Genomic DNA, 261,631 nt, shown 5'->3' with positions numbered 1-261,631 from the left:
TTAGGGCTCTGGACAAAGGTTTGTCTTTTGTTCCGATTAGCCACTATGATTCATTTCAATGTCATACTGATCTGTACAGGTTTTTCAGGACTTTACAAATACGCCTCTTTTTTGACCAGAAGGAAGAAGCATTACCTGACATTTTGGTTTTATGTCCGAAATCCTCCTGGATCTCACCTGGGCCAGTAGACCCTCATATTACGACATATATGCAGCTAATCTTTTTTTTTTTTTTTAATTGATTTTTACAAAAAGAAAATACAGAAATACTCATATAAACATAACACAGTTTGATAATACTTCAAACTAAATAAATTCACCAACATTCACTTAAGTAATCTTACTGCTTATGATATATTCAATAGCAACTATATTCCCTTAAAAACTGAAAAAACAGAGGCGTGCAATCAATAGGGAGATTAATTTTAAGATTATTCAATTCAACGGTAAAGACTTAGCATAGTACAAACTGCACTGTTATAATTCTTTTATTCACTAGAAAGTGGGGAAGAGGTAGCGATTCTTCGTTGCTCAATGAAGTTTTTTAAATGATCAGGCGTAAAGAAAACAAAGGTATCCTGCTGTTTCTTGATTAGGCATTTACAGGGAAAGCGCATGATAAACATATATCCCATAGATAAAGCTTCCTGCTGAAAGGCCAAAAACCCTTTTCTCCTAAACTGCATAGCTAATGATAAATCTGGAAAAATCTTAATAGTGTTATCATGAAAAAAGGGTATTTGGAAAAATATTGTTTCATGATCTTATTCAGGTCTAGAAAACTTACAAAAGAAACCAATAATGTTCCCCGATCTATGATTTGATTATTGGTATTATTGGTATTTTCTAAAAAAATTGGTAAGGTTCCCTTGAAAGGGCAACTCTGATATATTTCAGTTTGGGTTTCTCTTTGGTAAAAAAAAATAGCAGAAACTTATAGTAGGTAATTCATTTTCAAAAAAACACAATACTTCCTTTATAAATTTCTGTAACGTTTCCATCGGAACTTCCCCAAGTACACGAGGTAAGTTGAGGAAGAGAAGATTTAAACGTTTAGAGTTGTTCTCAAAGGTCTCAATTCGTCTAGATAGAGATATACTATCTTTCACTACTGCTGCATGAAATTCTAAATTCTTTTTTTCAATATCCTCTATGGTTTGATTCTTTCTTCGGATTTTTTAACAACATTTTGAATAGCTGTAATAATCTGCTGACTTTTCCCAGCCATAGAGTCCATCTTTTCCTCTAAGCCTTTTATTTTAGTAGCCATAGCCGCCATCAAATCCCACAACAATTCCAGTGTTACCACTGCAGGGCGAATTAAGGTCTCCAAAGACTCACCACCTACAGCCAGATCTCCTCCAGTCGCGGCATCCTGAGGGGTCCAGCTTCTCTGCTCCTCTGCCGGTCCCACATCAGTTATTTCTGCAACTAGATCTCCCGTGCCGGCAAATAAAGTCAGCGTTTTTAACCTGGAGGTACTTGGCTCCACCAATGTGCTTCCCAGGAGTCCCTCAATTGCCCTCTGCAACAGTGGTAGTCCAAGATTTGGACTCAGCGAAGCCTCCTCTATGGATTCAGACCGTCCTCCCAAGTGGTCTGAGTCAGCAGTATCCTTAGTTGCTGGTTTCAGTGCAGGTGTAGTCATATAACGAACAATCTCCTGCTGTATAGGAGATGGAAGGGACACCCTTACTTTTCCCTTACGTTTTGGCGGCATTTCAATAACACAGGAAATTACAGTTCCAGTTCAGCAAGAAACTTCGTTTATGACCTACAGACAATGCCGTCATATCGCCTCTGTGGCAGCTGAATTTCAAACAGAGATTACTCTCCTCTAGTCCACTCTAAGCCGGGCAAAGCCATATTGTATGAGGCGTCGTTATATGGATGATGTTTTCTTTATTTGGACATCTAGTGAGCAACATCTAAAGGCATTTCTAATTTGGCTTAATGGGTTGTATTCTAGTTGCCATCCTAAGGGATTAAAAGACAGTTTGCTGGTCAGTCAATTCCTCTGGTTAAGGAGGATTTGTTCTACTTTGGAAGAGCACAAACTAAAGGCACAACATATACCCTTGCATTTTACACAACGGGGATATCCTAGATCCATTATCATAAAATATTATAAAAGGGCCCTGTTTGCAAACAGGGAGCTGTTACTATCGTAGAGATAAAAAAAAATCTGCCCCTCGGTTGACATGTGTTATTCAATTTAGGGATTGTTCCAGACAGATTTCAAACATCTTGAGAACCCACTGGCATGTCTTATCTCTCCCCAAGACTTTTGTAGAAACTCCTAGATTTTCTTTTTCACGTGGTCCAAATATCAGAAACTTAGTGGTGCATTTGGTTTTCCAGTCAGTGGACAACAATGATGACCTAGTTTACCCTTGGGATATTACCCTTGTGAAGGTTGTGATATGTGACCCTTGGCATTGACTGGTCCAAAGTGGACACACCCCAAGTCTAAGCGTGTTATCACTCGTAGAGCCCTCACCACTTGGGTTTCCCCAAAATTGATTTATGTTATACAATGCCCGTGTATTTTGATCTATATTAGGTGGACCAAAAGATGATTGAACATAAAAGCTGCATTAATACTGTCAAGTTATCAGCGCCTATGGTCTCCCACTGTCAATGTTCTGCCCATATTTTTAGTGATTTAAGATGGTCCGTTATAGAACAATTGAATCCTTCCTGTCGCGGTGGCAACATACAATACGCCTTGAACAAGAGAGAACAATTTTGGATTTTTAGCCTACGATCAGTAGCACCCAACAGCTTGAATTAAATGATTAACTGGATTTCTTTATTTTTGAATTTTTAGATATTGGCATATATTCTCTTTGGGAATGTGTGTTGCATATTTGTATTTTGTTCTTTCTTCAGTATTCCACTGTTCAGAGTTTGCTTTCTTGGGCTTTCCATTTTGGTTTTGTCTGCATGATTCTGTTTCAAATTTATGGCCCCTTATTCTGTTTTAGGTAAGGGTCTGTCTGTGTTCTGCCTGTATAACTGAGGTGCAGCATTTCTGCTGGCATGTAGTTTTTCTGTAGGGCTTAGTAAGAACATAAGAACATAAGAAATTGCCATGCTGGGTCAGACCAAGGGTCCATCAAGCCCAGCATCCTGTTTCCAACAGAGGCCAAACCAGGTCACAAGAACCTGGCAATTACCCAAACACTAAGAAAATCCCATGCTACTGATGCAATTAATAGTTTTAATGCCATGCTACTGATGCAATTAATAGCAGTGGCTATTCCCTAAGTAAACTTGATTAATAGCAGTTAATGGACTTCTCCAAGAACTTATCCAAACCTTTTTTGAACCCAGCTACACTAACTGCACTAACCACATCCTCTGGCAACAAATTCCAGAGCTTTATTGTGCGTTGAGTGAAAAAGAATTTTCTCCGATTAGTCTTAAATGTGCTCCTTGCTAACTTCATGGAATGCCCCCTAGGCCTTCTGTTATTCGAAAGTGTAAATAACCGAGTCACATCTACTCATTCAAGACCTCTCATGATCTTAAAGACCTCTAGCATATCCCCCCTCAGCCATCTTTTCTCCAAGCTGAACAGCCCTAACCTCTTCAGCCTTTCCTCATAGGGGAGCTGTTCAGTCCCCTTTATCATTTTGGTTGCCCTTCTCTGTACCTTCTCCATCGCAACTATATCTTTTTTGAGATGCGGCAACCAGAATTGTACACAGTATTCAAGGTGCGGTCTCACCATGGAGCGATATAGAGGCATTATGACATTTTCCGTTTTATTAACCATTCCCTTCCTAATAATTCCTAACATTCTGTTTGCTTTTTTGACTGCTGCAACACACTGAGCCGTCGATTTTAAAGTATTATCCACTATGATGCCTAGATCTTTTTCCTGGGTGGAAGCTCCTCATATGGAACCTAACATCGTGTAACTACAGCAACACCTTGCACTTGTCCACATTAAATTTCATCTGCCTTTTCTTTTTTTTTTGCTTAAATAAAAGCTTGGAAACCTGTGGCTGGTATCTTGTCTGGCTGTCTGGAGTTGCTCCTAGGTGATGGGGTTGTCAATTTTGCTGAATTGGCAGTAGCTTAGCCACCACTGACCAATGCAAAGTAACTAATCAGTATACAAAGTTTTGCACTGACTTTGATGACTAATTTATGAAAATATGTCTAAACAAATATGTGTCAAAAGCTAAAAGTCTGGTAAGCACAGTAAACTGAGCTGCATTGTAAAATTTCACATCTTTACCTCATCTGCATGTTTCACAGTTGTGCGCCAAAGATGGCTCTTTTTAACATAGAAGCATCACACAGAGAAGAACTATACACCCCACAACCTCACCCTTCATCTCTCCACTCAAGCACAAAACACCACAAACTATCTAGACAATTAGAAACTCTCTCATACATCCCCATCCATTCACCATCTACTGGGGCTTGTTCTGTTAACCCCAGTAAATGGTGCACTAGTGTTTTAGGTCATGATATAATATTTGTATTGCTACCATGTCATAGATAAGGCTGCTGCTGTTTGAGTCCTGAGAGCTAGTACTGTTATGGTAAAGCAGGTTCTAGGTGTCTTTTTTTTTTTTTTTTTTGCAGGGTCCATACAGTGTTTGGCAGTGAAGGGTTTGCAATCACTGAGATGAGTGTGTGTGTGGAAGAGGAGGAGAACTGAGTGAGTGTGCATGTGCATGAGGGTCTGGAGAGAGAATGAGTGTGTGTGTTTGTGAGGATGAATATGTATGCGTGTGAAAGAGTATGAGAGTGAATATGCAAATATGTTTGTATGTGTGTATGTGAGAAAATTTTGTGTACGCTGCTCCAATGTTCCCTCTAAGGACTGGGTTGCTGTTAGCACAAAAGTGATAATGAAACTAAATATTGCATAAAGCAATCCAATTCTTAGAGGGAACATTGCTTCTAGGTCAGAGTTTGAACTGGGTCCCTGGATATTTTACACTGATCAGGCAATATAATGTTCCGACTCGCAGTATCTCTGGCTTTCTTTTCTGGCTCAGCAGCTCTCTCTTCTATTTCTCCAGTCTTGTCGCTGTTTCTCTTTTTTTGTTTTTTCTCCCTCTCTCTGATGTCCTGTCTCTTTCTTCTTTCTTTCCCTGGGTCTCTCTGCATTCGATTGGTCATTCTATCAATACATTTGCGGGATCAGCATAGAGGCCACCATGGCCCCGGATTTAGCGAACCTCTATATGGGTGCTTTTGAGGCTTCGTGAGGGTTCCTCTCATCCTGATAATTATCTCATGCAATTGATAGCAGCATCGTCTGTTATTGGTTGGGTGAGAGGTCTGGGTGAACGGGGTGGGGGTGGGGGGGATTTAGGGTGAAGAACTAGGAGGTTCTCAGTGGAGCTTTTGAGAAACTGGTGATTATGCAATTACATACGTATGTTTTAAAATAAACCAACCTTTGTGTATAAATCATGAGCAAGTTATATTTTTTAAGCTTAAAATATATGTGCGTATGTTTATAAAACAGATAGGAAAAGTCTGTGCTTTCAATGCAGTACAGGTGTTCGCAGATATCCAAACATACACTCATATGTTGGGGGGTAGACTACACATATTTTATACTATGTGTACCTCACAAGTGCAGGTTATAAAATACTGTAGTAGATCTCCGTGTGATCATATACGTGCATAAATGAGGCCGTGTGGAGTTTGTTTTTTAATTACCTTCCCCACTTTTCAGTTATAGCGGTGAAAACCAGGAGTTTATGTGCACAACCACAGAGCCCCCCCAATGAAGGCAAAATGTGGGATCAGAAGGGCTGCAGAGACAGGGTGGTGAACAGATAGGTAAAGCCTCTTGTAAAATGAGAGCAGGCCTAAGGCGGGATTTCAATGCAAAAGGAATCGTCCAGAGAGAAACAAGGCTTAAGGGCCCAAGTTGGTATGATGCCGAGTCTGTTTAAAACCAAGTACTATTTATTGTACTGTATTTATGTTAATCGTTTTTCTGAAGCAGAGCCTGCACCTTAAAATCCTATGAAACCACTTAATTATTAAATCGTATGAAATCTCTGTGGCGCATCTTTTACTTGAAAAAGAAATCCTGTTCGCTGTTGAGTCACTGAGAGAACCACAGATCCTCAACTCCCAGTGTACAGTAGGTCATGTAATTGGGAAGCAGGTCAGAATTTGAAAGGTACATCTAGGGAAATACTTGTACCTTTAACAATACTCCCTTCTTAGGTTTGTGCTAAACACTTGTCGTCCTCCCCCCCCCCCCCCCCCCCCCCCACACACACACACACACATACTTGGGGGGGAGGAGGGAACCCTCAATAGTGTCTGCCAAAATCTTTCCTTTCAGTGACTTCGCAAGGTCCATGAGCTTGGCGCCTCCTCCTTCTAAGCCAGTGTTCCCTGACCGAGAGGCTCAGCTTACCATGACAGAACGTCGTAATGATCCAAAGCTTCTATGAATGATATCGAGAGAACAGGGAATGAAGGCATTAATTGGCACCTAAAAAAGAAGCCCCCTATCTGAATAATAGGAAGGAAGGAAGTGAAAGGAACCGTTGCCATGGCAATCCCATCCCCTGCTGTAGATGACTCACCCTCTCGGTGGATTTGCTGTATTCCTCCCGCATTATTTTGTAAAGCCTTTTTTTTTTTTTAAATAAGTGTATGATGGAAACTAATCTCTGTTCCAAATTCCTATCTAGCCTAGGCAACATCAGAACATTACCTTTAAAATTTAATTTCAAGAACAGGATGGCTGGTTGATTATTTCAGGAGGGGTTAAATAAACTACATTCAATATTTTATCTTCAAAAACTGTAAAACAAATCAATTTCGTGAAGCAACCTTCAACCAGACGAACAGAAAGTGTTTGGGTTTTGCAGTTTTACTTTTATTTTTATTAAGTTGGGGGGGTCTTTTTCATTTCTTGTTCTTCAGGCACCTTCTGCAACTCTTTCTCCAATTCACCATCAGCAAAAGAAATCAGGGAAGCCCCAGAGAGACAGTGACTGCTGATACAGATTTCCTAATCTAGCAGAATCTGTGGCTGTGATGGTGAGAACCGTGTGGTGAGCTGGCTCCCAGATGCTCGGGTTATGGCACGCCCCATCCAGGAAGAACCTGGTGGTCACAGTGAGTGACTTATTTATTTATTTATTTAGCATTTTTATATACCGACTTTCCAATAACAGAATTACTGATCAATTCGGTTTACATTTTAACAGAACAATAACATTGACAAGTAAATGTCTTACAAAGAACAGGTCGATATAACTTGGATAAGTAAATATGGGGTTAACCAGTAAAGATACATTGCCTAATATAGGTATAAGTAAAAGATACAGTGCCTAATGTAGGTTAAATAAACAGTTGCTAATTATAACTTAGGCAGGCAGAGGAGCGAAGTTCCCAGAAGTAATTATGACTTAGGCAGGCAGAGGAGCGAAGTTCCCAGAAGAATTTATAGAAAATGGATGCAAAGTTAAAGATCTCCAAAGTAGTGCATTTGTGTGGGACTTGTAGCATCTGCTGTATCAGCAAGAGATAGCAGCAAAGCCAACACCAGGATCTGTGCAGGAGTTATTTTATCAGTTTAAAGGGTCAGAAAAGATGGAGAAGAGTTGGATTTCGATTTTAGAATATGCTGTCATACAGAGAAGTCTGATTTGGGGCAAAACTGAAGATGACAGATTTGAATTACATTTGGCAGTAAGAGTGGTATAGCATCACCTTTTCATCACTGTTACAAAGCTTTGAAACAGACCCAAAGAAATTGGTGGGGAAGAGTAATGCAAGATAGTGTAAATCTCTATAGGCCTGATTTTAAAAGCCCGGCGCGCACGAATCCTGGGAGATACGCATATGGTTGGGCCGTGCACGAGCCAACCATATTTTCGAAATGGCCCGACCACGCGCATATCTCCCGGTATGCACCATTAGGCGCTCTCCCGGGGAAGGGCGCACCGGCAGCTGGCCAGCACGCAGAACAGGTAAGTTCAGGGACAAAACAATTAGGGTAGATAGGTGGGGTTAAGAGGTCGGGGAGGAGGGGGAAAGAAGGAGGAAGGATAATGGTTAGTGTTAGGGGAGCTCTCTCCCAGTCTGTTCCTTTATTGCAGCTGACTAGGAGGGAACTGGGGTAGGCCTACTCGCGTCACTGTGAAAATCCCCCCCCCCCCCCCGCTCACGTGAATGGGGCACCCGCGGGCACATGCACACGCTAATACAAAATCGAGCCCTCATGTGCACATGGGCATTGGATTTTATAACATGCGCGCGTCACCACACGCATGTTATAAAATTGGCATGTGGGTTTTAAAATGTACCCGTATATGAATTGTAGTTTGAATACTGAAATAAGGTTTTGTATTAATCACATGCTGCATTATAAATTTTGCCTTTATATGATAAAGTTGTCTGGTTGCCATGTTAGTCCACTTTAGTGTGCGGAAATAAAGGTCGAAGGTCAAAAAATCTGTAGGGGTTCTGTTTCTTGACTAGCTTTCGGGAGCCTCCAGATTCCATTTGAATCTGGTGACGTGAGTAGCTCCTGACAAAGCTAGTCAAGAAATGTACTGTTCAATTTTAAAAAAGATATCACCCTATATATTTTATTTCTGTGCCTTTATATAATCTCACGGGAAGCTCGTAAATTAAGCTGTCAACAAAGAAAAATCTCATTGGTATCCAAACTAGAACAGAAACAAGATGGCAGAAAGAGATCATTCGGCCTAACTAGTCTGTCTATCCACACCAACTGCTCAGCTCTTCAATCCCTAGCGCTCCTTCAGAGATCACCTGTGCTTGTCCCATGCTTTCACCAGAACTCAATTCCATCATATGACAAATCTATATTTAGACTGCTTTTTTTTGTGTGGTGGGGAGGCAGATTTGCATTTTCTAAAATGTGAACTTGTCCCCTGTTATTTCAAAAGAAATAAATTAGTGCCTGACAATGAGTCAACATATGCATGTCCTTCAAAGCTATGTGGTCTCAAAAAGCTCAGGTACTAAGTCTTTTTTCTGTTGCTCCATTGAAAAGGAACCATGATTGACAAAGATTCTGGTGTTCTCCAGGACCTACGAGGATACCAACACACTTTGCTTAAGAGTAGGACATGCAAGTCATTTGTAAAAGTACTGCAATGCCCCCAAGTGGATAAAAATGGCAAAAAGAATTTCACAGTACTTTAGACATTCATAATTTAATTACCTTAAAAAAATTATGTATTCACTCATTTCAAGCTTAGAACAGGGGTTTGGCTTTATTATAGAAATTAAAATAATGTCAGTTCTGTGATTTCAAAGACCACAGTAAGGAATATAAATATGAACAGGGGAGTGGAGTTTGCAGGGGAAAGTTATAGTCCATGGCAGGGGCGAAGGAGAAATTTGGAAGTATGGGGAAACCCGTATAGATTTCCAGCAGCTAGAAAGCTGGCCTGGTGAGAGGTGAAAAGGATACACATCAAGAGGGTGAAAAGATGAAAGCAGCATTGTTTTTCTCATGGTACCTTAGTGAAAAAGCTGGCAGCATCCTCACCCTCTCCTCACTTTCCCTTGCCACGTACCATCTAGCAGTTGGACTCCCCAGGTCATGAGGTGTATGCATCCAGCTGCTGGCTCTGCAGCTCCAGATGCCAGAATTCCATCCCCCCTACAGCACCCTCTAGCAATTGGTATCTCTAGGCTACCAGGTGCCTGCATCCATTCCCCAGCTCCACATTCCCAGATGATGGTACTCAAGTCCCCTGCCACAGTGCTCCTGGAGTATTGCAATATAGGGGGGGGGGGGGTTCACAGACAATCAGGCTAAACAAACAGATGGACAGACACGAACAGGACATACGATGTTTTCTTGGAGAAAGAATCATATGTTCATTGCCTCTCATCTTGCCACAGTCTACAGCTGCTTCTTGTGTAAATTTCCAGGCTTGGTCAATTCTGTTTAGGTTTTCAGAATGTCCAAGTTAGATAAAGTACACTTCAGGGGACGTCTCATAGAAAAGTGATGACCTTCATCAAAACCTGGGGGACCCATTTTCTTTGATCTGTAAAGAGAGTAAACCTGTTTGAAATACCTGCTATTGCAATACAATAAATTACTCTTCTCCCCTCCCTGACCACTCAGATTTCTTCGATTAGGTATGGAGATATTTTTACCTCGATTCAGAGCAGAATGAAGCCCACATGGCTATGCAAAGACAAACAGAATGTCATTACTGGTGTACTAAAATGTTGTAATCGGTGGGTACTCTTCAGCAAAGCATTCTCTAAAAGGATACAGTTTTGCAGGAAAGGCATGGAATTACAGGTATATTTTAAGGCTGTGAAGGAAAGATTATGATTTTTTTCAGAATTAAAAAATGTGCCTTGTTATGCATATCAATTAAAGAACTGTTGCAACATGGACAACCAAGCAGAAGTTTTTATACCTGTAATGTTTCATTCTGTAGCATACCAGGATCTCTTCCATATCTCCTTCCCCACTCCCTTTCTGACAGCACTTTGACCCCTGCCAAGTCCATTTTACAATGCCAATACTGAGAGCTGCTTTGTGCTCTGAAGCAGAAGGGGGTCAGAGTTCAGACAATAGCAAACCAGAACTCTGCAGTAGATTATTATTTCTTCGGAAGACGTAAAGCATTATATAATAACACAGTAACATAATAAAATAAAATTGTTTAGAACAGTTCGATTTTGATCAGCCATGTTGAATTGCTACTTCAGTTTTGCAGTGTTCCTCTGTGTTACAACAACATTTGTCAAAAACCCACAGGAGTGACTAATACTACCCAGGACATCAGAGTTTAATCTTGCATACATAATGTATGTGCTACAAAAGTAGGAAAGTTAATACAGAATATTAAATAAGATCTTATAAACCTGGAAAGAAAACAATGTAAACATTTCTACTAGGTCAGAGGAGAAAACTATGTGCATCTTTTTTGGATATCCTTATATTATCCTAGTTTTCATGTCAGAAGAAAGATATAACACTTTTGAAAATCCTCCCTAAATAAAAATGTTATGTTTGAAAAAAACATGGTTGGTGATCATTCCATCACAGGTTCTGCTAAAAAAAAAATTGTTGCTTTTGCTCTGTAGCCAGGATGACGGCATGGTCTGTCATCATGTGCATGTTAAATCTGCAGGGGCCTCAGAACAATGCAGGGTGCACACCAAGATGCTCACTTGGAAGCACAGCCCCTGGTTTCCTATGCTAGACTTTGAGATTCTTCTGCAAGAGTTAGCAAATTCTGTGGCAGATATTTCAACTTTCTGCAGAAATGATGTGTCAAATGTGCATAATTTTGCATAAAGTTTCACATTTCTCACTTTGCAGAAAAGTCACATTTTTTTTAAGGTCTTTCACATTTTTAAAACATTTAAACTATACATAAATGCAATATTTACCATGTACAAAAATCAACTATTTATCAAGTAAAAATTTGTTACAAATTTTAACTTTGAAATGTCCCTTTTATTTTGATTTGAAATAAAGTACAATCATCCTATGTTTTCTTTCTGATTATATGATATGAGTTTATATATCTTGAAGCTGCACTGAGCATCAGCAGAGTATGTTATGCTGGTAATTGAAATGAATGCAGTCTCTATTAGCTGTGGGACAGAAGCAGCTCCAGACTTCTAAAATATGTCCAGGTCCTTGTCAGTTGGTATATGATTGGCCACATATGCAGGTATTAGAACTTTTGATGCAATTCTTCTAAAGGTAAATCATTCCAACCTTTGATTTGACTTGCCTCAGCCTCAAACCTCTCATGTTCCCTGCAAGCTGTCTGGGTGGGGAGTGGCTAGAGCAGGGATGGGCAATTCTGGTTATCAAGGGATGCAAACCAGTCGGTTTTCAGGATACCCTAATGAATATGCATGAGAGATTTGCATACATTCTGCCTCAGTTCTATGCAAATCTATTTCATGCTATGAACAAAGATGACTGGTGTAAAATCTGACGAAATATTCAGTGGGTACCACTCCAGTGCTGAGGTCTTTTCCTCTCTATAGATATACATATACATACATTTTTTAAGATATGTTGCATCAATAATATTCAAATAATAGCAACATCAAATAATAACGCCAGTTAGCTTTGTTTTTTATTTATTTATTTTTAAAAAGTTCTGTGTTGCATTTTCCAAGGTCCTAAGCAGCTCACATCAAACATTCATAAATACAAATCAAATCACATATGTGCTTGAAGATGGAATAAAACCACAAATCCTGGGGCAGAGAATGTCTTACATACAGCATTGGTCATGGAATTGAAATATTTGCTTCTAGCCTCATTATGAATCCAACCTAGCTCAAATTAAAAGCCTCCCTGAATACAAATGTTTTCAAGTTTTTTAAAATAGTTTTTAGAAACATGTGGCCCTCTGAAGAGAGTTGGGCAGCCGATTCTACAGTATTAGGCTTGCAGCTGCAAACAATCTGTCTCATGTCTCTGCTAGCCGAAGTATGCGTGCCGAGGGGACATCAGGCAGGCATTGTCCAGAAGATCTTAAATTCCTTTCAGGCAGATGAAATTTTAATAATGAACTGATGCATTGCAGAGCCTTTTTACTTAACGCCTTGTGGATTGGTGATAAGATTTTATATTTTATTCTCTATTCCACTGGCAACCAGTGGAGTGAATATCAGAGATATATGTTCAAAATGAGTAAATCCAGTAAGTATACCAGCTGCAGAATCCAGCATTGTCTGCAAGGTGAACAAAGGGAGGTCAAAATAGATGGAATTACAGTAATCAGGACTTGACAGTACCAGAGATTGCAATACTGTATGAAAATCACTGAGATCCAAATATGGGGCCTTATTGACTAAGCCACGTTAGGCTATTTACCATGCGAAAAACAGTGTTTTCCACACAGTGAATGAACTAACATGGGGATAACGTGAGGTATTTCATGTTATTGTAGGCCTGGCAGTGTGTATATTTAAACGAGACGCTAATAAGTTCATTACTACCCTAAAATATGTAAATTAAATAACTTGGCTTGCCGACAATTTCACAAGCTGTGATATTTGACTTGAAATTAACAACAAGCTTCAGGGTTGGTGAATCCAGGGAAAAATACCATGGCTTAGTGAATGAGGTCCTTTGTAATGAGAGCTTACAAAGCAACCGAAGTTTGAAAAAGGAGCTTCAAATTACTACTTTCACCTGGGCTGTAAATGATATTCCAGAAATGAAATTTGGCAAGGACTTAACTTGTGGTGGAACGGCCGGGAACATAGTTCTGGCACTTCTTGTCAGGTTTAAGAGGCAGAGCTTCAGCCCTCCTATTCCAGGCAAGTCTTCAGGGAAGGGAAGAGAAGAGGAGGGGTGAGCCTGAAGCACACAGAGAAGAGAACATTCACTCTGCTCCCTTATCCAGTCCCTCCCCTCTTGTTCCCCCTCCCCCCACCTCTCCTCCTGTATTGCAGGGAATAGAAGGGGAAGGGGGATAATGGAACAAATTATACAGAGCTAAGAACAGACACAAAAAGGGTTTCAATTCGCATCAATTTGAAACGTAAGCAGTACTGCCAACTGTCAAGGCTTCAGCCCTGGCCTTGATGAATGGCACTTCTGCTCACAACTTTCAAACTTGTATTAATTCTCTCCCCTTTTGTGTCCATTACCAAGGACTTAATTTCTGACAAAACAACCTAGAATGGTGTTTTTTTTCTGGGACCTGAGAGAGCAGAGCAGAGTTGGCAGTGTATATCAGTTCTGGCTCCCCTGAGGAAACAAAACAGATCCAGTAGTTGCATGGATTATTTATGGCCTGCCCAGCCGTTGGAGAAAGCAGAGAAAAACAGAGTCTTGGAGTTGTTTACCCTGAGTCAAGGGCAGCCACATGGCTTTGATTTTGGGGCAATTTTCCAGCACAATTTAGGAGGCTGTGAAGGACAACAGCCAAGGTAAAAAAAAAAAAAAAAGACACAGGGTGAATACCTGTGAGCCCCACTGCTTCTGCCACTCCTGAGTGTGTTGGTTTCATGTTTAACCTGCCATCATCCCAGACCCTGCAGCCTCTGCTGCTGGTGACCACACTGGTGAGAGTGAAAAGGGCCAAGAGAGAAGATTTGGGGGGGAGGGGGGAACAGATCATAGAGAGGGGAAGGAGAATGAGTATATTCCGGCTCCCGGTTGTGGCAACCCCTGACCGCCCCCCCCCCCCCCTCACCTGCTTTCCTGCTTCTCCTCGCCGCAGCTCGGCGCGGCATGCTCCGCTTCGCGGCCGGCCTTCCACGGCCCGTGACATGGCCGCCAACGCCGTCCTCCTCTCTTCAGTGGGGCTCTCCCTAGTTGCGGGTGCGCGGGAGGTGCTGCCTCTTAAAGAGACAGGAGCGGGAGAATTAGTCTGGCCCCAGAAGATGACATCACCCAGTAGGGGTATTTAAACCCACAGCTCCTTCTGAACCTTGCCTTCACAACAGGTTCTCTTTGTTTGAGTGCTAGTTGCTTTTGTCTTCTTCTGTCCCTACCTTGTTCCAGCTCCAGCTCCGTTCCTGCCTCATCCCTGCTCCTGCCTCTATTCCTCGGCTTGATCTACAGGAATTTGACCTCGGTCCATCTTCTTGTCTCTGCCTGTCTGCTGCCCATCTTGACCCTTGGCCTGTTTCACTGTTTCCACCTCTTCGCTGCCTGCCTCGGATCTTCTGCCTGGACTCTGATTCTGCTCTTCGCTGCCTGCCCCGACCCGGACTGATAAACATTTCTTTGCTTCATTCTTCACTAGCACCACCTCCTGGAGACGAGTTCCATTGGGGCAATCCCTCGGTGGATATCTACCACTCGCTTCGGCTCAAGGGTCCACAACTTAACAGAGTGATGGGATATGGGAGGGTGAGTGAAGGGATTAGAGAGGCTGGATTTGTTGGGGTGGGGGAGAGGAGGAAAGATTGAGTCAGGGGATCAAAGGTGCTGCAGGGCATGAGTGAGCGGATCAGAGGGACAATGAGATGTGAGTAAAATGATCACAGTGGAGGGCAGTCTGTGAGTGAAATGATTGGCAGGAATGGAGAAAGGATTGGGTGTGGTGGGACGAGGGAGAGAGGAATGAATGAGTGAGGATTTGCTCCCTTCCTTCCACCCCCAAGGAGGCAAAGAGCAGGCCATGCTTTTGAATGTCAGGCCCCACACCCCTTTCCAAGGAGACTGAGGACGGCAGACAGTATACACCAGTCTCCTCCTGCCCCCTAAAGCAGTTGATTCTGGCTTGAAGAGGAGGAGTGTGCTTTGCTGTCTGAAGAGGGAGAGCAGAGAATTGCTGGTCATTTTCCAGGGAGAGGAGGGGGCTCAAGGATCACCAGGGGGAGGAGGAGAGTTGGAGCTGGGAATGGAAGATCAGGATCTCACCAGGGCAGAGAAGAGGAGGAGGTTAGAGAAAGCCCCATTCTCTATATCTGCCATTTCTTACTTTTTCCCCCATTCCCCAGCAGTCCTTTGCCTACCAGTGCTCCTCGAGCCTCTGAAGAATGTGTTCTGGCACGTGTGTGAATATGAAAGAGTTACAGCCGGCCCAGGACCTGGACCTGGACAGTGCACAGCTCACAACTGGCACTGGCCCTGCCCATCTCACTGCCCACATTTCCACTCTGTTTACAAATTAAGCCCAGACTATGACTCCCGGATGTCTAAGCTCATTGACAATAGGAATCCTACAATCCTTGAAGTGGAAAGTGCTGGGAAATTTCAATGAAAGTAATCTGTATAATCTGATAATCTCACTTAGGTAAATGTAATGCTAGTTTATTGCCCTCTATAAGGCATAAAGTGCATCTTCAGACAAATGGTGATAAACGAGTTGAGGGAGTGATGTTTGCTGAAATACTCTGTTACTGAGAAGTCCTCTAACCCTAACATGAAGGTCCATTTTTACATACAATATTCTCTCTTAGATGGAAATTATTGTGAATTTATATATAAATACAGGTGGGACTGAGAGTCTCAGAACGTGTTAAGACATTTCTAAATTTCACTTCTGATGTTCAAAAACAAAATACAATTCTGCTTTATGATTTGGTTCATTGAAAAATGAGTTCTCTGCAGCTTAACCCAAAGCAACTGCTTATGTGGCTCTGTCAGCGGCAGGACGCTCTTCAGTGGCTGAAGTCAGTGAAGAGAACAGAAAGCAGCTCCTCCCAAGAGACTGCGCCTCCTGGTGGCAGGAAGCCTCAGCCATCCAGCTGTCTCCTACTTCATCGCAAACCTCTCTCACCGCGTCCCATCAAGCCAAGACCTGCAGATTGCCTGGAGAAGTTTACCCTGTCCAGCTCTGTTTTAGGTTTGAGGAGGCTTCTTTATTGCCAGACTCTAGAACAACAAGCAGTTGTGTTTGATGTTTTTCAAGATGCCGCACATCCACCACCTTAGCAAGCTGAAGACAAGGAAAATGAGGCGGGTATAGCTTAATATTACAGTGAGATCTGCAAAAGGTGGAACCAGAGTTCAAAATCAGCAGAAGCCTTTTTTTTTTCCCCATTATAGTCACGTTTGGCATGACTGCTTCCTGCATCTTTGGATGGAGAATTTTTAATGTCAGCACATTATTTTATGCTGTAGAATTCCTAGCCTCAGCCAAAAAGGATAAAAGTAGAATTATATAGAATTCAATAGATGAAGGTGTTATTTACACAGCCCACAAGGGATAGGCATACCTTTATCCCTGGCTTTTACTTACCATACATAAAACACAAGTAAGCATGCTAAAGCCTTGGAGAATAAGGTGTTATTTGACTGTGGCTTTCTATAATACATAGAAATGTCTCCAACTGAAATCTGATGGTTTATAAGGTTGGTGTTTCAAAATCGCCATAAAATTACATCTTCTGAATGTATAGTTAGCCACATATGATTCAGTATTTAACAACAAAGAGGGATTCTTATGTATTTGAGCATAATTATATGAACTATTTGCATTCCATAATCTAGTGTTATCATCCCAACCCACAACTACACAGTAAATGATAATTATATGTGGACTATTTCACTACAGAGACTCTGCTGATGCAAAATTCATAGAGCAGGAAACATCTAAAGCAGAGGTCCTATATTGTTAGTGAATTTGCTAGAGCAGGAACAAGAGTCCTTGTCTTCATATACAAATCAGGGAACATGCACTGTAGTGCTGTTTCCTTCTCCAGGAGATCAAAAATGCAAAAGTATCTCTTTACTCTGGAGAATTAGATGCACAAGTGATTCATAATCCGTCCCGCTGAATTTCACTTGATGGACTTACCAACAGCAACATTTCTGTGGTCAAGAGAGCCCCAAGAAGGGCAGCTGAAAAGAGATCACTGATGTATGGGCAAAACCAGATCTGAACACATAGCTGCCTCTTTGTTGTGAGGTGTATGTGTGGGTGTGTGGGTGAGTGAGTGGGGAAAGAGGAGGTTACCCAGTATTTCCTTGTTTATAATTCCCCACCACTATCCCAAACAGCAAACCAGATGACACTCACCCCTTGCGGGCTGAAGGAAAGCCTTTAGTGCTGCTGTTTAGCCAACAGAGATTTTAGCATGTTACCTTTACCTGCCCTGTCAAGCAGATTAAAACTTGAGCCTCCAGTGATACAATTTGAACTACAGAGCCAGCCTACAGCAAAAGTTAATTTTAATACAAGGAAAAAAAACCTCTGGAATTTTGATGAGGAAGCACATTTGAATGAGATGGTGGCTCTCAGCATTATTCAGGGAGGGAAGAAGGGAATTGCACAGATCCCTGTATGATACTATTGCTTTAAGTGTGGACAAAACAGTATTCTTTAAATTTTAGCGTAATGACCAGAATCAACACGTACAAAAAAAGAAATTCTCCAGTTAAACAACAAAAAGACACATGAAATAGAAATATCACCCAAAGAAACAAATCTAAACCGATGAATCTAGTTTGAAATCCCATAAAAGGCCAGCAATTTTTTTAGATAATTCACCAGGCAGTTAAAAACTGCCAAAATCAAATGTCTCTTTTTCATTCTGGTTTAATTATATTTCATTCTTATTTATTTATTTAAAAATACTTCTAGACCACCTTCTTGGGGAATATCAGAGTTTAAAGTTTTTAAAAACACTTCCTCCTTGGCCTGCTGCCACCATTATGCAACTGAGACAATCTCAGTACTATTGTGCAAATCCTTAATAAGCATGCAGATTTCGCAATGATTCATGCAGAATACAACTACAGCATTAACAACTGGAGAATAAATTCAGGGAATGCCTTCCCAAAGAGGAGACACGGCATCAAAACAACCTAAACTACAAAAAATAAATCCCAAAATACAGTAGGATAAAAACAAAAGGAGACAGGAATAGGACTAAGTGAGGAAGCAAGGGAGCCAAGAAACTGCTAATTTGACATTTTTGAGAAATTTAGCAATGTTGGTATAATTGCTCAATTTTTTGCAGTGACATTGTAGAATGTACTGTAAATGTGATATTCCAAATCATCAAATCTAGTAATGCCATAGTTTCAAATTATATGTCACTAAATCATATTATCTTTGGTTAATAATAAGAAAAACCCTGGAGGGCAGACATATGCTGGACTGACTTTTCTTGTATAAACTTTATTTACAAAAGTGGCTTACCTTCAGCCATATTCACACTCAGCATTTATCTTCATTCTTTACTTTCAGTAGACAAAGTCCACATTTTAAACCATGTGCATTGTCAGCTGACCCTGTCCTCCCCCATTCATGACCCTGCCCCTTTATGGCTAGGTTAATAGTAGCTGACACAGAGGAGAATTTTAATTTTACCTGGATAACCGCTTAGTTACCTGAGTAAAATCATCCTCTTAATAAATTATAGCATTATCTTTGGAGGGGCAGGTGCAACAGAGACCATTAAAGGCAATCTGGGGGAGAAGAAAGTTCAAACAGCATTTGGAACACAAATATAACGTATGTTTCCCAGACACCAACAAACTTTCAGTATTGCATGGTCTTCTCCAGGTGCTTTGGCTGTAATAAATTTAGCAAAACAATAATTAATGAGAATGAAAAAATTCTCTAAAGGGATCATGACTTTTTAAAGCTGGTTTATTATAAGTGTCAGTACACTTTAATTATAACCCAGAAGGGATATATTCTAATCCAAAGATTAGGTTTGGGTTATGCTGGGAAACAGCAGTGCTAATTAACCAGTTTGCTGCTACTTATGATACAGGAACACAGACATATCTTGCTCATTTTAAAACTGCATAAAATACATTCATTGTGTACCTGTGCAGGTATTTGTAACCCGTACACCAATTATTACAACAAAGATGCTCCATCCATTTTAGATTTTATGTTATAACTCTAAAGGATATGAATCCTGCCCTCTGATTGACTGAAGTAACATTAAATTAAAACAATTCTGTGTTTTCATCTATATGTGTGTCTGACTACTTTAACTTATCCATACATGTGCAATCCTGTTTTAATAATGAAAATATTACAAATAGTACCAAACCTAATAATCTAAAAAAGGAACAAATCTTTGCATAGCTGATACCTTCATTATTGATGTGAATGTAATGACACAGAGACAACTGTGTCATTACAGTTTACCCTATTACAGTTTACCCTATTCCACAGTTGAACCATGATGAATACTTTTACAGTTCCTGCTGGTTAAAGGTGCTTGGACTCATACCAAGTCATCAGCACTCCTGACAGGGAATTAACTGCCAAGAAATTTAGAGGTCAATATTCTGCCTCAGGCAGACTGGGTAAGTTAGCCAGATAAACTTTGCTTCCTAACCTAGGCATAGATTCATCGTTTTCCTATAAATTTCGCAAGAATAGCACCCGAGATAAAAAAGTAGTCCAGATACCACAACATGCCAGTGATATTTTCACATTGCAAGCTGCTGCTCTTTATAAGGCTCTCATATATGTAAACTATTCATACCACTGTAAGAGGGACAACTAGTAACTCGGGGTGAGGTTTTGGTGGTGGGCTAGGTTTCTTTTATTTCAATGTTGTATGTGCAATTTTGTAATCTGTCTTGTACATTATTATTGAAAAATGTGGAATATAAATGTTTAAACAAATAATAATTCACTATTACTAATTTAAATGTTTGCTTATTAATATTTTGTTTCTTTATTTTTCTAAAATATACCAGATTCAGTTTATCTAATTTGTGACTGAAAAAAGGCCCTGAAAAATAGCAGTTTTCCAAAGGACAGAAAATGTAAAAAATCACTATCAAAACTGGGGCAGAGGCTGCACAAGAGGCCAAACAGCAGTAAATTGGGCGATAATGAGCATATAATGAAGTATTGTAGATCCAACCCGATCCAAGCTACAGAATGCGTTAGCCGCCTCATTTCCTGGTATATGATCCCAATTTATTTATTTATTTATGTAATGGTATTTGTATACTGTCCTTTCAATAAGGATCTGGGCGGTTTACAAAGCAACGACATACATAATCAGACTCCCAAAATTACTAAGGGGGGGGGGGGGGGGAGAGAGAGTGGAGATGTTGGTCCTCTGTAGAGAAAGGAAGGGAAAATGCACCAGGCATGCTCAAGACATATTGTCAACACAAATCAAGAGAAAGAAGCCCAAAACGCCTGCCTACATTTCTATCTCCAGACTGCCTGTTATGGTTATTGATGTTTGGGTGGATCCTTGGACACTGTGGCAGCTGACCACGCTCATGGGGGGCAGTCCCGTGAGGGACCACAGTGTCAGGCTAGACTCCGGACACACAAACACAGATTTGAATCTTTTATTAAACAGTTTTTGGATACTATCAGAGGTGGCAGTAGTGAGTAGTGGATGTTGAGCCCGGCTGGGCAGGTCTCCCACAGAACGCTGGAACAGCGAATCCTCTGCTAGGCTGTGCTGTAGTGGAAAGAGACTGAGAGTTATGAGTACACAATGAGAACCATTCAGAGTCCCAGGTAGAATTAGGAGAAGCTCCGAGACAGGGAGAGCAGGCCCTTGAGGAGCGAGTACCTGATCCCTTAGAGCAGAGAGACTCAGTTGTATTGTACTCATGTAGCAGTTACAGAGATTCCACTAGACGAGAGGTCTGGCACCGGAACAGAGGGCAGGCCCTTGAGGAGCGAGTACCTGGTTCCAGTGAAGCAGTACTGTGAATAGATAGTAGTTGTACTCACAGATGGAAACTGTTAGTTTCCATCTGTGAGTACAACTCTACAGATGCTCCATCTCTACAGATGTTCCATCTCTACAGATGCTGCAAAACGCAGCGGCCAGGATTCTTACAAACTCACGTCAAAAGGACCACATCACACCAATCCTAAAAATCCTACACTGGCTACCCATCCACTACCGAATACTCTTCAAGACTCTTACTATCATTCACAAATCCGTCTACCAGCAATCCTCTCTCCAACTCTCCATCCCTCTCCAACTTCATGCTTCCACAAGGCCGATCAGATCCGCATACAAAAGGTTCGCTCCAGGCTCCCCCGAACAAATCCTCGGTCCACAACACCATTCATAAACGAGCACTTTCGACAGCGGGTCTGCTCCATTGGAATTCTCTTCCCCCAGATATACGCCAGGAACAATGCCATCTATCCTTCAGAAAGAAACTTAAAACCTGGCTGTTCGTTCAAGCTTACCGTTGAAGGAGCCTCCTTCAACCAATATTGACTCTCCCACCTTCCTACCCATTCCCTACCTCCGCCCTCCCTCCTCGCTCCGGTCCCTGCCTGGCCACCACCCCTTCCGTTTACATCCCATGTTCCTCCTTCCTCAGGAAATGTTATGCTAATAATTGCCCATGTTAAATTCTCCAGCCGAATTCAGCAACCTTATGTTAATCTTTATATGTCTAGCTACTTAATTGTCTTTCGCTGATTATTTTCAGTACTCTCCAGTTGTATTAGTTTGAAATCTTTCCTTTCTTCCAACGCCCATGTTTATGCCCCCTTGTTTAATGTAACTTTATCTTCTATATAGTTGTTAATTGGTTTCCCCTAGTTCCATTGTAAACCGGTACGATAAGACTTGGTCTTGAGCATCGGTATATTAAAAGAATTTAAATAAATAAATAAAATAAAATAGTGAAGTCTTCCAAGTAGAAAGGTTTGAAGATGCAGGCAGTGACTCAGGGAACATGGGCCCTCGAGGAACGAGTACCGGTTTCCTGATAGTACTTAAAAGAAGCAGAAGAGGCCCCCGAGGAGCGGGTACCCCGTTAGCAACCCCGAAGGGTTAAGAGTTCCGATAGCGCTGGAGTGGCAGAACAGCTTCGGTATGGAGAGCGAATCCCATCCATAGGGTGACCGTTGCTAACTCGATGAGCTAGCAAATACGGGAGGCTTAAATATCCAGGCAGCATGACGTCATATTAGGGGGACGCCCCTGAGGTTCGCGCCAACGTGGAAATAAAGATGAGGGCGGATTGCACGCATGCGCCCTAAGGTACCTTGGAGGAGCATGGCAGGAGGCAGCACCAAAGCCGGTCCGGGGACACCGGAGAGGATGGCAAACAGACGCCATGGCAGCCAGTAGACCGAGGTGAGCGCAAGTAGTGAGAGGTAGGTGGGGCGAAAATGTCAAAGACCAACAGTAGCAACACTGCCTCATTGGCATAATCTCTTAAACATCTATTTGCCCTGGCTCTGTAGGAATCAATGGGGAAAACCCCAGCATTTGCATATCCCCTCCCCCCCATGCACACACACATTTAATACAGGATATACAGCATCAGTGGCTTTGGTATGTAGAAAGCATCATCTTCTGTAGTCTTTATGTTCTGGATTTGCTAGGGAGTTAGCAATCTGTTGTGGTTTTGCTAGGGAGTTAGCAATCTGTTGAGGGTTAGACTGCGGAGTTAGCAATCTGTTGGAAATCTGATGCTTGATGGGAGGAGCAGTCAGATAGGAGGAGCAATCTGTAGAGAAAGCTCTGTATAGCAGGCTCCTGGAGAGGGAGGAGTCAGCAATCTTGTAGTGTCTCAGATATCGTCTTGCTAAGGAGTAGCAATCTGTAATGAATCTGATATAGTTGTGGGTGGATCCCTGGGCCGATGGCAGATGACTATGCCCTCAGGAGGATACCCCGAGAGGGACCACCGGCTAGGCTAGAGTATGGAGACAGACACACATTAGTTCTTTTATTAAACAGGTTATTAGAAACCACCAAAGGTGGCAGTAGTGAGCTGATATGCCCGGCAGGGCTGTAGTCCCTCAGGTACATGAACAACGATCCCAGGATGGCTGAGCTGTTGAGAAACTGTAGAAAGTGAGTAGGCAGAGTTCATGAACAGAACTAGATGACAAAACTCATGTAAGGTCTCAAGTAAGCTCAGGAGCTGGAAAGGATTAGGCTCTTGAGGAGCGAGTACCTGGTTCCAGGGGAAGCTCTGAGAGAGCGATGGTAACTCACAATTGTTTGTAGCAGTGATAGCTTCCAGGCAGTAGAGAATCTTCAGAGTGTCCAGGAACATGGGCCCTCGAGGAACGAGTACCGGTTCCTATCTATAATCTGAAAATAAAGAAAAGAGCGAGGCCACCGAGGAGCGGGTACCTCTGGTAAGTCCGAAGAGGCAGAGTAGGTTGGATGGCCGAAGCGAGTACGAATCCGTACCGAATCCATATCCGTATCCTTGCTAACTCAGTTTGTTAGCGTTTTCAAAGACCTTTAAATATTGGAAGCAGATGACGTCATCTCAGGGGGACACCCCTGAGGTTCGCGCCTTTGCTGGTACAAGAGTCGGGATGCGCGCACGCCCTAAGCATCAGGACAAGATGGCGGAGTTGCAGCGTCGAGCCAGTCCGGGGACGCCGGAGGGAGGCGGCATGGAGATGCCGCAGCAGCCAGTCGTCCATCAGACCCGGAGGGAGTCGCCACAGAGGTAAAGAGGGCAGAGTGAGGACGTCGAGCAGCGACAGTCGAAACACTTTACAAGCAAACATATATAAAAACCCCATCTCTCCCATCACTGAATTTATTGAAAGGCTGTCATGGCATTGTACCTTCTATTCCCTCCCTCCACTATACCAGACTTCCTCCTTTCATGAACCCCCTCCCAGATTAAGAACATAAGAAATTGCCATGCTGGGTCAGACCAAGGGTCCATCAAACCCAGCATCCTGTTTCCAACAGAGGCCAAACCAGGCCACAAGAACCTGGCAATTACCCAAACACTAAGAAGATCCTGTGCTACTGCTGCAATTAATAGCAGTGGCTATTCCCTAAGTAAAATTGATTAATAGCCGTTAATGGACTTCTCCTCCAATAACTTATCCAAACCTTTTTTGAACCCAGCTACACTAACTGCACTAACCACATCCTCTGGCAACAAATTCCAGAGCTTAATTGTGCGTTGAGTGAAAAAGAATTTTCTCCGATTAGTCTTAAATGTGCTACTTGCTAACTTCATGGAATGCCCCCTAGTCCTTCTATTATTGGAAAGTGTAAATAACCGAGTCACATCTACTCTTTCGAGACCTCTCATGATCTTAAAGACCTCTATCATATCTCTTCCTCTTCCCCTGCATCCCTCTCTTTCTCCTCCTTCACTAGAATCTTCAGCTGGGTGTGAGTCTGGAGCTGGAGAAAAGTAAAGTGGTCCAGGACCAGAACAGCTGAGATCTCTGCATAAAGGAAAGGAATTGGAAGATTCTAAGCAGCAATAGTGGTGAAAAGTCATTAAGCCAGATGCCAGCAGCAGTGAACTCAGAGAGAGAGAGCGAGAGAAAGAGATTTTCTGGGCGGAGGCAGAGCGAGGGGTGGAGCTATGGAAGCAGGAAGGAATGGAAGTAAAAGCCACATTCTGTCTCCCATTTAAAACGCTATCAAGGAATTAGAACTGAGAGAGAAAAGTTCCCCTGGTTTTAAAATTTGCTGTACTGCTGTTTCTGCTTGCTAAGGTTCCCTTTTGGGTCTCAAAGGGAAACTCAGTGAGCAGATTAGCAGCCTGGGCTGTTCTCTTTTATTAAGTCAGTTGCCAGGTCCGGCCAGTTTTGTGAAAGGAACGATGCCAAGTACGGCATGACTGAAATAAAATATTTGGTTTAAAGGGGAGACTCTAGACAGGGCGTGCCTGCAAAACGGAGGTTCAACTGGCAGATTGACCGGTGGAGAGAAGAGAGGGCAACCTCAATCTGGAGCCACAAATGTCCCCAAAGTGCCCCATGACCTTCACACTGCTTCAGTGGCTCCTTCTGGCTCAGACAGGATTATGTAATCCTGGAAACAGGAAATATTTTAGTTAACTGACTTATTTGTTCTTTAGAGTTTATTGCTGTTCTGATATTTGTGTATCCTGAAATGTTCTGTAAATAAAATCACTTTGCTGAGTTCAGTCTTCCTATGCCTAATTGTATGTTTTCTTGCTCACTGGCTGGATCCCATAAATACAATAATTATAAGAGATTCTATGTAGCTGATCCTAATTGTTATACAACAATACAAAATAGACCAAGGTTTTTTGTTTTTTTTTTAATTATTAGGAGAATCTGTTTCTTTACCTTTGTGGACAGGCTGACCAACTGCCCTTACCTTAGCACAATCATAAGGGTTCTAATCTTACCCAAACATACTGGCAGAAAACATGAAATCTCAGGAAAAACAAACAAACAAAAATGTAATTCTGGACCGTTATTAAAGCTTTATATTCTGTTTGTGTTTCTTCATGGAAATGCTGACATGCTGGCTATCTGGAATGGAATAAGAAAATGCAAAGAAGGGGGTCAGGCCATGCTTCTGGGTCACAGATTAATTAATGCTGCAGAGCATAGGTAACCTCTGCAAGGAGGACTGAAGCACTGCACTAAGCTGCCGATTGTTTTTTTTAAATCCTTAATGATCCAACACTAACAAAGCCAAAATGTGCAGTTTCCAAAGCATAATAACTTACACAAGAACAAAAGCCAATTAACTTTGCCCAGCTGCTAAAAGTTTGCTGTTTGACAAGGTGCTAATGTCTTTTGAAGTCTTCCTGTAATTTTGGCAGCATTCTGTTTTATTTCCTCCCACTCATTTGCCCTTTGATCCAAAACAAGGTCAAATTAAAGAACAGGCATTCCTTTTCTAGCACCCTGTGGGTAAAAAAAGCAGCATGAAAAAGAAAAGAAGAGAAAAAGAAATAGGCCCAGTCCAGAATTTGTTTCTGTCTTAACAGTGGATTTAATAAATGAAAAGCGAAGTAATCAATGAAAACTTGTTAGGCCATGTATTCTTCTTAAATGAAATGCTTGTGATTTTTCCCATGGTATTTTCTCTGATTTTCATAATTGTAAATGTGAGTCACAAATAAGATGGAGAAAGGACAAAACCTGATGTCAGCATGGACAAAAAACATACAGGTTGGAAAACAAACGAGGAAAATATAGCTCAGAAAGTTATTTCCATCACTGGTGCTAGACAAATGGTGTGGCTGATGGACAGTCAGGAGCTCTAGGAATGCATGAGCTCTCAGTCTCACTGGAAGTGCAGATGACCATGAGATGGCCAGGGGGAAAAATGGGGTGCTCAATGTATAAGGTCATAGCAGAAAAACTGAGTTCTTTATATAAGAACATAAGAAATGTCATGCTGGGTCAGATCAAGGTCCATCAAACCCAGCAACCTGTCTCCAACAGTGGTTGATCCGGGTCACAAGTATCCGGCAGATAATATGAAGTAGACCTATTTCCTGTTACTTGTTCCATGGGATAGAAATAGCTTTCTATAGCCTACCTGGCTGATAGGGGCAGGTTTTAAAAGATTTACGTGCCTAGGGGGGTTACACGTGCCAGGCCTCCGAGGCGGCAACGATTTCGGAGCGGCCTCGGAGGGAACAGGGAAAGCCACTTGGTTACAAAAACCACTTAACCCTAGCAACCCTATAAGAAACCTTCGCTCAACCAACACAGGTTTACTTACAACTCGCTCCATTAAGGAAGTTCATGGAGTCTCCACAAGAGTTTGTGCTGCATCAATAGCAGGTCCCCACATCTGGAACACCCTCCTCAGAACCGACTCCTCTACACCATCCTTCAGAAAGAATCTCAAAACATGGCTCTTTCTGAAAGCATTCCCTGTAGAAAAGTAATCTCAGTTCTCCCTATCCCTCCCCTCCCCTTTCCCCCTTTTCTACTCCCATATAGCCCGAACCAATTCCCCCACTGCCCGGAGCATAGTAAGTTAAGTTCAGTAGATATTCTGCTAAAAAGTTATTATGTGAATCAAGTTTTTTGTTCAAATAGTTTCTTATAGTGACTCTGTTAAACTGTTACAATGTACCATGTCTTCCGACAGTTTTATGTAAACCGGTGTGATATTTTGAATCAAATATCGGTATAGAAAAATAAATAAATAAATAAATAAATAAATAGTGTGCATTCCCTTGCGCACGCTGACCCCTGATTTTATAACATGCACATGGCTGCGTGCGCATGTTATAAAATCGGGCATACATTTGTGCGCACCGGGTTGCGTGCACAAATGTATGCCGCGCGCGTAGGTTTTAAAATCTGCCCCATAATGTTTTATGGAATTTTCCTCCATGAACTTGTCCAAACCTCTTTTAAACCCTGCTATGCTAGTCACCTTGACCACATTCTTTGGCAACAGATTCTACAGTTTGATTGTGTGCTGAGTAAAAAAAAAAAAAGTACTTTCTACAGGTTATTTCAAATCTGCTGGTTATTTCATGGAGTGTCCCCTTGTTTTAGTAATATTTGAAAAGGTAAATAATCATCCTTTATTTACCTGTTCTACCCCAGTTATGATTTTATAATTTTCTATCATGTGCCCTCTCAGCTGTATCTTTTCAAAGTTGAACAGACCTAACTTGCATAGCTTCTCATCATAGCAGAGCCATTCCATTTCCTTTTTGTTATCCTCCTCTGCTCCTTTTCTAGTTCTGCTATATCTTGGCTTGGGTCTTTACTGAGAAGCATGTAGGGGAGATACCCACACTAATAAAGATCTTTGAAAGTGATGATTCAGAGGAACTAAAGCAAGTAAATATGAAACTGAAAGAAGTAACAGAGTAACTTGACAAACTAAAGATTAGTCAAATCACCAGGCCCAGATGGTATTCACCCAAGTTCTAAAATAATTCAAATATGAAATTGCAGACTTGTTATTATGCATTTGTAACCTATCATTAAAATCAGTCATTGTGCCTGAAGAATGAAGGGTGGCCAGTGTAACACCAATTTTTAAAAAGAGCTCCACAGGTGATTTGGGACACTGTAGACTGCTGAGCCTGATATTGGGGCCAGGCAAAACAGTAGATCCTGTTCTTAAGAACAGAATTAATTACTGGTCATATGGATAGATATGACTTAATGGGGAAGAGCCAACACAGATTCAGAATATAAGAAATCTCATACTGGGTCAGATCAAGGTCCAGCAATTCCAGCATCCTGTCTGACACAGCGACCGGCCCAGGTCTCAATTACCCAACAGATCACAGAAAGTAGATCTATTTCTTGTTACTCAGTCCCAGGGATAGTAAGAGCTTTCCCTAATCTATTTGGCTAATAATTGTTTATTGATTTTCCTCAGGAACTTATCCAAACTTTTTAAAACCCTGCTATGCTAGTCGTCTTGACCAGATCCTCTGGCAACAGATTCCTCAGTTTGTGCAGTGAGTGAAAAAGTACTTTCTACAATTTGTTTTAAATCTGCTGTTACTTTCATGGAATGTCCCCTTGTTTTAGTGTTATTTGAAAGGTTAAATAGCCATCCTTCGTGAACCTGTTCCAGCCCACTCATGATTTTATAAACTTCTATCATGTCCCCTCTCAGCTGTCTCTTTTCTAAGCTGAAGAACTCTAACCTTTGTAGCCTCTTATCCTTTAAATAAAGAAGGTGAACTGATTTATGGTGAATCAGCTTTGCTCCTTTATTTATTTATTTATTTATTTATTTAAAAGATTTGTTATCCGCCCTTCCACAGTTCAGGGCAGGGTACAATATGTGCATACATAGAATCAATGTAATAAATAAAACAACAAAATAATTGTTGTTCAGTTGGCATCTCATAACATAAGAACATGCCATACTGGGTCAGACCATGGGTCCATCAAGCCCAGCATCCTGTTTCCAACAGTGGCCAACAGAGCTATTCCATCCCCTTTATCATTTTCAGTGCCCTCCTCTGCACATTTTCTAGTTCAGTTATGTCTTTTTGAGATGGGATCACCAGAACTGCACACGATACAGGCAATATGATATTTTCCAATGTATTCTCTATTCCATTTGCAATCATTCCTAACATTCTATTTGCTTTTTTGACTGACACAGCACACTGTCCTTTTCTTGGGTGGTTACTCCTAATATGGAACCCAACGTTGTGTACATGTAGCTGGGGATTATTTCCTTTGTGCATCACTTTGCAAATTTCCACTTTCAGTTTCAGCTGCCTGGCAAGTCCTTCTGCAGTTCCTCACAATCTGCTGCTGTTTTAACAACTTCGAATAATTTCATTCTATCTGCAAATTTGATCACCTCATCTGTTCCCTTTTACAGATAATTTAGGACAGGTCCAGAACAGATCCTTGTGGTATCACACTAATGACCTTTCTCCATTTGGAAAACTGACCATTTAATCCTACCCGTTTCCTATATTTTAACCAGTTATCAATCCACAATCCATTGCCTCGTATCCCATATCTTTTTAATTTTGTGAGGAGTCTCTCATGGAGGATTTTATCAAATGCCTTCTGAAAATCCAAATGCACTATATTAACTGGCTTACCTTTACCAGCATGTTTATTTACATCTTTAAAAAAAAAATCTAATAGATTGGTAAGCAAGACTTCCTTTTGCTAAAACCATGTTAACTCTTCCCTATTAACCCATTGTGTTTCAATGTCCTGTTTAGAGAAAAATTTCTTACAAATTTTGGGACTTAATGGGTTAAACCATGTTTACCTTTATGGCCAGTAATTTTTTAAGAACCGAACAGGATTCAGGAAAGGGAAGTCTTGGCTTATCAAACTATTATAATTTTTGATAGTATAAATAAACACGTAGATAAGGCTGAGACTTTGGACAAGGACCATGGATTAATGGCAAGAGTACATATGGGAGTGGGGTGGATACACCACAATTTAAGGAAAGTTTCTGCATGTAATTAGTAAAACTGAAAGTGGACAAAGCCATGGGGGTGAAAGGGATTCATCCTTGAATATTAAAGGAACTCAGAGAGGTTCTAGCAGATCCACCAAAAGACCTATTCAATAGACCTTTGGAGACAGGAGTGGTTCCACAGGACTGGAGAAGGGTGGATATAGTCCCTCTGCATAAATATTTATTTATTTATATTCCACTTTTTGGCACTTCAAAGCAGATTTAATTCAGGTATTGAAGGTATTTCCTTATCCCTACAGGGCTTACAATCTAAGGACCAGATTTACTAAGGTGTTTTCCCCATTCTTTATCTGTGGAAAAAAAGCTTAGTAAATAAGGCCTCGAGTTTATACCTAAGGCAACAGATGGTTAAGTAACTTGCCCAAGGTCACAAGAAGCAGCAGTGGGATTTGAACCTTGATGTCCATGGTTCATAGCCCACTGCTTTAAACACTAGGCTACTCCTCCACCCCATGGTGTTCTGTTTTGGTTTTCATAGGCTCAGAATGATGAGATCACTGGTAAGGGACAAATTAACCCCTTTTCGGGCCGATACAGTAAAGTCACGGGAGAGCCAGTGAGCGCCTGCTCAGGCCAGTGTCCTGGGTGCGTGATTCAGTATCGGCCCGTATGCAAATTAGGGCCCACGGTAAAAGGAGGCGCTAGGGACACTAGCGCATCCCTAGCACCTCCTTTTTGACAGAAGTGGTGGCTGTCAGCGGGTTTGACAGCCGATGCTCAATTTACTGGCGTCGGTTCTCGAACCTGCTGACAGCCACGGGTTCGGAAAACAGACGCCGGCAAAATTGAGCATCAGTCTTCCAACTTTCCCAGTGCTAGCCAAAATTAACGCCTGCCTTTGGCAAGCATTAATTTCTGAAAGTAAAATGTGCGGCTTTGCTGTACATTTTACTTTCTGTATCGCACGGGAATGACTAATAGGCCCATCAACATGCATTTGCATGTTGCGGGCGCTATTAGTTTCGGGGGGTTTGGCCGCACGTTTTCCAAACGTTGTGAGAACTGAAAGATGTTTCCCATGGGTGGAATTGTGCAATGCTGCTGTTCTCATGCAGATGTTTTTTTTCTTAAACAGCTATATTCCAAAATGGTAACAGAGAGGAGATTGGAAAATACAGTCTCATTTGTCTTATCTCGGTGGTGGAATATTAATGGAGACGCTCCTGAAGGAAAGGATAGTGAATTATCTACAGTGCAATAGGTTGCAGGATTCAAGGCAGCATAGTTTTATCAGAGGCTAATCATGTCAAATGAACTTGATTTCTTCCTTCAGTTGGGTGGCAAAGGAATGAGATCAAGGACATGTGCTGGATGTGATTTACTTGGATTTTAGCAAAGCTTTTGATATTGTCCTATATTAGAGGCTGTTCTTTTCAACTTATAAAACTAAAATAAAATCAAAAAAGGCAATTATGGGGGAAGGGTTGAAATTAAATACCTAAATCAAACAAAACAGTTGAAATAAAACGTTCCCTTCAGCTCCAATGGAATGCTGAAGGAAAAAGCATTCCAGAATATAAATCTGTAAAGGAAATATGAAAAGAAATGTCCCTCAAAATTAACCCTGCCTAAAACAAAACTCACCCTAAACTAAAGCCCTGAAAAACCATCCCTGCCTAACTACAACTTCACCCTGAAACTAAGAAAAATGTGTATGTGCCTGTGTGTGTAGTGAACGGGGGAAGGGAAAAGAGGTTGCGGTCTGTATACAGGGGAAAGAAGAGGAGCTGCCTTCACTTCAAACAAACAAATCAAATAAAAGTCTAAAAAAAAAGAAAAACTAAAAATAAGTTAACTGAAATGTCAAAATTATAAAGATAAGTAAATGAAAATAAAGATTGTTAATACCTTCTGTCAGAGCAAGATATGCACACAGCCTCTATCTAAGAGTTAAAACCAGGCCTGGATCTACATGTCCTGAACATTTGGAGCCAGTTGGCAACTCTATGTGTGAATGAGGGGATCAGAAGGAAATATAAAGGAGATAACCAGGGAATTGGAAGGCTGTGCAGTGTGAATGAGGGAAACAGAGCAAGGTGAGAAGGAATCAGAGGGAGGGTGTGGAGAGAAGCTGATAAAGGGATCACAGGGATATGGGTGAGTGGATCCACCCGCTAGCTCCTTTTCATGATCCATGATTCCCCTCTGTAATCCCAACTCCTCTCTATTGTCTCCCTCTCCCTGAACTCCTACCTTATTCTCTTTCTGTCTTCTCCCACTGCTCCCTGACTCCCCCATCCTTCCCACCCTTTGCTCCTCCATCACCTATCTCTTTGCCTCTCCTGCCTAAGATTACTTCTCCATTTCCCTTCTCCGAGATCCTTTCTTTCTCCCCAATCCCATTCCCTTTTTCCTATTCTCTTTCCCTGTCTCCCTTCCCAGCACCAATCACTAAGATCCCTTAAAAAAAAAAAAAAAAAAAGGACCAAAATAAATTACTTGGACACAGCATAAATTCAGAAAATGAATTCATTTTTATAAAGATTAAAAAATTGATTAATTATACATTTAATATGCAAATATACCACATAATTGCTGCACAACCATTGTGGTAGAATCTATCATTGAGCTGTCACAAGAAATTGGTGGCTGTGAATATGACTAGCCCTAATGCTAATCTCTACCACCTAAGTAAACTAACTACAATTCCTTCAAATAACAATTTTATCTTTCATCAAAGCTACTCAGTATATATCAGAGTGACACTGTCCAACGACCTCCCAGCAGCAAACATAACAAATCCCAATAGGATTACCAGAGCTTTTCAGCCCTGTTCAAATAGAGGGATCAGCCATTAAAAACACTGAAGTTTGCTAAATGTACACAGTAACATTAGTAAATAATGGCAAAGACCAATTGGATCATCCAGTCTACCTTGACTCTGATTTATCAATTGCTGTTCATTTTATTAAACAAAAACGTGCTACCTACAGGAAATCATTAAAGAGCAAACAAAATTCTAAAAAAATCAAAAGATGCAGTATTAGGACATCTCCATCTTTCCAAAATTAGCTCACAGTGACAAAAGAGAACTAAGAAACAAGATAAATAATTTGAAACATTTTACTCATAAACTTCTCTTTCAGAATATTTTCCATTAAATACATTGGGCTATTTAAATTAAGGGATCCGACCGAAATATGATATAACATTTGTATAGGAAACACTACCAGGATCTAATAAAGGAGCTCAGAATTGATCAGGTTATAATGTGTAATGATATTGTATTCAAAGTTGTAGCTAGTTGTCGCTGCCGCTGGTTTTCTCTGGTGATTGTCCCGGACGTTTCCCTGGGATACAAAGAAAACAAACATGAAAAACTACAACTCCCAGTAGTGCTTTGCGGCCTAATGTCGTCACCCGTTACTTCCCTTACTATGGTGGCCTAGATGGTTCAGAGCCTCACCACTAATAGGTAGGGACGCATCCTGTCTCGGAGTCAGCTACTCGCCCTGCTTGCTAAGGGACGGAGTCTCAGCCTCATCGGACGCTGGAGTGATTCGTGGGAGGTAAGCCCGGCGGAGGTTAAATGTAACAGGAGAGTGAGGGATCCATCGGAAGGAAGCTTTCCCCCCTTCTTTCTGAGCTCAGAGAGTACCCTGCTCAGCGAAGAGCATGTACATTATTTGCTTTCCAGGAAGTAAGCAAGCAATAAGTGCGGGCTTACCCAGGACCTCGCCACCAGCCCCCAGCACTTTATTTATGAGGAAGGGCTCTCCAGCCGCCGCCTTATTCCCTCTTACAAGCTGCATAGCAACGCTGGGAAAGTGGAGTTTGTCAATAAAAGTTTGTGGCATGCACGGCTTGGGCAAAGAGGAGTCAGTCCTAGGGTGGAGCCACTGAAACAAGAGGGGAGGAGTAGCCAGAGCAGTCCTGAGCGCCTGTGGCAGCCCTGGTATACATTTCAAGAAAATTATTTATTTTTTGATATAACGTTAAGAGAAATTAGTTATCAACAAGGTTGACCGTTTTTAATATTTCAATTACGCAGCAAGTTACAAGTTATGTTTTTTTCTTTAGATGTATTTGTTTAAAAAACGTCAGTGGTGTTTATTGGCGGCCAGGTGGTTTAAGTCAGTGCACAAAGACATTTTAAATAAAATACGTAATTTCATTGGTCAAACCAATGGATCTATTGAACTTTCAGGGAACACAATTTTGATCAGCCTTGAAAAAAAAAAGGGTACCTTTTGCCATTCATGTCCTCTCGCCCTCTATCTTGTTGATACTTTCGCTCCAAGTTCCGGCCATATACCCTTCTCTGTATTCCCTGCACCTAGCAATCCAATACTCATTTTTTTATCCATCCTGTGGATTATGCTCCATCCTTTTCTTTTGTCTTCTGATCTCAATTAAAAACCCATTTATTCCAACTTGTCTTTTGCTAATGTTAATTTTCTATTTTTGTTTATGGTGCTAAGGAATTTGTTTTGGCACTGATTGTAAAACACGAAAAGACTGCCTTAGCCTGCAAATCCCCTTTGTGTGTGGTTTTTACTTCTGGCCTAAGGTTTGAAAAGTTTTCTGTGAATAAATTACAATTTAAATGTCTTATGCAGTTATGCTAAGGGCTGAAATTCATATACTGCTGTTTTGAAAGTTATTTAAGATCTTAGAAAATAGTTGGTAGTAATTTAGGCAAGATAAATCTTTTTTTTCTAATACTTTAATATTGCCTCTGCTGCTCAGACTAGATGGACCCTTTAATACACAGCCTGACATCATCATTGATGCTGTAGATTCACTGTTGCAATGTCACTGTTGTGAATTATGAAAGAGGTGATCTGAGATTGGACCTGCAGAGGGTGGCAAATTAAAATGTTAAACATAGGTAGTAACCAATATTTGCATATTCATTGTGGATATCCTGAAAACCAGAATGGCTATTGATTCACCAGGACAGGATTGGGAAGCACTGCCTTAATGGGGTTCAAAATCCAAACCATTTATCTTCTATACTATAAACCATTACTTATGGAATAATGTGTATACATATATCTATATAACTTCTTAAAAGTTGATTGATGACAAATGACTTACACTTTGCTCTTTTGATTACTGGTATCAGCAAAAATCCTACAATAAAATTATTTGTATGATTCTTTACAATTAGAAATGCCATGCGTAAGATATTATATTAACAATTACATAAGCAGAAACTCTCTCAGGTTAAACTATCCTATATTTTCATCTTTGGCACTACAAACTGGAAAAATTTTTATGACTCTCAAAATTTTGTTTTAGCCATGAGTTACTTAGTTCCTGCTAAACAAGATAATCCTACCTGCCAACAGTTTAAGGCATGAGCAATATTGATCCTCAACAGCCACAAAAAAAAGGGTTTGGTTTTCAGAATAGCTACAATGAATATTCATTATACTTATACCAGAATACTAATAATGAAATAAGCAACTTTGTGCATTAGTTGGAAATGAGGGATAAAGAAATCCAAAAAGTAAGAATTAGATTTATTTAGCATATGTAAAGAATTCTAGCAGATAAGCTGGGTTGAAGGCTTTGCTAGTAAATAGGAGAGTACTATGGTCCACTTGCAAAGGACTCCTCACACAGCCCCCATCCATGTGCTAGTTGCTGCAGGTAAATTGACTGTGTGAGATGAGTAGAGAGGGGTTTCTAGTTGGAACATTTAAGAACATAAGAAATTGCCATGCTGGGTCAGACCAAGGGTCCCTCAAGCCCAGCATCCTGTTTCCAACAGAGGCCAAACCAGGCCATAAGAACCTGGCAATTACCCAAACACTAAGAAGATCCCATGCTACTGATGCAATTAATAGCTTTAATCCCATGCCACTGATGCAATTAATAGCATGTGTACTGTGAATCTGACACTTGGCCCATTGCTTGGTGTTCATGACTCGTTCTTTCTCCTGCAGTCTTACAGATGTTTCTGCAGTGATTGTGTTTACTTAAAGTATTGCACAACAACTGTAAAGACTTAGAAAAAGACTTTCACATGGGGATCAAAGAGCGTTTTTAAATGAACTTTTTTCTCTCAAAAGTCTTCTGATGCTGTACTTGTGTTTTAAAGTCATATTTTAATTGAAAACTAAAACTGCAATATAAGACCCCCCCGCCCCCCCCCCAAACAAGATTATATTGTTGACACTGTTGTGTGTTAACCCATCCCGGCGCCATGCTATGGCTTTTATCCCATTATCATGGCATAGTAGTTCAGCTTTCAGGGGATAATTTTTGTAACAACCAGTTTTCAATATAGACTTACACACAAGTTTGCTTTGAACATTATCTCGGTTAAACTCCGCGTGCAGTTTCACCTGCTATTTGCTGAGCGTAGTTTTCCTGAGAGAATTTCCGCACGCATTTTTTTTTAATTTTAAAAACTATGCATGTAAGTCCCGACCCTGCCCGACTCTACCCCCCCCCCCCCAAACACCTTTCATCTGTATGCGTAAAAGATCTCATATATGGTGTTTGCGTATTTAATTTTACGCATGTTATCTGTTGTGCATTTTTTTTTTTTCCAAAAGGCCAGTTTCTGCACTACCCATTTGAAAATGACTCTCCCTATGACAAGTTTTTTAAAGGATAACCTCCCATGGCGTGTACGTATGTAGGAGTTACAATCTGGTTCACGGGCCTTTTCCCACTTGGATGTACTTCCTCTTCTCTCTCCAGCAGCAGATTTCTCTCTTGCTGCTGTACTTCAGCAACTGATGGCTCTGCCTCCCGTTGGCTTTTGCATTCTCCCACCTGATCAATGGGGTCTGCAGCCAATCTTGGAACAGAGGAAATTCAAAGTGGAATAGGAAAGAGCCCACGCAGCCCAAAGAGCGATGCAATACCTCCATGTTATCCACCGACCCAAAGTCACAGAGACAGACAGACGGCCATTGTTTACCCAGTAGGCATTGCTTTTTACTTCGTTGCTTTGTAAGTAACATTTTAGTAGAATTCCTAAAAAGTAGGATTATTATGATACCACCATGCCTTGAGTGTTTTTAATTGGAAAGGTGAGCAATAAATAGATATGGACAAAAGTCCAGGGCAATTACAAAATTTGAACAGAAAAAGAACAGCATGCAAATTGTACCTCATGGATATTCATTGTAGAGATCTTGAAAACCTGACTGGCTGGGAGGTCCCCTAGGACAGGTTTGGGAACCTCTGCGCTAGAACCAAAGGGTCATGGAAAGTAGTAAACTGAGGAGTATTGAAAATAAACTTTTCTTCACAGAAAAGATAGTAACTGTGTGTAACATCTTTCTGTGAAGGTGGTGGAAACAAAAATGGTGCTGGAATTTCAAGGGTTGGAACCCTTAAAAATATGAAAGCATGAGTAAAGCCTGAAGTCAAGTAGAGTCTACGATAGCACAACAGGAAGAGAGAATAAACAGTCTTAATGAGCCTTGGGGGAGGGGGGGCGCGGGGGTTCATTATCTGCTGTCACATTCCACGTTTTTAGAGGACTACTACCCAGACTTCTGAAACATTACATGAAACGGGGAAATGTACAGATTTTATTTAGTATGAAAAGCGAGATCACCTTATATACTCTGAATATCTTATCAGATAAAAGTCTAAACTATATAGTACCTCAAATTAGAGAAGCAGCGTCTTCATTGGTGATGTGGACATATTTATAGTGCAAGAGTTTTGGCAAAAGCCCTTTTTCATAGCATTTGGACAGGTGGATCCAGAACCAGTGGCTTATGCACCTCTTATCAGCAGATGGAGACGGAGCAAAGCTGACATCACAGTATATGCACCCTTGCAGCGTCAGCCCGCCAGTATTCTCCGTCTCCAACAGATGGTGGACATGTATCTCCGTACTGGGGATTGCTTAAAGATTTTAAAGGAGAAGATAAGAAGGAAAATTATTTGCCCTGCTTTCCTGTTGTGATAGCTTTATGGTCCCTTCCTCAGTCGAGAATTCCTGAGGTGATACCCTTGGTTCCCTCCCTCAGATGCGTGTTTTGGGCTGGTAGCTGGTTTCCCACTGGTGTGGACTTGGCTGTTTAAAAAAAAGAAAAGAGAAATGCACATCACCAAGTAGGGCTCTTCCCTGTGGACACCTTGCTTGATGCACCGACGTTCGTTCCCGCCTCTGGGGGAGCTTAGGAGACGTGGGCAGCTTGGCGGGTTGAGCAACCTTTTTGGCTAGGTCCCGCTCTCAGGCTTGAGTTTGCTGCATGGTAGGCTGCCGCAGCGTTTTCACATGGTTTTTGTTTTCTTGAGCATTAGGCTGCCCTCTTCAGTTATGTCGGTTCGTGCCTGTGCACCCAGGCAAGCGCCCCTATGTGCCTAACTAGGCGCTTGCCTGGGTGCTTAGTTATGCGCACAAGCACTTATTTATGCATCCCGGGGGGAGCTCAGTTTTGTGTGCTTATCGGAACACTGTGTTGAGCACCTAATTTTTGGGTGCATACATTTTGAGCATCTATCTTTTTACACTAACACAGCTGGGGGCACTGTTTATCAGATGCCTGTTAGAACGTACTGAAAACCTGATGGTGCCAATAGCAAAGAAGCCTAAGTGTTTTGCCCTTTGTGCTGCTTGCCATATTTGAGCGTCTCAGCCTGGTGTTCTCTCTAACTTTTGTGTCAGCGCTGTTTTGGAGGCTCAGGGAGAATCTCCTCCATCTGATTTTGCTATGCCCGGTTCCTCCCAACTTGATGCGGGAATGGAAAGAGGAGCTGTTGGAGATGTTGCCTGAATTTGAGGCTCCCCTAACTGTTTCCTCAGCGGGGGAAAGGTAGTTCAGTGGGCACAGGACAGATGCCTCTGGTTTTGGTATGGACCTCAGGCCAATCTTAGTGGTTCAGGATCACAGGCTGTGGATTCCCGCCCGCCTGGTGCTTTGGGTAAGCGTCGGAGTATGCCTAGACCTGCTGTGGATCTCCCTGATAGGGATCCAGCTGGCACAGACGATAATGCCGATCCTTACTCCTTGGAGGATGGGAAAATTCCTCCAGGATTGGAGACGTACAAGATTGCGTTTCTTTCATAGGAATGAGTTACCGCCTCTGATTTCCCAGACTTTGAAGATGCTGGGGGACTGAATTTGTCTGAGCCAAAGAAAGATCCCATTTTGATTTTCTTTGCATAAAGCCTCATGTTTCTTCCCTATTATGGAGGCCATTTAAGAATTGATTGATCTTGAATGGAGCGTCCTAGAAGCTAATTTTTAAAGGGGGACGAGCCTTGGAAGGACTGTACCCCCTGTGAAGGATGCACAGGATAGGAGAATTGAGGCTATCCTTAAGCAGGCCTTTGAGGCGATGGCAATGAATTTGGAGATAGCTTCTTGTTGTTCCCTAGTGGCTCACTCTCAGGAATGAATCTGGTATGAATTCCAGGACAGTGATGAAACCAGCAGCTGCCTTTTTGGCAGATGCGATTTAGTTAGCATTTCGGCCTGAGGGCTGGCTTTGGTAATGGTAGCCAGGTATCAGCTATGGCTTAGAAGTTAGTCAGCCAATATAATTTCAAAGTCTAACCTTATGAAATTACCTTTTGAAGGTTCACTCTTGTTTGGGAGTGAATTAAAAAATACATGGCCAATAAGTGGGGTGAGTCCCAACCTCGATTACCAGAAAATAAGAAACAGATGCCGTGCTTCTTCAACATGAGAGGTCGTACTAGGGATTTCAAATGTTTTTAACCCTACAGAGAAGAGTCTTTTCAGAGGGCTCAACCTTTGGGTACGTCTCAGTCCGTTCATCCAGGCAGCCCAGATGGGGTGCAAGTTCGGGTAGTGGAGACTTCCGAGCCTCCTAATGAAGGTGTGTCGACTCACCCCTGGGAGCAGAAGATAGGGTCGCCTCTCTTTCTTTTTATCTGAGGTGGGTCGAGATCATGCCAGACCAGTGGGTTGTAGAAGTGATAAGAGATCACTATGCCCTGGAGCTTCGCAGTGTTTACCAGGACATTTTTCAAGGTATCTACCTGCAACTCTCTGCAGAAGAGACAGGCAGTGGCATGTATATTGTCAAAGCTCCTCAGCCTGTGGGCTGTAGTTCCAGTGCCACATCACATGAAAATACACGCCAATATTCCATTGATTTTGTTGTGCCCAAGAAGGAGGGCTCTTTTTGCCCCATCCTAGATCTCAAGGGGGTCAGACGTCATTTGTGGGTGACTCATTTTTGCATAGAAGCCTTACGCTATGTGATAATGTCAGTTCAGTCGGAAGAATATCTGATGTCTCTGGACTTGTCAGAGGCATACCTTCAGGCTTGAGCCTCGATTTCTGCATTTCACAATTTTTGGAAGACATCAGTTGAGAGCTGCCTTTTGGTTTGGTCACTGTGCCCAGAATCTTTTCCAAAGTTATGATGATGGTGGTGGCAGAGTTGAGAGAGGATGGGATTCTGGTTCACCCGTACTTAGATGATTGGCTGATTCAGGTCAAGAGTCTAGAAGAGAGCCTTCGGGTCTTGTGCAAGATGATTTCCTTGTTGCAGGAGCATAAAGTGATTTCGGATTTTGTCTTGAATCAGTCAATTTCCCTGCTATCATTGAACAGGGAAAGAGATGTGGAGGAATATCGCCTGTTTCGGCCCTTGGATGTCGAGAGGCATATCTTGCGATATTTGGAGGTTTCCCAACTTCTCAGAAAGACAGATTGCTTGTTTTGTTCTCCACGGGGGGAGTAAACAGGGTGAGCTAGCATCCCGGGCTACAGTAGCCCGCTGGATTAAGGAGGTAGTCGCAGCAGCTTGTGTGGATGCTGAGCAGATGTTGCCAGGTAAAGTTAGGGCTTATATCACTAGGTCTCAGGCAGTGTTATGGGTGGAGATTACAGTTTTTGTCTCCCGCTGACATTTTTTTTTTATCTTTATTTCTGAATTTGTACATAACAGATGGAAACATGAACATGATACAGCACAGAAATGGAACCATCTACATAAACCCTGAGAAGGGGGGGGGGGTGCGAAAAAGTTTGAGCAAAACATGTCAAGTATCATACTGATTACAGAGCACAAACCATGAATAAACCATCTTGTCCACATTCTACCTTCCGCCTCCCCTCATCCCCTTGCCCTCCCCCCACCCGCAAAAGCGCTGATTGAAGAAGTTAAAGGAAGTATAGGAGTTATGGGTATTATTCATCTATAGAGGCAAAGGAGCTTCGCGTTCCTGAGGAGTGTGGATACTGAATCCCTGATTGCTGTGAGTCAATGATGGTCGGGGGCCGATAGCAGTAAAGTATGGAATCGTCTGGGCCTTTCAGCGTAGAAGTATACAATCATAAAGTCATAAGTCGCATGGACCACGGACTGCCCGGCCCCAGCTTTTCCATGAAGGATAGTCAGCATGCCTGAGATAAATCAACTACACAGTGACATCCAGAATTTTGCTTCGGGCCTGTGGATTGAGGGAGAGAAGATATGGCTTCCAGATTCCTAAGAAAAGATCATATCTCATGGCCGAAGGCGAATTCTTGGCTGATAATTGCTTGTAGATTGCTAGCTTGTGGAAGCGCAGCCTCCATTGGATCACTATTGGCGGGTCTTTGACAATCCACTGTGATAAGATTGTTTGTTTGGCCAACAAAAAAGCCTTGCTCAATAAACTGTGCTGTGTCTGATGTCGAATCTCCGGTACAGAGTCTCTAATGAGATGCAAAAGACACAGTTTAGGATCCTTAGGCAGGTCTTGGGCAAGCAGATGGCTGAGATATTCGAGAACTTTGTCCCAGAAAACTTGGATTAAAGAGCATTCCCAAAAATTATGGTATAAAGTCGCTACAGCCTCTGTGCATTTCAAACAGGACGCAGAGCTGGTTAATTTCCATTTGTAGGCCACATTTGGAGCAATATAGGTTCTGTGTAATAGTTTGTAATAAGATTCTCGCAATTGTACGTTTTCTGCATGTTTGGAAAGGGCTTTGAAGCACTTTGCCAGTTGGAAGGCCGAGATAGAACTAGATAAGTCTTGGGACCACATAGTCGCCAGTGAGGATATTCTGTTCAAAGTTTCCAGAGGGAGCAGAGCTTTTACCATGGAGGCACTTGTCATCGGTTGCTGCCGGGGCGAAAAGAATTTGTCCAATTCATCCTGATCGAAGACCGTGGTTGAATGACCTTCCCATGTTTGCAAGAAATGTCTTAATTGAAGGTAAGCGAAAAAGCTGCTGTGCTATATTCCAAAAGCAGTTTGTAGATCTGCAAAGGAACATAAATGGCTGCCGGAAGCATCCAGAAGCTGAGAGATGTGAGTGAGCCCTGTTCTCCATTGATGGAACGTTGAATTTTCCCAGCTTGGAGAAAACGTAGGAAGACCCACAATAGTAGCGTACATTAATGTCCTCCATGAGATGCGAAGTTGGGAGCAGGTTCGCTTCCATGCTAACCAGCAGGCCGCAAAGTAGGGAAAAGTACGTACGTGGGCAAGCAGTGCTGAACTCGGGGCCACTAAGATATTCCCCAGTGCAAGTGGTTTGCACCAGGCTTGAAGTAGGCCTCTCAGTATGAGAGCGTCCGTTGGTCCCAGCCAGTCCCGAATATGACACAGCAGAAGGGCCACATCGTAGCGATGGATATTTGGATACAACAGCCCTCCTTCGTGGACAGGGTGCATGAGCACCGTCAGCCCAATCCTAGCTCTTTTATTGAGCCATATGAATCACCGGAGCAGGGTGTGCAGCTCTTTGATATGTGGACCATGAATCCAGACCGGCAGCATATGCATGACATAAAGCCACTTGGGCAACTCAATCATTTTAAAGAGTTGTAGCCTCCCAGATAAGGGTAAGTTCGTCCAATCCTGTAGTTTCTGTCTTGTCTTGGCTAATAGCGGGATACAGTTTGCCATATAAATATTGCTTATGTCTACCGGAATGTGGATGCCCAGGTACTTCGTGGAGGTCATCCACCTGAGCAGAAAAGCGCCTGGCCAGGTCCCTTGTACCTGACCTGTGACATATATCGCCTCCGATTTTGTCTTTATTAATTTTCAAACCAGAGAAGTCGCCAAATTGAGCCTGTAAATTCAATACTCTGAGCAATGAAGTAACTGGGTTTACCACAAAAATGAGAACATCATCAGCAAATGCTGCAATCTTAAAAGTTTCATTGCCCACCTTTAAGCCCTCTATCCCATCGCTTGCATTAATGGCTCTTAATAGAGGGTCCAAAAATAGAATATATAGTAGGGGAGAAAGGGGGGCACCCCTGTCGGACACCTCTATGTATCTCAAACGGGTCAGACAATAGCCCGTTTGCTACTATGATCAAGTAGGGATTCCGATACAACATTTTAATATTTTGTAGAATAGGCCCATGGAATCCAAATCTCTGCAACACTGAGAATAGATTGTCCCAGGCCACCCGATCAAAGGCTTTTTCCACATCAAATCCTACCACCAAGGCCGGTATGTTGTGGGATTTACAATGTGAAATAGCCATCCAAAGACTAAGGAGATGCCTGCTGCCCTTCCTGCCTTGAACAAAACCTACCTGAGGGTCTGATATTAAATGGGGTAAGATCCCACTCATGCGTGTGGCAAATATTCTAGCAAATAATTTAACCTCATAGTTTAGTAAGGATATGGGTCTATAAGAAGCCGGGCTGAGCGGATCTTTACCACCCTTCGGAAAAACAATGATATATGCCGTGGTGGCATCCGCCGTGAACCCCACCTGGGAAACTGCTGAGAAGTAGGATTGTAATGACTCTCCTATCTCAGTCTTTAAAAGTTTGTAATAATCGGCATTTAACCCGCGGGACCGGGTGCCTTGTGAGATTGACTAGAGCTAATGCCATCCCAAATTTCCTGTGTAGTGATTGGGCCATTCAGAAATGTCAGCTGCTCATCGGTGAGTGTAGGCAGGGAAAGCTTACTGAAGAAATGGTGTTCCACTGCCCCGCTTGAGGCTGAGATTCGGCAGCATAGAGAGATTCATAAAATTGCCGAAATAGTTCACAAATGTTTTGGCCTGAAGTGTGCCGCCTTCTGTCTGATGACGTATGCTATAACTTCTCCCCTTAGAGTAGCTTTGCTTGCCTCCCAGAAAAGAGTCTGGTTGTCCTGATGTTGTGAATTGTGTAAGACATAGTCCCTCCATTTATCTTGAAGATAGGCTAGAAAGCCTTTATCTTCAGAGAGACGCGCCGGGAAGTGCCATCTCTTCTGAGATCGCTGGGGACCTCCCAAACCCGCATCCACCCAAAGCATCGCATGGTCTGAGCATTCCTCAGGCCCTATCTCTGCTGCTCCAATTTTGTTGAAACATTGTGGGGAGACTAAAATGTAATCTAGCCTGGACATAGAGACGTGGGATCTGGCAACATGTGTATAATCTCTGGTTTCGGGGTGGAGCACCCTCCAGGGGTCAACCACCTGTAATTGTTGGCAAAGGTACGGCAAGCCCCTGTGTACCGTGGCTTTGGCTTGGGCCCCCGAGTTGGAGCAATCAAGGCTCGGGTCTAGAACTTGATTAAAATCACCAGCCAAAAATAGTAATCCCTTTTTATGTAATAGGATTAGTTGCACCAGCTTGGTAAAAAAAACTGTTGGTACGTATTTGGCGCGTACACACTGCATAAAGTTACCTCCGTGCCAAATAACTTCCCCGTCACTAGGGCATATCTGCCCTTGTGTCAGAGATTACCTGGGCCTCTTCAAAACCAGTATTTTTCCCTATCAGAATAGCTACTCCTGCTTTCCTGTTTAATGCTGGGGAGTAGTAAACCTTATCTACCCAATCTCTGGTTAACTTTTGGCTTTCTGCAGCAGTTAAGTGAGTTTCTTGTAAAAACGCTATCTTTGCATTATGCCTTCTCAATGACTGCAAAACCTTTGCCCTTTTAATCAGGGATCCCAGGCCCGCCACATTCCATGAAATACATCTACGTTTTTCAGCCATGACTGTCAATAAAAAGGATTAGTAACACATCAGCAGTTTCTCCAGAGGTGATCCACAGGGGGCACCCCCCCCCCCCCCAAAGCCTAGGGGTGCTACCCCTGTGTCCCACATAGGAACCGACAGCTGGACTCACCATCCACAAATGTGAGCATTTCCTCATAGAATACCACATAATGCCCCCAATGAATAGACACAGCAGCGCTTCCCTCTTCCCCTTCCCCCCCCCCCCCCTCCCAACCCCAGTATCCCCAACAAACACCTGTATTACCACTAAAGTCCTCCATATAATGGAGGTGCGAGACCACCTGATTGTTCCCCTACCGGCTCCCCCACCAGTCAGTGACATAATCCAGGCCCCTGACCCTAAGGCCAGCAAGAGTTGCAAGATTTCCAGGCCTCATCGCAATGAGACATAGCCCACCTCCTGTATCTTGAAATAACTTTTCACTGAGGCTACTGAGGAATTTCACCTGGATTCTAAAGTGTCAGTGATAAATTGCTTCACCGCCGCCACTGATTCGAAACTGCGCCAGGTCCCTTTATACTCCGGTCTGAGCTTGGCGGGGTACTGGAGGGTGAACTTGATTTTCCTGTTGAAAAGGTCTGCACACACGGGGGAAAATTCCCTGCGCCTAGCAGAGACTGCTGCAGAATAGTCCTGAAAAATCATTACTCTGCTGCCCTCGTAGGTCAGAGTCGAGCAGCGCCGGTATGCTTGCAGAATAGCTGTTTTATGGCAGAAATTTAGGAATCTGATTACCACCCTGGATTTAGCGGCCTCCTGAGTTCAAGTCCCCAGTCTGTGCGCCCTTTCAACAACTACAGTGCCTGCCAGCTCCACTAATCCCAGCTCTTGAACCAGCCACTTTTCTAGTATGTTGGCTAGCTCCCTCTCTGGGACTGCCTCTGGTATCCCCACAAACCTTTATGTTGTTCCTCCGGGATCTATTTTCCAAGTCCTCCACTTTGTTTTCCAAGGCAAGGATCTGTTTAGTTAAGATGTCATGTTTATGAAGGAGGGTCTGAGTCTCTGCTTAAACGTCTGCGATCCTCTGCTGTGTGTCTGTCGCCTGGGTCTTAATTTCCTGTAGCATTTCGTTGCCAGTTGTTGTTTTGTGAGCAAGCTCAGAAAATCGGGGTTCCAGTGCCTGCACTACCGTGTGGGTGACCTCCCTCACCAGATCAGACCTGTCTGCCGACGAGCTGGGGCTTGGTGGGCCGGCGGCCACTTTGACCTTGGGTTGTCGACCCGCGGTTTTTTCCTTTCTTTGCGGCTTAGCTGCCATCCCGGGCTCGGTGCAGGCAAAAAACGCGTCTAAAGTGGTCTGCAGTGTCCCAGAGGCAGTTGGATGCGCCATGTTTCGTGGAGGAGCGTGGAGAGACCTGGATTTTCGGTGGGGGAGCCGGGAGCGCGGTCTGCCTGCAGCCTTCCCGCTCATCAGGTCACGTGGTCTCCTCCCGTTGACATTGCCGAGCTGTGACGTGGTCCTCCTTACGCACTTTTTTTCCAGGCGTTACCACCTGAATGTGCACGCCCAGGAGGACACATTTGTGCATGCGGTGGTGTTCAGACTGTGGGCAGCCTCCAGCCCTGTTCGGGAGTAGCTTTGGTACATCTCACTGTTACTGGATCCACCTGTCCGTATGCTAAGAGAGGAGAAATTACTACTTACTGATAATTTCCATTTTCTTTAATAAGGACAGGTGGATTCACCTTCCTGCCCTTGGCTGCCAGATGGTGCACTATTGTCTTCCTGCGTGGCTGCTGTTCCAGGTACTGTAAGTGTTACTCCAGTTCCTAGACTAGTGTTAGTGCACTCTTTGTCTGAGCTCACTGCTTTCCTAGTGGCTAAGTGTCGGAATGGTTATCTGTTAATAATCAAGTTTTGTTAGTTTGTCCACAGTTGGCTTTTGCAGAGAATACTGGCAGGCGGATGTCCATGCAGGGCTATATATTCCATGACATCAGCTTTGCTCCGTCCCCTGGTAGAAGTGCATAACCCACTGGTTCTGGATCCACCTGTCCTCATTAAAGAAAAGGAAATTATCAGGTAAGTAGTTTCTCCTTTTTGTGTTTTTATTCCTCGAGCCAAGCTTCTGTTTCTCCTGTCTTGCCCATCACACACCTGTAACAGCTAGCAAGCAGACTCAGGGTGCATAATATGTACTGTGTAATGGCGGAAGTTGAGTTCTGTGGGCTCTGGTTCATGACTGGAATGGCTGGGCTAGACAGGAAGGAAGGGTTAAAAATGGGAACAATCTACAGCTAGTTGTGAATAAAAGCTCATGGCACTGTAGCCCAGAGGTATCTGTTTAGCTGGCAGCCCAAAAAAGCAGGAGGAATCTGCCAGAGGAAAATGGGGAAAAAAATAAATTCTATTAGTAGATGAAAAACAAGCAATAAATCAAAACATTTTGCAATAGGAGGTCCAAAACATACTTCTGTGAACACTTATTTGCAAGTGTCAATGGCCTCATACAGTGATATATTACTAGTTCATGCTGTGTATCTCCATTTATGTCAGGCTCCCAAAAAGATAATAGTTTTCTTACAAAGAATGCAGCTGCTAGAATAATTGCTGGTAACTATCCTTGGGAAAGTCATTCCCTTTGAAAGCCTTACAATGGTTTCTGCTATCCTCTCAAGTTCACTTCAAAGTCATAACTTTTGTTTTTTCCTAGCTCTAACTGGGATTGGTCTTTCTTATTTATCTGATAGGTGTTCTAGCTGGGCAGGGCTCTGCACTCCACCCAAGTGGGTAGGCTGGAGATTTTATTGATTGAGACCATTACTAAGCTAGAACCAGGGCGTGTATTATTACCGGATTTATTCCAAGTTTGTAGAATGCTTTCTTGCAAACATTGAGGAACTTGGCAGATTATCTGATATTTTTTAAATCTTTGAAAACTATTTATTTATTTTTAGTCAATTAGTTGGCTAGTAAATATGGCTTAAGAATCCTTGTTGGGCTGGAAGTTGGGAGTGGATGCTGTGGTGGGGTAGATGATAGGTTTTTAACTATTGTTGTGATTGCATTCTTGTGTAGAAGTCATTTTATGTTTTAACGGATGTATTTAATTTATTTTGGGAATTTGTTTGGGTTTTATTGCAGTGGGGGAACAGATTTTTTTATTTGCTTTTTGCTGTCATCTGTTTTTGATGTAGCTCTGTCAGCCATGCAAAGCAGAATATAAATGTTTAAATTTAAAATTCAATTTAGTGTGAGGGGCACTTAACTTTCCATTGAGTTTCTACTGAACCATTGTGTCCCAGGAGATGCCTGCTCAGGTTAGCTATTCCTTGGCCTGTAATAAAATTCATGTTCCAAACAGAACTTATATTGACCACTCACTTTTTTTGTTTTTTTTTTAACATTCTGTTTATTGGAGTCAACATATCCATGTACAAACATTCCAAAAAGAACAAATAAGAAAATTATAAAAGTCTGTACTACTTTTACATGGAAAAATGCTTCAGTAGAACTCACATTTTCTATAACCCCTCCCCAAACATTCCACACACACACTCAGATGACTGTCCATGAGTGCAAATAAATAAAGTATGATAAGCCAGTATGAAATAGTATAAACAGAAAAAATTAAATCAGCCAGTTCTTCTGACAACTGACCAATGATGAAAATAACCTTGTGCAAGCACACTCCGAAAATTGCATAGTTCCCTCCTTCTTTAGTATTTCTAATAATGCAATCTGTTGTGTATTTTCCTTCCAATACCGAAATGTATGCACTTCATTACTTTTCCAATACAGAAGAATAAGCTTTTGTGCCAAGAGGAGAGAAAGAAATACATTTCCTGCCTCCATTCGGCAATGATGATTTTTGGCAAAAAGGTTCAAGCATATTAACTCACCAGACTAGGCCACTGAACAACCCAAAATATTCTCCAAATAAGCAAAACTCTGTCTCCAAAAAGATTGCAATTTATGGTACTCAGTGAATATGTGAGAGAGTCCCATTCTGACTATTGTATTTAAAATATAAGTTGGAGTTCCACAATTTCATCTTGACTCCCATTACTCGAGTAATGTGAATTTTGATGAAGAATTTTAAACTGAGTTGCTCTCATATTGGCAGACAAAAGGAATTTATAAATTTGAAGAAAAAGCATGAGAAATGTCTACATCTACTAAAGTAATCCCAGATCCCCACTCCTGCAAGAAGGCTAACTTAGTTTAAATGGGCAGTGTTCAAATATTTATTTTTTTCAGCATGATGACTGAAGTACTGATCATATTATATTTGGGAATAGTATCTATAAGACTCATCTGTAAATAATATCACCTTGGCACGCTTGCTGACAGTAGTGTTGTGCCTGCAGATAAGCAAAAAAGTGACTAGATGGGACATCCCACAGATCCCTCAACTGTTGAAATGAGCATAAGTAATTGCATTAAATGTCCCACGCAATATATTCTCCTGCTTTTCCTGATCACGAAAAACTTGTTAAAACCAAATGGAAAGTCCATATTACCTATCAAAGATAAAACTGGAGAAACTGTAACTTCTTTTTTTTTTTTTAAGGACCCCCCCCCCCAACACACACACACCCCATTTCCATGTTTTCCTTGCAGCCGCTAACCAAAAAGTGGAACAATGTAATGGAGCCGGTTACCCCAGGATAAGTGTAACAAATTACTGGGCTTATAAGGTTGAGTCCAGATTGCCCTCAAACTCTCCTGCATTGCTGGTTCCCACACCTGTCCTGGAGACCCCCAGTCAATCAAATTTTCAGGATGTCCACAATGAATATGCATGAGAGAGATTTACATAGTAATAGCAAGAGTGGAGAAGCCTCACGTGCCAAAGTGCAAATGTAAACAAAGAAATGTGAGGAAATAATTATAATCCAAAAGTAATATTTTTGATGATCCAGTGCAATCATGAGACTTCTAAATGTCTAAGTTCAAAGTAACATTTTTATTAGTTTATGCTATTATCACTGTATCGGTTATAGAATTCGTAAGCCTTAAAGTCCCCCGATACGCCCATGTTTCGCCAGTCAGCTTCTTCAGGAGGAATTTCACTAGGATTTACACAGCTAGATAATGAAGTACGCAGTCAACGTTATAAAGCCTCAAGTCTGGTAAGGAATAGAAATTAAGTTTTAAAGAGAAATAAGACTAGACCACCCACTTTCTTGTCACCTCTCAAAATGTCAAATCTCAACTGCAATCTTCTGGTATGCCAGACAAAGGCTGAGATCAGTGATTTAAAACTTTCAGCATTTGACCCTTTATTCCACAAGGGCACCATCTGTAAAAAAAACAATAAAATAGCATGGTCAAAATCACCATTTTAATTAACACAAATCTACCCTTCAATGCAAGCAGAAGAGATGCCCAATAATGCTTTTATTTTATCCAAAGTAGAAGCAAAATTCAAAGAATACAAATCTTTCATTGTATGAGCCATTGTATGAGCCATAGCCATAACGCATAGAATCCATGGCCCACGTTAAAGGAAATGGTCTGCTCCATTGATCTTTTAAAGGCTTATCTAAAAGAAGTGGCTAAGATGTATTATAATTAATTTTCAATCCAGAAAAGGACCCATAAAAGGTTAAAAACATTAATAATCTCTGGAAGACTAGTTTTAGGGTTGCCCACAAATAATATGCAATCTGTTTAACTGATTTTCATTCCAATCAAAATCCCTTCAAAAGTAGGCAAATCATGCAACCTAACAGCCAGGCGTTGCAAAGAAAGAACAGACAAAAAGGAGCAGCCTGGCCCAAGTACCTCCACCTCTACCCCTACCCAAAACCAATGTATTAGGCAAGGTTCTGTTAACCAATAATTGAGCCATGGGATTATTATAAAATAACTCCACCCATTGCAAACCACCCAAACATTTAATCGCCCATGAATGTAGGAGTATGGAGTTGGATTTGTAGATAGTGCTAAAACATTTTTAGGGAGAAAATTTGTCGCTATTCAAAAAGAACTCCTATAATACTTAAACATTCATATAAATTTTGAATTTAGTAATGCAAAGCAAAACCCACTGGAAGAGCAGCTGAGTTCCATGACCCATATCACCATTGTGTACATTAGCAGAGACCCTTCCATCAGGTTTCTGCTATTAAATGAACATGTACTTCTGCCTGCTTTTTACTTCTGAACTTGTGATGAGTGTGCTGAAATAGTTAACTTTCAGATCACTATTTTATGCTTGTCCTTTTTATTTAAATGTGAAGAGTACCAATGGAAATGATTATCCTGTGAAATCCAGATTCTCTTATTCCAAAATCTGGATTTCTTTATTCCCTGGTGAGAAAGTTCTGACAGCATTGCTGTGTAGTCGAGGCACAATTAGATTGAGTCACATAATACCAACTTTATCTGCTAATATTGTAGCAAATATCTTTAGATCAAAGTTAAGTAAAGATATGGGTCTGTATGAAGATGATAGAAGTAAATCTTTCCCCGGTTTGGCCAGGATCATGATGTAGGCTCTATTAAAGCTTGCAGGAAATGCTTCCTGCTGGAGAGCATCTAGGAAGAACCTGCTCATTGGCCCCGACTACTTATGATTTCAAAACCTTAATAATCATAAGAAAAGCCAGGGGTCTTACTAGAGTTTATCACACTCAAGATTTCATAAGCTTGATTTAGCCTGTTTAGAAACTCTAGTTGTTGCTCTGTGGCTTGGGGCAAAATCATATCCTTAAACGGATTTTCCTCCTTTAACCCACTTTTTTCTGTCTTTAGCTTATGATTCATAAAACATTTTTCAGAACTATTAAGCCTTGCTTAGTCTTCAGTTGTTCGATACAGGTTTTCCTTCGCCAGACTCTGATTGCATTGGCTAAGAACTTCCCCGCTTTGTTCCCAAATCTAAAGAAGTTGTGTTCTGAGCATTGCAGCATTTTTTGAGTCCTCTATGAAAGTACACATTCAAACTTTCTAGAATTGCAAAATATTCTGCTGTATTTTCTTCAGTCAAAAGATTCACCAATTTTTACTTTCAATCTTTAGTTTCTCCAAGTTTGTTTGTTTGTTTATTTATTTGCAGTTTTTTATATACAGACATTTGTTTAGTAACCTCACATCGGTTTACAGACGACAAAATTGCAGCAGTGCTAAAGCAAAAAGGAGGTTAGCATCAGCGTATTACAAATGAAGAGTTCAACCAAGTAATAATAATGATTCAACCAAGTAAATGGGGGGGAACAACGGTGCAAATAGAAAACATTAAGAGAATAGAGATATAAAGCATAATGCCATATAGAGGAACTTAGTTAAATAAGCTTAGGATACAATAAGTGAAAGGAAATACAAGGCGACTTGTTAACTAGTGGAATTTCGATACTTAAATGTGGGATACAATAAGAGAGTAGGGATGCAGAGAAGAATGTCAAATAGTGTAATTCAGAAAACTAATTGTAAGATAATTTGAAAAGCAATAGAGGGGGGTAGACTGCATGTAAACAACAGTAGAGATCTTAGGAATATTCTATTGAGAAACGTTGCAGGGATGAAGGCAAGGAGAAGGCATGTATATTAAGTATAGGCTTGAGAGAATAGCCATGTTTTGAGTTTTTGCTTAAATTTTATCGGGCATGTTTCTAGACGTAACTCAGGTGTCATGTTGTTCCAACAAAGCAGGCCAGCTATGGTTATTGCATGTTTTCTAGTTGACTCAAGATTTGTCGCTTTGTGAAGGGGAATGTGTAGGGTTGCAGTATGTTGCATTTTGGGAGGTCTGGAATGCTTGTGGAAGCGAAGGTCATTTTTGAGCCATGTCATATTTTCATTGTGTAGGGTTTTGTGTATTAATGATAAGGTTTTGAACATGATTCTTTGTGCAATGGGGAGCCAATGCAGATCCCTAAGTATGGGGGTAATATGCTCGGATCTTTTAGAGTTGGTGAGTATTCGCGCTGCTGCATTTTGCAGCATTTGCAAGGGCAGCATGGTAGTTTTGGGGAGGCCCAGAAGGAGGGCATTACAGTAATCGACTCTTGCAAAAATAAGGGATTGCAGTACCATACGGAAATCCTGTTGATATAGTAATGGTCTTAGTTTTTTTTAGGGTATGTAATTTAAAGTAACCATCTTTAATAGTATTATTGATGTGACTTTTAAAATTAAGATGGTTGTCTAATGTGACTCCAAGGTTTTTAACATTTATATGTGGTGGCAGAAGACGTGAGTGGTGTGTTGGCATCAACCATGTTTTTGCAGTTTTGGGGGGTAATGATCATAAGCTCAGTTTTATCTGGGTTGATGGCCAGATTGATGTTTGGAAGGAAGTTGCTAATAGTTGTGAGGGCGGAGTCCCATGTCTTGAGGGCGTTTATTGAGGGAGTCTGTGATGGGAATAATGATTTGTACATCATCCGCATATATGAAGTACAGTAGGCCAAGTTCAGATAGTAGGTGACAGAGAGGGAGGATGTATATGTTAGAGGGTTGATGAGAGGGCAGATCCTTGTGGTACTCCGTGGTTTATGTTATATGGTTGTGATTCATGGTTTTCAAAATTGACTTTATATTGCCGTCCTTGCAGGTAGGCTTTAAACCATTGTAGAGGGGTATCAGTTATGCCGAGCTCCTTGAGCCGTGTAATGAGAATATTGTGGTTAATGGTGTCAAAGGCTGCGGATATGTTGAGCTGGCTAGTAGGTAGGATTGTCCCTTATCAAACCCACAGGTCGCTACAGTAAAGTGTGCTCCGTCGGAGCGCACTGTCAGCCTGCTCTGGATGCGTGTTTTCCCTTACCCCTTATTCAGTAAGGGGAGGAAAACACGCGGCCCACCCGCGGCACCTAATAGCGCCCTCAACATGCAAATGCATGTTGATGGCCCTATTAGGTATGCGCGCGCGATTCAGTAAGTAAAATGTGCAGCCAAGCCACACATTTTACTCTAAGAAATTAGCGCCGACCCAAAGGTAGGCGCTAATTTCTTCCGGTGCCAGGAAAGTGCACAGAAAAGCAGTAAAAACTGCTTTTCTGTGCACCCTCCGACTTAATATCAAGGCGATATTAAGTCGGAGGTCCCCAAAAGTAAAAAAAAGAAAAAAAAAAATTTGAATTCGGCCCACAGCTGTCGGGCCGAAAACCGGACGCTCAATTTTGCCGGCGTCCGGTTTCCGAGCCCGTGGCTGTCAGCGGGCTCGAGAACCGACGCCGGCAAAATTGAGCGTCGGCTGTCAAACCCGCTGACAGCCGCCGCTCCTGACAAAAAGGAGGTGCTAGGGACGCGCTAGTGTCCCTAGCGCCTCCTTTTCCCCGTTTTTCCCGTGTCACCTCATTTAAATACTGAATCGCCCGCACCGGCGAGGGGCCGGTGCGCGCGCCGGGAGAGCGGGTGTTCGTCCGCTCTCCCGCGGTCTTACAGTATCGACCTGCCAGTGAGTATGGCATTGGAGAGGGAGATGAGTAGAGTTTTGGTGCTCATAAATTTACGAAATCCAAATCTGTGAGCTGCATGTTTACAATTTTTTCGAGAATGTTTGCTAGGAAGGGAAGGTTGGAAATGGGTCGGTAATTCGTAAGGTCGGGGGTATCAGTTTTGGGCTTTTTTAGTATAGGTTTAATGATAGCTTGTTTAAGGGTAGAGGGGATTTCACCGGAAGCTAGTGAACAATTGATTATTTCAGCAATTGGGGGTGCTATAATTTCTGGGATGGAAAGAAGATGTTTGGTGGGTATAGTGTCACTGGGATGTGTGGCGGGTTTCATTTTTTTGATGGTGTTTTGAATCTCTAAAGTGGAGGTGGGTTCGAAGGAGTTGAAGATTGCAAGTGGGAATTGAGGGATGGATTTGATTAGAGGATTATTGTTGGGGATATGTGCCATGATTTTGACTATTTTTTTTGTGAAAAAAATTGGCTAGTTTCTCACTTTTGATGTGGGCATCTTTACTGGAGGAGGGGGTAATGTTGGTTTTAGTCATTTGTGCTACATATGTGAAGAAAGCATTTGCATTAAATTGTAGGTCATCTAGTTTTTTTTGGGTTTTTTTTTTTGCATTTAAGGTTTGCTCACGATAGATACGTAGGGTTGCTCTGTAAGTATTCTGTCTTGTGAGCGAGGGGTTGTTACGCCAATCTTTTTCTGAGGGTGTGCTTCAAAGTTTTTAGTTCGGGCGTGTACCATGGTTTGTGCGATGTTTTGCAGTGGTTGATTCTTTTTGTGCGCATAGGGCAGATGTCGTTGGTGATATTCGCAGTGAGAGAGTACCATGATGTGATTGCTGAGTTGATGTCTGCTAGGTCAAGGTTAGGCATTTCTTTATTGAGTGCATCGGTAAGTTCATCAATGGAACAAGATTTACGTATCTGTATAGTGTTAGGTTCTGGTATCTTGGGTGAGGCAGTTTGCTGTAGTGTGTAGGAGGTGGTGATCTGACCATGGGATAGCTGTACTGGTGGGGTTACTCGCGGTGATGGGGTCGTTGATGAAAATCAAGTCGAGAGTATGACCATTTTGATGTGTAGGGTTGGTTATGATTTGTGTGTAGCCCATAGCTTTGAGGGATGATAGGTTTCACAGGTATTGGGGAGTGGAAAGGTGTCCACATGCATGTTGAAATCTCCCATAATGATAGCAGGTGTGTCGATTTCAATATTTTGTGCTATAAATTCAATGAAGGGAGATGGATTTTTTGCAAGGATTCCAGGGGGTATATATGCTAGACAAATTTGAAGGTGTGGGGATTTAAATAATCTGATTTCGAATTTTGGGGCAATTTGTACAGTGTATGGACTTAACTGCAGTTCTTTTTTGCAGCGAGTAGTAACCCACCTCCTTTTTTTTTTTTTTTTTTTTTTGGTCTTGGAATTGAGTAGATGTCATATCTGTCATTGGGTAATAGGTTAAGTAAGACGGCATCTGTTTCCTTTAGCCAGGTTTCTGTTATGGTGCAGATATCTGGTTTGTCATCAGTGAGTATATCATGTAGTATGTTGGCTTTTTTTGTGATAGATTGCGCATTGAACAGCATGATAGCTAGAGTCGTGAGGCCTAAGAATTGAGTGAGAGGTGCGAGCATGATTGGGATGAGATCTGTTTAGTTGTTGCGGTTTAATATGTGTGTCCGTGTATGGCCTATAGCTGTGTTTCAGTTTGGGAATGGGGTTACTATGCATGTTGCAAGGAGTGCACAGAGAGATAGGGGAACGGTGTATTTAGTAGGACTAAATGGAGGAGGATGGTGGTGGGGGTTAGGATGTAGAGATGATAATTCAGGAGGAGGTAAGGGAGGAACACTTAATTATGTATCTCAAGGTAATTGCAGAGCAAGGCAGTGGAAGACAGTAGCAGAGATTAACAAAAATGTAGTATAGGAATAATTACAGTCGAGTCTGTAGCTGCAGGCAGTGGTGGATGATGTCCGGATGTCCAGAGTGGATCTAGTTAGCAGCTTGTGTGTAATATCCTGGCATGTTAGAATGGGGCACACTAAGGGGCGCACCAAGGGGCAGGCCCCTTAGGTTGCGCTCCTTCGTGTGTGCGGCGCCGTGGAGAGCAGCTCTGCTTTAAAGGGCTTTTTTTCCTTTTTTTTTTTTCTGCCTGCCTCCCTCCTTCCAATTAATACGAAATGATTTCTCCTCTTAAGATAACTTTACTAGTTTCCCAAAAAATTTTAGGGTTATTTCTGTGCTGCTGATTATTCCTTGTGAAATCTTCCCATTTTGTTGAAGGAAAGCTTGAAAATCAGTATCTCTTTCAATTGACTGGGACATTTCCAAACTCTCTCCCCTACCACAGTGACCAATTTAACCGGATATCAATCCAAATGAAAGAATGATCAGATACTCCAGACAAGCATATTTCTATCTTACTAATTTTAGAGAATGCATCTTGTGAAACCAGGATGTAATCTATTCAAATTAGAGGAATGGGCCCTAGAGACATGGGTAAAATCCTTTACTTTGGGATTCAAGACTCTCCATACATCCAAAAGTTGTAATCCTTTACATAAGTATGGTATTCCTTGTTAATGCTTAGCCTGGTATTACAAGGTAATTTATCAAGTATTGGGTCATGAACAAAGTTAAAGTCCCCCATTAAGAATAAAGCATCTTTCATGTGGATTATTAAGTTATTTACCAATTTAAGAAAGAAATTGTGATAGTCTTAGGTTGGACATTTTGCAATATTCCATCCAGCCGCTTCAGATGAACATGAGCACTATTTCTTTTAACAGTCAGATGTGTTTCTACTGGCCACCTCTGATATGGACCAGTGTTTTTGCTTGTAAGAAGCTTGTTGTGCCTCTCTTCCCAATGACACAGTTTTGTTGTTTCCTGTTCAACTTTCTAATTCCGCCCTCTTCTGCCGTCTCTGGTACAACTAGGTCTCCAGCTCTTCATTGATAATATTATATTGACCTTGTGGGGGGTTCTAAACCATCGTAATAGATTCATCATCAGCTGTCTTGCCTACCCTGGGCCTCTGGATAGACTTAGGCCGAACCTGATGTAATATTATGTCTAGCCACTTTAGATGAGCCTGAATGTTGATATGTTTGACAATTAGATGTATTCCTCCACGGTTACCTCCAGTATGAACTGGTATCTTCGCTCTTATGAAGCCTTGCCTTGCCTATCCTCCCGATGATGCAATTTTGTTTCCTGTGCACCTTGTCAATTCTGCTATATTCTGTTATCTCTGATACTACTAGGTCTCCAGCATTCCATTAATACCATAATATTGGCTTTATAGAGGGTCCCCAATAAGCATATTAAACTCCTCATCAGCCATCTTGCACGACCCATAAGGAATCGGAAAAGGAGACCAGCCATTTTCAAATTTAGAGTTTAAAAGTTGATAAAGTATAAACATCTTCGACCCAAAGGCCCAAATGAGATTGTAATTGAGCCCTGCCAAATGGAACAAAACCCAAAAGATCTGTGTTCTTTCCATCTTACATAGTATTAGAAAAAGCGCGGCACTTTGTTAACTCTTCAAAAAGTTGCGCTTTTCCATCATGCCAGAATCTGAATCTCCCCTAATATTGCAGGGCAAATTTTGTTTTTGTGCCAGAATCGAGCACAAGGGATTGAAGGCTCGGCATTTCATGGATACCAACAATGAGTAGTCAAGGAAAAATCTGATAAGTATATGCTTATATTTTACCTCGTTCATTTTCCTGTAAGCCTGCTTAACTTCCCGTTTATGTGAGAAATTCAGAATTTTCACGAGAATTGATTCTCAGTCTGATCTCCCCGTCTTTCTGATTGCCCAGTCTGTGAGCCTGCTCAATTTTTGTTGCTCCTTGTAGATTTGTCATATTTCAAACTTCAGGTAGCCAGTTTTCTAGGAAGCTCGGTAGGTCAAGATCTTCAGTGGTAAGCCAACAAAACGTAGAGTGAGAGTGGTTCTCTAAATCTTCTATCTTCTTCCTGAGGAAACTAACCAAAATCTAATTTTGTTAGTCTGCCTTCTTGTGCAATTGCCTCGTTCTCCATTAGTGATTCTCCCTTCAGCATTATTGATACATGAACTAAACTGAGAGAGCTGATTTGACCTCTCTTTATTCCGAAATGGAGGAAAGTTTCTCAGTTAGGGTGGATATGACTGTTGCTGTTAATTCTTAAATCAGATCATTAGAGATAGTGGGCCCAGCCAAGCTTGATGCTGTAGCAGCCATTTTGTCTTCCCCTGCCCTGACTTTTACTTTCCTTCCCCCCCCCCCCCCCCCCCCCCCCCTTAATGGGCATAATGTTAGGTGATTGTTTTATGAACAAATCTATCGACATAAAGGCGTCTCCCAAAGTATTTTTGCCATGTGTAGCAGCAGAGAAGTCAGATTGCAGATGATTGAGAAACCCGACTTCTTCCCAAGCTCACCATATAACATAACCTCCTCCTTTCGGTTACTTTTTAATTTTTTCATCTCTTGTTTTTGTAGCTAGAGAAAGATGAAGGTTGTTGAAACCAAACTGTTTAAATTGTGCCCTCCAGTCTTAAGTACGATGGCTTGAAGAATTTTCTGACTGGCTCAGACGGTCGTGCTGCCCTGTAGTAGTACTGAGAGCAGGTCTGATTCAGTGCTCTACTTTATTTCTTCTCCATCTGGCCTGATGTGGCTTCTGTGCATCTTTTTTTCTTTGTTACCTTCCAGCAAAGCTATGTAGATTGAGTTGTCTTTATTAAGTAAGAGAACTGGAGAACACTGTACTTGTGGTGTAGGAATACATCAAACAGGATGCTTAGCAATGTCTGGCTCTGAAGCTGACATGCAAGTTCCGGGAGCTTCACCAGCCACAAGTATAACTTGCTTAACCAGGTAAGTAAAAGCACAGACTCTTGACTAGGAATGCTTGACATGGAAACCAGTTTGTTGGGCACTTTTTTCAGAAATTTCCATGATTTTTCTCCTTGAATGTTGAAACGTTTTTTGTTCCTTAGAGGAGTCGGCTATCTATTAAAAATAATAGTTTTGGTTTTGGTTTTTTCAACCTTCATGTGCTGTGAAACTAATGTAATATGGGAGTAGCCTAGAGGTTATAGCAGCAGACTGAGAACCAGGGAAGCCAGGGTTCAGATCCACTGATGCTTTTTGTGACCTTGCCCAAGGTCACTTCAGCCTCCATTACCTCAGGTACAAATTTTTCTCAGACATAGATTGTAAGCCCTCTGGGGCAGGGAGGTACCTGTTATATCTGATTTGTAACTCACCTTGCACTTGGATTTGGGAAAGGCAAGTAACTTTAAATCCAAAATCCTGATCAATTTCTTGTATTTTTTTTAATTTTATTTTTTAATATGCAAGAGGGCTTGCTTAAACTGTTTTTTAAGATCCCTAAAATATGCGGAGATAAGGGATTTAATCCTATTAGCCTCCCAAGGGTATGATGCTGTTAGGTTTTACAGCCCAGATCCCTGAACTTCTCCCCTTTGTAGGTGAACTCTTATGATCGCCCATCTCACATCTGCCTTCTCAGCCAGAGGCTTTCTCCGCTGACGTAGTCATAACCATAGGCAAATTTCTGTATCAAAGAAAGAAATGAGGCACCATGAAATGCTCACACGTCTCCTCGGTTATGGGGAGGGCAAGTTTCAAAGCCACGTATCCAGGTAAATGGGCCTAGCTAAAAATTAGCCTCTTTGAGTGCAGCTAAAAGAGTGTGCGGGATTCACAAGATAAGAAGGGGCATCCCTTGGGCAGGAGAAGAAAACGCTCACCTGTTTTTTGTTTTCCCCTCTCGGCCACCTGCTGGTGCTTTTAATGCACGAGCTCTCTGCAGATTTTCCAAAGGAAAGTGTCTGAGTGGTTTCCCTCGGGGGGAAAATTCAGCTAAAGTAAGTGCGCCAGAACTCCTGTGAGAGTTTGCTATTGTGCAGGCTGTTGTGAAAATTGCCTCTTATGACCTTTTTTAAAAATGATTATTCAAGCCAAGGTTGGAAAATACACAGTTTTATTGTGAAAAAGACACCCCCCCCCCCCCCCCCAACGTGCCGATTAATGCAGAGCTGGAAAAGGTCCAGACCTCTAAAAAGAATTTTTTGCTGGTGCTTGTGACTGGCCCTGCCGGGAAGGAGAGGAGCCAGACCCAGGCCCAAGACCGGGCTGTAAAAGCTGCCCAGGGGGAGAGGAGCCTCTGACAGGGCTGTTCAGTGCCACAGGATACTGAAGAGAAGCTAGAAAAGATGGAAGGCGAGGAGAGAGAGGGTGCAAAAAATTCAACCCCCCACCCCCCCCAATACAAAATTATTTTAGAAAAATAGTGTGGAGTGTTAGGTTTTTTGGTTTGCTCCTAAATATTTGGGTGGATGCCCAAGTTTTCTCAATTTTCCACTCCTGCAATATAAGAACATAAGAAATTGCCATGCTGGGTCAGACCAAGGGTCCATCAAGCCCAGCATCCTGTTTCCAACAGAGGCCGAACCTGGCAATTACCCAAACACTAAGAAGATCCCATGCTACTGATGCAATTAATAGCAGTGGCTATTCCCTAAGGGGTGGATTTTCAGAGCCCTGCTCGCGTAAATACGCCCAAAACCGGGCGGATTTACGCGAGCAGGGCCCTGCGCGCCGGGACTTACGCAGAGCCCCAGGACTCGCGTAAGTCCCGGGGTTCTCCGAGGGGGGCGTGTCGGGGGCGGGCCCGGTCGTCGCGGCATTTCGGGGGCGTGTCGGCAGCGTTTTGGGGGCGGGTACGGGGGCGTGGCTACGGCACGGGGCGGTCCGGGGGCGTGGCCGCGCCCTCCGTACCCGCCCCCAGGTCGCGGCCCGGCGCGCAGGAGGCCCGCTCGCGCGTGGGGATTTACGCCTCCCTCTGGGAGGCGTAAATCCCCCGACGAAGGTAAGGGGGGGGTTTAGACAGGGCCGGGCGGGTGGGTTAGGTAGGGGAGGGGAAGGTGAGGGGAGGGCAAAGGAAAGTTCCCTCCGAGGCCGCTCCGATTTCGGAGCGGCCTTGGAGGGAACGGGGGTAGGCTGCGCGGCTCGGCGCGCGCCGGCTATACAAAATCCATAGCCTTGCGCGCGCGCCGATCCAGGATTTTAGCAGATACGCGCGGCTCCGCGCGTATCTACTAAAATCCAGCGTACTTTTGTTTGCGCCTGGAGCGCAAACAAAAGTAGGCTATTCGCGCGCCTTTTAAAATCCGCCCCTCAGTAAACTTGATTAATAGTAGTTAATGGACTTCTCCAAGAACTTATCCAAACCTTTTTTGAACCCAGCTACACTAACTGCACTAACCACATCCTCTGGCAACAAATTCCAGAGCTTTGTTGTGTGTTGAGTGAAAAAGAATTTTCTCCAATTAGTCTTAAATGTGCTACTTGCTAACTGCATGGAATGCCCCCTAGTCTTTCTATTATCTGAAAGAGTAAATAACAGATTCACATCTACCCGTTCTAGACCTCTCATGATCTTAAAGACCTCTATCATATTCCCCCTCAGCCGTCTCTTCTCCAAGCTGAACAGCCCTAACCTCTTCAGCCTTTCCTCGTAGGGGAGCTGCTCCATCTCCTTTATCATTTTGGTTGCCCTTCTCTGTACCTTCTCCATCGCAACTATATCTTTTTTGAGATGCGGCGACCAGAATTGTACACAGTATTCAAGGTGCGGTCTCACCAAGGAGCGATATCGAGGCATTATGACATTTTCCGTTCTATTAACCATTCCCTTCCTAATATTCTGTTTGCTTTTTTGACTGCTGCAGCACACTGAGCCGACGATTTTAAAGTATTATCCACTATGATGCCTAGATCTTTTTCCTGGGTGTTAGCTCCTAATATGGAACCTAACATCGTGTAACAACAGCAAGGGTTATTTTTCCCTATATGCAACACCTTGCACTTGTCCACATTAAATTTCATCTGCCATTTGGATGCCCAATCTTCCAGTCTTGCAAGGTCCTCCTATAATGTATCACAGTCTGCTTGTGATTTAACTACTCTGAATAATTTTGTGTCATCCGCAAATTTGATGACCTCACTCGTCTTATTCCTTTCCAGATCATTTATATATATATATATATATATATATATATATATATATATATATATATATATATATATATATATATAGACCATTTAATCCTACTCTCTGTTTCCTGTCTTTTAACCAGTTTGTAATCCACGAAAGGGCATCGCCTCCTATCCCATGACTTTTTAGTTTTCTTAGAAGCCTCTCATGAGGGACTTTGTCAAACGCCTTCTGAAAATCCATCTACCGGTTCACCTTTATCCACATGTTTATTAACTCCTTCAAAAAAATGAAGCAGATTTGTTAGGCAAGACTTCCCTTAGGTAAATCCATGGTGACTGTGTTCCATTAAATCATGTCTTTCTATATGCTCTACGATTTTGATCTTGAGAATAGTTTCCACTATTTTTCCCAGCACTGAAGTCAGGTTCACTGGTCTATAGTTATCCGGATTGCCCCTGGAGCCTTTTTTAAATATTGTGGTTACATTGGCCACCCTCCAGTCTTCAGGTACAATGGATGATTTTAATAATAGGTTAAAAATTTTAACTAATAGATCAGAAATTTCTTTTTTGAGTTCCTTCAGTACCCTAGGATGCATACCATCCGATCCAGGTGATTTGCTACTCTTTAGTTTGTCAATCTGGCCTACTACATCTTCCAGGTTCATAGTGATTTTGTTCAGTTCGTCTGACTCATCACCCCTGAAAACCATCTCCGGAACTGGTATCTCCCCAACATCCTCATTAGTAAACACGGAGGCAAAGAATTCATTTAGTCTTTCTGCAATGGCCTTATCTTCCCTAAGAGCCCCTTTAACCCCTCTGTCATCTAATGGTCCAACCGATTCCCTCACAGGTTTCTTGCTTTGGATATATTTTAAAAGTTTTTATTATGAGTTTTTGCCTCTATGGCCAACTTCATTTCAAATTCTCTCTTCGCCTGTCTTGACAATGCTTATGTTTTGGATAAAATAGCCTCTCTTACCTCACCTTTTAACCATGATGGTAATCTTTTTGCCTTGCTTCCACCTTTCTTAATGCATAGACCACATATGGAATGTGCCTCTAGGATTGTATTTTTAAACAATGTCCAAGCCTGTTGAACACTTTTAACCTTTGCAGCTGCACCTTTCAGTTTTTTTCTAACTATTTTCCTCATTTTATCAAAGTTTCCCTTTTGAAAATTTAGTGTTAGAGCTGCAGATTTACTTATTGTCCCCCTTCCAGTTATTAGTTTAAATTTGATCATGTTATGATCACTGTTGCCAAGTGGCCCCACCACCGTTTCCTCTCTCACCAAATCCTGCATTCCACTAAGAATTAAATCTAAAAAAGCTCCCTCTCTTGTTGGTTCCTGAACCATTTGCTTCATGAAGCAATCATTTATTACATCCAGGAACTTTATGTCTTTAGCAAGTCCTGATGTTACATTTACCCAGTCAATATTGGGGTAATTGAAATCTCACAAAACGCTGGTGCAGGATAAATGTTAAATCACCATTTAGTGATGTACTTTAATAGATTCCAAAATCACAAAGTGAGAATGTTTATATCGGCAACTCCATAGCTTCAAAATCAAACCATGTAAAAGAGGTCCCCCCAATGGTGATAATGGTGGCTACATAGTAACAAACGTAACAAACATGTACATACCTTTAAACAGATACCCGGAGCGCGCAGGCTCTCACAGGTGTCAGCTATTTAAACATAGAAAACGGCGCGAATGCAGCGACTCACGCGAGAACTGTGAAAGGTAACAGGTGTCAGCGGATCCGTCCCGTTAATGTCCCCATGGCAACCTAGTAAAACAGGTTCCATTCAATCTCCTTGTTCAGACCTTGCGGAGCCACTGTATTTAGTGTAAAAATCCATTTCTGCTCACGGCGCCCGAGGAACATAGAGAAGTCACCACCCCGAGCCGGGCGTGAAACCACCTCAATAACCGTGAAGCTGAAATCAGAAATAGAGTGGCCGCAATCGATCCAGTGGGAGACCAGGGGTTCATCTACTCTATGTAGGCGGATGTTCGAACAATGTTCAATCATGCGGGTTTTTAACATCCGTGTTGTTTTACCTACATAGAGTAGAGGGCAAGGACATTTAACAATATATACCACGCCTTTGGTGAGACAGTCAGAAGTAGAACGGAGTTTAAACAGTTGCCCAGTAGTGGGATGCGTAAACCCGACCATTTGTTCAGTATGTCTGCACATAGTACAATGCCCACATGGGCCATGTCCCCCCAGTCTTTCGGGTAGAGCGTCATATGAGTAGGAATGTACTAGTCTATCCCTTAAGTTCCGACCACGCTTATATGTGAAACGCAGGGAACTATGTAAAAGTTCTGTCAGTGCTAAGGCAGACCAATGTCGTCTCATCATGGACGCAATAGCGCTCCCCATAATCGAGAAAGGAAGTATACAGTTGTTAGACTCATCTGTAGAGCTGGCCCCTGGACTGAATAACCAATCACGGTTGGCGTACAGAGCCCTTTTGTAGGCTCTCTTGATCACCCTGTATGGATAGCCGCGCTCCAAGAAGCGACTAAACATAATATGGGCTTGTGTCAAATATTCAGGGCGGGTAGAGCACAAGCGGCGGAGCCGTAAAAATTGTCCTGTCGGTATGTTGTCCCGCAGGGGTCGTGGATGGCAGCTCTGATATTGTAGAAGTGTATTGCGGTCAGTGTCCTTACGGTAAAGTGTAGTTACAAAACCCTGCGCCTCTGCTGTGATCATGGTATCCAAAAATGCAATAGACCTAGGATGTATACTAAAATTGAACTGAATGTGCGAACTTAAAGAGTTTAACCAGTCCAGAAAGCAAAAGAACTGGACGTCGGTGCCCCTCCAGATGACTAAGACGTCGTCTATGTATCGACGCCACATATAAATAAAAGAAAACCACTCGGAAGGGTAGATGTACTGACATTCAAACTGGTCCATGAACAGACAGGCCAAACTGGGGGCCATGGTGGCCCCCATGGCTGTCCCTTTTATCTGTTGATAAAATAAATTCTGAAACTGAAAAAAATTATTGGTCAGGGCCAGTTCAGATAACCTAGCTAGAAATTGAGTGGAAATACGATGGGGGCGTGGCCGTTTTTCCAGGGTATTAAAGATCACCTGAAGGGCCTCGTGCTGTGGGATATTGGAATATAGGGACACCACGTCTAATGTGACCAGGAAGAAAGGTGCATCAGGAGGGACCAGCTCAGACAAGATGGTAATCAAATGCATTGAGTCCCGTATATACGATTGAATTTGTGACACAAATGGTTTAAGAAAGAGGTCAACGAACTGTGATAATGGTTCTAATAACGAACCAATACCTGCAACGATGGGACGGCCAGGGGGATGATCTAAAGTCTTGTGAATTTTGGGTAGCGTGTAAAATTGAGGCATTATAGGATGTGCCGTAGTCAGAAATTTAACTTCTTTTGGAGTAATCATGTGTCTGTCAGCTGCCTCCTGAACCACTTGTCCAATCATATCCTTCAGCAGTTCCGTGGGGTCATTGGGTAAAAGTCTATAAAATTCTGGATCATTGAGTTGTCGTAGTGCTTCATGATCATACTCCCAATCATACTCCCGATCAAGCTACTGCTGGACCCTTGGATACATCTGCTTCTGGACAGTTTGTATCTTCACATTACTCATCAATTGCCGCTTCTTTTTTAGACTCAGGCCACAATCAACGGAACACTCGCAGCACGCGTACGAGGGGCGCCACGGTCACGCAGCGTGCACAGAGACATACGCGCGCAACGCAACCGCAAGTGGATCCGTGGCAATAAATCCTGTGCACACGAACCTGGAAACTGTCTTTAATTTATCATCCCGCGCTCTTTCTGAGAATGAACGTAAGCTTTTATACAGGGGGTTATCGTTTGTTCCCACGATTAAAGGTGATGTCTTTGATGTGTTCACACACCTCCATCGTTTTTTTAGAACGCTTCGATTGAAACTGTTCTTTAGAGACTCCCTTCCTGTTGCTGACATGTCTGTGGTCCGTCCCAGGTCGCGGTGGATCCCTCCCGGCCCTATTGACGTTTCCTTAGGGGCATTTGAACGGTTAGTGAGTAAGGGTGTATTAGAAATCTTTTCCCATAGGAAATTCGTGCGGTATAACCTGTCCAAAGCGGAGTCACAAGCGCTGTCCAGTCTAGCGAGGGATTCATCTATAACTATAAAACCGGCTGACAAGGGGGGCGGGATTGTTGTCCAGGACCGCACTGAGTATGATCATGAAGCACTACGACAACTCAATGATCCAGAATTTTATAGACTTTTACCCAATGACCCCACGGAACTGCTGAAGGATATGATTGGACAAGTGGTTCAGGAGGCAGCTGACAGACACATGATTACTCCAAAAGAAGTTAAATTTCTGACTACGGCACATCCTATAATGCCTCAATTTTACACGCTACCCAAAATTCACAAGACTTTAGATCATCCCCCTGGCCGTCCCATCGTTGCAGGTATTGGTTCGTTATTAGAACCATTATCACAGTTCGTTGACCTCTTTCTTAAACCATTTGGGTCACAAATTCAATCGTATATACGGGACTCAATGCATTTGATTACCATCTTGTCTGAGCTGGTCCCTCCTGATGCACCTTTCTTCCTGGTCACATTAGACGTGGTGTCCCTATATTCCAATATCCCACAGCACGAGGCCCTTCAGGTGATCTTTAATACCCTGGAAAAACTGCCACGCCCCCATCGTATTTCCACTCAATTTCTAGCTAGGTTATCTGAACTGGCCCTGACCAATAATTTTTTTCAGTTTCAGAATTTATTTTATCAACAGATAAAAGGGACAGCCATGGGGGCCACCATGGCCCCCAGTTTGGCCTGTCTGTTCATGGACCAGTTTGAATGTCAGTACATCTACCCTTCCGAGTGGTTTTCTTTTATTTATATGTGGCGTCGATACATAGACGACGTCTTAGTCATCTGGAGGGGCACCGACGTCCAGTTCTTTTGCTTTCTGGACTGGTTAAACTCTTTAAGTTCGCACATTCAGTTCAATTTTAGTATGCATCCTAGGTCTATTGCATTTTTGGATACCATGATCACAGCAGAGGCGCAGGGTTTTGTAACTACACTTTACCGTAAGGACACTGACCGCAATACACTTCTACAATATCAGAGCTGCCATCCACGACCCCTGCGGGACAACATACCGACGGGACAATTTTTACGGCTCCGCCGCTTGTGCTCTACCCGCCCTGAATATTTGACACAAGCCCATATTATGTTTAGTTGCTTCTTGGAGCGCGGCTATCCATACAGGGTGATCAAGAGAGCCTACAAAAGGGCTCTGTACGCCAACCGTGATTGGTTATTCAGTCCAGGGGCCAGCTCTACAGATGAGTCTAACAACTGTATACTTCCTTTCTCGATTATGGGGAGCGCTATTGCGTCCATGATGAGACGACATTGGTCTGCCTTAGCACTGACAGAACTTTTATATAGTTCCCTGCGTTTCACATATAAGCGTGGTCGGAACTTAAGGGATAGACTAGTACATTCCTACTCATATGACGCTCTACCCGAAAGACCAGGGGGACATGGCCCATGTGGGCATTGTACTATGTGCAGACATACTGAACAAATGGTCGGGTTTACGCATCCCACTACTGGGCAACTGTTTAAACTCCGTTCTACTTCTGACTGTCTCACCAAAGGCGTGGTATATATTGTTAAATGTCCTTGCCCTCTACTCTATGTAGGTAAAACAACACGGATGTTAAAAACCCGCATGATTGAACATTGTTCGAACATCCGCCTACATAGAGTAGATGAACCCCTGGTCTCCCATTGGATCGATTGCGGCCACTCTATTTCTGATTTCAGCTTCACGGTTATTGAGGTGGTTTCACGCCCGGCTCGGGGTGGTGACTTCTCTATGTTCCTCGGGCGCCGTGAGCAGAAGTGGATTTTTACACTAAATACAGTGGCTCCGCAAGGTCTGAACAAGGAGATTGAATGGAACCTGTTTTACTAGGTTGCCATGGGGACATTAACGGGACGGATCCGCTGACACCTGTTACCTTTCACAGTTCTCGCGTGAGTCGCTGCATTCGCGCCGTTTTCTATGTTTAAATAGCTGACACCTGTGAGAGCCTGCGCGCTCCGGGTATCTGTTTAAAGGTATGTACATGTTTGTTACGTTTGTTACTATGTAGCCACCATTATCACCATTGGGGGACCTCTTTTACATGGTTTGATTTTGAAGCTATGGAGTTGCCGATATAAACATTCTCACTTTGTGATTTTGGAATCTATTAAAGTACATCACTAAATGGTGATTTAACATTTATCCTGCACCAGCGTTTTGTGTGACTTACCTATGTGTATGGTTGCTGCTTCTTCTTTTGCATCTGGTAATTGAAATCTCCCATTATTATTGCACTGCCAAATTGGTTTGCTTCCCTGATTTCTCTTAGCATTTCATCATCTGTCTGACCATTTTGTCCAGGTGGATGGTAGTATACTCCTATCACTATACTCCTACCCAACACACATGGGATTTCTACCCATTTGGATTCTACTGAGCATTTAGTCTCTTGTATGATCTTTATCCTGTTGGACTCTATACCCTCCCGGACATAAAGTGCCACACCCCCACCAAGTTGATCCTCCCTATCATTACAATATAATTTGTACCCTGATATAGCACTGTCCCATTGGTTATTCTCCTTCCACCAAGTCTCTGTGATGCCAATTATGTCAATCTCATCATTTGCTGCTGTACACGCTAACTCTCCCATCTTACTTCTTAGACTTCTGGCATTGGCATACAGACATTTCAAAGTGTGTTTTTTGTTTGTTTTAACAACCTGCTTTTCAGTTGTTTGGGATAATTCGGAAATAATTAGCTTTGGTGATTTTTTTATATATAGGCATATGGACTATGTTTGCTTTTAATGGAACCTCTCTGTTGAGATGCCCTAACTCTCCTGTTTCATTAGTATCCTTCAAGGATACATTTCTCCGAACCATGCACTGCTGAGTGACTGTCGGCTTTCCCCCTTGTTCTAGTTTAAAAGCTGCTCTATCTCCTTTTTGAAAGTTATTGCTTTCCCTAATGCTTGACTTTTTTTCTACCCGTTTTTCTAAGTTTCCCAGGACAAAATTAGAACATAAAATATGACATTTATAAGAAGAGGGCATTCCCAATGCTTCTGCCAGGCTTCCTTTTCTCCCACTGCAGCCAGAGTGGAAGGCGAGGGCCACCATGAACCCCGTTCTGCCACTGGGAGAGAGGGAATTCAGCAGTAGTCGATTTCATTATGAGGTAAACAGCCGTTTATGCCAGTGATTTAAACTTTAGAGGGGGGTGGGGTGGGCAGACATTTTGCTCCAAGGGCCGCATTGTGTTACAGAGCGGTTTCCAGGGGCCTAGGGAGGAGCATCCCTCTCAGAGGCAAGGATAACCAAAGCTAGGACCAATGCTCACACATGCATTGTACACAGGCATCCCTCCTGATTTACTATTCGACACTGCCTCCTTTCTGGCTTCAGATTGGGTAAATCAAGGTGCAGGCAGGCCACCTGCTTGCACTGAGTCTTGCAGATAGCTCATGCACTCTCTCACAGACATACACCCATGCTCTCTCTCAGAAACACAAATGATGTCCCCAAGGGCAGCATCAAGCAGCACAAGTTCTAGATGGTGATGAGGTGCTGCATCTGGCCATATCCATGGAAAGAAAGGGAGGTGCTAGTCGTGCTAATGATAGCCAATACTGTGTTGCTGACTGCTTGCCAGTGTGGGCTGGCACTCCCTGCTAATCTCATGCATGGCCACTAAGGAGGAGGCGGCATCAGCAGTGACCGCATGGCTCCTTTCTGGCTGAGCAGAGAGGCCAAGACCACATTTAATGGTATGCGCTGGGAGAGAGTAACTCTCGCACACAACCTGATCTAGTGGGGACAGGGACACTGTGCAGCTGGTCTCATTGGGGAGGTCACCTTCAGTCCAATGCGCTGCCTGGGTCTCAATGATATTGCTCGCAGGCTGGGCCGGATGTGGCCCCCCCGGGCCGTACTTTGCCCACCTCTGCTTTTAGAGCTGCTTCTGCCAGTTGGGTCTTGATGGAGTGCAGTATCTGATGGCATGGAGGCGGGCTGAGCTTGATAACTGGGAGGTGATGTAATTTGTGTTTGAGGAGGGAGTTTTCAGGATCGTTCCCAGCCCATACTTGTGGGCCTCGTATTACAGTGACTAACTCTTTCCACAGAAGATTGGGAAAGCCTGCGAGTCATGTAGATACACGGAACAAGTTCATTAGGATTGCTCTTATTTTGCTTGAATCTTTTAGTCTTACTTGTAGAGCACTTTTTATTTAATTGCAGAAAAGAGAAGTTTGTTTTCAGATTCAGTGAAGGTTTCCGCATCTGGTTCAGAAGTTGAAAGCAAGAGTAATGGCCGTCCTGACATGTCCTTGGGAAAAGCCTAAGATTAATCTCCATTAGGCAGCGAGAGCCCTTTCAGGGAAGACTCTGGTTGACAGTGGAATGCAGATTAAACTCCTTTTGCAGATCCTCCCATCCCCAATGTTTTTTCTCCGGAGACTTGAATGAGAGGAAGGCTGAGTTGAAATCTTATATTCATTATACAGAAAAAGCATTGTTTGTGATGTAATTTCTATTTAAAGAACTGAGGAAATAAATAGTTAAGTTTTTCTGGGAAAAAAAAAAGAAAGAAACCCTGCCTGTTAACCAATTAGGATATAAAGAATTCTGCTTTGTTGTGCAAGTTTTCACTTTCTCTGCAGCCCTGACGTGTCTGGTTACAGACCATCCTGTGCTTGCTTTTACATGGGGCTCTTGCTGTGTTGGGCTTCCAGCTCAGTCAGGACTGGACTCCTGTTTGGACTACGACACCAGGAGCCTCCATTCACAACTAACTGGCAATTTCCCCCTCCCTCATTCTCTCTCTCTCTCTCTCTCTCCCCCATCTCACTTTAGTCTACGTTTTGCAGGAAGAATTCTCAGAGCCCAGGAAACCTGGCAATCGCGGGCCCTAGGTTCAGCTATTAGGTGCTGCTGTTGTACAGTGGCTGAGGTTCTCCCCCCCCCCCCCCCCCCCCCCACGTTAGGAGTAATAGGTACCCTAGGCGAACCTTCAGTCGTGAGTCTTGCTCCCCACCCCCACCCCTGACTTCCAGTACAGCGCTCTCTTCATCGATACGTTGGATCTTGCACAGCATCTCTTCTTCCCCCCTCCCCTCCATTCTTTGCCAAGCATATCAGCTTTGCGCTCGTTCTCTCTCTCTCTCTCTCATCTGCTCTGCACCTTCTCTACCCCATTACCCTCGTAGTACACTTTTGCCCCCTAGCACACACTCTCCCCACCCAGCTCCGCGCGTGTCATTCTCTCTCTTCTTTTCTCCTCCTCCCCTCCCTTAATCACCCAGCATTTATTTTTCTACTTTTAGTCCCCTCTTCATGTGGGAACTCCAGCGGCCGACTGCATTCTTTGGTTGCCGGCAGTATTGGGCTCTGCCAGTGAGCCCTACTTTCAGGTGGCTTCGGTTTCCTCGGCTGCTGGCAGGGATGGGCTCTGCCAGTGGCTGGTGGGATTGTGCCAAACCCCCCCCCCCCCCCCCCCCCCCCCCAAAATGTTGACGCTGTAGGCGACTGCCTAGCTTTCCTAGTGGATGTTCCTGACCCTCAGGGTTTGTGAGCGCTGCCTCTGCAGCATCCTCGGCCCAGGAAGTGGAATAGCTGACTTGAGACTTTAGTTTTTGGGTACTTGCCAGGTTCTTATGGCCTGGATTGGCCACTGTTGGAAACAGGATGCTGGGCTTGATGGCCCCTTGGTCTGACCCAGTACGGCATTTTCTTATGTTCTTATGAGAATGTAGCAGATGTTTTGCATGACAGTGCACAGCACTGCCACTGGGCCAGCCCCATTGTGTACAGTGTTTGCGTTTTTGATGGAAGGAAATAGTTTTTTATTTAATCTGGAGAGTCTTATCTTTCAGAAAGTATATTTGATTTGTTCCTCAAGTACTGTGTTTTTACATTTATTATTTATTAAAATGTTATCGTGCCCTAAATCAGGATGCTTTACAATAATTGGATACAAGTACAGTGAAAAGAGACCTGATTTTATTGTGGGTCCTTACAGAGTTGTTGTGTGTGTTTTTTGTTTTTTGTTTTTTTTTTTTGGGGGGGGGGAGGAGAACATTTTTCATGTTTGTGTCTGCTGTTGCTCCTTCCTTCCCTAAGGGCAGTCTCTCTTGCCCTCTTTCATCCCGATGGTTCTCTAAGCCTTCCTCCCTCTGCTAAGCAGGCAGGAGGGAAACTTGCTTATCTAGCTTCAGGCTCTCCACTGGTGGGTCTTACAAAACTAAGTGCTTTGCCTAAGGTCATGAGTGTCTCTGATTAGAAACAGGATTTGAACCCGGGTCTCCTGGTTTCCAGCCCATTATTCACAGCTAGATCACCCACCCTGTCCCATATATTTTAGTAAAACATTGCTGTAAACGTTATAAGCATTTTGTTCCTTGTATATTTAAGTTTAAGGTAAAAGCTTGTAGGTTGCAAAGCACTGGACTCCAAATTGACAAATGAGTTGTCTGGTGCATGTGTATTTAAAGAGCACCATGACATGGGCATGTTCTGCTTTGTATTCTCTAGTTTTATTTGCCTTTTTTTTTTGTTGTTGTTGTGAACTTGATTGCTTTTGCTCTTTCATGTTTCTTTAGCCTCTAGTCATCTTGGATAGGGTCTTAGTGTCACTGACACAGGCCCAGGTTTTGACCCCTGCTGAATGCAGTTGATAAAATTTGATGGCCATGTTCCTGTGCCTTATATGCATTCATTTCTAGAACGGACTCATGTCGAGATTCCTTTGTTTATTTGTAAGCTATAAATTCTGTATACGTATGGACCAGGGGTCAGGAACTTTTTTGGCTGAGAGAGCCATGAACGCCACATATTTTAAAATGTAATTCCTTGAGAGCCATACAATATGTTTAAAACTAAATACAAATAAATTTGTGCATTTTATGTAAGATCACACTTTTAAAGTACAATAAGTCTCTGAAAATATTACACAGGTCTTAAGACACCAATACATCTCCTATTAGAAAAACGGACCAAGTCCTACACAGAAACTACACGCCAGCAGAAAACCTCACCTGAATCACGTGCTGACCCTCACCTAACATAGAATAAAGAGACCAAAACGCATAACTAGAAGCATGCAGAAAAAACTGAATTGGAAACTGCAACAAGCCAGAGTCTCTGTATGCAGTGTAACAAAGGAAAAAAGAAACATCACCCATCCTTATAAAACAAATCAAGAAATATAAAATCATTAGCAGTAAAACTGTACTAACAAAAAGAACATATTTCGAAACAGCTGATGAGTGGAATATCCAATAATTAAAAACTCATATAAAAAAATTTCCAGATACCAAGAAAATATTTCAAAATAGCAGACACAAAGACCCAGTAATGAAAAATAATAAGGATACAAAAATGTTTTTGCTCTGCATACCTGGGAACGTTTGATATCCAGGTGTCCTGAGATTGTTCTGAATTAGCAGGAGGAGGGGTGGTTTGCTTGGAACTTTCTCCTCTCTCAGTCACATACCAGCGCTCTCTCTCACACTGGCTCTCAATGACACACCTATACACACATGGTCTCAGTACTCACATATACACATGTTTTTTCTCTCTCACTTATATAGGCTCTTAATTGCACATTTACACACATGCTGTCTATCTTTTCACGCTTACACACACACAGGCTTTCAATCACACACATACATGCTGTCTTTTTCTCTCACACACAGACTCTCATTCACATGCTTACAAACTTGTCCTCTCTTACTCTTTTACACACAGGCTCTCAATCACATACTCACATGCTCCATCACCTAAACCAGCTCTCAATCACACACAGACATACATGCTCTCTCTTACTTATACACACAGGCTCTTAATCATACATACACATGATCTCTCTCACACACAAAGGATCTCAATCATACACACATACTCTTTCACACAAACAGGTTTTCAATCACAAACTTACACATACAGGTTCCCAATCGTAAACTTACATTCATGCTCTCTCTCTCTCTCACAGGCAGGCTCTCAATCACAGACATACTCTCTTTCACATATACAGGCTCTCAATCATTCACATACATGCAATCTCTCACTCACACACACAGGATCTCAAACACACATGCTTGCTCGCTCATTCACACTCTCTCTCCCCCACCCCGGGAACTCGCGGCAGCAGCAGCCTCCTCCCAACGCTAACCTCCTTCATTTTCAGCCCTCGTGGAGGAGTCCCATCGGCCGCGGTTGAAGCTCTTCTTTATTTTCCTCCGAGCCGCGCTGCACAGTCTTCTTTTCATCGGACAAACGCTGACCACACTAGTGTGGCCTCTTCTTCCCGCTCACGCACCCGATGGTTACCACTTCCGCTTCTGGGCCGCGGGGGAGGGCGGGAAGAAGAGAGCTCGCCGGTGCTGCCGACTCCAGCTATTCTGCTGCGTTCTGCCCGGGCTGACAGCATTTTAAGCCTGGGCGGAGGAGGACCGGGGAGCAGCTGGGTCAGCGGGGGACTGGAAAGTGTGGCGACACACTGATTTAGTAGATTTGTCTGCGAGCCAGATGCAGCCATCAAAAGAGCCATATCTGGCTCGCGAGCCATGGGTTCCCGACCCCTGGTATGGACAGTCGACAATGACTGTAGATGCTGGCATGATTGCTAACCCCTAGGGCATTACCATGTATTTTGCTGGAACGAAGACTGGAGAGCGCTGGTCTCTCCCCCTCCCCCTGCCACCTGTGTTGCAAACTGGATAGAAATGGCAGTTTAGTCTTTGTCCAGTTAACAACTTAAATGTTTTCGAAGGCTTTTTAATGCAGAAAAGTAGTAATTAAAAAAAGACTGTTTCTGTCGGAACCTGCACAATCATGTGTGGTGTTTTTGTTTTATGTTTGAAAAATGAAAACAGTGATGAGTAAAATGTCAACAAACCTTTTGCAGTAAATTAGTTAAATCTTCCATGTTTATAAATAATTCTAGATTCCACTTAAAACAAAATGAAAAGAAATCCCTGCCCCCCCCTTGCTTGTTGGAGATAGCAGAGCCCGTGGTGGTTGTGCAAATGTTTACTTTAGCTCACCCGGGGGTGGGAAGGAAGGTGCGTGACTCCAGACTTTCAGACACGCTCACTCACACTCTCTCACACTCACACTCTCTCACACTCTGTACCAGACAGACCCAAGGACTAAGCGGCCGATGCAGTGCACTGTTTAACCTATGGTTGGATGCGGGTTTTGGACATGTGTCCATAACCCCTTAATCTATAAGCTCATAACGTGTGTCCAACCCCCCCCCCCCCCCCCCCCCCCCGTGAAGCTAATAATGCTCATCACGTGCAAATGCATGCTGATGAGGCTATTAGCTATTCTCCCCTGATTGAAAAAACAAAATGTGCGCCCAATGCGCACATCTTTACCTTCCAGAAATGAATACCTGCCCCAGAGCAGGCATTAATTTCTGAGCAGCCCAAAAAAGTGTCCAGAAAAGCAGAAAATACTGCTTTTCTGTGCTTCCTCTGACTTAATATCGTGATGATATTAAGTCCAAGGAACCAAAAGGATCAGAATTTTTTTTTTTTTTGTTTAAACAGTGTGCTGGTGGTCAGGTTAGGAAAAGGGATGCTCGTACAACTGAGCGTGTGTTTTCCTAACCCGCTGACAGCCACTTCTCCTGGGCGCCTCCTTTTTAGGGCGACCCGATTATTTAAATATTCGATCACACGCCCAGGAGAGGCGTCTGGGCACGTGTTAGGAAAGCAGGCGCTCAGCACAGATTGAAAAAAGAGTGTGCATTGCTGAAGTGGCAATATCTGATTGCCCTTTGGCAGGAAACGGATAGGGGGATGTGCTCGTGGATTATGTTCTAATTAAGTGCAGAAATGTTTGTTTTCCCATCACTTGCAGAATGCTTTTGGTGTTATGCCATAAGGTGTAACAAAAACATTTTGTTTCTGAAGCTTAGAATGTACTTAGGGCATATCGGTGTGAGTAGCGAGCCCATGTCTTTTCTGCCCTTTGGACATGCATTGATAGATTTGCCTCTCTCGAGCAGTGTGACTTTATGTGCACGCTGCTTTGTGCATTAAAGCAGAACGCAATGCACACTCCTTTCTGCCAAGTGTTGCTCTGTAATCCACCGACCTGTACAAGTACAGACAAGCAGTATGGAGATATGCCCTTTCAGTAGCTTTGCTCTGAGCAGTGGTGGTAGCAACCACTCCTTGTTCTTTCAGTATTTATAATGGGCTTTGTCTGAGCTTGGAAGCTAAGCATGATCAGGCCTGGCTAGCACCTGGATGGGGGACCGTTTGGGAGGATGGGGGAGCTGTGGACTGTAGAAAGCAATGGCAATCCTTGCAGTATTGTCAAGAAAAGGTCAAAGGCAGTACAGATTTGCTATGATCCTAACTCTTAAAATGAGCAGAAAGGGATCAAAAAGCCAAGAACTGGATAGTGTAAGTGAAAGAACTGGCTGGAGACATCCCTTTCTGCTGTATCAGGCTGAGGGATTCCGGGGCGCGTGGTTTCTGCATGACCCGATGGTGAGCCCACAGCTGAGGACCTGGTGACGTCAGGAGGCGGACCCGGAGCCGGAACCAGGAAGCCCTACAATATCGGGCTGCGTGCGGCGCGCAGCAGACGCCGGCCAAGCCGCTCGCGCGGTGACAGGCTTAGCCTGGTTTTGCCTAGATTTTGTCTGGAGTTCGCCTGGGACATGCAGGCTTGACAGACTGATTCCTAAGGTACTGTTTGTTCCATCTCTAGCCTGATCTTCTCTACGGGTCATCTTTGCGGGATAGGTAATTGGTAAGCATAGTTTAGAGTTGAAGCAACGTGGTTTCTAATTGTATAGGTGGCTAAAACTGTATAATTATGCCTCCCGAAAGGGAAGATGAGGGTATTCCCCTCTCTCCCATTGCCTTCACCTATACATCAAGAAATCAGTCGCTTCATGATCTCACCTGAATTAAATAAGGCAGGTACCGAGGAGGCCTGATGTGCTAGTCAGTCAGGGAGGACTGACTGGGCCGGCAGAGGAGGCCTCCCTAAGTCCAAATGCTGGACTTCCACCTGCGCTGAGACTTGATGAGGAGTATATTGGAGAAGCTTCTGTAGATATCATCCCTTCTAGCCCTGCAGCGGGAATGTTTGAAACCCGCAATAAAGGAATGGAAGCACAGGTAGCTGTGGGAATCGAAAGTTTTACTCCAGCAGGAGGAGGCCTGGAGTCAATATTCTCCCTTAAAGGGCGGAAAGCCAACTGACCAGCGAGATACCCCCCAGTTCCTCTCACCCGCCCTGCGGTGGTGACTTTAGACACTTTATGGGAGATGATGGATAATATTAAAGGCTTGGAGGCTAAAGTGGATATACTAAGGTCAGGGAACCAACAGGAATATTATCAAACTCAAAAACAAATTAAAGATTCCACAAAAAGAATTCAAGTGCTTGAGGTTAATGAAAAAAAGTCTCAGGAATTTCATCTAGCAGTGGTTAAGGATAGGGAAAGTATAATAAGACGACTTGAAACTCTTGAAAACAACACCTAGCGTTTAAATTTAAGATTTTTAAACTTCCCCAGGTTAATTGGAGAAGTACCATTAATTACCTTGAAAAAGTTTCTTATTGAAAACCTTGGCTTTGTAAGTGAAGAGTCTCCTGTGGTAATAAATTGCCATTTCCTACCAAAACCTAGAAATATATTACCTGCTGGATCAAATCAGATGTTTCAGGGTGATTTGACAAACTTTCTTGAGGATTCAGCAGCACAGGTGATTGATAGGGGTACTCTGTTGGCAAGTTTTTCCTCCATAAATGATATCGCTATGGTAATGAAAAAGTATTTCAGGAAGTACCCCGTCAACTGCCTAGGAAAAGTAGTCAGTGTTTCCCAACCTAGCAGCATCCACGCAAGTAAGGCGAAAATCCTTTTTTGGCTTTTTGTCAAGAGGTTATTGCACTGGGTTTTTCGTTTACTTTAAGATTTCCTTGTAAGTGTTTAATTAAAAAGCAAGATGAATTTTTTATTTTCTTTATGCCCGAGCATTTAAAAAGTTTCCTTGAACAACGGAAATTAACAACTTCATCCCCAATGTCTAATATTTAAATAAAGTATGCAGGATCTATGCATTTAGGGGCGGATTTTAAGAGCCCTGCTCGCGTAAATCTGCCTGGATTTACGCGAGCAGGGCCCTGCGCGCCGGTGCGCCTATTTTACATAGGCCTACCGGCGCGCGCAGAGCCCCAGGACTCGCGTAAGTCCCGGGGTTCTCCGAGGGAGGCGTGTTGGGGGCGGTCCCGGTCGTCGCGGCGTTTTCGGGGCGTGTCGGCAGCGTTATGGGGGCGGGTACGGGGGTGTGGCTACGGCCCGGGGCGGTCCGGGGGCGTGGCCGCGCCCTCCGTACCCGCCCCCAGGTCGCGGCCCGGCGCGCAAGAGGCCCGCTGGCGTGCGGGGATTTACGCCTCCCAGAGGGAGGCGTAAATCCCCCAACAAAGGTAAGGTGGGGGCTTAGACAGGGCCGGGTGGGTGGGGTTAGGTAGGGGTAGGGAGGGAAAGGTGAGGGGAGGGCAAAAGGGAACGGGGGTAGGCTGCGCGGCTTGGCGCGCGCCGGCTATACAAAATCGATAGCCTTGCGCGCGCCGATCCAGGTTTATAGCAGATACGCGCGGCTCCGCGCGTATCTACTAAAATCCAGCATACTTTTGTTTGCGCCTGGAGCGCAAACAAAAGTAGGCCTATTCGCGGAGTATGAAAATCCGCCCCTTAATCTGTTTTATTTAAAAAAATGTGTTGTAGTAATCTCCCCTGGTTTCTACCTCCCGCATATTCCTCTCATTGCTGTCTTGATATGGTTATGGTTTTGGGTAAACTATTACTATATTACAAGGAATATTAGAAATTATCTGTTTAAATGTAATTGTGGTATACCAAACCATGTATTTTCTTTCTTTGTAAATCATATTATGTGTGATTTATTAGAACATTTATAAATAAAGAATTAAAAAAAAAAAAAAGCCAAGAACTGATCTAGATAATGAAAGCATTGCTAGCACAAAGGCAGGTATGGTACATTAGCTTTAAATTGCTTAGTGGTCTCTTGGCTGGTACGATTGCTAGATATTTCTCCTTCTTGCCTTTGTCTCGGACTAGAAAGCTCTTTTTTTGAACTGGAGTTTTTCCTCTGATTAAGTATAAACATGCAGATCTAATGGTGACTAAGAGTTCGCCCTAGGCTGCTGGAAGAGGCCCTGCCGCTGGCTGCAGGAAGTGCTCTTGTAGATAACTCTACTTCACATTGTACTTGGTGGTTTGAAAACTAAAAAGAGCAGGAAGTTTGTATTTTTTTTCCAGCAGTTTAAATGTTAGCATTATTCTATGTGAGAGAGGATGCAACTCAGTCTTAAAGGAGTCTAATCGTTCTCAGAGGCCTTGCTGGATCAGAACAATACCGTTTAAAAATAGTGCAAGATGAGGTAATTGATGCTGTGAACTTTGTGTGGGAATTACGGTTTTCCTTTCGACTTTTTTTTTTCTAAATTATTAGAGTATTTCGTGGCATCAGCTTATGCAAGAACTGAGCACTCTGAGTAGTGAAGTTCTGGATAACGAAGCTGTCACTGTAAATGAGTTGCAATCTTTTTTCTTAATGCTGGTAGCACATGAATGTTTAATATTCATCTGTGCTAGGTTCTCTGTTTTGTTAAAGTCTTGATGGGCTGATTTTCATACTATGCAAATGAAGGGCTGTGTCTAATGCCCCACAGTGAAGTGGAGGAGTATCCTAGAGGTGAGAGCAGTGGACTAAGAATCAGGGAGACCAGTGTTCAGATCCTTGTGACCCTGGGCAAGTCACTTCACCCTCCTTTGCTTAGGTGCAAAGTCCTCTGGGGACAGGGGTGGCTCAGGGGATTAACAAAATTGACCATTTGTTTGATACAGGAGACCGAGCCAGTCCCTGGGCTCCATTAAAAGAATCGTTTTAGAACTGGAGCTATCCCACACTGGCTTACAATACAGAGGGTCTCGAGCCGATTCCTGGGTCAAGTCTTCTGCATCCGTGGTTGACTGAGCCTGGGGCTGGGGATGTTGCAGGGGCAGCACTCACAGCCCTTAGCATGAGCTGTGCTCATCAGTAAGAGCAACATCTGCTGGTTGGAGACGTGGTTCTGGCTCCCAGCTGCGATGATCCCATTAAGGACAGCAGGAGAGGAAAATTGAAGGCTCATGGCACCAGGATCCTAGCACTGGTTCCAGCCGAGTTGGAAGAAAAAGGAGAGGACAGCACTGCTGCGCCAAGAAAAAGAAGCGGACTTGCCTTTTAGCTGAGTGTTTGAACATTGGGGTATTGAAATGCAACAGGAAATTGGAGCAAATGTGCTTTGAGCATTTTAAAGTAAAAGAAACTGCAACCAAAGGACTGAGCTCCAAAATCTATGCGATGTTGATTAGGGAAACTGCAAGGCCTGGCATGGGAGGCGGACCTGAAATGTAAAATCCCTAATGAGATGCGGGAAAGGAAACTTGATTAGTGCAAACCCACCAGAAAATGCCTTTAAACAAATGTATGAGTGGTGCCTGAGACCTTCTGTGCTAATAACATGGTAACATAGCGCATGGCAGAAAAGGATGACTCGGCCAGTGCTGTCTTCCCTGGTTCTCACATATAAACTCCCACCAGCTTCCCTCGCCCATGCCCTTTAACTATAGACCTTGGACCCTGTTCCTGCCGCATATGCCAGCTCCACTGCCTCCTCTGTAAGGCTGTTTCGCACCTTGTCTTCCTCGGCGGTTCTTACAAGTCCCTCACTTAATCCATCACTCAGTCCCCCTCCTCCCATATGTCATCAAAAGTGCTGACCTAATAATGCAAACTCACAGAGGCTGCTGTTCGAAACATCTGGCTGTCCTGTGCTCATTGATGTTAGGGTTATAACCATGGCTGCTCTGTTCAGATTACTCTGGTCCATAAAAAAGGGGCATCCGCAACTTATATGTTGACCTTTTTTGTTTGTTTGTTTTATTTATTTATTTATTTATTTATTTATTTATTTATTTATTATTTCCTCACATCCAGGTGAATTAACAAAAGCAACCACACTACTTTTATTCTTAGTTTGACAGTAAGTGCCAAGTTGCCACCCACAGCGGCCTCCACCTTCCACTCCAGCTGCAGTGGGGAAAAAGGAAGCAAATTCAAAAGGGATCCAGGTCGGTGACATGACAGAAAGTTCACCACTGGCGTCTGATAACATTTTTAAATCCAGAGAACGACAATATGGGGACAGGAGGGTCGTTCTTCTGGTTTTCAAGAACCTCAAATGGTTAATGTACTGCGCAGAGCTGGAGGAAGTAGGATACTTAATCACTGGGCACACTGCACAAAATCCTTGGGGATGCCTTTTTGGTTCAGTAGTTAGCATAGGAGATGTAAAGATTTTGGAAATAGGAAACTTACCTACTTGCTAATGTAATCCTTCCCATCACGTAATATTCTGTACGTTGTATGGAGATTCTTACAATCTCTCGTTAATTTGTTTCTCATGCATTAATTAGTATTTCTTGTCCTCCTTGTTTTTGTAGATTCCTACATTCTGATGTTTTAAGTTGGGTTGTACGCATTTTTGAAGAGCCATGTTTTTAGCTCACATTTAACACTCTCTCTATCTGGTATCGTACGTAACATCTCAGGTAGGGAATTCCAAAGTTTTGGGCCCGCTATGGAAAATGCACAATGTGTCAGGTTTGTGCTTCATATTGAGGGAACAGTCGGTAGTCCTTTTATTTTGGGATGTTAATGTTCGCTGTGGTATGTGTGGTTGTAATGTCCCACCTATCATACCAGAGTTACTAGAATGAATGATTTTGAATGTTAACATTAATACTTTAAAATAGATTCGGGATTGTACTGGCAGCCAGTGAGGTGAGATCAGCGAGGGTGTAATGTGATTTGAATTTCCTGAATGCTGAGGCATGTTGTAGTATTTGTAATGGTTTTAAGAGGCATGCAGGAAGACCGAGAAATAATGAGTTTCATAGTCCAGGTTTGTGAAAATTAGAGTTTGCAACACAGCTGGGGGTTGCGTAACTAATTATCGGAATTAACCAGACAAATCGCACCACCAACTAAGTACGGCCTGCACCATCACCCACGGAATTGAGAGAGAGCCTCCAATCTGTCAGTCCTTTCTGTGTCCGGGCTGGGTGAGGTTTCACCAAATAGCCCCTCAGCCGGTTTAAACTGAAACTTGAAAAAAAAATTCCATCCGCAAAATCTCTGTTCTCTGTCTTGAATCTGAAAATGGTAGCTTTACAGGATCACTTTAAGGTATTGGTGATGTTTCTCTGTCTTTTTCACACCAATATGTTCAGTGATACCATTGGCATGCTTCCTAGGTTCAGCAGAAAATCAGTTTTGTTAAATGCTGCATACCAATGATCGCCACAAAGTCCTGGCTTTCAAGTAAATGCCTAGAAATGTGATGAAAGGGAAAAAAATCTCTTGGAACCCAATAATCAAGAATGGCATTGCTATCGGAGCAGTATTGGAAGCTGCTGGATAGGTGGGAGGGTTAATGCTGGAGAGGGAGGGAGAGAGAAGAGGGAGCATTAATTTTACAGGGTGCTTAACTGGGGAGACTGGTGGAGAGGATTGAAAGTGGGAGATGGGGTGGGGGGCTTGGCCTGACAAGGCCCAGTTTTCTACTTTGAGTGGGGGAACTAGGAATCTGGCCTTTTTTTTTTTTTTTTTTTAAGGACTGCGGCCACTTATTCATCTGAATATAGCCAGTTAAGCCTTAGGTTATCCAGCTACCCGCAGTCAGATAACTTTAGGACTGCTCTCAGGCTAGGTTAGATGGATAACGTAGCCCCGCTCCGGGATGGATCTCTTTTTCTGGCTAGATTGGTGCCTCGAATATTTCAGTGTCTGCATTAAGCCAGATAACTCCACAAGTTAACCGGTTAAATGTTTTGAATATCTGTCTCAACCTCATTTCCTGTCTTTTATCGGGGGCCTGGTATTAAAAAAAAAAAAAAAAAAAATTGTAACCCCTCCAGAAATGTTCCTAAAACTTGTATCTCTTTGCAAACCTGTGTGTGACTAGCAAGGACGTGTGAATGTCCAGGGTGTTGGAAGCACTGGAGTAAGGCCTTGGGTTATGCGCTTATTCGGTGTAACCTTTGGCCTTCCACAGTGCCACATGTTCAGCATTCTTTGCCAGAGAGATTTTATTCCACATGTGAGTACTCATGTGCAAGTCCTTGTAGTGAATATTCAATGAGCAAGGGATACTGAACATGCAAAAGCTTTAAAAAAAAAAAAAAAAATTGGGGCAACTAGTATTCTCTAGTTCAGGGGTAGGCAGATCCGGGTTTTCAGGACATCCATCGTGAATGTGCACGAGGTGTATTTGCATACAGGGGAGGCAGTGCATGCAAATATACCTCATGCATATTCATTGCGGCTATCCTGAGAATCAGATCTGCTTGTAGCTCCCCAGGACCGGCATTGCCTACCCCTGCTCTAGCTTTTGATGACAAATACCTGTCTGGCTTTTTTGCTGGTAATGAAATGTTTTGTTTGTTGTCTCAGTTTAACTAGAAAACCCTAATGCATCAGCCAGAGCCTGCCTGCCTTCTTATTCTGATACTGCGCGCCTTGCAGAGAAGCCTGCTTTTCATTTGTAGAGTAAATTGCAATTTTTTTGTTTTAACAGGGCTGTGGAAACACCACCCAAGCTAACCAGCTTCTGGCAATCAGAAATTCTTAAAAATTTGACGGACACTGTGAAACCATGGAGCTGCCGTTCCGAAAAGACTTGGAAAAGTACAAGGACATCGATGAGGATGAAATTCTTGACAAACTCTCAGAAGCTGAACTGAAACAACTGGAAAACGTTCTGGAGGAACTCGACCCTGAGGTGTGTATCGGGGATCAGGCTTGGGTCACACACACCAAGGTAGTGCACACGATGGTTATCCTGTGACGTCATGTGTAGTTCCCCGCCGCTGTGGTGTAGATTTGCAATAGAACAGGAGAAATCTATTTGGAGCTTAAGGATTAGTTGGTCATGCAGTGATGGAAAACTGGTGTCCAAATTAAAAAAAACAAACAAACAAAAAAAAAACAAAACTGTGTAAGCTGTCATTAGTTCAGACACCAGACATGTCAGTGCACTTGTTCAGTGGTATCAAAGGTCAAGAAATTGTACACAGACTGCCCTCTTAGCTCTGCTTCAAATTAACATTTTAAGAAAAAATAACCATAGCAGAAAAACAAATTTTGCCAGTCAGTTGTTCTAGTAACCCCTGACCCCCCTGTTTATTGCCACATTACCTCTTGACCCTGCTGGTCCTGGAGTCAGACACTGGTGACCAGATCAGCTTGCCGCTGACTACTTCAGTACTGTAGTGCTTAACGTAAAATGTCTGGCATTTTCTAGGACATGCTTACCATTGTAATGGCTCAATAGGTTTTCACCGTGTTTATGTGCTGAGTGTGTCTGAATTGATCAGATCTTTAGAAGGATATTGTCATGAGCATTCCTTTTGCTCTTTTTTTTTTGATAATGGACATTTACTTCCTGAGAATATAGTAATGTTCTGTGGATCCATTATGGCATATCTCTCTCTCCCTCTCCCTCTCTCTCTCCCCCCCTCTCTCTCCCTTGGGATGGGCTCTGCCACCCCCACAGGGGTACTGGGGCAGTTTTTATGTCTTTTATTGTATGCCTTATGAATTTGATACAATAATATAAAACTGTTAAGTTGTAGAAACAGGTCTGTGATACATTGGGTGTATTAGGCCTGATTGAACGCTACTGGCAGTAACATCCTGGGTAGAAAGTTGATGGAGATTATAACATGGTAAATATTTACGGTACAGTAACCATAGATGAGCAGAATAATTGCAAAGGGGCAGGATTTCTCAAAATGTCGCTTTGGCAATGCAATAAAGGTTTTGCTTGAAGAAAGTTTTTCCCTTTCTCTAATATATTTGGAGCAGCACAGATAAAAAGAAGGTGGTGGTGGGTAACCTGCACACAATGGCAGCTTCAGCCCTAAACACCCGGCAGGGCAGACTTGAATGGGCCATTTTGGTCATCTGCCCAGCTTTAAGTAAAATGAGAATTCTTTTGGGAGCATCAAGCCAGTGTGCTGTGTTTGCAAGTTCAGCTGGAATTAACAGGGTGCTCTTCCCCCTGCTGGTGAGGCCCTCACAGTGGACAAGAACCCTTGTGCTCGTCTCTTGCTGGGCCAGGGCTTCATATGCGTGGGACAAGTGCAAAGGGACCTTTGTGTCAGGGAAAGGAGGCAGGGGAGCACAGATCGCACAGGATCTGCAGCAGCGCACTAGGCAGATACAGACAGGCAGACTGGATGGACCCAGTGGTCCTTGTCTGTGGATATCTCCTGTTTCTGTGGTTGCTTTTAGGCAGTCCTTGTGAAACAAATAATCTGGTAGGATACCCACCTCAGAGGTGCTCGAATAACATCACTGAAGTTCTTTAATGGTGAAGTGGACTCTCATTTGGCTGAAAGATGCTGCACGAGTGCACACTTAGCATAATCAATCAGTTCACATAATTGCACCTCCTGTGCGGAGAGCTGGTTCCTTTAGGATGTGTGTACTCGCGTTACTCATTTGATACTTTACTTTTTTTTTTTCCCTCGTAGAATGCACTTTTGCCAGCAGGCTTTCGCCAGAAGGACCAAACCACTAAAAAAGCCTCTGGTCCTTTTGACAGAGATCAGCTTCTGTCATTCCTGGAGCAGGAGGCGTTGGATTACAAGGACAGGGAAGATTATGTACCCTTTACTGGAGAAAAGAAAGGTAACTTTGCACCTTCCAACTTTAAGAAGTGTGTTTTTAAAAATCAAGAAATACTTTCACTTTATAAAAATAATTAAGAGGTGTGGTCTCAGACTCAAACGTTTCTGCAGTATAGGAAAAGGGAGGCAATGTGTATTTTCAGTCGGTTCTCTTCTCCCCTGTGCTCTCAGTTCTGAAAGTTTAGTGTTCAAGCATTTCTTAATCTGACAAAGAGATCCAAATATTCCAAATTATTCTGTTGGTTTTATTTTAGCAAATCTTATTTTGGCCAAAAATGATACAGAGTCTGGTGGCACCTTACAGACTGATTTATTTTGTCCGATTCTATTGCTAAACTTGTGGACAAATCAAGACTGATAACATGCACATGTGAAGAGGCAAGAAGTGTGTGGTGGGTTTTTTTTTTCTTTCCTAGAAATGATGTTTCTCTGTTTCTGCTTCCATGAGAAACAGCTATGACCTTATACTTATTTTGCTTTTGTATACATTGTTGAAGAGCTGGATTAAAGCTTCAGATTCCCGAGGTTTGTACCGGAAACACCATTCTTCATGATTTTAAGGCCCCTTACCGTAGTGGATGGAAGCCTAGCTTAATTGACATGAGGGTTGTCAGTAAGTGGATAAAGCTGTAGTGGACAGGTTTATGATCAGGATTAAGGATATAAGGACCCGCAAGTGGTCTTGGGAGGTCTTGCATATGAGACTCGGGAGCTTATTTTTCCCTTTACCGTTTTTTTTCTTAAACTATCCCTGCATTGGTGGGTGAATTCATTCAGACTACCTAAAGGATGAAAATACCAGCTGACACAGTTAGCCTGATCGGTTGATTTATTTCGCCAACACTGCAGTTAATGTTTAGGCCCTAATGCCTGTTGAGCTACAGTTCTTACTAGAATGTATTTGATGGTACATAAAAAAAAAGATGACCTATAGAATAATTACTGTTCCATTTAAAACATCCCTAGGTTTCAAATATGCAAGTATTTAATCAACATAGAGACAGCTGGAGTATTTCTATAATATCGTAACATTCTTGACAAGGTTCTTATGAGCTCCGTCCTAAGACAGCTACAAGCTTAAGAGAATCATTTTCTCATCTGGCGAGTTAAAATAATGACGCTATCCTAACTCACTTTTGACTACATTTTCACAGGCCAGGAGATATTTGCTTCCCAGTACTGATGCATAATAATTTAGTTCCTAAACTGTGTGTACCCCCCAAAGGCTGTAGCTAACTAATGTACTAAAAACATTCCTGCCAGCTGTTTTTCCATTTTCTTTTCATACTGGAAATCCTTATTAGTGGCAGATGAATCCGCACAGTTCATGTGGAAGTACTGAGTACTTGCAGGTCTGCGCTTCAGTCCCTTTGAAGCATATTTCAAAACAGAGATGAGAAAAATGATTTTCTTGGTCATGGGTACTTTCCTGAGCTTTTGTGTTTAAAGTGAGCTCCTTTCTGTAATAAGCAAGTGATCGGATTTTATATCATATGCATGAAAGTCCAAACTCAACCCCCAGGAATACCCCTGCTTAGGTCCAGGTAAACTTGTAGATGAACATATCAGACTGGCAATTAAAACCAGTTTTACACGTAGATGTCCCTTTGAAAATGACCCCCTAAATGTTCAACAGTGACAGTTTCCTGTCCTCGCGTTAAATTATGCAGTAATCTTCACTGACAAATTTTGACGTGATAGAAGGTGCTGTTCGTCCACCCTTGTACTTTTCCAAGGCCTTACACAAGCAATAATGCATTACAGAATTTTGGGGGGTGTGAACTTCTGGGAAGTGCATTACAATTCTTTATTGTACATCTTGTACTGTTACTGCACATATAAAATATTCTTTGTTCTAACAAGCCCCATAGATTTTACTTGAAAAAATGAAAACATATTACCTTCAAATGTCTTTTTTTTTTTTTCCATTTATGATAAACTTAGTTTAAATTTTAGTCAACCTAGAACACATTTGAATTCTTTTTTGTACTGAAAATATGTACAAAAAGTCTGTAAATCAGTTTGCTTTTGGATATAGATAGGACTTAATTTCTTGCAGCTTCAAAGGGAAAAAAATCCACAAGGAAATTGTGCAAGCAAAAAAAAAGTTTCTCATAGGCCAAAAGCACTGTGAAATATTTTTCCTGACTCTTAAATTTAGCACAGTCCATCAAGTTTCACAGATGTTTTCATTTGCACAGTTTTATTTTCTTTTTCCCCACTAGATCCCTAGGGTAGATGCTAGGGGCGGTGATAAATCAAATTCACTTCCAAACTGTGCAGTTGTAAAAAGCCAAGCTTCATATGCCTGACCAGGAAGTCCTTTCAGACAGCCAGAGAGCTCCATCAATCATGTCCTGGTTTTATAAAAGTTGGCCCAATGGGTGGCTTTGATAATGCAGAACTGTTGACCATGCAAACCAAACTGTACAAGGTAACATAACAAATGGCAACAGATAGCAATTTATATTCAGTTTTAGATCCAAGATGGAGAGAATTACAATATTTTATCATCCTTGGTCATATTCCATTTTAGGGCATTCATTTACCTGATTCAAATGAAACTGTGCCAGAAGATAATGTCACCAGCTCTGTTGAGCTATGCTGTACTATATGCCTTTTGATGTTGAAATCAGCTGCTGACACAAACCCATTTCTCACAGGAGGTGATCTACCAGCTTGGTTATTTGAGTTCTGTACAATAGCATAACTGGAAGATCTTATACGTCTACAGGCTGTTGTTGATTGCTGTGATATAAAGATATGAGTTCTTCAGACTGTGATGATAGCCGAACCAATTATACTTCCAAGTCTGCACGTTGGTATTAATGAGTTCACTTGTCTGACGTTCTTGTAGAAAGCCCTTGGCTCACTGTTGATGAGCCTGGATCCTTTCCTAAAATGCCTCATCACGCTCCACCCTGCCCATTTGGCCTTGCTGTTTGCTTGGAACAAACTCTTAAGCAAATCTCTCTTTGTCTTGGCTGCCTGTGCCACAGAACATGCACGATGCATGTTTTTCAATGGGTATGTAGTGAGGAGGAGGCAATTATAATCCTCACCACAGACCAGAACACTAGCAAGAAAATCCCTTGGCTGGCATGCGGCACGGAGGATGACTACTGCAAACCCACAATTTGTGTGATGTAACGTTTTGCACCTTGGGTGTGCTGGGAAAAAAAAAAAAAAGCTTTCCAAATACCCTACCAGGAACAGTTTTTGCCATGTAGATTTCTGAGCACACGTCAGATGGCACATATAGCTGAAATTGCTTGATTGTCAGATTTATGGATTATAAGAATTGTGCTGTGTGCAACCCAACTGATGGTGTCTTATAGGGATATTTTATTAGAATGCCTCATTCGTTTCATTTCAAGGAGATAATCAGTTAAACTAGGATGGTGCTATAATACTAAACAGATTGTGTGAGCCCGTGTGAAGGAACTGATCGGCAAGGAAAATATCTCCTGAAAGTTGTTGATCTGCATAAATCACTCAAACCCAGGAGGACTTAGCTGGAACCCAATGAAGGCTCACTAAGGCGAGGAAGCAAGGATGCTCTTACTGGTGGTGCTGTGTCTTCAGCCTAATCATTCCTGATAAGAAATCCTAGTGTTTTCTACTTTTTTTTTTTTTTTTTTTGGAGACTGTTGATTTTCGTAATTTAGTTATTAACATTTTTAAATTGTTTTCTCTCCTCCTAAAATTTAATTCCTTTTTTTTTTTGATGGTTTTGCTTATTTCATTTTAAAATGAGCAACATGTGCAGAGCTAGGATTACCACATAATGTGCATCTGATGTCTGTAATTTCTAGCCAGTCCCCTGGCAACGGACCATGGGCCTCATAATTATATGTATTACATCCTGCTGAAACATCAGTGTTTCATTAGAGGTCTGAGCCTCTGCTATGCCTGACTGCACTTCTCCTTTCCCAATTCTTAAGTGGCGTTGGCATCTAGACCGAGGAGGAGGAGAGTTCCCTCCCGCCCCGTTAGCCATTCTGAAAGTTTTAACAGAGCTTTATGCTCTCGTGGGTAGTGGAGTCCCTCCAGTTTTCTCTGCTTTCTCCTCGTTTTATTAGAGCCACATGATTAGTGGTGGGAAAAGTGAACGATTCGGCTGTCATGTAAAGCTATAGCCAGCAAAGATGCAGTGCTATTTTCTTTATAAATGAAGTCCTCGTAATGATATCAGACGGACCAGATCCACTCAACTGAATGCAAACTTTTGCCTTTTTAAAGTTGAATTTATTCCCGATTTATTTAGGAAATGTAAAAAGGTGGATTTTTAGTTTTTATTAAAGGTTTTTGCTTGACATAGGGAAAGGGAAAATACATTTATAAAGGGAAAACTTGAACCTTATAAGGAAAATGCTCTAACTTTAATATTAAACTTCTGTGTGGCATGGATAATATATGCAGGCTGTAGAAGGTAAATAAAGTTATATCAACATAGGGATACAACGAGCAATTGCTGTGTGTTTATAGGTAAATTGGAAGATGTGCATCTTCAGGTAATTGTAAGGACCTTAATATCTTAAACAAGGAGATGTGTGAACATTTTGTGATACCCGATGAAGCCACTTATGCAGCACAGTATGTACTCTTGACATCCACTTTGCCACCAAATGCATGATAAAAGAGCCATCTGGTTGCTTAAGGGAATACAGGAATTCCAAAAGCTTTTCCCTGTTGATGACACTGAGAGCTGCTTCTGTGCCGAGAGTACAAAGAGCATTGATAGCTGCATAAGTAGGGGCTAGATGAGGGTGCTGTCCAGGTCCCTCCTCCCTGCCGAGGCCCCGACTACAGGCCAAGAACATACATCAGAAGCTACCGACCCTGAGACAGGCTCGTCCAACAGCTCCAAGCTGTGCAGGGTCCAGTAGCATAGCCAGGGATCCTCATGTATCAGACAGGTTCCTCGGTCCTCTATTTTATTTTATTATTTTTTTAAGTAGTAGAAATGTTTCTGTCTTTCTACAATAAGTTACTCTGATGTTCCTCAATTTCATTTTGTTCTTAGGCTCCTTTATTGGTAACTCTGCTCTGTTCAAAAAATGTCTCTTGCTGATACTGGTCCTCTTTATGTTCCTTTAAATATTATCTAGATGGGACCTGTTTTGAAATCATTCACCATGACCATCGTTGTGTAATCTTGAAAGCATTAAAAACTTCTTGCACACTCTTCCACTTTTCCCTGTTCGTTGGAAGTCACTGTGTCCAGCACATCTTTCTGCAGCCGCCCTCACTAATGCACCGTAGCGCGTCCAAGAGCTTAGCCATGACATGAGCTGTATTGGCAAGAACCACCGTGGGAGGCCTTCCTGCTGCTCAGGCTTTGAATTCAACTTTCTTGGCTCTTTTTAAACGCAGAACAGGGCGTACATTCACCACTACGACATCCCAACATGTTTGAACAATGTCGCCAAGCATTCATAAGAACCCAAGAAGTGCCATGTTGGGTCAGACCGAGGTCCATCCAGCCCTGTGACTAGTCCAGGTCACAAGTACCCATGAGATCCCCTAATAGTTGGATCTATTTCATGTATCTCTCGCTTGGGATAAATGCTGGCTTTCTCATGCCTACCTGGCAAATAACTGTTTATGGACTTTTCTCTTTCAGGAACTTGCCCAGTTCTCTTGTTTGCCTTGACCACATCATCTGGCAACAGATTCCATAGCTTGATTGTGTGCTAAGTGAAATATGTCCTACAATTTTGTTTTAATTCTGTTGGTTGCTAATTTCATTAGGTGGGCCCTAGTCCTAGTGTTTGAAAGGGCAAATAACCATCACCTAAAAAATCCATTCCGCCCCTCTCATGGTTTTACAAATTTCAATCATATCCCCTCTGTTGCCTCTTTTCCAAGCTAAAGAGCCCCAATCTGTTTAGCCTTTCTCCAAAAGGGAGTTTTTCCATCTACTTTATCAATTTTTGTCACCCTTCTGTCTACCTTTTTCTATGTCCGATATGTCGTTTTTGAGATGTGGTGACCAGAACTGCACACAAGGTGCTGTCGCACTATGGATCTATACAAAGGCATTATAATATTCTCATTTTTATTCTCTATTACTTTCCAAATAATTATTAATATTCCATTTGCTCTTTTGAAAGCTGTTGCCAACTGAGCCAAAGATTTCAAGGTATTCAAGGACTCTGAGTCTTTTTTTTTTCTTGAGTGGTGACTCCTACCACGAAACTCAGCTTTGTGTATGTGTCTTTAGGATTATTTTTCCCTAGGTGCACTACTTTGCACTTGTCCACATTAAATTACATCTGCCATTTAGATGCCCAATCGTCTAGTCTCACAAGGTCCTCTTGCAGTTCTTCACAATCCACTGCTTTTTTTAACAACTCAAAATAATTTTGTGTCCTCTGCAAATTTGATCACCTCACTTGTTGCTCCTTTCTCCATATCGTTTATAAATATGGTAAATAGCACAGGTCCTAATTCAGACCTCTGGGGCACTCTACTAATTACCTTTCTCCATGTGGAAAACTGACCATTTAGTCCCTACCCTCTGTTTCCTTTCTTTTAGCTGAGTAGGACATTGCCTCTGATCCTGTGACCTCCTGTTTTCTTGAGTTTTTCATGAGGGACTTTGTCAAATGCCTTCTGAAAATCCAAATACACCATGTCAACTGCCTCACCTTTTTCCATGTTTACACCTACAAAAAAATCTAGTAAATTGGAACTGCAAGACTTTCCTTTGCAAACATCATGTTGACTTCCCCCATTAAACCATGTCTGTCTGTGGTCAGTAATTTTGTTTTTAAGAATAGCTAGCTTCTACTATTTGGCTCGGCACTGCCATCAAACTCACCAGTCTATAGTTTCCCAGATCATCCTTGGAGCATGTTTAAAAATTGGTGTCACATTGGTCATCCTCCAGTCTTCTGGTACCATGGCAGTTTTTAAATGATAGGTTGAAAATCACCAGAAACATGTCTGCAATTTCATATTTGGGTTCCTTCAGAACTCTGGGGTGAATACCATCTGGTCTCAGTGATTTGTTATTCTTTAGTCTGTCATTCTGATGTATTACATCCTCCAGTTTCACAATAATTTTGTTTAGTTGCTCAGAAACATCACCATAAAGAATGTTTCTGGTGTGGGTTTGAGCCCAATATCCTCCTCAAAGCCAGAGGCAAAGAATTAATTTAGTTTTTCTGCTATTTCCTTATTCTTCCCCTTAATAGCTTAATAGTACAGAGCTCTTTTCTTCAGATGAAAAGAATTGAAAGTGAAGCAATTTAAGTATTAAAATCACAGAATGCAGAAAAGTTAGGTTAAGCCAAAACTGGCTCCAGAAGAGAGATGGTCTGTTAATTTGATTTGTATATTTGTTGTTCACTGCCTGATCACTCTACTTTTTTTCAATATATCTAGGGAGTATCCAGGCTGACTTTTGTCAGCTATCCGTGTAGGAGTTGCTCTCTTCTAAACCCAAATCCCTGCACCAGCCACAGTCTCAGCCCCCTACCTCTCCTGGTTTCATCTCATCAATTTCCTACCTGATTTCCTTCACAGACAGTAACCAGTGGTAAGGCAAAATCATGGTCTGGGGGCTTGTAGGACTTTCCTTCTGGAGAACATCATGGTGAGGCAGAGATTGGATACCAATCTGAAAGATGTGGCAAGGCAGGCTGGCCTGAACTAGACAGGGCAAGGACTGGATTTATTTATTTAAAATAATTTTCATCCACTTATATCAGAATTGTGCTAGGCAAATCACAATTAGAAACATACATAATTAAGAACTGTATTAGACAAAGACAGAACAGGACAAGTAACAGTAAACAAGCCTGGCTAGTGAACCCTAAAAGGCCTGAAGGCCACAAGGCAGGACAGGGAGGCCCAGGAGGCCACATGGCAAGGAAGGGAGGCCCAAGAGACTACAAGGCAAGGCAGGAGGCTTAGGGAGGCCACAAGGTAGAAAACAATGGCCAGGTCAAGGAGCCAAGGTGACTCAATGAAGAGGCAAGGAGAGAATGGACAGGCTGGATTAAGTAAGGATGTAACTGCTGTAGCATGTGATCAGCAAGGAGGTGGCTAGAGCAGCTGTGAGTGAGGCTCACTGATGACCTCTGCTGGCAAGGAGGCTGTGTAGCAGGTGGAAATGTGACGGGTGAATTTCAAAATGCTCAATGTCAGTAGCATGGCTGCTTTAAAAATGTCTGACAACTGAACTACCTGTGAACAAGCAGTCATGAATTAGCCATTACGTGTGGATGATGACATCTGACTGCACTGACATGAACTCAACTTTCAGATCTCAGTATGGCTTTACTGAGCATCTGTAGGAGTTCTATACATATACGTTGCCAAGCTGCTGCATGGATATTTCCCAGACTTGCTCTTGAATATTTCCTTATTTTTTGGAATCTAGTACTCCTATGTGCCTCGTTGCCTCAAATTTTTCTGACACTGCCTTGGCAGCCCCTCAAACAGAATTTTTAAGTTGTTAAAAAAAATTAGTGGCCCAGACCACAATTCCTCCAACTGCTACCGCTGTACTTATATGTCCCCAAGGGAGCAGCAGTACTGCGTCTGAAAGATGGTGACCCTAAGGAAGGAGACAGTAGGTAATAGCTCCAAGCCTTGGCATGAGGCTGAGCAAAGGAGTAGCTTTTTGTCAAGAAGCAATGCATCATCAAGTTTCTGGTGCAAAATGTCAAAGTTGGAATTTTTCTGCTCCTGCCAGCATGTGAAGGCTCTCCTTCCCTTGACCCCAGGCTCCAGATCTGCTCTAGGTCAGGGGATGAGTATGGCGTAGAAACGGGAGGTGCAGCGAGAGGCACCTAAGTGGTAGGGGGAACCCCCTTTAGGGCCACCCCCCCCTTGGAGACAGAGGATTGATGTTGTTGGGGCAGGGCTCAGTCTCAATGCCAAGAAGCAACATTGCCTCATTAGCACAGGTACGGTCTTCGTTCATGATGCAGAAGATCCCTATGGTGCAGAGCCATCTATTTTATCCATACCTGGGCTGATCAGAGTGCTGTATATGGCACTTGCATTCCAAAGTGTAGTCAACATATTCTGTGCAGCAGGGCACAGTACCAAGGGTAATGTCAGAGTGGAAGAGCTCGATGCATACCTTCAAGAACCCCGTGTAGATGATGTGGCATGAAAGAAACTATCTGCACCTTCTGTGGAGCAGGATAGCCGATGGGAATTGTCAACACCACCTGCATGACTTAGAGCTGGTAGCCATTGTAGCATGAGCACCTGTGGTACTGGGTTCCTCTTCAGCTTTATTGGCAACCCTGAGTGGTTTCTAAAGAGGCTGTCTCTCTTCGAGCTCTGGCTCAGAGGGTTCTCTCTTTGCCTCATTAAGCCCTGTAGACAGAAGAGGGAGCTTAAAACCTCTCCTGTCCAAGATAGAGGAAAATTTCCCTCATTAGGGGCAGCTACAGGTTCCATGCTGGTGCATGCATCACCACAAGAACTTCCAGCATTGGGAATAAGTTCTCCCCGTGAGATGGTGGATTTGCCTCCAGGGGAGTCCCTTCGTGGATTGAAGGGTGAAGAAGTGAATATTGTCTGAGTTCCTCCCTGACGTTTTCCCTCCAGACCAGTGGAGGTCTCTGCCTCGGTTGCCACATTCATCATTAGAGTTATGGCTAAATGTTCCCCTATGGCCAGGAGACAAGGAGGATGCCATAGAGTTTCCATCTGATCTCATTCCAGACTTGCCATAGCATATCTCCTCCAGAGGATCTCTGCTACTCCAGGTTCTTGGCTAAGCTGGCAAAGACTCTTCCTATCAGTGTTAGGAGGGAAAAGGACCCAAGAACCAGGTTCCTTCAGTTTCTTCAACTTCCGGTGAATTTTGCAGCCATGGAGATTCACAAACATCTATAGGAGATTCAGATGAGGGTATGGGAGACATCTACATTGTGTTTTCTGGTGGCCCAGAAATTGGATGAAATATAGAATGCTAGGAGGCCATCCAAATCTGGTTATGGGCAAGAAATCACAATACCCATTCCCAGGTAATATACCTTCTGGGAATTCAGAATACATCAGAATATTACAACTGCACACGTGGTCCTTGGATCAAAGAGTCATGAACAACTTGTTCAGTTACTGAGGGGAGCCAATGATCAACCTGTTCGCCTCAGAAGTCAACAGGAAAATCAAAAAGTTATGCTCCATGCATCCAAGCAGCTTATACATCAGTTCCCAATGCTAAACTGGAACTAAACTGATAAACTGGAACATCAGTCTTATAACATTTATTTTCTCAATTCTAACAATGCTTAAGTCAGGACTGGAAAAAACCTGGGTGCTTAAAGGTCAGCGTTCTTGTGCCTGCTGAAGAAGATGAGCGAGGGGAGGAGCAATGTTGGCCCCCAGGCCAGAAAAAGCACAGGATGATGGGGCAAGAAGATACAGTGGTGGCCCCAGCCAGAAGGAAGGCTGCTAGAAGTGTCATCGGCAGCTGGAATGCAGAAGAGCTGCAGCAGCAGCTGGAGGGAAGGGGCTAGGATGTGAATAGGAGCAAGTAGTGGTGGCTGGAGCTGGGCTGGGAGCGCAAGCAGCTATCAGGCTGCAGAAGAAAAAAAAAGTGGGAGGAAACGGTTCAGAGGGAAGGGTAGGAAGCCAAAGGAGAGAGCAAAAGAAAAATAGGCAAAACAAGAATAAAAAAGCTAGCGACATCCCCCCCCCCCCCCCCAGGCTATCAGTTTTCTAAAAAAATATATAAATAAATAAAAATTGTGCGATCCCTGACTTGAGTGATTTTTTTTTTTTTTGAGGACTAGCTGTATGATGCAGCTCATTCCTTTATCACTGTAAAAGCTGTAATTCATTTCCATGCCAAAGCACTATCTGCTTTAAGGTGACAAAACTAAAATAATTCAGTTTTCTGACTCTCTACTATAAAAGCCAGCGATGAACTTATGCTTGTCCATAGGATGAAATAAGAATGAGTGCTGCTTGTATTATAATAGAACCGGCCGACCGTTCTGGGGTTTTTTTTTTTTTATTCTCTCTCTCTCTATTGCCCTACTTTCCACTAAAGCCTAATATCTGCGTGTCTAGCTGTTGATCAGCGAAGAGGATCTGTTCTAAAAGCCAGTAAGACAAAAGAGGCACAGGGCTGGAATAAACAGAATAGGGAGGAGTGTTTGTTTAAAAAGAGATGGGACCAAAAAGGTATCTTGGTGTGTCTGGGACTTTCCAGCCAAAGCATGTGTGTTTATTTATTTTCTTAATGATGACAATGCCCAGCTATGGTGGTGCAAAGGTATTGGATGCCCTGATCTTCAGCCTTGTGCCCTGTTCCTCTGCCCTTGGCCTTATCTACTGGTAGCAGCTCCAGTACAGTGCTCCCTGCTACTGGTGTCTCGGATCTCTATCTCCATATGTCCCCCTAAGCTGTCTTCCTTGCCTCCTTTTCCCTTTCCACGACATCTGCTCCCTGCATCTCCCCATCCTTCCTCCAACATCTGTCTCCAGGGCCCCCTTCTCCCTCCTTTACCTTACCTAATGGGCAGGAGCCTCTGCCGCTGCTCTCTATCGTGAGCACTTCCTGCTGCTGAGCTTACATTGTACAAGGTCAGCAGCAGGAAGTGCCGGCCCGTGTATACTGAAGGTGCTCACGGTACCCGTTACAAAGTAGGCAGGACATTGGGGTGGGGGGCTGTGGCAGAGGCCCCAGTGCTCCGGCCACTGGCAGAGCCTTCATTTCTTCAGCTGGCAGCCCTGGTGCAGCATTTTTTTTTTTTTAACCACCTCCTCCCCTTCCAAAATGTGGTGCTCTTGGCAGTTGCCCAGTTTGCGTAATGGTAGAGCCACCCCTGATTTCCAGTAAGAAGGGTTTGAATGCATACTATTCAGACCTGGAGAAGAGAGAGTCGGTATGGAATTAGACAAGGTCGCAGTATCCCGACCTCAATAAGCTTGCGAAGAAAGAACTGCTTTTTCTTTTCCTTTCACATGAGTTCATGTTTGGAGGCTTTCCAGGTATTTAAATGAGCTAATATGCAGATCCTGCTCTTGGCTGTTTGAACTCCCTTTTAGTGGCAGACTTTACTGACCCGTTTCAATATGGTCTGCAACCAACTTCAACAATGTTTCATTCCTCTGTGTTAGACATCTAACAGCTTTCAGTGCAGACTGCCACCACTTCCAAAAGTTAAATGTCACATCATTTAAGAATATTCTTTAAGGTGCCACTCAGAAATAAAAACTTAAATGAGAATTTTGACCTTTTCTGTATTGAATGTTTGTTTGTTTGCTTTTTTGACCTCTGGAAGTGAAGTGGAACGTGCCTTTTTATTTGAATCTTGGCTTAACAAGAAACGTGGCCTCCACTGAGCATGCGACTCCGAAGAGCATGGACGACGATTTGTTTTGTAGTGGTTTCAGTTGCTCTCGTATCAAATGCTTGAGAGCTGCACAGTGCATCATTGTTTGCTGGGAAATATTCAGGGCTCCAGTTTGATGTACTGCGACTTTGTTTTCATTTCATGTTTGCGGCAAATAACGTTTGGCACAACAAAAGTGGTTTTGTTCCCGTCTCCACAAGCCTGTCTGGAAGAGACCACGCATGTTGCTAATTCAGTATCGCTTTCAGCATTGCTGCCTCCCCCTCCAAATTCCTAGCACGCTCTGTTCTGTCGCTTCTCTTCCCGCTTCCAGGACAGGTACACTGCAATGTTTTGTCATGTGATTACAGCAAAAGCTTTGCGATCTTGACTTTCCTCACTTGTGGGGATAGTGCACTAACATGAACAGGACCTTTTTCACATGTACAAATTTCTCTTACTTTCTTACATTGTTTATCATCTTGGCATTTTTCTGGATGCATGTTGTTTATTTATTTATTTACTTTTGTTTTGGCTATATTTTATGGCCACATGGGGGTGTGCCACTTTAATTTTCATGAACATAAAACTCTAAACTCAATAAGGTTTGAAATTGTCATGAAGCTGGGGATGTTCAAGCCATATACAATCAACTCATTAATCTTCTAAGACTGAGAAGCTTGTCTAAGCCTGTGAAACAGGAGACACTAATTAAAGCGATGTGTGTTAAGAGTATGCAGCGGTACCATCAAGCCTGTGAGTTGGAAGTGCATGGATTGCTTAAAAACCTTCTGGTTCATCTTCAGTGTATTCTAAGTTCATATCTGACCGATACTTGCTCTCTACTTGGTGTATTGTTGCTGAAGTATAGATTGCCCTTACTCAGTCAGTTTGGGTTGTTCGAGATGGAAATTTGGCCTGCCAGTTAGGAATTAGGCTGCTGGAAAATACCTAATCATTGCCAAATGTAATTCTCAAACAGATGGTACATCTAGGAAGAAAGCTTCAGGAAGCTTATGTAAAATAGAAATCAGAAAAAAAAAGTATTGCTTATGGATTATAAACCAGCCATGAGACCATGTGATCTATGTGCTGAAATGTGTGTTAAAGGGTGTAAAGGTTTAAAACATATGACATTTAATGTGAATGTGATCAAGCTTTGTACCCAGAGCTTGAAATTGGAAAAAAAATGTGAATGATTGCATTCTCTAATGTGACTGTAGTGAGTGAGTCTCTGCTCTCCCTTTGAGGACAAGTTGCTGTTGCCAGCTATTTCTTCTAAAGCTAGTATTTGAGTAGTCCCAGGTATCCTAGGATTTTTAGTATTTGTGAACTTTTGTATTTTTTTTGTGTAAAGCAGGGCCTCTCAAGCCTGTCCTGCGAACCCCACAGCCAATTGGATTTTCAGGACATTCACCATGAATATGCATGAGAGAAATATGATGGACGGAGTTCATGATATGTAAATGCGTCTCATGCATATTCATGGTGGAAATCCTGAAAACCTGACTGGCTGTGGAGTCCCCAGGACAGGTTAGGAAGCCCTGCTTTAAAGGAAGTGAGTTGGCTGCACAGCTCTTGCAGTACCGTTCACTGGCTGGAAAGTCTTGAAGATTTATAGCCAGGCTTCCTACACTGCATTGAATTATTGCTTGAAAACAAAATACCAAGAGTCATTTGAGAGGGGAAAAACTGCTTAGCAGCAGAAGTCCAGCTCCCCAGGGGTACCTTTTGCACTTTTGATACAGTTATTTATGCTCAGTTTGAGGGTAAGGCACGCTGTGATGGTGATAACTGCGGATTCCATAGCAATGATTCAGCCCAGCCTGCAAGCTCTTTGGTCAGAGTTACGGGGCATGTACTAAGAGCTGATTTTAGTGCTTTAAAAAAAAATACAAATTCATATTTTGGAGTTTCTAGTATATACAAATATTGACATAAAAAAAAAAATCCATGAGACATACATCTCTGTTTCGGAAGAGTAATCTTCCATAATTTGTTTTACATTCTTGTGGGTATGTTCATTTCTAAATAAAAAAATCGAGGTCCATATTCAAAAGATAAACATATCCGGCTAACTAGCAGGGTATATTCAGTGGCATGGGCACACCACTAAATGTAGCCGGGTAAGACATTTAGACGGTAAACATGTCTTTGGGGAGGGAGTGGGGAGTTGGCCATTGCTAGGCCTGCTTTAAAACTACTAGAAAAGTCGTACAAACGACGGGGTGAAATGCACTGAAACAAGTACCCTCCTCCCCTGCCTCTGTACACACTCAGCCCTGTGATTCACTGCAGCCCCTAATACATGCCCCAATTCAGTAACCTCATCCGGTAAGCTTATACCCCAGAAGGACGCATCGAGCAGTTCTCTCTCTCTCTCTCTCTCACTCTCTCACTCTCTCTCTTGCCTTTCTCTTACTGGTCTAGCTCCCAGCCACCAGCTGGATTCCTCCTTTTTCTTGTGAAAGTTGCAGCCCTTGAACTCTTTGCAAGATTTTATTTTTTTCTAAGTGAGTACAAGACACTGCTGCCTGGCAAGCAGTTTGATTCAACGTGCAAAGCTTTTTACTTTCGGAAAGATTGCTTTGCACGAAGGGTTGAGGTTACGAGTTGTGCGTTTTCTACAAGCACACGGTATGGTCATCTTACTGTACTGAAATGTGCGCCTTCTTTTGACTTCAGCTGGCCTTGGGAATTGCCACTGCCCATCTTTTGTGTACAAGGTATTCAGTGGAAAGGAGGAAGGGATTCCTTGCACTGCAGAAATAAGCTTGAGAGATGGTGAATTTCACTCCATGCTTTAGTCTTTTTGCTTTTCTACAAGGGGGAGGACTGCGGGGGCTGCCACGGCAGCGTCCGCAACCGCAAGGGCGAAAAGTCAAAGGGCAAAATGGAAGGGGCCGGTGGTTCCAGAATTAAGAGCTCTGTGGTGACCCAGTTTCTGAGGCCTGCTGGTAACTATGGCAACAAAGCCTTAAATCAAGATTTTTATTTATGGGAGAGAAAAAAAACTGAAGGACATTGCTGTACTAGTTAGTTTTGTGTGATATGACCTAGCTTATTCAAAGAATGTAAAGTATGTGGTAGTTGTGTAATAGGTGCAGAAGTCTGCTGAAGCATTGCTGGTATATGGACAGCAGGCTGAGAAATCATATCATTCAGCACTTTTCTTCTGTGGCATTTTGGAGCAAGAAGAGCTGAGATGAAGGCAGCAGTTCAGCAGCAAGAGGGGGGCTTCGCAGTCTTTTGCATCAAGTGATTTTTTACCCACCGGTGAGAAGTTGTACATGTGCATGCGATGCAAAGAGCTCCTGGCTCTCAGAGAACGAGTCTGATCTCTGGAGGCTAGAGTGGCAGACCTGGAGGAGCTGAGGCAAACAGAGAGGTATATAGATGAGACCTTCAGGACCATAGTAGTCAAGTCCCAACTTCAGACTGGCAGCCCTGGTGCTGCCTTGGAGGAAGAAGGTCTCATGATTGGAGAGCTTCAACCTGGTGTAGCGGGAAAAGATCCTGTAGCAAGGACCTGCTCTCTAGGTAATGCATTGTCCTTTCGCACTGAGGATATCTCCCCAAGGCCTACTGCCCAGGAGGGAAGGGTTAGGTCTGCCGTCATAGTTGGTGATTCGATTATTAGGAATGTAGATAGCTGGGTGGCTGGTGGGCGTGAGGATCGCCTGGTAACATGCCTACCTGGTGCGAAGGTGGTGGACCTCACGCGTCGCCTAGATAGGATTTTAGACAGTGCTGGGGAGGAGCCGGCTATCGTGGTACATGAGGGCACCAACAACATAGGAAAATGTGGGAGGGAAGTTCTGGAAGCCAAATTTAGGCTCTTGGGTAGAAAGCTTAAATCCAGAACCTCCAGGGTAGCATTCTCTGAAATGCTCCCTGTTCCACGCGCAGGTCACCAGAGGCAGGCAGAGCTCCGGAGTCTCAAGGCATGGATGAGACGATGGTGCAAGGAAGAGGGATTCAGTTTTGTTAGGAACTGGGGAACCTTTTGGGGAAGGGGGAGTCTCTTCCAAAGGGATGGGCTCCACCTTAACCAGGGTGGAACCAGACTGCTGGTGCTAACCTTTAAAAAGGAGATGGAGCAGCTTTTAAACTAGAACAAAGGGGAAAGCCGACAGTCGCTCAGCAGCTCATGGTTCGGAGAGAGGTATCTTCAAAGGATACTAATGATGCATTAGAATTAGGGCATCCCGACAGTGAGGTTCCAATAATTAAAAAAATAGTCCAAGTGCCTGTAATTAAAAACTCACCTGAGCTAAAAAAAATTCTAACTTATCCCTATCAATTAAAAAGCAGAATGAAAATACAAACAAAAAACAAACTTTGAAATGTTTGTATGCTAATGCCAGAAGTCTAAGAAGTAAGATGGGAGAATTAGAATGTATAGCAGTAAATGATGACATAGACTTAATTGGCATCTCAGAGACATGGTGGAAAGAGGATAACCAATGGGACAGTGCTATACCGGGGAACAAATTATATCGCAATGACAGAGAGGAGCACCTGGGAGGAGGTGTGGCGCTTTATGTCCGGGATGGCATAGAGTCCAACAGGATAAACATCCTGCATGAGACTAAATACAAAATTGAATTTTTATGGGTAGAAATCCCTTGTGTGTCGGGGAAGACTATAGTGATAGGGGTATATTACCGTCCACCTGGCCAAGATGGTGAGACGGACAGTGAAATGCTAAGAGAAATTAGGGAAGCTAACCAAATTGGTAGTGCAGTAATAATGGGAGACTTCAATTACCAAAAGTCAGCAGAAGCAAACCTTGCACATAAGCAAGTACTCAGATAAACAGGTGCAGGAAAGAAAATAAGGTCCCATTCAAAATTCAAACGTGTATTTATTATATGTCCAAACAATCATAGTTCATTCAATAAGGCAACTCCTTCAAGTGAACAAAGGGTATTGTTTGTAAATGTCTCCCGACATGGTCCGTGTTTCGTGTTAACTGCATCAGGAGGGACCACAGCATATTATAATCTACAATACAACAACATTTATCAGGAATGGACCAAATAAGGCTGCAAACAGACAAGTGTAGCATGACAAGTACATACCTTTGTAGTTAATCACAGGAGCACAAGCGCCCTATAGCAGTGACAGCCATTTAAAAGGCAAAAAGGCGCCTTTTTGCCTTTTAAATGGCTGTCACTGCTATAGGGCGCTTGTGCTCCTGTGATTAACTACAAAGGTATGTACTTGTCATGCTACACTTGTCTGTTTGCAGCCTTATTTGGTCCATTCCTGATAAATGTTGTTGTATTGTAGATTATAATATGCTGTGGTCCCTCCTGATGCAGTTAACACGAAACACGGACCGTGTCGGGAGACTTCAATTACCCCAATATTGACTAGGTAAATGTATCATCGGGACACTTTAGAGAGATAATGTTCCTGGATAGAATAAATGATAGCTTTATGGAGCAATTGGTTCAGGAACAGACGAGAGAGGGAGCAATTTTAGATCTAATTCTCAGTGGAGCACAGGACTTGGTGAGAGAGGTAATGGTGGTGGGGCCGCTTGGCAATAGTGATCATAATATGATCAAATTTGATTTAATGACTGGAAGAGGAACAGTGTGCAAATCCAAGGCTCTCGTGCTAAACTTTCAAAAGGGAAACTTTGATAAAATGAGAAAAATTGTTAGAAAAAAACTGAAAGGAGCAGCTACAAAAGTAAAAAAAAATGTCCAAGAGGCGTAGTCATTGTTAAAAAAAAATACCATTCTAGAAGCACAGTCTAGATGTATTCCACACATTAAGAAAGGTGGAAAGAGGGGAGGTGAAAGAAACTATTTTAGCCAAAAGATCTTCATTCAAAAACTGGAAGAAGGAGCCAACAGAAGAAAATAGGATAAAGCATAAACGTTGGCAAGTTAAATGTAAGACATTGATAAGACAGGCTAAGAGAGAATTTGAAAAGAAGTTGGCTGTAGAGGCAAAAACTCACAGTAAAAACTTTTTTAAATATATCCGAAGCAGTAAGCCTGTGAGGGAGTCAGTTGGACCGTTAAATGATGGAGGGGTTAAAGGGGCACTTAGAGAAGATAAGGCCATCGCGGAAAGATTAAATGATTTCTTTGCTTCGGTGTTTACTGAAGAGGATGTTGGGGAGGTACCCGTAATGGAGAAGGTTTTCATGGGTAATGATTCAGATGGACTGAATCAAATCACGGTGAACCTAGAAGATGTGGTAGGCCTGATTGACAAACTGAAGAGTAGTAAATCACCTGGACCGGATGGTATTCACCCCAGAGTTCTGAAGGAACTAAAAAATGAAATTTCAGACCTATTAGTAAAAATGTGTAACCTGTCATTAAAATCATCCATTGTACCTGAAGACTGGAGGATAGCAAATGTAACTCCAATATTTAAAAAGGGCTTCAGGGGCGATCCGGGAAACTATGGACCAGTTAGCCTGACTTCAGTGCCAGGAAAAATAGTGGAAAGTGTTCTAAACATCAAAATCACAGAACATATAGAAAGACATGGTTTAATGAAACAAAGTCAGCATGGCTTTACCCAGGGCAAGTCTTGCCTCACAAATCTGCTTCACTTTTTTGAAGGAGTTAATAAACACGTGGATAAAGGTGAACCAGTAGATGTAGTATACTTGGATTTTCAGAAGGCGTTTGACAAGTTCCTCATGAGAGGCTTCTAGGAAAAGTAAAAAGTCATGGGATAGGTGGCGATGTCCTTTCGTGGATTGCAAACTGGCTAAAAGATAGGAAACAGAGAGTAGGATTAAATGGACAATTTTCTCAGTGGAAGAGAGTGGACAGTGGAGTGCCTCAGGGATCTATATTGGGACCCTTACTTTTCAATATATTTATAAATGATCTGGAAAGAAATACGACGAGTGAGATAATCAGATTTGCAGATGATACAAAATTGTTCAGAGTAGTTAAATCACAAGCAGATTGTGATAAATTGCAGGAAGACCTTGTGAGACTGGAAAATTGGGCATCCAAATGGCAGATGAAATTTATGTGGATAAGTGCAAGGTGATGCATATAGGGAAAAATAACCCATGCTATAATTACACAATGTTGGGTTCCATATTAGGTGCTACAACCCAAGAAAGAGATCTAGGCATCATAGTGGATAACACATTGAAATCGTCAGTTCAGTGTGCTGCGGCAGTCAAAAAAGCAAACAGAATGTTGGGAATTATTAGAAAGGGAATGGTGAATAAAATGGAAAATGTCATAATGCCTCTGTATCGCTCCATGGTGAGACCGCACCTTGAATACTGTGTACAATTCTGGTCGCCGCATCTCAAAAAAGATATAATTGCAATGGAGAAGGTACAGAGAAGGGCTACCAAAATGATAAGGGGAATGGAACAGCTCCCCTATGAGGAAAGACTAAAGAGGTTAGGACTTTTCAGCTTGGAGAAGAGACAGCTGAGGGGGGATATGATAGAGGTGTTTAAAATCATGAGAGGTCTAGAACGGGTAGATGTGAATCTGTTATTTACTCTTTCGGATAGTAGAAAGACTAGGGGGCACTCCATGAAGTTAGCATGGAGCACATTTAAAACTAATTGGAGAAAGTTCTTTTTTACTCAATGCACAATTAAACTCTGGAATTTGTTGCCAGAGGATCTGGTTAGTGCAGTTAGTATAGCTGTGTTTAAAAAAGGATTGGATAAGTTCTTGGAGGAGAAGTCTATTACCTGCTATTAGGTTCACTTAGAAAATAGCCACTGCCATTATCAATGGTAACATGGAATAGACTTAGTTTTTGGGTACTTGCCAGGTTCATTTGGCCTGGATTGGCCACTGTTGGAAACAGGATGCTGGGCTTGATGGACCCTTGGTCTGACCCAGTATGGCATTTTCTTATGTTCTGTGAGATAAAGGTGCAGCATTTGAGACTCTCAGATCCCTTCCGAGTCCAGTTACTACTAGAATCAAAGATTTAAATCTCGTTAGACAAATGGGGAATAATGAATGGGGAATTATTAAAATCCTAAACTGCTCTGTCTTTGAAGCACTTGCAGCCTTTTTATAGCGCTGGGCTTCTCTAATCATAGGTCTTGTTCTTATGTATAGAGTTCAAAATGCCCTCAACCGGGGCTATAGTATAGAGTTCAAAGTGCTATAAAAAGGCTGCAAGTAAGCCATAAGCTGTAAAGGGCATTATATGTCAGTCAAAGTTCTTATATTTATATAAATCTTGCACATCCCCCATGCATAGCGGAATATTTCTTTTTTGTTTTGATTCAAGCATGTCACACTGTTCTTTGGGTAATATATGTTTCTGATATTTCAGTTTGGCACAGTGGTCAGCTGTGTTGAGATTCTTGTGAATAAGATGTTATAATGTAGGTATGTACAATATATGATGGGTATTTAGCAGCATCAGTCTGGTCAGCACTTTATAACAATTCATGCTTTAAAGAGGCAGTTCCTGTTTAAAAATAAACTGCCAGCACTTATGGATGTGTCATCTTGTGGGAAATCCCATTTGGTTGGTTTAGAGGCATCAGATGATAATTTGGAAAGTATCAGTTTTTTCCCAAGGAGAGGGCTAGGATCGTGTTCAACTATCATTGGTTGTCATAGACATCAGAATGGGCTGGGCCATAGGTGCTATGACCCAACCAAAATCTGGCCCTTCCCATAGAAATGCTGCGAGAGATCCAGGGCTGTGTCGGGGCGGCATGAGAAGGAAAGCAGGGATGTCTGAGCTGTGTCCTCCTCCACCTCTGGGCCCCACAGCAGGTTTGAAATGCACGAGTCTTTTTATACAGACCATGGTTGAAAGCAACAATTGGGCCAGGCCACAAACGAGGATGATACAGCTCAAGGCACCACCACTCTCCTGCCATTGATTCACCTCTGGGGATTATAGGGAGAGGGAGAAAGGGGAGGGGAAGGAGTGAAGCGGGGGTGAGGGAGAGAGTGAGGAGGGATGAGGTGGTGAAGATAGAAAGAGGATGTGAGGGGAAGTGAGAGAGAGAGAGGTGTGGAGACATGAGAGGGGTAGAGAGAGAGAGACCAGTGGGAGGGAGGGAATGGGGAAGGGGTGGAACTTGTTGGCTTGAGGCCCCCCCCAAACCCAAAAAGACATTCCATTGCCCTTACTGGTTTTAAGAAATCCTGTGACATTCATACAGCTCTGTATAAGTGCCTTCCAGATTTGAGTCTCTGAACCTTTTAAATGCAGTTAAGACCATTTATCATTAAAATAATAAGAAGATTATGATCATTTGGATAGAATTTCTGATCCCCCAAGGCGGACACGTGTTGATGCTGAAATGCAGCTGTGCCGGGACATTGAGATATGTATTTTGTGAACCATATGGGATATTGAAATATTGGACAAACGAGAACATGCTTCCTGCTGGACATGCAGTAAAAAATGTACGCTGGTGAGAATTACAGTTGCTTCATGAAGTTTCTGAACATTGGTTAATTTTTTCCTTCTTTAAATCTTTTTTTTTTATGTAGATAAAATTATCTTGTTTTAAAGGCGCTGTGGTTATAATGATGCCCACCACAGTATGACACTTTGTGGACAGAGCATTCCTTTAAATTTCAAGGTGGACTTGATATTATTTTTGATAATTGATTGGGGTTTTTCTTTAGTTGTTTTCTAAAACAACAATGGCACATTTTGTGGGATGCTCCATGTTTGTATATCTGATCCGGTGTATCTACCTGAAGTTAAAAATAAACTAAGCATTCAAAACTAATTTCTAAAGCCAGCCATTCCTGTCAGAAAGACCTCCTGAGCTCCTCTGTCAGTGGCAGATGTGGACCAACAAAGATAGCTGCATCGGGGAAGGGGACATGGACAGAGAAGTTATTCATCTTGCAGGTCTTCTCCAGCTCTTTGAATGACTTAGTGGTTTTGATTTCGGAGTGCACATCCTTCTGATTATTACAAGCTATTTTTTAAAGTGTATTTCTATGAATAAAATCATCAGTTTTACAGAGAGAGCAAACGAAAGGCCAGTTGTATGACTGCTGTTTTATCTAAAATAAAAACCGGTTTCTGGCATGCAAATCTGAGAATTTAGAGACGGTAACGTGAGAATTGTATTGTGAATTGGCAAAGTAAATTAGTAGCTGCAGTACAGAGCTGTGAACTTGAAGACTTGATTCATTTGTCTTGTCCACTTACTCATTGTATGACCTTGTACAAACATCGCGAACATATGGTTTTCTTCCATTTTGTGTCTATGGGAAACATGTTTAGTAAATAGGGCCCATAGGTTGTAGACTATATGGGGCAGCAACACTGTAAACATGAATTAGTTAGTTTATTTTAACTTTTTTTTATATACCGGTAGCCGTTTAATGTCAGTATAGAAATCAAGTAGATCCATTATTACACCTCCCTTAGTAGTCATCAAGCCTTATCAGGCTTCGTGTGCTTTGCAAACTGTTCCCGGTCTTGCATGATGGAAGCCAGTGATGATGATGATGATATCTTTTTGGATTTTTAGCACAGTTTTCTTAATAATGCTCAAAGGGGCCCTTTATAATGATTGCCTCCTTGAAGGATGTTTTGAGTTGTTTTTGAAGGTGTTAAATCATACTTCCATACAATCCTCATCTGAAAGGGAGCTCCAGAAATATAGGGCCAGCCATCGCAAAGGTCTTTCACATACTATTTCTCAGCAAGCAGAATTATCCGGGCAGAAGATTCATCCATTAAGCTGCAGTCAGATCTCGGAGCCCTTGTTTGTCTATTATGTATCTGATACACAAGATACACAAGATACACAAGATACACAAGACCTTGTGTATCTGTGCGCTTTTAAAACAAAGTTTTAAAAGCGCACAGATACACAAGGTCTTGAGTGGTCGTGCATTAGAACAAGGGTTTTAAGTTTATTCTCCACCGGATGGGCAGCCACCGGAGAGGCTGTAAAACTGCAGTGTTAGGGTCAAACTGAGCCCCTGAGTTTACACCACCTGATGAGGGAAGTCCAATGTAGACTGAATTACTACAATTTGAGACCTGTCAAAATCCCCATAGCTGTAATGCAGTTCGAAGATCACTGTAAGAGTATTAGCTTAAAATATCAGCTCCTCACTACAGATTTTACTAGAGATTGGAACTAAAGATGAGGTTCTAAGATGACTCCTACGTTTCTAACTTGGGTGACAACACAGAATATGCCACTTGCTAAATTGCAGGGTGGAGGGAAATTGCTGAGCACTATTATCTTGGTTTTAGTTGTATACAGCGGCAATTTATTATCTACCGTCCCAGCAATTAATTGCAACCAGGCAGTTATGAAGGTACAATAAGTGAGACGGACAGGACCTCGGATGCTCCTACAAGCGGGTACGAGGATAACTCATGCCTTAAGTTAACCTTCCGCCTTGTACCCTTTCCTTTCTACTAATTTGCCTAGGGGGTGGCAGTGATGGCAGTTCCATCCAACGCAGTGCTGCCTTCTGTGGCGGCAGTCACTCCGCATAGATTCCCTTCCCTTCTCGCACCCTCTGCCCAGCATCCCCCCCTCTCTCCCTGAGCAGCCTCTCTTCCCTCTCCTTCTTCCTCCTTTTCTCCATGCATCGCTCACTCTTTGCCCTCTTTCCACTGTGCCCAGCATATTTTTCTGTCTCTTCCACCTCCCCAGCACCCTCTTTTTTTTTTTGTTTGTTTACAATATTTGATATTCCGTTTTTTGCCAATGATGGTCTCAAAGTGGATTATAATCAGATTAAGGGTTAAGTATATTAATGGCCCTCATCTCTCCAGTATCCTTTCTTCTCTCCCCTTCCTACCCAGCATTCATTTCTCTCTCCCCCTTCTTCATTGCTGCAGTTCCAGGTGTCCTGTTATGGTCTTTGGTTGCTGGCGGAGTGGGCTCCCGGGAAGGGGAAGACATTTCTTGCAGTCTTGAGCCACTGGTAGAATGGGATCCCCCAATGGCCCAGTGCCACCACCATAAACCTTTTTAAAACTTGCAGGATCGCACGTCTGACATCATGACTGCTGATCTCGTGAAGCACGAGATTTGTCAGTCGGGAAGTGGCAGCCCCCGAGTTTTAAAAATGTTTTTATGATCTGCTCCTTTCTTGAGTGCCTGGTGGTACCCAGAGGTTTCTGGAATTATGTGCCCCTCTCCCAAACATTTTTTTTGGTACTCCAGGCACCCGTGTATTTCTCCTAATGGTAGGATGACCAACTGCCTGATTTTGGACCAGACAGCCCGCTTTTCCAGCCCGCTGTAGAATGTCCGGTTACAAGGGTAACCGGACTCTGTGATATCCAGTCCAAAAAGGCTTGCTCAGGTGCTGGCCAGTCAGAGCAAGCTTGGCAGGGGTGATCCGATCAGGCACCAGTTGCTCCCGCTGCAGCTGTAGAATAAAGTGTGAGAGGAGACCCATGCAGAAGCTCGGGCAGCCGGGCATGTTGCACTGCCTGCTACTCTTCCTTTGGCTCTGCGGGGTTCAAAGTGCTGCACTGCTGCTGCCTTCTGCTACCAGCTCTTCCCCTTGACCCTATCTCAGCGTTGTCGGGTATGCAAACATGAGGCCCGTGCCCCTAGCCTTCCCCATACCCTCCAGTTCCCCCCTTGGAGCTTTAAACTTATTTTTCAGCTGCTCTGTCCTTGCCTTTTTCTCCCAGGACCTCCCTCTTCTATACTCAGTCTGGCACTTAAAACCCGATCCCGGATTTTTTACCTTTTACTGCACCGATGCTTCTGGTCTCCACCCATGTAGTTTACTCGTCAACTTTTCACAAGGCACAGAGCCACATGGTTTAAATAGCTGACCAGACAACCCGGCAACCCGGCAGACTTGAAATGTCAGCGCTGCAGAAGGAAGAACCTCTGGAGTGGTTGAAAGAGCCAGAGACGGTATGGGGGAGGGAGGTGCAGAGAAAAGGGGGCAAAGTATCCAAAAGAACAAACTTAAAGCTGCAAGGGAGGACTGGAGAGGATGCAGGGACTCCAGAGAAGATGGATTTGGGGATGGGAGGTGTAAGGGAGAGAAGGGAATTGGGGAGATGGGTGGAGATTGGAAAGAGAGTGAAAATTAGGGGGGGAGGAGTGAAGGAGAAGGGGATGCTCAGATTTGGTGGTGGTGGTAGGGGGGAGTATTAGGCACATCCATATTGGGGGAAGGGGGGACGGAGGTCATGTGTGGGGGAGGAAGTTGATGCTCAGGGATGGTTGGGGAGAGTAGAGACTTTGGGACTGGGGAGAGCCGGTTCTTGTGGATGAATGCCTAGAATAGGGACTTGGAAATTGGGTGGAAGGGGGAGAGTGGGGGTGCGTTAGGCTGAGAGATATGAGATGGAACTGTGGATGTCAGATGTGGGTTAGAAGGAAAGTGTTAATTGTTGGAGATGGGTCAAGATGTGGTGGGAGGTAGTGGAAAGGGATGGGTCTATGAAATGGGTGAGAGAGTGTAGAGAGGTGGCTGGGTAAGAGAGTAAGAAGAAACGGGCTGGAGGCAGGCAGGTGAGTGACAAAAGTAACTGAGCCTAGAGAAGAGGAGCTGAGGGCTATGGAGGGTGGAAATGGGGGGTTCTAGGGGAGTGGGTGAAAGACAAAAAAGGTGAAATAGGTGGGAGAAGGAGTGAAAGGAAGGGGTGGCATGAGGGATGGTTTGAGAAGGGGATGAGAGAGATGAAAAGGACATTGAGAGAGGGGGAGAAGAGTGAAATCTGGCTATGAGTGGGATAGGAAGGCAGAAGAGAGATTGAAAGGTGAAGATCAATGTTGGAGGTAGGTGTAGGGGAGGAAGTGAAGAAAAGAGGAGAGGAAACGAGTTAGAAGAGAGACTGCAATGAACCTGATTTAAAAAAAAAAAAAAAAAGTCCAGATAACCAAGGTAAAGGGGGAAAAAAGCATTTTATTTTTTAGTTTCTTGATTGGGCTCTGCATCTCTCATATCTTTGTGTTTTACTCGGATTTCCTGTCCTAGGGCCTCTTATAAGAACTGCAGTGTTGTCTTTACTGTTTGAGTCTGATAGTGTGGTTCGGTATGGTATATTTGATCTATTGTTTTGTAGGATTGGTCTCTGAAGGGGTGAGGGGGAAGAAGAGCTGCTGATTGTGATTGTTAATTGTTAAAAAAAAAAAAAAAATCTCGGAGGGAGGGCAAGGCTTATGCCCCAGACCTTTTAAATACCTAACAACACCGCTAGTTGTTGGTGTTTAATTGCTGGCAATTAGTGCTCTTTTAATATGGGAAGTTTATTATATTGTAATTTAGCATGCTCGTGGTTTTCTGAGGGCCAAGCCCACACCAACGCGCCTAGTACTGTGTGAGCTCCAAGTGGCAGGATCTGCAGTATATGCAAATAAGGAAGGAGGACTCTTCCCCCTCCCCTGTCTTCCAGTGTCCAGTCGTGGTCAGCAGACAAGTTGACAACCCTACCTAACGAAAAGATCAGCCCTGGCTCTACCCATAACTGCTGTTTTGTGTTTTTTTCTGGTTTTCTTTTTCTTTAAACCACAATTGCTTTTAGTTTCCGTAAGGGCTTAAGTTTGTGTGTGCACTTACGTTGGAGTATGTTTACCTGTGAGTTGGCGAGAGAGAAGAGGGTTTATACAGGGTGTGGAAAAATGTCAGTGTGAGCACTGAAGTTTCATGCTGCAGCTTGCCTGCCTGCACTGCTTGTGTCAAAGCAAGTGCAAGAGGGCTGTGACACAACCCTAGACAGGAGAGCTTGAGCTATTGCAGAGCTGAAGGGCTTGTTGGCGATAGCCTTTAACTGGAATAACTTAATGCAGTAAGGTCCCTCCCAACAACCTGTTTAGCATGCAGGTCATTTCTAATTAGAGAAACATGGCGCGCACACTATTCCTAGGTAAAATTGATGTAAGGGAAAATGCATTCACTTACATAACCCACGTGGTAGAGTTGAGGGCGGGGGAAACATTTCAGTGCAACACCTATAATCATTCTGATCTCTTTCCTCTTTATGTCTCAGTCCCTCGCATGTTTAGTACCCAAAGAAATTGGCAGTTCCATCATCTATGGCGCAGACCAGTAGAAGCAATTCAGTACATGCTTTTTTAGTCAGGCTGCTTCTGTGACGACACTGCAGCCAAATGCAAAACGTTGCTAACTTTTTTTTCAATCTTTCAGGGAATTTTTGTTTTTGTAGCTACAGAAATGCTATTAAAAAAAAAAAGAGGTGAAAAATATAGACCAAATTAATTTAGTCTTGTCAGTAACCACCTTATGATGATGTGTGATTTCTATATTGCTCCATGGTGAGACTGCACCTTGAATGCTGTGTACAATTCTGGTCACCACATCTCAAAAAAGATACAGTTGCGATGGAGAAGGTACAGAGAAAGGGCAACCAAAATGATAAATGGGATGGAACAGCTTCCCTATGAGGAAAGGCTGAAGGCTGTTCAGCTTGGAGAAGAGACGGCTGAGGGGGGATATGATAGAGGACTTTAAGATCATGAGAGGTCTTGAACGAGTAGATGTGACTCGGTTACCGTATTTTCACTTTCAAATAATAGAAGGACTAGGGGGCATTCCATGAAGTTAGCAAGTAGCACATTTAAGACTAATCGGAGAAAATTATTTTTCACTCAATGCACAATAAAGCTCTGGAATTTGTTGCCAGAGGATGTGGTTAGTGCAGTTAGTGTAGCTGGGTTCAAAAAAGTTTTGGATAAGTTCTTGGAGGAGAAGTCCATTAATGGCTATTAATCAATTTTACTTAGGGAATAGCCACTGCTATTAATTGCATCAGTAGCATGGGATCTTCTTAGTGTTTGGGTAATTGCCAGGTTCTTGTGGCCTGGTTTTGGCCTCTGTTGGAAACAGAATGCTGGGCTTGATGGACCCTTGGTCTGACCCAGCATGGCAGTTTCTTATGTTCTTATGTTAATTGTAATCTTACTGCAAAAGGATATTCGAGCTGAATGTCAAATGCAGAAGCTCCACTTTTGTGTTTATCACTTTGGACTTTGCACTTTATAAATCTGTGTGGAGATTTTTTGTGTTTTTTTTAACAATTTAATCTTTTTATTGGAATCTTCAGAGTATACAATATAACAGAAATCAACCAACTTTCCAGTCCGTCATATCCATTACGGAAGTAGTACACTACCCTCGCTCCCTCCCCCCATCTTGCCCATATCTAAGTTTCTAATCGCATTCCACTACGGTTGCCAAACAAGACCTTAAAAAGACAAAAGCTGTCACATCAAGTTACGTGAAGCTGCTTTCTAAACAGACCTTTCATTGATGCAAATGTTCTCTGTGCTGAATGGCATGCGTGCATAGTGCGGTGACCGTAGCATTATTGACTAGGAAGAGGGGTGAAAGGGGGAATTGCAAATCTGACCTGTAACTTGGCCTGGAGTGCATTGGTGGCAATTCTTTCCTTGCTAAAGTTGCTTTTGGACTCTCATATGGGGGCCGGTCAGGGAGCTGGCACACTGCAAGCTGTTTTCTGATTTGACCAGGAGATAGCCAGAGGTGGTCAGAAAGGGAGCAATTTTCCAAGAGATTCTCCGGGTGTTTTACACAGAGAGAGCCCCCTTCAAGGTTGCTCCTCCCTCAGTGGAAAGGTACGAGTACTGTTCACAGCGTGCCTATTTTGGGGAAAGGCGTGACACCTGGTCCATCCTGGCAAGGTATGCATAGAGCAGTTTATTTGTATCTCCCTACGTAGAGTTTGAACCTGCTGGGCTAGAAATGTTCCAATGAGCTTTAAGGGCTCTTGCAGGGCGACTCAAAACTGCCCTCAAAATATTTTATGTGCCCTAGTCACATATTTAATGCAGATCACCCACAGACTGTTTTCACTGGAAAATACACACATAGTTAATCCAATTGTGACTAATTTGGGGAATTTTTTTTACGGTGAATTAATTCACTTTAGCGCCAAGAGCAGTATTTCACTTTTTTTTTTTTTTTAATTTATTTATGCAGTTTATAAAATTTTGACAGCAGTTAACATGTCAAATACAAAAAAGAGGAAAAAATAAAAAGAAATTCTATTTATACATTGCCAGTTATAAGGAAAAAGAAGATCCTAGTTCAATTAATCTGGAGCATATATTAGGCAAAATTACTTAAGGAATAGATGAGTTCAAATGCAATATCAATATACAAAACCTATGACCACCTGGTGAAAAATTCATTTTTTTTTCTTGAATCTATAAATTTTTTAAGTTCCAATGGTTCTAAAAATACGTATCGTTCATTTAAATGCTTTACGATGCATTTACAGGGGAAATAAACTATCATCTGGGCTCCCAACTGCTTTACTTCTGAGACCATCTGAAGAAAGTTTTTCCTCCTTATCTGTGTATTTTTTATGATGTCTGGGTACATCCAAATTTTCCCTTTAAGATATAACTTTTCCCGATTTCTTAAGAATAATTTTAATACATTATCCCTATCTTCTATCTTTTGAAACTTCACACATAGGGTACCTCTTGACTCAATTTGATTTTCCATTGATTCTTCGATGAAATCTGTAAGATTTACTAATGGATGGGTCTGATTTAACACATCAAAATTTTCTTGCTTTTTTGTTACAATGAAAAAGATTTTTTCTATAATAGGCATATTCTCAGAGGAAATTAATAAATTTTCATTCAAAAATCTCTTAAATTGTTCCAAAGGAGATATTAATTTTACAGAGGGGAAATTCAATATTCTCAGATTTTTATAACGAGAATTATTTTCAAGCACCTCTAATCTTCTAGAATTCGAGGTTTCCCCCTTTATCAGCCCTAATTGTACTTCCTGAATCTGGACTAATTGTTTCTCTAAAATCTCACATTTCTCAGAATTTTTCTTAACATTTTCTTCTACCATTTTCCCTTGTATTTGTACTTCAGACATTTTTACTTCTAAATTTTTCATAGATGTTTTTAAGTCCATTAAAACTTCCCATATATTTTCAAGTGTTACAGCACAATTTACTTTAAATTGAGAATTTCCTTTCTTAATGAGATTTTCACCAAGTTGTGAGTAGTTACCAAGCTCTACTCCTCCTGTTGCGCCTTTTGGTGTTGATGTAGAGGGGTCCATAGATATAGGTCTTTCTTCGTTACTCTCCTCGACTACTACTAATGAAATATCTGCGGAACTTCCTCCTGTATTCACACAAGTTCCAAGTCCCTCCCCGAGGTTGGGTATTAAATCCACATCTTTGGTAGGATTTAGCCCTTCTGAATCTGGATTGAGTGGATACTTAGGCAGTTCTGGAGTCAAAGGTGCTCCGGGGCTTAAAGAAGTCTGTAATTGATCCTGAGGTAATGGTAGTTGCTCCTGCTCCATATCTAATTCGGATGCTCCCGGAGTATCTACATTTAATATTCTGAGAAAGTTCTCTATTAACGGTTGAGAAGAGGCTAGATTGAGAGCAGTCGGGGTCTCTGGGCGCAATCTGCCCTTCCTCTTAGTATGGGGCATTATTCAAATAGGTATATCTTTCTCAGACATCACCTTGATGTTATATAACCATTAGGACCTTCAATGAGGGACAGAGAGTGGTTCAAGGATTTAAAAGAAATAAATATTACCACTTACTTATTTATTAGAAATTCTCTTTCTCTTACTCTCTTTCTTCGGTTTGCAGATTTTTGGCTGCTGGCGTGGGTTCGACCGCGCGCCAGGACGGCGACTGCGCGCCGAGGGGGGGGTCCAGTTTTAGGACTACCGGTCCCTCCCCTTGATGACGTCAGGCGCCGGAACCAGGAAATGGTTAGCAAACGTCGAAGAAATAATTCAGGCAAAAGTCAAGCAAGCAATTCAAATTGCGAAGGGCGTAAGTTCTTTCAGCCCCTCAGGCTCTGTCCACTCTCCGTCCCCGAGTTCTCGCCGAGGGGGGGTCCGGTTTTAGGACTACCGGTCCCTCCCCTTGATGACGTCAGGCGCCGGAACCAGGAAATGGTTAGCAAATGTCGAAGAAATAATTCAGGCAAAAGTCAAGCAAGCAATTCAAATTGCGAAGGGCGTAAGTTCTTTCAGCCCCTCAGGCTCTGTCCACTCTCCGTCCCCCAGCAGTATTTCACTTAACCCGTTCCAGTATTTGTTGTCATGTTCCATATGTATATATATCACTGTTTACTATTTCAATCCTTAGGAAGTATAATTATAGAGAGACTTTTTTTAAAGGCATTTAGGGCCTGATTCCCAGAGGTTTTTTTTCCCACCTATAAACACAGAATAGGGAAGAAAGCCTTAGGAGGCTGATTTATTCGGTATCTTACCAGCAATGCTAGAGCCACTCAAGTTTATGCTCCTTATCAGCCGCGATCCTGAGTTGTTTTTGCTTAAGGGACCTCGATCCCTCCAAAGCAGCAATGCCCTCTGGAGCACTGCCCAGTGAAAGCCCAAAGCCACTGCTGATACTGCTTTTGTACAATATTTGTAACTCTACCCGATGACTGATTTCGCTGATGTCACTCACTTTGAACAATTTTTGTTGGAAAAGCATGTCCTAAATAAACAATGAAATAAACAATGAGGAGCGTGTGGCTGGAAATTGACTCTGACCTAGCCGGTTAGACTTAACCCTACTATGCCTCTGCTGTATTAATTACAAATTCTGATTTGACTGTAAGCTTTCTAATGCCTTTGTTCATTTAAACTTATTGTAATCCTTGAGACCAACTTTAGGGAAAAGGCAGAATATCAAATGTGCTGAAATGTACTTATTTAAAAAACTATATTCCTCGTGATATAAAATGTGTACTGGTGGTGGTTTTGCGCTAGCCACTTAAGCCCCTCCCTGCTTCTCAAAATGCCCTTTGCAGCCCTAAAGGTCTAGGTGGCAAACTCCTTTTTGAAAGTCTACCCTCTATTGGATCAGGCTTTTTAGTACCCTTATATTTTTGGAGATTTTTTTTCTTGGGGCCTCACTATTAGCTGGTTTTTTGGCCAAGGACAGGTGTTCTAATACGGGGGGGGGGGGGGGGGGTAAATTTAGAGGACTTCATTAAAGATTCATATCTGCAAGAAGATTATCTCAGACTTGAGTACATTAAGTTCTCGAAAAAGCAAAGACCATTTCTGAGGGGAGTTCAACTCCTTAGTATTAATGGAAACCATTCTTAGTTTGGCCATAATAGTAAGTGGTCAAGGGCAGGGAGAAATAGCGGTCTTAATCCAGCATGCCACCATCCGTTGTTGTAACATTCAAGAAAGTTGTACAATATAACCCACCATATTATATAGTAAGATTGATTGTGTGGGAATCCTGTTTGCCGCCAGCCTGGTAGTAGAATGTATCTTATATAAGCCGGATCCCAAGGGCAGATATTTATTATTATGAGTCAAGATTAAGGAGACTGAATATACCCTGCTCAATATATATGCTCCAAACAGGGATCAAGCTGAATTTTTCACGGAAATTCATCAGTTGCTTCTTCAGCATAATGTTGGCATGTTTATACTAGGTGGTGACTTTAATGTTGTGCTCTCCCAGTCATTAGATACTTCCAAAGGTCGCACCTCTACAGCCTTCTCTCATACTGGAGCACTAAAGGCTCTCATGACAGATTTCCATTTAATCAATACCTGGAGAGTCAAATTTCCATGATCCCGTTCCTATTCTTTCTGCTCGAAAGCTCATGACTCATACTCCAGAATCGATTACTTCATGGTGGATAAATCCCTATACTATCTGATACAGAAAGCTGAAATAGGCATCATAACCTGGTCTGATCACGCTCCCATTCTTATAGATACTGGCCTCTCCTCCCAAGACCAGGGCCAACGATTCTGGAGGTTCAACGATTCATTGTTAAATGATCCTCAATATATCACTGCCTTGACCACAACGGTATCTGATTTGTTCCATACTAATGCAGGGTCTGTTCAGTCTCCAATCCTGGTGTGGGAATGTTTTTAAAGCATACATCAGAGGTCACTTTATCTACCGTTCCTCATACTTGAAAAAGAGGAGGGAGGCTGACGGCTCCTAGTTGTGAAACCATATTGTATCACTTTCACACCAACATATGCAAGGCAAATCACCCAAAATACTTACTGCTCTTACTAGGGCTAGAGAGGACCTCCATAGATTAGAACTAGATCATATCACGCACTCCTTATCCTTGACTCGCCAGCTCCACTTTGAGGGGGGAAATAAGGCCGGTAAACTTCTAGCCCATCAATTAAAAAAAGGTTTCACTTCAGAATCATATTCTTAAAATCAAAAACTATCAGGGACAGATTGAATCCTCCAACTTAGCTATCACACAGTAATTTCTTAAATTTTATCAGAATTTATACACAGCTGAGACGCATATCTCCCAGGCATCTATAGAGACATAGCTACAATCCATACCTCTACCATGTTTATCACAGGATATGAGGACTATATTAAATGCCCCCTTATCTACTCCCGAGATATTAGAGGTTCTAAAGCAATTAAAAATAGGTAAAGCCCCAGGCCCCGATGGCCTAACCGCTAAATTTTACAAAACTCTCGGCCCACATATTGTTTCATACTTGCAACAACTCTTTACCTCCAGGATGGAGGCTCACTTCTTCCATCTTCCAATATGGCCAGTATCACAATCCTTACCAAACCAGGCCGAAACCCTGCACTATGTGCATCCTATCGCCCCATTTCCCTGATTAATTTGGACTTAAAAATTCTAGCTAAAATATTAGCAAATCGACTGAATTGTTTTATAGCACAAATTATCCACTCTGACCAGGCTGGATTTATTCCAGGTCGTATGGCAAGCGACAATGTACGTAAAATTACCAACATCCTGTGGGGTTCTACTAAACAGCCCATGCCCACCTTGTTGCTGGCCATTGATGCAGAAAAGGCCTTTGACATGGTCCATTGGCCTTTCTTATTTCAGACCCTGGAAGCTATGAACTGTGGCGATCCCTTCCTTCACTGGCTACGTGCTCTTTATACCTCTCCCACGGCCTGTCTAAAAATAAATGGATTGCTAATGCGATTCGAGTCATGACTCTGTTGTGAAGCGTAAGCTGCGTTATTCGTAGTGCATATCCAGTGCATAGTCTGATTGGCACACCAATAGATGAATCGCATTAACAAGATTAAGAATCATATTTAAAACAAAATAATCAATATCACAGCAGATTATACTTGTAAAGAAAGACTTGACATACAAGTTCACAGTTGTTTCAACCAACCTGAGTCCAAACGTATCGAAGCCACTGAGGCAGCCGTTTTGATAACGGCAAAACTCGGCCAGAGTCGGGCTTGTTTTGTGGACTGGTTAGACGTTATGTAAAGGAGAAAGATTGTGAGACGGTGAACAGCAGAGAGTTAAGCAGCAATGCCTATTATCTATTTATGTGCCAGTAAGAAAAACTTTTGGTTAATGCATATTAGTATGTGTCATCCTTTTATTTTGCAGACTTCCAGACTCCTAGCTGATATGTCTGTGCTTTTGGAAATGATTCGTATTTCTATTTAGGGTATTTACAGGATTTGGTAGTAAGAACTTTGTGGAACATATGCATATTGGATGGAAATAAAATGACTTCTAATTAAATGCAAAGTTGTCTGTTTTAAGTTTCTCTTTTAGAAGGCGAGTTAGGAGTTTACAAGCATAGGAAAACAAAAAGGTTTTAGATTTGTAAAAGGAAGTAGCTCTTATTACAGGGGACAGCGCCTCCTAGAGGTGAACCATCATAGAAAGGAAAGTAGCTTTATGATTGTTTTTTCTGAATTAAGGTATAACAGTAGTTTGACTTTTAAGGAACCTGTAATGTCATGTTTAAATTTCATTTTAATCATTATATTAACTGTTATATATTAGCTTTCTTTCCAGGGTACCAAAGCACAAAGCGCATCTGTCTCTGTTCTATGGGAGATGAAGAATGCAGTTTATTCCAGTTTGATTCCTTTTTCATTTTTAATAGATCTATTCTACTTTTAATCCTGAGTTTTTGTTTTCTTTTGTGGATCGATCCAATTCTTTTATATTTTTAAAGTATTTTTTTTTCTTTTTGAACATTTTAGAGACGTCTCCACTTCAATAAAGTTTTTGAAAAAGACCGTGGCATCTAATCTTTTTTGCAATCCTGACGGCTTTTTTAGATTGCCTACCTTCGTGTTTTTTGGGACCTTCCCTAAAAATAAATGGAGGCTATTCTGATCCCTTTTTGGTGCAAAGGGGCACTAGACAGGGTTGTCCCCTCTTACCGCTACTCTTCGCCATATTTCTGGAGCCGCTAGCTATCCAGATAAGGAATAATTCTGGTATTCACGGATATACTTTAGGACAACATACTTATAAAATCTCTGTTTGCCGACGATATTATGCTTACTGTAGGTTATCCTGACTTGTCCTTTCCGGAGATTGAATCTGAGCTTGCTAAGTTCAGTGCAGTCTCTGGTTTTAAAATCAACTGGGACAAATCTGAAATCCTCAACATTTCCTGCCCGCCCCAGATGGAGACTGAACTGAAACTCGGTCATCCTTTCAAATGGGCCTCCACTAACTCAAATATCTGGGAATCAACATAGGCAAACACATAACCGATCTCTATCAAGTTAATTATGTCCCTCTACTTCAAAATATTGATCGTGACCTCAGTAAATGGGAACGACTTCCACTATCCTGGCTCGGCCGGCTATGTACCCTCAAAATGAACGTGTTCCCTAGATTCTTATATCTTTCAGACCCTGCCCATAGCCATATCCAACCTTACATTCAAAATTTGGCAACGGAAACTCCCCAGACTCCTTTGGAGGCACCGCCCACCTAGGGTAGCTCGAACAGTACTCTTCCAAGCCAAGGAACATGGGGGAATAGGCTTACCACATTTGGGGTGGTATTACGCAGCTGCCCAACTAAGGCCGGTAATAGAGTGGCATAGGCTATCCGACATGAAACAATGGGTACAGATGGGAACAAGCCTGGCTCTTAGATATGCCTTTGCAAGTGACACCATGGCAACCATGTTAGACGTGGCGGCCATACCCAGACATGGCGCCCACAACTCGGCACATGCTGAATGTTTGGTCTATTTGGAAGGATAGATTATTAGGCAAAGCGTCCTATTTCTCACAGACGGCACTATTTCATAATATTACATTCCAACCCTGCCTTCCCATATCTGCTTTCTCACACTGGAAGCACTCCGGTATCACTCGGATCTCTCATCTTATCTCCCAAGGCTCAATTATACCATTTACAGTTCTATGCTCTAAGTATAACTTATCTAACCCTGACTTTCTCTCCTACCTGAAAATTAGCCATTTTATCTCACAAGCAAAGAGAAGAGGCCTTTTGGCAACCGAGCGATCTCTTTTTGAAGGCTACTGCTCCTCGACACGTCCACCCAGCGGCTTGGTCTCTAAAATCTATAAGATGCTGAACTTTCGACTACCAAATCAGCCCCATCATCTACAGGCCTGGGAGCGGGACCTCGATTGCTGTCTTTCCACTGATGACTGGTCTCGGATCTTCACCAGAATTTCCCATGGCTCGATTTCCACCTGGATTATGGAAACTAACTATAAACTGCTCTACCGGTGGCATTTAATGCCATTTCGACTACATAAATTTTGTGCCACACTTAATCCTCAATGTTGGCGAAAGTGCTCACAACCTGGATCCTATCTTCACGTGTGGTGGGACTGTTCTCTCATTCAACCAGTCTGGAAAGCTGTTTCAGACACTCTCTCTTCAGAAAGTTCTGCATACCCCATGCACGTTGACAATTAAAATGGCACTTCTCAATCTACCGGATGACACCTTTTCTCTACCAGTGCAAACTCTCATTTACCAATTTTGCACAGCCACAAAGATGGAAATCGCCAAGTTATGGAAGGATCCAGCACCACCTATTCTAGCCATGATCCTTTGCCGCTTGGATCGAATCTGTACACTGTATCGGCTAACTGCCCTCAATTATCACAAACTCCATCAATATAACATTGTCTTTGAACCCTATTGGACTTGGATACAATTGCCCTTCACTGATGAAGCTTCTTGAATGCGAGTGACATTATTATTTCTACTGTAAAGAAGACACCACCAACTTCAGTTTTTATAAACTATAGCGACATATAATGAACGGGGGGAGGGGGGATGTGATGTATTGTACTGTAATGCATAATTAATTACTTTGTCATTCATTCTTGTACTAATGGTTATGTATATTGTGAATACTTGTTTACGACAAAAACTGTTAATAAAAAAAAATAGACTGAACAGTTGCCATGTGGTCCAAATTCTGCTTAAAAGAAGCAATTTTAAATTCATATTCTCATATCTTAGAATCATGAAAAGAGACCAGGGGCTCCAGTTTAGTGATGAAAGTATTCAACTTGCTGGTGACTGCAGTCAGTTCAAGACCAAAACGAGAAATTAATGCTGGGGTCTATCTGGGATTTATCTCAGTTGGCCTTGATGACAATTTGAAATGTTCTTCCGAAGCCAGAGGAGTTGAAGAAATAGGAGCTGGCGTGGCAGATGTCAGTCCAGCTCCCAAATCTTGGACAGAAGGATCCAAAACTGAGGAAATCTTCAGAGGAGTCCTCAGACGCCCACGACTCAATGGCCCCCTCCCGCGTGGCAGACAGGTCATTAGTCAGAGCTGCTTCGATCGTTAATTGAACGTTGCATCTGAGCAACCAGCATAGAGACCTGAGCACGGAGGCTGAGAGAGATCTCTCCCCCCTGGAGAGGTCAGCGATCCTTCACCGGCACTCCCAATGGGGCCCAAGCCACTCGAAGAATCAGGGGAAGGAGAATCAAAAGAAGTTATTAAATGCTGCCTTTAAGAGGATTCAGGGGGGTAAACCCTGACCTTCCCCTATCTTTTAGGCACCATACTTTAAAGAAAATCCAAGAGGAAAATAGAGGCACAGGAGCTGCTTTCAACGACTCAGACTATGCGGCCATCTTGCTTGCCTTGTGTGGTTCTAGTCTTCAAAGCCATAATTAAGCTCTGGAATTCATTGCCAGAGGATGTGGTGAAAGCTATTAATGTAGCTGCTTTTAAAAAAGGTTTGGACAAGTTCTTGGAGGAAAAGTCCATTATCCATTATTAAGGTAGCGGTGCAGAAATCCACTGCTTATTCTTGGGATAAGAAGCTTGGAACCTATCTACCCCTTGGGATCCTTGGCTTGGCCACTGTTGTAAACAGGAATACTGGGCTTGATGGACCCTTGGTATGACCCAGTTACAGCAAGCCTTATGTTCTTATGTAATGTGTATTCTGATTCCCTACTGTTTTGTTTTGTTCTGTTCCTAATAACATCATAAAATTGTTTGTTCAGAGATGGTGGTTGGGGGGGAGGGGGCCCAACCAAGCTCCACCCCAAGCCCTGCCCACATTACCGTTGCCAAATTTTTACTTTGTTTAGCTTTTTATTTATTTGATTTATATTCCGCTAATCAGTAATATTGCTACCTTACATGCATTCTTCCCATAAATCAGAGCTGAATTAATTTCCAGACCAATTAAATGCATGGATCTAGAAAACTAGACCTAGTGGTAATGGGGGAAAAAATAACAAAAACAGCATTACTAATAGAAATGTCGGTACCAGAGTGACTATTCTGTACTGTATGGAGAGAAAATCATCAAGTACCAAAAACGAGGGCTGTTATGGCACATGATGCCCTCCCCCCATAAGAAAAATGACAGAGGCTCGGCCACTGAGCCTTCGTCATTATTGGGTGGGAGTAGAACGGAGAGAGAGCAATGGCAAGAGCTTGGGAGCAGGGAAAAGAAAACAAGAGGAGGGGTTAGCAGCAGGGAGGAGGGAGGATGGGACAAGAGATGGAGGAGGGAGGGGGGGGAAAGAGATGTTTGGTGCTGAGGAGAGATCAAGGAGTGGGGATAGAGAGAGGTGGGATGCTGAAGGAGAACGGGTCTGGGGATATAGGTGGGATGTTGAAGGGTAGACAGGAGAGAGAAGAGGTCTTCTCCCAAGAACAATGAAGGCTTTGGGGCCCCAACATAATACAGTAACTATATTGGGCCTGCCGAGCCTTTGCTGTTTTTCTTGTGAGGGTGGGGTAAGAGTTTAGGGTTAAGAGTGTGAGGTCAGGAGGGAGAAGAAAGAGAGAGAGCAAGAGGAGGGGGTGGGAGTAGGGGAAAAGAGATGGAAGGGGGGGGGGGCTGAAGAGGAGAGTAGGAGGTGGAGAAAAGAGGCCGACGAGATGAGGGGGGGGGGGGGTAATGATGCAGGCCGAAGGGACCATGAGTGGAGAGAGATGAGGGCTGAAGGGAGAAGTGGATGGAGGACAGAGGTGGGATGTTGGGGGGGGGGGGAGGCCTGCCCTTCCCACCCCCTGGTTTCACTGCCAGCCGAATTTTTGAGGGAGCCATGGCCTCTGTAGGACCCCCCATTCCGACGCCTGTGTTTGTTGTTGTTGTTTTTAAACAGGGCACGGTTTCGTTGTAGATACTTAGCAGCAATCCAGAGTATTTTTCTCTATTCCCATTTGTTTTCAGTAGTATAAAGAGTTATGAGAAGGCTTCTTTTATTTAAACAAACTTAACTTTGTTTGTTGTCCTAGCAAAATGTATATTTTTAAAGCAGCATCAGATACATTGCAATTAGAAACAAGAGGTCAGTTACATAACTGTTAAAACCAGCAGATTATGTAAAGTGTTTACATAATGAAATAGTTGAACTAAAAATTAAGCTGCTGTTGTTCAGTATCCCAGTATCGGATACCTTGCAGTTGAAGATAATCATTACATATCTATTGTGTATGGCAGGTTACAGAATTTACATATTGCAGATTAACATAGTAGTAAAGAATTGTAGATGGTACCGGTTTACCACTAATCTGGCAATGGTCTCTAGGGAGATTAGATTTTTTTTTTCCTGTTAAAAGATTTTTCAATGGCATTTTGTTTCTATTCTTGCACAGAGTTTACCTAAAGTCCCTGAATGATAGGATAACTTGTGTGGAGATTCCTTTGCAGTACTGGATGGTCCCCAGAAAGCATGTGGTCTTGATAGGGGCGAGTAATCAGGACTGCCGCTGGGTCCTAGACCCTCCGCACCTCTCCTCTTTGGGCTCTGCCGTGGCGCTTCAGATATGACTGTTCCTCTTGACGTGGCACCAGTGCTGCTACTCTTTTTTTTTTTTTCTCCTGCAGCCTGTGGGGTTCGCTGATCATTTGTCTGTCCCGTGCAGCATTTTGTATCTCCAGAGCCCCATGTGTTTCAGCTGCTCTTGAGTTAATTGTGTGGGTTAACGGGATAGAGAGGAGGACAGGCGCCAGCAACAGTGAAGCTCTGCACTTCTCTCCTGGCGCATCCCAGGCAACCAGGCAACCACTCAGCTTACCTGCCTCATGGTGATGGTCCTGTTAGTAATGAAATCATGAGAGAGCCGATGTGTCAGAGAGAAGCAACTATTATCATGAAACCTAATCATTTACTGCATTATCTGCTTCCACATTACATTCAGCTTAATGAGGCTACCCTTAATGAGGCTACAGCTTAATGAGGCTACCCTTAATGAGGCTACCCTTAATGAGGCTACCCTTGAAGGTTAGACTTGAAATTCACCCAGTGGTTATGGTGGGGGGGAAGCAAACATTTTGAGCTGTAGCCCCCCCTTCCATTCATGCAATTGGTAGGGGCACCTAAGATAGGTTACTGTATGTGTGTGGCTTGCAAAAGTATTCGACCCCCCCTTAAAAAGTCAGCAAGTTTGTGTGGGTTACAAATGATGCACAGATTGTTTATTGCAAACAAGTATGCTCTTAAAGTAAATTTTCAAAGTCACAATTAATTATTTCTCTGCAGTTTTTGTAAAATAAAATTAAAAACTGAAAAATGCTGCTTGCATAAGTATTCAACCCCTTCAGACTAGTACTTGGTAGAACCACATTTTGCAATAACAGCTTTAAAATCTTTTGGGGTAAGTTTCTATCAGCTATGCATGGTTTGGGAGTGATTTTTGCCCATTCTTGAAGATTTGCTCCAGGTTGTTCAGATTCTCGATGGGATTGAGATCTGGACTTTGACTTGGCCATTGTTGAACATTCACCTTTTTGTTCAACCACTTCTGTGTTGCTTTGGCCTTGTGCTTAGGGTCATTATCCTGCTAAAAGGTGAACTTTCTCCCAAGTTTTAGTTTTTTTAGTGTCCTGAAGCAGGTTGTCTTGCAGTATCTCCCTGTATGTTGCACCATCCATCCGTCCTTCAATGTTATCAAGATGCCCAGTCCCCGCTGAGGAAAAGCCTCTCTACAACATGATGCTGCCGCAGGAATGCCTCCCAAGCTGAGGCCTGAGGGTGGCAGCTCTTCCTGGGTTGTGGAACGCCGCAGTGGCTGTTCCTGTGACCAATTCTGCCACAGAGTAAGAAGCTCCCCTCCTGGGCCCACTACAGCAGAAGCAGCTAGTCTCCCTGGCTAAGTTGTGACCTGCGTTCATCAATGTCCCTACATTCCGGAGTTTGCAGTGCCTCCTCAGCACCAGGACTTGCCAGCGAATCCATCTTTTTTCTTCCCTGATTGGGCAGCCAGTGTGTGTCTCCTTCGCTCACCCCTGGGTTATGGAACAAATCAAGGGACCGCTTCCTATAATGTAGAGCTACTGATGGGATGGGAGAAGGGTCGGATGCTATGTCAGGGCATGCAGAGGGGTTTAAGCCAGGAGATCATCCAAAGCACAAGCACACTAATAAGAGGACTGAGCCAGTGAGATTTGGTTTAAAGATGTCCCCATTATTCCAGATGTGAATAATGGGGACAGCTTCTATTAACTGAGGTCTTTGTCTTCCAACAGAACAGCCCCATGGCAGAAGGATTTTTTTGCTGCTGTAAGGCTTTTGGGTGTTGGCTTGTTCCTCTTAAATACTTTATTTTTATAGATAGCATACACTTAAGCACCTTTGTTTTTATTTTATTTTACCTGGGAATTTCAATGTTATAACAAAAAAAAAAAAAAAAGGGGGGGGGAATGACTTTTCTCCTATGTTATAAGTCATTTTTCCTCTGTTTTTTTTTTTTTATTATTAAACATTGAAATTCCCACAAAAAATAAAATAAAAACTGAAAATAAAGGTCCCTACATATACTGTAGAATCAAGTTTTTATTCAAAACAAATGGCGTAATTTTTGCCTTACACAGTGTTGGACACTTGTACATCTGTGTACAAGAGGCATGTTTAGGATTCTTCCACTGGCTTGATTATAATAAACAAAAGCATAGTGTGTTGCTTGATTTTTGTAGGTGAACAGGTCCTGGTACTAGACATACTATTTAGTAAAATGTGCTAAATATGTGTTATTGCAACACATTTAAAATATTCACAAAAGTCTTTATACCCCTTAGTGAATAGCACATTAACGCACTGCAATAATGTTGTTTGTAATGCAAAACTAGCTACACCTAGTGTTCCCCAACCAGTGTGCCTTCAGATCTGATCAAATGTGCCATGGAAAAGTCACCACTGCCTGATGTTCAGATCCAGTCCAGCACCCTGGCTCTGCCCTTAGCACCTCATGAGGTGACTCTTCAACATGTAGGAGCTCCATTCTGAGATCATGTACAATTACGCCTGCCTCCTCTTCCTAGAGGGGCTTCATTTTGTGCAGTATACGTTTTGCACTTCATCCCTTCTTCTTCTTCCTAAGCCTCGTCCTTGTTGAGGCTCTCCAGCCTCTGTCCTATCCCCAGTCTGAGTGAGACAGGGAGAGCGGGCACTGAGCACTGGATATGCTTACTCTTGAATGCTGGGAATAGCAGCAGTGGATGAGCTGTGGTAGCCACTTGTGGCAGCCAAGGTAACTGAGCCGACTGCCTGCACCACACCGACGTCTTCCTTATCCTGCACTTGCATATGGAAGGAGCTGGTCCGTGTGTCTCTACCCCCCTCTCTTCCTTTGTTGTAAAGTTTGGAAGAGGGACTGGTAGGGCTTTCGGTGCTTCCCTAGCTCTCCTTTTGGCCATACGAGTCCTCTCCATGTCCACACTGCCTGCTTCATGGAGGCTGGGGTGCTTTGAGCTTGAAAAGGTTGGGAAACACTGAGAACACCTTTGCATTCATGGTGGCGTCAGCATGGATTTTTGCAGTAATACAATCCGCTTAAATGAGCTGCTTAGCATAATTTTGCATATTAGCATATCATTTAAATGTTTGATATTAATTGTGAAATCACTGTGTTAATATAAATGTGGAGACATTAAACATGCGTTCACATTAATAGGCCCCTTTGTTTCATAACTAGTTTTTTTTCAGTCTTGAGAAAACTATCTTGTTTGGTTCAGTGTCTTGCAGCAAAATCTTTTGGCCTTTGGGATATGGTGGGTTTTTGCACAAAGTTTTTAAAGGCACTTTATTAATAGTATTGACCTGATGGTGTTGATCTCACCAAGAGATATAAAAGGATTTAAGCCCAAAGATAGATTTCCATTCCTCCCAGGATATGTTGGCTCAGAGGAAGAGAATTTTTATTTTTTTTTTGGAAGTTTTATTCACATGCGGAAGTGTAACTGACTTTTTTTTTTTTTACTGTCTTTCCAGGGAAGCTCTTTATTCCGAAGATAAAACCTGTAGAATTTCTCCAACAGGAGACAGTGTCCCTGGATCCAGAACTGGAGGAAGCCTTGTCAAGTGCCACCGACACAGAGCTATGTGACCTTGCAGGTCAGTCCCTAAAGCACGGATGCATCTGCATATTCAACCCTACTTCTGTGTACAAAGAATGCTTTTTTATATCTATCCCTTAAGGTTGCTACAACCAAAAGGTCATTGCTGCTTCATTAATTCTAGTTGCCATAGCAACGTGGTGCAGCTTTTATGGCACAGCACTGGTTTATTAAATTTTAACTCAAAATTCTCGTGTGTTGGATTTTGTATGTAATGTTTAAGTTTTTATCATTTACTGGATTTTTATTGTAAACTGCTTTGATGACACTGTATCAGCGGTCAGTCAAATTGAATAAATAATAGCAATAATAAAGTATTCTGATAAATCTGTCCTATGAAGCAACGATAGCACTGGAATGTGTGAGTGCGGAGGACAGTCAAAAGAAATAGCACACGACCAAGGAACCCTTGATCAAGCCATGCTGCTCTGAGCTAAATTCACAGAAAAGTCCTGTCAACTGTATTCAACAAAATAGGTTTATTTTACAAATCATGGTAAAAGTTTTCCAGTCAAACGTATTTAAAAGGACATTACCACCCCCAGAGATGGCACATGTTAGTGCCAGCATTCGCTTTAAGAGCCAATGCATGGTGTAGCCAGGGATAGCACCGCTTCTGACAGCAGTGATGGAATTCCCCAAGGGACCCTAGACTCTCTTACCCTTGTGCACTAAGATCTTGACCCAAACCTTTGCTTTAGGTTTGTGTCACCCATAGAGAAGGGAGATTTTTACTGGGCAAGACTAATTTGTCATCTGAAAAGGGGGACCTGTGTGATCTGGAAAGCTCGTGCACATCATCGTTTTGGGGTATATTTTTATATTTATTCAATAATGCGTACCATAGAAAGAAAGAATCCAGCTTTCTCCAGGCTACTAGAACTCTGTACTACTAAATAGTGTGTTATAGATGTGTTCGTCCACAAAGAAGAGCACTAAAGCTCTCAATGTGATGGGTAGCAAGTAGAGAGAATTCAAACCTGAAGTGCTTAGACATAGTAACGTGATAAGTGATGGCAGAAAAAGACCTAATGGTCCATCCACTCTGCCCAGCAAGTGTGTGTGTGTTTGTAATTTTTTTAGGGTAGTATCTGCCACTCTGTGCAGGTTATGCCCCTCCCCTCCCTGTGCCTTCTGTTAAGGGCAGTAACTGCTGCTCCCTGCAGGTTACCCCACTTAACACCCGTTACCCCTTTTCTTCATTTCCATCCTTTGCCATTAGAGATCCTCTGGGTTTATCCCACATCCTTTTGAATTCCATGACTGCTATCCCCTCTGGGAGAGCACTTCAAGCTCTATAGATTAAATGTCTAGAACTGTACTTAGTTTTAGACACTGTAGAAGAAAGGAGATATTAGTTGGAGGAAGTGTCTTATACCAGCGATTTAGCTAGTGTGATCCCATTATAACATTTGAGCATTCACATGACCCCAGAAGATGACCAAAACAAATGACCAGGGGTGTGGTGCACCCCCCCCCAACAATTACTCTATTCACCCTCCCCTTGCTCCAGCTGATACCCTCTATCAACATCCACTCTTCTCACCTCGTAGCCTTTCTCATTCCCCAGTTGATTCTCCCTCAGCCCCAATCCTTTCTTATAACTGCCCTTGATCCCATCAAGGTGCATGCGTGGGTGCCCTCGATACCATCGCGGTGCGGAGTTTCCTCGATGCCATTGAGGTGCAGGGCTGCCATGGAGGCCAGTGATGCCAGGCCACTCTCGACGATGTCAAGCACTGAGATCATCATTGAGTGCCCTGGCTGCTCTCGAGGCCATCGACTGCTGGGGCTCCTGAGAGTGACACAGGTTTTGGAGAACAAGGTGGTGTTGAGCGCCGAGGTCACAATCTACTCAAGGTACCATGGAATGCCAAGGCATCTAGGAGCAGTGGTCTGGTGCCCTCGAGGCTTCTTTACAGTGTCCATACAGGGCTCCAAGGGGCATCATGCTGTCAGTCACTGGCTTACAGCAGTCGGGCACCATGGATTCAGATGATCTTGGGGTCCCTGAGCTGCTGGGATCAGGGGGCATTGGAGGCCCTGCCTGCCTTTGTGTACCATTGGTGCTAATGAGCACTAGGGTTGCTGTCGAGGCTATTGTTAGCCATAACCATTGGCGAGGGATGCTATTGAGCTTGCAGCATCGATGCCCTCGGATGTTTAGGTGAACTGAGGGGAACTGTCTGGCGCTGGCAGTCATCGGTTCCTTTGGGCACTGTTGAGGCATGTTGGGGCCGTGTTGGGCCTGCAGAGCCTCTGCCTTCAGGTGCCCCTGGCATCCTCTGTACCGCAGGTCCATTGATGCCTTTGGGCACCAGGGTCTCTATCAGTGTTGCTGGGCTATCGATGTCCACGGGTGCCTGGGGTGCTGGGAATGGCACTATATACCATTGAACTGGTCAAAAAGCGGTCAAGCGCCGTTGAAGCCCTGAGTGTTGCATCGTTTGGTGCCATTGATGCGATCCATCTTTGAGCGCAAGAGCACTATGGGCCCCACAAGCACAGTCTCTACAGTGGGCACCAGTGGATGCGATCGGATGCTGCATGTCGCTACCGCAGAACACCATGGGCACTTTCTGTTGCCATGGTCTTCGCTGTTGCCATTCCATAAGGGAAATGTCGGTAAGCCATTCCCGAAGCAATTTCAAGGGCTGTGTTCTGCCTCTTGGAGCATTATCAGGTACTGGGGGTATCATGGAGGCAACGCCATAGAACACCACCCACCACCATGCCATAATCAGAGCCCCAGTAGTACTGGGGACGCTATTGTCATACTGTTCCTATTCATTCCATTGGGAGTTAATGTGACGTGGAATTGCAGCATGTGCATCAGATATGGCAGGGATCATCTACTCCAAGTGCTTCGGGTGCTGGTAGGCTGCATTCTTTCTGTCTGTGCAGTAGACAGACATGCCAGGGTTCTGCCATCGTCATGTCAAGGTATCAGCCTCGTCTGTTCTGCACCATAATCCCACAGCACAGCACAGCAAGGTACTTGGTCCTTGCTGTGCTGTGCTGTGGGATTCTACCCTCAAGCATGGGGAATGGGTTCATAGGTGTGCCGCCATCCATAGGATGGCATACCATTGTATGAGTACTGGTCAGTGTGCTTTTACAGCGGAGGGTGCTATTCTTCCACTTTCCCTCTACTGTATGGGTGTGTGTGTGTGTGTTTCCCTTATGGTGAGCACAACAGGTTTTGTGGATACCAGGAGGGTAGTGTCGGGAGTCTTCCCCTTCCTCAGAAGAAGGCTGTCTTTCGACCCCTCTTGTGTTAGAAATCCCCTTTGTGGGGAAGCCCCTGGGGCTCCGTCCCTTGCAGGTTTATCGCCGAACTGGAGCCTCAGTTCTTTTGAATTAGTGCTTCTCCTTGTAGGCCAGGACTGGGGACAGCAGTGGCGGTCATTGGACCATTTTTGCTGGGGTCCCTCCATTGATTACATGGTGGCCTGTCCTCTCTGAGAGTGGGTGCAAGTGGAAGATTTGGTCGCTTCTGAACCTTGGCGATCAGTGACTAACCCAACACTCACTTGGAGGGTTGGAAGATTTTTTGGGATCGGGAGGCCCCGATTCTCATTGCTTTCCTGTCCCTTCAAGAAGGGGAGATTTGACTGGGTTTCCAGAGCACCTTTATGGGTCCCTTCCTTGGATGCCTGGTTGTCCACCCCTACAATGGATGTCCCTCGTTCTCCATTTCCTGGAGAAAGGGATGTCACTGTTTCTGACTGGCAGTCGCTCTCTATTCCTCGTGGGATCCAAGAGCCAGTCAGGTAGTAGAGCTTTACTTAGGTCATTCTTTTTTTTTTTTATTTATATTTTAAGCAAATGAATACAAACAGAGTGTACATTGCACAGCTTACAGATAAAATAAACATTGCAAACATGTCAATCCAATAAGCCATTCCATATTTGGGCTCTCCATCGTACTAGGAGTCTTTTCTTTGGGGTAGCTCCCTGGTGAAGATTAGGGGTTTCTCCTTCCTGGGAGTCGCCTTTGATACCTGCTGAGCTCAATGGGCGTTTTTCGTGAAGGACCACTATTGCCAGTCATTCTCATCTGCGGGACCCTACCTCAGTGAGGAGGGTTCTAGTTCATCTAATTGGCAAGTATGCCTTTCAGCCTAGTGCCATATTCGTAACAGAGGTACTACTCTTTGGTTGCAGTGATTTGCAAGCTATATTTCCCCATTTTAGGGATAATCCTGTCTGCGGACAGGAGAGTCCTGGTTGTTCCATTTACTAGACTCTGTGCTTCCTTGGGTGAAGTATATGTAACCATGGCTGAGGTATTAATACGTAAGCCAGGTTGGTGGCCAGTCTGTTCCAAGATCACACTGGCCCTGCCCTGGTACCCTTGTTTGCAGGCTAGTAAAGAAACCCTATTCTACAGGGGTTTGCAGTTACAGCAGCCCAGCTTCCTGTCTCTTGGTGGAGTGTTTCTGGATTTCTTCCCTTGGGATCTCTCTGTTTCAGCTATTCCAAGCAGGCTGAGAGCTCTATCTCAGTGGGTAACTGTCTACTGGTATTGGCAGCGAGTTATTCGCTTGGGGTTGAGATATATATATATATATATATATATATATATATATATATATATATATATATATACTGGTATTGGCAGCGAGTTATTCGCTTGGGGTTGAGATATATATATATATATATATATACTGGTATTGGCAGCGAGTTATTCGCTTGGGGTTGAGAGAGATATATATATATATATATATATATATATTCGCTTGGGGTTGATATATATATATATATATATATATATATATCTCTCTCAACCCCAAGCGAATAACTCGCTGCCAATACCAGTATATATATATATATATATATCTCAACCCCAAGCGAATAACTCGCTGCCAATACCAGTATATATATATATATATATATATATATATCTCAACCCCAAGCGAATAACTCGCTGCCAATACCAGTAGACAGTTACCCACTGAGATAGAGCTCTCAGCCTGCTTGGAATAGCTGAAACAGAGAGATCCCAAGGGAAGAAATCCAGAAACACTCCACCAAGAGACAGGAAGCTGGGCTGCTGTAACTGCAAACCCCAAGCGAATAACTCGCTGCCAATACCAGTATATATATATATATATATATATCTCAACCCCAAGCGAATAACTCGCTGCCAATACCAGTATATATATATATATATATATATATCTCAACCCCAAGCGAATAACTCGCTGCCAATACCAGTATATATATATATATATATCTCAACCCCAAGCGAATAACTCGCTGCCAATACCAGTATATATATATATATATATCTCAACCCCAAGCGAATAACTCGCTGCCAATACCAGTATATATATATATATATATATCTCAACCCCAAGCGAATAACTCGCTGCCAATATATATATATATATATATATATATATATATATATATATATATCTCAACCCCAAGCGAATAACTCGCTGCCAATATATATATATATATATATATATATATATATATATCTCAACCCCAAGCGAATAACTCGCTGCCAATATATATATATATATATATATATATATATATATATATACCACCTAGCGACTTGTTCTTATCCCTGCAGTCCAGCAGTCTGCCGCCTCGTGTTCTTCACTCCTTCCAACTTCCAGTTGGAATGTTGAGGGGAGGGGAAGAAAAGCTAAGGCATTCATGGTATATCTTAGTGTATACCTGCAGGGAAAGATACACCACTTTCTTAGCATTCGGATAGGTGAATCCGAATCTTTGAGATCAAAGTTTCGGACCAGGCTCCATCTGATGATGTCACCCATTGTTAGGACTAACATCCTGCTGTACTCGGGAAAACACCTGTTACAGGTAAGCAACTCTGCTTTCTAAAGCTCAGGAATTTTGCAGCTTACAAATTACCTGATGACCCGATATAAATCATACACAGCATGCTGGCAGATAGAGTTCCAACAGGACTTGAAATGCAAAAAAAAATATGAAAGGCAAAATGTTGTCAAACCCATCCGTGCTCTTCTGTTGGATGCTATCAGAAAACAGCTGTTGCATCTACATAGTTATCCTTCTTGCACCTTTGTTTTGACAGCAGCAATGTTCCAAAATTAGGCAAGCCAAATTAGGACAGCCATTTTAAGAGAGAAACCCATTTATTTTGTATATTTTGGTCTTTTAATCTGTTTCAAAAGGTTGTTTTCAGTGTAACATTTAACCAGAAACAGTACATAACGTTTTTTGTTTTCCTTTTTTTCTTCATGGACAGCTATCCTTGGAATGCATAATTTGATACCCAGCACTCAGTTCTGCGATGCTGTGGGCAGCAGTAATGGTATCGGCAAAGGTGGATTTTCAAGTGAGTATTTACTGTTCAGCCTAACAAGTATTCAAGCTTAATGCCCCGCATAGGAGGCAATTTTCAAAAGGATTTATGCACTAGAAACTACTTTTGAAAATTGCTACTTTTCCGCATGCAACTCCTTTTGAAAGCTCATTCCATAGGGCTGAATTATTAAAAGGTTTTAAGTGCATAAATGGGCTTTGGAAAATTATATGTGCTACTTTTACATGAGGGTTTTTGGTATTTGTATTAAAATTTGTTAATCACTTATGCCTAAGCCTTACATAAGAACATAAGAAAATGCCATACTGGGTCAGACCAAGGGTCCATCAAGCCCAGCATCCTGTCTCCAACAGTGGCCAATCCAGGCCATAAGAACCTGGCAAGTACCCAAAAACTAAGTCTATTCCATGTTACCATTGCTAATGGCAGTGGCTATTCTCTAAGTGAACTTAATAGCAGGTAATGGACTTCTCCAAGAACTTATCCAATCCTTTTTTAAACACAGCTATACTAACTGCACTAAACACATCTTCTGGCAACAAATTCCAGAGTTTAATTGTGCGTTGAGTAAAAAAGAACTTTCTCCGATTAGTTTTAAATGTGCCCCATGCTAACTTCATGGAGTGTCTTGAAGGTGAATTGTAAATGCTTGACTTGCGCATCAATTAGGGGATGCACGATTATGTTAGACGGGTGCACGCCGAGCGGATTTTATAAGCCACCCATGATTGCGCGTATGTCCCACACAAATAAAAAGTTTGGAAAAAGGGATAGGGCATGGGTATGGCCTGATGGGCCACGCGTGTCCCAGGAAATTTGTGCGTACATACGTACACGTACTGGCGCGCACCAGGGTCCCCTGCCACATAACTTTTACTTCTTCTATGGATGACGTGTAAGTTTTAGGGAAGTCAGAGGGGTTTTAAGGGTTAGAGCTAACAGGGAAGGGAGGCTGTTAAACTGGGGGGGGGGGGGGGGGGGGTTTGCAAGTCCTATCCCTGAACTGGGAAACCAGTGAATGGTGTTGACGCGCATCCCTTGTAAAGTTCCTCACTTGCATAGTAGATGAGGCTTTTGCGTGTACACGCATGCGTCCATTTAAAATGGAGCGCACATGTATACATATCCAGGCTATTTTACAACATGCGGTCATAATGGCACGTATATTGTAAAATGACTGCAATCCTGGATGTGGGCCGACGAATGCATGCACACGTGCGCCTGCGCACCGGTTTAAAAGTTACTGTTTAATCAATTTACATGATAACATACATAAAATAAATTCATAAAACTCCGAATGAAACAAGTTACAAATAGTACAACAGTAACACACACAATCAAATTTAAATACAAAGAAACAAATAAACTCCAGCCAGAATAAGATGCTTTAGCCAAGGACTACATACAATCAGCCAAAATAAATTATGCATAAGCTAGACCCAGCAAGAATGACTTAAGGAGAACCTTAAAAGTCTTCATATTACGTTCTTCCTCCCTGCTGTTATTAGATATCCCTACCTCCAAACAAGTAATCACTCTTCATAAAAGAATGTTTGGTATAGCAAGTCCAAGCTTATGGAACGAATTACCCATGAGAATCAGATCAGAAAATGTCCTGCTTAGTTTCCGGAAGCAGCTGAAATCCTATCTTTTCTAATTTTACTAGATCTGTTGGCCTTATTTGACACAGTCGACCACCAGTTCCTGATATGACTAAGTGGCATTGGCATTGAAGGCATAGCCCTCATATGGTTTGAATCATTCCTGCAAAATAGATCTCATTCTGTCACATGGGTCATCAAGTCTTCCTGTCCAAATGATCCTCACCTGGGGAGTATCCCCCAGGGTTCAGTACTCTCTCTAATCCTATTTAATGTATACATTTGCCGAATCTGTGACCTCGTCTAGTCTGTCAAAAATCAACTTCCACCTGTTAAACCTGTACGTGAAAATAGATCTAGAGCAAACTTCTCTCGGTTTGTAATCTCAACCAATTTCTAATAGTGGTAGCACAATGGGTAAATAATTGCAAACTTAAACTAAACCATACCAGATCTGAACAGCTCTTGCTAAGCTGACAAAATCACATCTTAATATTGCTTCCCTCTTTCAGGAGCCCCCTTACATCCGAAAGACTCAATACATAATCTAGGGGTTCACAATATGCCACAGTCTTACAATGAACTCTCGCATCTCAAAGATTGTGAGAACCTCCTTCGTGTACCTACGTCTAATCTGCCAACAGCATAACATCTTCACGACACACAAAGTTGCTACCGTTATACATGCATTATTTATTTATTTAACATTTTTATATACCGGGATTCATGTAAGAAATTACATATCTCGGTTTACATTATAACGGAAAAAAATTAATCAATAATTAATCATTAATCAATAGTTGCGTGGTCCTCCCTACAATTTTTTTTTTTCACCAGCCTTTCACCACAACCTCAAATGCCTGCAACTCCTACAGTGTGCAGGGGCCAAATCAAAAGACTGTATAAGGTTGATCCTGAAGAAGCTGTATTGGCTTCCAATCAAATACAGGGTACAATTCAAAACTCTCTGTCGAGTCTTCCAAGTGTGTGAACAAATTGCCCCCCTGAGTATCTCTCAGCTTCTAATCCTCTACACACCCACAAGAGACTTTGGATCTTCCCAATTGGCTTTGCTCTTTTCCCTTCTTTGTCAGCTGCTGGTTTCACTTGTAAATGGTCCTTTATTCTTCTAATATGCATCCTTCACTGCTTTTGCCATGTTTGATGCGTGGCTAACAACTTCAGCTTTTTTTGTGTGTTATGTTACACCTATGATCAATAGTGGCATGAGCCCTTTATGCTGGTTTCTATGTAAATCTTTTTTTTACAGTTATGAGGTGTTCTTCCCAGCTGGATCCTATGGAAACACTTTAAGGATTATTAAATAGGTCATAAAGGTAAAAATCTTGGGCAAAAACATAGGGACGGTGCAAGCTTTTGTTTGCCATGTCTCAAAATTATGGAGCAGATTCTATATCCCTGCACCTTGAAACAAGCTACTGTAACTTCAGAAAGCAAGCCAAGGAGTTGGTTATTCACCCAGGTTTTGACACAATCCCCATGATAGAGACTTTCTCCTTGCATCTGTTTGCAAAATCTCATGCCTCAATAAATTGGTTAGTCTAGAACAGTGGTTCTCAACCTTTTTCCCATCGTGACACACCGGACAGGTCACGCTCACATATGTGAGACACTGCTCATTACAATTCACAACGGAAATAAAAAGTAAAGGTCCGGTAATTATTTTTATTGTTTAAAATGACACAAGAAAAAGATACATATTCTGTCTGAACAGAAATTGCATAAATAGTAAACATCCCACACCAAAACAGCACCAATTTCCAGCACTTAAACAGTAACCACCTTACCTAAGAAAAGGCAACACTGAAATATTATACCAGGCCTTAAGACACCAATACATCTCCTATTAGGAAAACAGACCAAGTCAGACTGCTATAGAGCCCTTACACAGAAACTACACGCCAGGAGAAAACCTCACCTGAGTCACATGTGCTGACCCTCACCTAACAAAGAATAAAGAGACCAAAACGCATAATTAGAAGCATGCAGAAAAAACTGAATTGGAAACTGCAACAAGCCAGAGTCTCTGTATGCAGTGTAATAAAGGAAAAAAGAAACATCACCCATGCTTATAAAACAAATCAAGAAATATAAAATCAGTAGCAGTAAAACCATACTAACAAAAATAACAGATTATTTTGAAACGGCTGATGAGTGGCATATCCAATAATTAAAAATTCATATAAAAAATGTCTAGATACCAAGAAAATATTTCAAAATAGCAGACACAAAGACCCAGTAATGAAAAATAAGGATACAAAAATGTTTTTGCTCTGCATACCTGGAAACGTTTGATATCCAGGTGTCCTGAGATTGTTTTGAATTAGCAGGAGGAGGGGTGGTTTGCTTGGAACTTTCTCCTCTCTCTGTCACATACCAGCGCTCTCTCTCACACTGGCTCTCAATTACACACCTATATTTATTTATTTAACACTTTTTCTATACCGACCTTCATAGTAAGAAACCATATCGGATCGGTTTACATCGAACAGGGTAAAACTAGAGAGACAACTAGAATAAATAAAATAGAATAAGCAATGAAGTGGAAGAGGCAAAGTTACATTCAAACAAGGGGTATGAACTTGGAAGCTTAAATAGCTGGAAAGGTTAGAAACTGGCAATAATTATAAATATAATACAATCGAGAACAGGTTGAATTATCATGTGCTTAGTAGTACCATGGTCCACCGTTCAGGTAGAGGAGAAGTCAATCGTTCTAGCAGGGAAGACATACAGACTAGTGTGTATCTGGGGGGTCTGAGAAGGCTTGGCGGAAAAGCCAAGTCTTGAGTTTTTTCCTAAATGTTAAGAGGCAGGGTTCCAATCTGAGGTCTGAGGGGATGTTATTCCAGATGGATGGGCCTGCTGTCGAGAAAGCTCGGTCTTTGGTCTAGGTGAGGCGTGTGGTTTTAGTCGGGGGAAATTGCAGGGTTCCTTTGTGAATTTCTCTAGTTGGTCTGTTGGTGGAATGAAGTTGGAAGGGGATTTCTAGGAGAAGGGGTGGTTTGCTTGGAACTTTCTCCCCTCTCTGTCACATACCAGCGCTCTCTCTCACACTGGCTCTCAATTACACACCTATACACACATGCTCTCAGTCACTCACATATACACATGCTTTTTCTCTCACTTATATAGGCTCTTAATTACACATTTACACACATGCTCTCTTCCACCAGAGAAAGAGCATTCTCTATTGCTGGCCCTTCCCTATGGAATACCATGCCCACTGCTCTCCGCCTAGAACCTAGTCTTCGTAAATTTAAATAAGGGCTCAAAACATGGCTGTTTAAATTGGCATACCCAAAGATCGACCAAACTTAGATTTTAGAACTCTTTCACCTAACCCACCCTCCCTTCCCCCACCCCCCAGCTCCTCCTCACTCTTTGTACGTCCCACCCCTAGCAAAATCTGTAAATATTGGATTACGATTTCCCCCCTTAACCCCCTAATCCCCCCATCCTCTCCTCACCCCTCCCTACCCGACCCCCAGTCCCTGCCAGCAATGGTCTAGGACTCCCATCGAATTGTATATTTATCGCCTATGGTTAATTTATATGCTTCGAATGTTCCTATTCATTTCCTCTCTTTCCCTATCGTTCTTACTTCTGTCTTTGCTCCTCTTTCTTCGATGCGCCTCCTCCCCATCCCTGTATTTTTCGCTCTTTTTTGTTAACCAGTTGCAATGTAAACCGGCATGATGTTTCTGGCGAATGTTGATATATAAAATTAACTAAATAAATAAATAAATGTTTCATGTTAACATCCTTGTTCCGCTCTATATAAACTCCAGAAGAGTTCAGAACTTCTTAAAGTTAACAGTGATATGCACGCGTGTTTGTTTACTGTTCCAAACATCACTCCCAGATTTCTCATTAATAAAGTAAGCAAAGATTCAAACTTTTGTGAAAGTAATCAAATTTAATAACTATTTTTTTTACAAGCAGTTAATGAAATTAAAGAATATTTCTCTCGCATCATTTTTAACAATAAAATAATATTCAGAATTTTTAAACTTCAGCTGTAGAATGTAATCCAGGAGAGTGGGAGCTGTCGTCCGAGGCGATGCGGCTCATAACTCACCGCTGGGGGACTTCATGCTTGGATTTGATGGCGACTCGGCTGAACGCCAAAGCAGCTCGCTTCTTCAGACGCAGGAGAGAGCACGGGTCAGAAGGGGTGGATGCTCTGGTGCTTCCGTGGCCTCCAGACATTCTCCTTTGTGTTTCCCCCTTGGCCACTGGTGGGAAAGGTTCTAAGGTGCATAGAATTCCACCGGGGTCTGGTCATTCTAGTGGCTCCGGAGTGGCCACGAAGACCGTGGTTCGCGGATCTAATCAACCTAGTAATAGACGGTCCCTTGCGTCTCTGTCATCTCCTGGATCTTCTGAGGCAGGGTCCCGTATTTTTCGATCACGTGGATCGCTTTTGTCTAGTGGCTTGGCTTATGAAAGGAGACAACTGAGACAGAAGGGTTACCCGGAAGCCATGATTTCCACTCTTCTTAGGGCGCGCAAGACCTCGACTTCCCTTGCCTATGTTAGGGTCTGGAAGGTTTTTGATTCATGGTGCAGTGGGTTGAAGGTGTCCCCACGGCGGACCTCTATAGTGCATATTCTTGCGTTTATGCAGGACAGCTTGAAAAAAGGCCTGGCCTACAGTTCGCTTCGAGTGCAGGTGGCGGCCTTGGGCTGTCTGTGGGGTAAGATTGAAGGCTTTTCCATTGCTGGTCATCCAGATGTTGCTCGTTTTTTACGCGGGGTCAAACATTTGCGCCCTCCAGTACGGACACTTAGTCCATCCTGGAGCTTGAATTTGGTTCTCCGTGGTCTCTGCGCTTCGCCGTTTGAACCTATCAAGCGGGCCTCCTTGAAGGATTTGACTCTCAAAACAGTATTTTTTTTTTTTTTTGTAATATATATTTATTATTGCTCACAAGTGAACAAGATTATAATGGCAACATCCAGTATAAAACTTACAAACATGTACGGTTACAAGTTCGACAGTATGTGGCACAGAAAAAGAACCAACCGCACAAAATAAACAGTGGATAAAAGGTATGACCTATCTAAAGCAGATCTATCAGGGAAATCCCAGGAAATCATATATACAGTGAAAATACTGGCTACCTTTAGAGCAAAATATATCATATACCCTAGTCTCCCACCCCATCCCACCCTACCCTGCAGAGAGAAACATATCCCCCCTCCCCCCCCCCCCCGTGTGTCCTTATACTGCTACTAAGCTACAGTAGGCTCTGGGGTTAGATACCCTCGCAGGGGAGCCCATACCTGCTCTATCTCCGTCTTACGTTTGGAGAAACTGCCTTGGTAACATTGAAATTCTAACGTATACATATGAATCAACATCCGAAACCAAACCTCATGGCTCGGGACACCCTCCGAAGTCCATTTAGATAATATGACCTTTTTACCCACTAAGCTTGCTTTCTGGAGAAACTGTAAGCAGGACATAGCGTGCTCCTTAGGTGTGTCAGATACCACTCCAAAAAGCCAGAGCATGGGTCCCTCAGGGAGGGGGATGCCCAGCAGTTTTTCGCAGGTCCCTCTTATGTCTGCCCAAAACTTCTGAACTGCAGGGCAGTCCCAAAAACTATGCTCGAATGTGCCCTCCCGGGAGTTGCATTTAAGACAAAGCGGAGACTTAGTAATTCCCAGCCTGTACGCTGTATCTTGGGCTAAATAGTAATGTCTAAGGAATTTATATTGAAGTTCTCGAAAAGCTACAGAAATAGACCAATTAGGCAAAGTTTTAAAAGCATTAAGGAACTCTTGTTCTGTGAGAGTAAAAGCATCCCATCCTTCCCACCTCCTATAGGGCAGTGTATGTGCATCATACTTTACATACGAATGAAGACTTTTACTATAAGACGCTATCCGTGGTCTAGTCGTGGGAGGGGTAAAGACCAACTCCAATAGGTCCCAAAATGGGCGAGACAGCTCGAACCCGCGTCCCCTTGTCCTTAAAAAGCTACTGAGCTGCATATAGGCATACATATCAGTCGGTGCTAGCATAAACTCAGCCTGAAGGTCTGCAAAAGGTTTCAGTTGTTCGGAACCTTTGACAAAACATTGATAGACCCATATTAAACCCTTACTTTTCCACCTATGAAATACTGAGGTGGTAGCTGCTGGCGGAAATAGCGGATTATCACAAATAGAAAGAAGAGCAGTCAAGTCCGAGGACAATCCCCCTTTAACACAAAGATAGGCCCAGGCCCGTCTGCAAGTCTGCAAGAGAGGGTGAGCCTGTACATCCTGGGGAATCTCCTTCTTCGGGACCTGAAGTAAATAATTCAAAGATCCCACTCCCCACCATGCCTGAAGGGAAACTGACGGCGTATAATATGATGACCCCCGCTATAAAATCCCTGATATGACGTAGGGCGCATGCTAAATTATACAGTCTTATGTTCGGACAACTAAGTCCCCCTTTGGATAGTGGTTGCATCAGGGTAGAAAGTGCTACTCGGGCCTTCTTGCCATTCCATATAAATTTACGGAATATCTGATTTACTCTCGCAAAATCGTTGGCTTTGAGCCACAATGGGGCCATTTGAAATATATATAACCACTTGGGTAATATCATCATTTTTATTAGCTGAATCCGACCAGACAGTGAAAGGGGTAAACTTTGCCATTTGCCAAGAAGCCTAGAGGAAATTTGCAACAACGGGTCAATATTTACCTTATAGAACTCCGAAAGTTCCGCCGGTATTCTAATACCCAAGTATTTCATCGTCTGATCCACCCATTTCAACGGGAAAGTGCCCTGCCAATGAGGTCTCACCCTATTACCGACATCTAAGGCCTCTGATTTGTCACGATTGATCTTTAGGCCAGCAAAACTGCCATAGCAAGTTTGAATATCTAGTAACGGGCGGAGAGACCGCTGCGGGTTGGTAAGAAATATCAAGATGTCGTCCGCAAAGGCGGCTATTTTAAATGGACCGGACCCCTCTCCAAAGCCCTCTATCTCCGGTGCAGTGCCGATTTTCCGTAATAATGGATCTATGGCCAAAATATATAGCAACGGGGATAAAGGGCACCCCTGTCTGACCCCCCGCTTTATAGAGACAGCCCCCGATTTGGTCCCATTCGCCACTATATGAGAGGCAGGGTCCTGATACAGCAAAGCCAGATACGTCAGGAAGTTCCCCTGTATCCCATATCGTTGGAGAACAGAGAATAAGTAGGGCCAGGCCACTCGATCAAAGGCCTTTTCAGAGTCAAATCCTATGGCTAAGGCCGGTATTTTTAAGGTGAGAGAGGCCGACATAGCTGATATTAACCGTATGATATGTCCGCAGGCAGGTCTATTCTTAACAAACCCCACCTGGTATTCGGATATCAGCTGCGGTAGCAAGTGGCTGAGTCTTTCCGCTAAAATTTTGGCTAGCAGTTTGAGATCACAATTCAGGAGTGATATAGGTCTATAGGAGCTTGGCAACATCGGGTCCTTCCCTGGTTTTGGTAAAACTGTAATATGCGCGGTATTAAAGTGCTTCGGGAGTCGCTTGATAAGAACGGCTGTATTATAAAATTGTGTCAGTGGATCACTAATGCGATGTTGCAATAGTTTATAAAAATCAAACGAAAAGCCATCCGGCCCTGGGGCCTTCCCCGGTTTACTGGTAGCAATAGCACTCAGGACTTCTAAAGCCAAGATGGGACGATTAAGAAATTCCCGCTGAGAGGTTGAGAGCGAAGGGAGACTAAGCCCTCTAAAAAAATCCTCCTCCTCTCTCGTGCCGCCCTGTGAATCATCCGTGTATAGTGAGCTGTAAAACTCTTGAAACACGGCACAAATTTCCTTCCTGGCCGTCACGACTTGCCCAGTACTGGTTTTCATAGCAGGAATGAACGTTTTCCCCCTATGAATACGCACTAAATTAGCCAGTTGTTTGCCGGCTTTATTGCCGAATCTAAAGAAATCCCTTTCTGCTACTTGGAAGGCTTTCTGCGCTCTTTGGTGCAACAGGCCATTTAATTCACTTAACACTCCAAAGTAAGCCTTGCGAGTGTCTTGGGATGGCCGGGGTAAAAGGGCCCGTTTCAAAATGCCCAATTTAGTTTCCAATTGCAAAATCCTAGAATTTAATCTTTTCTGCCGGGAGACTACAAATGAGATTACTTCGCCCCTCAACACAGCCTTAGCCGATTCCCAGTATAATTGAGGGTCATCCAAATGCTGACTGTTGAAGGTGCAAAAATCATCCCACTTCTGAAAAAGGAAGTTCTTGAAACCCTCATCATTTCTGAGAAAACTGGGAAACCGCCAGAATTTCTCGTCCGGTTCCCTGTTATGGAACCGCAGATCGATCCATATCATGGCATGGTCCGAAATGGTTTGTGGGCCAATAACTGCCGCAGATAGAGCATGAAAGCCATCCCTAGGAATTAAGATGTAATCGATACGCGAGAGGGTAAGATGTGCTCTAGATACATGTGTATAATCGCGCTCCGTGGGGTGCAGGGTTCGCCAAGTATCTAGCATGGCAAACTCGGAACACAAAAAAGGGACCCCCTTACTCTCATGAGCCTGGGTTAAAGGACCTTCAGGAGTTTTATCAATAGTGGGATCTGCCACATAGTTAAAGTCACCCGTGACTATAACATAACCTTTGGCGTGTTCCACCAGCTGGGACAAGATGTAAGTATAAAAGGAGTGAGAGTAAGCATTAGGAGCATATAGGCAACACAGAGTGATATCTGAACCCTGTAGGTTTCCCGTGATCAAGACCATTCGTCCATAGGGGTCAGAGACAGTTTTATAATGTTTAAAAGTGGCCTTCTGATGGACTAAAATAGCTACTCCCCCTTTCTTCCCCTGTGCTGGCGTAAACCAACACGATCCCACCCAGTTACGCTGTAACTTTTGGCTTTCAGTGGCTGTAAGATGGGTCTCCTGGAGACAAGCTATAGTGGGACAATGTTTCTTAAGTTGTTGCAGGATCTTGTACCTTTTAATCGGGGAACCCAGGCCATTCACATTCCACGAAACAATCCTAATACTATCACCCATGATAAGACATATTATGGCGCAAACTCTGCTCGAGCCCTCCCTTGCCAGTATATTTGGACGGCCCGACCCAACAAGGGGTACTCAGAGCTCCCCCAGGCCCAGGAAAGGTGCCATCAGAAAGAGAACATGGAAACCGAGTCTCGGAAACCTGTAAATAAACTGTTAGCCAAGCTTGCCAAAGCATCAACACCCCTTCTACCTGTAGCTTCCTTTCCAAACTACCTTTAGGACACACATTCCTTTCCCACCCCCCCTCCCCTCCTGCCCCCCCTGTACCCTCCCCCCCCCATTCCCCCCCAAACCATGAACCCACTAATAGTCACACAACTTGAAGAACTTATAATCCCCAACAGGGGGGTTAGAGATCACAATACATGTGGTCGGGTGCCACAATCCTAGTACGAAACCCTGCCAAGTACATTTCAAATCGTACATCCGGTATTCATACTCTTGCAGAATCTGCTCGTCAAACTCAGAATAAATCCAAAAGAAACATGTCCCATAATGTCCGAACCCCTTCAGGCTCCGCCGAGGTTTACAAAGAGTCAAAGCTCGCCGATCTTGTCCAGAGACCCCCTCTGCGTCTATCTTCACATGTGCTCAGTTTTATAAACCGGGTCAGTCCCTACCAGCAGCTGGGTCCACAGTATCCGTTTCAGCTCATGCGCGTTCGGCCAGAGGTACGTCTCCAGGTTCCACGGCCCCCAGCGCCCGCATGATTCCCACGATGGCAACTATGTAAAAGTCCTCATACATACAGCCAGGTAACTGCTAAACACTCGAGTGCCCCTCCCGGGCCCAAGCTGAGAGCCCAACCAGTGTCCGGCCATTGTACTGGTCATTCCACATAGTCACTGTGTTACAACTGTGGTGCTTCCAACTCCGGAATGGAGCCTTGGCGCAGAGCAGAGGGAAAACAGAAAAAAGGACAGAGCCCCCACTCTGACATTCTGTGTAACAGACGTCAAAAGAGAAAAAAAAAAAAAAAAAAAGAAATAACCGAAGCATCGTACTTTACCCAGTCCCACACTCCACGGACCCGGCTATGCTGTAGATGCCATATTTCCAACCAGGTGCGTTCGCTACCAGCACAGAACCTGGCCGCCCTGCCTGCACTCATTCCAATCATGTGCGCAGCTGGGAAAGCGCGTGTGTCTGCCAGAGTGTCACAGAAGACGACTTGAAGATCTTGCCGAATATGTAGTCGCACCGGGGGGGGGTAAGGAGAACTTGACCTGCTTATCCAAAAGTTTCGAAACACTCGGTCGACCCTCCCGGGCAAAAGCTGAAATTCCAACCGTTGTCTGGCCATGCATACTGTTCATTTTACGAAGGCACCTTGGTGCTCCCACCTTCTACCTGCAGCCGGGGCGCAGGGCAGAGCAAAAACAGAAAAAAGAGCAAAACCCCCGCTCTGACATTTTGTGAAACAAACCGTAAGAAATCGAAATATATTACATTACCCAGTCCTGTACTCCATGGTTCCGGCAATTCTGTAGACGCCATGTTTCCAAACATATGCTTTCACTACCAGCACACAAAATGGCCGCTCTGCCTGCGCACATTCAATTCATGTGCGCATCGTAGAAAGCTTGTGCAGCTGCTGGAGTGTCACAAAAAACGGTTTGATTGTCGTGCCATATTTTGAGTCTTGCCGGAAATTGCAAGGAGAATTTAACCTGCTTGTCGAAAAGTTTAGAGCAAATCGGCGAGAACCCTCTTCGCTGGCCAGAGACGAGGGTGGAATAATCCTGAAATATTCGGACTCTGTCGGCCTCATAGCTGAGATCTGGATTCTTCCGATACGCTTGTAGTATAGCTTGTTTGTGAGCGAAATTTAAAATTTTTGCAATAACCAGCCGCGGTCGGCGATCCCCTTCCTTTCTCTGACCCAGCCGGTGCGCCCGCTCGATACGAAAAGTCGATGTAATCTCCGGGATGTGCAGGGCATCCGGTAACCAGGATTCTAAAAAGGAGCCCAGATTCCTTTCCAACAGTGTTTCTGGCAGACCCAGGAGGCGAATATTAGATCTCCTTGCTCTGTTTTCCAAATCATCTAGTTTGGATGTGTGAGCTGCCACCTGCTTTTCAAGTGCCTGTATTTTGGAGGTGAGAGCCAGGTTGTCATCCTCCAAGAGGCTAACCCGCCCTTCCACCCGCTCAAATCTCGGGTTAATTTCAGCTAGGTCTGACCGTACCTCCGATATTTGAGATGATATGGCAGCCAGCTTTAAGTCCAAGGCTTCCATGAGCAGGGATTTGATCTGTTCCGATGCCGCGGGAGACAAGTCTGAGGGACTAACAGGCCCCGACGTCTGCGCCATTTTGGGTTCCACCGGCTTAGGCTTGTCTTTCTTCCCGGCTTTAATTGGCATCCCGGGAGAGGACTTCTGCATATATGTAGTTATGGACATGTATCTTAATCTCGTCTGCAATGCCTAGGAAGAGTTTTGGCTGGTTAGTTAGTCGCGAAATACACTTTGCAGATTGTGGCACCCGGAGCCCTCCTGCTCACGTCCTCCTCCACTCACCACATCACGTGATCTCCTCAAAACAGTATTTCTCGTAGCCATTTGTTCGGCACGTCGTGTTTCCGAAATTCAGGCATTATCATGTAGAGAACTGTTTTTGCGTATAACTGAGTCGGGAGTATCCTTGCGGACGGTACCCTCCTTTTTACCTAAGGTGGTTTCGGCATTTCACGTCAATCAATCGGTGAAATTACCAGCCTTTTCGGAGGAGGATACCTGCTTTTCTCATGGTAGGGATATGCGCCGATTGGATGTCCGGCAGACTCTTTTACGGTATTTGGAAATAATTAATGATTTTCTTCGCTCAGATCATCTTTTTGTCTTGTGGAAATGTCCCAAGAAGGGACATAAGGCTTCCAAACTACCATTGCCCGCTGGTTGAAGGACGCTATTGCTTCCACCTACATATGTCACGGGCGTACGGTCCCTGAGGGTCTTAAGGCACACTCTACCCACTCTCAGGCGGTGTCATTGGCTGAAAGTCAGTGTGTTTCGCCTCAGGAAATTTGTAGAGCGGCTACTTTGAAGTCTTTGCACACGTTTGCTAGAAATTATCGGTTGGATGTCGGGGATCCAGCGACGGATTCTTTTGGCAGCAGTGTGCTACGAGCGGGACTCTCCGGGTCCCACCCCATTTAAGGTGGCTTGGGTACATCCCAGCAGTCTGGACTGATCCTGGTACGTACAGGGAAAATTAGTTTCTTACCTGATAATTTTCGTTCCTGTAGTACCAAGGAACAGTCCAGATGCCCGCCCAAGTATGTCTATTACAGGAGAGTCCGCTCGTATTCTTGTTGTTTTCTCTTTAAAGTTCCTGCCGCTGCAGAGTACAGGCACGCGCGTTGCTGTGTTGGCTTCGGCAAGTTCTCGGGTTACAAAAAGGAAGACAAGTTTTCTTGTAATTTCAGAGTTTTCTTACTTGATCTAGTCATTGGTTGTTTTAAAAAAAAAAAAAAAAAAGAAAAGTGGATGAGTTGTATGTTTCATTCTGCTTTGATATTGATTATATACTGAGGGATCGCAGGTGGCACACCAGTATATCTGGGGGGTGCTTTTCAGCTTTTCTCTGACTCCATCTGCTGGAAGGGAGGCATAACCCAGCAGTCTGGTCTGATCCTTGGTACTACAGGAACGAAAATTATCAGGTAAGAAACTAATTTTCCTTTCACCCGTAGAGTTTTTACCAATTTCCAAAGGGAAAATATTCCCTTTTGAAAAATGAGATGGAAAAAGTCCGTGCACAGACTTGCACCTACTGTTTTGTTTGGGAACTTTTTTTAAACTAAAAACCATATGTACTCCCTGCTCTGCACGCTCCTCAAGCAGCAGGCACAGGGGGCTGTTTTAGGAAGCATAAGCTTGCTATTTAAAAGTTTTGGTGACGCACCTCCCACCTGTAGGTGGCGTAGCAGTGGGTCCTGACACACTGGTTGAGAATCACTGACTTAAGGAATACTAGACAGTGGAAAAAATGAAGCACAAATTTAGGGCGCCGATACGAAATGTCCTTTTTTGAAGAAACACTTCAGGTTGAAATTTTTTTTTTTTGATTGCCCTTATTTTTAGTATAGGTTAGGGTTGCCATTTATTTATAAGCCATTTACCCTGCATGTCGCTTTAAAAAAAAAAAAAAAAAGTCTAAATTTGGCTAGCACTCTAAAACTGATTTTGAAGAACCTGGCCACCTTAGACTTGAGACTCCGTCTAGTCATGGCCCTGACCCCAGCTATCTCGTGCTGTTTCCGTCTGCATGGAAAGTCTGATCACCAGGGGAAATGGGGAAAGGACAAATCATCACCCCAAGCCAGGCAGCACCAGGGCTGTGACCGACAGCCTGCCAAGTCCAACATGCTCCTTCAGTTGAAATATACCGTCGCTTGAAAAATGACTCTTAATTTCGTACTGTTAAACAGAAGCGGCACATAAAAATTTCTTATGCGTAGCGGCATCCCTGCTCTGTAAAATAAAAATGGTAACATTTCTTTGTCATCATCAAAGTGCCTCTCTGATTTACAGCACTGCCTCTTAAAGCAGTATTACCAGCAGTGGAGGTTTTTTTTTTCTGTAGATAATTTAAGCTGGCAGCTAAAGCAAATAAAATCATTGAATTATTTTATTGTGATTTTCATTTAATTGCTAAGGAGTAAACGTCAATGGTTTTTTTTCAGAAGAGCTTGTTCATAAGGAGCTAATGAAACGTAAAGTAGATAAGGCGATGGGGCCGGATGGGATATGGCTGAGGGTACTAAGGGAACTTAGAGAAGTGCTGGCAACTCTGCTGGATGACCTTTCCAATGCTTCTTTAGAGTCGGGAATAGTTCCAGAGGGCTGGAGATGGGCAGATGTGGTTCTTATTCATAAAAATGGAAGCAAAGAGGAGGTTGGGAATTTACAGGCTGGTTAGTCTGACTTCTGGCGAGCAAATGAATGGATTCGCTGCTAAAATGAATAGCACAGTCTCTGGAATTCAATAGATTGCAAGATCCAGGGCAGCATGGTTTGACCAAAGGTAGATCTTGTCAGAAGGGAGAGCGTTAGATGTGAAGTGGATTTCAGTAAGACCTTTCACATGGTTCTGTATAAGCGACAAATAAATAAATTGAGCCGCCTTGGTATGAGCCCTAGAGTGACTGACTGAGTTAGAAATTGGCTGAGTGGGAGGTGACAAAGGGTACTGGTAAATGGAGTTTAATCTGAGGAGGAGAGTATTAGCTACGTGCCTGAGGGATCGGACCTTGGACTAGTTCTTTTCAACATTTTTGTGAGCAATATAGCAGAAGGACCATCTGGAAAGGTTTGTCATTTTGCCAATGATACTACAATCTACAACAGAGTAGACAGCCAGGAAGACACAGAAAACATTTGAAGGGATCTAGCAAAGCTCAAGGAAAGGCCCAGGGTCTGGCAGCTAATATTTAATGCTTAAAAACCAAGGAAGAGCTACAGGATTGGAGATGAAATTATTCTAAGCACCAAAGAGTGGGATCTGGGGGTGATTGTATCTGATGATCTTAAGGTGGCCAAACAGGTGGCCAAAGCGATGGCAAAAGCCAGAAAGATGCTTGGCTGCATAGCAAGAGGAATGACCAGCAGAAAAAGGGTACTGGTATTTCCCCTGTGTAGATCCCTGGTGAAACCTCACTCGGAATACTGTACACAATTCTGGAGACCGCACCTTCAAAAGGATAATAAACAGGATGGAGTCGGTCCAGAGGGTGGCTACTAAAATGATCAGTTGTCTTCATTCTAAAGCACCTGGGGACAGACTTAAGGATGTAAACGTGTTCCCTAGAGGAAAGGCAAGATAAGATAGACATTTAAATATCTCAAAGGTTTTCAAGCACAGGAGGTGAGCCTCTTTTTTTTTCAATGGAAAGTAGGCTGTAGAATGAGGGTGAAAGGGGATAGATTCAGAAGTAATCTTAGGAGATAACTTTACAGAGAAGGGTGGTAGATGCATGGAACAGCTTCCAGTGGAGGTGGTGGTGGTGGAGACAAAAACAATATCTGAATTCAAGAAAACGAGATAAATATAGGGGATCTCTGAGGGAGTGATGGGAATTATAAAGCTAAATTAGTTGGGTGGATGGGCAGACTAGGTAGGCCATACACTCTATTTCTGCAGTCATGTTTCTGTGTGTTCATTTCCTGCTTCCTGGAGCAGCTGGATTATACTCTGCAGGATCCCGATTTCCAAAGCACTGGTAGAAGCACAGATCGTAAAGGCTAGCCGAAGCAGTGCTGTCTCATATACGTCGTCCATCTGTGTCAGGCACCCAAAGGCCGACACAGATAATTCATATTAGGAATGTTGACAGCTCCAGGATGGAAACGGATGACCTTTGTCATGTGCAAACATATACCACATATTTAGCAGTGATTTTGTTTGCTTTATAATGCCAGCTGCTGTCAGATTGACAGCTTGAAGTCCAGCATCAAGATTTTAGTTTCCTTTTTATTGAACTGTGTTTGTAATGTATGATCGATGATTTGCGGCATTTTTATTATGTTGGTTAATTGTAACTTGCTTAGAATTTGTCTAAAGAAGTCTGTAATAAATAAGCAAACTGTTATACTGGATGTGTTGATGTGCATTGGGCACACAGTATTTCAGGGCATCCCAAACTTTTAGCCAATGTGACCTCATTTTACCACTTGAAAAAAATCACATGATCCCAGAGGACGACCAAAACAAATTAGCAGGGGTGTGGTCCCCCGCCAAACAATGATTCCTCCTCACTTCCCCTGCATTTCAGTTGATCCTCTCTCAACCTCCTGTAGCGTCCTTTACCTCTCCAGCGGTGCCTCCCTGGCCTCAGGGTCCCCCATCATAACTCTCGGCATCATACTGCATCCAGTGGCTCTAACTAACGGGCCAATACAGTAAAGTCCACGGGAGAGCGGGCGAGGCGCGCGCACAGGCGACTCCTGTGCGCGCAATTCAGTATTCAAATTAGGGTCGGCGGTAAAAAGAGGCTAGAGACACTAGCGCGTCCCTAGCGTCTCTTTTTGGACAGGAGCGGCGGCTGTCAGCGGGTTTGACAGCTGACGCTCAATTTTGCCGGCGTCTGTTCTCAAACCCACTGACAGTCACGGGTTTGGAAACCAGACACTGGCAAAATTGAGCATCCGGTTTTCAACCCGCGGGCTGACTTCACATTTTTTTTTTTTTTTTAACTTTTTGTAACTTTCGGGACCTCCGACTTAATATCGCCATGATATTAAGTCGGAGGGTGCACAGAAAAGCAGTTTTTACTGCTTTTCTGTGCACTTTCCTGGTGCCCGGAGAAATTAACACCTTCCTTTTGGGGAAGGCGCTAATTTCTGAAAGTAAAGTGTGCGGCTTGGTTGCACACTGAATCGCGCGGGAATACCTAATAGGGCCATCAACATGCATTTGCATGTTGCGGGTGCTATTAGGTTCGGGGGGGTTGGACGCGCGTTTTTGACCCTTTACTGAATATAAGGGGTAACGCTAGCACGTCAAAAGCTCGTCCAATCACGGGTTAACAGTACGCTCTGCCGGAGCGCACTGTACTGTATCGGCCTGTAAGAAATAGACTGCAGCAGTGCTGATCCTTCCTCATGCAGGGCTTTCTAATACTTAAACAAGGGCGGTGGCACTGCAGTGCCTGTGAGACCATGCTGGCTTCTACTGCCAATACCATTGCTGGCACCTGAAGAGCGCCTGCCATCGGAGGCACTTGTAACCGCAGCTGAAGGTTTTGTGACCCCATTTTGGGTCCTGACTTGCAGTTTGGGAAGCCCTGCAGTATTTGCTTTGTCATATCAGTTACTAGTACATCATTTATCTGCCTGCATAGTTGGGTGTTGCAAATGCCTGAATTGTTGCTAAGGGTACATTTTTAATTCTATAGACACTTTTTTATATGCCAGTTTATTACAGCACAAATGGTGTTAATCACAGATTTGGTTCTTTCGCTTTGGAATTAATATTTCAGATGTGGTCAAAGGTGAAAGGGTCACATCTACTTCGGATGAGCCACCTAACCCTACAAATGTAGAAGAGACTTTGCAGAGGATTAAGGACAATGATTCTCGCCTGATAGAAGTTAATTTGAACAACATAAAGGTAATTGTTTGTGAATTAGCCTGCTTCAGAGCCCTAAACACATTCATATCTATATGAACGATATGTAGGAAAAGAAATATTAGCACCCTACAAGATTCATTTTGTGTCAAGGATCAAACAGACTGGCAAAGGAACAAATCTCCCAGATTGGAGCAGCATAACTGATAAAAAAACAAAAAAAAACCCCCAAATTATTCACTGTTTCATATTGTCTGTGTGTCGTCATGAAGTCTGCAGTGTTTAATGTCTTGAAATATATATTTTCATGATTTATGACTGGACTGCATATTTGTGTATTGTGGTCCAAGTGAGATTCAGGGTGTGAAAGAGCCACTCATCTGAGAGTGTGATCCTCATCCACACCACAGCACAGCTGAGCCACAAATTAGAACCATGGAATAGTGACAACAATTTGGTTTGAGGGGTTCGTTTGGTAGAATAGAAGATTTTTATAGAGTGTGAGACTATTTTTTTTTTAACAATCTATGGCTGAGCTGTGATGTGGAATATGTTGGAGGAACTTTACTTAGCACATCAGTGGTTGCAGGGGAATTTCATCTTAATTGCCTTAATGGGCATACTTACCCAGGTGAAACAGTAGTAAACAATCAAAAGACAAATTTAACTTTAAAATTAAAAAAAAAAATTGTCTTTGGGCTGCAGAGAGGGTGAGAAAGGTGGCTGAGGCTACGACGGCAGCCCCCGCCAGCCAGTAAGTGGTACTGATGATGCAGCTTGGAGACATCCCTTCAGCGTTTGGGCTAAGCAGGATCCTCTAAGTCCCTTGAGCGTGGTGCTGTCCGGAGAAGGGACAAGTGCCAGAGAACCCCCCCCCCAGGAATAGCTGTTTTCTTCATGATTTGGGGGCTCTTTAATCCCATTATAGGTTCCAGAGGAGCAGGGAATGATGATGCCTGGCTGAAAGGCTGGAATATGAGGGGAGGGGGGGGGATGGAATGTTTTCCAGAAAGAATTCCATCGAGCTTACAAGATTATGGAAGAAATATTTGATTAGTAGAAGGACTACAGAGAAAATTAAATGTGATTTTTATGATTTATATTGAAGAATATTCCCATTTCAACTCTGAAAGATTATGCGAAAGCTTTGGAAAAGAACTCCTGCGTGAAGACGTTCAGCCTTGCGGCAACTCGAAGTAATGATCCCGTGGCTGTTGTAAGTAAGCTGCTGTATTCGTCCTGGAGAGAGATTAATGGGGCAGTGTGGAAGGAAAAGGAGCCACAACCTGTTAGAAAATGGAATCTCGGCTTGGCTTGGTGGCAGCGCAGCCACACGACCGGGCCCGGGTTCGATGCCTGGCTCGGTGTCTTCTGCTCCCTGGGTCGGCCAGGGTTGGCCAGGGCTTGGGGGCGCTGCGGAAGAATCCTGCATTCACAGACCCTAAGTCTGGCCACAGGTGCCCCTGGCTGAGGACTGCAGCTGCAGTGCCTGAACTAATATAAGTTGGGAGGAGGGATGCAATAATGCAAAAAGTCCCCAGGTAGTCGCAAATGAAAGCTTTTGGTGTCCGTTCACAGCCCTCAAGGCCTAAAGGCATAGGGAAGAAACTGTTGGATCAAAAAAATAAAAAAAAGAGAGAAAATGGAGCCTCTCCTTTTGTCAATCATTTGCAGATTTCAGGGGGCTTTGCCTGACACAAGAAACTTACTGAAGCTGCTGCCCTCTGGCGTTGGTATTCAAGTACCGTGTCTGGCAGCATTTTTATTCAAAAAGAGCGTATTTGTCGACAAATAAGACTTTACAGTGCCTTTACCTTTTGTTAATAAATGCTCATAGTTTTAAGATAATGGAATTAGCCCTGACGTTGACTCTTAAAAATGACAAAAACGTTACAAAATTGTGTTTAAAAATAAAATACAAATTCTTCTGTGGCACTATTGCTTTTACAGAGGTGTCCAGCAGCATTAAAAAAAAACCCCCAAAAACCCTGTAGTGCGCTCTCCTTGCGTTCAGGGCTTCTCATTTGGGATGTGGGCAGCTGTAAGCAGAGCTTTGAAAATTATAACTTATATAAGCCACCGGATAAAATAAACATTAAATTCCCCCCAAGGCTCTGTGCGAGTACCAAGATGGTATGGCCCATATTAAAATACCCCCCACTGAGGGTAGCCACACCTTTGGCATCAAGCTTCACTGCTGCATTGACTAATCTGAGTAAGTGTCCCACCAGGCTGAGTGTAATCTTCCCAGTAAACCAAGGCGATGTCTTGTGCCAGATAGTACAAACACATTTTTAGTATTTTGGAAACCACTATTTGTCTTGATATCATTTATCAGGATGATTTTAACAGATCTCTGTATCTGTTATAAATGCACTGCGGTAAAGTTCATATTCTGTTTTGTGACAAAAGGACAGTTTTTTGTTTTTTTTTAGCCTGCTGTATGAAGGGAGAAAGGTTTATGAGAATGTTTGTGTTTCACCCTGTCCCCTGCCCTCCCCTCCCCCCCCAGTAACGTTTAAGTTTAGTATTCGGGGGGGTCGCGAACAACCGACCGACCCAGAAGCAGATTCAGGGAGCAAATAAGAGGCGCAGCGGGTGAATGTTAGCCCTTCACACCCATTGCTGTGGCTTCTCTCTTACAGCGCCTGCTGGGCGAGAACGTTGAAAATCACGGGCAGCGCTTCCTCTCGGCTGATCTTGCAAAGAGCAGCACGATGAAGTGCTGCCGTAAGTACTGAGCGTGCTCGTGGCGCAGGCAACGTAATAAAGAATCCCCATGGCAGCGGGAAGAGGAGGGATAGGCTCCCACTGATAGATAGATATAGATATAGATATATATAGGCTCCCACAAAAAAATAAATAAATATATAAATATAAATAAATATATATATAAATAAATATATATATATATATATATATATATATATATATATAATCTGAGGGGGCGTGGAGTTGAGACCGATGCTGGGGGAGAGGCAGAGGAGAGGGGGGTAGATGGTGGGGGGAGGAAGAGGCAGATTCTATGGAGGGGGAGAAGTCAGGGGACATCTGCTGAGGAGGGTGGATACTGGAGACATGGGGGTGGAAGAGACCAAGGATTCGGGTGGTGACTGAGGGATTGGGGGGGGGGGGAGCATAAGAGCACAGTTAGATGTATTTATTTATGTATTTAGTTATTTAGACAAATTTATATTCCACCAATCTGAAAATCTCGGCGGATTACAATTCACGTACACAGTCTTACAAGTAACGCCAAATAACGTTGCATACAAAATCAAAATGGTGCTGGAGGAGAAAGATCTAGCTGAGGGTGGAGAGGGAGAGGCACATGAGGAGGGAAATGAAAAAAAAAATAAAAAGACAAAATCTTTGTCAGAAATAAAAGTAGGGAAGGAAGGGAAGAGAAAAGACACCGAAAACAGACCTTGGGGAAAGACTGACGGGGAAATGAAAAAGAGAAACTGGGACCAACCAGATTAGAAAATGGAAAGAATCATAGCACAGAGTTTCCCCCCACAACCATTTTCTCGTGTGTTTTCAGTGATTGGAAGATATTTCTTATCTGTTTGTATTTCACTTCGTCGGTACAGGAGGAAATGCCTTTCTGTTTCTCTCTCTCTTCAGTATTCCACTGCTCGCTCTGCTCTCTCAGGCTTTCCATTCCAAGTTTTCGTTTGCTCGTCTCTGTTTCTAATTTGCCGTCCCTTATTCAGGTGCTAGTTAAGGGTCAGTCTGTGCCTGAGATGATTCCTGCTAGCGTGTACTTTTCTCTGTAAGGATCTGTAGAGATCTGTTACAGTGCGGCTATGAGAAGGACCCGGGGGGAGGGGAGAGGGCTTCACGAATGCAAGCATTGGGTGCCAGAGAACCACAGTACGCCTCAGGTCCTGTCCACATCAGATTCTCAGTACCTTGGGGATCCTGATGGCTTTTTTATTTTATCTTCTTACTTTCAGGAGCATGTCTGTTTATATATAAGCTCTATAATTTCTGCGGGGAACTTCTTGATTAAATCCCTTTGATCTGAGTGCATTTCATCAGCCTTTCCCTGGACTTGGTATGCAGTTTGTGGCATAAATTCAATGCATGCAAATTCATTGTAGATATCCTAAAAACCCAAGGTCCCCCAGGATAGGTTTGAACGTTTTGGATCCAGGTGGCATAAGCCATTTTCAAAGGTGTTCCGCAGAATGGGAGAATCCCTTTCCCAAAGGGCTGCATGTTTTCCTTTGTTGCAAGGAGTGGATCAGTGTCTTCCAAACCTACCAGGGACCAAGGGGAAATGACCGCAGTTTACAAATAGAGGTTTAAAGCTGCAAAGTGAATTACAGATTATGTTGTAAAGGAAGAATTTTAAAGTAACCTCAGCTTTAAAAAGAGGTTCCACACAGATTTAATGGAGTCTACTTTCCGGGAAGTTTGCATATGCATGTATCTGCACGTACATGTGTTCCCAACAAAAAGTACATCTGTCGGGATCATCTTGGACCCCCCTGGCATGTCTGGAACATTTGGTGTGGATAAAACACCGTCACTGGAGGGGGACACACTCTCTCTCTCTCTCTCTCTCTCTCTCTCTCTCTCTCTCTCTCTCTCTCTCTCACTCTCTCACTCTCTCACTCTCTCACTCTCTCACTCTCTCACTCTCTCACTCTCACACACGCGCACACACTTCATCCTTCAGGACGGAAAGTGAAAATGGACATGATTTGCAGGACTGGAAAGTATCCGCACCTTGGCTAATGATAGGAGAGGAAGGCTCCCACTCTCTCACTCTCTCTCTCTCTCTCTCTCTCTCTCTCTCTCTCTCTCACTCTCTCTCACTCTCTCTCACTCTCTCTCACACTCTCTCACTCTCTCTCACTCTCACACACGCGCACACACTTCATCCTTCAGGACGGAAAGTGAAAATGGACATGATTTGCAGGACTGGAAAGTATCCGCACCTTGGCTAATGATAGGAGAGGAAGGCTCCTACCCTTCTTTTATTCCAGTACTCCAAATGTTCTGAATCATGTCCAGTATGAGTGCTTACAAGTTAATTTGTTGAAACGGGCCACTTATGCCCTATTGCTATGTCATGCACTAAGCAAAGGCAGGGGTGGTTTTTCTAGTGTCCCAGGAATAGTCTCATGACAGCAAGATGTGCTCTCAAAAGGGACAGTGGGGGTGCGATTTTCAGACGCTCCACTTTGGGAGAAAGCCCGCAAGCCCTTTTTCCCTATGGACTTTGCACCAGGTGTCAGAGAGAGTATTTGCATGCTTTGCCTTTTGTACCTGCCTTTTGTGCGGGTAGCTTTTTTTTTTCCTCATGGAAATTACACATGTAATCTTGAAAATGCAATCCAGGCACGTTATTTTCCTATTCCACCCGAAATGCAGCTAATAGTGCGCACGTTGTAGAATGGCGCACGGTACTTTCAGCCTGCTGGAGAGGGGGCCAGCTTGTGCATGTGCATCACTCTTTCCCTGATTTTCCTGCATATAAATGTCTTTGAAAATTGTCCTCAGGATTAAACTAGAGGCCTTTTTCAGATAAGACATCATGGGTAAGGCGAGGCCTTCATGCTGACTGCTAGCTCGCAGTTTCCTTTCCTTGCTGTGAAGGTATTTGCACCAATCATCCATCAAACCCACTAATTCAGTCCCGTCTCCTCCCGCTTCATTCTTGCATGATAGTTATAAATTCCTCAGCAGCACAAAAGCAGCTGAGGCAGGTATTTATTTAACTCGACAAGGCTTCTTAGTCAAGGCAGAATAACAGTTTGAAGGGCAAAAAAAGCCCCTACTGTAGGGAGAGAAAAGGAATAAGCAGTCTTTTTTTTTTTTTTTCCTATTTTTTAAACAATTTTTTATTTTATCTGAAAGTCCAGAAAATGCTGCTAGACTCTTGTACTCCTCTTTTTTTTTTTTTTTCTTTTGTCTTTTTTTCTGATTGTGCTCCTGACTAAAAGGTTTTGGTCAAGCATATTGGGAAGAAAAGGGAGACCTAGAGCTTGCCGGAAATATTTTCATCCATTCACAATTAATTACCTTTGCAATGTGTTTTGTTTTTAAATGGGACAGCTTAAAAAAAAAAAGGCCCTGCAATTCTCCTCCTCATCATTCAAAATTGCATTTTTGCTGTGAGCCGGATACATTCGCTTCCGTTCTACTTCTAAACACACAAAAACAGGAAGTGCCATTTGTTGGGTCCTACTTCCGGATGAAAGGGCATTTCGTTTGTACTTGGCTGTTCTGCAACCACACAGCTATGGTTTTAATCAGATTATTAAATGTACCCAGCAACCCCTCTTAGCACAGCCAGTTTACGGTTTATGTCATTATCATAGGCATCCCATAATTTGTCCTGTAGAGCATCAGATATGTGTATGAATGGGCTTTCATTGAAATGGGTCATAGTGTTCATCTTGGATTGCCAATCAATAATATTTTTGGCTTTGTAAACAATCTGATCTTGTTCTAGCCTGAATTTAGTTTTAAGTCCATGTTTTTCTGTGTACTCGAGGCTTTTGCTGATATGCTGAGGGTGAACCGAACATTGAAGAGCCTAAATATAGAATCCAATTTCATCACTGGAGTTGGTATTCTGGCACTGGTGGATGCACTGAAAGAGAATGGAACGATGACAGAAATCAAAATTGATAATCAGGTAAGACGGAGAATTCTAGGTTGCAATATAATTATGCCTTTTACCCTATAATCATCTTTCAAGTACAGTAATCTGGAACAGCTTTTCTTCTTCGTAGACCCATAATTAACACAGTCGGTGCCTAATTTGATCCATTTCTCAGACTGAGGAATGTATTTTATTTCCTTAGCCTGTATTCTTCCTTTAAGCAGCAGAGCTGTAGTGTATAGAATGAGCAGATGTGGGATGTAAAAGGCGCGTTTGCTTGAGAATTGTGGAACGCTGGCACCAGACGCCACCTACAGTGCGTCAGTGGCATTTGTTTGTGTAAGAAGCCAACCCATGCCACCAGTTCTCACTTGCTTTCCTTTCCTGGCCAAGTGAAAACGTGAACATGAGAGAGAGTAGCCCCCCTCCCCCACACACACACGTTTAAAGCCCTGTCTCCTACGTCTACTTTTGTGAATATGCGCAGAAACCAGCACAGGGACTGTTCTTGATCATCTGTTCTGCAAATTTACTATCTTTAGCAGAGTCGTAGTGTACCTGTGGCCAATATGGCCATGGCCATGGCCATAGGTGCCGCTACCAAAAAGGTGCCATAGCCATGAAGGGCCTCAGTAAGTGGAAAAGCAGCACAAGCCCACCGGCCACACTGATTCTGGCAGAGCCGCACTGCTTTTCGATTCATAGGCATTGGAATCGGGGTGCAGCCAAAAAGGGAAGAAGCCTCATTGGTGGCAGTGGGACGAGGCATGATTTCCTGAATGCTGCTCACCCCCGCGGGCTGCTCCCGCGATGCCCTCATTCTCCCTGCGAATGGAAGGATCGCGGCCTTGCAATGCGGGCTGCTTCCTACATCGGATGACGTGATTCAGGCACCGACAGCCGGGAGGGAGGAAGCAGCCCCAAGCTGCAAGGCCGCGATCCTTCTGTTCTTCAGGAGCAGGGAGGTGAATGCTAGAAACGCTTCGATGGTTGGACCAAGTAAGATTGCTGGTGTAGTGAGCAGCTAAAGCAGGATTATATCTGATCATGGGTGAGAGAGCCAATCTTCTTTTGTATTTGATCATCTTAATGTCAAATATTTTGCATTTTTGTTTACTCCTAAAGTTCCTGGCTGAAAGGTGTTTAAATGAAATATTCATCTGGTGAGCTGTCATTCTGCTGTGTTATTTTAGGTCTGTGAAGACTGATTTTTGTCCTTTAAATTCTGACGTGTTTCAACAACATAGCATCCTCCCCCCCCCCACTTACATCAGCGTTTTCTTTCTTCTTCTCTCTCACTTATCATGGCCCCCGTCCACCATTTGACTTTGGTTTGCATGGAGCACAATAAATATCAAATCATTTTTCATTATCTGACATTTTGTTTCCTGAATATTTTTATATTTCAAAACAGAGACAGCAATTGGGAACCGCTGTAGAAATGGAAATAGCACAGCTGCTTGAGGAAAATTCAACCATCATCAAGTTCGGATACCACTTTACACAGCAGGGACCACGCGCGAGAGCTGGAGCTGCTATAACGAAGAATAACGATTTAGGTGAGGCAAAGATATGACAAGTGCTACGGTGTAAAGCTGTGAACGGTGACGGACTCTGCTGACTTGTTTGCCAATTACCTTGATGAGTTAAATCACGGATGCTTAAAAAAACAAAGCAGTTTCCATTGGAAATTGTTACTGGAATGGATAATTATGCGTGCATAAAGTACTCTTGGCTGCTCAGTCTATGACACTGATAAAAGCTAAAACAGATTCCCAAGCGCCACCAAATGGAAATGGTGCAGAGTCCTCTTTCGTGTGGTATTTTGTTTGAATGAGACAGAAATCTTACACTTCGCATGAGATGAGGTGCCCAGACCTCTAAAGACTGAGGATCACTTACAGACCAGGGCTAGTGCAGAGATTTTTGGTGTATTAAGACTTGACGGCAGGCCCTTTTTTGATTTCAGGGCACCCTTATCAGTGAAATAAACACAGCCATAAATGACGGCCTATTCCCATAATATAACAAAGGTTTTGAAGCTACAATTCTAATATTTCATTTCCGTGTTTCCTATTCTTCAAATTTCATGCACTTATCTATTTTTATTTTACTTCATACATTTTTTTTCACCAGTACTATTTTCCATTAATCCTTTTTACTTTGTTTTCTTCTGTTTTCTTAGTCTGGAGTGTACGAATAAATATTGCTAGAAATCCATTTTCATCTCTCCAGCCATGAGGCTTCAGGGGCAGCAGGTTACTGAGTATATCCCATAGGGCATTGTGCTTTCGTACTAATGGGGGTTTTTATGTCGCACATCACTGTCTGTGTGCTTTCTCCATCATGTGCCTGGAATGGGTTTTATTTTTTTTTTGCTTTTACAAGTTTTAGTTCAACTTAATCTTTAACCTTGTTTTCCTGTGTTGGTGCTGCATGAGACCTTGTATATTTTCTTTTTTCTATGGCATGATGGGCCACTAGGAAACCAGTAATATTTTTAAAAAGCTTTTGAATATAGATCTTGCAGACCAAGGATGTGATGTTGATGTTGCATACGGCTTTGATGAGGCTAGAACTGAAGTCTGTGGGCACATTTGGTTCCTTACCTTAAAAGACAGCCTGAAGTGAAGAAAAGCCCAAAGTTAAAATGCAAAGCAATCATATTTTTCATTCAGACCAGGCTGTTGGAACTGCTAGCTGGAAGTTAAATTTAGGGGAAATCTGCTTAATATTTACAAAACAGAAGACCTAGAGCATTGGTTGGCAATCCCTGGCATGGCTGATCACGCCTCCCCCGCCCTTTTGCAGGCCTCTGAACCAAGGATTAATAGTAATTTCATGCTGAAACGAAATAATAGGATCAGAGCAGATGTTATGCTTCACCAAAAAAAACCCAAAAAACACAGGAATGATTATAGAAACATAGAAATGACGGCAGAAGAAGACCAAATGGCCCATCCAGTCTGCCCAGCAAGCTTCACACATTTTTTTCTCTCATACTTATCTGTTTCTCTTAGCTCTTGGTTCTATTTCCCTACCAGAAAGCGTTAGTGTCTAGCACTTGTGGTGACTAGAGATGCAGTAGTTTTAATTGGGGATATATACTTTCCTTGTATATACATACGGATTCAGGGGAAAACCAAACCTGATGGACTGAATTCTTATTTTAGCATAGATTCCTACCATATGTTCCAGAATTAAATCACCTCATTCCACTGAATCTACTGTATTCAAATTCTGGCAGAAGGGAAAATCAGTCGATCCCTGATTATGACTCTACTTACAAAAGCATGAGATTTTATATTTTAAGTTTTGTAATATAGGCTGTTCTTTTATTAAGGCCACACTGTTTTGGTTTTTTAAATATCATTCTCCTTATATCCACTTTTCAGTGCTTGTACAGTCCTTCCTGCATGAAGTCTTAACACGTACGTAGATTCATAATCAGGGCATTGACTGAGTATGCAGGAGCTCCCTAAACTTTAAACACTCAGCCCCTCAGGAATAAAATATAAATTGGAACAAAAACTGGGGATTGTTAACCATTTTCTTTGTTTTACGTGCCATTTGAATTATCTAAAATAGTTTCCTTGGCTGATAGAAAAAAGGAGCAAGACACCAATAATTACCCTTGGCACGCTGGTGTCACTTTCCTTGGTTATCAAGAATTATTCACTTAATAGTTATATATATAACTATTAACGGACTTGGTATCAGCTGTAGGCAGTACTCAAGATATAATCCACAGTCTCTCGCCCACAATGGGCCCCAAACTGTATCATGTAGAAACACTGGGGTCACATCTACCAAATCCAACCTACCATCCTAATACAAATTTTATTCATAATTTACATTGCAAATCAATTTATAATATTCACTAAAAGAAAATTGTTTGAAACTATACTGCCACAAAAAAAACATGAAATTTTTTTTTATTTTTTTTTTTATAAGAAGAAAACATTTTGTACTTAACTGGCCACCCAACTACAAGCTTCACGCAAAAATCAACTATGGTAGAGAGAAACCACCAATGCTTCCCCACAAGCAAATTCTCAACATTGGCATTGTTTCGGCACTAGAACGTCTTCATCAGAGATCCAAAATTCATGCTAACCATCACTTGCTCTGCTTAGCTATCATTCAAAATGGCAACGTGTTGCCTTTATCTAAAATAGTGACACAAAGCATATTTAAAGCCACAGTGCTCTGAAATCATAATACATTTTCCATATTTTTAAGCTTTGTTTTAAGTTGATGGAAAACAGTGGTTTAATCATTTTTTAGTTAAGGTTCTGTGAATTTTTCATAATGTTGTGCTGTGGTTTAAAAACAAACCTGAGAAATATGTTCTACTTTTGTGTTTTACAATTGCTTTGAGTCCCAAGCTCTAATCTCTACTGCAGCCTTCAGTGTTGTTGTGATGGAGGGCAAACTACTTAGAAGTAGCAACATAGGAAATAGGAAAGTGTAGTTATTGCTAACTCCCAGTATCGTGAGCCTTAGAAATTGTGTACATCTCATTTAATAATAAATACTTTAGAAATTGTAAATTAGTAGCCAGCCCTTCCCAGTGAGTTTTGTGTGAGGATGTCTTTCCCCTATGAGGAAAGACTAAAGAGGTTAGGACTTTTCAGCTTGGAGAAGAGATGGCTGAGGGGGGGATACGATAGAAATGTTTAAAATCATGAGAGGTCTAGAACGGGTGTGAATCGGTTATTTACTCTTTCGGATAATAGAAAGACTAGGGGGCACTCCATGAAGTTAGCATGGGGCACATTTAAAACTAATCTGAGAGAGTTCTTTTTTACTCAACGCACAATTAAACTCTGGAATTTGTTGCCAGAGGATGTGGTTAGTGCAGTTAGTATAGCTGTGTTTAAAAAAGGATTGGATAAGTTCTTGGAGGAGAAGTCTATTACCTGCTATTAGGTTCACTTAGAAAATAGCCACTGCCATTATCAATGGTAACATGGAATAGACTTAGTTTTTGGGTACTTGCCAGGTTCATTTGGCCTGGATTGGCCACTGTTGGAAACAGGATGCTGGGCTTGATGGACCCTTGGTCTGACCCAGTATGGCATGTTCTTATGTTCTTAATATTTATTATGATAATTTGATAACAAAACATTACAACAAAGACCAAAATGGCCTTTCCAGTCTGCCCAATTGAGATTATTTCACTTTTTGGATAGACTAGCATATAAATTCACCTTAATCATCTCCAACCGCACCTCTTTTCCACTGGGGCTTCCCTCTATTTATCCCAGGCATTTTTGAATTGTTACCTTTCTGTCTCCACCATCTTCTCTGGGAGTCCATTCCATGCATCCGCCATCTTTTCCATGAAGAAATATTTTTGGATGCTGCTCTCAAGTCTATCCCCCTAGGAACTCCTTGTTGTATAGAATTCTTTCCTCTGGAAAATGTTTGTGTCTAGTGCCTGATCATTACCCTGTCTCTCCTTTTCTCTTGGGTAGACATGTTTTAGTCTGTAAGTCTCGTGTCATATGGCTTGTGGTGCAGACCATGCACTCTTTGGTTGCTTTCTCTGCACTGCCTCCAGCCTGTTCATATCCTTTCAGAGGAATGGCCTCCAGAATTGGACATAATACTCTAGTTGAGGTCTCATGAGCAACTTGTTCAGTGGCATTATTGTCACCTTTCATTTTGCTGGTTATGCCTCTCTCTAGGCACCTTCTGGCTCTGGTTACTATCTTATTGCACAGCGTAACTATACAAATGTAAAACTACCTGGAAGTCTTACCTGGACAAAACTTTTTGCTTACAGTCAATGTGGTGAAGTACTCATGAAAAAGAAACAGTTTCATGAGAAAAATCAGTAAAAAAAAAATTTTTACCACTGATCTTAAGACCCAAATATTATATAAACCATGCTTTAGTCCACAGGAAACTGAAGAACATGCTGTGCAACTATGCAATAATTTGAAGTACTGCAGTTAGTAAAACTGTTTGGTACTAACTGGGGATGATTAGTGGCCTTTACAGACCAACACACAACAGCTCACCAGATTTAGAGTTAGGAAACCACATGCAGCCTGCACAACATGAACCATAACAAGTAAACTATTATCATGGTGGCTTGTGGCACTGTAACTTCTGAGGCATAAGCAGGACACAAATCGGATTTCTAGCATGTGACAGGAGTTTTTGGATTTGTCTGCCATCTCTTGAAGGGCACCTCTGTGATCTTAAACTCCTGTACTGTCTTTTAAAAGGCAGAGTAATAAGGTGGAATAACCAAACCAAATGAGGAGTCAAATGCAGAAGGTTTGGAAGCAAAACCTGTGCTTGTCCAGTTTGTGCTGTTCAAAACATGAAGTTTATTAGGTTAACGCACATCAACTTGCACCTTAGAAATAAGACTGCCCCCGACATAGGCCGTGCTTTGGGAAACTGCGTCAGGAGGCACCAGTTCTAAACTGTAAACTTTCAGAGATGAATGAACAGCGCATCTTTTAAAAGGCCAACAAAAAAGCTCCCGCAACCTTCTAAGAGTCCGGTTTTCTCCAGCTACTAGAACTGGATTGCAGAATGAATGTGTGCTCGACAATAAGAGCATTAGTGTGTGCAGTTGTAGAAACGTTATTGTAGGTAGTCCATAAAGTCCAATCTGTGCTAAAGCAGGGCAGAGAGTGAATGCAATCACTGAGAATCCAGTAGGAGCAAGCAAGTGTACATGGAACGCAATCCTCCAAATGCGCACAAAAGATCCGGGAGGGCAATTTTGAAACCTTGTGGGGATTTTGCACTAATAAAGTACCATGACAGGACCTTGACTTAACGTCTAGTCTGAATGATGGCTATTATTTTGTACCTATGGGACTGCAAGCTCATTTTCTAAGGGAATACGGTTCGGGATACGTTTGTATCCATGCACTTCGCACCTACATGGAAGCAAGTGTGAAGTGTGCTCAGAGTCGTTCGTTCCCCCCCCCCCCCCCCCCATGCTCCTCCCCCCAGCCTAACTTTGCACCTTTTATTTTTTTGTTCAGCTAAAAGAATGCACACTGGGAAACTGTGCACATACCTTTATCCCCACCTACAGGGGAAGGGAAGCAATAATCAAACCATGTCTTTACATGAGTGAAGATGCAAAAACTTCATGATTGCCCCTTGGGATGTTAAATCGGCTGTTTTGATTCTTAACCATGGCGCAAGCTGCCTCTTGTGTGGCGGCATGTGCGACTGCTGATTTTACCTCGAGGACAAGCCAACTTCAAAATCTGTAAATGAGGCGGCAAGACTTGCACAATATGTGTTAAGGAACTGAAAATATGCGATTGGTGACCAATTTTATTTCGGTGTAAGAATTTAAAGAAAACTTCAAGACAAGGCTGGAGAGTTAAGTTGTTAAAGATTTAAGGCAAATAATGTAGCAAACCAAACAGAGCTTGAATAAATCCAGTTGTGACGTGTTTGAAATCAATGAGGATCTCCTTGAATGGAAACCCTCCAGGAAATGCTGTACTGCTGCAAGTGGTATTGATGGCTTAGTAGTGGACACACTCTTCTCTTCGTCAGTGTTGAACGGCTACCTCAGCGTGGTGTAATGGGGGGAGCTCTGTAGCTCAGAGAGCAGTCTTTCAGATTAGATAAGCCAAGATCCTCTCTGCTCTGAAGAGAGAATGGCCCTTTATGCAAGAGTCGGGACATTAATTTGGTATCATGACCAGGCCCGGCGCAACTGGGCATGCATATCGTGCAATTGCATTGGCGGCATGCCCAGAGGAGCGGCGGCAGTAGCGGACAGATATGAGGTGTACTTGTCCTCCCAGTGGGCCAGTGCAGTGCCGATCAGAGCAGACGTAGATTTGGGGAGCTCGCGCGCACGTGCTGCTTCCTCACTCCACCACCTCCTCCCCCGCAGCGCCGGTCACTGAAGCCAGTATCTTCTTCTTTTTTTTTTTTTTTTTTTCCCCTCAACATTGGATTACAGTGATCGCTCCCTGCTGCAACTATTGGAGGCGTGGAACCCTCCTAGCAGCTTTTTTCCCCCCATATCCAGCCAGTTTCTATCCTGCGCCGCTGGCACTAGCCCACCCTACAACCGGCAGAGATGACGTCAGAAGGTGAGGCCTAATAGCCTTCAGCCCAGGGACCAGAAGTGCTTGAGCTGCGTGGGGCTGTCCTAAAAAAAAAAAAAAAAAAGTAGCAGTAGCAACAGATGTTGTGGGCAACGCAGGGAGCCCGGTAAGATGAAAAGTGGAGGTAGTGCTGTGCCGGTGTTCTGTTGTCAGCTTGTACAGTGGAGGGGGGAGGAGAATGGGAACCTGCCGGCCTGATGTGTGTGTGCCAGCCTGCCAGCTTGGGGGGGATGTGTGGTGTGAAGAAAGCTTGTGCCACCCCCACTAATTCTTGACAAGCTCAGGGTGATTGTAAATGAAAAGTTTTTAGGTATAGGGAATGAAGGATTTCTCCAACCTTATAATTGTCTGCTATTTTGAAATTTTTTTTAAATTTACCAAACAGCAATAAAATATTTTTATATGTTGTCTTAATTATTGAATTTAATTCTGTTTTTCAGCAGTTTGGAATATTTTTTTTTATATTATGGTTTCTTATGATTGATTTTACATTTCCAAATTTTATTGTTTGATTTAGGAGGACTGGCGATGTTTCTATTTTCCATTTCAGCATTGCATACAGGGTCTGGCTTGTTGCAGTTTCCAATTTGGTTTCTGTCTCATGTTTGTGTCTATATTTTATTCTGTATTTGGTGAGGGTCTGTCTTGTGTTCTGTATGTGTACACAAGGTGGGATATTCTGCTAGCATGTAGTGTTTGTGTAGGGATTTCCAGCAGCCTGGTTTGTTCTGCTTTCCTAATAAGAGGTGTTTTAGGGCCTAGTGTAATATTTGCAGTGTTGCCTTTTCATAGATAGGGTTGTTCCTGTCTGAGTGCTGACAGTTAGTACTCTTTTGATATTGGAAGTTTACTTTATCGTTATTGTCATTCAATAGTAATACCATATGGGTTCCAAGTGTCTTTTTATTTGCAAGATTTTCTGGGAGGCACCACAGCAGTGCATGTTTTTCTGTTCAATAAAATAGTACCGTGGCGGCTACAGTGCCCATCTGGGGGCACCCACCTGGGATTATTCCTACTCAAGTTAGGAATTTTGGACCTGTGGATGGGATGTGTTCAGGGGGTGTGTCAATTTTGAAAGTTTTTGGATTGTTGAAAGGAGTAGGGCATTTTTAGGCAGGGAAAGGGAGTCTGGGACAGATCATGAGCCTGATATTTTCTATTGTGTGTTTGGTTATTTGGAAAATAAAAATGTTGTGTAAAATAAATAAATAAAGAAGGTTGGGGGGGGGGGGGATTGTACAGCACAGTAACTGCACAGGGCAGCAAAAATGTTAGCACTGGCCCTGGTCATGACTAAATGTACAAACTATGCTGGAAATCTAGCCTGATGAGTTTTCCTTCTTACAAAGAACCAGAGTAAGCCTAAGGAAAAACCTGGCTTACTTAATGAAGACTCTTTGGATAAAAGTGCAGTAGAAATGAGATGATAATGCTAACTAAGCATCATCTGCAATAATTAGACATGTTGTATTCTATATGTTTTGGGAGGCTTATGCTGCAAATTCTTGAAACTCTTTCTTTCTTTCTTTTACCAAATGCAGTTCGCAAGAGACGAGTTGAAAGAGACCATGAATAGGTCTTACTGCTGCCTGGAGAACACCACTTGGAGATTTCTGAGATCATCTGAGTGTATCTGCTCAGCGTGGGCTTTGGCAATCTCATTTCATTTACCTGGGTAGATGGGAAAAGACTGGAAACCACAATCCATTTGATTTTTTTTTTTTATATACATTTATATTCATTTCTTATGTTTTTCATCACTGTTTTTCAATTTGAAACCTATCTAACAACATTTCAAAATCTAGTTACATTTTCTGGTAAAATCATATAAATCATGGGAATGATGTTACATCTGAATTTCTAGCATATGAAGAATCAATGAACAAATACGGCATACGGTTCCAGAATGTTTTGCTGAATAAAAGAAAATCTTAAATAATAATGTTTAACTGGAAGGATCTATATATATTTGAGACCACTAACTTTAGTTTAAAAAAGGATATGTCATGTAAATGAATTAGAGGTTTAAATTTATAGATGCTGTTTGTGCTTCCTTATTTATGTTCACTGAAGTTAAATTTTTCATGCTATCTGTTCTGCCTTAATAACTTAGACCTGAAAAGAGCTGTCCGTGATTAATAATCAAGTTAGAGAAGAACTGCCTTGCAGATTTTCTGCACCTCTGCTGTGTGGGGCCTTCAAAGTACATTATTTTTTAAAAAGAAAGTCTAGTAAGGATTCCTAAAACACATCTGAGATGGTGATGCTTGTGCATCATTTTCTGTTTCTCAAGAGCAATTCAATCCTGAACTGCTATGCAGAGTAGGGCTAGACTGAGGTAGGAATGTGGCACTTAATCCTTACATTTGAACATCAGTATGCTATAGAAACTGATTCTATGAATTTTGCGTCTTTTTGGATATATTTTATGTGGATTGTAAACCTGGTTTATACAGGCCATGTTTGGGGCTTTGAAGCAGAAGGTCTAATGGAGTTGCTTTTTCTGGAACTACGGCTCACGCAGTGTATGATGCAGGAAAGGGGTTTTAGCAGCGCTGTGGAAGGGCCGCAGCCTTCACAAGAATCTTGTAGGCCTGGGAGGGCAAGTTGGAGGGAGAAGTTTGGAAGGAGTTTAAAACAAATTTAAATGATACGAGATTCTTTAGTGTTCATCTGCTCAGGGTTTTCTTATCATAATAGTGCCCTATTATACCTGGATAGAAAACCATTCACTCAAAGCAAGCTTTTGTAAATAGCCAATTTTGAAGGGCATTCATCAACAAATATGCCATTATTTCATGTTAGCTTATATGCATAAAAACTGTTAAAAACTTTTAAAGCCAAACTGTAAGGTTGAGAGACTCCGATTATTCACAAAACTGTAAACGTTTCAGTTGCACTCCCAAGTATGGAATACCAAATATTGATGAGCTGGGACAAAAGTTGAGCATAAAAAATAAGGCATCTGCATCTTTTGCCTTCTGAATGAACTCTCTTTTGACCCTTTCCTGGCCTCCAAATTGGGCTTGCATCCTGATACCTTTTTATTTCCATATGTTCTAACTTTTTTTTTTTTTTTTTGTTTAAAGCACTGTGCAAATCTTAAGGATCAGCTAGCACCCTATGTTAGATAAGATTATTGAAGGTCATTCTGTGGAGATGCACATTTTATCAATCTTTTATTATCCATCACTATGTGGCATGGTGCCAAATAGGTGACCACCAAGCATGTACTAGTCTGAAGGTAGAATATTCTAAACGTGATATGCAATAACATCAAAGCCAGTAACAATTTTCATTGTGTTTTTAAAGAACTTTATCCTGAAGGGGAGCAAAGTACTCATAGGAGGGGAGGGTGGAAAGGTGTGCTAAGCTGTCATGTTTGTGATTTAAAGAAAAAATATAAATGCCTTTTCTATTTTAAAATATTGAACGGTTAAAAAGGAACTTGCGTGGTAATATCCTTTATAAAAACCAATATTTTTTTTGTAACATTGGTGGTAGGTAGAAAGAAACTGATCAGAAAAAAATTAAACTAAACATGTCTCCAGTGCTTTTTATGACTTTTTTAAATGTTATTCTATTGATAATATCTTGTTAGAAGCCTTTCATTTTGAGAACAGTTTTAGCCTGCATTCACCTGCAGCTTTTGAAAAGGATCCACATGTAATGAAATGGATATGGGTGCTTTAGATATGTGGTCAGAGTAAGATATATATATATATATATATATATGTATAGTGTATGTATGCCATTTTAAAACTTTTTTAACATGTTATCTCATTTAAAACTGTTACTGTAATACATTTTGTAATAAGGCTAAATAAACACCTTCAGGAAATGCCATCTTGAATTTTAAACAAAGGATATTAAATACACTTGTTACACAATTCTGTACATTTCTGTTGCAAATTGGTTATAAAATATTAAATGCAGGATGGCTGTTTTCCAGTACCAGCAATGCTCGCAGGAACTTCTGATAAACTTGCACCAATGGACTTAAAATGTTGAACCAAGCCTTTCTTTAGAAAGCAGGTATTTTATGTCCTGGCAATGCTAGCTTGACTAATATGTGAGGATCATTTCTTGCTTAGCTGCCGGGGGAGGAAAGGAATAAGATGGTCCAAGTTCCTGTCTGTTTCAAAAGAAAAACATCATCATTTAGCCTTCTCATTGAAAGCTCGTCAGATTTTCCATCACCAGGGTTGCACAGTCAAAGGCTCTTCTTCCAGAATGCTAGAAAAACGCCGCTGGTTAGACCAAGTAAGATCGCTGGTGAGGAAGTCAACAGACACTTCTTTAATTTCAGAACCTGTGAATGTTTTCTCTAACCTACAGCGCTGACCCTTGAAGAGGGGTGTTTTTTTTCACAATTTACAATTTCCATTTTTTAGGTGTAAATTACCATAAAATATGCAGCAAATTTGTAAAATGACTGTATACTCTGCCATTTTATTAGTAATTATGTTATTCAGATCTGTAATATTGGGTTCAGACAAATTGTATGTAATCATATAGAAGCTAGATTTTTTAAAAATACGCCCAGTACACTAAATAATTTGCTTTGATAATTATAGAAAAGCTTAGTATTTCTTCTCCAAGCATTTTGATCTGATTTAATGCTGTTTGTAAGTTACAAACTGCAGTATCTTGGGTTTAGTTTCTGTTTAAGAAACAAAAATGAACGATCATAAGTATCCAGATTATCATTGCCATATGCTGTAATAAACATTTTTAAAATATCAAAGAATTGTTTGTTTGGATTTTATGTGTGGGGGAAAGGGGTTGCCATACAGTTTCCTCCTGCTTCTTTAGGCTTCCTGCTTGATTGGAATGGGGGCTGAGATCTGGTGCCATGAGCCTATATTCTTACATCCCCTTGCATGTCGCTTAGCCCAGTCATTGCAGTAACTGACCTCAGCCGGGGGCATGCTCTTGGACTCTTTCCAGAGCCTACGCTCATGGGCCCTGAAATCCAGCAACTTGGTGGCACTGTTGCAAGATGACACCTTCCTCCCACCTCCAGGGGATGTGAACAAGTCCTCTGATGCTTGGCTTAGGGGAAAAAAAGACCTGAACCAGGAATCGATGCAAGGTCCCTGCCACCAGGCTGGCCCTAAAATAACTTTTTAAATGTTCATGTATTATATGCTAAATATTGTAGATTCAGTGATTTGTGCCTGGAGAGAAAAAATAGGTATTAACTTTAATAAACTGAGGACCTGCGAGCATTGTAATAACCCACATAAGGTTTTATATTTATTGCATTCAACGTTCCTGACAGTTGTTTGTCTTTAGAATACTAGAGTAGGTTGTTGTTTTGTCTGCCAGTATGGATCATATATTGTTATTGGGGCACTTCTGTCAAATCTTCTAGAGCATCAATGCAAGCATCACGCTTGGGGATTATTACTGGAAGCAGCAGGTAATTTTCCCCCCCTTTGCTTGATGTTTATCTTCGGCATTGAATAATTATATTAGATATTGTGTAATACAAGAATAAATAAACATACTGCTGACATTATTGTTCATAGGTAAGGTAACAACGTGTATTAAAACCTAATTAGTTTCAGTCTAAAAGAGGTGGTCTGAACAATCAATCCAACGTGTGTTCTTATAGACAATTGTGAGTCAAGAAGAATGCTTAGGTTTCTTACCTGTGTCTTAAAAGGAAAAGTGCCCACCATTGAGGGGTTGGGAGCTAAGAAATGGCTGACCCAGAGCACCTCCGATTTCCTTAAATTGAGGGCCACTGTATTTTCTCCTGTCCATCTGTTAACCGCATTGATGCATTCAACCATGGCCAACACAGAGCCTGGGCAGGATATGGATGCAATGGGAGGGACAACTGCATATCATCTGCATAAATCCTATGGTTCACTCAAAAGAAGGTCATTAGATTCCCAGTGGGCTGACCGTATATACTGAATAATTCCAGGGGAGAGTGCTGCAGGGACCCTTCATCTAATGGGCTTTCAATTGAAATTTTAGATCCTTTCACTTGCTGGTAATGGCCTGTCAAAAGTGACTGGAACCACTCTGAGTATTGGCTCATGACAAAGAAATGTCTAGGAGAACCATCAGGATGCTATTCCCTCCAAAGGGGCGTGGGATAAACACTGTGGATCCATAAAGTCTAGAGGACGTGAATGAAGAGCTGGTGGCTCACGGGAATGACAGCTACTACCTGGAGATAATACCCTTATTCAATAAACATACACACGATTAATGCAACTCCAACATTGCTCCAAGCTTCAACGGCAAGAGGAAATGTGGAAAAAGATTTGAATTCACAAAAAGCAGGGAGTAGCTTGCTTGTTACGGCGGTTACTACCCCAAACCAAATAAGCCTGATACTTCACTTTCAATGCATAACCAGCATAGCTCTCTGCTTCAACGGAAGGAGAGAAAGTCTGATACTTGTGCGTATCCAGCATAGCTCTCTGCTTCAACGGCTGGGGAGAAAGTCTGATACTTCGTGTAAATCCAGCATAGCTCTCTGTTTCAATGGCAGGGGGAATGAAGAAAAGTGGATCTATATACAGACAACAACCAACAGGGACTGAGTCGCATAGTCTGAGTAGACAAATGGGCAAGGGTGTAGCTTGCTTATTGCAGCGGTTACTACCCCTAACTAACTAAGCTAGATATTACACTTAGATGCAGCTCCAACACTGCTCTTTGCATTAATGGTGGGGGTGGAAGGGAAATAGAACCAAAGGGTTACTAAGAGCCAAGAGTAACAGATAAGTATGAGAAAAAAAAAAAGTGCGAAGCTTGCTGGGCAGACTGGATGGGCCGTTTGGTCTTCTGCCATCATTTCTATGTTTCTATCCAACCCTCGCTGGAGTCTAGCAGAGAGACTGAAAACATCAGAGCCCCCCCCCCCTCCCCCACAATCAGCAATGGCAGTAGCACCAGTACAGTATACCTATCTCTTCTCACACACACACTCTTTTTTTTTACTTTCCCCACTCTCTACTCTGTCTCACTCCAATGAGGGCAGCACATTGGTGAGCTGAGAGCTGTAGGGCATTTCCTTAAAGCAGAAGGTTTTTCTTTCAAACATGGCCCAGGTCAGAGATGAATACACACGTTGGCAAGCTTAAGATAAATTATCAATCTCCAGCCTTCTGTGGGTTTTTTTTGTGTTATATTGTAATTAATAAATGTTTAAAAAAATGAACTGCACAAAAAATGAGGTGCCTATGATTAGAATGTGGACATAAGGGCAGAGATCACTTATGCTCTCTTCCTGATTAAGAAGGCACCACTACATTAGAATATTCTTTAAAAGTTCCAGCTCGTATTTGAATTAGTTTCTGACAGATATTGATTATATAATAAGCTAATGACATCCATTTCCTGGTTTCCATAAAGAGGGATGTGGCTGAGACAGATGGGTTTCTGAATTGGTGTTTAAGTAAGACAATGGCCTGGTTTCAGAGAAACAAACTGATGGTGAATAAGCTTAAAACAGTTTAAATATATGAGACTGATTTTGTAGTTTGAGAACAAGTGCACGAGAATTTTAAATTTCACGCTCCAGGTGATGGCCAGCCAAGATTTTTCAGAATAGGAGTAATTCCTTGACGGTATCCTGCTGTTGTAATACGAGCAGCTGCATTGTGAATCTGCAGAAGGACTCCTATCACTATAGGATTCTGCTGATTCAAATTGCAGCTGCTTGTATTATAACTAATAACTATCAGCAAGCCATTGGGTCAGCCCCTTATATATGAAGGACATATTTGAAGATTATGTCCCTATTTGTTCCCCCTGCTTTTCAAGGACAGGTATGATCTCTTTTTCTCTCTGTCTGAGATGCATGTTAGAGCTCTATTAATAGGATCAAATTTCTGGCCTTTCTGGTAACACACTCGCTGGAAAAAGATTACCTGCAATTCCTTTTCCAGCAAGCGTCTGAATCCTAGCTCTTGTTGTTCAACTTCACAGCACAGAGTCAGCATTAGGATCTGACAATCACTGAAGTTATAGCTTAATTGAAACGCATTCCTCAGTAGGCTTTAGGTTTGTTGTTTGCTGCAAGCTCTCTGTCTTTCTTTTCTGTTAACACTACTATAATTCTATGTTTTATGAATTGTGATCTGCCAAGAGCTTGGTCTTGGATTGGTGAAATATAATTTTTTTTTTAAACAAAAATGGACACATTCCTTGGTCATAGCCCAAGAGAAACCTGCTTTCAATTTGAGTGGAAGTTCATCCTCAGGTCCCCTGCACTATCCAATCGATCAATTTAATGAACCCTCACCCTAACTGGAATGACCCTCTGCTACAAGGGTTACACAAACCTGGCTGGATTCAATTTTGCTTTGTGCACAAATAAGTCATTTTTAAAATTAATTTGAAGACTCTTGTCCTCTATCAACAAAATCAGTCACATGCATTTTAACTAAATTTTAATTATTACATTATAAAGTATTTTTTTTAAATCTAAACTCACCAGATATCGCAACATTTAAGAACTCTATCCCATGCCAATATCAGCTGCTGCTGCTGGGTTCAGAGCTCCCAACTGCTGAGGCCCAGAAAAAAAATGTTGATAGAAAAATAGAACCATCTATTCTGACTAGAAAAAAAAAATTGTTAATTCATTTTACATGCATTAAGAAAATGGATAGCATTTTACGAAAGTTGACTCAGATTAAAGTTTTGTGAAGTTGGGGAACCCGAACATGCCAGACACTTGAAAAGTATGTCTCACCTTCCCCCTTCCTTTTGTCTGCAGAGTCTTATTTGAAAGTATTAATTCTTTCTCATCAAATACCTCAGCAGATGTCACTGCCATCATTATTAATGTACAAAATTCTAGCTAGAAAATTATCCTGTTGGAAGAATTGTTACAATATGTGTTCCGTTGACTACATGATTATCAATGCTTAGGTAGGTTAATTTTCAGCTGCTGTTTTCTGAGACCTTTAGAGATAGGAGGGGCATGTCATTGACCCTTTTAAATATATTGAAAACATTTTGGGTAATCTAACCACTAACCCAATCTTTTGTTATGATCCAACAAAACACCAATATGCTGGAGTTGACTGAGTCCTTCACATTACCTACCAGCCCATTTGCTGTCTTTCAAACAGCAAATATAGACACAGAATATGATGGCAAATAAAATCCATCTAGTCTGCCCAATGTACTTTCTGGGGCATGCCATAGAGCCCAGTTAATCTTTGGCTTTCTCTTCGCTTTTTCACAACTAGGGATTCTCTGTCCTTTGTTCATGCTTTATTGAATTCCACTAATCTTTTGAGAGGGGCAGATGTTGTCTCTCTTCAAAAATAGTATTAGGGAGGAGGTTGGAAACTACAGGACAGTTAAGCTGACCTCGAGGGTTGGAAAATTAGCAGCGACTCTACAGAAGGAAAGGATATTGAAGTATCTTGAATCCTATAGGTTGCAGGATCGGAGGCAGCATGGTTATACCAGAAGAAGATCGTGTCAAACAAATTGATCAATTTTTTAAATTGGATGACTAGAGAATTAGATCAAGAACATGCAGGTGGATGTGGTAAATGTAAATTTCAGCAAAGTATTTGACAGTATTCTTCATAACAGGCTGATTAATAATCTGAGTGGACTGAAATAGACACTGGTAGTGGTAGATGGAGTTCACACTGAGGAAAGAGGGGTGAGGCATGGAATGCCTCGCGGATCTCTCCTGGGACTAATTCTGTTCAGTGTATTCTTGGGCAGTATTATGGAGGAGTAGACACCCTTTATGGAGCAGATAGCTTTCAAGTGCTTTCTTAAATTGCTTCTCATTCTAAGTTTTAATGCAGAATCGTAAAGTCAGTGTGCATAAATCCAAGGGATGAGTACATGATAGGAATGAGAGAATGTACACAGAGCAGGAAAGAGACCCTGAATTGGTCCTATCTGATAATCTCAAGCTAACGAAGCCTTTTGACAAGGATGGAGCTAGAGCCAGTGAAGTGTTATGATGCCTTTGGAGAGACAGCAGAAAAGAAGAGGTGAAAATGGCTTTGTGCAGGTCATTGGGATGATTTTATGTGGAGTATTGTGCCCCGTTCTGGAGGCGTCACTTCTAATAAATACTTCATCGCTGCAAGGATGGTGTATATATGAAACAGCTTTCTATGGAAGATGATGGAGATTAAAACGACAATTGACAAGTTCGCTCAGCATATCTGCTAGAGTCTCTGAGCTCCCTTAGTATTGTAGGATGTATCTTATTCAGCCCCTTAGCTTTGTCCACTTTTAGTTGTGGTCTACACAATCCTCCTCTGTAAATGGTGTCACATCTACCTCGCTCTCATATGTACCCCTGCCAGCCAGCAACGATGTAAATACTCCTCCACATACTCCTCCTTTTTTCCTGTCTTACAATCCCACGTCTTCCCTTCCTCCTTTTGCTGACATATCTGAAAAAGTCTTGTCAGCTTGCTTTATCACCTTGGTTGTCTTTTCTTCCACTCTTGACTACCTTCTCTCTTCTTTCAGCTTCCCTGTGCTCTTTCTGAAATTCCTTCCGTCTATTGAATGCTAATGTTTTCACCTCTTTTCAACCACCTCCTTAGAAAGCTATACTGGTCTATTTTCCCTCTTACTTTTGTTCAGTGCTCCCCCCCCCCCCCCCCCCCCCCAAGAAAGAAAGGTGCTAGTACTCAAATGCAAGACAGTCCTTGGGAGGGGAAAAGGGCAAGGGAACTTGAGGCAACTGCCCAGTCTGCTGCCCCTCACTACTCCCGCCTCCTAAAACTGGCTGCAGGCTTCGGTCACAGACTGATCCTCCCCCTCACCAGCGGGACGTAGAAGAGACCAGTGTTTTTACCTTTTGGTGTTCCTCTGCTACCATTACGGCATGGGAAAACAACCAGTGGGTAAGGCAACTTGAAAGAGAAAGAGGCACCACAGGTTCTTTTCTCTGATTTAGATTCAGAAAACTTTCTTGTCATGACAAAATTTGTGCATGAGTTTTAACCCATTATGAAACATAGACCGCCTGTCACCTTCTGATCACCCATCAAACCCTACTTCCCATTGCAACACCTTTTTATGATTCATTTGTATTTTCTGGTAAAATGTCATCTTGAGCTCATTCTGGAGTGAAGCAGCAGGCCATGAACCAGGAAAGCCAGGATTCAAATTCCGCTGACTCTCTTTGTGACCTTGAGCAGGTTGCTTCAACCTCCATTGCCTCAGGTTCAAACTTAGGAGCTTAATTATTAAAAGTTTTCTCTCCTGCCTCACCTCAGAAATATACACAGAACACAGACAGACCCTCACTAAATACAGAATAAATGACCATAAATTATAAACAGAAGAAACCTGCAAACAAAACTGAGCGGGAAACCATAAGCCAGACTCTGTAGGCAGTGCAACAATGGAAAATACAAATCGTGCTATTCCTCATAAGCATAACACAATAAACCAAGAAGTATAAAACATCAGTTATAATAGTAAAACTACCACTAATCAAAAGAATACTTATTTGAAAACATAAAATGAACAGAATATTGAATAGTTAAAAATCCATTTTTTTAATTAACAAAACTCCAGTAAAATATTTCAAACCAGTAGACATAAAATAATAGGCCATAATTAAAAAAATAAGGACAAAAAAATCCCCCCCCCCCCCTCTCCATATCTGGGAAGTTTTGATTTCCAGTCACCCTGCTAATTGGTGGTGGGGGAAAAGAGACACACACACACAGGCACACATATACATATACGTTCTCTCTCTTATATGCACACAGGCTCTCACTTTCTCACATACTCACAATCTTAAGGCTTCTCCCTCTCTATGGGGTCTACCATGGCCCCACTGGGAATCTCTTCAGGCCATGGCAGGATGGGGTCCACTGGGGACTGGCTGGTCCTCTCTTCTTTTTATTGGCTGCCAACAGTTAGGGGTTTGCAATAATGATTTTGTTGGCCCTGCTCTCATAGCAGTCAAATGTGTGAGAGGAGGGTGGATCACAGTGAGAGAGCATGAGACACCTCCCCCCCCCCCCCAATGTGTGAGTCTTATGCTAAATGTATGAGACTGGCATGGCTAAGACTGAGGGAGAGGAATACAGAAGGAAGGAGATTGAGAAAAAGGATTTTTTTTTGTTTCGGATGGGAGGGGACGACGACGACCATGGATTAGGCAAAGAAGGAATCCAGAGAGAAAATGTAGGAATAAGTTTATGAGGAATGGAGAAGAAAGCAAAGGAAAAAGGGAGAAGGAACAAGGAAAGGAAAACATCGGAGTATAGAAAGAAAAGAGAAGGAAGAGAAAGTATTAAAATATCCACTGAGAAGGAAGAGAAACAAATGAAGAGAGAAAACAGGAAAGAAAAAGAGATAAGGCCATTAGACAGACTAAGGAGGCAAGGCAAGAATATGCAGAGACAGAGGAAAGAAATCAAACTGTCTGATGATGTGACTGGGATGCATGGGTAGGGAGTCTGATGGTCTTGGTTGTTGGTGTCTGCTTAGTAGGGGGAACTGGGAGGGTGGGGTTCATAGAACCACATGAAAAGGAGGGATGCATCAAGTAATTCCATATCTCTTAAGTTTTTGTATTTTGTCCTATCTTGTCTCGTTGGACTGTTGTGACCGCATTTGATATTGTTCTTGGTGCCTGTCTCCGAAATAAAGGTGCCTGTCTCCGAAATAAAAAGAATTTTTGAAAAAAGGCAGACAGATTGGAAAATTAATTTTAATTTTGGCAAGGATTTCCCTGACAGGACTGGAGGTTTATGGATGATGACGCACTGAAAATCTCCCTCTTATAAACTGCTCCCCTTGGCAGCTCAGTTTTGCCTTTGGGAGTTTTTGCTGGGAAGGTGGTATAAAAAAAACCCCAAACAGACTAAATATGGATAAAGGATGCTTTCGGAGTACTACAGGCTTCCACGCCCTCCAGAGGCCGATCCATCTGTTCTCTCATACAGGAAACCGTAAGCTCGCCCGTCCCAAGATGGCCGCCAGGTCTGCCCCGAAAGCTCTGATCTGAGAGCCGCTGCAGTGCTTCCGTCTTTTAGCTCACCTGCACACGCCGCTTTCCGGCTCTCTTTACGACAGTGCCGTGAAGCAACGGAGAGGGGTTGCTTGGGTGCGCGATGGCTGACATGAAGGATTTGTTCGGAAGCGATGCTGACAGTGAAAATGATCAGAAAGGTAAAGTTTTCACTTAAGAGTTGTGATGGGGATGACAAGTTCCGTCGCCCTGCTGACACGGCCCGGGTCCCGCTTCTTGGCGGGAGTTGGGGGGTTAGTGGTTGCCTCTGGCCTAGAGATTTGGAAGATTCCTGTTAATTTCTCGGGACTTTTTTTTCCCCCCCTGAGTCTTCAGGCATGTTGACTGCTTGTTTGTTTTCTTTCATTTTTAGTATGTCATTAATTGTACATTCCTTCCTCAGTCTTTGGAGCTTCACTTCATTGTGTTTACACATTGGAGAGCAAGATTACATGAATTCTGGAGTAACTGGACATCCCCCCAAGAAAGGCATTTTGTTATTGGGTAACTGCAGGAGTTATTGAATTGTGCATGTGGAATTTGTAATGTTAAGGATAAAAACGAGTAAAGTGGTAATCCTCTTTTCTTTTAGTAGTTCCACAGAGTAACCAGGTTAGCTGATCTAGACCTCATCACAGGAGATGTAGGGTTTTATATGACATCAGAATTGGGTTCATACATGTCAAAGTGCTTGGCATAGTCTTCTTTTTTTTTTGTAGTGCAAGATTTACAGTAAAATGCATCCTTCATAGGTTGTGATACTTTTTATAGGATCAACATACTAACCCAAAGGGGTAACACATGAGCTGGCCAGACTGTATTGTATCGTATCATATCTGAAGAAGGGACATAGGAGGTTGCAAAGGCAATGCACTACCACTTGGACTATTTTTATTATATTGGTTCAATGAAATATATATATCAACCTACAAATAAACTAGTTTTTTCCCCCCCCCCAAGATAGGGGTGGCTACTAGAACTCTGCACTGTAGTAAATTATAATAGCATGGCCCATGTCAAATGCCTCATCCAGGAGTGAAAAAAATCATGGGTATCTAAAATTTGACTTAAAAACATTAGATGTGCCATGCGTGGTCAGACCAATGATCGACCAAGCCCAGTATCTTGCCAATCCAGGTTATTTGGAAATATCCAACAGACCTTAATAGAAATACCCTTTTGCTTTATTGTACATCGCTTTGGCCTTTTGTGTGAAGTGGTTAATAAATTGTATTAAATGAAATGAAAATGTCCAAATGTCCATTCCCTACATCTGCCTGAATAAATGGTTCAGACATTTTTAAGCCTTGCTATACTGTTAACCTTGATCACATCCTCCAGCAACAAATTTCACAGCTTATTTATGTGATGATTGAAAAATGTTTGTTAAATTGGTTTAAAATAGACTTAGTTTGATGAAACAATCCTAGTATCTGCTGAAATGGTAAACAACTATTCCCTATTAACCTGTTGCACACCACTCTTTGTTTTATAGACCGCTATAGATCCTTCTGTCTCTTATCCAAACTGAAGAGCCCTTTCTTCAGTTTAGCCTTTCTTCTGCCAGCTGGTCAAGCAGTGAAACCCTCACTGCAACCCAGAGGCAGGCAAACTGTATAAAGATGGCAGTGGGAAAGAGAGGTTGAATGAAGCAAGAGGGAAAAAGGCTGGATTGAAACATGGAGAGGGAGAAAAGGAGGCAGAGAAGCAAAATTAATAAAGTTAAGAAAAAGAAAAATGCTTAAAAAACATAATAATCCCCCCCAAAAAAAATTGACCAAAAACAAGTATAAAAAAGGTAAACTGTTAAGAAAAAAATGTTCTCAGGTGCCCAAGATTTCTAACAAACTGAATCGCCCTACAGGTTTAAGTGAGCTAATACTTCTATTGTGAATGAGTGTGAATAATTAATCTATATGACCATCATATCTGTTGCCACTGACTGCGCATAACTTTTCGTGTCTTAAGTCAGAATTTCGGCAGTGGTTATAATCATAGGTCATAGAGCTACAAGCATAATATTATAGGTAATGTAAAAAAGGCAGTACCCAAATATTTGGGAACGATAGTAGAAAGAATAGTAAAACACAGTACTAAGCTACTACTATCATTAGGCATATATCAAAGAGTGATAAATTGGTATACAAATGAAGAAAAGTTTTTTTATGGGACTGTGCAGGATGTACTTAAATAGGGGAAAAAAGCCAGATTATAACTTACTACCAACTGTAGTGAGCAAAACTCATAAGCTGGTCACAACCAAGTGCCAACAGACCTCAGTAACTGTAATCTGTACTGGCAAAACCCCCCCCCCCCCCCTTAATAATAGTGAAAAAAGTCTCATATATTGTCAAACCATCACTGGTGTACAAAATATTTGTTACAACAACTATAAAGAATGCTAATGAAGGGCAGGTTGTCCCAAAAATGTACCTTATCTCCATTATATGCAAGGAGAATATTTAAATGCAAAATTAGAGAGCTATTCAGGTGTGCTTAGCTGCAGACCAGTGCATTGAAAAAACATTTAACTTAGCCCGACTGAAGAACCTTGTTTTGATTAGAGAAATAGCTGCTGGCTGTTGAGAAACAAAGCACAAATGTCTTAATTCATTCTTGAATCATGCTGGAATAGACTGAAATTATGAAATAAAGTAAAAACGCTGAGTGTAGAGTATCGAGTCTCTTCTCCTGCAGATAAATATGCAGATAAAATGTACTTATCTGGAGGACGGCACTAATCTCAGCGAGTTGTAAATGTAAAAATCCCCAAATCAAAGTGAATGTATTCAATGTGGCAAAATAGCTGCAAACTCTGGATGTAGTAAGTACCAAGTGCTGGCTCAGCGTTTTGAAAGAAACATTTCTGCAATCAGGGATGTTCCCATAGTCACTTATTAAGGTGATGAACTGTATGTCTAAACATCTATTCCCTGTGGGGTAGATTTTCAAAAAACGCGAATAGGCGTACTTTTGCTGGCGCATCAGGCGCAAGCAAAAGTACGCTGGATTTTAGTAGATACGCGCGGAGCCGCGCATATCCACTAAAATCCTGGATCGGCGCGCGCAAGGCTATGAATTCTGTATAGCCGGCGCACGCCGAGCCGCGCAGCCTACCCCCCATTCCCTCCAAGGGCCGCTCCGAAATCAGAGCGGCCTTGGAGGGAATCCTCTAACACCCTCCCCTCACCTTCCCCTCCCTTCCTCTACCTAACCCACCCCGCCCGGCCCTGTCTACACCCCCCCTTACCTTTCTCCGGGGATTTACGCCTCCCGGAGGGAGAAGTAAATCCCCGCGCGCCAGCGGGCCTGTTGCGCGCCGGGACGCGACCTGGGGGCGGGTACGGAGGGCGCGGCCACGCCCCGGACTGCCCCGGGCCGTAGCCACGCCCCTGTACCCGCCCCCAAAACGCTGCCGACACGCCCCCTAAACGCCGCGACGACCGGGCCCGCCCCGACATGCCCCTGACACGCCCCCCTCGGAGAACCCCGGGACTTACGCGAGTCCCGGGGCTCTGCGCGCGCCGGTAGGCCTATGTAAAATAGGCTCACCGGCGCGCAGGGCCCTGCTCGCCTAAATCCGCCCGGTTTTGGGCGGATTTAGGCGAGCAGGGCCTATATATAGAGATATAGATATATAGAGATATATATATATATATATCTCTATATATCTATATCTCTATATATATATATATAGAGATATAGATATATAGAGATATATATATATATATCTCTATATCTCTCTATATATATATATATATAGATCTCTATATATATATATATAGAGATATATATATATATATACATATATATATATATAGAGAGATATATAGATATATACATATATATAGAGATATATATCTATATATATATCTCTATGTCTCTCTCTCTATATATATATATAGAGAGATATATATATATATCTCTATATATATATATAGAGATATATATATATATCTCTATATATATATATATAGAGATATATATATATAGAGATATAGATATATAATCCAGCACAAGAGGACGGAAAGCTTCTCAGATTGAGCAGAGAGTGTCCTGAGGCCTCCCAGGGGGTTGTCAGGTCTTGAGGGGACCAGCCCCCTTGGTCTTAGAGGCAGCTGAGGCCAGGGTCGAGGGCCCTTGGGAGCCAAGGTGCAGCAGGGCTTGGGGTGATACTGGGGAGCCCGGATCACTCATCCCAGCAGGACCACACCAGAGCAGGTCAGGATCTACGGATCAGGTTGTAAATTAAAAAACAAAAAAAAAAAGGCTCTCTTTTACTTTGTTTTTGCGACCGGGCGGAGGGGGAACTGATTTGGGTCCTGAATCGCGTCGTTTACTCGCAGAGTTGGTTAAAAAAAAAAAAAAAAAAAAAAAAAGGAATTTTTTATTTCATTCTCTCTCCTGCTGTGCTGAGCAACGTGCCGCGTGTGCGGTTCCGGGCGCACGCGCCTCTCCCGCGATGGGGTGTGTACCTCCTGCCTTCCCAGGGGCGAGGGAACCTCCGACGCTGCCGGGGGGTTGATGCTGGGGCAGGTCAGTCGAGCTAGCTTTCAGCAGTCTACCAGCGTCTTCAGGCAGTCAGTTCCCGCTGAGCATGGGAACCGTCGCCATTTTGGGAGCCTTCTCTTCGGCGGCTCAGCTCGCAGTGGGGGAGGGGAATTTCCCGCCTCAGCTGTTGCCGCAGCAATCAGCACCGAGGCCTAAATCCCCTACGCTGCCTGCTTCAAACATGCAGGGGGATGACAGAGACGACGGATTCCACTGATTCTTCCTCCTCCTTTTCCTCAGAATTCATTTTAAGGCTTCATAAGGCGTTAAAGGCCAGAAAAGCAAGTAAGAAGCAGTCTTCTAGTAAGACAGCCCTTCCCTCTCCTCCTGCTAAGTCTAGTAAGTGGCCCAGGCCTGAGGGGCCAGAATGGTCCACAAAAGCAAAGCGCTCCATGCGTTCTATGGTTCCACAGACGGACTCGGACACGTGTTCGGACACGGCTGATCCGTATAATCAGGATCTTCCAGCCCAGCCCCTGAGGGGGGTAGAGGGCGAGGGGGACCAGCAGCAGAGTGCTGCCCGAGGGTCCCATGCTGTCGAGGGGGACGACCCTAAGGTGGTGCGCCTTTTCAGGAAGGAGGAACTGGGACCCGCTCATTCCCGCCATTTTAGGTGAACTGGGAATTGACACGCCTTCAGAGGAGTCTTGCCTGGGGTCTATGGACCCTGTGTTATTGGGCCTGAGGGGTCCACCTACGTCCTTCCCTTTTCATTTTTCAGCTACAGACCTACTATTCAGGGAATGGGACACCCCAGATTTGGGGTTGAAGGTCTCAAAGACGATGGACAAGCTTTATCCTTTGCTGGAGGAAGCTTTGGAGATCCTGAGAGTCCCGAAAGTGGATGTGGCGGTGTCAGCAGTCACAAAAAGACCACTATTCCCGTCACCCTGATTGACGGCCCTCAAGGACCTGCAGGATTGAAAGCTGGAGATGCAGCTTAAGGAAATTTTTGAGGTCTTGGCACTAGGAGACCGAGCGGCGATGTGTAGCAATTTTGCCTTAAGAGCAGGACTCCGCTGGGTCCAACAGCTCCAGGCTAATGATTCGCTATCTGATGAAGAAGAAGCTCTTCAAGCAGGGCGCCTCGAGGCGGCGGTGGCTTATAGTGGCTTATAGTGCTGATGCCTTTTATGACCTGCTAAGGGACGTCTGCCCGGTCCATGGTCTCTCCGCCGTTACAGCACAGATTACTGTGGCTACGAAACTGGTCTGCGGAAGTTTCGTCAAAGTCACGGCTGGGGTCCTTGCCCTTCAAGGGCAAACTGCTGTTTGGACAGGATTGGAAGATATGATTAAGTCCTTGGGCGAGAATAAGGTTCATCAGCTGCCGGAGGATAGACCAAGTTCCAGAGGCTCCTTTTCTTCTAGGGCTCGCTTTCGTGGAAATTGTCGCCCTCGAGCACCCAGGATGACCACTTCTTCCTTTCAACAGAATATGGGGCAGACAGCAGTCATGGTCCCAGTCCTTTCGTGGACGATATTTAGGTAGGCCTGGTAACTCCCAGTCTACTCCGGGTGGTAAAATCTTCACATGATGGGCAGCCAGTCCATTCCTCAGGTCCAATGATAGGGGGCAGACTGTCTCTGCTTTACGAGGAATGGACCAAAATCACGTCAGATCAGCTGGTTCTTTCGGTGATAAAACACGGCTACCCTTTAGCTTTTGCACACCGTCCACACCCTCGCTTTCTAGTTTCTCCATGCAGGTATGCCGCAAAGCGTTGAGCGGTAAAGCAGACGTTGCAGTGTCTCCTCGATCTCGGCGCAGTTGTTCCGGTTCCTCCAGCAGGACAAAGAAAAGGTCGTTATTCCATTTACTTCATCGTACCAAAAAAAAGAGGGGTCCTTCCGGCCCATTCTCAATTTAAAGCAGGTCAACAGGTGTCTTCGGATACCCCGCTTCCGCATGGAGATGTTAAAGTCAGTCATTGTGTCAGTTCAACCGGAAGAGTTCCTAGCGTCTCTGGATCTGACGGAGGTGTATTTTCACGTCGGGATTTGGGAGGATCATCAGAGATTTTCCATCCTGGGGTGGCACTACCAGTTTCAAGCTTTGCCCTTAGGCCTTGCTACAGCCTCCAGGACCTTCACCAATCATGGTGGTGGCGGCAGCGCAACTGCGCAGAGAGGGGCTGCTGGTGTACCCGTACTTGGATGATTGGCCGATTTGAGCGAAATCGGAAGCGCTTTGCAAGGCAGCGGTTCGACGTGTACTGCAGTTCTTGAATGCACTCGGCTGGGTAGTTAACAGGGTCAAAAGTCATCTCATTCCATCCCAATCATTGGAATTTTGGGGGGCTTTGTTCGACACCAAACAGGGGAGAGTTTTCCTAACGTCCGACCGCATTGACAAACTGCAAGGACAGGTAAGAGTTTTTCTGTCCAAGCATCCCCTGAAGGTCTGGGATTAGTTACAGGTTCTAGGTTTCATGACTTCCACGCTGGAACTGGTGGTGTTGGCCGCACATCCTGATGTCTCCCGCTTCCTTAGGGGAACAAAGCATTTGCGCCCTCTGGTGAGTCAGCCATGCCCTTCTTGGAATCTGAACTTGGTTCGTACGGTGCTGTGTGCACTGCCCTTTGAGCCTTTAAAGAGGGCCACGTTGAAAGTGGTATTTTTGGTAGCAATTTCCTCTGCTTGCAGAGTTTACGAGCTTCAGGCGTTGTCGTGCAGAGAGCCTTTCTTGAGGATTTCAGATTCGAGTGTCTCCTTACGAATGGTTCCTTTCTTCCTTCCAAAGGTAGTTTCCTCCTTTCATTTAAATCAATCGGTGGAGCTCCCGTCCTTCTCCAGTCTGAACAGGTTGGATCCTCTCTCTAAGGACTTAAAGAATCTAGAGGTTACCAACAGTTTTCGAGTCTCGGATCACCTCTTTGTCCTCTGGAGCGGTCTGAGACGAGGGAATCTGGCATCTAACACCACAATAGCCTGATGGCTGAAGAAAGCAATAAATTATGTGTATTTGCTACGGGGTAGGCCTTTGCCAATAGGGCTTAGGCACATTCTACCCGGTCTCAGGCGACTTCATGGGCGGAATGTCAACAGATTCGCCGCAGGAAATTTGCAGAGCAGCTACCTGGAAATCCTTGCATACCTTTGCGAGACATTACAGGCTGGATGTCCATACTCCAGGACCTGGAAATTTTGGAGAGGGTGTGCTGAGAGCGGGAACCCATTCCAGGTAAGGTCATTCCGGGAACCCATTCCAGGTATGGTTAGCTCTGGTACATTCCAGGAGTCTGGACTGATCCGGGTACGTACAGGGAAAAGAAAATCGGCTCTTACCTGATAATTTTAGTTCCTGTAGTACCACAGATCAGTCCAGAGTCCCACCCGTTGCTTGCATACAGGTAAGGGAGATTCCGCTCATTCAGCATTGGTTTATTTCGATAATCAGATCAATTTTGTTACCCTGTTCTCATGGTTTGGGTCATAGTTGGGATTAGGGATCCTGTTTTGAGTTTATGGTTCCTGTATATAGTTAGTTTGGTTTTGAACCATTCTGCTTTGACATTAAGTAATACTGGCAGACTGGGTGAGGCAGAGTCTGTCAAAACTTTCTTTGTCCCAAAAAACAAAGAGGTAGGCGATCTATAACAGCCGTAAAGAAAACAAAACGAGATAGATGCCAAATCTTTTAAAGTAGAGACGTGTTCTTAAAATTGCCAGACTCAGGCCGAGTTTCACAGCTTAACAGCCGCTGTTTCAGGGGCTTGAACAATCAAGAGACTCCACCAATAGCTATTGGTGGAGACTGAATTCTTGACGGCGTGTTGTAAGTTGCTTTACATTGCCGATACACAGGTATTTGATCCTTGAAGATTCCACACTACTGTATTTCATTTGAGACTCTCTACTTTAATAAATATTTGGAAATTAGGCATCTAAAACTTTCTCTGTCTCCATCTGCTGGAGGGGAGGCAAAACCCAGGAGTCTGGACTGATCCATGGTACTACAGGAACGAAAATTATCAGGTAAGAACCAATTTTCTTATATTGCTGTCGACTGATAATGTCCTCCATTCACCTTTCGATGCCCGATATTACTATTTGTGTGGAGTTCCAGGTTCTAAGGAATATATTTTAATGTTTTGTATGTTTTTGTCTTTGTTGTAGTCTGCTTTTCTAATGATTTGTTATTGATATTGATATTTTTTAATATTTTGTTATAACTGTAAATTGCTTTGACATATTATTTGAAAGGCGATATAATCAAATTTAATTAAACTGAACATAGTCTAGTCAGCTCCAGCTTTTGCCTCACTTGGTTTAGCTAAAGTCTCTAAGATGCCTCCATGTCCTCCATAAATAGCTTCAACTCCTTTACTCTCCTGGTCCCATGGTGCATGCAATCTCAGCACACCTGCTCCGATGGACTTCCTTCTGCTGCATCATCTGAGGCCATATTTGAAGGTGCCAAAATAATGGACCTGCTGGAAATTGTTTCCACAACAGGGTGGTCTGGATCTGAATCTTTAGGCCTAGAGTGACCTTAAGGTTCTGACTTTACTGTCCCGAAGTATCCAAAGGTGCTACGAGGGATGATCCAGTAGCTGCAGGATCTACTTGAAAAACAAATTCATAGGCTAGTGAGGGACCTGGCTTCAGAGGGGGAAACCTGGGTCTTGCTTTTCACTCTACCATCAAGTAAATATAAAGAGGAGAAAACTTAATTACAGTTGAGATCTGCAGAGTTTGAACAGAATGTTGCTAGCTTCCCACCATTTTGGATCCCTCATATTCTCAGTTTTGAGCTCTGTTCATGGAGATTTGGTTACTACTACTTAAAAAGTACACATCTGCATATAATATAATGCCTTTATTTAGCTTTCATTTTACTGGAAATCAGTATCCTTGATACTACTTTGTGTTGTTTGGGGCAAAGTCTTCCATATGAGCTTGTCAGGTTTGTCTTTTGTGGAAGAGTACTATAAAAGTTAAACATTATTTTAGTACTACATTCTAATGACATGGGTTATTTATTTTCATTGGTAAATATTTTGTCATTTAATGAATGAAATAACTGAATGAAATCTTTGACTTTTAGATTCTGACTCTGGATCTGGCTCCGACTCTGAACAAGAGAATGCTAGGTCAGGTAGCAACCCTTCTGGAAGCGAGAGTGAGAGAGAAGATGTTAATGAAGAGGAAGACCGAGAAACCTTAAAGCCAAGCAATAAGGAACTTTTTGGAGATGACAGTGAGGATGAGGGAGGGTCCCATCACAGCGGTAGTTACAACAGGTCAGAAAGATCAGATGTACAGTCTGAAGGTTCACCACATTCTGATCGTGAAGATAATGACCAGTCAGATATGGAGCAGCAAAGTGGTTCAGAAGGTCATCATGATGATGATAATGAAGAAGATGGAGGGCACAGATCAGATCATAGTAGTCATCACTCAGAGGCTGAGGAATCTGAAAAAGATGCACATTCTGAGGATGAAAAGTGGGACAGAGAAGAAAAAAGTGATCAGTCAGATGAGGAGAAGCTCCAGAACTCTGACGAGGAAGAGAAGCTCCAGATCTCGGACGAGGAGGAGAAGCACCAGATCTCTGACGAGGAGGAGAAGCACCAGATCTCTGACGAAGAGGAGAAGCACCAGATCTCTGACGAGGAGGAGAAGCACCAGATCTCTGACGAAGAGGAGAAGCTCCAGATCTCTGACGAGGAGGAGAAGCACCAGATCTCTGACGAGGAGGAGAAGCACCAGATCTCTGACGAGGAGGAGAAGCACCAGATCTCTGACGAGGAGGAGAAGCACCAGATCTCTGACGAGGAGGAGAAGCACCAGATCTCTGACGAGGAGGAGAAGCACCAGAACTCGGACGAGGAGGAGAGACATTCAGATGAGGATGAACAAGAGCACAAATCTGGTGAGACCATTGTTTACACTTGTTCATTTTTGTTTTCTCTGTGGTAGGGCTTTAGTTTAGTTTTATTTATTTATAAATCACCTATTATAAATCATTCAGTTTAATCAAACTCTGCACAAAGAAGATGAACCACATCATCAACATAGCATAAAAATGTTAATACCAAATATAGTAACCAACAAAAAAACTCCATTATACAGCAGTGAACAGCCAACACATTCTCATAAGAGCATCAATACTTTTTTTTTTTTTTTTTAATGTGTGTTTGCATTGTACCCTGCCCTGAACTTTGGAGGGAGTTGGCTATAAATCTAATAAACAAATACATTAACATAATAAAACTACTTAAAACCTCAGACCTTTTCCAAATTAACCATTGAGTGGCACTATTTTTCCTCTGATTTTTCCTTATTTTTCAGTGCAATCTTGAATTGCAGTTCATTAAGCCCCACTTAAGGGTTGATTTTAAGAGGCGCGTGCGCACATGGACACGCCGATTTTATAACATGCTCGCGCCGCTGCGCGCATGTTATAAAATCAGATGTCCACATGCACATTGACGCCGGATTTTAATATCTGCGCGCATGTGCGGGCGATTCGCTTGCGTGGGGAGAATGTTTAAATTACATGCGGCGACGCAATTGGCCTTTTTTCCAGTTCCCTCCCAGTCCACTCCAATTAGGCGGACGGGGAGGGAACTTTCCTAACCCCTACCTACCTACTCTATTTTTTTGTTCTGTAACTTAGGAATCAGATGGTTATGTTACACATGTCATCATGTAAAGCAAGATGGATCTCCAGTAACCTTTTAGTTGTTTATATTAGTTTTAGAAATGATATTTTTATCTTAGAAACCTAAAAATATAGAATATGACAATAGATAAAGACCCCTAGGCTCATCAGATCTCCCTAGTCCTTCCTTTTACAAATGCCATAGACCCCCAGTTGTTCCTGGCTTCCCCTTCACTTATTTGCAACTAAGCATCCTCTGTGCTTATCCAGACTTTCTTGAATTCGTATTTTTTTTTTTGACCACCACCACTGAGAAGTTGTTTCATGTATCTTGAGTATAATCCCTTGGAACGTCATTGTTTTTCTCCTTTAAGTGCACCACCTGTAGCAGATCTTTAAATTGTACTTTCTAAATGTTTTTGTGTAACAGTCTTGTACAAGTTCTTTAGTTATAATGGAGTAAATGTATTTAGAGTTTTGATAGTTGGTTTAAAAAGGTTTTTTTTTAAATTTGATTCTTCTGTTCAATTTGCTAGCATCCGCTAGAGGCAGTGATAGTGATGAGGAAATAGTGCGCCAGCGACATAAGAAACCAGTTGCATCCGATTCGGACATGGACAGTGATGGAGAACGACAGAAAGGTGGTGTGTAACATTTTATGCTACCAGGTGATGTTCCAACTTGCAGAATCAGAAGAATGGAAATGTATTTTTGGGGTTTGAAATGGTGTCTAGGGCAAGTGTATTTTTTCAATGGGTTAGGCAGTGCAACTTCAGCTCTGTTGAGGATTGGAAAGACAAAGACACGGCTACAGCAGAGAGGTGGAGGAAAGGAGAAGAAGCAATGAGGGGTGGAGTGGAGAGGAAGGTGAACTGCACCTGGATGAGATGTGGAGTGGAGCAGGAGAGAGAGGGCCCCTTGGAGGTAGGGTGGAGGTGTATGCATTCACTGAATTCCCAACATCACCCTCCCCTCACCGCCAAAAAAAATTATTGTGGATGGAGGGTGGTGGAAATACATGATGAGTGTACTTTGTCTCGGGGAATGTTTCAAACCCTTTTTTATTTTAGAGGTGATGAAACTATAGTTGTATTAGGGAAACATTGAAAATACAGATTTATATAACTTTTATTAAAGCTATTGTCCTGATGCTGCAGGGCTTAATGCATGCCAAAAGATCATTGGTTCTTTGCTGTCAAGCCCCTCCTGAATCTGCTAGGGAGGTGTGTCTTTAAATGGATCTTTGATATCACAGTGAGATTTTGTGTCATTAAGCAGGCTCTCATATGAAGAGGTGATAAAGCAGTACATTTTACTAATACTGTATTGATTTCCCATGTACACCTATGCTGGACTTTGACTTAAGCAGAATTTTTAGAGCCAAAATGCAAGTAGGCAATCCCTAAACAAATGCATATTTAATCCAACTGAAACTGATGTGGGGTCTTTCTCTTTCCTGCTAGATTTTTGATGGATCCGTCTCTGTTCTATTCCTCTTTAATATTTATTAGTATAATGTTTATTTGAGGGTCAGTACAGGAATTACCGGGAGAGTGATGGGAGATTAGCAGTGATTCATTTTAAATTCACTGCCTGTTTGTAAGTAGATATTATAATGTTACATGAGTAATTGATCAGTGATGCATGCACATTACTTGGACTTAAGCTCTATTGCATGTTCAGTTCAAAAGAATTGTAAATGCTAACCTGTTTTACCCTCAAAGACCATAGGGATGCTGCAGATCTGTTTGGAGACGCAGATGATATCTCATCAGGGAGTGATGGGGAGGATAAACCACCAACACCAGGCCAGCCTCTTGTAAGTAGGATTGTTTAGAAAGTACTTTGTATTCTGTCACCTCAAATTTCCCATAGGTAGCTCTGCAGTAAAGCACAAGGATCTGATGGCTCCCCCCCCCCCCCCCCCCAAAAAAAAAACCAACCCAAAAACCATCTCTTCTAGCATTGAGAGCAATTTTCAAAAGGTTTTACATGGGTAAACAAGTATTTACTTGTGTAAAGATAAATTGTTTCAAATTGACCCCCTCCCCTTTAGTGCAGGTAAAAAAAAAAAAAGCACACATACTTTTACCCATGGAGAAGAGTGGATAGAATTAGGTCAGGGAAGGAAAAGTACTCTTGGAATTTCAAAATGAAATCTCCAGATATACTTTAAGGTACAAAAGTTCCTGTGTTTCCCTGCATGCCTGCATTTTCCTAGAGAAACTCTGTTTCCCTTTTGAAAATGAACTTGCAGTCCTTTTAGCTGCAGACCTGCAATCTCCCTGGGTAGTCTCAACATTGCCACCTGAAAATTTGTATAGGGAGCTCAATATCGTTAATTGTCTGTGTTTCCCTATTCCAGAATCCAGATAAGGGTGAGCTATCTTTTGATCTAATACACATACACTGATTAGGAACAGACAAAAGAAATTAGTAGGAAAATCAGAGAGGTTCTTATATTACCAGTTAATTCTGTACACCATAAATGAAATAGAATGTAGTCCTGTACTATTACTGTGCTTACAATCCAGACCATATAATTACTGCTTTGTGATTTATTAATATACTCTTTTAGTTTTGTAGGTAGGGCTTTAGGGTGGAGCTTAGAATATGAGGTTTATTTTCTTTTCCTCCTGTGTATGTGCTCTCACAAACTCCCTCTTTTGAAAGGCATTTTTTGTGTAATAATAAGAGTTGCTGCTTGTTCTATATGCGTTCTGGAATTTGCAAACTGAAGGTAAGACTGTCTGTGGAACTTAGCAATCCTAACATGATGGTAGCACATCGTGCAGCCATTCTTTTCAGGAAGGTTATGTGTAGCCACTGGATGAAATCCAAGGTAGTTTAATCTGCATATGGCATCTTCTGAAAAGCATGAGAAGGAACACGCACTCAACGCACAATTAAACTCTGGAATTTGTTGCCAGAGGATGTGGTTAGTGCAGTTAGTATAGCTGTGTTTAAAAAAGGTTTGGATAAGTTCTTGGAGGAGAAGTCCATTACCTGCTATTAATTAAGTAGACTTAGAAAATAGCCACTGCTCTTACCAGCAATGGTAACATGGAATAGATTTAGTTTTTGGGTACTTGCCAGGTTCTTATGGCCTGGATTGGCCACTATTGGAAACAGGATGCCGGGCTTGATGGACCCTTGGTCTGACCCAGCATGGCATGTTCTTATGTTCTTAACAGTTTTCTGAATAATTAAAAATTCTGAAGGCCGAAATGTTAAAACTTGAAAATATCAGACATCGGGACAGTGATTTTGAAGTCGGAGTATTTTGGAATATAAAAGTTGTAAATCCATTCCTCGTAGCTGAGCTCAAAGTGGTTTTCTAGGAAACACACTTTTCTGTCAATAAGCAGGCTAAATTAGCCACACTGAATGGGTGACATCATCTGGCAGCACTAGGTGGCGATCTCTCAAAACATTAGAGCTTTAGCTCTGCTGGGCATGTGCGGCAGTTTCAACACATATTTGGTCATTCCAGAAGCCTCCTCAGAACATTTTTGTCTGCACTTTGCACAGATGGTGGAATCCTGTCTCTCGATTCTTCTCCTCAGATTTTCCTTCAAGATTTGCTCAAGCAAACCCCAAAACAGCACTATTCAGTACTACAAGATGGCCCAAAGAAAATTGAGTTTGAAATGTGGCTATATTATGTCAATAATGGATGGCCATAATTATTTGTGCCTGGGTCCAGACCACAACCAGGCCAATTGCCGAGATTGCGGCAGGATGTCACCAAGGGCACAAAGACAAGGAGCAGAAAAAACTTCCCATCTTCGAATAGATGGCACTCTGGCTTCAGGGCACTACTCCATCTCAACGTAATCTTGGGGTGAGATAGGAGACCGTGCCAGATCTGCCTTATCACTGACACCAACACCCTTCCCCCCTCAATTCCTATCTCCCAAAACGTACGAGACCTTGGTGTTATACTAGATACCCAACTGAACCTAAAAAAACGTTCATAAGTTCTACCAAGAAAGAATGTTACCACAAACTTCATGTCCTCAAAAAAACTTAAACCCCTCCACTTTACTGACTTCTGCACAGTCCTCTAGGCCATAATATTCTCCAAATTAGATTATTGCAACTCCCTCCTGCAAGGTCTCCCCTCAGCCACCATCAAACCACTCCAAATGCTTCAAAATGCTGCTGCCAGAGTACTCACCAACACTCGCAGTAAAGACCATATCATCCCCGTTCTTAGAGACCTCCACTGGCTCCCTATCTCCTCCAGAATTCGCTATAAGAATCTCACGATCTATATATATACAATGACGTTCACTGGCTTAACGACTCCCTTCACTTCCTTACCTCCATTAGACTCACTAGATCTGCATATAATGGCTCATTACATATACCCCTCACTAAACCCCCCTGCCTCACTACCACAAAAGAAAGAGCACTATCTATAGCAGGACCCTCAAACTGGAATGATATGCCACCTGACCTCCGGCTGGAACCCTGACCCACAAATTAAAAAAAAAAAAAAATTAAAAACCTGGCTCTTCAAACAAGCCTACACATAATCCATCTCCCCTGCTCTTTGCCCTTGCCAACCACAAAGCTGTATTTATTGATACTGTAAATTCCATGTTTATAATGTTATGTTATGTCATTTATCTATTTTCTCCTTACCCAGTTCTACTTTATTAGTTTGCCTTATGTTCCGTTTTATGTACTGCACAGTTTCCATTTTATGTTATGCTTGTACATCTGTTACATATAAACCGATGTGATGTCCTTCGAACATCGGTATAAAAAAAGCCATAAATAAATAAATAAATGTGGTCCCTGGTCCGTCCACACAGGCCTAAACTCAGGAGAGCTGGCCGACTCTATAGAAACCTTACAAGTGCTGACCACGCCGTCGAAAAGTGCTCTGGTGTGATCCCACAACACCAAGCTGAAGAAGCAGAAAACGGGGGTGCCGAAGGAGTTGATTCATGGTGCATCACATCCGGCTCACAGTACGAAAACCCCCACGATGCATGATGCACCTTCCTGTATGTTGCACCGAAGTGTCAGTAAAGAAACATGGTGCATTGTCCTATGTGATACACCATGTACCAAAGACAGCGCATACTTCACCGGTAACTCTCACAACGTACACGACACAAAAAGAGCACAAGTCAAATTTGCACGACAGTGGTACCCATAAACAGACGTCAAGTGGAAATAGGCAGACCGGTGCTACCAAAAAAGAAAAGTACAGGCCACGGAAGTATCGATGCTTCCATCCCATGGCATGACGTCTGCACCTGGGGGAGAATCTTCTGTGCAAAAAAATAAGACATCCATATTAGGGGGAACCTCTCTAGGGCGACCCATCCCGGGTACTCATCCCCACAGCCTTCAGGATCCTTGAGGGGAAGTCACCATCCAATGTATTTGGGACTTGCTTCTCCCAGGAGGGTTATCCAGCACAGGCTCCAGTTCTTCTTCTGGGACTCATGCCAACTCTTGATATACTAATTTCAGCACTACCGTCACCAAGAATGCCATGAGGAATTTATTCTTATGAGACAGCAGCCCATGTTCCAGCAGGAGGTCCAAGTTCCTTTCTAGCCTTTTGCCTTTGGCAACAAGGGCTTCAGCTTTCAACTCCTAACCTGTTTGATCTCTTTTGCTGAGGGGGCCCTTGACCACCATAGAACAGGAGTAGGACCTGGGCCTGGAGGAGGACGCACATCAATCTCCTGGCCTTAAGTTGCAACAGGCGGTAGAGCAGTTTGTACCCCGGATCAGTTCAGGCGAGTGGGTTTATGCATCCCTACCAGCAGCTGGAGGCAGAAAACAAAACTTTGAGGCACTGCTACATAACCGAGTGTGCCACTTGCAGTCCCTCAGTATTTCTCTGTCTCCAGCAGATGGCAGAGGTGCAAACCTGCAGTGTGGAGTTTCAAATTGTATGCACTACAATTTTCAGATTATTTTCTGATAAAATGCAGCTTTAGCTAGCTTTCCTCTTTAAACAAGCTTTCCCTGTACGTACCAGGATCAGTCCAGACTGCTGGGTTGTGTCTCCCTTCCAGCAGGTGGAGTCAGAGAAAAATGTTTAGGCACCCTATGATAACCCAGTGTGCCACCTGCGAGCCTCCAGTATTTCTCTGACTCCAGCAGGTGAAGGAAGACATACCCTGTGGTCCTGATCCTCTTTACAGCTGAGTGTCTTTATCTCTATTTCAAGGGATCCCTTAATCCCTGCTGATCATTGACTAGATCAACTTTTTGTGAGTAAAAAAAAAAAAAAAGATTTCTAGCCCCTGTGTCCGTGAGCCTTGTTACCTGGAGGACCTCTGTTAATCTGTTAATTCCCAGGTAGGGGGGATTTACCGGTGGACCGGTCCCTCCCCCCTTTTCATTCCAGAGACATTTAATTCCTCTGAAGGGAGCTTTCTTATAGTGACATTCCAGGGAGATGCATTCCCCTGAAGCAGTGGCTCCATTTTTTTGTTGGTAAAAAAAAAAAAAACAAACAAAAACCCCCCCCCCAGATATATGTGAAAGATTGATATACAAGGCCAGTTCCTCACTTTGCAGACACAGGGGATATTTTTTCAGAGTTTTCTCAAACCTGTACAGTCTGGTTTCTCTCCTTCTTTGTTATGCCGCGGGGCTCCCTGGTTCAGCGTGTGGAGAGCCGGCAGTGCGGCTCTCCAGGGACAGCCTCTGCGTTCGGTGCCTTCCCGGGGGCGAAGGGACTTCAGAGCTGCCTGTTTCAGGCAGAAAACAGTCTCTGCCGCAAGCGCACGGCAGAGACAGAAACCATGCGGCTCCCCTGCATCGGCCAGTTCCGTCCCTGCTTAGCGTGGGAACGGCGGCCATTTTGGATTTGGCCAGGACCGATGATACACAGCCTCTGGGGGAGGGGATCTTCTCCCGTCGCTATCCCCTCCTAATCTGACCCCCAAACGCGCAATTTTTAATGAATCCGAAGCCCTGCCTCCGGCCTTACCCTCAGGGTGGGGGGGAGGGGGCCTTAAAGCGCCAGCATCCTTTTTCCTCACAGTTTATTTTATTGATGCATAAAGCATATTTAGAAGCAGAGGCGGATGTCAAAGGTCAACAACCACCACCGGCTAAGGTACCCAGGCCTACAGAAGGACCTATACCCCGCCTAGCCCCGGTCCCGGTCCCTCCACCAGCAGCATCACTAGATCCTACCCTTCAGGACCCTCCCTCTGGGGACACGGGGGAAACGACGGCCAATGGGGTCAAGGATGCGGCTCTTGTAGAAGGGGATGACCCTCAACTGCTCTGCTTATTTCGAAAAGAAGAGTTGGACCCTCTTATACCTTACGTTCTAGAGGAGCTCGATATTCCGGCACCGCAGCCCATGGCGGATCCTTCCCCTGGGGATCCGGTTCTGGCAGGACTCAGGGCCCCACCTAAGGCTTTTCCATTTCATCCGAAGCTTCGGTAGCAACTTACTCGGGAATGGGATGTGCCAGAGGCCAGCCTTAGAGTTAGTAGAGCCATAGAAAAGTTATACCCACTCACGCAGGATTCCTTGGAGATGTTAAAAGTCCCTCAGGTGGACTCCGTCTCTGCGATCTCCAAGCACACCACCATCCTAGTGACGGGAGGCACTGCTCTTAAAGATCTCTAGGATAGGAAGCTTGAGGTCCTTCTCAAACGGATCTTTGAGGTTTCGGCCCTAGGTTTTAGGGCGGCAGTGTGCAGCCCTAAAACCTAGGGCTGCACACTGCCGCCCTTCGGTGGGTACAGCAGTTGCTCGCCTCTCGGCGGAATTGGAACAGGCGAATCGTTTAGAATCCGCGGTGGCCTATACGGCTGATGCCTTATATGATCTCCTGTGTACCTCCTCTCGCATGATGGCCTCCGCAGTTTTGGCTAGAAGGCTTCTTTGGCTCCACCACTGGGCGGCGGACTCCACGTCCAAGTCTCGTCTGGGCTCCTTCCCATTTAAAGGTACGTTATTGTTCGGGGAGGAGCTGGAACATCTCATCAAAGACTTGGGGGATAATAAGGTGTACAAACTACCAGAGGACAAGCCTCATTCATCTCGCACTTTTGGATCGTTTAGAGGATGTTTTCGAGGTCAGCAACTTTTCAGGTCAGGTAGAAACCCATCCTTTGCTCCATGGCAACAGCCTTTGCGGTCCCGAGCTTGGGCCCATTCCTTTCGGGGTAGACTGCCTCTCCGTACGGGAAACTCCCAAACCTTCCTTTCCTCCAAGTCTCCTCAATGAAGATGTGCCTCCGTCAGATACTAGACTTAAAGATGGTCAACAGGATGCTTCGGGTTCCTCGGTTTCGGATGGAGACATTGAGGTCCGTCATTGCGGCCGTCCACAAAGACGAATTTTTGGCCTCTTTGGACCTGACCGAAGCTTATCTACACATACCAATCCAGGAGAGCCACCAGAGATTTCTCAGGTTCATGGTCTTGGGCGAACATTACCAGTTTCGGGCACTCCCATTTAGTCTGGCGACCGCTCTGCAAGTGTTTACCAAGGTGATGGTGGTAGTAGCCGCAGCCCTCAGAAAAGACGGGATTCTGGTTCATCCCTATCTGGACGATTGGCTCATCCGGGCAAAGTCGGAGACTCTTTGCAAGCTGGTGGTCCAAGCGGTGTTACATCATCTTCAGGCCCTCTGTTGGGTAGTCAACTTCGACAAGAATCATCTGAGCCCGTCCCAGGGCTTGCAGTTCCTGGGCGCATGTTTCGATACGGCTGTGGGCATAGTTTTTCTGCCACAGGACAGGATGCTCAAATTGATGGCTCAAGTGCACCGCCTTATGGATCTCCCATTACCCACGGTTTGGGACTATTTGCAAGTTCTTGGTTTTATGGCATCTACGATAGAGATGGTCCCCTGGGCTTTTGCGCATCTGCGACCTTTACAGAGAGAGCATTGTTTTCCTGTTGGGACCCCAAGTCCGAGGAGTTTGATCTGCCTCTGCCCCTCATGGAGCCTGCCCGATCCAGTTTCGAATGGTGGTTAGTCCCAGAGCACTTGCAGAAGGGAATGGATCTCGAAAATCCACAGTGGCTAATTGTGACGACGGATGCCAGTCTTTTCGGCTGGGGAGCAGTCTGCCAGTCACAATTGGCTCAGGGAAAGTGAACACCGCAGCAGGCCAAGTGGTCCATCAATTGCTTGGAGACAAGAGTGGTTCGTCTAGCGTTATGCAGTTTTCTCCCACTGATTCAGCATCGGTCGGTGAGAGTTCTCTCCAACAACGCAACGATGGTAGCATACATCAACAGACAAGGCAGTACAAGGAGTCGTCCGGTCGCCACAGAGGCAGACAAGTTAATGGTCTGGGCAGAACGTCATCTGCGTCGTTTAGCGGCATCTCACATAGCCGGAGTGGATAACGTTCAAGCAGACTTTCTCAGTCGCCAATAGCTCGACCCCGGAGAGTGGGAGCTTTTCGGGGAGGCAATGAGACTTCTCACTCGTTGGTGGGGAACGCCCCGACTAGACCTAATGGCTACCCGCATAAATACAAAGGCAGTTCGTTTTTTCAGCCGACGGAGGGAGCACGGGGCAGAAGGGGTAGATGCCCTGGTCCTCCTGTGGCCCCAAGACGTACTCCTCTATGTATTTCCTCCGTGGCCATTAGTGGGAAAAGTCTTGCGACGGATAGAGACCCACAGGGGCCCTGTGATTCTCGTGGCTCCGGAGTGGCCACGGAGGCCATGGTTTGCAGACTTCATCAACCTAGCGGTCGACGGCCCCTTACGTCTTGGTCATCTTCCCAACCTGCTTCGGCAGGGTCCGATATTTTTCGATCAGGCGGCTTGCTTTTGTCTAGCGGCTTGGCTTATGAGAGACGACAGCTGAAAAAGAAGGGTTACCCGGAGGCGGTTATTACCACTCTGCTCAGCTCAAGAAAAACCTCTACTTCGCTTACTTATGCTCGAGTATGGAAAGTCTTTGATACTTGGTGTAGCGGTTTGGACATGTCTCCGTGCCGGGCCACGGTGGTTAACATTTTGGCATTCTTGCAGGAAGGTTTAAAGAAGGGACTCTCTTACAGTTCGCTCCGCGTTCAGATAGCAGCGCTAGGCTGTTTGCGTGGTACAATAGTTTGTTCTTCAAACTATTGTACCACGCAAACAGATGTGGCTCATTTTTTGAAGGGGGCCAAACATTTGAATCCGCCGATTCGAGCTCTTTGTCCGTCGTGGAGTTTGAATTTGGTTCTTCCTGGCCTCTGTGAACCTCCTTTTGAACCTCTTAAGCGGGCCACTTTGAAGGATTTAACCCTCAAAACGGTATTTCTTGTGACCATCTGCTCCGCTAGGCGTATATATCGGAAATTCAGGCCTTGTCCTGCTGTGAACCATTCTTGCGCATCTCGGATTTGGGGATTTTGCTGTGGACAGTTCCATCATTTCTACCAAAGGTGGTTTCCGCGTTTCATGTTAATCAGTCGATAGAGCTCCGGGCGTTTCCAGATTTAGATCGGTCTTCTCCTCAGGCAAGGGACTTAAGGAAGCTTGATGTGCGCCGCATGCTCTTACAATACTTGGAGGTGACTAATGCCTTTCGTCTCTCAGACCACCTTTTTATCTTATGGAGCGGTCCTAAGAGGGGCTGTCAGGCTTCTAAGACTACTATTGCATGATACTTAAAGGAAGCCATCGCTTTGACATACATTTGTCGTGGCAGACGAGTTCCTGATGGTCTGAAGGCTCATTTGCTTCGCTCCCAGGCGGCTTCATGAGCTGAGAGCCAATGTGTTTCGCCGCAAGAGATTTACAGGGCGGCGACTTGAAAGTCTTTACACACTTTTGCTAAGCATTATTGTTTGGATGTTAGGGCTCTGGAATGGACTCCTTTGGCAGCAGTGTGCTGCGGGCGGGACTCTCCAGATCCCACCCCATTTAGGGCAGCTCGGGTACATCCCAGCAGTCTGGACTGATCCTGGTACGTACAGGGAAAGAAAAATTGGTTCTTACCTGCTAATTTTCGTTCCTGTAGTACCAAGAATCAGTCCAGACGCCCGCCCAGATATTTTTTCTGGAGAGCCCACTCACTGATTTTCTTGTATTTCTTTCTTTGCAAGGTTTAGGAGACTCTGAAGAGTATCCATTTTCTCCATGTTTCCTGCTCAGGACAGTTGTGCCAGAACAAGGACTTTCTGTATTGTGGTGAGAGAGGATTTGGAAGGATTTGTTAACAGAACCCCTGTTTAAAAAAAAAAACAAAAAACAGACTTTCAGATACTTGAAAGGTTTTAATGATCCAAAGACAATGACAAACCTTTTCCGTAGGAAAAAAATCAGCAGAACCAGGGGTCACAATTTGAAGCTCCAGGGAGGAAGATTCAGAACCAATGTCAGGAAGTATTTCTTCACGGAGAGGATGGTAGATGCCTGGAATGCCCTTCCGGAGGAAGTGGTGAAGACCAGAACTGTGAAGGACTTCAAAGGGGCATGGGATAAACACTGTGGATCCATAAAGTCAAGAGGCCGTCAATGAAGAGTGGGTGGCTCGCCAGAATGACGGCTACTGCCTGGAGATAATACCCTTATTCAATAAACATACACATGGTTACTGTGACTCCAACATCGCTCTAAGCTTCAACAGCAAGAGGAAATGTGGAAAAAAGGATATGCACTCACAAAGCAGGGAGTAGCTGGCTTGTTACGGCGGTTACTACCCCAAACCAAATAAGCCTGATACTTCACTTTCAATGCATATCCAGCATAGCTCTCTGCTTCAACGGCAGGGGAGAAGAAAAACTGATACTTCACGCATAACCAGCATAGCTCTCTGCTTCAACGGCAGGAGAAGAAAAACTGATACTTCACGCATATCCAGCACAGCTCTCTGCTTCAACGGCAGGGGAGAAGAAAAACTGATACTTCACGCATATCCAGCACAGCTCTCTGCTTCAACGGCAGGGGAGAAGAAAAACTGATACTTCACGCATATCCAGCACAGCTCTCTGCTTCAACGGCAGGGGAGAAGAAAAACTGATACTTCACGCATATCCAGCACAGCTCTCTGCTTCAACGGCAGGGGAGAAGAAAAACTGATACTTCACGCATATCCAGCATAGCTCTCTGCTTCAACGGCAGGGGAGAAGAAAAACAACCAATAAGGGCTGAATAACATAGTCTGGGTAAAACAAATAAGCATGGGTGTAGCTTGCTTATTGTGGCGGTTACTACCCCTAACTAATCAAGCTTGATATTTCACTTGGATGCAGCTCCATCACTGCTCTATACATCAATGGTGGGGGTAGAAGGGAAATAGAACCAAAGAGCTAAGAGAAACAGATAAGTATGAGAAAAAAAATGTGTGAAGCTTGCTGGGCAGACTGGATGGGCCGTTTGGTCGTCTTCTGCCGTCATTTCTATGTTTCTATGTTTCCTGTATATAGTTTTATTAGTCTTGATCTAGTCATTGATTGTCCTAATTCCATTCCATAATTTCTGCTTTGTTATTCAATATACTGGAGGATCGCAGGTGGCACACTGGGTTATCATAGGGTGCCTTAAACATTTTTCTCTGACTCCACCTGCTGGAAGGGAGACACAACCCAGCAGTCTGGACTGATCCTTGGTACTACAGGAACGAAAATTGGCAGGTAAGAACCAACTTTCCTTTTCCTACTGCTGAGGTTTAGCTTTGTTCTAAACATTTTTGATTGTTGATTAATTTAGCTATCGGTATTCATCATACTTTTGTATTTATGTATTATTTATGGTATTTTTTTATGTTGTACCCTGCTGAGAACAAGCCTTTCAGGCTGTGGGCCATTTTTAAATAAATACATTTGCTCTACCAGCCAAATTTTAAACACTGCTTCTGGAAGACTGAGTAAAAGTGGTTTTCCATTAACAAATGATTCTTTGGTACTTATGCACCCTGAATCCTACCTGTATTTGTCATTGTTGAGTGATGGCTGGGATTCTCTCTCCATTCCTACCAGGGATTGTGGACATTGCCTTTGCAGCATCCACAGTCTCTAATGTCTTTAATGAATAGAAACTGGGTCTGGAAATCAGACCTTTGCCATCATGTTATCCTCTATTGCACAAATTTGCTCCAGAAACCTTGATCATTTTAATTAGTTTGCTTCCATGATGTAGTAAGTGTGTTTCAAAACTGTAAAGCAGCAACCTTTCCTGCTCAGGACAGTTGTGCCAGAACAAGGACTTTCTGTATTGTGGTGAGAGAGGATTTGGAAGGTTTTGTTAACAGAACCCCTGTTTAAAAAACAAAACAGTATAATGCTCATGGAATGTAGTAGGAATAGAGACCCTGATTTTACTGCTTTTTGTTTTTCTTCTAGTCACTGTGCCCGTGACCAAAAATTGTGTACCACATGTGATCTACAAGGTGGTGGCCATAAGTAGGGACAAGTAGAAGAGAAGGAAAGAGACTGGGGTGACACCAGTCATTTTCTAAGTTCCCAGTTGAGCTTGGACCAGTTGTTTTCCTTCTGTCAAGTAGCAGGGTCTTCCTTGCTACCATCAGAACTTGTCTGCTGCTCACTTGAGAGGAGCTACTGCTTCATCATGGATCTAAATCCTCTGTATTATACTGTGAATCATTTTATTACCGTTTTTGTCTTGCAGGTGAGAGATGCTTAGACTTTCAATTAAAGTGCCCATAAACCATTTATTCACCTTAGAAATTTCTGTGCTTGTTGTTCAGGATAACGAGGATGGCATGGATCAGGAACAGCCAGAAGAACTCATTCCAGAGACCAGGATAGAAGTGGAAATTCCTAAAGTGAACACAGACTTGGGAAATGACCTCTATTTTGTGAAATTACCTAACTTCTTGAGTGTGGAACCAAGGTAATGCCCAAGCCAAGTCCTAGTACGATTCCAGGACTCTAAGGTACAATTATTGGACTACAGGTATCTCCTTTAGTAATTAAATTTGCACTCGTATCACAGGACTTTGAGTCACTGTATGGAAGCAACAATTAATTTGAGCTGGAAAGATATGTGATTTGTTACTTTATTTCAGGCCTTTTGATCCTCAGTATTATGAGGATGAATTTGAAGATGAAGAGATGCTTGATGAAGAAGGTAGAACTAGGTTAAAATTAAAGGTAAACTTAACATGCTTTGTCTTTGTCTTGCTGCTTTGAGGTTTTTATCTTAAACTGTTACATGGCTTTAACCCTTTGGGAGGGGTTAGAAGATGACTAGTTCAGGTTTTCAAGCTGACCTGTGTTCTTGGAGGACAAGCAAGATAAGCCCTCATCAATGAGGGACAACATCTGACAGAACCTAGTGCGGAATATTTATACAAAAGCTCTAGAAGCTTTTGGCATGTTAGACTGAGCACGCGAGGTACAACCTGTGTTGTGTGGGGGCCACCTTAGTCTTTGATCTAACACACATGCACTGGTGAAAAACAGAAATAAAGAAATTAATGAAGGATATCATGGAGTCCCACAGTCTCTCTGTCTTTTAAAAATGTTTGTAAAAAATCCTGAATTCTCATGCATGACCTCATAGTCCTTTTTTTTTTTTTTTTTTAATCTTTATGCATTAAAAAAAACCCCAAAACAACCCAAGATAACCATCTTAGAGGAAAAACAGAGAGTAAATCCAATACCATTATCATTACATAGAATTTTAAAGAAATTACACATCTTTTTCTCTGAATAAAGTCCACAAGCCTGAGGGGGAGAAAACACAACCTAAAGGACTATTTTAACACAAAGAAATCCACAGTAGTTTACAGAGAACTAATTACTTTATGAGGAACTTAAGACACCTAAACTGGTTCCTGCGGACGTCGCGGGAGTTTTTTCTATTAGAAATTGTGTCAGTTGGGGTGGGTCAAAGAAGATATTCCCTGTAGGTACCTGGATCAGTCCAGACTCCTGGGTTTTGCCCCCCCCCCCCCCTTCCCTCTAGCAGATGGAGGCAGAGCAGTTATCAAAACAATCTCTGCCTATAAATAGGCTGGTGCCACCTACAGTCCGGCAGTATTCTTCTGTCTCCAACAGATGGGAGAGGTGCCAAACCTACAGTCTGGGCTGTGTGCTTAAGTTGATTATCTTGTGTTTAGTTAGTTTAGGGGACTTTTTTGTCTTTATTTACAGGTTCTTGGGTCGATGACTTCAACATTAGAACTTGTACCCTGGGCCTTTGCTCATATGAGGCCTTTACTGTTCGCCTTGCTTTCCCGATGGAACCCAATCTCTGAGCTTTTTCATCTACCTTTGCCGCTTACGGAGGCAGTGCGATCCAGTCTCAACTGGTGGTTGGTGATGGACAATTTAGTCCGAGGAGTTCCCCTGGAAGTGCCCGACTGGACAGTGGTCACCACCGATGCCAGTTTCTTTGGTTGGCGAGTGGCATGCCAAGGGAAATTGGTACAAGGACTTTGGTCTTCCGTCAAATCTCTCTGGTCGTTCAATCGACTGGAAACCAGGGCGGTATGGTTGGCATTGCAAGCATTCCATCCTCTCCTCCAGGGCAAGTCGGTCAGAATCCTCTCAGATGATGCGACCATCAATCGCCAAGGAGGAACCAGAAGTCAACCGGTGGCGATGGAAGCCCAACAATTGATTAGCTGGGCAGAACAAAACTTGGTATGCATAGCAGCATCTCACATCGCCGGCGTGGACAACGTGCAGGCAGACTTCATAAGTCATCACCATCTCGATCCCAGGGAACGGGAATTGACGGACGCAGTTTTTCAACTCATTTGCAACACATGGGGCACGCCCAGCCTGGATCTCATGGTGACGTTTCATAATGCCAAAGCTCCACGGTTCTATGCTTGGCGGAGAGATATGGGAGCAGAAGGGATAGATGCCCTAGTGCTGCCTTAGCCCACAGAGATTCTTCTGTACATCTTTCCGCCTTGGCCATTGATCGGCAAAGTGCTCAGGCGGATAGAGATCCATCCAACAGAGGTCATCCTGGTAGCTCCAGAATGGCCGAGACGTCCCTGGTTCGCGGACCTTCTCAATCTTGCCGTGGAAGGCCCACTCCGGTTTCCAGTTCTCCCGGACCTGCTGCATCAAGGGCCTGTTTGTTTGGAAGAAGTTGATCGCGTCTGTCTAGCGGCATGGCTTTTGAAAGGCAGAGGTTAAGTCGCAAAGGCTGTTCTCCGGCTGTAGTAGCCACTCTCCTCCGATCGCGTAAGACTTTTACCAATCTAATGTTTGTTAGAGTATGGAAAGTTTTTGAGACTTGATGTCTGGACCGAGAGGTCATGCCTACCCGGTCTTCGGTGTCAGATATTCTATGTTTTCTACAATCCGGTCTAACGGTTTGTCATGTAGTTCCCTCAGAGTGCAAGTGGCGGCGCTTGCTTGTTTGCGTGGATCTGTCCAGGGCATAGCATTAGCTGCATATCTGGATGTAGTTCGTTTTCTTAAGGGAGCAAAACACTCACGTCCTTCACTTCGGCATCCCTATCCGTCATGGAGTCTGAATTTACTCCTCACTGCTCTTTGTTCGGCGCCTTTTGAGCCCTTGAAGAGAGCGACTCTAAAAGTTCTTGCCTTGAAGGAGATTTTTCTGGTGGCCATTATATCAGCTAGTAGAGTGTCAGAACTCCAGGCACTTTCATGTAGGGAACCCTTTTTGTGGACTTCGGATTCGGGAATTTCTTTAAGGACGGTTCCGTCTTTCTTGCCAAAAGTGGTTTCCTCTCTTCATGTCAACCAATCGGTTGATCTGCCGGCCTTCACAGAGTTAGATCATTTGGATCCTTTGGCTGGTGACTTGCGGAAGCTTGACGTTCGCAGAGCTTTGCTGCATTACCTAGAAATTACCAATTAGTTTTGTGTGTCTGACCATCTCTTTGTGCTGTGGAGCGGTCCTAAACGAGGACAACAGGCGTCCAAAACTACTATAGCTCGTTGGCTAAAAGAGGCTATTAGTTCGGCCTATCTCCTTCGGGGTAGATCTCTTCCTACGGGTCTGCGTGCCCACTCTACTCGTTCACAAGCGACGTCTTGGGCAGAGTGTCAGATGGTATCACCGCAGGAGAATATGCAGGGTGGCTACGTGGAAATCCTTGCATACTTCTGCAAGACATTACAGACTGGATGTTCAGGCTCCAGTTGCGGGAGGATTTGGAGAGGGAGTGCTTTGAGCGGGCCTCTCCAGATCCCATCCCAATTAAGGAAGCTCTGGTACATCCCAGGAGTCTGGACTGATCCGAGTACGTACAGGGAAAGGAAAATTAGTTTCTTACCTGATAATTTTCGTTCCTGTAGTACCACGAATCAGTCCAGAATCCCGCCCATCTCAGACATAAGAGAAAGGGAGAGTCCGCTCGGTTCTTATATATTATCTTATTTCAGATTGGCAGAGTTCTGAATTTTGTCCTCAAGTGGTTCTCAAGGTTCAGGTCCTGGGAGGGTTCAGTGGACCAGTTTGTTTTTTTAATGTATATAGTTATGGTTTTGAGATTTCCATTCTGCTTTGACATTGAGTAATACTGCCGGACTGTAGGTGGCACCAGCCTATTTATAGGCGGAGTTTGTTTTGATAACTGCTCTGTCTCCATCTGCTAGAGGGGGGTGCAAAACCCAGGAGTCTGGACTGATCCATGGTACTACAGGAACGAAAATTATCAGGTAAACTAATTTTCCTATCTTCTTTGACACACCCCAACTGACACAATTTTTAATAGGAAAAACTCCCGTGACGTCTGCAGGAACCAGTTTAGGTGTCTTAAGTTCCTCATAAAGTAATTAGTTCTCTGTAAACTACTGTGGATTTCTTTGTGTTAAAATAGTCCTTTAGGTTGTGTTTTCTCCCCCCTCAGGCTTGTGGACTTTATTCAGAGAAAAAGATGTGTAATTTCTTTGAAATTCTATGTAATGACAATGGTATTGGATTTACTCTCTGTTTTTCCTCTAAGATGGTTGTCTTGGGTTGTTTTTTGTTGTTTTTTTAATGCATAAAGATTAGTATTATTCACATATTTCACCATACATTTACATGGTAATTTGAGAAAAAAGGCCCCCCCAACCTGCAATACTTGGGTCTCAAAAGAAGGAAAGCTTTATTTCTCTTTTGAGTTTCACGTGAGATGTCTGGGAAGACTCACTTTACAGCCTAGAAATACAGCATTTCTGTGTCTAAGACACAATCTAAGCAGCCACACTTTGTCTGGCTCAAGAGCACAAATCACTATTTGTTCTGCAGATCTTCTTGTTCTTGGAAGGTAAAAGATTTTTGAAACAGGTGGTATAGCACTTTCCTCAATTTGTAATATTTCCAGGAGATATTTTTTGAACATCTCTCTGGGAGAATTTAGGGGAACTTGCGGGAAGTTTATAAATCTTAAATTTCTACTTTTCATCATGTTTTCCATGTTCTCCATGTTCTTCCTTTCTTTTATCATTGTAGCTTGAACCTGTTGCAGTCCATGTATTTGGTCTCTATTTGATAATACTTGTTCCAAATTGGCATTAGTATTTGTCAATACTTAAACTTTCCCTGTACGTACCCGGATCAGTCCAGACCATGGGTTGAGCCTCCTTTCCAGCAGGTAGAGACAGACCAAAATTGAAATGGTATCCTATATGAGGACTGTAGCCCTTCAGTATTTGTCTGTCTCCAGCAGGTGGAACAGCTCACCCTGTGGTTCCCTGTTAACTTCTACTTGTCCCTTCTGGGCGTTTTTTCCTTCTGTGTGTCTATTGTGTTTGGATCAAGCAAGTATTTCTGAGTTATTGTTTTAAAAAAAAAAAATAGTGTGAACTCTGTGGATCCTTCACAGGAGACAGTCCCTGTCTCCTCACTCTTGCGGGGGCCTAGGTGAAATATGGCCCCTTGTTTTATATAGCCTAGGCTCCCTTTTCCCGGTGATCATCGGCTGCAGGGATGAAAATTGGTGGTGCCAGTCACTCCCCCTGTTCAACTCCCTCTCTCCTTCTCTTCTGTACTGCTCTCCCTTCATTGGGATCCATTTTTTGTAGCTGCTGACAGGGACCTTTGTAAAAAAAACAAAACAAAAAACCAAAAAAAGGTGATTTTACCTAGAGGAGTCCCTGATAACATTAACAGAAGGCTCCTGCCTTCCCTACTTACTTTTGCAGCTTGAGAGAGTGAATTGAGAGCGTGCACAGTTCATTCAGTGCTTCTGCTCCTTCAGCACCGGCAGCTCAGCTCATCTTAGTGCTGCCCCTCCCCCACCCAGCAGCATGCCACGATCTCAGATGTGTTTAGCCTGCAGGGATTCCGCTCTGTTCACGCTGCCTACCGGGGGGGGGGGGGGGGGGGGGGAAGGTTCCTCCTGTAACCGTCTCTTTTTAGTCAGTAAGGAGGTCCAGACAACTGATCCGTAAAGATAGACTTTTATTGCCAGCAAGATGCAGCTAAGACAAAGGCTTAGTACAACTGCATGCCCCTCCCCTCCAGGAGCAGACTCTTATGCACTTTACAGTTCTTATCTTTTACACATGCGTTCTAAGCATTGCTGAGCAAGCATATTCCGGCTGAAGGGGCTACTGACCCCCTCCCTAGACACCCTGGAACTTTCGTGAAACTTCTCCCATGTTCTGCAGGAGAGGCTGCTGGGACTTGCAGTTCTGGAAAGGAATTCGCGAGTCTGCAGTAATACAGCCCATCACATAATACATCCATTGTTCTAATCTAGGTTACAGCAGTGAAAGCTTATCAGAGAATAAGAACAGCGAAGCCAAAAAAATGAAAATGTGCAATGTGCTGACAGAAAGTTTCTCAATGTCCTAATTACAGCTGTATTGCAGACTGTAAGTAAACCCGTCATGAAGCAGGGAATTCTGGTACATGAAGTCCTTTGTCAGGTTGAAGCGTTCAGACCCCTTCATTCCCCCCTTTGATACTTATCATTCTTTATGAAAAGTATCACACCATCACAACGCAACTGTGGAGCTGAAAGAAACAGAAACAAGAAAAATTAGCAATTTGAGTTCTCAGGGGGCCCTAATTTCCCAAACAGTCCGATGGTTTCTTCACGGGTTTGAGACGGATGGGCCCTATTGGCTCCACCCCCCTTTGTAGCCCGAACTTGTCATGTATGGGAAGATGGCCCAGGATAAAACATGAGGATGGTTAAACAGGTTCTATAGGCTCAGAGGAATACATGTACAGTGACAGAAGCTGCGTGGCTGTTTTGCGTTCAGCAATGTCCTTCATCACCCGACGAAGGCGGTTTGAGCAAGAAAGGAATAATTCAGGGTCCTAAAAGACAAAACAGAATTAAACTGGCTGGGATAACAAACAAGCTCTTAAATCCACCGATCATGGAAAACCAACCACGGAATCCATTGGTCCAGTCCCAAGCACTATTCCATTGCTGGACAGGGACGTGTGCCATCTTGACCATGCGATCAGTGATGTCTTGGATAACCTTGTTTTGGTCATCTACCTGTAAACAACAATTGGAGAGGTTAAATGTTCCACAAACCGTCCTTCCTGGGCCAGAGGATAATCTAAAACCAATCTATTCTGGTACACTGCAGTCATAATTTTGGTATTTTGTTTTGCCCAGAGTTTAAGAGCGAAAGCAGTCATTGGTGATGAGCTCCAGGACTGCCTGAAGCCTGATGATTCGATGCAATTAATACTGCTTGGAAGGGTTCCCGAGTTGCCCCTTTTTGCTGCTTCATCTGCTCTCTGATTTCCTTGACAATAGGGTTTGATTTCCTGGTGTGTGCTTTGTAATGCATTACAGCCACCTTGCGAGGTAGCCAAACTGCATCTAGTAATTCACGTACTTCTGATGCATTGTTCAATTTTTTTCCCTCTATAATGCTCCATGCACTTGAATTGTAAGGAAGGCATATTTAGAGTCTGTATAGATATTTACAGTTTGTCCTTCTGCCAACTGCAGAGCTCGAGTAAGGGCAATTAGTTCAGCTTTTTGTGCAGACGTTCCTGGGGGAAGAGGTTGAGCCTCAACGATTTCATCTTCGGATACAACAGCATATCCAGCAGAACATATCTCATGAATGATTTGGCTGCTCCCATCAGTGAATAAAGTCCAAGCTCCCTGCCAGGGTTGATCCCTCAGGTCTGGTCTACTGGAATGTATTGTAGCCATGACTTCTTCACAATCATGGGCAACTGGTTCAGGTGCCGGCATAAGAGTGGCCGGGTTCAAGTTTTTGCTGTCTTGTATTTGAATTTCAGGTGTTTCACATAACAGAGCTTGATACTTTACAAGACGTGAATTAGTCATCCATTTTGGCCCATGAGTTTCTAGTAGTCCTTGGATAGTATGAGGAGTTGTTACTTGTAAAGTTTGTCCAAATGTTAGCTTAACAGCTTCGGGTATCAGTAGACATGCAGCAGCAATGCTTCGGAGGCATCCCGACCATCCTTTTGACACATTGTCCATTCCTTTTGACAGATATGCAACAGGTCGTTCCCATGAGCCTAAGGTTTGAGTCAATACCCCTATGGCCATGCCTTTTTTCTCGTCGACGAATAGATGGAATGGTTTCATCACATCTGGCAATCCTAAGGCAGGTGGTTCAATTAAGGCTTCTTTTAGTTGACGTAAGCTTGCCAGCTCGTTTCCTTCCCACTGGAAGGGTTGAGATTCTGCTTCTTTACCCCGCAGCTTGTCGTATAGGGGTTGGGCAATAACTGCATAGTTAGCAATCCACAGCCTACAGTATCCTGCAGCTCCAAGGAACGCCCGGAGCTCTTTCTTGCAAGTGGGTACAGGTTGATCTCTTATAGAACTGGTGCGAGAAATCCCCAGACATCGGGTTCCTCCACGTATTTGGAAGCCTAAATACTTTACTTCCAATTCACAGATTTGCGCTTTCTTTTTACTTGCACGATACCCTTTTGAGTACAACGTCTTTAGCAGCTGAAGAGTGGATACCGCACATTCGAGGTACGTCTCTCAAAACAATAGAAGGTCATCCACGTATTGTATGACTGGCCCATACTTTACTTGATACATCTTTAAGTCTTTTGCCAGTTGCTCACCGAACAGCGTAGGTGAGTGCCTAAACCCTTTAGGCAACCGAGTCCATGTGTACTGCTGCTTTACTCCAGTATCTGCATCTTCCCATGTGAAAGCAAAAATCTTTTGACATTCCTCCGCCACCGGGACGGAGAAGAAGGCATCTTTGAGATCAATGACACTGTACCACTTTGATGCAGGAGAGACTTGAGCCAAGATTGAATATGAATTTGGCACGAGGGCTACTAGATCTTCTACTTGACTATTCACTTTCCTTAGGTCTTGTACTGGTCGATAATCATCAGATCCAGGTTTCTTTACGGGCAACAAAGGAGTATTCCAAGCAGATCGGATTCGCCGGAGAATGCCCAAATCATACAGTCTTTGCAGGTGTATCTGGATTCCTTGTCTGGCCATATATGGAATGGGGTATTGAGGTTGATTAATCACCTGTGCATTCTGTTTCATCTCTATCCATATGGGGGTACCGTTGATAGCTATTCCTCCCGGGTTCTGCTCGGACCATACTTTAGGCACGCTATCCATCAGTTGTCTTTGTTTTTGTTGAGGGGGGTGTTGTTTTCATATCGATGTTCGATGGTTCGTTCGACTATGGGAAGATGTAGTCTCCATTCTTCTTGGAGGGGACAGATGAGTATCACTGGATGGTCCCCGAAGGAGGCTTTAGCTTCCCCTGTTGGTTGAAATCTCAATGTGGTCTGAGGCTTACACAGCAGGTTCCATCAGATAAGGGATACCATGGTCCTGCCTACTTGTATAGTTCATTCTTTCTGCAGAGGGGCAGTGAGTACCTGACCTGAGGCGCCCACTATAGAAACAGTCTCTTTCGTCGGGGGGGCCGATTGGTGCAGTCATGACAGATCGTTGGCCTCTGAGTCCAACAGGCCCCTGATTTTTGTTGTGTTACCTCGTGGATCTCCACCAGAGGGTCAGTGGGGATTCTTCCCTCCCGGTCTCTTCAGGCTGTATGCTCCTTGTCGCCTCCTCCGCCATCTGCCAGTGGGGGTTGTCCGATCTCCTTCCTCCTCGGCCCCTTTGTGTCGGTGCAGGTCCATTTTTGTCGTTAGTATTCACTGCAGGGCTCCCGTATTTCTTTTGCCATTCTTCACAGTCTCTCTTCCAATGGCCTTCATTTTTGTAGTACGCACACTGATTCTTTCCCAAAGGGGGTCTTGTTCCCCCTCCTCTTCGCGGTCTGCCATTGTCTTGGCTCCTTCCCGTCCGCGTGTCCTCGAGAGCGGCGGCTAACAGTCACTTTCTCCTTCATGTCTCTACTTGCTTCTCTCTTTTCTCTTTCACTTCTCTATTTCCACATACTTGGTCTGCTATAGCTTTTAACTGGCTGAGGCTCATGCCCTCAAAGCCTTCGGCCTTCTGCAGGTTCTTTCGGATGTCAGGTCTATTATTAAGTTCCTGGTTGCAGGGACGGGCCCTTTTCTTCTCTTCCTGATCCCTGTTCCCATACATCTCAAAATACGATGAGTCATTAGTGAGAAGTTCCAACACTGCTTGTAGTCGGATAATACGATTTAACATATAGATTGGAGTTCTATATCCATAAGAACCATCTTCAGCCCAAGTGGCAGGGCCAGAAGCTGCAAAACATTGCTTCCTTCATACTTGTAAGTTTGGCATTGGGTTAATTCAATAAAGTCAACCTGGATCTGCAGGCAAGGATCCAGGGGGGGGCGCTTTAGGTGTGCAGGAGTGATGATCAAACCCTTGGAAGCCTTGTATCAATTACATTGCAAACACTAAGAACATATGGTAATAGCCAGAGCCCAGCCCCCACCAGTGGTCAAAGAACATAATTGCAATATATATATATATATATATATGTGTGTGTGTGTGTGTGTGGGCCACTACTTTATCATTTGGGCCGACTCATATTTGCTCTTGTTCCTAATCTTGCATAGTGGCCCCTTCTCTTGCCCACAACTTCCAATAATCCTTATCTTGCGCCTGCCACTGAATCAAAATTTTTAATATTAAGTCTTTGTTTTCTCCGATTTTTTTTTTTTTTTTTTTTTTTTTTTTTACAAACGGCATTCTGTAATTCCCACAGTCAGCGCTGCACATGCTTGGCTGTCTTATCTTGCCAGTTCCTTAAAACAGGGAGTAACTCTGCATATTTAACTACTGCTAGCCAAAGAAGCAACAAGAAAAACTTTAACAAAGAACCCATTCTTAATCATTTCTCTAAATTTCCCAGAGACAGCTTCAAAATAAACTGCGTCAGCAAAAGAGAGTTCATACTTTATCATGCGTTCCAATGTAACTTTTAAATAACAGATAATATATAGGAGACAAGTAAGAACAATAATTAACATGGTATTAGAGAATAATTGACTAACCTGTGGATGTATCGAGTGAAGGCGCAATGAATTTGCTGCTATAAAATGTCTTAAAAATAGCCTGCATCATAAGGCACTAAATGATTTGTAAGGGACCCTTGGTTCTGGTATTTCTTTGCAAGTAGCAATCCTTGTCAGATTACAGACAGTTTTAGCAAGGACCTTGGAGAATAAATTTAATCAGCAGAAACTCTGAGCTACAAAAACTTCAACTTCTGTGAAACAGCCACAATTCTATCTTTATTCACATACGCACACCATCAACTAACTTTCAATAATGTTCTGTTAAAACAAACGAAACAATTTTTCATTCACCCAGGCTAGCCCAATGTCCCTTTTTTTTTTTTTTTTTTTTCTTCTCTCTCTGGCTCGATCCCCTCCTCTCTCCTGTAATTATCTCTGCCGTTAACCCTTAACTGCCATCAAGTTCTAAACTTCAACACCAGTAAATGCATTCTCCAGTAATCAAATCAGTATTTTAACTTAACACTGTACATTAATTTGTTGTATAGTAGTCTTGTGCAGCATCTGTAAACCAAAACTCTCTTCTTATTAGGGTTTAAAACAATTAAAAATCCCTGGTACATGTGCTTGCAATTCACAGATAGCAGTTACATACATTACAATCCTTAATTAATAATTTGAAAACCCAAACGTACCAGAGAAATGTTATAGGGGTTAAACTGTCCCGCTGCCCAGCCAAATTAATTAACTCTCAAGCTCCCAGCAGCAGCTAACTGCCGCTGTTCAGCACACATATACAGATAAATAATTCACAATCACTTTTAATAAGTTTTCCTTAAGTAAAAATAGTCTGCATCACCAGAGTAGATCAAAAGAAATAATGCATTTGATCACAAAAAGAAATTTGTCTAACCGATCTACCACAGTAGAAATTTTTTTTTTTTTTTTTTTTTTTTTTTTTTTTTTTTTTACAGGTACCTTACAGACAGACAGACACTGGGGACTTCCGGTTCCCCATTTTGCGTACTTGAGTTACCATTACGAGGGCGGCTCCCTCTACTAGCTTCTTTGCCCACGACGGAGGATTTTCAATAACTGCAATCCAAGCAGTTATGTACGGTCTATCCTCAGGGCAACCCGGATTCCCTTCTTGTATAACTATATTCTGGACCCTTGTGGCCGTTTGGAAATTGAAAGTTCCTACCGGAGGCCAATTTACACACAAACTGGGCCACCTATGGGTGCATCGTTGAATCATTCCGGGTTTAGTACATTTATGTCTATCGAACACTTCCCTATAGTGTTCCGTCATGACTTTTAATGGAGTAGAACCGCCCCCTCCCATTAGGATAGAATCACAGACAAAGGAGGGAAGGGAAGACGGATAGGTAAGGGGTCCGTATCCGTCAGACACAAAAGGGTCACTTTCACACAACAAGAAACCTATTCCCACTATCGTATGCGTTACTTCTTTTTCCTCTTTTTATGCGCGTGGCTTTCGGAATGCAATTCCTACCAAACCACCGCTTGGGGTGTGATCAAAGCCCCCTCGGTCCCCTCACGGATGGACCGGTTATTTGCTACTCTTTTAGCTATTCTTCACTTTTCCCATCATTCCCATAATACTCGCCTGCAGGGTTCTTCCGAACGTCACGAAAGCCTTCTTCCCAGATCACCAGCCCAAAGGTCTCAGAGGATCTCCGTGGAATGACCCCCTCAGATACCTGATCACTGAACTCAGCGGTGGCCACTCACCAGGCAAGTCTGGGGGATCACTCCGCCACAAAATCCCCTGGACCAACTGGGGGGCTAAAATAGCGTCCCCGGTACCTCCTGGCTGAGGCTCGCCAAATGTAACCGTCTCTTTTTAGTCAGTAAGGAGGTCCAGACAACTGATCCGTAAAGATAGACTTTTATTGCCAGCAAGATGCAGCTAAGACAAAGGCTTAGTACAACTGCATGCCCCTCCCCTCCAGGAGCAGACTCTTATGCACTTTACAGTTCTTATCTTTTACACATGCGTTCTAAGCATTGCTGAGCAAGCATATTCCGGCTGAAGGGGCTACTGACCCCCTCCCTAGACACCCTGGAACTTTCGTGAAACTTCTCCCATGTTCTGCAGGAGAGGCTGCTGGGACTTGCAGTTCTGGAAAGGAATTCGCGAGTCTGCAGTAATACAGCCCATCACATAATACATCCATTGTTCTAATCTAGGTTACAGCAGTGAAAGCTTATCAGAGAATAAGAACAGCGAAGCCAAAAAAATGAAAATGTGCAATGTGCTGACAGAAAGTTTCTCAATGTCCTAATTACAGCTGTATTGCAGACTGTAAGTAAACCCGTCATGAAGCAGGGAATTCTGGTACATGAGTCCTTTGTCAGGTTGAAGCGTTCAGACCCCTTCACTCCGAGGTCCCGATGTGCCCTCCCCCCAATTTGAACTCCTCACACTCTCCTCTACCGGACCCTGAAACCCCCCCCCCCCCCCCCCCCCCAGAGGCAGGCAGTTGAACCTGCGGTTCCCTAGCTTTCTCTGTTTTCCACACTGTGTTGATTTCTTTCTTTCTCCTTCTGATTGTTTCCAGGATCTCAAGCAAGTACTGATTAATTTCTATATGTTTAAAAAAAAAAAAAAAAAAGAATTTGAGGGAAATCAAACTTCTTGTCTGTGAGACAGCTCTGTCTCACAGCTCTTACAGGGGCCCAGGGGGGATTTTCCCCTTGAGTACTCAGCCTGGGACCCCTCTTCCCGGTGACCACTTGCCTGGCTTAAAAGGCTGATACTGGTGGTCCAGTCACTCCCCCTTTTCGCGCCTGCCTCAGGTCTTTTAGCAGAGAGGCTCCCATTTCTCTGCTCGTTTCTTTTGGGGGAAAAAAAAAAAAAAAAAAAAAAAAGAACATCGGAGGCACAGCTTACCCATGTTTTTCATTGCAGGCCCCAGCAAGGTAAGCAGCCGGGGAAGTGATTACTGGTGGTCCAGTCCCTCTCTTCACCCGTGTGTGTCTAAGCACTGTGTGTAAAAAAAAAAATAAAAAAAAAATTCTTTTTTGGTCAGCTGCAATCCAGGACCCCTGCCCACCTGAATCGCCGCGTTTTTGGCCAGTTTCGTGTTTTGTGAGCCGTTTTTTCCCCCACCATGCCGCGGCCATCCTGGTGTATAAGCATGTGAGGAATCGGCCGTGTGGTTTTCTAGGACTGGAATTTGCTCAAGGTGCCTTCCAGGGGGGGGTGGGCAGCTCTTTTTTTTCAGGGTCTGCAGCATCAGCCAAGCCTCGTGGGGCTCAAAAACGTCAGGCTCCGCAGGAGCTCAGACCTGGTCTTTTCTCCCTTAGTGCAGGGAAGGCAGCCATCTTAAGCAAGCACATGTCTTAAGCACATGTCATGTAGCTCAGGCAAGGGCTGTGGGGGAGGGGGAGCTTCCTCCAACATTGTATCCAGTCCCTGCAACTCCTGATGAGAATGCAGCTCAGGATCAGGTTTTTTTTTACAGGAGGCCCCTGCTTTTCCAGCTCAGGATGTTGATTCTGTTTCCTTTTCTTTAGATTTTGTCCTTATGCATAAAGCCTTCTTGACTCCCAGGTCTCTGCAAGGTGGTGCCTTGCCAATCAGACCTACGCAGGGACTGCCCCCCAAGGTAGCCAAGCGTGCCGATGTTCCCGCGTCTCTAAGGGTCGTGAAGTTAAAAGGCACGGTGGTTTCAGGAGGGTCTGCCTCTCTGGACGTGCCGGGCAGTGCGGCTGCAGGTGCAGGAGCCTCTCCTCCCCCTCCCATGGGGGGGGGGGGGAGCATGGATGAGGAGCAAGGGAAACAGGCTTCTTTGGAGGGTGATGACCCTCAGGTGGTACGTCTGTTCCAGAGGGAGGAGTTGGAACCCCTCATTCCTGCAGTCCTGGCGGAGCTCAGGGTTCGGTCTTCACAGTCTGTAGCAGTCTCGTGCAGCGGGCAAGCCTCAGGTGGGTTCAACAATTACTCAGCACCCAGGACCTCCTGTCTGCAGAGGCGGAACAGGCAGAAAGGCTGGAAGGCGCGATTGCGTATGGGGCTGATGCTCTCTATGATCTCCTCAGGGTGCAGGATCTCAAGAGGGTCAACTGGGCCCTCAAAGTGCCCCATTTCTGGATGGAAACCCTTCGGGCGGTGATAGCAGCAGTACATCCTGGAGAGTTCTTGGCCTCACTCGATCTGACGGAGGCCTACCTGCATATACCGATCCGTCCCGAACATCAGAGGTTCCTCCGATTCCATATCTTGGGTCAGTACTTCCAGTTCAGGGCCCTGCCCTTCGGTCTTGCCACGGCACCACGCCCGTTTACCAAGGTGATGGTGGTGGTGGTGGCAGCCCTCTGGAAGGACGGTGTCAAGTCAGAGACCCTACGCCGCTGGGCAGTGGACCGCGTACTCACTCTCCTCTCGTCCCTAGGTTGGATAGTCAACTTCTCCAAGAGCAATCTCCATCCGTCTCAGGTCTTGGAGTTCCTGGGGGCTTGCTTCGATAGCCACGTCGGCAACGTCTTTCTCCCGGACTTGAGAGCTTTCAAGTTGATGGATCAGCTCCAGGGCTTCCTCTCCATGCCTCTCCCCACGGCATGGGATTATCTGCAGGTCATGGGGACCATGGCTTCCACGATCGACCTGGTCCCCTGGGCATTTGCACATATGCAGCTGTTACAGAGAGCCTTGCTGGCTCGTTGGCATCCGGTATCGGAGCAGTTTCAGATGCAGCTCCCGCTTTCAGACTCTGTCATCAGCGAATTACAATGGTGGCTTTCTCTCAAGCACCTCCTCCGTGGAATGTCCCTTCGGACCCCGCAGTGAATGGTAGTCACGATGGATGCCAGCCTATCCGGCTGGGGAGCGGTTTGCCAGTCTTGGACCACGCAGGGGCATTGGTCCCCAGCCCAGTCTCTCTGGCACATCAACCGCCTGGAGACGCGAGCGGTTCATCTAGCACTCAAGGACTTTCTCCCTCTACTTTGGCGATGGGTGGTCCAGGTGCTCTCGGACAATTCTACCACCGTGGTGTACAACAATCGCCAAGGGGGCGCCAGAAGTCGACTGGTGGCCCTCGAAGCAAGTCGCCTTCTCGAGTGGCCTCCCACATAGCGGGCAACAAGAACTTTCAAGCCAGCTTCTTAAGTCATCAGCGCCTGGACCCAGGCAAGTGGGAGCTGTCTGACGCCATGTCCCTCATTATCGACAGGTGGGGTTCCCCGCACCTGGACTTGATGGCAACTCTGAACATTGCAAAGGCTCCCTGGTTCTTCAGCCGCTGGTGGGAACACTGCTCAGGAGGGGTGGATGCCCTGGCCCTTCCATGGCCGAGCAACGTCCTGCTGTACGTGTTCCATCCGTGGCCCAACAGACTGTGGTTCGCGAATCTAGTCAACATGGCGTCGGACGGTCCTCTTCGCCTAGGCTATCTTCAGCACCATCTCAGTCAAGGTCCTGTATTTTTCGACCAGGCGGATCGCTTCTGTCTTGCGGCTTGGCTTTTGAACAGCGAAGGCTAAGGCGGCGGGGATACGCTGAGGACGTCATCGCCACTATTTTGCGGGCCCGCACAACTTCTACTTCCCTTGCCTATGTCCGGTTCTGGAAGGTTTTCGAGCTGGCCTACGTGGAAGCGGGCGTTACGACGCGTTGGGCCCCAGTGGAAAGTGTTCTAAACATCAAAATCACAGAACATATAGAAAGACATGGTTTAATGGAACAAAGTCAGCATGGCTTTACCCAGGGCAAGTCTTGCCTCACAAATCTGCTTCACTTTTTTTGAAGGAGTTAATAAACATGTGGATAAAGGTGAACCGGTAGATATAGTATACTTGGATTTTCAGAAGGCGTTTGACAAAGTTCCTCATGAGAGGCTTCTAGGAAAAGTAAAAAGTCATGGGATAGGTGGCGATGTCCTTTCGTGGATTGCAAACTGGCTAAAAGACAGGAAACAGAGAGTAGGATTAAATGGGCAATTTTCTCAGTGGAAGGGAGTGGACAGTGGAGTGCCTCAGGGATCTGTATTGGGACCCTTACTGTTCAATATATTTATAAATGATCTGGAAAGAAATACGACGAGTGAGATAATCAAATTTGCAGATGACACAAAATTGTGCAGAGTAGTTAAATCACAAGCAGATTGTGATAAATTGCAGGAAGACCTTGTGAGACTGGAAAATTGGGCATCCAAATGGCAGATGAAATTTAATGTGGATAAGTGCAAGGTGATGCATATAGGGAAAAATAACCCATGCTATAATTACACGATGTTGGGTTCCATATTAGGTGCTACAACCCAAGAAAGAGATCTAGGTGTCATAGTGGATAACACATTGAAATCGTCGGTTCAGTGTGCGGCGGCAGTCAAAAAAGCAAACAGAATGTTGGGAATTATTAGAAAAGGAATGATGAATAAAACGGAAAATGTCATAATGCCTCTGTATCACTCCATGGTGAGACCGCACCTTGAATACTGTGTACAATTCTGGTCGCCGCATCTCAAAAAGATATAATTGCGATGGAGAAGGTACAGAGAAGGGCTACCAAAATGATAAGGGGAATGGAACAACTCCCCTATGAGGAAAGGACTGAAGAGGTTAGGACTTTTCAGCTTGGAGAAGAGACGACTGAGGGGGGATATGATAGAGGTGTTTAAAATCATGAGAGGTCTAGAACGGGTAGATGTGAATCGGTTATTTACTCTTTCGGATAGTAGAAGGACTAGGGGACACTCCATGAAGTTAGCATGGGGCACATTTAAAACTAATCGGAGAAGAAAGTTCTTTTTTACTCAACGCACAATTAAACTCTGGAATTTGTTGCCAGAGAATGTGGTTCGTGCAGTTAGTATAGCTGTGTTTAAAAAAGGATTGGATAAGTTCTTGGAGGAGAAGTCCATTACCTGCTATTAAGTTCACTTAGAGAATAGCCACTGCCATTAGCAATGGTTACATGGAATAGACTTAGTTTTTGGGTACTTGCCAGGTTCTTATGGCCTGGATTGGCCACTGTTGGAAACAGGATGCTGGGCTTGATGGACCCTTGGTCTGACCCAGTATGGCATTTTCTTATGTTCTTATGTTCTTATGTCTCGCTCGTCCTCTCATTTCTCCAGCGAGGTCTCTCTAAGAGTCTCTCCTTTGGCTCACTCCATGTTCAGGTCTGTCTCCACCTGCTGGAAAGAAGGCTCAACCCATGGTCTGGACTGATCCGTGATACTACAGGAACGAAAATTAACAGGTAAGAACTAATTTTCCTTTTTCTTCCAGCGCTTTAACCTTTGCATTTAACCTTTGTTGCAGTATAGGTATTTTCATCTCAACAATTGTCTCCCAGATAGTTTCTAGTGAAAAGACTGTGGGTCTTACCACTGCCAATAAGCTGACTTCTGGGAAAACTCCAACGGCGCTCGCCACCTCTTCCAGTACTGTGTCTCTCTCAACACCGGTCTGCCCTGTTAGTCCTCCTGGGCTCGCTGCTGCAGTTGCACCTCCGTCAGACCCTGCCAGGGTCCGCCCCACAACTCCTTGGTCCGATGACGTCCCTGCCAACTCGGGGGGTGCCTCTCCCTGCAGCCGGTTTGATTCTAGGCGTTCCTTCTGCGGGGCTAAAAGGAGACAATGAGCCGGGGAGAGAGGGGAGCTCCACTTCCCTTCCTCAACTCTCCAACGGCTGCAGTCCCGCTGTGAGATCTCTGCGCACAATGTGTGCGTACATTGGTCCAGTAAGAGGCGTCGTTTGGGGAGTCGCAGGGTATAGTTCCCCCTCAGTTTTCGCTTCCTCCCCATCCAGAAATATTTCAGCAAGAAAAAGAATTTTTAAAATGCCCGATGGAGCTCAAACGCCTAGCTATAATACCGTGCGGCCATCTTGGATCCGCCCCCCTGTCCTCTTGTTTCTATCCCTCTTATGCTCTCTAAGTAGGTTTTGTCATGCAATTTCTAAAAGCAACCTACCTTCCTGGGATCTTTGACACATTTGGCATATCACCTCAGCAGAGTGTAGGGATGTGCATTCATTTTAAATGAATTTGTAAAATGTGATGAATAAGGCAAGTTATTTCATTTGGGGGGGGGCCCTGAAACAAATTGAGGGCCCCCCGAATGAAACAAACCTTATTTGTTGCATTCGTTTAAAAAGAACTTAGGCCCGAGGCCGGGGCTTCATATAGAGCAGAGCCCAAAGCAAGGGCCGCAGCCTAGACCCAAGAGTAACTCTGGGGTATCGGTCTAGGCCAGGATCCAGGCCCGAAGCCAGGGCCTAGCCTGAAAGCTGTGTCCCAATGCCTGAGCCTCGTCTATTTTAGGTCAGGCTCAGAGCAGCGATGATGGCATCCTTTTCTTCTTTCTTTGAAAACTGATGTCCGCTGGGATTTCACCGGAATTAATTAACTCTGGCACATTCACCACAGCAAACAGTGCCATTTTGATGTATGGCATTGCCTGAGTCCAGTTCGAACCACCAGTGTCCTCCAGCCTAGGCCAAGCTTTGACCTTGCATAGGCTGAGGTTGTGGTGACCTGCCTACTTTAGCTTGGCTGGACTGGATGACATCACAAGGGCACCAAGGTAAAAGATGGTGATGATGCCAAAGGCAGGAACTTTTTGCTCATCTCTCTGCATGGTGGGTGCCTAAGTCTCACACTTTCCTTCCTGCTGAGTACTCCAGCCATCAACCTGACTCACCTTGCTGCTCTGCAGCCATGTTCCCCTCTAGCTTGGCTGGACTGGTAGTCCCTCCCACTGGATGACATCACGAGGGTGCCAAGGTAAAAGAGGGTGATGACACCAAAAGCATCTCTCGCCTCTTGCAAGCACTGAAGGGACGTGCAAAAGGAGCATTGCCCCTTTGCTTGATCCTGAAGGGCAATCCCGGGAGAATTTTGTGTATTTTTGGCATTTAAGGTTTGGGGGTAAAATGTCAAGTGTTATTGTTTTGTTAAAATTTACCATGGCAGTATTTCCCATTGGGAGGGATAACGGTTGGGGTACTATTTGTAAAAAGCAAAGTATTCCATGTCTTATAGGACAAGGGATAAATGTCTATCTAAATAACATGAAAAAGAATCAAATGATTTGCCAGCCGGAATTTCTTAAAGAGATTAAACTTCAGCAACATTTATTTTTAGTTTCTAGATTAGTTTTAACAGGGGTTTTGGTTTTTTGTTTTTTGTTTTTTTTATTGTCCGATTTCTTTCAAAGAAGATCTCTATTCTGAATGATTTAATTTCATGGCAGAAACCTATTGTGTTTGTATTACTGAAACCTGGTTGACTCTTCAATTATTAACCAGCTTGATGTGGAGTGATATGATGCTTTTTCAAACCTAGGTGTGGCAAAAATGAAGGGGGACTTATGATTCTTGGGGGAAAAAAAGTATTAGGGTTAAAGCTAGATGAGATTGTGATTGTTCAGCTTACGAATTGTTACTAGTTAAAGCAAAGTTTTTTTTAGCTTATGCTTATGTTATTGCCTACCAGAGCTTTTAATTTGAAACTTGTCCCCCTTGATTGAAGTGTTTTCTAATTTTAATTTTGATATTTATACTACTATTGTTTTAGAGGATTTTAACGTACAGGTTGATGTTGACCCATTAGCTCCCACAACTGAAATGCTGCTGCTAGATTGCATAGAAACACTGGGATAGAAGCAAATTATTGTGACCCCCTCAAGCCATAAAGCTGGGCATACTCTTGATTTAGTTTTCGCCTATAATTCTAAGATTGATTGGGATCCAGAAAAGATAGAGGTGATAACTGCCCTTTGGTCTGATCATAAATTGATCAAGACAAAGTATTTTCTTTACAGGGGGAAAGGATGCAGGCATGTAATAAGTGATAGTGCGTAGAGCCACTATGGATGTAGAACAACTTAGAAATCATATTCCATCCTCGCTAGAGCAGATAGATTACTTTTCAGTTGATATCTCTTTTGGGGAATGGGATCAAATTGTATTGTCCTTAGCTGATAGGCTAACGCCAGTTAGACCTATCACTATAAGAAAGCAGTTCCCAAGAAAGAAATTATAGTACTCTTAAAGCACTTAGGGAAGATTACAAAAAAAAAAAAAATCTTCACTAGCTTGAGAGAATATGGAGAAGAAATAAAACTTGGGCCAATTTAGAAAATTACAAACAGCATCTTGAGAAATATAGAAGTAATATTGAAACTGCGAAAAGGACTTTCTTTTTGAAGAAAATCCATGAAGTTAATTTTAACTGCAAACTTCTTTTTTCAACAGTAAAATTTTTGACATCAACAGGTAGAATGAAAATGTTAAGAGTAAAAGAGCTCAAATTTTATTCAGTAATGCTTTTGCAGTCATGTTTCTGAAGAGAACTGAAGTTATTTGCAATAGATTTTCCAAAGTTTTGTTTGATAATCTTCCCGATCAGTATTTGGACATGATTCCTCAATAGAATACTTTTGACATTATCTCTACATTGGAAGTACAACAAATAATGTCAAAATTGAATTTGTCTCACTGCCAATTAAACCCAATTCAGGTCAATTCTTTGAAATCAATTTGTACAGAAATTTCTAAGTATATTGCGAAACTAGTAAACCCCTCTTTAGGAGAGGAAATTTTACCAAACCAGTTAAAAAAAAAAAAAAAAAAAAAAAAAAAAAAAAACAAAAAAAACAAAAACAAACTATAGTGCGATCACTTTAAAAATAAATAAATAAAGATGACCCTTTAAATCTAATGGCTTATCTAATTTCCTCTTTACCTTTTATGGCTAAAGTAATAGAAAAGGTTGTGCAAAATAATTGGATGACTATTTGGAAGAAAATTTTGTTAAATTCCAATCAGTATAGTTTCAGAAGAGATCATAGTACTGAAACTTTGCTATTAACATTATCCGATACGATATCGAGGGCTTTTGATAGTGGACAAAGTTATTTGTTGGTACTTCTAGACATTTTGACTATTGATCCCTTTTTGTTATTATCTCGTCTGGCCAAATTGGGAATAACTGGTGTTTTAGGAAAACGGTTTTCATCTTTTCTATCGATCAGAGGTTTACAGGTGATTTTTGAAAATAAAACTTCTCGATGGATTAACTGTAAAACTGGTGTGCCTCAGGGATCATGTCTATCTGTAACTCTATTCAATGTTTACATTACTCCATTATGTAATCTTCTGGATAGTTTAGGATTAGAATTTAAGATATATGCAGATCACATTCAATTTTGTTTTCCAATTAAAGATTTGTTGTCTCTACCTTTAAGTGAATTAAAGAGTTATTTACGGACAAATATTTATGGACAATTTAAAACCTGTCTGTTTAACAATCGATTGGTACTTAATGTTAAATCAGAAATTTTGATATTATTTAGGGGGAATTTAATCAACAATCTGATGGTCTTTTCATTTGATGGAGTAGAAATTCAACTGTCCATAGTTGTGCGAGATCTAGGGATTCAAATGGACTTTAAGTTGTCCCTGAAAGAACATATAAAGAAGATAGTTTAAGGTAGATATTACAAACTGTACATATTGCACTGTTTAAAGCCGTATCTGGAAAGCGAAGACTTTCATTTAGTGTTGCAGATGTTAATTTTTGCGATATAGATTATTGTAACTCATTATTTTTAAGTTTACCTAAGAATTTAATTAGACCGCTACAATTACTCCAGAATTTGACTTCGAGGGTGTTATCTGGAGCTAGAAGATATGACCATATTACACCCGTTCTTTTGTACCACCATTGGCTGCCAGTAGGAATTTAGAATATTCTATAAAGTCCTCATAATAATGCATAAAACAGTATATTGTCCAAAGAGTACTTAGTTGTGGGCTAAAGTCCATTTATATACACCCTTAAGAGATATATGATCAGTGAATAAAAGATTATTGACAATTCCCTCTATGAAACAGGTACATTTAAAGGAAGCACGTGAGAGGGCCATCTCTGTGGCAGGTCCATCAATATGGAATTCCATGCCAGATGAGCTTCGCCTCTAAGAGGATCATAAAGCATTGAGAAGGCATTAAAGACCTGGCTCTTTGGAGACACATTCAATGGGTAGTATTGTGCTAGGTAGATTGAGAGAGGAATTTACAACACAACCATGAAAGATCTTCATAGAATTGAGTAAATAATCAAGATTATAGTAATAGGTTGACATTGATTATCTGCTATCTATTTTTAATGTGCATTACTGGATGTTTATTTTCATATTGTAATTTTAATAATGTTTTTTATTTGTACTGTTTTGTTCTGTTTTATGGGTAAAGTATTTATGTATGTGAGAAATGTAAACTGTTTAGATTTTTTTGATAAACGGTAAAGAATTAAATTAAAGTGAATTAAATAAATAAGCCTCCCCAGCAGATCCCCACCGGACCAGATAAGTAGGGGCCAGGGAGATCCCAGCCCTGGCCCCATTTTTCTTTTTTTGGTTTGTTTTTGGGGAGGTTTTTTTTTTTTTAATTCTTTTTTTTTTCCACACAAATGAAATGAATCAAACATTCCACAAACCGAAAATAGTGGGAAAAATGCCTCCTGAAAATGAACCAAAAATTTTTTTTTATCCCTGTACACCCCTAGCAAAATGTTTCATCCTCATACGTGGTCTCTAGATCAAACAGTGTCAGACAGATTGCTCGATCTCTGGGGTTGCCTGTTGATGACTTGTTTGTATCAGAGGACAACAGGAAAGTGGAAAGATGTGCTCCATTCTTCAAAGCAAGTTCAGGTCTGTTCCAGATGCTTTTCTGCTGAAATGGGATGCATATCTACTGTATGCTTTTCTGCTACTTCTGTTGGTTCTTGTACCTGTCTGGTTCTCTGTTAGCCCGCTGATCCTTCTGGGAGCTGATTCGACTTTAACGCAGAAGGAGGGTTGTCTATGTCATATGAACCTATTCTCTCTCAGCCTGACAGCTTGGATGGTGAGCATTCGCCAAGATCATTGTCATTATCCAAGGCAGTTGAGGATATTATAATCTCCACCAGGAAACCTTCAACAAGGAGAAATTACAGTTTTAAATGGAAAAGATGTTCATCTTAGTGCTGAGCAAGTTTCTTAAACCCATTTGCTTGCAAGCTAAAGGAGTTGCTTCAGTTCTTATTCTTCCTCTCCTTAGAGTCTCAGTATGTCATTGGTCAATGTGCATCTCAGTGCCATTGCAGCTTATGATGTTTATGTGGATGGCAAACCAATCTCCATACACCTTTTAGTGTTAAAGTTCATGAAAGTCTTATGCCATATGAGACCTGTGATTGCCAAGCCATCAGTGTCATGGGACTTCAGTGTCATATTAGCATAACTAGTGAAACCACTTTACAAACCATTAGTTGACTTCCTTAAAGTTCCTGGAAAAAAGTGGTATTCCTAGTTGCCATCATGTCAACTAGAAGAGTCGGTGAGCTTCAGATATTGGTTCCTTTTCAGTCCATAAGCAGGGCAGAATTAGCTATGACATGTTGGTGATATCATCTAGCCGCACCAAACAGACCTCTCTTTCTTGGCTAGTAGAGCTTTTGCGGGAATTCCTGCCTGGGCATTGCCTCGTCATTCTTCTCAGTCTTTTTTTCATCCAAGCACCAGCATGGATATGAATCTCTGTCTCTCTCTACATTCCTTCTTGTATTTTCTCTATCTAAAATTTGCCTTGCTGCTTCAGCAGCCCCCAAAATGGCCCTTTTCAGGGCTACTTTCTTAAAAAAAAAAAAAAAAAAAAAAAAAAGTAGAGGGAAGCTTTCTACCTCTCAACATCAGGAAAAAAAGCAGCCATAGTAAGTGGTTTTAAGGGCTGCATTTGCGACAGAAAGAAGATAGTTACAGATGGACATTTGCCTGGGTCCTGATCATGACCAAGCAAATTGTTATAACTACAGATAAATGTCCACACGTACACAGAGAGCAAGGGCCTATAAAATAGAGAAACTGCAGAAGGCTTGGATAAGTCCCAGTCAGTCCTCCTCCCAAATCACAGCTTTTTGTCTCACTGAGAAGGGGTTGAGCAGGAGCTCCTCCAAAATATCTCCCCCATCGGTAGAACAGGTTGAATCCTCGGATTTGAGTAGATAGCATGCGTCAAAGAAAAAGAGACACTGTTCCACAGAACTCTTGGAACACTTTGCACCAAGGAAGTATTGACGCTAAGAGTACACAATTGATACACAGCTGCACAGACAATGCATAAGTCATCTATGTATCATTCCTTGTCGCCTTTGTAGTTAGAAGCATCATGCATCAGGCTGCACCTAGGTTTGGTCAAACTGTCCTGCAATCTATTTTAAGATATAGAACCCAACTCCATCCCTCCCAGCACCCACTATTTATGGTTTCCAGGCTGCCCCTATATAAAAATAAAAAAGGGATAAATTAAGAAATGGCTGATTGCCACAAAAACATATTTGCCTTTTGGCAATATTTTGTGGTTGTATTTCCCCCTTTTTGTTTGGGGTAGTCTCTAGCTAGGGATTCCCCACAGGTGAGTACTTATCATCCTGCTTGTCCTTGGAGAAAGCAAGTGTTGTTTACCTTTAATAGATGGTCTCCAATGACTGCAGGATATAATTCCTCACAAAACCCATTGGCCTCATCTAGCAGTTGGTCCTTCATGTACTCTGTAATAGCTATCAAAGAACTGAGGTGATCCTGCAAATGCTCAATCAGGGATGCCAAAATCTTCTAGAAGCTTTTGTGCAAATCTTTCACACCGGCCTTTGTTGGATGACACTGGTAAGGACTTCTATCTTCTATCCTTGGAGAACATCTGTTACAGATAAACAGCTCTTGCTTTACTTTAGTTTTCTGTAAACAAGGACAAGATGCATGATTAATCAAGAATATCTGACATTAAATGAGACCGTAGCCTTTAATATCTGGGTCATTGGTTCAGTTGCATCTTTGATAGGTAGAGGCCAGAAGTTATTTGGCCTTTCTAAAAGTTGGTTTATGGGCCGAGTCCAGTTGTTATGAAAGCTATGTTTACAATTGGCCCCTAGATTGGCAGAGGGGATAGTCACCAAATGGGCATTGAGATGACGTTTGAACCAGGCTCTCAGCCTTGGAGTTAACTCATCCAGAACATTTTGAAGCATTTTCACCAGGCAGAGTGTGCTAACACTGCTGATACTGAAGCTGTTTTCTAAGTAAATAGGAAATTTCATTTTCCAGTGCTTTCAGTTCAGCTTTCTTCTCAAGAACTGAATTTGGTACAAAAATATTTAAATATCCCCAAACTTAGTGTACGTTGGCAGTGTTTCAGAAACTGCATTTATTTTGTCCTTGTCACCCGTCACACTGTGCAAGTATTCAAATAGCTGTTTTGAAGTTGTTTTTTAATAAATTGAGTTCTGCAAGAGTCAGATGTAAAAACAAAAAAAAACCAAACTACAGGTTTCTCTGAGAGCTGCTGACAAAAAATGGAGGGTCTTCACACAACACACTGCTTCTTGCCCAATCAAAGCAAATGTTAAAAAGCTTCTGCTAACACTCAGCTAAAGTAACTTGCTAATACAGTTTTTCTTTACAGCCACCGGATGGCATATAACACAGACGTATTGGTAAACAGAACAGCAGGTTTTGGTTGTATTTGTTGTGGGTGAACATGTAACCATTGTCTTCACGCAGGTTGAAAACACCATAAGATGGAGGACGCGGCGGGATGAAGAAGGAATTGACATTAGAGAAAGTAATGCACGCATAGTTAAATGGTCTGATGGAAGGTTAGTTGACACTTTCATAATTGTTGAAGGTGATTACAGCTATTCTTTTATTAATTAGCCAAAGTATCGAAAGAAGATTTGTGCCAGTGTAACTGTAATCCACGTTGAACAATGTGGAATCATGGAATATAAGGTGTTTTAAATAAATAAATAAATAAGCTCTTTGAGGTACATTTAGAAGAGACTAATGTTTCTTTTCCTACCGAGTGCCATGACAGCTTTGGTTTTAACAGCTTGAAATCAGAATTCCTGAAAATGTATTTATTTAGAAGTCCATATTCAGTCACTGTGCTAGTTAGCTGATTATATTCAGTGGCACGGTTGCGCTGCTGAGTATACCCGTCTATCTTAAAGTTAGCCGATTATGTATAACCTACAGCCCAACCAGAGTTAGCCATAGAACGCTTCCTGCCTACCCCCGGAACACCCCCATCTTATCCAGCTAAATTCTATGAACCTTCTCCTTTTTTTTTTGTTTTGCTTTTGTTTCGGGGGGGGGAGGTGGTTGACATTCATGAATTAAAGAAACATCTTTCCTCATTTATAGTCGGTGGACAACTAGCAGTCATTCTAGCTAGAATTTAGCCGTATAAGAGCTGAATGTGGCTGGGTAAGCCATTTAGATGGATAACTATTACGTTATCCATCTAAATGGCTTTTGATTATGGGCCTCTTATTTTATTTGAGCAATTTATAGTCAACAATTTGTAGACTCCACTGAAGATTATTTCCTCCTTGAGTACCTGGATATTGCATACTCCCTGTAGTGTTTTCTAAAATACAAATGGTGACATCCGTCCCTTTTCACTGGGTCATAAGTTTATTTGTGAGACAAAACATGGGTGTGCATTTTTCTGGCATTCAACAGATGATGATTACCGTGCAGTTCTAAAATGTTAAAGCGATGATCTGTCTTTGAGAATGCCACAAAGGCTCAAAAGTGAATATTTTTCATGTATTTTTTTTTTAACTTCCAATTATCAAGCCTTTTTTATTTTATCAATGTGTATATATAGTTTTTAAATGATAGGCTGATAATTTCTATTGTTTACATCCTTGCAGAAAGATCACATTAAGTTAAGACATTTTTTAACCATTCAGTATCACAATGACCCATGATCATTTGTCTTTGAAGCATGTCATTACATTTGGGCAATGAAGTCTTTGATGTATACAAGGCACCATTACAAGGGGACCACAACCATTTGTTCATCAGACAGGGAACTGGTCTTCAAGGTCAAGCTGTGTTCAAGACGAAGCTAACTTTCAGGTAAGCTACAGAGCCATTTATTAGTGTAAGGATTCTCCTACATTTTAGCATTCTGATTTAAGAAATTTGGCGACATGTAATGAAGTACATAGTTTACTGCAAGTTATCATTTGCCAATCTAACCACATTGTCGTGGTTTAATGTTTAATAAGTGTGTGAGTCATATTTTTTTTCTTTCAATCTGTCCTGTGTCATTTCATGGCACTTCATAATTAATTGAAAGCACATTTCAGGGTTTGTTTGGGTGAATTATTTCATAGCGTATATATGACCATTCTGCCTTTTTTTTTTTTGTTTTGCTTTTGTTTCTGGTGGGGGGTTTGACATTCGTGAATTAAAGAAACATCTTTCCTCATTTATAATCAGTGGACAACTAGCAGTCATTATGGAATAGCTGAAAGGATCCATTACAGAATGATGGACAGACATGTCCTCTGCATGTAGACACCATGTCCTTGAGTGGTCCCTACTTTAGGCCATAGCTGCACAACTGTCCCCCCCCCTGTGCCTCGGCTTGCTTTGCTGCCCTGCCAGTGCCTGGATGGATTGCAGTGCCCTTGACGCTGTGGACCTGGGTCATTCACAAAGGCAGGGGCATGCAAGTGTATGGCTGACTCAAGATGTGCCTTGTTATATTAGGGCTGCACCGACTGACCTGGATTCTTGCTTATGTCAGAACTGTAAGGAAGCCTAGGGAGAGTTGGGCTCCCCGGACTTTGCTAAGCCCAGATCCTCCCATTTAGAGGATGGGTTAGCAATAGCCTTAGCTGGAAGTACCCCAGATCTGAGCAATCCTGGGACTGGGTCATCCATGGGCAAGGGGAAATCCAGCAGCACCTACCCCCAGTACCTTCTGAGCTAGGCATGGACCCGGCTTCCTTCCTTCTCTTGGGTGGAATTTTTTCAAGGCCTTCAAGCTATCATACAGGCACAGTCTGCTACCTCACTTGCCCCTGTCCGGATAAAACCTCAGTTGGTAAACCCTCCCTTACCCAGTCTTATTGGCAGACCTCGAAGCAAGTCTTGCCTTAACAAGGGTATCCCTGGCAAGGACCCTGACAGCATGGACAAAGAGGAGGATACAGATTCCTTGGAAGATGGGGAAATTCCCCCTGGTTTAGAACCATAGATGAATTGCCGGTCCTGGTGTCCCAGACCCTGAAGATGCTGGGAGTCCCTGGGGTGGACTCTGACAGAACCAAAGAAGAATCCCATTCTGATTTTATTTATTTTATTTATTTTATTTATTTATTTATTCATTTTTTCTATACCGGTGTTGGTACATACCTTCACACCGGTTAGCAAAATTTCATAAATTGATAATAACATAAAAAGAGGATAAAATACAATATACTTCATAAAACAACAAAATCAATCATAAAAAGAAAACTAATCCAGATATAAGAATAAATCATAAAATGCTCACCTATAAAACCAAAGATTATAAAAACAAATAAAATAAAAATGATTCTAACTAGATCCCACTTGGAAAACTTGTATATATAACCAAGTTTTTAGCGTTTTCTTGAACTCTTTCAAGTTACTTTGCAACCTTAGTTCAATGGGAAGTGAATTCCAGTGCCCCTCGCCTATGAGGGGTTGACCCAGGGGCTCCCAGCACTTTTGCCCTTACAGAAACACAACATTTCAGAGGTCTCAGTCCTTTCAGAGCCAACAGCCCAAGAGAGGGGCAGGCTTGGGTTCAGGTTCATCCCAAACCCCCCAATGAAAATTTGCCAACCCACCCTTGGAACGAGGAGATAGGGGTAGACTGTCCCTCTTCTACCAATGGTGGGTCGAAATCACTTAGGACAAATGGGTCCTGGAGATCATGTGATAAAGATACGCGCTGGAATTTCGCAGCACTCTTCAGGACATATTCATAATGTCTCCTTGCCATTCCCAGCACAAGAAGCAGGCAGTGGAGACTACCCTGTTAAGGCTCCTCAGAATGAGGGCTATAATCCCAGTACCTGCACCCCAGGAAAATACGGGGCGTTGTTCCATTTATTTCATCATACCCAAGAAGGAAGGTTCCTTTCGCCCCATCCTGAACCTCAAAAAGTGTCAACCGACATCTGCAAGTGATTCATTTCTGCATGGAAACCCTATGCTCTGTGATAATGGCCATACAATTGGGAGTGTTCTTAACCTCCTTAGACCTGTCCAAGGCCTACCTGCATATTCCAAACTGTCAAGAACATCAACGTTTCCTATTTGCAGTACTGGGTCAACATTATCAGTTTCGGGTGCTGCCCTTTGGCCTAGCCACCACCCCAGAACATTTTCCAAGATTATGGTGGTTGTAGCGGCAGCGTTGAGAAGATGAAATCCTGGTGCACCCATACTTGGACGACTGGTTGATCTGGGCCAAGTCCATTAAAAAAGAGTCTCTGGATGACTAACAGGGTGACCTCCTTACTTCAGGAACTTGGCTGGGTCGTAAACCTGGACAAAAGGAGTCTCAAACCCTCTCAGTCCTTGGAATATCTGAGAGTCCAATTTGACACCAAGCAGGGCAAGGTCTTCCTTCCAACTACATGGATAAGGAAGTTGATGTCCCAAGTGCGTCGGTTGATGAGCACGATACACCCGATAGCGTGAAGCTATCTTCAAGTTCTCGGTTTAATGGCGGCAACCCTGGAAGTAGTGCCATGGGCAAGGGCACACATGTGACCTCTCCAATGCTCCCTGCTGTTATGTTGCAACCCGCAGCCTCAAGACTATTTGATTTCCCTCCACTTACCGATGGAAGCATGCTCTCGGCTACACTGGTGGCTGCAGGTGTACCCCTGTCCCCTCCGAACTGGCTGGTCCTCACGACAGATGCTAGCCTCTGGGGTTGGGGAGCTCACTGTCAGGAACTGACGGGTCAGGGACGTTGGACCAAGGAAAAGGCCCTCTGGAACATAAACCACCTGGAGGCCCGGGCAGTCAGATTGGTGTGTCATCAATTCAGCCACATACTCCAGGGTCAAGTGGTCCATGTAATGTCAGACAACGCAATGACAGTAGCCTCCATCAGTTGCCAAGGAGGAACCAAGAGTCAGCAGGTGTCACATGAGATAGACCTCCTTATGGAATGGGCAGAAATACATCTACAGATGGTCTCAGCCTCCCACATCACAGGAAAAGACAACGTCAGAGCAGACTTTCTAACTAACTAACTAAGGAGAGTATGGATCCAGGAGAGTGGGCATTGTCGGCCAAAGCCTTTCAGCTGGCAGTAGATCGCTGTGGTCTCCCGTCCATCGACCTGGCCACATCTCACAACACAAAGGTTCCCTGATTCTTCAGTCGCTGAAGAGATCAGTGGTCCCTGGGGATCGACGCTCTCATTCAGACCTGACCGGAAGAGGAGTTGGTATACACCTTCCCTCCATGGCCCCTGCTAGGCAGGGTCATTCACAGAATAGAGCACCACAGAGAATTAGTCCTACTAGTAGCTCTAGATTGGCCCAGGCATCCGGGTATGCGGACATGTGGGGGCTCTTGGGGGAGAGGACCCCCCCGTGCCTCCCACCGCATAGAGACCTGCTACAGCCGAGCGGTGATGTGGTCCTCCTTGCACACCTTCTCCAGGTTCTATCGCCTGGATGTTTAGGCCCGAGAGGACGCAGCCTTTGTAAGGGCGGTGTTAACAGGACTGTGGGCAACCTCCCTACCCACAGCTGCCCAAGAACGGTGCCAAGGATTCACCCGTGGAGTGAATATAGATTCCAAGAGATTATGGGTAAACAGTCATCCAGGCCACAGATCAGGGCATCTATAATCTTACTGGGTTCAGTGTTTGTTTGGTTGTGTACAGTTTTGGTTATCCGTTTTTAATCAAGTTTTTTCAATAGTATGTCTACAGTGGCTTTTTAAGAGAATACTGAAGGGCTGAGGTCACTGCAGGGTTGCATCTAGGATGACATGAGTTTTGAAATCTGACTGACAGGGGAGAAAGTCTTCAAGCATATCCAGCATAGCTCTCTGCTTCAACGGCAGGGGAGTAGGTCTGACACTTCAAGCATTTCCAGCATAGCTCTCTGTTTCAACGGCAGGGGAGAAAGTCGTCAAGCATATCCAGCATAGCTCTCTGCTTCAATGGCAGGGGAGGAAGTCTTCAAGCATATCCAGCATAGCTCTCTGCTTCAATAGCAGGGGAGAAAGTCTGACACTTCAAGCATTTCCAGCATAGCTCTCTGCTTCAATGGCAGGGGAGGAAGTCTTCAAGCATATCCAGCATAGCTCTCTGCTTCAATAGCAGGGGAGAAAGTCTGACACTTCAAGCATTTCCAGCATAGCTCTCTGCTTCAACAGCAGGGGAGAAAGACTGACACTTCAAGCATTTCCAGCATAGCTCTCTGCTTCAACGGCAGGGGGAATGAAGAAAAGCGGATCTATATACAGACAACCAACAAAGATTGAATTACATAGTCGGGGTAAACAAGCATGGGTGTAGCTTGCTTATTGCGGCGGTTACTACCCCTAACTAATTAAGCTAGTTATTTCATTTAGATGCAGCTCCAACACTGCTCTCTACATTTAATGGTGGGGGTGGAAGGGTAATAGAACCAAAAGGTTACTAAGAGCCAAGAGAAACATAAGTGTGAAACTTGCTGGGCAGACTGGATGGGCCGTTTGGTCTTCTTCTGCCGTCATTTCTATGTTTCTATGACTCTGTCTCCTTCTACTGGCAGGGAGCATAACCCCATTGTTTCTGAGTCCATCTGTCTACACTAAGGAAAATTAAATTATCAGGTAAGTAATTTCTCTATTAGGTTGGCAAGACTGTAAAATGTATAAGCTGGGGAATTGTTTGACAGGCCGATGCAATAAGATGTGCGCAAAAAATGGGTGCTTGTATTGAACGCCCATTTTCCTAATGCACACGAACCAATATTCTGAGAGAGAAATTGAAGGGGTGTACAAAAAGGGCAGGCTAAGGAGAAATGTTCTTTTCTGGTGCTCAAAAGTATATTGCATCAGGCACATGAATGTCTAAATTGTGCATTCCTAGCAAAAGCACATCACTTACACGAAGTTACAGAAATCTTCAATTGTGTTGTTTACCAAAATGAAAGGAATAATCCCTGTTTTTTTTTTAAGGTGTCTTTTGCTAAGCAACAGGCTCCGCTTCTCTACTTTATCCGTTTTTTTTTAATTTTTTTTGTTCCTACCCCAAATAAATAAATCTTATACTAATCTCTCTAAACAACCCTACCTTACAGGTGGGACATTTTTCGCAACACAGAGGTCCAAATTTTTAATGTTTCTCATGAACAAGCAAACTTTTATTTCAACTCCAGAGCTGGAGTTAATTTTCCATCGTAAAAAAATGTGCGTTGGGTGCCCAGCCTTTGGGCGTACTTTCCTGCATCGGGTGGTAATAGATTATGCCATTTCCTTAGAATTTACATGCATTGGGCTCTGTCACTATGCATTTGTTAGGGTGTGTGTTTTGGACGTGCTAATCTCCTTACTGCATCGAACACTATTACGTGCCCAAAATGCGCTCCCAACCGCGAATAAATCTGTGCATTAGACTAGGTGCACTTTATTGCATCAGCCTGTGAGTATTTTCCTAATTTAACATTTTATACTTTATATAAAAGTGTTAGAATGTTGCCACTGTGGGGCAGTGCTCCACTGTGATGAACAGGCTGGCAGTGGAGCATTCTCACATTACTGTAGCAGTGTTGGAGCCTACTTGCTATTTTGTTCTGAGATTTTGATTTTGTAGCCTGAGACTACATCAGAAATGCTCTTTTCTCACCTTTATAATCATTCATCCTTTTCCATCCTCAGTACATACACATGTTGGGTTTCATAGTATAAACAACAGATGCCTTTTTTGTTGAAATTGTAGCTTATTTTTCAGAAAGATGGCCTGCATGTAAGGAAATGAATTGTCTGTATTTGACAGGCCTCACTCTACAGACAGTGCCACACATAGGAAGATGACCCTATCTCTGGCAGACAGATGTTCGAAAACGCAGAAAATCCGAATTTTGCCAATGGCTGGCAGAGACCCAGAATCCCAGCGCACAGAAATGATTAAGGTAATGGCAGCTGATGAGGTTCTTATTTTCCCTTTTATAAGAACATAAGAAACTGCCATGCTGGGTCAGACCAAGGGTCCTTCAAGCCCAGCATCCTGTTTCCAACACAGGCCAAAACCAGGCCACAAGAACCTGGCAGTTACCCAAACACTAAGAAGAACCCATGGTACTGATGCAATTAATAGCAGTGGCTATTCCCTAAGTATAATTGATTAATAGCCATTAATGGACTTCTCCTCCAAGAATTTATCCAAACCTCTTTTGAACCCAGCTACACTAACTGCACTAACCACATCCTCTGGCAACAAATTCCAGAGCTTTATTGTGCATTGAGTGAAAAATAATTTTCTCCGATTAGTCTTAAATGTGCTACTTGCTAACTTCATGGAATGCCCCCTAGTCCTTCTATTATTCGAAAGTGTAAATAACAGAGTCACATCTACTCGTTCAAGACCTCTCATGATCTTAAAGACCTCTATCATATCCCCCTCAGCCGTCTCTTCTCCAAGCTGAACAGTCCTAATCTCTTCAGCCTTTCCTCATAGGGGAGCTGTTCCATCCCCTTTATCATTTTGGTTGCCCTTCTCTGTACCTTTTCCATCGCAACTATATCTTTTTTGAGATGCGGCAACCAGAATTGTACACAGTATTCAAGGTGCGGTCTCACCATGGAGCGATACAGAGGCATTATGACATTTTTAATTTGGAGCCTAAAAACCCTTCCCTGCCCATGTCTTGTCCTACTTCCTCTCGCTCTTAGAAAGAAGAAGAAAGGCTGAGAGCATCAATCCGCAGAGAGTCTCAGCAGCGTCGCATGAGGAGAAGCAGCATCAGCGCGGACTGAGTGCAAACTACCTGGAACCCGATCGTTATGATGAGGAGGAGGAAGGCGAGGAAGCCATCAGCCTGGCAGCTATTAAGAACAGATACAAAGGAGGCACAAGAGGTACTGTTTAAGAGCTATCATTACTTAACCAGTTATAGCCATCCAAGGTTTAGAGTAATATGGGCAGTTTTCAAAGGCATTTCCCCGGACAATTAGATGGAATTCCTATGTACCTGGGTAAAATGGCCTGATTGAAAAATTTTCTACAAATGCAGCTAAGCATATGCGATACGATGAGTATTTTTAGCTGTGGGGAAAAAGATGTTCCTGTGGAGGTGTTTAGGTTCAATTTTCAAAAGCCAATATAACAAGAGGGAATAATCCGCACCACACAGTTATGAATAGAAAACCAATTAGTAGTGCAGCAGTCACAACTGAAGAGCCATTCTATTCCAAATGTCAAAAGTGGTCGCAGAAATGTTCACAGATGTCATGAAAGTGTCAGAGTCCCCCGACAGGCACATGTTTTGCAGACATGCTACAGCAGGAGGGATGGATTTAATGCTTGTGTCAATGAAACACTTGTACATAGATCTGTATACAGTGTCAGGAGTTTTATTGACGTAAGCAGTAAATCCGTCCTGATTGATGCAGCATGTCCGCGAAACATGTACGTGTCGGGGGACGCAGCCACTTTCATGTCACCTGTGAACATCAGTGTTTCAAGGATTTGAATAAACCATTTCTTGATATTCGAAACAATTGCTGCCTGATTTCTGCAATCACTTTGGACTTTTCAAATAGAATGGTTTTTCAGTTGTGACTGCTGCACTACTAATTTGCTTTCAATTTTCAAAAGGGCATGTGCTATTTTGTCACCCGCACACAAAGCAAGAGCAAAGTACACAGATTCTTAGCATTTCGAAACTGCTTGTTTTAAAAAAGAAACAATATAGTTGTTTCTCTTTAAACATTTGTATAAAGCTCACACATAGAAAGCACCCGCATAGTTTGTAACTATGCTGCTATTTGAAAATTTCCCCCTCTAAATTTTGGGATTTTAACTGGGTTCTGCAACAAAACCTAGTTACCTGTAATTGTCACTGTGTAACATGCACTAGGCCCACTGTATACATCTCTTAAACTCTGTGTATGAACCGTACCAGGAGTTTCAACTTATTTGATGTCCATAAAAAAAAAAATCACATCTCTCAGTAATAGTGAGTTCTCTGGCTGCCATGGACAACATTTTAGCTAATTCACATTCCCTGTACGTACCCGGATCAGTGCAGACTGTGGGTTGAGCCTCCTTTCCAGCAGGTGGAGACAGATTAAAACTGAAAGGATATCCTATATGAGGACAGAACCTATCCTGTAACCCTTCAGTATTCGTCTGTCTCCAGCAGGTGTAGCAGTTCACCCTTCGGTCTCCTGCTCTAGGCTAGTCAGCCTTTTCTTTTCTTCATGGATCAAGCAAGTACTTATTCCTTAGGGATCTAGTGTGATCTTTTTCCTGTAAAAAAAAAAACCCAACTCTGACAGGGAGTTTTAGTTTTTCTTTGGTGCAGGAGACGGTCCCGTCTCTTGGCTCTTGCCGGACTCAGGGGGGCTTTGCCCCTTGTGCACTGCATAGCCTGAGTCTGTGGGCGCTTCCAGGTGTGGGGACCGAGTCTGGTGGTCCAGGTCTCGTCTCCCCCTCCTCTGGCTGCCGAAGGAGCTTAGTTCCCCACTGCTGTGCTCAGTCTGTATAAAAAAACAAACAAAAAAACAAAAAACCAGTTAAAAGTATTCAAAGTGCTTTTTAACTTACCTTACAGCAATAGACCCATTTTGTTTTTCATTTTGGTCTTCAGAGGGCTTCAACCGGCAGCCAGAAAGGCAGGAGTCAGCAGGATTCCCCCCTGCTTCACTCCGGGCCTGCAAGCTGCCAATCAAACTTTTTTTTCTGCAGTTTTTTTTCTTCAGAGCAGCTCTCCCTATGCCGCGTCAGGCTGCCTGCCTCTCCTGTGGACAGCCCTCGTCACGATTTTCGCGAGAGAGCCTCTGTTCTGCTTGCCTGCCGGGTGGGGAAGGTCCCTCCTTGGCAGGGCAGGCAAATTTAGTCCGGGGATCGAGTCCCCACAGCATGGCCAGGCCTATTTTCAGCGGCTCCCTTTTCGGAGCTGCCTGGGGGTGGGGGGCCAATTTTTCAGTCTCTCCCCGATTTGAGCCCCGCGGGCCCCCAGGATGAATTCCCTGACCCCTCCTCCCCCACCCGGGAAATCTAGGGCCCGTTTTTCAACGGAATTTGTCCTCCTCCTGCATAAATCCTATTTAGCCAGCCTGCAGGAGGAGGAGGAAGGTCCCCCCCTTGACCCCCTCCCGGCAAAAAAAAAAAAATCCCCGCGCCGTTGACTTTTGGCCCAGCTGCGGAGCCCCCGGGGCCTGTTTGGATGCAGGTGGTCCCGAGGGTGCGCCCCGGTGGACCCGGTACTCCCGGATCCTGACGCCTCCCTTGATGCAGAGGGTACCCTTCCTTCCCTGGAGGGGGATGACCCCAGGGTCCTACGGATGTTCTGCAGGGAGGAGCTGGAACCCCTCATCCCTTTTGTCCTCCAGGAATTGGGGTTGGAGGGGCTCCCCGCGGACACCCTTACGGCCTCTTTGCCCAAAGATATGGACGCGGTCCTGGCAGGACTCAGGGCTCCGGCTACCGCCTTCCCTTTTCATCCCATGCACAAGCTGTTGCCAATGGGAGGCTCCCAAAGCGGGCCTCCGGGTGGCGCGGGCCATGGATAAGCTCTACCCCCTCCTGGAGGAGTGTTTGGAAATTTCAAAAAATCCCTCAGTGGATTCCTCTGTCTCTGCAGTCACCAAACATACCACCATCACTGTGGAGGGATTGACGGCCCTGAAAGACGCCCAGGACTTCAAACTCGAGGCACATATGAAGCGCATTTTTGATATCTTGGCGCTGGGGGTTCGTGTGACTTTTTGCAGCAGTCTCATGCCATGGGCAGGTCTCAGGTGGGTTCAACAGTTACTCTGCAACCAGGACCTCCTGTCAGCAGAGGCAGAACAGGCTGAGCGTCTCGAAGCCGTAGTCACTTATGGGGCTGATGCGCTCTATGACCTCATTCGCGTTCAGTCTAGGGCGATGACCTCGGTGGTCTCCGCCAGACGACTCCTCTGGCTGCGCAAGTGGTCGGCCGATCCATCCTCCAAGGCCCGGCTGGGCACGTTGCCTTTCAAAGGTAAGCTCCTTTTTGGTGTGACCTCAAGAAGCTTATGGACTCCTTGGGGGATAATAAGGTCCATAAGCTCCCGAAGGACCATCCGAGGCCATCCCGCTCCTTTTACACCCTCTCGTCCTCGCTTCCGGGGTCAGAAACGGTATACCCCACGCGGCCGGAGTGGCTCCTCGAGGGGTTCTTCTTCTTGCTCTCAGTCTTGGTCACAGCCCTTTCGTGGGCGTCGTCCCTTTCGCAAGGGCCAGCCCACGCGCTCCACCCCCAAGCAGGCCACCCAATGAAGTTCACTTGGCTCATTCCTCAGTCCCCTTCCTCAGCAGCCGCCTCTCCCTGTTTTTCGAGGAATGGGTCAAGATCACATTGGACCAGGGGGTCCTTGACATTATCAGAGACAGGTACGCCTTCGAAATTGTTCGCGACCTACCGGATCTTTTTCTTTTTTCCCCATGCGGGTGGTCCAAGCGGGAAGCGGTGGAGCAAACCCTCACCAGGCTCCTGAGTTTGGGCGCAGTGGTCCCAGTTCCGGAGAAGGAGCTTGGCGCAGGCCAGTATTCTATTTACTTCGTCGTCCCCAAGAAGGACGGGTCTTTTCGTCCGATCTTAGACCTCAAAAGAGTCAACTGGGCCGTCAAGATCCCGCATTTCCGAATGGAAACCCTGCGAGCGGTTATCGCGGCGGTTCGCCCTGGAGAGTTCCTCGCCTCGCTCGAACTGACAGAGGCGTATTTCATATTCTGATTCACTGCGATTACCAGAAGTATCTTTGCTTCCATGTCCTCATTCGGGATTTCCAGTTTCAGGTGCTCCCTTTCGGCCTCGAGGCCGCGCCTCGCACCTTCACCAAGGTCATGGTGGTGGTGGCGGTGGCTCTCCACAGAGAAGGAATTCTTGTTCACCCCTACCTGGACGACTGGCTCGTGCGGGCCAAGTCGGAGGCTCTTTGTCGGCAGGCGGTGGATTGTGTGTTGGCTCTCCTCGCGTCTCTCGGGTGGATAGTGAATTTCTCCAAGAGCAACCTTCAGCCCTCCCAGGAGTTAGAGTTCCTGGGAGCCCACTTCGACACCCGGGTGGGCAAGGTCTTCTTGCCGCGTGCAAGGGCTCTCAAGTTGATCGACCAGATTCAGAATCTGATCTCGCTACTTCTTCCGACGGCCTGGGACTACCTACAGATCCTGGGATCCATGGCATCCACCATCGACCTAGTCCCCTGGGCTTTTGCTCATATGCGACCGTTACAGAAAGCTTTGCTATCCCGTTGGCAGCCGGTGTCGGAACAGTTTCACATAGTCCTCCCATTCTTGGACTCTACAGTCGCCGACTTGCAGTGGTGGCTTTCCCTTTTTCATCTCCTACAGGGAATGCCTCTCCAAGCCCCACAGTGGATGATAGTAACCACGGATGCCAGTCTCTCGGGCTGGGGTGCGGTCTGTCTTTCCCAGTCCACCCAGGGGATCTGGTCGACAGCTCAGTCTCGCTGGCACATCAATCGATTGGAGACTCGAGCGGTGCTCTTGGCCCTTCAGGAGTTTCTCCCCCTCATCCGTGGCAAAGCGGTGAGGGTTCTTTCCAACAACACCACCATGGCTTACATCAATTGTCAAGGGGGCACCCGCAGTCTGCTGGTGGCCCTAGAAACCAGCTGTCTCTTCGCCTGGGCCGAGTGACATCTGCAGTGCCTGGCGGCCTTCCACATTGTGGGCAAGGAGAATGTTCAGGCCGATTTTTCTCAGTCGTCAGTCACTCGATCCGGGGGAGTGGAAACTCTCGGCTGCGGCCATGGATCTGATCGTCGACAGGTGGGGTCCCCCCCACCTGGACCTCATGGCGACCCTCCACAATGCCAAGGCAAATCAGTTCTTCAGCCACTGGAGGGAGCACAGCTCGGAGGGCGTGGATGCTCTAGCTCTCCCCTGGCCAGCGGACTTCCTTCTGTACGTGTTCCATCCCCCCCCCCCCCCCCCCGTGGCCCTTAGTGGGGATAGTTCTCAGAAGAATAGAACTCCATCGGGGACCCATGGTTCTGGTAGCACCCGAGTGGCCACGCAGGCCGTGGTTCGCGGATCTTGACAACCTGGTGAAGGACGGACTTCTGCGGCTAGGCCACCTTCCTCGGCTTCTCCGGCAGGGACCCGTATTTTTCGACCAGGCCGATCGCTTCTGTCTAGCGGCCTGGCTTTTGAACGGCGACGCATGAGGCGTAAGGGCTACAAGGAAGAGGTCATCTCCACCTTGCTGCGGGCCCGAAAGCAGTCGACTTCTCTGGCTTACGTGCGTATCTGGAAGGTTTTTTAATCTGTTTGTGTGGAGTCGGGTGTCTCAGCGCGCTCTGCCCCGGTCTCGTTGGTCCTTTTCTCCAGACAGGGCTTTCCAAGGAGCTTTCTTTTAGTTCTCTGTGCGTACAAGTCTCAGCTCTTGGCTCTCTCCTGGGTCGGGTAGAAGGCCACTCCTTAGCGGGACACCCGGACGTGATTCGGTTCTTGAAGGGCAAGCACCTACGTCCACCTTCCCGGTCCACTTACCCGTCGGGGTCCTCCGGGCCCTCTGTGCAGCTCCGTTCGAACCTCTCCGTCGCGCTACGTTAAAGGATCTTATGCTCAAGACTGTCTTCCTCGTCTCTATCTCCTCCATTCACCGGATCTCCAAGATCCAAGCGCTGTCCTGTCGGGAACCCTTTTTGCATTTTTCCGATTCCGGGGTAATCCCTCAAGACGGTCCCTTCCTTCTTACCAAAGGTTGTTTCTAACTTCCATGTCAACCAGTCGATGGATCTCCCTGCGTTTTCCCCAGAGGAGATTGCAGGTACGGCTGGGGGCGATCTCTGTAAGCTAGATGTCAAATGAGTTCTACTTCGCTATCTCCAGGTCACCAATGACTTACGGGTCTCAGATCATCTTTTTGTCCTTTGGAGTGGGCCCAATCGGGGCAAGCCGGCTTCTAAGACCACTATTGCGTGGTGGTTGAAGGAAGTGATCTCCTCGGCCTATCTTTGCCAAGGTCGAGCGGTTCCCGAGGGCCTTAAGGCTCACTCATTGTGCTCTCAAGCTACTTCCTGGGCGGAGAGTCAATTGGTCTCTCTGCAGGAGATTTGCAGGGCTGCCACTTGGACATCCTTGCATACTTTTGCTTGACACTACCGTCTGGATGTGCAAGCTCCGGTTTTTGGTTCTTTTGGGCGGCAAGTGCTTCGAGCGGGACTGTCAAGGTCCCACCCTGTCTAGGGAAGCTTTGGTACATCCCATGGTCTGGACTGATCCAGGTACGTACAGGGAAAGGAAAATTAGTTATTACCTGTTAATTTTCGTTCCTGTAGTACCACGGATCAATCCAGACGCCCTTCCCTTTCTATCATTCTGTCCGCTCGAAGATCATTATGCTATGTATTTCCTCATTGGAGGCACCGGAAGCATCCATGTGATGATTGTGGGCATTCATGCAAGACTGTCCATACATGGAGTTCATTCATTTATTCCCTGATGTTCCTTGTTCAATATTTTCAGAGTTCTCTTGTGGTTTGCTCGAGTTCTTCTGTTACTTGCTTGTTCCATGGTGTTTATCTTCTCTGTTTTGACAATGGTTATACTGATGGGCTACAGGGTAGGCTCTGTCCTCATATAGGATACCCTTTCAGTTTTGGTCTGTCTCCACCTGCTGGAAAGGAGGCTCAACCCATGGTCTGGACTGATCCGTGGTACTACAGGAACAAAAATTAACAGGTAAGAACTAATTTTCCTGTAGTTAGGGAAGAATAAAACACACATCAGATATTAAATATAAACTACAAATCAAAGCTACATATCAAAAACTAGCAAAACAGCAACCAAACATGACAAAGAAACGTATCTAAAAAAAAAATGGCATTCTAAAATAGTGTAAATTAAATTCAAATTGAGCATAAAACAATATGAATACAATTCATGATCTTTCACAATATCATGACAAACAGAACAGAGGCCCTCACTGTTACAATGATGGACATGAGTCTCCACTTTTCAGCTCTGTTCTTAGCTTCACTGTTGAACGAAACATTGGAAATGCTGTGCAGACAGCTGCTTGGAGCCCCTCATATTGATGAACGCTCCCAACATACAGTGGCACCCCAGAAGTTATTAAAATTCATCATCCTCATAACCAAAGGAAAGTGCTATCTTCTTTTTTTTTTTTAAAGGTACAGTTGCCATTTGAAATAATGCCACATGGAGGAGCTCTAAGACAGAGAATGCCATTGCCACGTGACACCAGGATCACATTTTGTTTTGTTGGTGCTGAAGTATAGGGCTTCCCATATCGGTCCTGGGGACCTCACAGCCAGGCCAATTTTCAGGATATCCACAATGACTAAGCGTGAGAAAGTATATGCAAATTTATCTCATGTAAAATCATCATGGATATCCTGAAAACCCAACTAATTGTGGGGTCCCCAGGACAGCTTTGGGGAAACCCTGCAAGTCTAGAGACCAATGATTTCATCCTTGAACCTACAGACATCTGAAACATTTAAACATTTAGCCTTTAGTATTAGTAGTTGCTGTATAGTGCTTTTGTCCAAGGTAAGGCTTTTTTTTTTTTTTTTGTTATAAGGCCTGCATACATTTAACATGAGGAAGAGTTATTTTTTTTAGATATTTTCTACAATAACCTGCAGTTTAGTTCTGATAGGTGGAAGAAGTATTGCTAACTTTTGTGAAAAGTGCCATGCCCACAGAGAAGTCTTGTTTTAATATCTCATTCATAGGGCAGTATGATGATGGCAAAGCTAAACTGGAAATATCTTGTAATTCAGAGTGCTTAGTGATGCTGTCTGTTTATGCAGCCTTACTTCTTTTACAGATGACCGAGCTAGAATCTATTCTTCGGACAGTGATGAAGGCTCCGATGAAGACAAAACACAGAGATTACTCAAAGCAAAGAAACTCAACAGTGATGAGGAGGTGAGCTGAGAGCAGTCTTTTAAGATGTTTATATTTCTCTGAGGACAGTTTTCAAATATATATGGATTGTTGCAAAGTCTGCAGGAATTTTTCCCCCATGGGCTTTGCACCACTTCAAGAGAGAAAGTACCCATATATTTTCCCTTTGAAAATTTCCTCAGGGAAAAAGTAGATGCAGAGATTTGCACCAGCTCTTTCTGCAGATTCTTTTTCTTGGAAACACAATGGGCCAAGTCATGAAAATGTAAACTACCGTATTTTTCGCTCCATAAGACGCACCTAAGATTCAGAGGGGGAAAATTAAAAAAAAATAAAAAAAAATAGTGTGCTAAACCGGCTCTGTTCCCGGGCATCTGTGTGTCTTATGGAGCAAATTAGGGGAGTGCATAAAATTTTTTTTTTTGTCCCCATTTCGTTTTCTGGGGAGGGCCATTTTGGTCCACTCCCCAGATCAGAAAACTTTTATCGTTCTCTTTCTGTGGGAACCCCCATCCCAACCCTTTAAATTTAATTAACTACAACGCCCCACCCTCCTGACCCCCCCAAAACCTGCCAAAAGTCCCTGGTGGTCCAGCAGGGGTCCTGCACTTGGGCCGTCGGCCTTTGTGACATAGTAAGGGCAAAGGGCCGTCGGCGCCATTTTGATTACTGGCAGCCGACGGCCCAAGTGCAGGAGATTGCTCCCAGACCCCTGCTGGACCACCAGGGACTTTTGGCAGATTTTGGGGGGATCAGGAGGGTGGAGGGTTGTAGTTAGTTTTTTATTTTTATGTTCGCTCCATAAGACGCACAGACATTTTCCCCCCACTTTTGGGGGGAAAAAAGTGCGTCTTATGGAGCGAAAAATGCGGTACCTATGGCACCGTCTTCCGAGCCTCTGATCCCACCTGCTTTTCCCACAGGTAAAAGTAGGCACGTTGCAGAGTCCTACCTACATACTTTTTTTCCTGCAGTCAGGGTAGGCACATTTCAGCCTGTCTGCTTACCTGGGTAAATAGCTTTTGAAAATTTCTCACATGGGGGTAATTTTAGAATTTCCCCATAAATTACATGACAGATATGGTATAAGTTTACACCAGTTTTCAAAAGGAAAGTGTGCATGTACCTTCCCTTTTGAAAATGATCCCACCGAAATGACCCGCATGCAACTACACATGCTGAATTCTGTGCAGAAATGTTTTGGTAGATTTTACATGCATACTCGTGAAAATGCTAACATATGTGCTTAAGTGAAAACCTCGTGAATAGCTCCGCCTAGCTGGGGTAAAACGTACACACGAACATGCACATCATGCGTGCATTTTTGTAAGTGGCTGTTTCTACTTTGGATAGCCCAGTTGGGCAATGGAGGTGGTTGATAATTCATTTTAAATAAATTTTAAAAAAACAAAAACCCACTGTTTTTACCCACAGAAGTCCCCTTCTGTGATGATGAATTTCTGCACCTGTATACACACTTTTTATTACAGAGACTCCTTGTAATAAGTCATTGCAATGGAATGTACAACTGACAGAAATGAATACCAGCAGCCAAAGGAAGCTAATGTCCGCCCCCCTCCCCCCACTGTGGAAATCATCCAGAGTTTCCTAATCCATGCTGACGTACAGTGTAATGTGTAAAGAAGAGATCTGTACCCAGGAAATTGAGCAGATAAGATTTGAAAGCCACACATAGGCAGTACAGAGGACTCCATTGGCAGAGACTTATCTCCACATGGACTCTCTCATTACATTGGAATTCTAGCCATACATGAGCATAGCTTTTGTTTTTAACTGTTAAGGTTACCAGTTATAAGGAAGTGACCCTATATTCACTCATTTATTTTTGTTATCGCAAAGCTGAGCTCATTTCAGCATTATCATCACTTTCAGATGGACTTCGGTTCCTTGTTGTTTTTTTTTTCAATCCCGTACTTGAACTCTGAAAATAATCACTTGAAATGATTGCATTCAACAGTAGCGCAGTAGAATAAGCCATTTCCCTGTTTCTCATGCAGTTCTTAATTCCAGTCTGTCTTCGTGTTTCTTGCCACGGCAGAGTGTGAAACTACCTTCATTCTTGGGGCAGTCTTGTGCTTGATTTTGGGGCCAAAAAAAAATTGTCTGGAAGTATCTTGCTCACGCAGTGGCAGGGTGGAACAGTGATTTGTACAAAATGTCCCTTGCATTCCCCAGCTGTAGGATAGGAATAGAGGACTGTTTATAAATGTTCTGAAATTTCGGCGAGGGCTGTTTCTGGAGCATCTTGCTCTTAAATGTGCCATAATGCCGATGGGTTTACCTGTGTGCATTAGGGGGTGTGCACTGAGCACGTTTTCATTTCATTTTGGTTTTTGTTGGTTTATTTAAAATGAGAAGTGTCTTGGCCCATCCCTTTGCCTCTGATCCTGCCATCAAGAAAAGCCACTCTGGGCCTGCTCACAACAGGCTCTAGACCCCTTACTCCCAGCGGCTTAGCACATCCATGGGTCCATGGGTACAGCTGTACAACAGATGGCCGGCCTGTGCCATTTTAAAATAAGGACCCACTGAGACAGGAGTGACGGGGTTCACTACTACTCCTTGAGCCCACAGATGAGGAAAGTGGCTGGGACGGGAGGATCTGTGGGGAGTTTGGGTGACTGTAGGCAAGCCCCAAAGCCGAAGGGATGGGACAGTTGCAAATCCAGTGCAGTTTCTTTTCACATGGGCTGCAGCTGATGCTTTTTGAAAGCAAAATGAAAGTGAACAGAATTTCATTTGTGTTTCTTTTGTTTTGTTTTTAAAATGAAAAGAACTGGGAAATTTAGTTTCAAATGAAAGCACATCTCTAGTGTATACCTCAAAGTCAGGGCTTGCTGTTTAGAGCGAGAGGCATAGCGGCAGCCACTAGTACTGTGGAATCTAGCAAGGTTATCTACAGCCACATAACACAAAAGTGGGAGAGAAGTCTCAGTGTCTTCCAGCCGAGATCCTGTCATCCTTTGCTTTGCTCTGTAAACGTGTGAGCTGGGAAGGAGTCTTGAAAGGATGTCTTGCATGGAGTAATAAATTATTTTTCTTACTTGTAGAGGACAGAAGGCTTGTTTGGAGTGATGGCTTTTCAGCCTGACTTCTGCTCATTCCTTGTCATTTATTGCAAGTGCTCTGCTTATTGTACCAGTCCAATATTTCCAAAGGAAATAAGAGTCCAGGAGCTGCGCTCCATTGAACGTTCTGCAATTTTGAACCAGATTTCTCTTAGCCTGTACTAGATCCTATTTAGTTTATCAGTGATAACATCCTCTGCCTTTCAGTTCAGTTCATTTTTGTTATAAATTGTGTACACCACAATGTTTGAATTTCACAATGTAAAACAGCATAGTGACAAAAATTTTAATGATACATCAGTATATAAAATAAAATCTTTCTACATCACCTGTCTCCTGCCCCCTGGCCTTATATGATTACAGCCCCACACAAATAGCTGCAACCAAATCAGCCTGAAGATTTCTATCCATCATCTGACTACATATGCCAATCTTCCCCCTACCCCTGAATCCCCAATCCCCAGACACCCAGCTCGCAATCCTCACAACATTAACCACTAGATACATGGTAAGGTAGCCAGGTTAGGAATATCTTACCCCTTACACAGCTTATCTACTATCCACCTAGTGAAAACAGAATCGTTTTTATTTTTATCCTGAGTCTTGGCAGGTTTAGTTCACCTCTAATTTCCTTAGTCAAACTGTTCCATAATAGAGGCTCTACCACTGAAAAGGCCTTGCTCCTGTTGGCTGCATGCTTTCAGCAGACAATCCATGCGAAGACTGGAGGTTGTGTTTAGGGAAATTCCAGCTCAAGGCCTGTTGTAAATATCTTTGACCATTCCCTTTCAACAACCAAATGGTTAAGACCAAGAGCTTGAATCATATCCTCACCTCCATTGGTAACCAATGCAATGTTCTCAGCAAAGGAGATTTGCCTAGGATGATCCTGGCAGCCAGATTTTGAACTAATTGTAGCCTGTTTGTTTTGGCCCCTTAGATCAGGCATTACAGTAGTCCTGGCTAAAATAAGGCCACAATGACAAATTAAGCAGATCCTGCCAAATGATCTCCTAGATGACAACTGAACATGTGGTTCTAATTAAACCTGTGAGTTCATTCTTCTTCCAACATTTCTGACTTCATCTGCTGGAAAACAAGGAGTGCCCCCTACCAAAATTGGAAAAAAAACATTAAAAGGATCACAATCCTATCTTGAATATTTCTGTTCTTTGCTTCAGTTTATTGCTAGTCAGTCAATCTGCTACCTACTATAGACAGAAATTCAACATCTACCTCCTATTCCTTAGCCCTTCTTGAACTGGGTCTAAGTGTTGTAACATCAACTGCGTACAAATATTTCATAATTCCATGCTTCCTCTCTCTATTTATTCTTTTTTATTTCAGTAGTTAGAGGTGCGAATTAAACTTAATTTTAACTTCAGGGAGTTAAACTTAACTACCTTTACAGCACACATTTTTAACTACTATGCAGTCTGCATATCATTACCATGTTTCATTGGAAGTTAACCTTTTGCACTAAAAACTTAGCAGGAGTATTTTAGCATAGGTTTTTATTATCTCTGTGTTGGTTTCCGCAAAGCTGTGCTGCTTCAGCCCTTAAAGAAATGTAATAAGATGCGATTATTCTGGTCTGGTGTTTTAGTTCAGCTTTTCATTTAATCATTTTTAGAATTGAATAGTTTCTAGAGAGCATGGGAACTGACTGTACTGTAATTTAAATTGGACTGATAGTTTTATTTTTCCCTTTCATTATAAATGAAATGTTTAAACTGGTCTTTTTTTGTAGAATAATAATATGCAGTTTGTGCATATGAATCTTATGACCCCAATTTATGGAATTGCATTGAGGGCATATAAACAAAATAAGAGTGAATAAAGAATTAAATATAGCAAAAACCAAAAGGGCTGAAGCTTGAAATAATATCATTTGTAATACATTTTCAAAATTGCTTGGAGAGGAGCCCTCATTTATTGCTGAAAACTGAGTGAAAGGCTTTTATATAAAGAGGCTTATTCCTACTAACTACATTAAATAAATCCATTTTTGTGCTACCTATTGTGCTATTTCATAACTTTGGTACCTTAGACACTAATTTTTTAGGATGTTTGCAGAGAATTATGTGCGCGTTCTAAGGAAACTAAGAATAATTGTACCAGCAGTGACAAGTGCAAAAACCAGAAGGTTTGGCGCGTGCATATTCTTGTAAAAAAAAAAATATATATATATACTCATGTCCCTTTGTCAGCCCAAACTCATGGATGCATACTATAAAAGACCCCTTGATTTTTCATTATTTTTGACCGGCATCTACCATCAGTTTTCATGTTTCATTTCATGAAAATTCACTGTAATTCTCGATACCCTAGTTGAGATTATACTGATGACGTTTTGATGCTGAAATAGCAATCACCAGATTTCTACAAACAAATATTTGTTTTTAAGCAGCACTTCTGCATAGCTACCATATTAATCCTATTTACCCACCACATGGCAGAAACTGGGCTTCCTCGTAAAGCTGGTGCCCTGCTTCTGATAGAATTTGACAGATTCCTCTTCGCATTGAGAGCATAGCCTCTGGCACTTTAATTGACGTTGCAGGGCGGGGGAAGGATTTCACAGATCTCTAATTTCAAGTGTTCTAGCGAGTAAGTTATATGAGATCAGTAATACAGCCTATTTGAAACATTTTATTAGTCTGTTTGTCAAGTGAATTCAAATTTGTATCGCACTTTCTGCTGATTCTCACTTCAGTTTTAAAATATCAGCAAATAGAACTGACAGTCCTGCTGGTATTTCTGGAAGTTAGAAACAATTGGATGTACTTCTGTCCCACCAGCACTTTCTGCAACATTCAGTTCATTTTTTTTTCACTCAGATTTCCAGGGGCCACATATACTAAAAGGTGTATAGGAAACATACTTTGTACTTGTGTCTTAAATGTTCTCTATAGTTGGAAAGAGATTTACATTTGGAACTTACTGAAATCTGAAATACATTAACCAGTATTGTCCTTGCTCATATCTCTTAGTGCTGCCAATTAAATCAGAAAGCTACAGTAAGCTAATTAAGCTCCATGCTGTTTACATTGATGCTGGATAGAAGTTACATGAACACTGACTTGTCTTCTGTCTAGTGGATTTACTTTTCTATGTTACGTTTTAGCCTCCCTTTTTCTGCCTATGGGTCAGGTACAACAGCTCTGCTCATGTTGATGGCTGGAAGGCTGGACCTGTGAAAGTAGCAGTGCTTACTTTCTCCTACAAAATTGCTATCTGCATTGAGTAGGAGGTTGGAAGAATGAGAAAAATAAACATTTTCTTGGTCATCTTTCTAAAAGCAGACCATAAAACCACAGCACCAGCCGAGACCAGGATAAGTGCTCTGCCATGGCATCTCCCTTCTGCATCTCAGAACCCCACCCCTCCATCAGTCATGGGCTAGGCCACGAGTTAGTGATTCAGCCTCTGATTAGTCACTGAGCAGGAGAAGAGGCACAGCTGGAGATACTGAAGCACAGTTCAGTCTTTAGCTGAGAAGTAAGAGTAAACAGACAATAAAAGGGGAGAAACAAAAAAATGCTGAACGATCATCCAGGCACATGTCAGGGTAGCAGTTTATTTTTAAAGGAAAACTACTAAGTTAATATAGCTGGGATAAGACAACAGTAACAAAAGCTGCTACATCAGTTTTAAAGGTGAAGGTTTGTACATTTCCAAATGGGGCAAGCAAGATTATGCACATGACCAGAAAGGGTATGTATGTGCACAAGCTGACTCTGCACTCAGGGGATGAAAGTAAGGAGGATGTACTGCAGATGTTTGTGAAGTTTGTAATCTAGCTTCCATTATTAAGCTTTTCAGTCTTTGCAGACTGCTTGTCATGTTCCCAAAGGGTCATCAACCATGCTTTAATGACCACAGAATTAAATCCCATTCTTCCTCTTCATAGAGGCAGGCCAGGCCACTCAAATGGGGTTATGCACTCCTACCAGCAGATGGAGACTGAGACTACTGACTCCTGATGTCATCCTCATATAGTACTGCACCAACATCAGCCTGCCAGTATTCTCCGCTTCATGCATATTCACTTACGGGGCTTTACCTGTCAGGAGATGGGACAGGTTGGCTGGTGATTTCCTGAGGTGAGAGCTAGCTCCCCCCCTCAGTTGAGCAGTCACTCCTAGTGCTTCTTGAGAACTACTTCTAAAACTGGGACTGCTCGGCGGTGAAGGCTGCTGGCTCTCTCTCTCCACGGCTTCTCTCAGTGGCTTGACGGTCATTTGAAAATGTGATTTCTTCATAAAAATTGTGGATTTTGCCTTATTTTATGGTATATGAAATTAATTTCAGGAAAGTGAATCTTCAGGAAAGAGAAAACTAGAAGAAGAGGACAAAGCAAATAAAAAGCACAAGAAATATGTCATCAGTGATGAAGAGGAGGAAGAAGAAGAGTTATAAGATATAGAGACAGATGAAGCTTCCTTTTTTTTTTTTTTTTTAAAGGAACCAGAACTATACAATCGTATTAGAACCATAATGTAAGTAAATCTAATGAAGATATTTTGATAAAATAATCTTTCAGTGATGTCTTTATGTAGTTTCAAGATGTAAACAATAAACATAAGTGTGTTCTTTTTTTTTCTGTTTACCCGTTATTTATTACATTAGTTAGAGACTGCAGATCGGCAGAGCTAGAAAAGATTTTTCTTTTTGTTTTGATTTTTACATTTGAGTGTATGGACGCATTCATTTAGTTTTAGAGTAACTACAGACCCAGTCAAGACTTCTTTTTGTAAATGGAATATGCAGGAAGATACCCTATATTTGTCGTGTAAAGCAGAGCATATGGCATTTGGTTAGGACAACTTTCCTGCTGCCTTGAAAGGGCATCTCTAGCATGCAGCCATCTGCAAGGACCTTCTTGACTGGGCTTTAGTTTTAACATTTAAATACTTTTCTCATAACATCTTTAAAAAATGTGTGTCGCAGCAGGGGCAATGACACAGGCTTCCGCCCCCAGGAATGAGGTGAAATGACTTCAGACTGCTTCGCCTCCTCTTAGGCACAAGAGCAGTGGGCCCAGCTGTAGAGGAGACAGAGTATCAAACCAGTTCCCTAGAAGCCGGCATTCGCTAAGGCTTCCCTTTGCAGCAGCATGAAGAGTATCCTTTAAATATTTTACTTCTCCAAATATTCCCTGTATTTAACAATAATACAAAGGACAGTGGTTAACATCATTGCTGCCTGGTTTGAAAATTGCTAGCATCCACATATTTTCCTAAAATGATAGATTTGTAAGCAAATTTAATGACTTAATTATTAGTAGGCATGTAACTGAGGTTTGTTGAAAGATGTGCTAATAGTTTTGGCTTCTTGTTTATGCAGAGAAACCTTGTGTGTGTATATATATAATTATACAAACTTACAAATGCTTTGTATAAAATGACAGTAAAGTATTATTTATCATTTATAAAGTACTACTAGGCATGTGCAGTGCTGTACAGATTCACATAAGAGACAGTCCGCGCTCCATGGAGTTTGCAGTCTAGTCAAGACAAATATACATAAGAAACAAGAACCTGTGTGAAGTGTATTTATTGTAGCGTACTTAGGATTTAAAATGAACTTCAGAAAGATGAGTTTTTAAACTGGATTTGAATATGGCCAGAGAAGGGAGCATGATGCACAGGTACAGGAAGTGTGTTCAGCAGAGCAAGGTGGAAAGCGTAGAGATGGGAGTTGGCAGTGGAGAAGAAGGGCACAGATAAGAGTAACTTGCTGGATGTATGGAATTAACGAGACAGAGTATAGGGAGAGAGAAGAGAAGATAGGTAATGAGGAGCTGCAGAGTGAATGCATTTGTAGCTGAAGGGGGCAGGGAGCCAGTGTAGTAAGTTAAGAAGAGTTCTGTGGTCACAGTAACGTTGAAGGTAAATCATGCAGCTCAATTTTGAAAAGATTACAATGGAGAAAGATGGTTCACTGAGAGGCCCCCAAAGAGTTGCAGTAGACTGTGGGGGGTGATAAGAGACTGGATGAATATTTTGGTAGCATGCAGAGAGTAAAGAAGTGATGAATTTTAGTGATGATATAGAGGAAAAACAGACACACTTTAGCATTGTCTGTACATAGAGAAGAGTAGAGAGGCATCTTACATGACCCCAAGGTTATTTCTTATTTAGTTTTACTCATCTGACTGCAATTTGCATGTTAACCAATCATCAAAAGGATTTATCTCTCATTGGGTAGACTTTTGGCTCAAAAATGCTATCATCTTCTTTTTTTTTTTTTTTGAGCAACACTCTGTTGTAAAGTCACTGAGTATATTTAAGGATAGAGTAGTCCCATCCCCAGTATCTTCAGTTTCCATTCTTCAAAAGGAAGATTTTAGTGGATGGGGATGTTTTACAGGATGATTTCCTTAAATGAAAATCTCTTAACGTGCCCAAGCAATATTCTGCCATGCAGAATTTAAAACTAATATTTCCCTTACACATACACACACACACACACACACACTCTCTCTCTCTTGTGTAATTCAGACAGATGGAAGAAAATGTCCTGTATTTTGCCATGTGTCCCTGATGGTCACCATTAGGATGACACATGGTAGCTGGATTTATAGCTCATTATACAGGATTCTGGAAGGAGCACTGATGCATGACTCCCAGCCTCAGGACCAAACTAGGAGAGTGGACCTTTTATAACAGAAAAATCCCTAGGAATTTGTGAATGAAGCCTGACTATTCCAGAATCTTAGCTCTGGCTCCAATTGAAGTGGTAGAAAAACAGGAGAAAGGTTGAAACTACTGGATCAAAGAAAACAGATTTCTATGAACTAATGTTGAAATCCATATAAATATATTAGAGTCCCTCTAATTAAATAAACTAAAAAAAAAATCTTAAATCTGCTTGTAGAAGGATGTTTCGATGTATTTTAGTTTGTTCTCTTGCCTTGGGCCTCCAGGGAGAAATGGGATAATAAAAATGTGAGCATCTCAATAAAGTGGTAAACTTTCAGTACAATGGAATGGATTTGCGCTTCAAGAAAATGTATTTCTTACAACATAGGAACTCCATGCCATCAATAAATATTAATTGAATAAACAGTTAAATGGAGATTTTTGTGATACACTATAGCTATGACTGAGAGAAACCTTTTGTTACAATGTATAGAAATGTAGTGGAGATCTAGTTCTATCAACACTGATTAGTACATTGTCCTTGGTTCCAATTCACTTTGTGAGTTATCTGGCTAATTGCCAACTTTTGAATATTTTGGGCACTTATCTTGCTAAAATTTAGCCGGATAACATAGGGGTGTTCCCCGGGGCAGGGTTAGATTAGCTGGATAAGTTTGTTTATTTATCTAGCTAATTCTGGTAATGCCTCAGAGTAGTTGTAAAGTTAACCAGCTAAATTTAAGATATTTGAGTATATTCAGTGTCACAACTGATTATCTCAAAAAAAAAAAAAAAAAGTTAGCAAGATAAATTGTTCTGGATATCTTTGCAGGCTGGCCAGATCTGAATATTGCTCTCGTGTGACTTCATTGGATGATTTGGGCTTCATGGCTAATTAAAATTGTTGAATTGGAACCTGCCTCTTTGCCCCTAATGTATCCGCGATTGGAATTAAACTATTTACTCTTCATTCAGGCAAGCCAGTCCACACCAGTGGGTTGTGCACTCCATCCACCAGATGGAGACAGGGAACGACAACTCACTGATGTCACCCTCCTATAGCTTTGCTCAGGCTCCAGCCAGTTTTTCTCCGTCTCCAGCAGGAGATGGATATGCATCCTTGTGGATTTCGGCCTGCCAGGATTGAACAGGCCATTTTGACATCCGGTGGTGATAGCATTTGCTCCCTCCCTCACTTGAGAGTCTGTAAAAAAAAAAAAAAAAAAAAAATTCAGGAGACAAATCAGGACAAGAATGAGGTGAAGGCTGTGGCTCCAGCTCTCCTCCTAACAGGCAAAGAGCTCCAGTAGGGTAAGGAGACTTTGGGCTCAGCCCTGCTGCACAGTCCTCTTCTCTGTCTGGTCCTGCTCTCTGCTCCCTGCTATTCTGTCTGCTGCTGGCTGGTTCATCTTTTCAGTGCATCTGGCCGAGAAAGTTTTTGATTAAAAAGAAAAAAAAGTACACACATCGGGCAGCTGTGAGAGCAGGTGCCAACACAATTATTACTAGGCTAGTCAAAGATGCAGCTGCGATTGCGATCGTGCTGGACTGCGCAGGAATACTGCGGGGCTATTTTTGGACTGAC

At 43.2% G+C, this 261,631-nt stretch overlaps 2 protein-coding genes across 4 annotated transcripts; both read left to right on the top strand.

The window, feature by feature from the left end:
- The first annotated feature begins 33,449 nt into the window (after window positions 1-33,449).
- LOC115074999 (tropomodulin-3-like) lies at window positions 33,450-173,799 on the top strand. 3 transcript variants are annotated; one of them, XM_029575064.1, is made up of 10 exons: window positions 33,450-33,575; window positions 84,143-84,346; window positions 86,103-86,259; window positions 130,023-130,145; window positions 136,398-136,487; window positions 155,134-155,264; window positions 156,331-156,438; window positions 161,734-161,877; window positions 163,259-163,403; window positions 171,497-173,799. In XM_029575064.1, exons 2-10 carry the CDS (start codon window positions 84,221-84,223, stop codon window positions 171,529-171,531), a joined length of 1,059 nt encoding a protein of 352 aa, XP_029430924.1. In that variant the 5' UTR covers window positions 33,450-33,575; window positions 84,143-84,220; the 3' UTR covers window positions 171,532-173,799. The 3 variants fall into 3 exon arrangements, with proteins under 3 accessions (XP_029430924.1, XP_029430926.1, XP_029430925.1); XM_029575066.1 differs by lacking the exon at window positions 33,450-33,575 and adding an exon at window positions 81,548-81,635; XM_029575065.1 differs by lacking the exon at window positions 33,450-33,575 and adding an exon at window positions 82,020-82,115.
- Window positions 173,800-182,953: 9,154 nt separating this feature from the next.
- Window positions 182,954-258,001, top strand: LEO1 (LEO1 homolog, Paf1/RNA polymerase II complex component). The gene is given in 13 exon segments (XM_029574862.1): window positions 182,954-183,110; window positions 192,552-193,379; window positions 194,648-194,755; window positions 195,836-195,930; window positions 207,774-207,919; window positions 208,095-208,179; window positions 233,936-234,030; window positions 235,166-235,300; window positions 241,212-241,347; window positions 242,108-242,162; window positions 242,165-242,293; window positions 250,231-250,331; window positions 257,714-258,001. Coding segments are annotated over 13 exon segments (2,079 nt in total). The 5' UTR covers window positions 182,954-183,052; the 3' UTR covers window positions 257,822-258,001.
- The last annotated feature ends 3,630 nt before the right edge of the window (window positions 258,002-261,631 follow it).

The sequence above is a fragment of the Rhinatrema bivittatum genome, chromosome 13 (assembly GCF_901001135.1).
Source record: "Rhinatrema bivittatum chromosome 13, aRhiBiv1.1, whole genome shotgun sequence".
In the NCBI taxonomy this organism is placed as follows: Eukaryota; Metazoa; Chordata; class Amphibia; order Gymnophiona; family Rhinatrematidae; genus Rhinatrema; species Rhinatrema bivittatum.
Note: the sequence above shows the minus strand (reverse complement) of the source record. Positions and strands in the feature narration are given on the sequence as shown.

Excerpts from the sequence above, each read along its gene's own strand:
- LOC115074999 (XM_029575064.1), top strand. The coding sequence starts at position 84,221 with ATGGAGCTGCCGTTCCGAAAAGACTTGGAAAAGTACAAGGACATCGAT. Across the intron at positions 130,146-136,397 it reads AGAGCTATGTGACCTTGCAG|CTATCCTTGGAATGCATAAT; the intron begins GTCAGTCCCTAA and ends CTTCATGGACAG. Across the intron at positions 156,439-161,733 it reads GTAATGATCCCGTGGCTGTT|GCTTTTGCTGATATGCTGAG; the intron begins GTAAGTAAGCTG and ends TGTGTACTCGAG.